Below are 244,060 nucleotides of genomic sequence, written 5' to 3' on the forward strand. Positions count from 1 at the left end.
GATGCCTGGGTTGCTGAGAGGCATGACCATGGGTTCTGCAGGTTGTGCTGGGATGTTTGGATCCTGGGAAGTCACTTGAAGAGATGGTGGTTCTTCCAAAGCATTAGCTTTAGCAATGCATGTGAGAAAGGCTTGGGGGTGTGCAAGGCACGATACAGTATGTGGCTCAAGTCAGGCAATGATTCTCTGTGCACTCAGCCCCATCAATGAACCCAGTACTCATTGAGATGAGAGGGAGACCACAGTTTGCTTGCCATCAACTGTAAAAGACATATTTGAAGACATGTCTCAGTGCAATGAAGCTATAAATGGCACACAGGCTATAATGCTGGTCAACAGGATGCTCTCATGAAGAACTCTGTATGTATTTTGGAATTGATTTCAGGAGGTCTGTCCCTGTGCAGACATGGTCTCCTTCATTTTCTCTTTTACTATTAGGGGCGCATGTTTTCTTTTGAGGCTCCCTAGGACTCTGAAAGCTTTAACATGCATTAAAAATGCACACTTTTTAGCTTCCTGCTTCATCACCTTGTCAGCTGCTATTGAGCTGCCATAGGGAAGGAGAGGGATAGTTTTTCTGCATGTCAAGTAGTCAGCTAAAAACGCCTGAGCTCTACAGGGGGTGCTCTGAATGAAGGCTTTGCAGTGCAGTGCTAATCTCTTTGGGAAGAAAGATTGAATGCTTTTCAGCTGGGAGGGAAAATTATAAATACAGATATTGGAGCAAACACATTTTTGATGACAGAGGCTTTAAGACCCCTGAGAGGCAAGAGATCCAAGTCATGATAGGTGCACCTCATCTCTAAAATTAATTGAAGGGCAAATGAGAGGGAAAGCTAATGTCTGTGGAGTTGTTGGTGTGACATGTTGTCGCTGAATTCTTGGGAGATGCTTCCAAAAAGCCAAAAGGATTAGATCTGGGGAGAAAGAAGAGATAAGAATGATCAGATGGCTGAGAAGCCTGGTAGAGGGGGTAATTGCTCACTATAATTGAGGAGGAAGATAGAAAGAACTTGACACAAATGCTTGACTTAAAACAGTGGGAGGAATTATAAAGAGTCTTCAGGAAAAGTAATTAAAAAGCGAAAAATTTCTGTCTCTTTTGTAGCTAGAAAAAGTCATTTAGATGTTTAGCTGGTCCTAAGACCACCATCTCTCCAATCATATGTGAGAATTTGGTATGGGTTGCTATGGCTGCTTGATCTTTGGCTGAGGAGCAAGGTGGGATTCATGGTGCATCAGCTTATGGAAGACTGTATCAAATACATACATATAAACTACTAAATTATTCTTTATACCCTAATACTTAATGGACCAAAATTGTAGAATTGGGTAGTTCTGAAGGTTTAAAAACTTACAAGAAAGATAAGGGAGAGAAGGTTCTGGAAGAGATGTGCAGGGGAATAAAACCTCTTGTTGACATTTTCAAGCTATGGAACCTCTCCATAAGTAGCATATGCTAAATCAAAGACTAGACCCTGACATACTTGCTTATGTTGAGTAAGCACTTTGGTCCTGTTTATTTCAGTGAACTGATGCATGCTTATGACATTTTACTCCTTCAGGTACTTAAAATACCTGGTTTTGATGAATCATTGGGAAATAATCCTACTTAATGTGAGGAGAGATATCAGAAAACAGCATTACGTAAATTCAGGTGGTCTCGAAGTATTGGATTTCTGTCCTTTACCAGTGACTTCAGTGTTGCTTATAATGCTAATGAGGTTTAAGCATCCATTTTCAGTTAGACAGAATTTATCATTGACTCCTTGATAAGAAAAATGGATGTTAGTTCAAAAGCTAGCTGCCCAAATGCTGTAAAAGCCCTCTGACTGGTACGGACTGTGTGACAGGCAGGAAGATTTAATGATTTTCCTTACGACCAGAGGGACACAGACCTGATCTGAAATAAGGGCTGTGAGTAAAGGGCTTTTAGAAAGCATACAAGGTAATTGAAAAACAAAGATGAATGATGATTTATGCGACTTCCCTTGTGCAGGTATGATTTAGTTTCATTCAGAGATGCACCAAGGTGGGAAATGGTGCTGTCCTTCCCTTTCAAGTCAGAGGCTGAACTCGCAAGAGACTCCTGTGAGCCCCATGCAGCATGTCACAGGGCAAGCATGATGCTCCATGGGGATGGGAAGGTTTTTCCTAAAATTAAAACCATGTCATCAGAAAAACTAAGAAAAATGTCCATTCAGTGTCATATAAGTTAGCCCAGGCACTTTCTTCATCATGCCTGTGGCTTTTGAAGTCTTAATTTATATTACAAGTCCCAAATAGCAAAGATCAGCTAATAGGAGAGAATGAAAAGATGTTTCCATTAGCAGCATCATTTAACAGCCTCATTTACAAGGTACTTTGAGATGATCCAGTGGGATAGTCCATGTGCAATGTACCTAAGGACAGGCAGCCTGAGCTGCCCCCCAAAACTCAGCAAGACACTTACACAACTGTCCCCTGCCCAAAACATACACGGTCCCTCCCAATAACTGTGTTTTATTCACATGTTGTCAAGAAATTGGAAACAAATCCAAGTGTTGTTGAGAGACTCTGGTAATTGTAGATGACTAAAGATTTTAAAAGTGCATTTAGCTATGCCCTGTGTCAGAGCTATTCCTTTTATTTTAGCTGGTGTTGCACTGTAACTCTGGAGGACTCTGATCATGTCATGGTTTGTGTGTGAAGAGTTTCTAGTCTCAGGGACTCTTTGAAGGAAATATTTCTTATTAAGGGGGAGATTGAAAGTCTTTTTTGGATACTACACATTGAACACTTGGAGTGTAATGCACGTTACGCTCTCCAGTCCAAGACTGCATAGTTTTCTAAAACCAAAATGGTAGTTTCTTTGCTGCCTGTGTACTTGGGTATTTCCTAATTTTATTCACTTTCTGGATTTTCAGTTCAGCATTTGAGAGTTTTACAACCTCAAGAAGTCTTCTACAAAACAGGGACACAGCATTTAATCACTGTAACACATTCCCATTTTCCCACCTAAAAGTGATAGATCCGGTCACTGAGGCATTACTTGGGAGGATAGATGCTTTCCTTGGTGCCAGAAGCTTTTCCCCTAAATGAAGCCAATATGAAGATCTTTCAGTGCTTATTATCTGTTTCTGGGAAGGTCTAGCTTGAAGGTAGATCACTAGGATATTTTCCCTCTGGAATGTAAGAACTTGCTGCTTCTGAAGTCTGTCTTGGCCATCTCCTCCTGACTGATGTCACATCTTCCCCTCTGTAGCTTTGGACCACAATGGGCAGCACTCGTATTTCTGTGTGCTGAGGTGTGGAGATGGTACCAGAGCACCCAGACTTCTGCTGCTGTCTCCTCCAGCTCTGAATAGAGGGTTTCCTAAACAGTTTTCCAGCAGCAATAGATGAGAATGTCAGTGAGATATGCCCTGCATCCAGCATATGTGTATGTATATACATGCATCTATATGCAGAAATAAGACCTTGTACGTATGTATATGTGTGTTTATATATGTCTATGTATACACAGAGATGAAACAGAATCCATCCTAGAAAATAACTTGTGTTTCCTCTTGGCAGAGATTCTGTTCACTCTTTTTCTCTGTTCAGTCTTTTTTCCACAGTAGCCACCACTCTGTAAGTGCTTTCCAAGATGAGTGCTGCATTTTGGTCTGGATGGGAGGGTAATGAGAGACTTGTGTAGGATTCCTTCTGGAGGTGAAAATCAAAGGAATATGCAGCTTCTTATTTACCTGGGAAAGAATTTATTCTTCACGCTGTTCAGAAGACAAAGCTGGATCAGCAGATTGGATATGACGGTGGCATTTGAGACCATAGCTTGAGTTTGGGTGCTTATTTTCTATTTCTTTTTTTCAAACGTTATAACAGAAGCACTGCCTGTCTTCAGTGCTGGTGTAGGGAGGGGGCTGTGGCTGCATCTGCACCTGCTCACGTTTCCTGAGGTTAAAGCACAAGACTAATGGGAAGCTGTGCCACCCACTTTTAGGAGTTCCAGCACACACTTCCCAGAAAGTCTGTAGAGCTTAATAACTTATGGCGTGTTTTTACAGATCTCACTTGCATTTCCTCTGCTGTGGCAGAATGGACAATCTGGTGCTCAACCCTCAAGCAATCAGAGCTTCGGGCACCTAACATTAACCACTTCCCAATCTGCCTCCCCAAGACCCCCTGTCCTGGAGGGGAGACAACACTTGGAGTAAGGAGCTGCTGCAGCTGTCCTGGCACACCGCAGTGTGCGCAGGGGGCATGTGTCTTCTATTGGACCTTTGGATTTAATTCCCGTATGGCAGCAAGACCAGGGCTGCATTACAAGCATTTAAAATTCTGAAAAAAATTGTTACATGATTATGTATTTTTAAATGGGCATTGAGTTCTCTTTTCAGGGTGAAAACGTTTCAGTGCTGTGCTTGACACAAGCTGGCCTGGGAACCCCAACCGGCATTTGCAGTTAAAGCATCCTCAGCTGACAGCAGGAGACCATTTGCATGTTTTGCTCTCGTTCCTTGCATCTTCGTGTCTGGAAAGTAGATGATTTTCTGGGAATTGGTAAGTGGCAGTAAGAGCAGAACAAAAAGACTGGGGGCAGGTCGTTCTTGTCAGGAGAACGTTAATAAATGATGTGACAGGATGGAGTAGTATAAGCATAACTCTCTTTTGATCTTCACTGCTGACTTACAAATCGTGTGAATTTAAACAAATTTGATTATACCTCAGTCTATTAGTGATACATGCTGTCGTTACAAGTCTTTTGCATTTCTGTTTATAAAGCCCTATTTAACATACAACAGTCAACCTGTCATCAGTCAGCCGGAGATTTATTGTTCAAACCACTGTTCATCACATATCTTATTTCTTACTAGACAGTTCTAGGTTTGTATATGAATCTTCACTGTTCACTAATGAGAGTTGTGGGGATTTGCAGAAAGTGAGATCTAGTTCACCTTGGCATTGATGAAATGTCAGTAGCAATAAATGCAGCACTTGCTTTGCAGTGCAAGAGAGGTAGTTTTCTTAATGAGTTAAGATAAAAAGGTAATAAACAAGCTATCACAATTTTCTTTGATACATGAATTAACTTGTTATTTAAGATTGCTTCTGTACATTATTATCGATGGGGATTTCTGTTCTGAATCACCCATAAGAATTTTAATGCAACCCAAGCCCCAGCTATCTCTTCCTACACACTTGAAGCATCTGTTTTTTTAAATATAGTCTTCCATTTGAATTCTATCAATATCCAGTGAACTACAGGTAGCCCCTTATTTGATATATAATCTCCAGTCTGCTGTCTGTGGTACTTGAATCATGTGGTAAATTTTGAAAACAATTAAGCGTTGCCATAGCTCTTAGACTCTGTTGATCTTTTGTGCTTGACTTTGGAGAGACTTTGTCACATTTTCTATGGCTCTTATCCAAACCCTTACAACAGATGATTTCGTATGTAATTTTGTGAGGGATTGTTCAACAATACAGGCACAGCAGGATAATCTGATGGTGAAATGATAAGAGTCCTCAGAATGAAAATAATGATAAAAAGAAACAAAACAAAAAACATAATAATCCAGTACTCTAGAGAAGTTATTGTAAAGAGAAAGGGCAGATTCTTCACTACAGATATAGGAGCTGGTAGAAAATTAAGAATACAGTGGATAATATGCCAATTGTTAATGTTAAACAAGACTTTAACTACCTGGCACTCCGTGCTGGTTGCTGCTCAGTGCCTGGGGGTGGTGGATGCTGAAGATGCTGAGAAGCATGACTGGGAGCAGGTCCCTGCCAGGCCAGGGACCTGGGAATATTATCAGAAGATTACCATCTGCTCAGAAATTAACTTTCGGGGTAGTCACAGGGGAGCGTAAATTCAAAAGTTAGGTGTGTGCCTTATTGAAATTCATTTGACAAAGGGAGAAAAGGAGTAGTTTCAGTCAGGGTGGACAGGAAAGTCAATTCAACTGCATCTGAGCTCACATCAGTTTGTGGGTGTTATATTAATTTCTACAGTTTGTGCTGCAGCTTATCTCACTTCATTTTCCCCATTATGTCAAGGAGCAACTATTGAGTGTGATTCTCTGCCTGCCAGATGCTGGGCAGCGATGCAGGAGGCAAATGCTTCGTGCGTCAGTCCAGGCGGGTGCAAGGGCAGCAGTGAGCCTTGTCTGGGTATTTGCCTCCTGAGAGATCCTTGTCATGGTCACTAGTCATGCTGTGTTCAGGGCTTGTTTCTGGCTGATGTCTGTGGAGGTGATATGTCTTCATAAAACACAGTGGGTTTCAGCAGCACAGCATTAGACCGTGTGGGAGCACATGCATTTTGCAGCTCACTGCTCTGCTTGGTGGGATCTGCTTAGCGGCAGGTTATAACTTGGGATCTGAATTTTACTTCAAGAAATCAAAAGAGGCTCGGGGGGGATGTCCTAATGTGAGATTATTACATGTTGTTGAACATCGAGCAAGACTTGAATTACAAAAGATGTTACCACAGCTCAAGAAACAGCTCATCAGTATTTTTCTAAGTCAGAGCAGAAATTGCGAATTTTTCCCAGGTGACATTTAATTTACATCAAAAATAAGAAATTCAAAGTTTACTCATCTATTCCATAAAACAAGGTGCAATGCATTGCTGATGTGTTGGGGTTTTATTACTCTGATTGTGTCAACCCACTTGTTCCCAGTGTAATGTAAATTCATTCATGAGTAGTCAGAAATCTTTCTGCCCCATGTGGAGCTGCAGCTCTGGGGCAGGAGACTTTGCTTGGAATGTTTGTGGCTAAAAGGCTGAATCCCTATATAGGGTGCTATGTTTTGTATAGGTTTATATGCAAATCAAAATAGCCTAGTTTCACCCTGCTGAAATGATGATTTATTTTTTTTTAGCCCATCACATAGTATGTAGTAACAGATTGCCTCTAGGAAAAACTATCAGTGTTGTGATGTGAAAGCAGTCTCTCGTGTTAATCCAGACTGATCTATATGGATTGATGTATTGATTTCAGCCCTAGATAACAGGAGAGTTTCTTGCAGGGGTGATGGGTATAAAGAGGCATACAGAAGGTGGTGATGCAAAGGTCTTTGTTCAGTTTTCTAAAGCTCATTATGTTTTTTCTTGCATAATCTGGTATTATGCAATTTCATTAAAAAGAAAAGTTGAGTATATCTAAGGGTGGTTCCTATAATTACCGAATTTCTTTGAAAACTCAATTAAGAAGCCATCTGGCCCAGGGATTTTATTGACCTGTCACTGGCTAATTACGTTGGAAATTTAATCTTTTATGATTATCATTAGTAACTGCCCAGTGCTTTGAATAAAGCTTTTTGTCTCCAAGTGTTGCCATCTTTAAATTTCAGAAGGTAACGAGGGGCATGTTTTTATAGCATTAGAGGAAATGTTCTCTTAAGAGTGAAATCCAATATATTATATTTATAATTGAAATGCAAAGCAGACAGGAAATGTGAAAGCTTGTTTTTAGAGCCCTAATTCAGAAAACATATGAAAAGGCTTGAATATGCATGTCTTTCCCCATAAAAATATCTTGAGACTGCTGGATTCAGGGTGAGTATTTTCTATGCTTGGGCAGATGGGCAAGTCCTGTATCCTTCTATGTGCTTCACCTCTTGGTGACCCTTCTTCACACAGAGGGTATCCAAGGTCATGCAGGTGTTTGCAGGCTAGAAATAAAGCCAAAACTGCAGACCAGTGTTTTGGGGAAGAATACTGTTAGACTGTGGTTGTCATCTTGGTTTTGCCTTGCATCTACATGACAGTTTTCCCCATAGCTGCCAAGCCCCTGGCCCACTGAGCAGCTCTATATATGTGTGATCAGATCAGCTTGAAGAAGCCTTGCTTAGGAATAATGAAAATACATGTGAAGTATGAATGAAAATTCATCATATTCTGAATTTTAGGTGATGCCTGGGAGATGCCCAGTCAGCCTAGTCTGCTGGAGTAGCAACCAGGGATCCTGGAGGCATGTACCATCACCCCTTTCCTGCTTCCTGGTCTGCATTATGTCCTTGTGAGCTTCAAACACCCCTTGGGCTTGTAGCCTAAGCATGCATATCAAATCCTGCCCAAGGCAGGGTGAAACCCCACTCCTGTGCTAGAGCTGGAAAGCTTGGCATGGATTTTCACACCCATCTCACCCATACCATCTAGGCAGTGTTGCTGAGTCAGTACAGAGGATTATGTCTTCAGCCAGGCTGAGTGTAACCTGTCCCCATCAGTCATAAGGAAATTTCCTTGCTGGAACACCCTCTGGAAAGCTTCGTCCTCCCTTTTGCTCCTTTGGCTCTGATGATTTTCCAGCCTGCTCTTGGATCCCGTGAAGAGTTCCTCCATCATCTTGCTATTAATTATGAATAGTATGCCAATGTTCTTGTGCATGAACCAATTAAAATAAATTACGTTCAGTGGGCATTTGGGCATATCACTTTTGTTTCCCTGAAGCATCTCACAGCACTTGCCAGCAGGCAGCAGCCCCCCTTCCTTCCAAGGGATTTTTTCTGCCCATCTTGCACAGGAAACTTTCCATGGCATCACTTTAAATGGGATATTTACATTATAGTTATTTCTTAGCATATGCATTCTCACTGCTGCCACCATTTTGGAGGCATATTGATATGAGGCAGGTGATAACCATTGCTGGAGACCCTGGAATCAGTGGGACAGTAGAGGAGGCTTTTATGTTGGGTCCTCCGCAAACAGGTGGGTTGTGGCAAGTTATCAAATATTGTAAGGAATAAAGCTTTCCATCCCACTTGCCTTTACTGATACGGATGCTTCTTCTGTATATAAGCTATAATTTATCAAAGGTAAGTACTGTGATAATCTAGTATCATTTAATAAACACACGTTGTGTTTTATCCCATTTTTCCAGGCATCCTTGCCTTTTAAATCTCTTTTGAAGTCTCACATATGTTTGGGGTCAGATTAATAAGCTTCCAATCTCTTTCCCTTCATGGCTTAGATATAAATAATGCATTTGGAATTCTTCAGTGAAATACGTAGAACCTCGGTTTACCTCGTAATAGAATGAGGTGTTGAGTTTGGGGCTTGTTTTAGGATATACTGTATTAAAACTATGTTTACCTATTAATGATGACTTATCCACTGGAGTCCTTTAATATGAATTGCTATTACCAAAGAAGTACTATTTCATCCGGGTTTACAGTTGGCCTTCCTCCATTGGCTCCTTAGTGCAGCTAATTTACAAAATTGCATTTAGATGAGTCCCTCATGAGAGACCCAGAGTTCACATTTTCTTTTAATAGACATGTTAGTCTTCCTGCATGCTAAAATCCCATAAATGGCTCTTTACTCTTCACATGCAAGACAGTTATTATATATCAACCAGTGCCTTATATTCCCAGCCTCACGTTGGGGAATTACACAGTAGTCATGGTGTTTCTTTGAGCTGAAAGACAGGCTTTTAAATTAGATAATTTATATTTATATAGTGGTTGGTGTCCTTTATCAGAGAAGCCTTGTAAAAGAGCTTCTTTCAACAAAGTTAATTTAAAAAAATAAATTAATTCAATACAAATAAGATTATGTTTTTCTTCAGGGTGAAGCCTTTGAAAGTTAAATTGTTTTAATTTTGAACTAGCTGTTGGCAGCTTAGTACATAGTCCTGTGAAATCCCACACTTGATATGTGAAATACTTTAGCTGGTGAAAATGTTGGGGTGATGTAGGGATTCTCTCCTCCTCAACCTCAGTTTGACTTCTGTGAAAGTACCTCTCTGTGTAGGGATGGAGAGAACAAGTGAGCATAGTGGGTGAAAGTGTCCTTTCTCTTTAGGCAAGGTAGCTGTGGGTAGAAAAGCCACAGTTAGAATAAAAGGAATGAAGCCACAAAGTCCTCTGTAGAGTTTTGCATGATTTCGTGTGTAAGAGGAGTATCTGCTCTGCAGGCACATTGGCCCACGGCAGCTCTAGTTCTGTTTGAGTAGGAAAAGTTGTTAAGTCCAATTAAAATGTTCCTCTTAGTCCTTCCTGGCAGTGGAACTCTGCAGCTGCTGTTTGGTGCTGGGAAGAAAAAGCCTTGCTTTTCTCTAGTAGGTTTCTTCCTATGACAGTTTAAGCTGGATTCTGTGCTTTGCAGGGTGCAGTACTTTCTGTGAGTTTAGTGGACTGATCACAGCATGGACCCAGTCAGTCCAGAAACCAGACCTACGTGTGCTGCAAGAACCAGCCTTTACTGAAATATTCTTAATTCTCTGTTCTTTGTATGAGCAAGAAGAACATGTTTTGGTTTTAACTGCTCAGGTGCAGGCTCTGTTTCTTCCACCTGTGTGTAGAAATGTGCTGAGGAATTAATTCATCTTTTATATACGAAGAAAAAAATCAGCATGGCAGTTGCTACTCTTTTTGCAAGAGAAGCAGGGCTTTGCATCCTCAGAGGACTTACTTTTTTCAGGTGGTCCTTGGCAGACACAAAATGATCCAAAAGTGGCACTTTTTTTTTTTTTTAATTTTCTGTCTGAAGTAGCTTGCATTAAATTTAGTTACAAAGAAAACAAAAATCATGTTAATGAAATGTCATTTTCTTACCTGTGACTACATCTGGGCTATTGATTTTGCAAACCTGTTTGCAAAGTTCTTGTTTAGTGCAAGACACTCTCTAATTTGTAATGCATCTTTAGTTGTTTGTTTGTTTTTTGTTTTCCCTAGAAGCTGTGTTTGACATGAGAAGGGCTGCCGGGGAGGATAGTCAAGAGATGCTGATAAGTAATGGTGATCCTTGGGGCTTGGCAAGAGGCAAGCCTGCATCCCTTCCTCACAGCGTGGACATGCTTCCCTCAAAATCCAGGCCTTGAAATGGGCTTCTCATGTCAGTGTATCAATTGTGGGAAGTGGTGCTCGAGTCCTTCCTTACTTGAAAAACGTACGTGAAGGCAAAACGTGGGTACAGATGGTACATTTCTTTTGAAATTAATTTTATTCACAACATGAATGCTGTATTTCATACAGGTCAGCATTTTCTGGCCCCCTGTACCTCAGTGTCACCTGAGCAGTCTCCTGAGGAGAAAATGCTTAAATTGTCCCTGTAACGTCAAAACCAAACATTTTGCTATGGTTCCTTGCTCAGAGAAAAGGTAGGTGTGGATCAAGGGAAAGGTTTTATGAATTCCTGTGAATTTTGGTTAAATGCTTCTGTTTAGGAAAAATTCTCCATTAAAAGTTTCATTTGGGTATTTCAAAGGAAAACATTGATTTATTTTATTTTTCCTATTCCAAATAGTTTTATTTTTAGTGTAGCCATCCTATATGTTAAGTGTGGGTATTGATCACAGTTCTTGTGAAGCATGTTAAATTGGATTTGGCAGATGCTAATGTCTATACAAAAAAAGAAAAAACGGCAACATCCTGCTGCAAAGGGGACTGGTACTGCTGGCATTGTCTTTCCTGTCTAGTGGATTTCCGTGGCAGCCTCTGGTGGCCCTTTATGGTTCAGTTACATATTACCACCAGGAAAATCTGTTTGCAAATCTGGTGCCTGCTGCTGTGCTGACGTTGAGGTCTTTGCCGCACTGCAAAACAGTGATTCCTGCAGTGCACCCTGTCTCATCTGCGCGGTACAAGCTCTGCCGCTTGGCATGTGCTCCAGGGAATGCAAATAAATCTCCCCTGCTCCTTATTTTGGGGGGTTTCCCATATGACTTGAATACCATGCTGGCAGTGGAGTTCCTTGTCATGGTTCCTTCCGTGCCTTTTGAAGCAGGTCCCTATTGATGTCATCCAGGCTGCAGCAGCAGTGCACCAGTCAGGTCCAGGTGCAATTAGTGCTAATCCAAGGTTTTACTTTGTTTAGACTGATGCAATATTTTAAATTTTATAAGTCAGAAGAGACCATTTATCTTATTCCCCAGACACCACTAATGACTAATTAAAAACCATAATTAACTAGAGCAAAACCAGGAGAAATTGCAAGGCAGCAGAAACGCAGCTCCCCACCACCTGGAATTGCATCTCCCCATACACTTGCACCCTGAGGGCTGGCCTGAGAAGGGAGCTGACATAGGCAAGGTAATGACTTCTTTTCTTGTAGTTTGCTCACCAACATTAAGGTTTAGTTTATAAATAAGATGATTAATTTTTTCTAGATTAATTTTGGCTAAAAAGTCAGAAAGGATGGTGGACTTCAGTTGGTATTACTAAAGCAAGAGAAGTAATGAGCAGACCTACCCTAAAAAAACAGTGGATACCTGCACGTGTATACAATTATGTATATACTCAGTTATTTAAGGGTTTTGTCACTCAACAGCAGCCAAACCTCCAAACCATTTTATTAATGCGACACCAGCATTTATCCACACATAAGACTTCATGTTCCCTTGCAAAGCTTTGGTGTTTCAGCTAGCTGTAATTCCCATACTCCTGAAAGTACAGGCTGGAAAGGGCATTATAAAGAACTTGAGTCAATATGAAACAGGATGTTTTTTTGAGGTTTTTCCATTCATTCCTACTTCAGACTGACAGATGAGATGTCTGAATTTGATCTGAGCTGTATGGGATCCAGTTGGGATTGTGCTTTCAACGAGCAAGGGCTTCTTGCTGAGTAGCTTATGGGAAGATGAACTTTTCAAGGGCTTCCACTTGTCTTGCACAGTGCAAGGACATTCAAAAGAAACATTTTTGAGATAAATGAGTTTCTAAAATATATCACTCCAAGTACAGTTGATCATTGCTCTGGGAAGCTTCTTGAATGAAGAAAATAAGCACTGTAAAGCTTTAAGTAGAACGGTATTCACAATAAAATCAGAAAGAGGAAGTATAGCTGGAATAGGTCTTGGGCAGGCTAGTTAATTACAAATGACAACTAATAAAAGGGGTAGGTACCAAAATTGAAGAGAAATTAATTTGAATCTGCATTATTTCTGCCGCTGTTCTTGGGCAGGCTGGGCTTTGCACCATACAGATCTGCTCTGGGGCTTAAAAGGGCTTTTGTGCTACGAATCTGCTGGTTTTAGAGAGGAGATGTCAAAAATGTATCATTATTTAAAAAAAAATGTGGAGACTATCATTGAACCAATAAATATATAGCAGACTGAACCAGGAACAGTATCAGGGGAAATTACTTCTAAATTAGCCATGGTATTAGAAGAATAATTAAGCAGTATTTACTTACAATTATATCCAATAACTTTTTTGTGCTGTGATTAATTAAATTCTAAAATTTCCTCATAGTCTCTGCATATATTAAACATGGAAATTGATTTCCTCCAACAACTCATTAAGGTCCTGAGATGCTGTGGATTAATCAGTTATTCTTTACTTTGCATTGTAAATCTTTACATGCACATCAATCAATCAGAGCTCCCAAACACCCAGCAGGGAGCTGCAAATCATGGCCAAAGCCACTTGCCTCTGCTTTTATATATTAAATCCTAGCTCTTTGTCTGTGGAGAAAATAAAATCAGTTTCCACTTAAGCCATTACACATTTTTAACATTGGGTTTTTTAGTAATCTCCCTCACTGAAAAGGGGAATTTCACACCACCAAAATGCAGGCACTAAATGCTGATGTAGATGGGAGCATCCGAAGTCATCTCCAGGTGCTTTCGTGTCTAAATCCAGTATTTGCCAGATGTTTCTATGTGGAATTATTTTCTTTTAAGATAATTGTTGAATTATAAAATCTTATTCAAATACACAGTTGCTTCTATCTCATGCACAAAATCGGTGAATGTTTTCATCCAGACAAGGAAATCTGAAGCAAAATCTGAGGTCTAAAAGTGGTAAATTCTGGGGGAGCTGGGACTGGGGCTCTGCAGCATAGGAACATTGCATTCTATTAGAAAAGGTGTCTTTTTGTACGTAGTGCTTGGCCCCCTCAATCCCCTTTCTCTGCAAAATGGAAGAAGATATCAGCATCTTCAGAGATGCTAGGAAACTGCATTTTTCAGGCTTAAAATGAAAACAGATGTTTTGAAAGGAGAGTTTCATACAGATACCCCTTTATGATAACACATCAGCGAGCCTCATCCAGGATTCATTTTCTGGTGGATAGATATATTTGGAAGTAACTAAGTGCAGGCGGGATGAGACAACTTTTTCTTAATACAATATTTGAATTAGTTTAATAATTGCATTCTTATGTATGTTAAAGTCTGATTCTTGAAATTTGGTGAAGGCTGTTAGAGCTGTCCGGTAGCTTTTGTTTGGCTGTAGTATCCAAGAGCTGAAATCCCAAACAAATACACTGCGAAGAGATTGCTGAAAATTTCCAGCAAGTGTTTCCACGCTAATTAGCTCCCAAGAGGTATGAGATTTGAGCAGAGGGAGCTAGCTTTGCTCTTCTTTTCCATTGGCATTCAAGGAGTGTACAGCTTAAGATCTCCAGCCATAGCTGATCGCCATAAATGATTAATATGCTATTTATAGGATACCATTTCTTCAGTATGCAATAGGTGCATTTTAGTCAGCCTTTCGAGGCTCTTAAAACCAGATTACAGTGAAACACTGCTTGTTAAGCCTGGCACTGGTCAAAAGCCTAAAACAATTTATCACATAGCCTTACAGTCTTGTGAAGATATATTGACACAGCATATATGACACATATCCTGCCTGATGATGTCAAGGACAGACCTTAAAAACCTCTTTTCTGTGATAGGTGCCAGATTGCCCTGGCTATGGCTCAGGAGGAGTTGCCTGCACTAGAGGTATGACCTGATGAAGAGGTGTGAGATGTGCCTGGGAATACCAAGGAGCTGCACCCTGCTCCAGCAGGATCACCCCGCTCCAGCAGGATCACCCTGCTCCAGCTCTGCCTGGACAGTGAGAGCCAAAGCACCATGGCTTGTAAAACGTAGCAGAAATATAGTTAACTTCAGCAGATGGGAACCACTTCTTCATAAAAAGCTGGTTAAACCATATTGTCCCTAGTTAAATTATATGTATATACATGTACGGATGGATATATATATAGTAGTAGCTCTGTAGACCACATTGCATATCTCTTATCTGACTAATTAGTTGGGTGAGGAAAATATGCCTTTAGCTTTGTTAATTTAACTCCTGGTGTAAAGGCTATTTACAAGAGGGTTTACAAGCACAAGAATGCAGGAGCTCCTGGATTTTGGCTGACTGGCTGTCTTAAAATCTGCTTATTGGGCAGAAATCCCTCATTATTTAAAGAAGCAAATAGGAATTAAGCAGATTGGATACGAGCAACTTGCACAGACCTTCGCTTTCACAGCTATAGCTGTTTGCACCCTTCCTGCTCTACCAGGCACCAAGCAGGAAACAGCTCTTCTTCATTTCCATCTGCTGTCCCCAGGTCCACCCATCAAGCTCTCACCGTGGTCATACTGCTGACCCATCAGGTCTTGGGAATGTGGGGAAGGGCAATCATAGCTCCTGGGGAGAGCAGTGAGGGTTTTCCTGCATGGAGAGGTGAGGAAGAGAGGCTGAAGCACAGGAGACCAAACAACTTAATGGAAAACTGGATTTTTGGAGGTGTGAAGAAGCACTGAGGGTTGGTTTTCTCCTCTTGGCATCCAACTTGAGAATGAACTAAGGAATGTGCTGCCCAATGTGGGAACCGTCAATCTTTCCAGCTTTATTTTGTGCTCAAAAATCAGGGTTAATGGCTGAGAACAGATGCACTTGTACCTTTTGTGTGGCATAGTGGGAGGCAATTGCACAACCTGCTGGGGAGTATTTCATGGTGTGGCTTGCAAACTTTCTTGAAAAAGACTTAAAGATGTAATATTAGAGATGGATTTTCACTCTTTTTTTTTTTTTTTTTTTTTAATCAGGGAATAATGTGGCAAACTTAAGTCTTGCAGGGCATTATCTGCAGCATATGTACAATGTCTAACTCCCGTGGCGACTGCAGGGCAGAGAAAGGCAGCATTCAGCTGTAGGAAAATCCAAGTTGCTCAGTAATTCTGTTCATTCCTCCTTTAAGCAAATTGGGTATTAAAAAAAATTGCACCTTTGCAGTGGCTGTCAAGCAGCAGTGCAGGCTTCATTTGCAGGAATAAGTAGATATTTATTTCCTAATTCACACAGTTTATTATGAAATCAAAAACACTCTTAAAAACTAGGTTTGGTGTAGATAGAAAGGAAAACTTAATTGCACTGCATGGACAGTGGTCACCTTTACATGCAAGGGACTTAGTATATGAGCATCCCCAGGTAGGGCTAGAGGGAGGGCATGGTAAGGGGAAGCAGTTCATTCTGTGTCTGATGGAGCTGGTATGTTCATAGAAAATAGTTCCTCCTTGCCTGAGCTATAATTAGCTGACTTTGAATTATACTAAACCACAGTTAATTTTAATTTCTGATAAAAATTGGACCTTTTTCTAATAGTTTCTAATATTCCAAGATACCCAGGTCTTCCTTTCTTTAAGAGGAAAATCCAAATTTCTTTTCTTTGATAGACTTGTCTAGGACAGATTGGTACATTTACCACCATAGGTCTTGTGTAACTATATTTCGCTGATCCTTCTCTGAAAGGGAGCTGCAGCCTGTGGCCATGGGGTGTGCAAGGTCTGCCAGGAGGATATCGATGCTGCAATTGGGTCACCACAGACAACCCACTGTGGGGACAGTGAGAACCCAACAGCTCCACTGGTTCCAGCCTTAGGCAGGTGGCAATGCGCGCAGTGCAGGTCCTATGTCTGGAGGAAGAAGCAACAAGCATTATCAATTGCATAAAAAAATTTAGGGCTGATGTCCAAGCAAAAACTCGCTTCCTTGAGGAGGCACCTAGTTTTATCACAGCAAGGCCAAAGGAAAGTCTTTTTCCCTCTCTGCACATGGATTTGTGCACAAGATGGCTCATCCGTGGAGGGCAGATGGTTGCAAGATTGCTGTTTACTTTGCTATTTCTTCTTCTAAATTGTTTTTATTTTAGTATGTGAAAAAGTAATTATGAACAAAACCTAGTTAAATCCAAATCCTTCTAACAGTGTTTGAAACTGAGCTGACCGTAGTGCGGCAGGCGTGGGGAGTAAGCATACGTGGGTCAAGGCAGCTGCAGCTCTGCCAAAGATCTTATTTCTTCCCTTTTTTGCAAAAGCAAATGACATAAATGAGATTTGGGATCTTAATACAGCACTTGGCTCAAAGAGCAGCTTTCTAGATATCTTGTTATTTGAGGGAAAGAATGGAATTTTTCTCTAACCAGTATTATCCAGATTAGACACACACTTTTTTCGCCGACAGAACGTTTGTGTTCTGATAAAAAAATGAGTGAGCCTGGAAATCAAAGTGTAAACCAAAGTCTGAATTTGGAAATGCTGTCGCTGGTGCTAAGGAAGCTGTGAGGGGTGGGGGGTGAGGGGTGGGCAGTGTCCCCAGGCTTCCCAGAGAAAGGGTCTGGTGCTCCCTCACGGTTGTCCAAGCACCTGGCACTGTACCTTTTTGACACCGGAACTGGGTTTTGACATCATGTGAAGAGTGCAAACAACTCATTTTCATTTGCTATTGTATTATATATACCTGTATCCGTTATACTGCTCTCTGCAAAGCTGCGCAAAGAAGGGAGATTTTCCAGTCTATCATCTGCTGTTATAAATTGAGGGGAGCTTTGTGAAGTGTCTAAAGGCAGAAATCCAGTGCTCTGAGAAAAACACAAAGTTGGGTGCACAGAAAGGATGTGTAACGGAGACCTTAAAGCTGTACCAGGACAGGGTGTTTTGAGTTCTGCCTTGCTGTGAGTAAAACAATAGCACGGACAAATGAAGAACTGCTGGAGCTGGGAGTTATGGCTGCGCAGGCATGGTTGTTGGGACACACTAGCTAAGAGACGTGATGTGTAGTAGGCTGTCAGACAGCAGATAGAAAATCAGCAAAAAAACCCCAACCTCAAATGACATTAGCTCCGAGCAAAATATGCTTCATCAGCTTGGCAACTTTCATTACCTGTTGGGGTGATCTCTCTTCAGTCACAGGGAGACAGAGGACAAATTAAGTAATCTACTGAGCATGTTACATGTTTCAGACTTCAGAGCAATAATTCAGACAGAATCCAGCTTAGGAAAATCCCTTGTCTAACTAATATTCACACACTGGCTCTCTGCTACTGCTCCTTTCTCTGCCCAGCCCTTTGGAGCCTGTAACTCTAACAGGTTAAGACAGCTTCAGCATATTCCCGGTCAAAAAAGTGCCTGTTTCTTTCCACATGCCAAGATATTTGACAGAAATGGGTATTCTGAATGTGCAAATGTAGCAACAAGGAATGCAGCTGAGGGCAAGGTACTTTCTAAATATTTACTCACGTTCCTCATGAGGCCATGCTGGGTCTGCGTGGCTGGCTCTCAGATGTCGGACTCTGCATGGAAAAGTCTTGTGGTGCAAAGAAGTAAATCTGTGATTCAGTTTTGCAAAATCTGGAGTGGTTTTCCTAGGACAGATTTTGTTCCTGGCTCTCTCCCAGGTGTGGAGCTGTCATTTTGAGGGATGCTTTAAACTTGATGGACTCTTACACAAAGCCCAGGAATTACTGCCACGCAATTACTCCTCAGGTTAAATCCTGCAAGTGTTAGGAGATCCTTTTCAGTCTCAGTCCTTAGAAAGGAACATTGATCACCTGGTCTGACCTTTTCTTCATCACAGGCCATTAAGCCTCACCCCAGTGCCTCTGTATTAAGCTCACAGATATTAGCTAGACCCAAGTGTTACAGTCCTTGAGAAACTCACTGTGTCACAGGAGTGTGAGGCATCTGTACAGTCAGGCAGCTGCTCAAATAAAGATTTATGCTCCTACCTTTCCTGGGTCTCCCAGGTTTCACTTCCTCCAAGCAATCAGAAATTCTCTCCATTTTTATAGCCCCGACATGTTTTCTTAATTTTTGGCGGAGCTGCTTGCTAGATGGTGAAACTGGCTGCTTCTGTCCTTGGGTCCTTTCCTACCATGGCAACAAGAAGGGCTGGGGGGAGCTGACGGTGCTATGCAAGGAAAATTGGGAGAGTGCAGCTATCGCATAAGGTTAGGGTGGGAAAATTAAAACAGGGTGGCTGGAAGTGTGATGCAAATAAAGACTGCCAATGAAAACATTTCTCAGGTGGTTGGTGGAGGTGAATGAGGATGTGTGGAAAAGCAAACTTGAGATAAAAAATATTCCCATGAAAGGTTAAATTCAGGGAATTCTAAAAAAAGAAGAATACTTTTGGGAGAAACCTGGGGAAATGTGGAGAAATAAGTGGGTGTAAATGACACCATGAGGAATTGCTTGAAAGTCAGCATGGATTCACATTAAAACCACAAAATCAAGCAGGTGTGAGAAGCCACATGCTGTCCCCCACCTGCCTGGCCTCCCTCTGCTGCCCCTTGTTCAGGTGTGGTCTCCTAGGGCAGCTCCTGCCAGTTCCTTTACCTTCATTATCGATTTACTAATAAATAAGGGACTGGGGTTTTGCTGCTGCTTTGTGTGCCAGTTAGAGCAGGCTTGCTCTAAATTCAAGCACTGCAAGCTCAGTCTGGCCTTGGGTACTCAAACTTGGTTCTGCTTCCAACTTGCTGCCGGCAATAACATATCCACTGAGAGGACAGTGGGTGACTACTGTAGGCAAGGCAAGTGAGCAGACAGCTAACTCTGCTGCGGCACCCTGGGCTCTGACCCCAGTGCACCCAACCTGGGATTCTGCCAGGAAACGAAGCACAGTTTTTAACCAGATTTCCAGGTTTCAGCTGTCCCACTGATGCTCTGTCTGCCTCTGCACCAATCTTCAGTTTCCTACATTTGTGTTGCCAGCCTGTGGTTTGCTCGGTAATTTCAGTCCAGCTTGGAGGCAGAAAATGGCATCAGCCCTATAATCAAACTAGAGTCTGCTGACAGGCTTAGACAAAGTGCCCAGTACAAACCTGAGTGTGATGGTACAGGCAGTGTTCAAATCAACACCTTTGCCTTCAACAGTAATTGGCTTGGGCCAATTTCTTCATGTCCTGAAATGCCTGATCTTCCCTACTTTGTTAGAGACACCCCCTTCAGCTTGTACTAATGATGCTATTAAAAAACGTGTTATCTACCAACATAAATGCCCGTCTTCCCTGTTAAGAAATGCAGACTTGCAATGCAAACCAGAGATGAAGTTTTGGAGAGCATTTTTATCTTATATTTTAGATGTTCTGTAGTGGATTGATTGCTCAGCCACCACCAGGAAACCTCCTTGTCCCAGCCCACCCATGGCATCAGCTTGGCTTCAGTACGTGTGTCTGTGGTGAAAAAATAATCTGAGATCCTGAGCAGACACCCAGCCAGCCTCAGGGTATGCATCCTGCAGCCTAGACCTCACCAATGCTCCCATCCAGCTGCAGCATGCCACTGCCTTTTGATGTGAAGGGAGATATGTAGAGGAGAGGAGAAATGGGATTATTTGAAAAATGCCTTTGTGCTTATTCAGATGGCAGATGGACTTGGCTGGTGATTACCAGACGCAGTCATGTTCCCAGCACTGGGTCAGTGGGGACAGCCTGGGCTCCGACAGCCATACGGTGCCTTGCTGAACTTGACATCCACACAGCTGGGCACAGCTGTCACCTCTTAGCCGCTCCATCTGCAGGGCTGGAACTGAACACTGGAGATGAACCAAATGTTGTAGCGTCGCTGACATTAAGGATGCTTCTGCTTCTATATATACAAAAATGGGCGGCAAATATTTTGCTCTTTATCATGGAGCTCTGCTGCCTTCCATGGCATCGCCTTCTGTGTCACTAATGAATTCTTGTTTGTTTGTTACTGTTTGATTTTCTTCCCACAGAGGACTGATTTATTAATAGGAAGAAAACAAGCAGTAAAGAATCCCTCCAGTTATTTAGCTTAGCTTGACTTCTTACTCTTCTTTGTTAGCTAAATTAGAAACAATCCAGATCTACAGGAACCTTACTTCTAATTTGGAGAGCTGTAATTATTAGGAGCTATATTTACCAAGACACTGTCTGAACTTGTAACCAGATTTCAAATGAGTGCATTATTAAGGTAGGGAATAAAAGAAGATTAATTCAGTTGCACAGTTTAACCCACACTGTGTGGAGCCTCTTTTCCCTTTTCATGCCAAGAAAGTGTTTATTTACAATTTTTTCATGAGTCGACATTCGCTTTGAGTACACTACTGCAGAATATCTAAACACAGCAGACACCACATCCCTGAGACGTGCTGGAGCCGGGGTTCAGTGCACAACACCAAAATTAACCGCATTTACTACCACCAATTTTTGTGTTTTGTACAAATTCAGATTGAAACACTTTCTTATTGATCATGGTTGCTTATACCTTATGGAGTCTTTTAACCAATAAAAACTTTGCAACTAGCAATATTTTTTGCTTATTATTTCAGCTGTGAGTTGTTTATTTTCCTTCTGTTGGCTGAAAATGCATAAATGTTTGGACAAGTTTAGTCTCAGTGTGCTGACACTTTTGCCACATGCTTGAGAACATCTGAATTATCTCTGTAAAATGTATTTTAGCTTCCTGCCAATACTAAAAAAAACTAAACAGATTTGTTTATGTGACTAAAGAGCGTTCTAAAATCCTGTGAATCCACCTTGATGCATAACAGGAATTTGAGTTGCCACTGTACCTCTGTGCTGGGTTTAATAAAAATTTGCATCAAATAGCTGATGATATGAGCCATTTGAAGTTTGTGCTGGCGCTTTGGCTTATATGTGTGTGTGTATACATACCTACCATGCTATTTAATTTCTGACCCAGCATTGTTCTTAGATGAGCCTTGTGAAATGAGCTGAGCTGCAACCTGCACATCTTCACAGAACGATTAGAACAGGATCCGAACCCGCCTGTAAATTCAAGTTTCCCTTCATTTCCATCGCTATACGTCTCTGAATGACAGCAAATTCATTCCTGCGCTGGAGACTTGCCAGAAGTTTCTCATCTCGCTGTCTGTGGGCTGCTCGCTCCCGCTCTGGCTCTTTCTTTTTTTTTTTTCTTTGAGGTTTTTCTGATGCCTATAGAGTGAGCTCAACTCAAAGGTTTTAGCTTCGCTCTCGTCTGCTATTCTGTAAGAGCCAGCCTGGGCGCCGGTACAGTCAGGAGTAGTGTGTGAACATCGGATTTCTGCCTTGTTTCCCTGCAGGTGACTCAGAAACTTCACAATGCGGCTGGTAATGTATTTAATTTTCTAAATAAATACTTAAGCATTCCTCTCGTGCAGCTTTGTCAGCTTTTGGATAGACCGGCATTCCTACAACTAATTAAATGAAGAGATGTCGGGAGGTGGCGGATGCCTACTGGGACATGGATGCTGTTTGTTTTACTCTCCAGCCAGAGATGTGGAGGCAGATTTCCTCAAGGAATCTTAGATCAAGCAGCACTTTTTCCTTTAGATAAAGAAGCTTGAACAAATACAGATTAGCAGATGAAATTTCTAATGTGCACAGAGCTGCAGTAAGTTTATTACTGAAACTGAAATTTAAGGCTGTGTTACGCTGTAGGCTCAGAAAGGAAAGAATCATCTTCATGTGCTAACAATTTAAAACTGTGTTTGAAAAAGATGCCTGAGGATTCAGAAGGCTCTGCTGAGCAGCGGTCATGCTGCTGTGGCAGAATTTCCCTAGGTTTAACTGCCCTTTTCTTTTGCTCTGCAATTATTAGAAAATAATGTGGCTATGGGTTCATGGGGTAACCCTACAGGGCTTTTCATCTTCGGTATTCAGCAGGCATTTCAGCGCCTCTAAATAGAAGCCTCTGAATAGTAAGCAGATCAATGTAGAGCTCTTGTAGCCAGGAGTTCAGCTGTTTGTCAACATGTAAAATTTCACAGCTCTCATCGGGTGCAGTACAGGCAGCTTCCTAGATTCTTATGAAGTCATCCAGGAAATGCTGTGGGGACCAATCCTGGCTCTGACAGTCGTCAAAGGACTGAAGTAATTAATCTCAGATTTATTTTTTTAATTATTTTTTTCCATTCCTAGAACAGTAACTGTAATAAGCAGAGATTTAGTTTGGAGGGGCTACTTGTGTGTATTTAGCATCAGAGCTCTTTCAAGAGCAAATTCTGCTTGGTTTCCTTCAGCAAGACTTCCCTCAAGACTAGCTTACAGTGTGTTATCTTTACACCTGATGATAAACTGTACATCATCTCAGTACAGTGCTGAAATAGCCCACGAGGCTTTTTCATTTTCTTCTGCTTACAAACAGACAGCTTAAATGTTTTATGCCTCATTACAGAGCTATCCGTCAGAAGGCAATGTATTGAAATGACTATATGTAAACACCACAGGGTAAAAAATAAGACTAGGTGCTATTAACTGTGAAGAGGTAGAACAGACTAACCTGCTTCTGAGACAACATTTGAACGTAAAGCTAACTGTGAGTGGTAGCTCAGGCATCTCATGGTGAGGGTTCTGATGCAGCAGGTGAGGATACATCCTGCACAGGCAATTCTTCACCACGTAAAATCCGCTGTTTTTCTTAATTCAGTAGGAAAGGAGGAGGAGGATTAACATGTTGATATTAATATATCTGACATGACATAGAAGATATGGCTCTTAGTTCTAGTGTGGGTGGATGTAAATAAGCAAATATTGAATTATCATTTCTACAGAGCTAAAATTAATCTGAGCTTTTCTGTTTTCCAGAACAACTTTTCAGACAATGTAAACTAATTTGCTAAATTGCACAGGAAAAAAGAATGCATTAGGAATATCTAATTTACCTAGAGCTGGATGTATTTTGATCCCTTTATTGCCTGTTTCAAGTTTTTTCAGCTTTCCAATAAGCTAGAGAAACTGTATAGGTAGTCTTACAAACAAAAGAAATACATAAAGGATTTACCTTAGTGGTAGGATGCTAGGATTCACTTAATGTTCACAGTGTAACACTGTAAAGCTTTGTGCCTTAAGGCAAATTATTTTCTCACCTGCTTGCACTATGTATTCAAAGTACAGATACTGTATGAGACCTTCACTTGCTTTAAATCTCTGGCCTCTTAAAACTCTGATTTTATTTGACTTGAGGGTCTTTACTTTTGCAGGTTCTTACTTTTGCAGTTTGTGGACTTGTGTAATCTCAATAAAACCAAAAAGGCTATTTATGTGCCTAAGGGCTAGACCATCTGTTTTGTTTAAAAGCTTGAAATACAAAAATTAGATCAAATGCAAGGAAAATGTTTGTATTTACAGTAATTTCCCTGGATTTTCCTAAAGAAAATACAGTAATAAAAGTTTGTTAGTATGCTTTTTGAAGGTGAAATCTTATGATTTCAGAATGCCTGTAACTATTATACAGGCTTGTAGCTCTATGTAAGCTTTACAGTAAAACCAATACTTAACTATTTTTATACCTGAAAAGCTTGCATTCTCACATCTCAGAGCATTAGAAAGACAGTAATTCAGGTGGATAGAAGTGTAGACTTCAGATTTTGTCCCACGTCGCTATGCTGTCCACTGAGCAACAGGGGCAACTGAGTTCAGATACACTTCTCTACAACAGGTTGGATAAGTAAATACAATGTGCAAAATCACCCGCAGAAACACAAGAGGTAACATAAAAATTTCTAATGAAACAATGATGATGTAGGGAGTTTAATTAGAGTTTGATCACGAGATAGATGAATTCAGCTCTGCTCTCCATGGATTTGACAGAAGCTAGGCATGGAGACATTTTCATTTAGCAAGGTCAGATCCATCCAATAGTATATAACGTGGGTTTTGAGGAAAAACAATGCTGGGAAAATATCTACGAGGAAAGAGTAATAATCAAGTCTCTCCTTCAGCATCTCTATAGGAACAGGAGAGTCAATCGAACTTAGACAATACTTCATTTAAAGGTATGTCAAAGAAGTGAAGATAAACGTGGACTAAAATTGTCCTTAGGAAAACTGTGAATGATGATAAGTGGGTGTTGGTAGAAGCAGGCTAACATGGTTTGTAGACACTGAAATTGGCCATTAAATTGGGCTAGACAATCCAGACTGAGCTCTTGGGAGGCAAGTGGAGAGAAACTCCCAGCCCGTAAGACTGGGTGCATTCCCCATGCAGTTTGCATGATGGATGTAAAAATACCTTGAAGCAAGAGTCTCCAAAGTGGAGGCAGCCACTTTTGGAGATGACATTTGACCCCTAGCATTGACTGTAACAATACACCTCAGTTGTGGTCAGCCCTCCTGCTGGCCGTGATGTCTCAGAGGAACTGGTTCCTGGGAATATGCTAAAAGTGAAGTACATGTAATTTGGCTAAACAGGAAAGGATTTGGAACATAAACTACTCATCAGTCTGAAACTTTGTAGTTTTCAAGGAAGAGGATTGAAAGGAATGATTTATTGTGGTAGGAAGAGATGTAATGAATAAGATGATGAAGGCATAGTTATGCTGAATATAGGAAAATTTTCCTGTTGTATGGTCTTTTTTATAGTATGCAAAATAACCTCTACAGGGAGCCAAATGAAATTTCACTACTTAAGCACTGAAAAAGAGCTGTGACAAGCTCTGTGCCCAAATGAATATGGCACATAATGGATCAGGCAACTGGATTCATTTAAAAAAAATATTACCATTTTGTGGCAAAATAAATTTGTAGTAAAACTTGAAGTTATTTTCAGGATTCAATGAGGTGTTTAAATAGGACTATTAAATTGTGTTTAAAACACCTATAAAATATAGGTGTTCAACAGGACTATTAAATACAAAGTGTAGCTGAGGTGCATTTCCACATCAGCAGCACTGTTCAACCTTTCTGGCAAGAAATTAGAACAATAAAACTAGGAGAACATGGTAAACTTTTCCAATAATTCTTGCACAGGACTGAGCATATTGTATCTGATGCTCTGTGCTAACCAGTTGGATGTGGAGATTGGTGTAATCAACCCACCATGCCCAATTTTAACTGACAGATCTGAAAACACTAAGCTGCTTAAATGCGAAGGCATTTGCAGGAAAGTGCTCCCAAGCCTTTTGCCTCTCTGAGGGGTGGCAGCACGGTTGCCAGTCACTTTATAGAATTACCCAAAAGTACTTGTAAAACCACTTTGCAATATTCATGGCAGCATGAATCCACTGCTCCCACCACCAAGAGATTTTGCTGAACTTTCTGTGCCCAAAGCTCCCCTTCCTGGGGAAAGAGCACAGGAACAGAAATTAAATGTGTTGGTGGTCTCCAAGCAGACTCCCCTGCTGGGAGATTTAGTCTGTGCAATGATTCTGAGGTTTTATAAAATGCTCTCATCTGAATGCATTGAGTACTACCTTAGTGCATCAAGCTGAAACCAAGGGAGGCTTCTGCTACAGTGTTTTGGTTGTAATTACTCTTATTGCTGCACCTGAAATACCTGTAATTAGCCTCAGCCTGCCTGGCTGAGAGTGCAGAAAGTCAATTACCCAGGTGCCAGCATCTCCACCTTAGTGGGGTGGGAGTCAGTGCTGTTCCTTTTCCTGCTTGGCCGCTTGGGTAAGAGCCAGTATCTTCTGGAACTGGGAGGGAGCAGGTTTGCCTTTCCATTGCCAGATGTTAGAGCTGTCATCTACCTCCTGTTTTGCTGTTGTACTTGTGTAGTGGTGGGGCCTAACAGGTAAGAGAGTGTTATTCCTCTTCTTGGTAAGGTTGGAATGTGAGTGCTGCACCTGCTCACAGGAGAAAGATCTCCTGTGGTTATTTATCTTTCTCTCACATTTGCACCTTAAAAACAGAACATTAAAGCATGTCACAGGAGGGAAAATGTGTAATTTGCTATATAGCAATAACCTGTAGACTCTGGAGAGATGGCTGCTTTTTTTGACACTGTCTGTGCAGGTTCCAGCTGGGTCTGATGTGCTGCTGCATTCATCCTATGTCCCTCTGGAAAGTGGCCTTTCTCCCTAGGTGGTGGTGAGGTGGGAATGGGAAAATCTGTTGAGATACTCTTGGGCAGAACCTGCTTCTCTGAGCAAGTAGCTTACAACCATGCTGTTTATGCAAAACTTCTGTGGCTCCAGGCTCTGGATTCTGTGACTGTGACCTAAAGCTGAATTACCTCCACAGGCCCTATAGTGAAGTGCCTTTTTTTAGTAGATGTCAGTAGGATGTTCCTGACCTAGTCTCTGTTGTGTTACTGCTTCCAAATGTAATGGTCTATGCTTGATCAAATTTTTACACAAGGGAGTGGACAGTACTTTGTGATGTTCACATGGTATGTTTGTCTCCCCGAAGAACACAGTGTAGTATTTTCTTTGGAGATAAATATTTGATAAGGTCCAGATTTGAGAGGAAGCAGTTTCCCTGATCACAAACAGAGTGAGAGGTAGGGGGTGTGTATGTTAATTATAAAATGCCCTTTGCTATTAATGGTACCAAATACAAGGAAGTTATTCTGTTGGTGTGTGCTGATGTTGGAAATGCAGCTCTGGTCCATGCTGTCTATCTGCTATGTTCTCACGAAGGGATGCAGCCAGGGCTTCTGGGCATAGATGGGACCAAGGAAGGTCACTCTTCCAGTCCTTCCCTGTGGAGCAAGACCTGCAAGGAATGGGCTGTGATCAGATCTGGAAGGGACCAGTGGTTTAGCAAAGGAAGGGACAAAAAAACTTCTGTCTCTTTGTGTCATGGTTTAAACCTGCCCAGACAGCTCATTCACTCCACTCCCCCCCTTCTTGCCCTCCCCCTATTCCTGGAGGGACGGAGAGGAGAATCGAAAAGAATGCAACTCCCACGGGTTGAGATAAGAACAGTTTAGTAACTAAGGTATAACACAAATCACTGCTGCTACCACCAATAATAATAATAATGATAAAGGAAATAACAAGGGAAGAGAATACAATACCTCAGCACCAGCCGACTGATAACTCGCCTCCCACCCCAGCCCAACCAAGCACCGACCGATATCTCCTCCAACCCCGCACTCTCCTAGCCCTTCCGTGTAACTCTCCGTTACCTCCTGGGCATGACGTGCTGTGGTATGGAATACCTCTTTGGTCAGTTTGGGTCAGGTGTCCTGTCTCTGCTTCCTCCTGGCCTCCCCTCCTCCCTGGCAGAGCATGAGGCTCACAAAGTCCTTGGCCAAACCAAAACATCAGTGTTATTAGCTCTGTTACCAGGCCGAAAGTCAAAACACAACACTGCACCAGCTACCAAGGAGGAGAAAAATGACCGCTGCTGCTGAACCCAGGACACTTTGTCTGGAAGCTATGCAGCATTTTGATACCTGAGAGATCACAATAACTTTGGTACTGTTATAGTGGGAGATCCGTGGTACTGCTGTTTCCAAACCATGGATGAAGTTAGAAATGTTCTGATATTTTGACAGAATGCAGTGTAACAGATGGGTGAGATAGCTTGCAGATATGAACCATCACCTATAATCCATAATCCTGACAAATCTTTAATGTGGGATGGGCTCTGGATATAAAGTTCATGGTGGTTAAAGGTGGCTTCACACATGCATGGGTTGTTGTTGTCAATGCCAGACCCTCCAATTGGAGGGAAGGGAATTGGGTGGTGGCAGCATTGTGGTGTTCTTCATGTCCTTGTTATACTATCTAGCAGTGTCATGCTCCAAGCTGTGGTCATCTTGCTTTGTGTATCTACAGCATGAGCTTTATCTCTGATCTTGTGTCTTTCATTGTCATCTGGTGTTTGCTGTCTTGGCACTGAAGATGGCTCCCGAGTCTGGGAGCTTGGCTAGTGTTTCCAGCAGCATCAGCTGGTGTTAATGAAAGATTAGATCTGCCCACAAACCTGCTCTCTCCCACAGGAGAGAAAACAATATTTGGAAGTTGGAACAGGTGATTTTGTTCCATCTGCAGTTTCAGGGCACAATATTTTTAATATGCTGTACTAAAGACAGGCTGGGCAATGCAATGCCTTGTGGAAGAGTTGCAGGGGTTACCTGCAGCCAATTTAATTGCAGATAAACTAATATGGTTTGCAAGCTGCCCCACAGTAGCATTCAAGTGAGATGTGATATGGTATAGCATTGTAAAGCTTGATATTAATTTATAATAGTCTTTGGATACCCTTTGGAAGGATGCCCTCCATAGAATATTAGTCTCTGACCTTCAAAGCTCCAGCTTTCCTGCTGGATAAATTGTACAGTGGCAAATATCTATTTCCAAGGGCTTGCAATCAACTTCTACTTGTTTGAAAGTAAGTGGCCATGTGTTTCCTTTGCAAAGGCATGTCTGGTTGCAACTGCTCAGGATAACAGAAGCTTTTGTTTATAGAAAATATAAGTTGTTCCTTGACTGATAGGAGTGTTTTGAGAAGCTCCTAAGGAAAAGGTAAACCAGTTTGCTAAAACTAAAAGATACCCTTTCTTTAATCTTTTTTTTTTTTTTTTTTTTTTTAAGATGAAGATCTAACAGACTGCTTTCTAGGCTTTTCTGTACTAGCTTTGTTTAAGGAGCAGAAATATCTTTATATAATGTTAGAAAACATTGAAAAATGCTGTTTCCTACCCTTTACAACTCTACTCACTCTGAGAATGATCAGAAATGAGGTAAATCCTTTTGGAGTGACTTTCCCTTCTTCCCTTCCCCCGCCTCCTCGCACAAGTCGTATCATACATTCATCCCTGTTAGCGAGTTCTAACTCTGGTGTGTTAATGTAGTGCATCTTGTTTATTCTTGATAAGCATGAAACAAATTAGGGCATGTTAACATCTACTGCAGTCCTACCTCAGATTGCCTCTTGGCAGATATCCTCTCATCAATTTCTGCAGTGCCGGAGGTAGCTGCGCTTGATCTTTCTTTTGCCATCCTGGGCATAATCCCAGAAACATTAGGTTTGGAAATTTTTCAGCAAAAATGGCTGGTGATTATGCTTGCTGCCTGCCAACATGTCCCTTGCCAGGAAGCAGTAGGAATAATGGCCACACCTCGACAAATGGCCTAACAAGCTGAATTCACATCCATTTGGAAGCAGGTTATTTAAGAGCGCAAAGCAAAACCATCAGCTCTTATTTCCTTTTGGACCCTTCTGAATATTCTATTTTCTTGCTTTTAGTACCCTAGCTTTGAATAAGCAGCTACTTCTGTGTTGATACTTGAGTATCAGTCAGACACTGGTGTTGCAGGAGGAACTAAAGGGCTGAGGGTGGATGACATTTGCTAGTTCCCCAGCTGACCCATCTCTGCTGGTATGATGTGATGTGGCCAACAGCCCATCTTGTGAAATGTAAGAAATTGAAGGCTTTCATACTTAATCCAGGAAAGCACAAAGGAAAAAAAATACTCTGAATGCAAGCTCAAGGAATATGGAGGTTAACAGGGTACTACAACCTGTAAAACAGTGGAGGACAACCAATGATGTTCTTGGTGTGCTGTTCCCATCGCTGACCTATTGGTACCCACTGCTGACAGGATTGGGTCATGGTGGATGTGTCTTTGTCACCAGCTGTAGGATTCCTCTTCTTTTTGTTTTCATATCCTTCTCCGGAATGAAGCTGCAGCTGCGAAGGTCGCCAGATGTCAAATGCTTCAAGTCTCTGTTGTTATCCTTGGAAGAAAATTGCATCACTTAGGTTAATTACCAAATGGCATTTTTCTTCTGAAAAATTACATACCTGTGCTCTCTAGGAACATAGAGTGCACAGTTTTGAAAGCAAAGTCATTCCTAAGTCTTTTTGAGTGATGCAATTTAGTTAACCTACTTCCTAAAGCACAATTAAGCGTAGCTAAATAATGGCTATACAGGAATGACCTTTCCTCAAAAAAACTCTAGTCCTTGTGCAAATGGTATTTCACTAAGAAGGTTTGCAGAGCAGCTAACATCCAGTTAGTGCTCAAAGAGTTTCCAGTCATTCCCTGGGAGGGTGCGCTTGTCTCTGCTCTTGACTTCGTCTTGTCTCCAGAAGGGTTAGCAGGTGTGAGCTGCTTGCCAAAGCACCCTCCCTCTAATTTATCAGCTTCATGGAAAGCAATGGAATTAAAACCTTTGGGACAGAGTTTGAAGGTGTGGGGAAGCAGAGGTGTTTGGGGGTGTTGCCTGGTCTGTAGCTACACTGTTGGAAGTGGTGACAAGCAGAGCAGTTTCTAGGTGTTATGGGTTGTGTTTGTTTTGTTGCTTTTTTTCACCTTCCTATAAGAGCTGTATTGTTCCCCCTTTGTATGCTCCTAGCAGTTCTTATCTTGCTCTGAACAAATTCTTGTGTAAGCCTGGATGTTAACAGCAGTGGTACAACCCAGCAAAGCTTTTGTCTTGTTTCTGAGTACTTTCAAGGTATTTTAAAGCCAGACGCAATTTTTTTAATTTATCCCTTTCTTTCCTGTGGTCCTGCCTATTAGGACATCCTTTAGTAATAAAATTCATCAGTAGAAATAAGCAGGTTTGGAAACACTGTAGTAAAAATGTGACCTCAGCTCTTATTTCTCAAGCCAGTAGATGTCTCTGAGTCTGTAGTGTGAATCCCAAAGGCAGGTTTTAGTGTAGCATTATACCATCAAAAAAGGTACTGAAAGAGTAAAACCTAAAGAGGAAAGATTGGCTAAAATCACACTTTGCAGATTTGGGGAGTTTTTTTCCATCAGATCTGCTGGCAGGGTTGGATAAGATATTGATGCATCAGTATTAAGAAGAGCTTGCTCTTTGTTTTCCAGCTCCATGTTTCACAGAAATATTCTTGTTTCATGTTTTTAATGAAAAAAATGTATTTCTGGTTGTCTGTGTTTGCAGAAGATAGCTTACAAATGTGAAGCCCAAAGGCTCAAAAACCCAGAGGCAAATAAAACACCAATATTTACAGTTTTTTAGAGTAACTCTTTTTTAATTGAGTTTCATGACATTTGGTGCTTTGGTTTATGGATTTTGAATGATAAAATAGTGTTTTTGAAGTATCTTGCAAATTGCTAACACTATCAGATTCTGTAAGTTAATCATAAACAGTATAAATTGCCATGTGAAAAATATTATTAAAAAAAAAGAAATATAACTGTTTTATGAATCCTGTTTTGAGAGATTTCCTCACATCTCATAAATTACTTGGAAATTATTTAAGCAAAGAAATAAAGTAAAATTGAAATCTTTACTGTTTTATCTTTCTCCTCCCTTTTTATCTCCTTCCCATTCCGGGTCCTTCATGCAGTGACTGAGTATAACATTGTCCTTTTTTATAAAATGCAATAGATGGTAGGCTTATTTTTAACTATATTGTTATAGTCAATACTGGTCAAATGGTCAGACTATATTGTCTGACCATCTAGATCTACCAGCCATTGTGTGTGTTGTACTGGCAATGTGCAGCCTTGAGGGGAAGGGGGAACCTGCTCTGTTCTTATTTTCCTTTTGTTATTTTTAAAAAGAGCCATATTTTATTGAGGTTACGGACTCAGGGCACTGCTCTGGCCATCATGCAGAAGTGCTCCAACTGCAGCAGTCGCCTGGATCCCAAGCAGTGGTGACTGGGGCAGTTGAAATCCTCTTTGGTGTGATAATCCAGCTCATAGTTCAGAAGCTTAGATGGGCATACATCCTTCTGTGGTAACCTATACATTGTGCTATCCTTTCTCCCTATACATCTAGACCTGTCTTGCCCTTAACATACTGCTGAGTTGTATCTTCTCCTGACAAGGAGCTTCTAAACTCAGAGTGTGTTGTGTGAGAACATTTCTTCTGGTCATTTTTTATTTGCTGCTTATTTTCAAAGGAATGCTAATACCCAGTACTGAAAACTGCTGACTTAAACCCTCCAGGTCATTGCTGGGACTTTATGGGGGACTGTTTCTCTTCATCCTTTTTCTAATGGGAGAAGCTTCAACATGTTCTCTGGGGATGAACTTTCTTAATAGCCTGGCCAGTCTGGTAACTTGTCTACAGGTACTTGTTTCTCAGTGAAGGAATGTAGGTCTAATACCCTGGTGCCATTAGGTTTGAATGTAAATCTAGTTATAGACTCCAGCATCTGCTGCGTTTCACTCATTAATAATAAGTTTACCCTCAATTTTACCAAACTTCAGCATTGTTTATGGTCTTTGTTAGGTTTGACCGAATGCTACTCAGTCAATCCTGCAAATCTTTCACCCTTGTTGCTCATCTGGTTTTCTATATCAATAATAGAAGTAATGCTATGAAGCTCTGTTAAGCTCTTTTCAAGGTGTGAAAGTTTTGCTTGCTTTATTCCTGAATGCTGCACATATAAATCCTGATACTTAATCAGGGAATTCATTTACATGCTATGTATATCTTGGCTATCCCTCAACTACTGCCATTTTGTCCCTGTTTCAGAATATTATGTACATTAATTAAAAAACAGTTACATAATATTTGTCAAAGTTTGTTTAAAAAACCCAGTGTAAACCAGCTGCTTTCAGAAATACATAGACACTGCAGATGATTTTCCCATCAATGCTTTAAACAGTTTTAATTAACCTTTTAAAAGTATTGAAAATGTTTTACATGCTCATAACTGAATAAACAAGCAGTTCTTTAAGCAAGATTTTGTTTATGATAGCCTTGTGCCTCTCCCATAGAAACACATGGTTGAGGTCTGAGGGTCATTTTAGGTGTTTCTGCATTTGTGCTTTGTGGCAAATATGGCAAATAGTCTTAATTCTGGTAAAAGGTTACTGGATTTTAGGCATATCTGAAAGAATTTATTTTCCTTGAGCAAAGGCTCATTGTAAAAAGGTAATTTGGTACCAGCAGTGCTCCTAGGTGGGCAATTTCTGATTTATATGGAAGTAAAAGTGGCAAAGCAATACTATTTTCAACCTTAGGAAGCATTCCCCCTGCCGTTCTCTTGTCATTCTGAATAAGGCTGCTCTTTCTGGTTCTTGCTGCATAAACGGAAATGCTCAAAACCCTTAATATTGCTGACCTTATGGTGTCTGCATCTGTACTGAGCTTAAATGTTTTACTTGCTAGAGTTTAAACGCTTTACTTGCTAGGGTTGATGCACGGCTTTGCTTCACATGAGAAATGCATGTTGTTGCTGTCCAGTCCATACACTGCTCATCTGAATTTCATGTATGTGCATGTGATACACAAGATGGTGAACTAGCCATCTCTTCACCATGCAAGAGGGAGCAGGGAAAAAAGAATCCTCAAAACTCAGATGAGCAACAGAAACCCAAGGGTTTGTTCTCTCTGTTCTCACTGCAAGTAATGTTCTCATTGGCAGTAATGCTGATTTTTCCTGTTGACCTTACCAGGAACAGGCTGAGACAAATACTGAGAGCATTTAAAATTCCCTTCTGTATAGTTAAAAAAAAATCCTAAGAAAAATCTTCACATCATAAAAGAAGTGTATGATTTTTGGTCTTAGGATTTCAGTTTTATTATGAAAATTATTATAAATCAAACAGCTAAGTTACCTTCTTGCATTCTGAGACACATATACCAACACAGGACCAGTCTGGCATGTCCTAGCTGTTTTCAAACCACCAAGAAGAGGTAGAAAGTGCTTTGTGAAGCTGGGCTTGTCTCTCAAATATGAAGCCTTACTGGTTTTGTAGACTGAGTGGGATTTTGCCCTCTAAGTTCTGCAACTGATTTTTCAAATGTAATCTTAATACATAGTTTAAAATATTTCTCTTCTGTTTTACCTTTTTGGGTGTGGTTTTGCATCTTTGCTTTGTGTGATGGACAAGAAAGCCCAGATGGGTGAAGAATGGATCTTTCTTGCGCTTATCTCTGGAGTTAGTGGGCAGCTTTTGGAGCCCTTGAACTGGGAAAGGCTTTCAGGCAGCCCATTTGTGCATCTGTAATTTCTGTGGTCTCCCCACCTTGTTCACCACTTTTGCCTGGGAGAGAGCAGTGTGAATTTAGTAATTTTGCCTGCTTATTTTTGTTCTCTTGCCTTGGATGAAAATTGCTAGTGAGAGCAAATGCCATCTTCAAGACTGTTTCAGCTACGCAGTGAGGGTGGATGCGCTTTGGCCACTACTGAAACAACTACTTTTTTTGTTATCTTTTGCCTTTTTTTAATGCTCTATTTTAAATCCACAGCAAAAGATCCTTGAGACTGTAACTTCCTACTCTATAGGAACTTAGAAAACGCAGCATTCAGTTTTTCCAAGTTAGTCCTTAGCTAGGTGTCTAATTTTTATGGCAATATTTAGTCTACCTTCTCATTTTTTCCTCTCCCCAAAGCAGCCTGAGCTCTAGCCCCTCTTTCCTTCTTTTTATGGGGAATGCAGGATGCAATCCAACGAAGCCAGCAGTGACTGACAGGGCATTTTCCATCGAACAACAATAACCACCACAGCTGTTGTAGTGGTTATTGATCTGAAATCTGGGCAGCCGCATGATTGCTTTGAAAGTGTGATGGAAAAAGTCCCCTTGCAAAGGAAGAGATGGTTGGAGACGCTGGTGTGTTTAGGCTCAGCAGAGAGCCAAGGGGATACATGTGTCCGTAAGCCACTTTCAGGTCAATGTTTTGGTAAGCTTTTCAGCGACATACTAAATCTGTATCTATCTCCTCATCACAATGGTCTCACAGAAATGAGATGTACTTATATATAAAAATAAAGACCTAAACTGGGTAAAATTAATCCATAGTGTTGAAACCTAAATGTGTCTTGAGCAAAATGATAGATCTTATATTAGCCATTTAAATATATTGCTGCTAATTGAAAAAGATTCTCAGTGGAGATCTTAGTTAAGTGCAGTATCACAGGATGCTTGTGGACTTAAAATGCAACTAATTTTAAAGTGGTCATGACTTCAGACAAACTAGTCTTTTCATGAAGTCTGAAAGCAAAGCAACATCATCTCTTCCTTTGTACAAAAACCACCAGCAAATTAATGTCACTGAAGCAAAGACTTTAATGTCTGTTCTGCAAATTAAAAGCTACTTTCTCTTTAGTTTTATGATTTGAAGTAACATTCCTGAGTGAAGTGTTGTAATTAAAAGTAAAACTGAGGCCTGGGGATGATAGATGTGACTCGTGGGGCTTGCATGCTGGAAAGTCTGTGTCATTTTTCCCCAGCAGAATGTAGATGGGAGATTCATCATCAGGACAGCAAACATATTCAAGCAGGGATGGGAGAAGCAATTACATAGAGACCTGTCACTATGAGAAGCCTCTGAATATTCTTACGCAAATTTTAATTTAAAATATTGGTTTAATTGTCTGTTGGGGAACTTCATGTTCACTTTATAAGCAAAGCAATGATTTTGGTGATGGATGCACCCCGTCAGACTGGGAGGTGTTCTTCTCAGCGTGAAGATGAAGTGGCCTAAGACACTAAGTACTAGTGGTGCCTGTCACAACCCCAAAAATAAGAGCATTAAGTAATCTAGCATCTTAGATTTATAATTGAGTATGACTTGTCCAGTGATCTCTGACAGTGTAAATTGTATTGCACTAGGGGAGCTCAAACCAGTGGGCAAGATTAATGATCATATAATGAGAAGCTTGAAAACATTTTATTCATACAGAAATTGAGGCATTAATTTAGACATAAAAGGCATAAATGTTTGAAGACATTGGCTTGCTACAAGCGTTAATGTATAATAACAGCACTTTTCAAGTTTATTACTGTTTTCAGTATCACAGATGGTTGTAAATTGTAGGGCTCTCTTCTATTGTGTCTTTCCCCTCTGCCAAATTAACAAAAGAATGTTAAATCTTGGCTAGCCTTAATACAGTGCATATGTTAACGATAGAAATTGCTTCATTGTGCTGCTAAATTGATGGAAGCAAGACAAGATGTGGGGAAATGTGTGTGTTTTAGTTGGTACTGGGTATTATTTTGGGATTCAGACTTATGTTCTGCACATAGTGGGGCTCTCTGGAAGACAAAATTTGCATTTCATGTTTGTTTTGAGTGCTTTCATGTTTCGGTTGCTACTGGGTGTATTTCAGGACAGAAATGTTCAGTATAAACTGGAGCTCTCTAGAAGGTAAGTAACTTCATATTTGGCAGTAGGTTTCTATTTTGAGTTCTTGCATCCCAACTGGCCATGCAGACATGCATTTCTGATCAAAGTGTTGCTTTGAATTACAAAGAGGCAATTGCCCTGAACTCTGCCTGGTTTCTGGTGACTAAAAGGCAGACTATGAACAAGTTCTGAAGATAAAGCAGGGCTATAGCGTGCACGAGGTTATAGCTGGCCAAGCCCTCTATCACTTGTGGAATATTTTGGAAAGTGTGTAGGTGAGAGAAGGGACTGCAGACAGATGAAGAGCATTATCCTAGCTAATGGATTTGAATGTTGGGGAGGGGGGGAGAGGGGGGGAAGGAGGAGGGGGGAGGGATAGGGGGGTTGAATCTTGTCCTCTGAGCTTTTCTCAATGACAGCATTTGTTGGGGGGGCATTCAGGTCATGTTTCTGAGATCCTGCTGTGATCTTTGGTCTTCTGGATTCTCAGCTGGTGACCTTAGGGCCTGAGAAGTCACAGGTGCAGCTAAAATCTAGAAGCACATCCAAATATTTGCCAGTTTTCCCTTCCTGCTCCCCACTCCAGACTGTGTACACAAAATGAAGGAAAAGCTTTGCTCTTGGTCTCTTTGTGCTCTGATTTACTCTACAAAATGGAAATTGCTTCCATTTCTTTCCCAGACTGGATAATGAAATACCCTGATGAAATTGTGATGAGTATACATATAAAACAGGCCAGAAAGAAAAATAGCAATATAGGCCACTCTTTAAAATGTATGTGCAAAGATGTTGATTACCGTACCAAATAGAGGAGAAAGCAAGCTGTATAGGATAGAATACTATTTATAGAATAAAACAGCTTTTTGTAGGATAATTTTAACTTTGGTGGACCCCATCCTATGGAATAGGATGTAAGTGGGATACAGTTCTGTTGTGTAGTTAGAAAAAGTATCAGGAATGCATGAGGGGGCTGAGTGTTTGGGTTAGGCTACTTTAATTCTGGCAACAAAATGCTGACATTTAGTGTGACATCAATTTTTTTGCTGTACGTGTAAAATATAAGACTTTTATGCTCATCCCAGCTTTCCAGGCAGACATGACAGTGGTATCTTTCAAAGTCCTAATCTACTCTACTTTCAAAGTCCTAATCTACTTTATTGACAAGGTCAAGAAAGCACTGGTCTGACAGATCTTCGTGGTTAGCATAACTTTCAATTCTTGCTCTTAGTAGTATCTCCATCGATTTGCAAAGAAGTTGAGAAATTATTATATATTCATATACAGAATGAATTTTTGTAGGGACCACTGTACGACTTGGAAGTCTTCCCTTGCTGAAACAGTAGAAAAATGGTTATTCACGTTTTCATATGAATAGACCTGTCTCTGATATTTTAAAATGTTTCCTACTCTTACCTACCCATGGTTTAATGAAAGCAGACTGATATGAAAGCAGAGCACTTTGCTGTGCACTGGTTTAATATCACTTTAGTGAGGCTTAAGTTGGTCTTACTGAAAGTCTTAAATCACGTGTTTAGTGCTTCCTTTCTTCTCATTTTAGGCTCAGTGGGAATAATTGCCTTGCCTTTGTCTGCAATTTCTTGGAGAGTCAGCAACTGGGTTTTCTTGGAGCCAGTTGTCTTTATTGTTCAACAAAGCATAGCTCTGTTTTTATTTTGCTTTTAAGCCATTCTGTATTGCTGTAAGCACTGTGTCCCAGGAAAGCATGGGGAGAGATGGAAAGACTCCAGGATCTTCTTGTATTGACCTGCTGATCATATTGACATTTTCATGTCTGTGACCATATGTGTAGGTACAGGTACATTGTGCAAGCCTGAATAAATATATTGGTCTAGGTATAAATTCCCCTTCCAACCCCATTTGGAGTGTAAATGCAATGATATCCTGAAGATCCCGGTGTCTCTCTGAGGTTTTCTTTAGTGTTTATTTTGAGCTGTAACGATATGGTTTGCCAAATAAAGACCAATGGACTAATCAAAACTTGATATAAATAGGCTTAAATGATAAAATATTTGCAGGGAAGTATGTTACATTTTCTCAGAAGTTAATATTAAATAACTGTTAAAACTAAAAATATTAAAACTCTTTTTATTAAAGAATTGAACACATACTTTGTGTAGGAACAGTAAGGAAAAAGATATTCATTGGCAATGTATTGATTTCTGCCTGTTTGGAACACAACCTCCTTCGCATTTTTCTTTGTGAGAAAATCCAAACGCGTAACCAGAAGCTCACCTTGACCTTCTCACTCCAGAGTAGCCGTCCGGCTAAGTGTACTAATGGAGTTCACTTTAATACAGTAATGTTGCTGTTTGGAGCACACTCAGATATGAATTACAGCCATGAAGAAATCTTTTTCTGACTCAGCTTTTCCACCTGCAGAGCTGCCCTGTGCAATCGCTGAGCTCGCAGCCCAGCACGGCCCTCCAGGGCCACCTGCGATGTATTGCCATGCACAGGCACTACTGAGACCTCAGTGCAAGCATCACAGGGAGCTGTAAGAAAAACCCACAGTGTGTTGTGATATAATTTATGCTAGTAAGCAGATTTAAATTATGTAAATTACTGTCTGCACTGAATCTGCCATCTGGAAAAAGTTATGCATACAAAAATCTGTTCAGGCAAAGTGAGGGACAGAGTATCATTGAAAAGGGAGAAGGGTTGATGGAATAAAACCAACTTGCTCTAGGAAAATTTATTCACCTGCTACAGTCCAGTGGTACAGCTATTCTTCTGTAATAGCCAGTTTAATTTAGTAGGACTGAAACAATTGTTTAAAGCTACTTGGGAGTTTGAAGGCTTCCTTGTTATATGGTCCAAATAAAATGTGGGTTAGGATGTAAAGAAGGAGCAGGAAGGAAAGCTGGTATATCTAGAGCTGCATGAGTGCAGGGGCCAGTCAGCAGTGTGAGGATAGGAGCAGAAGTGATGAGATCTGGCTGGAAAATTGTTGGGCAGAGGATGGGTTCTGCAGCCATCCTATATGTAACATTTCTTGCAGTAAATGTGAACTAGATGGGTAAAAAGTTGCAGCAGGTAATGTCTCCCTAGCATGTTAGCTGTCCTCATGTCTCTTTTGTCAGAGCAGACTTGTCTGGTTTCTTCTTCCCAAAGGAAGAGCTCCCATGAGCTGGAGGAGCATACATCTCAGAGTTGTATCACCCAATGGCGAGTGTTTTCTGGACAATATGTCCCTTTATGAGCAGATATTGTCTTGTCTTTTGTTTCCAAGAGGTCCCAAGGCAAGACCTCTGCAGAGCATGTTACAGAAATTCGTGCTGACAGATGATAAGCACTTGTAAGACTGCCTAGAAAGGCAGAGTTTTGTTCTTCACATGCTCACAAATAGTAAAGCCTCTCGGCTTTTCAACAAACGCACTTGCATGTTTCAACTCAGCTACTTTTGTGTGCCTCCAGTTTAAGGAAGCAGCAGGCTCTTGGTGATGTGTCATTCATTACAGGAGCAGCACAGTATGTGTATTAGTAATATGCTGTAAAGCAGAGCAGTAATTACAGAATGCTTTGTCAAATTTTATTATCTGGTACTACAAAGTATTGTGTGCACTGTTACAGGATCTTATAGAGAAACCTTACTGACTGCACGCCTATTAACTCAGAAGGCACAGCATTTAATTTAAAGAAAAAAATAACAGTTGGAGATTGTCAATGATGCTCCCATAAAAAGTACACAAGCTTCTGCTGCAATGTAGAAGAGAAACAAATGGTTCCCATTTAGACTTGCCATACTGTAACCCTACAGAGCTGACTTACCATGATAAACTACTGTCACTGAATTGTATTCCCACAAGCCATTACTATAGCCTATTTAAAAAGCGTAACACGATCTCATGTATTTATAATTATTTGTGAGATGAACGGATAAACACTTCACAGTGCCTTTTAGTCTTTTTTTTTTTTGCTCGCTATTCTTCTAACTTGCAAAGCAGCCGAGTGCCTTGCCTGTTTCTACTGCTATTTATTAAACTGCTCTTTAATGAAATGGGTCAGCAGTATTGTGAGACACAGCTTTTACCTTAGACTGAAAAGTCTGTATTAATAGCTTTATAGAGTGGGCTCCTGGACAGTGGAGGAACAGCATCGTTTTCAGTGACAATGCTGGTTAAATTGAAGATTACAGAGCTCTGAAGAGGAGAGCCTCTGCAGCTTGTTGTTTTTGCAGGTTTGTGTTTTACCGTATACACTCACCTCTTTGAGGATTCAGTTGTGCACTACTGAGCAAATGGACTGGCAAAGTTGGTCTTTCTTTTGAGACAAGCTAAGTGTGGCAAGCTTTGAAGAGATTATCAGTAAAGCCTGTTGTGGCAGGGATAATGAGCGAGGAAACACATCAGCCCCATACTGCATGCTGTGAGTCACTCCCACCTCCTCAAAGAGCCAGGGCAAAGCATAGCTGGTCAGTGGGAGTTGTGCGGGAAAGGACCAAAGGGATAAATCAGTGCTTGCAGTGGAGTCCAAAGTCTGTGCAGAAATTCAAGCTTAGATTCCCTGGTTCATCTTTTGATCCTTTAAAGAGACCAGCAGCAGTCCACACCACTAGTAATTAGTTGCCATCGTAGGTCATGTTCTTACAGAGTAGTGTTTCCTACTGGATCATGTCTTTGGGCTGCTCTTCTGAACCAGGGCTGTTGTGTGCAGCATAAAGGCATGCATTCTGTTTGCCACTTCCTGGCATTTTGGCATTACAGGGCTTTACAAAAAAAAACAAAACGCCACCACCACAAAAAAAACCCACCAAAACAACAAAAAACAAACAAACCCGCCCCCAACCAACCAAACAAAACCCCTCCCAAAAAAAACAAAACACAGAATCAAACACAGACCTCCCCAAAAAAAAGCCACACAAACCCCTCCCCTCAAAAACAAACAAACAAAAAACCCCCACAAAACCCCAACAACCAAAACAAAACAATCCCCCAAACCAAACAAAATCTGTAGTCCTTCTGGACAGTCCTAGAAGGATGACTATGCCTGTCCTTGATGCCATTAGGCTCCTTTAGGTAGCTTCAGCTGAGAGGAATTGCTGCAGAACATCCCCTTTCCAGGGTGCATGAGGCTAGCTGACCAATCTCTGCTTTCAGCACTCTCCATAGGGCATAGGTCAGGCTCACCTGGAAAGCCCTTATATCTCAGCTGCCAGAAAGGATGATGCAGGTAGAAAATGAGGTCAAAATAATGACAGCTATGAGTGACCAGAGCCACCTCTGGGTGTGGGGAGTCCTCTCTTTCTTGAAGTCCCTCCATTAAAGTTCGGGAGTCTAGTTTCTATCAGAAGTGTCTTTGGTCAGGCAGGGGTTATGGTTTTCAGTGCTGGAATGGATAGGGGAAGTTATGCGTTGTGTCAAATAGCAAATGAGACTGAGCAATTAAAACTCCTTTGTCCTTAGATATTGACTATATGAAACTGCTACGCATGAATATCTTGGTGCTTTGGTGTAAGAAAGACTAGCCTGTTCTTCCAGCTGGGTCAGTCTCCAGGTTTTAGCCAGGTGATGGTCTTAAATATGCTTTAAATATATTTTCAAACTTTATAATATTTAATTAGAAGGATCTGATTGGATAAGAGTAGAGAAGCTTGTTCTACCTGTGAGAAGAATTAGGCCAGAATTCCTCCTCCATCTGCCCTTGTAGATGGGGCCATCACTCCAGGGTGTTTCACAAAGCCCACGCTACCTTCATTCAGGTTTTGAAAATGTGCAAGGACCTAATGTGCAATGGCAAGGCAAATAATGACTCTACTGTAGATACAAAAAGTATTGATTAAATGTATTGTGCTGCTTCTTTGTCTGGTGAAATTAGAAAGAGTAAACATAAGATTTAAATAGAAAACCATTTTCTTTCTCAATAGCTTTTACTGCCTCTGTACTAAATTTAGTGGTAATTAAGTTTTCTGTACTGCAACAATGTGCTTCCTTCTGGTAGCTCTATCCCCAGTGGTCAGTCCTTCTACAGAAGCACAGGTATTTCCTGGTATCAAGTAGCATCGTAACACACAATAGCTCATATTACCCCACAGTGTGGTGACAAATCTGAAACAAGTTATCTGACTAAAACCTTTCAGTTTATTAGATGATCTGGGTTTCTTGAGTAGAGAAGAAAGCCTCCTTGAAAAATATCTTTGTTTGCTTCTGCACACAGCAGGAAAAACATCTGGGCATATTGTTTATAATAGATATTTAAATGTTTGTGTAGCTCCTTGTATTCTGTTATGAAAGCAATTATGAAGAATCCATACCAACCTGGATAGGAGCCTTGACTGATGGGAGCCAGGCTTCTTTTTGGTATTTTGCTCTTAAAATAGTATTTCAACACTAAGCAAATTTCAGAAAAATACTTCATAGAATCATAAAATGGTTAGGGTTGGAAAGGACCTCAAGATCCAAACCCACTGCCATGGGTGGCACACTAGGCCATGTCACCCAAGGCTCTGTCCAACCTGGCCTTGAACACTGCCAGGGATGGAGCATTCACAACATCCTTGGACAGCCTGCTCCAGTGCCTTGCCACTCTCACATTAAAGAATTTCTTCCTTATATCTAACCTTAATCTGCCCTGTTTAAGTTTAAACCCACCACCCCTTGTCCTATCACTACAGTCCCTGACAAAGAGTCCCTCTCCAGCATCTTCATAGGCACCCTTCAGATACTGGAAGGCTGCTGTGAGGTCTCCACGCAGCCTTCTCTTCTCCAGGATGAACAGCCCCAGTTTTCTTCATCTGTCTTCACATGGGAGTTGCTCCAGTCCCATGATCATCCTCGTGGCCCTCCTCTGGACTTGTTCCAACAGATCCATGTCCTTTTTATGTTGAGGACACCAGAACTGCACACAATACTCCAAGTGAGGTCTCATGAGAGCAGAATAAAGGGGCAGGATCACCTCCTTCGACCTGCTGGTCACGCTCCTTTTGATGCAGCCCAGGATACAGTTGGCTTTCTGGGCTGCAAGTGCACACTGAAGCCAGCTCATGTTCATTTTCTCATCAACCAACACTCCCAAGTCCTTCTCCTCAGGGCTGCTCTGAATCTCTTCTCTGCCCAGCTTGTAGCTGTGCCTGGATTGCCCAGACCCAGGTGCAGGACCTTGCACTTCACTTCGTGAAGTTCAACAAAGTTCATCCCCTTGTGGTTGGCTTTCTTTTGTATAGAGATGAACTTGGCTGTGCTCATAGAGGAGCATAGCAATTCTTACCTCTGAAACTGTAAGTCCCCTTGTAAGGGTACAGCATAAGATCACTTTGGCCTTGCAGCTATTCTTGGCTTCTCAGGAGATGCTGCTGGGCTGGAGGCACATATGCCCAATCCCTTCTTCAGCAGGAAAAGGTGCTAGTGAGGCTCAGGCCTCAGCAGAAGTTCTTTGGGTTGTGATGGCAGTGCTTCAGGGTCACAGTGCTTTTGCATTTTGTGTTGGCTTCCTCTGCCTATGAAAATGGACAGCTCAGCAAGGCAGTGCTCAGTGAGCCAGAGAAAACTCTCGCATAACCACTTGATACTTCCAGGTTTAATCTTAGGTTTTATGTTTTGTGGCAATTTGTATTGCTTTACAAAAGAGTCTGATGGAATACTATGTGCTTAAAATTAACCCAGACGATACTTCCCTTTTGCACCGGAGAAGCCAGCATGAGACGTGGAAGAGATTGTTTTCCTTTGCATGGCTGGTACCTGCTGATGCATCCAAAACTGCCCCAGCAATGAAAGAATCTTTACAATCTTTCAAATGATGAGCATTTGCTGGCTCTGAGAGATTACATAGCATTATTGATCTGACCTTTCTTTCCCATGGCCAAACTTTATCCACTTGTAAAGAGTTTTCTGTAGAAGCAGTGATTTGACCTTTACCGCAAACCATGATAAATGGAGCAGATGAACACCCAGTGCCAACATTTTCTTTTTTTAAACCTGAATCTCTAGATTTTGACAGGTATATCCTGTTAATACTGCAGTTTCCATATAACCGTGGCATTAAGGCAGCATCTTCAACTTAACATTTATATAACATTTCACTATAGCTTCCACCTTCACCCCGCCATGCGCATACACACAAACTGAATCTGTGGGGATGTGACTCCTTGTGACTGTTTGACCTTTTCTTCAGCTTTTCAGTCAATAAAGCTCACTCCTGTGACCTTATTGTAGCTTAGCAGTGGTTCTGTGTTATGATAGTGGTATTTCTTACATTCTTGTACTATTAAACTTAGCAGAAATAGGATGTTTCACTTGCAGGCTCAGCTGTGAAAATTTTTTGGTGTAATGGGCTAACTTTAAAAATTTAAGGCACTATAAAAGCACCTTGCAAAGAAGAGAGATAATCAGGCACGTTCTTTCATGCAGGAAACTAAAGGCTCTATCTTGCTTTTTGATGACAGAAAATTTCAAACTTCTCATGAATTGAATTTTTGTCCTTTCTGCCACTTAGATGGAGGAAAGATGCAGGCATTTAAAAGGAAGGATTCTTGCTGTGCTGTTTCTTCCATTTCATGCTTGTCATTTCAGTCATATTTGGTTTTGCACTTGAGAGCCCAATGCAGACGCTAATGCACCTGCCTTCTTGGCAGAGACCTGTGTGGTAACACTAGACAGTGAGGATAGGGGTTTGCTTGTCACTAAGCATTTGGGGTTTCCTTTGCTAGGAGTTATTATTCAGCATTTTTGTTTAGTTTGGAGAAAAGGTGGATATGGATGTCCAGATTCTGTTAGTATTTTCTAATATAGCTAAATAAGAATCAGCACTAGTGATACTGCCCCTGGGAGTTTTCCATAAGTGAAGAGCGGTGTGGGTTTGCTTTTAGTTTGTTGTTGGTTGCTGTTGGATTGTTTTTGTTTGCTTGCGGTTTTGTTTGTTTGTGGTTTTCTTTCTGGTTTTGGGGGGGGGGTTATTGTTTTGTTTGTGTTTTTTTTTTCTGAAGCCATCCAAAACCTTAATTACCATTATCACAGTGTGCAAGCCACAGCCGCATTGCATCTTGCAGAGTGAGTGAAATGATCATTCCAGCTGTGTAAGCTACCTCAAAGCAAGCCCACATAAATGTCCCCCAGACTATCTGGATTTGCACACTGTATCAAAGACTTCAGTCTCTCTGCTCGTTGACCAGCCGGTCTTCTCTTAGAGCACAAATTAATAGGCTCATTAGTGGAAATGGGGACTACGTGTTCTGCCTGCCTGATTTACTAATGATCCTCAGATGTCATTCTGCTGATCCCTATTATGCAGTGAAAGAGATGGAAAGTATTTACAAGAATATATTGAACTGGTGGCATGCTTTTTGTCTTTGCCCTGGGCACTGCTCAGAAAGTACATCCACCATGGTCTTCTGCTTGCCGTCAGGGAAAACATTGCTCATAATGATGGTGTAGCTTCGGAAAGGAGGAGGGAAGCCTTGATGTCCACCAGCAGCTCCAGCAAGTGCATCAAGGCCAGTTTTATTACCATAACAGCTCCCATGCTACGGTTCAGGATCTTAATGGGACCTATGGGTTAGGTCCAAACCCCATCCTTGAAACACTGGCAAACATAAATGTTAAAATGAATGGGCTGCTTTTACCTTTCCCAACTGACACAATCTTTGGCTGCCTAATATGTGCAGTTCTTTTGTTTGGGAACACTGTGATTTGATTCTTTTCTTTTCTTTTTTTTTTTTTCTTTCTTTATCTGATCTTATGATGTTTGGGAGATGGGGCCTTAATTTCCTGTCCTATTGCATCTATCTTTGAAAGGTTCCTAACAATGTGTGTTTTCAGGAAACCGGGAGTATGAAAAGGCTCCTTCTGCACATTTAATCTGCAACAATACAGCTGCACTTTTAAAATTAGGAGGGCAGAATTAACAAACCAAATCAAGCCAATATTGTATAATGTGGTCATTATAGACTGACTGCATCTGACTGAATTAGCTGAAGATACTGCAGTTTATGAAGCTGCCTTCAGATATTGCAGTAAGAAAATTCAGTGGACCAAGGATGCTGCACTAAGGCTCCGCAAATGCAGCAAGTCCAAAGGACAGATGTTTTGCTCTGTGATTGCAGAATTAAACTTCTCCTGTTATTTCTCAGCTGGGATTATTGGTTCTTGGTTCTTGGCTGAGCATCAGCAAGTGCAGTTTTGTCTCTTAGGGAAATCTGTTACCAGTTTAATAACTTCAAGTAGTTACAGTCTTGTCAGACTGGGGACTCCCATAAAGTCAGGGTTTGGGGTTTTTTGGTGTTTTTTTCTTTTAATTACTTTATACTGGCATCTCATATACATACGTATATGAGTATGTATACATATATATGTGTACATGAGTGGCCCCATAGCAGGCTTTGCTTATGCAGTACCGTAGAAGTATTGAGGCTGAGCTGTGCATCTGCTTGGGTAGAAAAGCTTTGAGGAGGAAGAGCTTTTCAAGCTCCAAGGATAGAGCAGTCACAGACATTACAAGGAACAACAATTTTATGAGGTGTCAAACAAACATTCCTGTCAACTCTGGGTCAGCTCAGTGAAGTTACATAAAACTGTTCTGAGGAGCAGAGTTAGGGAGACCTAGACACTTCTGAAGAAAAGATCAGTTCTAGTCTGCCTTCAGTGTTTGTGATTAACTGATCCTGACTTTTGCTCTTCAGAGCAGTAAGCCTATAAAATCAAAACAGAATTGCTCTGGAGAGTATCCTATTTCCACTGTCCATTAAACATCGGTACATGTATATTTTCTTATTACTTGAAAGCATGTTAACAATTAGAGGTTGATGCTAACAGTTAATTACATATGGCTGAGGCTTAGGGATCTGTACCCTGAGAGGAATCTGTTTTGCACTAATGCCATGGCCGGTGTACCTTTAAAGGTACACCAATTTTGGGGCTTCTTTGAACCCTGTTGCTCCATACTACATCTGGTCCCATCACTTCAAACTCTGTAAATCCTGCCCAAACAAACAAACGCATCAATGGGAAAGTCTGCAACGAGGGAGGTGGAGGGAGGAAGCCCTGCAGCAGACTGGGGTGCATGGTTAATGGGAGGGCTGTGAGTGACTGAAGCTGCTGGAGTTCCATGCTGGGTCAGGGCTTCCAAGAAAGGATTCCATGTCTTATCAGCTCTAGTAAGTCTCCATTTCTCTTTGTTTAGACTTGCTCTGAAGGGAAACGCAAAACAGTCTGACTGCAACGTGTGAAAGCAAAGTGGTTTTTCTTTATTTTTGGGTTTTTTTCCCCCTACATAACCCCTCTGTGGGTCTATCTGATTGACATTATTTAAACTCACAAATATCTACAGCTGCACAACCTGCAGCTTTTTGTTAGGTGCTTTTCAGCCCCCTGGCTGCATTTCAGCACTGCTGAAGTCCTGAGGAATAAACCAAATGGGGGCTTATGGATTTACTTTGTCCTCCAGGGTTTTTTCTCTCCCTCTCTCCCTCTCTCCCATTGCTCTCACCTTGAATGAGATCTTCATGGGTAGATTTACTTCAAGATCATAAAATAAGCATTTTTTTTTCTTTTTTTCTGATACTACTGTATTATAGCATTTCACAATTTGATATGACATAAACACGTGCATAAGTAGCATATCATGACTTAGCAGTGCAGGACCTTAGATTATTTAAACCTTGATACCCTTGTCTATGGTGGCATGTAGGAATGCACAAAAGATAGCTCTAGGAACAGGAAAAACCATGTCTGAATATTTCTATGTGGCCTGTGAACTTGTTCCTCTGAGCCCAGAGGATGACTACATCTGTAGTCCCTTTTGCTCATGATTTATCTTCCAACATGACCATGAAATTAAGCCTTGAGCTCATGCCTAACCTCAGCCTGTTCCCACCATGTCCAAGGTCTGTCTTTCTGTACCTTCCTCTACCCTAAGTCTCCCACAGACCCACAGTGCTTCCTGCCACTCCCTCTCCAGCTGAGACATGAGGAGACCTCCACAGGTGTGTGGTCACAGGAAAGTTTGCCTCAGATTCTCTGGGGGACATTTGGAATATTACAATATTATTACTACACTTTTCTCAGTAAGCACCGTAGTAAACCAGGGTATTAGATTGTGAAACCAAAAAAAAAAAAAAAAAAAAATCACTGTTGGTCTAATAAACCCGGATAAAAGATCAAAACCAAAATGAAGATTCACACTGCAAGATACCAAAAATTCCTGATGACGCTTCAGCTGCTGCCTCAAGCAAGCTGCAAGATTGAGCTCTGTGTTTGTTTTCAAATATTTGTTTTTATTTTCTTTCTTTGAAGGCTAATCTGTTGGTGCAAATCTGTTTCCTGATGGTAAAACTATACGAAGAATGCAAATCCTCAGCCAGCCTTTTATGTTTCTGGAACAGTTTATTGCAACATGAGAAAGAATAATTGGGGGGGGGAGGGGGGAGAGAAAAGAAAAAAAGTTCAGACATGAACAAATATTCTTGTGAGTTTTTTGGCTTGTATGTATAGGTGTGTGGATAGATATATCCATAGCACATACACATGCACAGATAAAGTAGATATGAACAAGAGACGGCAGTGTGCGCTTGCAGCCCAGAAACCAACCATACCCTGGGCTGCATCAAAAGCAGCGTGACCAGCAGGTCGAAAGAGGTGATCCTGCCCCTCTACTCTGGTCTTGCGGGACCCCACTTGGATTAATGTGCACAGTTCTGGTGTCCTCAGTATAAGAAGGGCATGGAGCTGTTGGAGCAAGTCCAGAGGAGGGACAGGAGGAAGATATATGGAAGATGCTCAAGCCTCCTTGAAGACTAGCAGAGAAAGTTGGGGCTATTCTGCCTAGAGAAGGTTGTGTGGAGACCTCATAGCAGCCTTCCAATACCTGAAGGGGGCCTATGAAGGTGCTGAAGAGGGACTCTTCATCAGGGACTGTAGCAATAAGAGAAGAGGTGGTGGGTTTAAACTTAGGACAGATTAAGGTTAGATATAAGGAAGAAGTTCTTTACTGTGAGAGTGGCAAGGCCCTGGAGCAGGCTGTGCAAGGAAGTTGTGAATGCTTAATTCCTGAAAGTTTCAAGGCCAGGTTGGACAGAGCCTTAAGCAACCAGGTCTACTGTGAGGTGTCCCTGCCCATGACAGGGGGCTTGGAACTAAGTGATCTTAAAGTACTTTCCAACCCTAACTATTCTATGATTCTAAATATATGTGTTGTGCTTGGACTTAAAACTCCAAGGGGAGAAAAACAACCTCAAGCTACTATATGATAGTATCAGTAGGATACATACTATACACTGATACTGTTGTGACAGTAGATCAACCAGACAGATACAGATCCAGTGGTAAAGGAAAGACTGCATTTTCCCATCATGCTTAAACTGATCTTGAATCTTGACTTATGACTCCGGGATCTAAGCTCTCTTGTTCTGACTGTGCAGAATTTCCATTTTCATAAGCAAAACCAAATTCACTTCACTTTTAAACTGGGAAGGTTGGAATTGTTCTTTTTTGTTTGGTTGGTTGGTTTTTTATTTTGTTCTTTTTATACCAGACTTGAAGTGGAATAGAGAAAATTGGAATATGTTTATGATTTCAAGTCTTGATGATTAAGAAATTCTTTTTGCCAGGTGTTTGAAGACTACCTTTCTGTAAATGTTAAAACTTTTCTCTTAAATGCTGAATGGAACAGATAACTGCTCAAGTCAATGAATAATGAAGCAAGATGTCCTTTCTCCCTTTGGAGTTCTGAATTAGAACAAATATGACTATCTAGTTGTAAACTTTCCATTAGAAAATATCAGTGCATGACAAACTAGATAATCTTCTTTCCACGATCATAAAAATGTAGATATCTTACTAGAATGTAATTTCTCTGCAAGCCTGTTCTGAAAAATTGACTTTTATCTCCAGACCAGGTCAATAAATACACCTAATTACCACTGTATCATCCAAAGATGAAATTTCATGGCAGCAGTAAACTTTGAAAAGTTGCTGTGTGAATATTTATTTACTGGCAAATCACTGGTCAATGTGCTACCTATTTTGTCTGAAGTTTTTGTCCCTCCATGTCTTTCTGATAAAAGGGGTGGCTAGGGCAGTGAAAAGGTTTCCTGAAGATGCTGCATTGTTCAGGTTAGTGAGGGTAGGTTGGTTGTAAAGAGTGGCTAAATGAGTGTGTGACCAGGTGTTACATTTGCAGAAACAGTTCACTATGGAGAATGTAAATTGCTATGTATGTATGGGTAAATCTTTACTTCACATATAAAATGATGGGCTCTCAGCTGATCGTTACCACAGGGGAATGAGACATTAGCACTGTAATAGATATTTTGATGAAAATGTCAACCCTATGCTTGGGAGAAGTAAAGAAAGGAAATAACAATCCTAGTCATTATTAGGAAAATAACAGAGAAGATGTTATCCTGCTGTTACTGATTGCAGTGGTGACCCTGCATCTCAACGGGACAGAGAAGAGCAGAGCTGGAAGCACTTTGAAGGAAAGCAGCAAAGTCAGTTGTAGAGGGGTTGTACATGGATGAATAAGCAAGGGCTCTTCAGTCTGCAAAAGAAAGAACTGAGGCTGAACATCATAGATGGTTTCTAACTGTGATTGCAGTGAAAAGGATGAGCAGGATCAAGCCTTTTCCACTAACAGACCCAAGGCACACCCAGTGGAGCTGGCAGGTACTAAGTTGAGAGTGAGTACTGAGTGATTGTTCTCCCTTGACTGCATGGGCTAACTGACTGTCTCCTGTTATAACTGGGCTTGAGCAGCTTCTGGCAGTGTTTCACAACCATTTGAACAGGCCAGCCTCACAGCCCCTTAGATGGGACAGTTTTTTTAACTGTGTATTTTCTGTTCTGAAATCTGTTTGTTACTCAACTATCTCATTCAGGGAAAAGAAAACAGTATGAGTCAAAGTAAATACAAGACACAGCATACACAGCTAGAATTATGTTTAAATTATGAAAGCAAGTACATTAACCTTCCAAATTAAAAAAAAAAACAAAACAACAGTTTTAGACCAAAGGTATTGCATGCATGCTGATCACTTCTTTTAAAAGGACAGAAATTTCACAGAAATTAGGAAGTTGAGGCAGTCAGTTCCATAACCAGGACATGACCCTCTCTAGGTGTGGAGTCAGGTTCAGATTTTTAAAGATAAGACACTTTGGGTCTGTGTGAAAGTGTTAATTTAAGCAAGTGAAATCACTCAACAGAGCATTCTAAGAAACAAAAGTGAGCTTTTCCTGTTGCCAATTATAACTGTAAATATGAAGAATGAAATTGTTTAGATGAGCTGTTCAGTGTCAGTTTGCTCAGCATTAAGACTTAACAGGGAAAGCGATAAGGCAGCTCTGGTAATCCAAATTATTAATTATTAAAATTTCCATTAAATACATAGAGTTAATATTTGGAGTTATACTAGAGCATGCTGGGAAAACCCCATTAGTAAAATCTCTTTCATTGCAGTGATGCTGTCTAAGGTATATGTTAAGCGAAGGAAAGTCAACCAAGCTCTTGAAACCAAGGTTCTTCAAGTTCACAAGCCATGGTACAACAACTGTCACCTCTGAAGGTGATTATCCCAATTAGTGAATTTAACTGCTAGGAGGTATGCAGCTACTTGTGAATATTTTTATTTAATTCCCCTTGTAGTGCAGACATACCTCCAATAAAAGCTGAAAGGAAGAAGCTGGGTGAGTAGCTGGGCTGAATTCTGGAAAGGGCAGCGATGCTTTGAAGACCTGAAACTATGGAGTGGACATGTAAAGGGTGTGGAGCTGTGCAGGAACTGCTGGGCCTATGGAAACTGGGTTTTTTTGTGGGTTTTTGAGGGGCTTTTTTGGTTGTTGGTTTTGGGTTTTTTTAACAGACTTATTTGTATAAAAATGCAGAAATTTCTATTATGCACCATGTATGTGTCTGAACGAGAGCAGTATCCATAAGATTGTTTTATCAGCCTCATAAATATTCACCATGACAACCCAGTTTCTAGAGTTACAAGAAACTGTGAATTCATTTTGGGAATTAGTGTTGATTATAATAATTTTAGTATGGGACCCAAATATGTAAATAATTTCTACACAATTATGATACTAGAGCTATTTGTTTCTTGTTCTTGCAAAGTACCAATTATGCCACCTAACAGAAATGAAGCATTGCCCAGTGTCATCTCTAGCAGGGTAAATTGCTATTGCAATTAATAGAAATTTTGCTTGCAAAGGTCTGATCCAACAACCACAAAGCAATTAATTTGGTAACTCTTCTTTTTTCTGCAGCATTAAAGAGAACAAAGCTTGATAACTAATTTCTCTAAAGGTGAAGTTCTATTAAAAAGTTACTTGCGTTTGGGACTCTTCTCCATGAAACAGTCTTTCCCCATTAATTTTCATTAAGATATTGTATTCACACAGCTCCATAATGAAAGCTAGCCATGTGCAGCCAAAATTATGCTTGAAAATATTTAAATACATTTTTTTTCCCACTTTGTAATGATGGCTGCCAGATTTTATAAATTACATCTGTCTTCTGAATGTATCTGCTTCCTGGTGAAGAAATCTAAATTAACACAAAACTTAATTTGTATAAAGATATTTCTAGTTAGATGGAAATTCACCTTCCTTATTATCATGCAAAAAAATAGAAGTGGAGGAAAAACTGTTTCCACATCTCCTCTGAAAAACCTTTGCAGCCATAAATGCTCTTGGGATTGGTTTTTTTTGTGAGAAATCTTTTTTTTTTCCCATTAAAAGTGTTTTGGATCTTGATTAGTTTCAGAGGACGGAGATGGGCTATGTTGCAAAGTGCTGCTGATTTCCAGCTGCAAAGATGTTTCTGGACTTTTTGGCCCACGGCCAAATTGCCCTCACTTTCCTGGATATACAAGCCTGTCAGTGTTTGTCCAAGTGGTTCAGGAGCTGTGGGGCTGTGTGGTAGCTATGTGTAAGTGCACAAACATTCCCAATGGGATATTTTTTTAGGGAATATCACTGATATAATGAAAATTACTTCCTTCCTCCGAGAACTTGTATGCCAGTTATACTGGTGCAAAACCTTCTGTGACAAGTTTGAAAGCCTCAAACCTGTGCAGAAATGCACTTGTGTGGAAGTGCTGGTGTATACCAACAGTGGGAGAGGGGTGGAGGTTTGTGGTATCTGCCAGCATCTGCACAATTCATTGCTCCAGGAGGACAGCACAGTGCTGCAGAGAATGACCCTGTTACTGTGTGGTTGATGTAAATCCCAGTTACTCCACAGCAACTGCTTTTCTTGTCCCACCAGGATTAAGGACCTGGAAGCAGTAATAGTGTTTCACCTAAATGAGTGATTGTTCAGCAGTTGCTTTTCATACATTACTTTAAATGCTTGGAATTTCTACATATATACACACTAGCTGCAAAATTAGGCTTAAAAAAAAGTGGGTATATTTTTTTATTTCCTCTCTCTTTTCAATTTATTTAGGATTCAGAGGAGAATTTGCGTTTTGTCATAAAATGCTTTACATGAAATTCAGGATTTACTTCTGGGCAGAGCCCTCCCAGACTTTGGGGAGAGCATGCATGAGCAACCCCAGTTTATAACCCAACAAGGAAGGCCCTGGAGTCCCATGGACAGACATAACTTAAACATTGTGACTCTCTATGTAAAGTGAAGCATAAATCATAGGTTTAAAATCACTCCTGGGTGTTGTTTCTGATGACAATTTAAATCTGCTGTATTTTTGCAAGATGTAGGTCAAAGGAGGAAACTTGTTTTTTAATGATTCACTTCATAAAAATGGCTTTCTGCTTTTCGCCATGAAAATTTTAAGAGTTGCAATGTGCTTTGCACTGTTTATTTATATTTATACTTGCTAACTCAGATGGACAAGATTTTCTCATAAATAGCCTTAATGTGAGGGACCATGCTTTCACCTTGGAGAAGGGAGTGAATCTCAGCTCCAGTGAAACTCCAAAGATGCCATCTCCTCCCAGGTAAGCGTGCCTTCAGGCGGCAGAGGATATTGAAGCGCCTTAGATGATCTTCACTGCTCTTAATTTCTCTAAATCTGGCCTAGCAAATGCAGCCAGAGGAAGGAACATGCTGTATTTCTTCTTTTGAAAAGCAGCAGCAATATTGTTTACCTTGAGGATCCACCCACAGTAATTGGATTAAGATGGATCTTGTACAGACGTCAGGGACAATTCCCAGAAATAATGGAATTAAAGTCTCAGGAAAATTTTTTAATCAATATTGTTATATGTCACATTCTAATGAAATGCTAGAAATGCTCCTGACATGCATTTCACTGTTGTGGTTTGGTCTTTGGCATTTTCTCTTCTTACTTTGCTGTCATCCTAATTCCTTAGAAGAAGCTACCTTGCAGAAGCTATGAGGTTTCGGGTAGAGAAAGACTAGCATTATATATGTATTAGGGCGTTCATTTTGTATTTTTTCTTTTTAATTTGCTGATATCATTAATTGGTCTGTAGTCCTCTATAGCAGTTATAAAGCCTACAGCACCGATTTCTTACATCCAAAGTAATTAGGAATGTGCGTGGGAATGTTTTGGATTCCTTCTGTAACGTAAGGCGACCTTTCAGCTACCAGAATTGCACCATGTTCATGGTTATTCACTTTCCTTGCCAGACCATATGTGTGAGAATTTTCTGTGCTTGACATTATGTTAAAAACTCACTATGTAGCAAGTAGCAAAGCTGAAGACTGACCATGACGAATGTATTCCTTAGTATCCAAAAGTGTCTGGGAGCAGGAAGAGACAATATGCTTTATGCTTCCTCTCTGTACTGAGCGAAAAAGTTGTGTTGCCAACTGCCAGTGGTTTTAATGGAAGAAAGCTCTGTGAGTTGGGTGGGAAGTGTCTGAACAACAAAGGAGATGGTGAATGAGCATGATGAACCTCAGCACACGCGAAATGGGCTGTCTTTATCATGGAATCATAAAATGGTTTGGGTTGTAAGGGGCCTTAAGGACCATGCAGTTCCAAGCACCCTGCCATGTGCAGGAACACCTTTCACCATCCAGGTCACTCAAAGCCCTGTATAACCTGACCTCTAGTTGATGTCTAGGCAAATAACCTGGGCAGGATGAATACACTCTGAGTATATAACATATCACAGAAAAATTTCTTGTGGAGTGCGTATTTAGCTCTCCTCTTGGGATCTGGGGTTGATGGCAAGTGCAGCTCAGTGGGCTGAATAAACCTGGTTTGTAAGCCAAGTGATGGTGAAGTAGGGATGTGGATGGAAGAGGGTGAGCAACCTAAGCCCTTTGTCATAATCATACCTGAACGTGAACCTGAGCAGGGGCAAACCCATAGCTAGCTGCAAAACATCTGTTCTACCGCTCTTGAGTAGAGAGTAGACACAGTCCTTGCTTTCTAACAAGAGAGATCTTAAAACAAAACAAAACCATTCAAGCATTAAGAAACCCATAATGGGTGTTTCTCAATACACAGATGCTGTTGATGTGCATTGCCCAGGAAACAAAGTATTTTACCCACCAGGTTCTCATTATGCATGCTGTGGTGGCCCTTGGCACTTGGATTTTTCTTTATGTAGTTAAACCCATCAACAGACATTAACCTGGAGATGACCCCCTATCTTTGAAACCTTGTATCAAAGTCGAATTGACTGTGTCTTAATTTGGAGGTAAAACTCCCACTGCCTGGAGTTTCCCTGGGGCAGTGGAGGAGATTACCAGTGCTAGCAAAGGCTGGAGAGCACAGCTGAATTCATGGAAGGGTCATGGAAACAATTGTTGACTTCATCTGTAAATAAAGACCCAAAAGCCTATTTTTCAAAGTGATGTTGAAAAACATCTAAAGGCAGATTTGCAATTTAGAAATCCAGCATATGCCACAATGTCTCGGCAACAGATCTGGGCAGTGGAGTCATATTTCTATAGACGTTGCATAAAAGTAGCCATAGCAATGCTAATTTGTGTGTTGTCTAGGGAGCAAACACAGCTCATCAGACCAAAACTATCTCCCTCTGTGTTTCTTTTTCTAATAAAAAGGAAGAACACTAAATAATTAACATGAACAAATGAAAACTAATTTGCCAATTTTTAATTTTTACCCAATTGCAGGATCCATGTCAATGAATAATTTACAAGTCAGAAATGAATATAAAATTAAAATATTTCTCTGGGGTCTGCTGTACATGTTATTTGAACTGTACATGTTATCTGAACCACCTATCTGACTGTTCATTTACATATATATATATATATATATAAAGAGTAAAAAATAACCCCAGAGAAAACAACATTCAGCATGAAGCAGGCTATAATAAAAAGAGCTGCAGACTCCAGAGGCTTTACTATTTCCTTATAGACCTGGGATCATTTGTCTGAGGCTGTGTTTGAATTATTCATATAAACTGTAGCTCTTTGCTTTCAGAGATTGAATGTGACCAGCTCCTATCTTATGGTTTCACATGCTTCTTTTTTGTTTGCATTTAAGTTTTTTTACAGGGTGCCCTTTATTCAAAGGCTCTGCTGGATGCTGCAGGATTCTATCAACCACACATTAAACATTAAGAACCTGTATTGTGGTTAATACCGAGGATTTCACACAGCAAATAAGGCAGCTGGTGGGAGGGTGAGCCAAGGAAACAAGGGAATGTAATAACTGAAGAGCTAAGAAACCTTGGAAATCACGCTGTGGTTCTGCTTTGCCTTTGGAGTACTACCTCCAAGGAAAAAGTATTTATTACTTTAGCTCCAAATTAATGTGTTGATTTTTAAGAATCTTCTGCATCCCAGTGCCCCAGCCATTGCCATCGGTCCAGCCAGTGCCATGGGTCCAACCAGGGCATCCAGTACACCTTCAATCTCCCCGTAGGAAACCTGGGATGCTACAGGAATATACTGTAGTTTAACTTTCCTACCCCTACCTTCAGATAATCCAGTCTGAAGATGGCAAAGAAGGAAGGGAATGTCTTTCTGGCCCTATTGGAGCTCCTTAGATCCTGAAACACAGGTCTTGGTTGCTCTCTTAATAATTAGAGGGACATACTTAGAGTGTACCTGTCTGAGATGAATGACTACACAGGACTCTAAATTTTGCTTCTGGGCCACATCTTAGTAGGATGACTTTCTTCTAGTTTTTCTAAATAGAACTCAAAATGTCAGTGTCTGAATATGTTGCTAGCAATATTCTTGTCAAAAAAAAAAAAAAAACAAACAAACCAACAAAAACCAAACCCCGAAACCCCAACAAATCAGATCTATAATACCTTATTTTTGAGGAGGGAATGATTTTTCTTTCTCTTTATTTTTTCCTGAGTAGCTCAAGAAAAGAACTTACAAATATTATTTTTTCTTGTTTTTAACCACCAAATAGCAGCATTCTTATGTAAAGCATTACAACCTTATTGTCATGACCTGAGCAGCATTCAAAACTGGCAACAAGCTTAAGCTACTCCTCTGTGTTACACTTGCCTAGTGTCATGTCCTCCTTCTCAGTAGTTCTGCCATTTGCTGAGATTAGAATGAAGATTTAAATCAAGAAATAATAACAAAGAATGGAGAGTTACCTGAAAGATTACAGAAGATTAAATGGGGAAAAAAAAAAAAAAAGAAAATTCTTGCCTATAGCTTAATTGATTTGTGTGGTTTACAGCCAACGATTCAACATGAATCATCCCACAGATAAAGAATACATATGGGACAAATTCTCTGTGGTCCAGGCTAATTACTACTTTGTCTACATTACAGTAACAGCCCTCCAGAATATGGACTTCAGCAAATAGCTCAGTAACTGTAGCCAAGCTCCAATAAGGATGTTCTTGGCTCAGTACTTCAGTGTGATAATAGAAGACGTGGTGGACCCCTGCTGTATATGCTCATAGTGGTACTGTGATATGGAGATGCTATGTCAAAGGATACTTCTTATGGTGAAGGCTGAAGCTTGGTGCCTGTAATCCTGACAAAGATTTCTAGGGCTGAAGTTCATTTTAGTCCTGTACAGCAAATTAATGTTTTCCCAAGTCCTATTTAACATGAAAAATCTTAAGCGGATGTTTAAGTGCCAGCTAGAGTGGAAGGGATTTTTTTGAACTGGCACCTCTGTGGTTGTTAGGTGTTCAAATCCCAGCTGGTTAAGTTAAACTTGCCTTGAAAACCCTCCCAGCATATTGTCTTCTGGTACTTGCCCAGGGCATAGATCTATATCTTTCCAGAAACTATGTACCTTCCTGGGAGCCCTTTGGTTTTGTACTTGACATGTTAAGGCTAATTCAGAATGTCTCCTGATCCTCAGTCCAGCAAGCTTGCACTCCCTTCAGCCCCCTTTGCCACATCTTGGCCCCCTGATCCTAAGCCCGGCTGCTCCCTACCCTGTAAACTGGAATGCTGCTGGTGAACAATTCCTTGGAGGCATTTGAAGCCCTAAGAAGTGAGTCTTATGCTCATGTGCCTGAGCACTTGGACACTCAGTTCTCTGGGTGCTTGTAGCCTGTTATTCTGCATTTGGTATTAGGGATTTTTGGAACATAAGGCTATTCTTCTTGCCTTTATTTCCTCGGCAGATCCCAATCTGATCATGCAGGGACATGTAGCTTACTTGAAATGAATGGAAAAATGCATACAAATCTTTTCTAAATCATAAATGCTTAATTGGTCACCTTGTATCAGACCCCCACATAGCAGATCACTGCCATGGCAGAAGTAAGATATAAATGTTCATGTTTATATTAACCTTATAATTCAAAGATGTTGAAAGTGATCTATTCAAGCACTTAATATTCCCTGTTAGAAATACACCAATAACCAGCTCTTAAACAGCTTGTAAATTGTAGCAGTCTTTAAGCAGCAATGCCCAGTTTACAGATGGTATGAATAAATCTTTTTCTCTATGGTCTGGAAATGTGCTTTTTCTGATGCTTTTCAAAGAATCATAGGCCTGTTCAGAAAAACACCTCTGCATAGCTGCAAGTGCTTTAGTATTTTATCATTATGTGTTCAACTGTAGTGAAATCTTTTGAATAAGAAAAATCTTTTCAATGCTATCTCCCTCCTGATAAGCTCTGGTTGTGAGAATCAGACTGAAATGGTTGCTGGACAAGAGGAGAAGAGACTCTTCTAACCTGCAAATGAGTTTCACTGGGTTTTCCTTGCTGATGGGTATCAGGTTAGAAGCATAACTTCTGGAAAAGCACTTGCAGCTCGTTGTAGCCAGCTATTTCACTGCTGCTAATCAGATTTGTAAAGTACCATCCTGATGTTTATCTGCTCCAGGTGAAAAGCATTGCTGCGGCACACGGGAGGTAGTTGCTAAGCAACTGCCTTCAATTAAAACATCTTCTTAGATATCTGCAGCATATGAGAAATTAGGTTTAACTCCTCAGGAGCTCAAACAAGAGCAACCTCTGAACCTAGAGGATAGCACCAGAGATCCCTCCTCCTTTACATCAGTGGTTGCTGTCACTTCACCTATAATATAAAGCTTGAGAATGCCATTTTATTTCTCTCCAAGTTAGTGCTGTGACTCCTGTACATGCTTGTCATTAAATGTTTTCAGTTGCAGGCATCTTGTTAACATCAGACAACTCTGAGGTGGAAGAGAGTCTTGAACAAACCTCTGACCTCAGGATTTTTTGACTTCTGGCCTGGGAAGCATAGAAATGCAAAAGACTCAACCTTATCCTCCAAACAGATTTCAGATCTAAGTGCTGGATGAGTCCTCATTTATAGTTCTCATGAATTGATGAACTTTCAAAATCGAATTAAGTCTATATTTTGAAAGGATTTTGCCACCTCTGTTCACCACCACTGCCTGCCTCTGCTCCATCTTCCCTGATCTGTGATGGTCATAGCTTGTCCCTTCTTTCTACTCCAAAGGACTCCAGCATAGACAGAAGATTGTCACACTCTGATTATGTGATGCACACCTTTACATAAAAGACTGGAAACACAGCCTTTGCTTCCTATGTGCCACAGACTCCTTGAGTTTCCTCCAAAAAGTGACAGGAAGATGTTTATTAGGAAGCATTATCGCTTTTAGCGTGCTTTTCTTTTTAAGCCTCCCTACAGCTGGGGTAGAAATATGAGGGGGTTTCTTTTACAAAAATATAAATATGTGCTACCCAATTTTGTAATTTCCTAAATACCTCTGCTGATTTATTGTTTATGAAAATAGAAAAATCCAATGCAAACAAAGAAATGGAGAGCACTTAGAAAGGTAAAGTGCTGCTGAAGGTTGAGAAGGGACTAGGAACACAAGAATGAGAGGCCTTTTACACTGGAAAGTTCAGTAATGTTAAACCCTGGAAATCCTGTTTTCTGATCTCCGATGTGCTCAAATACTTTTGCTGAAAACTAATAGGATATGAGTGCTTTTTCTTGTATCCTGTGAAAAATCAAACCTGAGCTATTTCCAGGCAGGGCTATGGCTCTGATGTAGATGTTTTAGAGTATGTGTGCCTTTGGAATCTATTTCAAGCATTTTGTTTAGGACCTCTGTAGCTTTTGGAGAAGCTCAGACAAAACCAGAGTATTCTACTGCTGTTTTGAAACAATCACCTAATGACTTCCCTGGATGAAAGGGAGCTTCTTGAAGGTGGGTTTGGAATCTTGGGAGTATTGGAAGAAGTAGATAGCATTGGGAGCTTCCATATGCTGGATTTTAGAAGTCAGTACTAAGAAGCATAAATACAGAAAAGCAGCAAACATCTGTTTCATTATATTTTCACAAGGTTGAGAGCCTTCACTCTTTCCGCTCTGTTGGAACTCCTAATGCTTGGCATTCTCCAGCACCTCACATTACATAAGAGAAATAACTTCAATACTGAATAGCAGCAGAAATTTAGCATAAGCTGCGAAGTAACTAAATATTAGTTTTCTAAACGAAAGAACTTTGTATACCTTTTGTGCTCTTCTATTAATTCTTTTTTCCTTGCTATTCACAAAAGAAAAAGGTCCGCATGGTTGCTCAGCTGCAGCACCATATATCCCACAATTTGCAATTATATTTAATTTTTATGCAGAAAATTAGATAGGTGGGGTTTGATGGGTATACTTGCTCTGAAATCTGCAATGTTCTGTGATTATTTTTTTTCCTTCAGGATTCATACAGCTATAGCTAATGTGCTAAAACCACAACTGAATAGTTTTGTAATTCGAGACTAATCTGTGGCCATCTTTTTAATGGGATTGTAAATTATATGCACTTTATAAAGTGACTACAGTAGACTGAACAATTGTGTTAATGGCTTTTATCAAGAGATTAAATAGGAAGGCAGGGTGTAGAAGATTAGATTATTTCACCTGTGAGATTGCCAGGGGAACATCTTTATGACTTGACTAATTAGCTTGGTACCATGTTATAGTGGTCCCCAGCAGTGCTACAAAAGTTAGAGGAATTTCTGCTGTGATCCCCCTAAGTTGTACTGTGGCCATTTCCAACTGTGTTGGGCTGAAATGCTGGGGCATAAACAGTCTCTTTTTGAAGGAGTTTAAAAACATCTCTTGTCAGTGTATATGAAGCCTCATACAAATGGTGACTGTTCTGCCAGCATGGGGTCCCTGCCTTGATATATCTGCTATTCAGTTTGTATACAGCCAGATGGATACTGAAGACAATTAAAAAGAGAAAAAAAAAGTCTTTGGAAAGTTGAACTGGTGAGTTTTGTGAAAGGTTGTTGGAGCTGCTGGCTCATGGAAGAACAGTAGCTGTTGGGAAGTGCATGTTGGCTCCCTGGCTTACAGCTCAGCTCTGCAAGGTGATGATGAAACATGGATTTTAAAGGTGCTTCTATCTCAATCCTAAAATGTTTTCAGTGTTGGAATCCAAGTGAGGGCCATGATGTTAGATTTACCCTAGGAAGATCTTGTGCTAATATCCCTACTGATTTTATTGGACTGTGAGTGTGTCTTAGTGTAATTATGCCCATTCTTAAAACAGATATGATGCAGATTTACTTCTTGGGAGTGCTCAGGAAGCTTTATAGAAGTTAGGTCTACACAGAAAAATGCAAAACTTTTGTAACTGCCTAACTTCTGGAATGTCATGTTTGGGATGGATGACGAGGGACAGTGGCTAGGCTGGATGCAGGGTGCACTCCTGCTGGAGGGCTCTGCCTTCGGAGGACTATTTCTGCATTTCTTCAGCTGTAATGATCTTCATGGATGAGTAACTGCTGGATGCTAAATATGAAATGTTTTCCACTTGTATTAGAAAATACGGTATTGTATGGTCAAGAGATGGTGGAGATGGAAAGAAAGGTAGTGCAGGGATGGAGACTGGTATAATTTGTGCTTACTGTCTCTAGCAAGCACAGCTCAGCTGGAACATTAATAAGCAGGTTGCTGGTTTCTTGGTGTGCTTGCCTACTTATAAGCATGAGAATGAGTGAGTAGATTCATTATCATCAGCATAGAAAAGCCATTTGTCATGTTGAAGACAAACATAATAACATTTGGTGGAAATTACAATATACGTAAAGATTAACACCCCAATCAAACTGCTTGGTATGTAGTTCATCATAACAGAGAAAACAGTTTCTGTGAATGCACATATTCTTCCATGAATCTAAAAATCAGTAGATGTGGTTAGACTTCTCTAGGGTCCTCAAACAGAGATTTCCTGTGGCTCCCAGCTGTGGTGGCACCTCTCACTTGTATGCCTTGCAAGAGATTTGACCATGTTGGTGATAATATCTCAAACCACTGAGAATGGGAGCAAAGCATGGTGGCCTGTGCACTCAGGCTGGCTGAGAACTGGTGGCACCTTTTGAGAGCCAGCTCTGTTCCTTGATGCTGCGCCAAGGACAAAGCTACCGTATAAAATTCAGCTACATTGCACTGAAAGGCTTAATACGCCAGGCCATGCTGGGTCTATTTTCCTTGGAAGCCTCCTCCATGCAGTCCCATCTGCACTTATCATGGCTTGTAGCTGCTTACTGTTTCTGCCTCACCTCTGTCCTCAGCACCCTGGTACCTGCCCAGGGATGGGTATTCTCATGTGTGTACTGTTGGAGTCCAGCACTGGCATTAAACCCTGTAGGTGCATTGTCCAAGCAAAGGCACTCCCTGTGAAGTTGACAGCTTGGGTACTATTTTGTAAGTACTGCTGCAGTGCAATATAATAGGTAATTTTTCATGCTTTCCAAAAAGCAGCTCCTTTGGTTTGAGACCAGATACGTACTGCTGGCCTAAACGGGCCTTTCAGAAATGCAAGAAGTGTAGAAAAGCATTTCTGTAATAGAGGTGTGGTTATTTTTATTTTTTTTATGGTAACTTTCTGATTCTTAAAATAGCTCATCAATCTTCTTTTGTGAAAATTAGTAGACAATACCTCATGCTGAGAAGCTGAAAATTAGATTAATATATTTCTTTTCAGTTTTAAAAGAGCCCTCTGTTGTTTTCATTAGAAGTAATAAGCTCATGACCTATAAAAAGAGCTGCCTACTTTTTTCCGGGGGTGAAAAATCTCCACTGGGAGTTCAGAAGATGGATCTGTCATGTCAGAATTTCACCGTGTCTGCCCCTTCCTGGCATGTGGAAATTCACACTGGCTTGGTTGCAATCTCATCATATTTTTCTCAAAATTAAGCTGGATTCAACTGTAATTTGCAATGAAAACGTTAGAGGGAGATGGAAGATGTGGGTTTCTTCCAGCAGAGTCGGTTGGGTGCAGATTGGTATTCTTGGGAAAGTAACCATTAGACCAAAACAGTGGTGTCTCATGAGCCTATTACCGAGTTACATCCTGGGCATGACGTGCTGTGGTATGGAATACCTCTTTGGCTAGTTTGGGTCAGGGGTCCTGTCTCTGCTTCCTCCCGGCTTCCCCTCCTCCCTGGCAGAGCATGAGGCTCACAAAGTCCTTGGCCAAACCAAAACATCAATGTTATCAGCTCTGTTCCCAGGCCGAAAGTCAAAACACAGCACTGCACCAGCTACCAAGGAGGAGAAAAATGACTGCTTCTGCTGAACCCAGGACAAGCAGACATAATTCTGCATCCCCTCAGAGGAAGGGTAAAGTAACAGTAAAGATGAAGAAACTTAGACTATTGGTAACACTGAAGGATGGACTGGTGTCTTCTTCATAAAAAGATTCTCCTACCATTCCCCTTGTAATTTGACCAATGCTGTTCTCTCTGAAATGCAGCTTTTGTGCCATAAAGTAAAATACAACAGTAGGGTTGCCTTTTCCTTTCATTTTATTTAAAGATTAAAATACCATTTCACATAGCTCAGTACGGAGTTGGAAAGCTTCGTTTCTTCTGAAGCATACTGTTGTTAGGCTTTGCTGCCCTCTTGGCAGTACAGTGCTCATGGGTGGTAAGCCCTGGTAGGCTTTGGCCCTGTAGCCTCCATGGCTCTTTCAGCACTGGACATGCCCCATTGTGGCTACCTTTGCTATCCACAGCTTTCAGGGAAGACCAGTTGCTCTCACAGTGTGTGTGGTGGTATTTGGCATGTGAAAATTGTCACGTTTCATTCCAAATGGAAACTTGCTTTTGAAAGAAAAAGAAATCGTTGCTTCCTACAGCATGCTGCTTGCTGTCTTCACCAGCTCTAGCTCTCTAGTAGGCTGCCGCTGTAGTAAAGGCAACGTGTAATGGACAACATGGAACACATTCTCCGCTTTGCTCAAGCTGTGGTGATTTACACCAGGTTTTGCACTGTTACAGGTCCCATACAAATGGTATTAAAATCCTAGATACTGTTATAGCATGTCCTGACACCATGACCCATTTAGTGCCTGCTGCCACTTACAGGGTAGCTGTCATATCTAACTTCAAGTTTTTCTGTATTTCAGTAAGAAATTGGCTTTCTTGCCACAGACTTGAATTCCTCTGGGTTGGGGGGAAGGGGGAAGAGGAAGGGTGTCCCTTGGACTATAATCTAAGACACCTCTTTGATAAGTCTCCTATAGCACTTGTGTTCCAGACCTTTCCTGAGGAGTTCAGACTGGATGTATTTTCAGAAGCACTTTGATGACAGCAGCAGAGATGCCAAGATGTCAATAGGCTTCATTCTCTCTAGTTGGTTTCCTTGGCAAAAGTTAAAAGCTTGTGTACTTTGAGGCAGAAGTGGTACTGCTGAAAGCCCTGACCACAGTGACAGCATCAGAAAAAAGAGGCTTTTTAAAAGTAATCTAACTTTTTTTAAATGGTATTCATCCTTGTGCAAGGTTTCCAGAGCTGCTGTAACTATGAAATAATGCTCTGTAGCCATAGTGCAATAGATTACTCTTCCCGAGGGCAGTGTTGAAGGAAGGAAAAGAAAACTATTGATGTCACAGGAGGTGGAGAAGATCTCAACAGGTCATCCTGTAAGTGCTCCCACCCCCTGGGAAATATCACCATTGATATGCATTTCCCTTCTGGCCATTTACACCCCTTACAAGAGAAAATAATGTATCAGCTGTCCTGGGCATCCTTATGTAGCCAAAACCATAGCAAAGGGATTACGCAGTAGCTCAGGTCAAATATATGAAGGCCAAGACTTTCTGGTTTTGTTCCTTATGCTGTGCTTGCACTTAGTCAATGAATTTTTCCATTGAGTCCTATCTTGATAAAATAGATGAGTGAGAAGAGAGCAATGTCATGATTTACAAGATTGGGAATAGAAACAATTGGATATTATGTCTGTAGGGTATAAAAAAAGGAGGAAGGGCTTTACATGAAGAAAATTAAAATATTTCTAATTCATCTATTTAGTGATGAAAGTGTCCTGTGAAATAGGAGGCATATGCATCCCATGGGAATTTCAAACACTAATGAGTAAAACTGAGAAATGATGCAGTGAGAAATTTACCTTTGGCAGAACAGTAAACCCACTGCTCTAATAAAGCTTTTCTTTCTCTGCCTTGTTAGTTTTTCAGTGAAAGGACAAACCAGCACAACCTAGCAACGGCCTAAGCCAGCTTCCAGTGGGAGGTGGGGCTGTGCTGCTGCTGGATTTGCAGGCAGGACTGATGTGGGTGACTCAGCTAACAGTTGTGTGGGGCACACCATGTGCTGAAAGGCACAGGGTGCAAGAGGCAGGCAGCAATCCAGAAACTATCAGAAGTACTGGGAAATTCATGCTGCCCCCTTTCTTCTTCCCTCTCCCCCCCCTCCACTTTTTTATTTTCTTCTCTCTGTGAGACAGTTCGGATGGGGCTTTGAGCAACCTGTCTAGTGGAAGGTGTCCCTGCCTGTGGCAGGAAGCTTGTAACTTCCAACACAAACTATTCTTTGATTCTACAGCAGTGTTACATTAGCTGATTCAAATGATCCCAAGATTGCAGCCCTAGCTCCGTCTTGAACTCCCATGGAAACCTTAGGAGTTAATCTGAAAACAGTCCAAATCAGCACAGAGTACCTGGTTAAGAAGTTGCTTAGCCTGAAGGGACTTCTAAGTGCTAGTGTTTTAGATGATGCTGCACTGCCGTGTGTGTGTGTGGACCTGCAGCAGATGTATGCGTATAGGTATGCACTGCATGTGAAGGATGGGGATAAAAAAAATGGTACAACCCTAAAAAAGTATAAAATGGTACAACAGATTTTTAAACACTCCAAACTGAGGAAGAAAGGACCTGCAAAAGACTTGTCAATGGAGTTGCATTGTAAGAACCACCTTAGGGGACTTCTGGAAAATTAGACCATATTCTGTGAATATGTGAGATATTAGCTAGTAAACTTACAAGAAACTTGTTTTTGAAAAAAATCCCTGAGGCTTGGCCTGTGCTGGAGAACAGTGGAAAGCAATGTAGTCCTTCTTGGAGAACAACCTAAACTGTAGCAATTGGGCTCTACAAGCATAGCTTAGATTTTTGATAAACTAAGAAAATGCGTATTAAATGAAGTATCTCTTAAGTATCCAGAATAATGAAAACATGACCAATAAACTGTGGGAGTTAATTGCCTTATGGGTACTGTGCTCCATTTATCAGCTAGATTCTCTGAAACCTTGCTGCAGCATCAGAGCATGGTTGTTTGTTCTGAACAGTCGTGATGCTTAATGCTCACCCCAGTGGCACTCTAATTAGTGGCAGCCTTTTTCCACCCTGAAATGTTTTAGAGATGCTTGCCCTTTGTTTCTGCTTCTTGGCCTAATTTTCTGTTCAGTGTGACACACTCTTTCCTTGAGCAGTCCTCGGGTTTTGGTTGACACCTCCTTTGGCATGTTTCGAAAGACAAGTGCACGGACAAAGCCTGTGCACAACCTGTGCTCACCAGGAAAAAAGTTTGTAATCAGAGGGTCTGTGGTGCCCGTACAGTGAAGGTGAACCATGGAAGGGAAATACAGACAGTATTTGATGGAAGAGCCTGTAGCTGTTTGCTATTAATTCGTAGTTAATAACCACATTTTATTATTTTACTTAATCAAGATCAGAGCCTTAATGCAGAAGCAAAAAATAAGAGCTGTTCCCTTCCCTGAAGATATCATGACTCAAATGGACTACATGCAAACAAGAAAGGAAGTGGAAAGACCTATGGTGCCATCAGAGGTCAGTGGCAGGCTAGAATACAGGTTTCAACCTGAATGTCCATGCTGTGTCTCCCTGGTTTAATGAGACTAATGTGTATTTTGTTTCTGATTTGTATCTTGTTTCTAAATCTGAATGTGAAAGTTGTTTAAGTAGGTTTAGGTAACTCTATGGATGGCATAAATTTTGTAAAGTGATCTGGCAAATTGCTCTGACAGCTGTGGATTGTGAAGTCCCTGTAGCTATGTTAATCTTCTGCAGTGAATGTACTTTTCTTGAACATTCATATTTGAAGTGTTGAAGGTCCCTGTTGGGTTGCCAGAGTAAATAAAATAGGACCTTTCCCCTCCCAGTATACAAAATCCACTATCAACCAATGTGTCTTTCTGTTCCAAAATATGAAGCAGTTGTTACCATTAGAGATTTAATTACCAACTTTATGGAATGCTCAGTCTATTTGGGGCACAGCATCAGCTTTTAAGTTTCAGCCCCTGAAATGAGATGCTGAATGTTCTACACATCCCTGAGATGGGAATTAATGCAGATGGTCTCATGTCAGCCCAAAACTGGGCTCCTTGTACCTCTGATGTGACGCCATGTCAGGCACACAGATGTCACTGGAGATGTTCCTTTGGGGACAGCCCCCGCTGTTGACTACTGAGAGAGAATGGGAGTTTTAGAGGGCTGCTCAAGTAATCCAGTATGCTTCCCACTGGAGCAGCATCTCCACACCAGTATGGTGAGTGCCTGAAGTAGTCGTGAGTAAAAGCCTTCACTGTAAAGGATCCTGATCTTTCTATTCTCCTTAGACGCATTGTATCTTGTTAGAAGGCTTAATTAACACACTGCTTGCCAGGTCTTGTCAGACTGAAATGCAGAATCTACCTCATTTAATACAGGGCCATGGTCTTCCGAGGGAGAACTGGGCAAAACATAAATGAAACTTAATAAAATGAATATGAAAAAAATAAAATTAATAAACCCCAAGATGTTTCCTGGCCACACAAAGAGTGTGTGAGGGAATTATTTGTTAAATAGGAAACAAAGTCTTAAATACATGGGTAACAGCAGACAAGGGTGGAAGCAGCTCAGAACTGCATTTGCAATGGACTGTTTTCAGTAACCACAAGCAGTTGGGATGTTTGGAAAGGAGCTGAGGCTGCTGCTTCTGTGCTGGAATATGAACAGCACATGGGTCCGAGCTGGTCCTGAAAGTGGTTAGGCACTGCATGTGCTGTCCCCAGATGGGCATGGTAGACTAGGTGAGGTGAGCAGCAGCAAGGAGAGCTTCATTATCCCTGATCAGCACAGGACTGGAAAATGGCAGGAGGTGAGAAAGTTAAGTCTATAAATTGGCTTCTTAATAGGTGACAGAAACAGGCATCAGGTGGCTTTGACTGGAGAATGGATCCTGCACAGCTTCTGGCCTTCATGGCAGAAGGCACTGCAGTGTTTCTGGCTTCAGACTGCCTTCAGCTGTGCTTGTCCTAGCCATGACATCACTTCAGAAGTGGTGCTGGGAAAGGAATGATCAGGTTTGCACATGCTTGTGTCAGTGCAACAGAGAAGAACTCATACATTTGTCTTTAAATGCAGTGGCTCTGGAATGGTAAGATGGACTAACATGTTCACTGGCAGGAGCAGCTGTGAAAGCTCCCGTGATCCATATTGATATTCTCATATTAAAGCTTTCGGCTCTAGCTCCCTCCTTGCACAGCACTGGCAGACTGATGAGACATAGTTCTTCAAGGCAGCAGTTGGGCTTTGCTCTTCCCTCCTGCATCTTACTCAGGTGCTGTCAGGCAGTGCTCATGAGCCAGCCCTTTTCCGGTATCCTCCGTGTGCTCACTAGCACCTCGCAGCCAAAAATGAAGAGTGCATCCTGTTCTGATAGCGCAAAAGCAGCCATACCACTCCAATGTAGGGTTTCTCTGGTCACTGTGGCCTTTCTGTGTCAGGAAGATCTCAAATTGGCATCATGGTGTTTCATCAAGTGACCTGTGAGTAAGGAGAGGAAAAAATGCACAGGATTGGAAGTTTTTCTGCATAAGAGAAAACCACCATTCAACAAAATTTCAATTGAAATTTGGAAGAGCACAAATGAAAGAGAGAACTACCCAAAGCAGCTGGGGGGAACCTTTTTCACTGTTTGGTTTTTGTTTCTTAGGTATCTATATATGTCTGTAGCTACCTGATTGTTATTAATGTCTGTATATGAAGTAGGAAAACAAAAACTGCAGTAAATTTTACAATATGTTTACATTATAACTGCATTTGTAGAGGCATTGTAATTCATCCTGTGTTCCAGCAGAAGTACGGATCCCTTCCAATTTAATTTTCTGAAGTTGGAGTTTGCAGCTGGGTCACTCCTGGTGTAGTCTGGGAGTTGCATCTCCTAAGGCTGTGGGTTGGAAGAGCAGCATCGCGGCTGTCACTGCCACCCATCAGTTACCGCGCTGAGGGCTGAGCATTCAAATCACTTTCTGTGGGTGCAGCAGCATAGCTAGCTTCATAAATTTTGTTGCAAGGAGCAATAATCAATACTTCATGGTTAATGACGCAAAACTGAAATTAGTATAGATTTTATGTCTCCTTCTCTCCTCAGTTATGCAAACATTGCTATGCCCCTTCTGTAGTTGCCTTATATTAGGGCTTTTATAAAACTGTCCGGTGATGTTTAATTGAAAGACTGAATAGTCAAAAATGTCACAACCAATTTTAGTGTGTTTACTTTTTGTTGTTGTTCAGTCTTCACCCTGAGGTTAATAGAAAATGATGTCAAACACAAGAAATGATTTATGTAAGTCATGCAGGTTTTGTCACCCTGAGTTATATATAAAGTCAATTGCAAATTGTTTTCACATTCTAAACTACCCTACACAGCTCTGGAGTGTGCTGAAAAAATGACCAGCCAAATAATGAGAGAAGAAAAAGTTATTTTCTAAATAAACCGTGCTTCAAAGAAAACAATTTTGGAAGTTGCTTGGTTTTAATATGCAGGAAGAGGATGTTCCCCAGAGCAGGTAATAAAAAAGGAAAGCAAAAATAAAAAGAAGTTTCAGCAGTGGATCATTTCCAATGGCTGATGAGCAGTAGGCAGCAGCCAGGCCTCCCAAATCATGTGCAGTGCTTTATCAGCTGCAGTGTGTCCACAAAATGGTGCTGTGATGGAGACTGAGAGGGGCAAAGACTGGGGAAAACTCCAACTTGTCATCTTGACAAATCTAGTTTATACATAAAATATATTTTGCAGTAATAGTCCTTCCAAGGCTGGGAGGAAATGAAAGCTGCATTAGGAATAAATCAGCTACCAACCGTGATCTTGTTTCATGTCAAACAGGGCTGAATCCTGTACAGGATTTAAAAGCGCCACGTAAAATTCCTCTGTTTCACAAAATCAGCTTTAATTGGGAAAGCAGAAATGAGAGCTAGCAGAAGGGAGATCTGTTGTGCTCCTGGAGGCAGCAGCAGTTTTACTGGAAACAAAAATCTTTTATTTATCCCCAGGTCAGATAGGATATAGAAGAGGACATATCCCTGATTTGCCTTTCTAATGTTAGCTTTTCTGGAAATCCTGTACCTACACAAGGTAGATATTAAGTAAATTATCCTCCTTCCTTACTCTCAGCAGTTTTTGCTTTTACATTTGATTCCCAACTTAATGAGCTGTAAGAAGTGAGTTAACATCTTTGTGTTTTGCATAGACTTCTCATCTTTCAGTGTTGCTTAATTATCAAACAGTTGATGCATAAACACAAACCTGAAGGCCCATCCCTGTGCTTCGAGGTAGCGATACTCTTTGTATTGCATCATAGGGATGCACTCTGGAGGATTCAGTGTTTGCTTGTCAGCCCAGTTTTAGGGAGACCGGGCATGTGTGCTCTGCACATGCATGTCCCACACATTCCAGGGCACTCTGTGGGACCATGTGCTGCAAGGGAACAGAAAGCTCAGCCCAGGAATTGCATCTCCTGGATCATGCACTTCATTGCAAGCAGGTTCTCACTTATGCATCAGCTCCCACCCCTTCTGAACAGTAAAACTTTGCCAGTCAGATACAATTTATTTCTTAAAGCCAAATCTCTGTGCTTATTTTTCTCAGAACATTAGCATGGGAACCTCAGCTATGCATCTGCAGTTAAATTTGTGACATCTCTGCTATTGAAACAGGATCTGATGCAAATATCCTGGTAAAGGCATCAGGCTGTAAATCTCAGCCAGTGACTCTCTTAATTATGAGACTGAATGCTGTTTGATTGCAGAACAAAGACAAGTGCCTGAAAGTATGAGATGATGCTCTCTTGCCTCTTACCAAGACCTTCTCCTGTCAAATCAAAGCAGACGCACATGTAAGACATGAAAGAATGCTTTCCTGTTTTGCCCTGCCTATTGGTTTTTTACGTCTTCATTTTTTTTCAGACTTGTGTCATATTGACAAATGTATTGGTTTCTTTGTAATTATTTTGGATATCTACATTTGAAAGCAATCCCATAGACATGAATTGTTTTGTTTAGTGGTTGATTCACAATGTTTTGAGGTTGAGAGGGAATCTACAATGTCAACCAAGGACTTCCCATAAACACATTTAATTTTTTTTTCTCTCCTTGTAGGAAGAACTCAAAAGGCTCCAGCACACCCTGGGACAGGTCAATGATGGCAAAGACTTTCTTCAAAGGTAAATGTGTGATTTCTGCACTATATCACACATGACAAAGAGAAATGGCTTTTCTAAGGCAACAAGCCCTTTATAAGGGACAGTCTCTTCGTTGTAGAAAATGTTTTTTCACTTAGTAATACACTAAATATTCAAGATTTTGCATCTCTCCCCATAAATAATTCTTATTTTTAGTTACAGGAGGATAATTTCTGAAAAACTGCTGCTGATTGAATGATGTAATTAAGTGCCCAGTAAAGTCTCAAAAAACTCCACAGGTTGGGGTCTAATCTTACAAATTTTCATGCAAAGACTTTTCATTCATGTTGCTAGTCCCATCCAAAGCAGTTTCCCAAGATGTTTGATTTTGATCTTCTAGCATTTTGAAATTGCTTTCTCAAAGCAATTGGTTTGCAGCACCAATTCCTCGATCATGATTTATTACAAAGAATCTTTTCTTCATATTCCTGTATGGCTTTTGCTGATGTAATTTGTTTGCTACTAGCATTACCATTGTTACTTTCCATTTGACTCTCCAGCTTTTCAAATGTAACCCCAGGGATGAAAGTTAATTTAGCACGAATATCTATTATATTTGCCAGTGGGTTTTTTATTTGCAGCAGTTTCTTTGCTGGGTGTGTCTGTCTCTGGAGCTGTGGCATCTGGAAGGCTTAGTGTAAGGACTTGGGAAGACTCTGATCTGGAAACTGGATCCAAATTCATACTTTTTGTTAACAGTCAAATGGGGCTGGACACAGGAACCCAAATGCCTTCCTCTGAAGACAGCAACACCTTATAAAAAACAGCTCTTATATGCTCTTGTCAAAATTTCAGAATTAATTCACAGTGATTACAAAAATGTCATGCTGAGACACTTCAAACTCCTTTTCTTTTTCATAGCCGTCACCTTGCCATGGATGAAGAAAATAATATTGAAAAATATCATATCAACTTACAGCCCTTGGAATCAAAAGTGAAAATGTAAGTAATGAAGAATATCACTTCTGCTTTTGAATGCAGCAGTTTGCCTGATTCTTGAACTGCAGAATCGAGACTGTACCCATTGTGGATTTCTTCATAACTTTAAGTTTAAAAAAGCCTCAATTTAGCAATTTAACTAAGTTCTTGTCTACCTTTAAGTAAGTGAATATTCTCTTTGAACTGAGTTTCAAATGTTAAACTTTAGAGTTGCACTAATTTTGTGATCTCCTCTGTGAAACTAAAGAATATTTGAGAATCTGCTAGATTTTTCATATATACAGAAAACATCCAAGGGGGAAGAACTATAGCAGAAGCAAATAGGAGTCTTTTCAGTGGTACTATTCACACCTAACATGAAGCTTGGTTAAAGTTCCCCAGGCAGCTAATGGGACTCTTCTGCAAGAAGCAGTCTTTGGTTTGCATGGGGATGGAAGTGCAAGTCTGAGGGACCCAGGATTCTGGGCTGTTGGGTGCCCCATAGCTATGTCAGTAAGAAATCTGGAGGTTTTTGCTGGAAAGTGAGGCAGTTGGTAGCACTAACCCAAGGTATATCCATGACACCTAGCTGCATCACCTGGAAGGAATATATAAGTATCACTGTTGTGGTAATGAACTCCACAACTTCCAAATGCAATAATTTTAGTCTTTGTAATACATTTCCCACATGTTGTATAGTTTACCATGGGGTCAATTATTCTAAACGGATTGATTGTGCTGTAACAGAACAGGTAGTAATACTGGGGATATAACTTAAAACTTACCCACGTCTATCAGAGCAGAGGACTCCTCTTTGTACCTCTTCCAGCGCTGCTCCTCCAGCCCTGGTGCAGGTACTAGCTCCATTCAGTAGGCACTAACTCTGCAACAATATGCTCCCCATGGACTTTCCAGCGACAGAGAAAGCTTAAAATGGCTCCACTTGCATAAAAAAATATGAACATCTTTATGCTGAAGCCCCCAACTACTTGGGAGCTAAAATGGCAAAGTTTTGTGACATCAGGCACAGCTTTACATAGAGTTGTATGCGTTGCTACATTACACACTGAATTTCACTTTCATTTGAAAAGCTACAGCTAACTCACTACTACAGGACATTCAAATATTAATGTTATATTAAAATATTAAAAAGACATGAAGCTTCAAATTAAAATCCAGCCAGTGTCTTTCAGTCATGCAGCCAGACAAAAGAACAAATTCTCAGAGAGCTTTCTAGAAGGGTAGTTATGACTTAACCTCAGTATGTTCCCAAGCTTTAAAATAGGAAGTACATGTAAACATAAATGTGTAAATACTACTTGTCTGTATTATGCAGTAAACCTTGAAACTGAAACAATGCAAAGTGTAAATACTTGAGCTGTGAAGATGTGGGGGTTATTAAGCAAAATTAATCTACTGAAAGCTTCTCCATTGGCACTCACACTCGGGAGCTCTGGTAGCTATTTCTGTCCTTTTTGAAGCTGTTGAATGAAAACAATACAGGCCTTAACCTACCTGACTGGTGCTGAAGTGCAACCATCCTGGTGAGGTTTTAACAATATAGTTTTGTTTCAAATATGGTATTGTCCTAAAAAAATAACAAAATACATATATGTGACTTCCTTAACCTTGGGATGTTCAAAATGCCATGTGCATTGGGAGCATTGTTCCCTGACCAGTAAAAATTACATGCCAAGAGGCACTTCCCACTCTCTGGAGTTCCGAGCGCTGTAGGCAGTCAATGAGAAGTTGTAGGTGTGCTGGTGTTGAGCCTCCTCCTCCTCCTGCAAAGCCAAGAAGTTGGACATGCCAGTGTCAAATGCCTTTTCAGCAGTGTCTGGATGCTAAATGTTTTTTCTGGTTTACAGAAATGGAAGCAGAAATGACAGCTGTTAAAAAGGCAATGGAAAGGGGGAAAAAAACTATTCTTAAGGCAAAGTAAATCTGTGCCAAGGGCTTTGGACCGTTTGGTTTGAACCATACCATACATGGCAAGTTTCCTTCAGGAAGGAGCACTGTCCTGAGTGCAGGAACTGTGGGTGGTAGCAGGGATAAGCTGGTTTTGGGCATGGAAACCCTACTGGGGAGCATCGCAGCAGCAGGAATGGGTGCCAAGCCCTTTGGGAGCAGGCAGGATGGAAGAACACTGGCTCCCACCTGCTCCCTGCAGAGCCGCCCAGACGAGAGCTTTGCACCCCCTGCTGGTCTGAGAGCAGCTTAAGTGAAGGCCCGGGTACTGTACCTGATTAACAAGACATACTGAAGGCTTTACTGACTCGGTATCACCCTGAATAAACTCTCAATTACTCAAACATCCTTTCTAGCTCATTGCACTGCGCTGCTGCTGAGCCTCAGGTCAGACTTTAGCACAGCTTTTCTGCAGAATTCACAGAACACCCACATACTTTGTGTCAATGCCATTACTATCGTAAACGCAGTTTTAGTTGCCAGCATCTCTCACCGTTTCTCCCTGGCACCTCCAGAAAGGCACGGGTGGTCCAGCACTGCCACCTGGTGAGAGTCACCTCGGTTTCCTCTAAATCGCCAGACACTGGCTGGCACAGAAAACAGAATTTGTTTACAGAACTTCACATCAGATTTTAGAAACCTGGTCAAAGTTTAGAGTTCACAAACAGAGATCCTATCACAATTCCCAAATGTTTCTTTGGAGGAGATTTTAAAGGATATTGATCTGGCTCTGAATTTCCAACCATATCTGCATTTATAAACTGAAAGCTGGTATGTCGAAGGCTGTTCATTCTTTTAAACAGATAAATGCAAAATCGTGTTTGCAAGATGTAAGAGATTTGCTGAGTTATGTGCAGTTTCAAATTTAAATCACTTCTGTAGGTTTAGGGATCTGAAATAAGGAATTGCTTCTACTACCTCAAGTTATACTAGTAATGACTAATATAAGACCTATGGAGGGTAGTTATATGTGATCATTACACAAATCAAAAACCAAAGTGCAGAAAAAAACAAAAAGAGAAAACCACCCAAGCCCACCTCTTCAGTCAAGAATATTTATTTTACATCCTTTTTGTGGCTGCACCCTTCTGCCTCGGTGTCTGCCTCAGCATCCAGCGAGCATGGCGTGAGTACCTGCAGCGCCAGGACCTGCCACAACACGAGCAGCTGGACAAGCGCAGTCCCTCCCCACCTTCCCTCTCCTCTGACAAGATGAGCAGGTCCATCAGCATGAACACCTTTTCCGACAGCAGCACACCGGTGAGTACAGCGACTGGGCCCATTTTTCCTATTTGTTGCTTTTCATTGGGCTTATTTCCAGAACTTTGAATAAATGAAGGTGAAATCATGGGCTAATCATGAAAAAGAAACTTTCAGGGGAGTAGTAGTGGCTCGAAAGAACTTGTAAGTAGATGTGCCTCTTGTAAGTACAGTTGAATGTGTGACTGTGCATGTTAGACCTGGATCTCAGCAGATATTAGCAATGGTTTTGATGGGAAAAAGGTGTTTCCAAATGGTGGTGTGTTCTTCTGCAGAAAGCAGGAATCTTCACAATGTGTTTAGCACTTTGTGTTCTCCAAAAACCTAAATTGTGGTGATTTTCCTAGAAATAAATGTTGTTTGTGTGCTCATGTTGTTTTTGCTTGGCTTTGGTTGGGGTTTTTGGTGTTTTGTGGTAGTTTGGTTGGGTTTTTTCCCCTAAAAGAGACTTAAAGAAGTTGATCTAGATATTAAAAATTAAAATTGGTTTTGAAATAAATATTCGTTCCACCTTGCAGACTGGGTGACCAGTGAAGTGGCTGGAGGCTGAACTTCTTTTAATGCAACCTGAAACTAGAAACCCAAGTATACAGTCTGTTTTTTAAAAACAAGTGGTTCTGTGACTGTCTCTGAAGTGAGATCTTTTAGGCTGACAAATCAGCAGATACAGAGTCTAGAAATATTGCTTTCAGCTTTGTGACAATGTATCAGATTTGAAGGAACTGTAGACTAGAGCACATGAAATAGTTCAATAGTTTAAAGAAAGTACATGAGATGGAAATTGTCATAGTTAAATAGAAGCAGGACCGAGATGCAGAGGGAGAGGTACAAACACGTTGATTGGATCCCTGCTAGGAGGTTGTATTGCTCAGCTATAGGAAGCTCTGTTACCAGGCATAGGACAGTATTTGGTGGCTTCTGAAGTCACCACAAGCATCTAGAAATCATCAATAGTGGGTTTCTTCAAGTAGGTGGAGCTGCTATCCACGGAAGAGGTGTCTGTTAGTTTAACTGCCTTCAGTTGCAGGATTGGAGCAATGCCACTGAATGTGAAGCACAACACAGGCTCACAGATCCAGCAGAGCTTTTTTGTTCAAAGAACCCTGGTCTTGGACTTATGGAGACATTTTGACTTTTTCCTCCATTCAACCACGTTCAAACTGAAGCTAGATGAGCTCTTTCCGGCAGCTATTATTTTTGTGACACTGTGGTTAGGAAGGCTGCATTAGATTGGACAGCATTTAATAAAATATTACTGAGAGTGCACTGTGTTATTTTTAGATGCCTTCCTTGTGTTCAGAGCTGGAGACCAGAATGATAAACTGGGTTGCGATATTGGGTTATACAGTCATGGTCTCATGTATTAAATGAATTAGGTTACTCTAATGAGCGATATAAATTTGGGTATAAATTTTTATCTGCTGCTGGTATTTGCCATACGTGAGAGCTAGGCCAGCAGCTTGGCCACCACAAGAGGTCCCTCGTACCCTGTACAGAGAGTCTCCCAGATGCTCTCAGAGGTTCTCCAGCAGTAACCTGGAGTAACCTGCTCCCAGCATTGGGAAATGACGCATTTTCAGTATTTTCAACGTAAAATGAGTAAGCCTCAGAATTATATGTTTGTGAGAAAATTAAGCTTGGATACTAAAATTGCTACTTAATTTGTTTTAATGAAATTTTGCATCCTACTTGTTTAATGCAAAAGATGGGAGTATTCTTTCACTTTTCTAGTGCCAAGACTGCCAACCTTTGAAAAACCCTGCAGTTTGCTCTGACAGCAAAGGAACCCCAGTCTATTTAATGTGTCTTTGATTACTGTGAGGCTGTGAGAGACCTATACTTTGATGTTCAGGATGGTCCTCAGTTCTGGGATGAGGCATTGTAACTCCAGGCAAACAATGTTTCAAAGACATCACAAACTTCTAAAAATGAGACCTACTGAATTAAGGTGTTTTTCTGTCTGCATCAGAGAGGTCTGTGGGGCACCATGAAAGTAGGGAGCAGATGACAGAAGTGAGGAGAAGCCTTCAGTGCAGAGGCTCAGCAAGTGCCCTAAGAGCTGGGTGGTTGAAGGTATGAAATCTGGTGGGGAGGCACTCTGTGGGTAAGGTCTGGGAACAGCTACTGATACAAAGCAAAAAGCAGCACTGGTATAGTTTGTCTCCTGATTGCTCCTGATGAAGTAAAATAGTGCTGGCCCTGTGTGAATCATGCTCTTGGCTTTTAGGGTGCGTGGCTGAGCACTCAGCTGTGTGCACAGAAGTGCTATCAGTGCAATTCCTCTTGCAGCTGGGCTGGGTCACCTTTGGTAGCCCTTGGACACATACACTAAGGACAGACTGATCATATGGAGTAGTATGTTCATGTATAATACACATATGCCTTCCTGATGGCAAAAGTCACATATTTTTAGTTTGGAATTGATACTGTCATATTCAGAGCAGGGCAGGCCAGGCCAGAGCAAAACAGAGGCAATTAACCTTGAACTGTTGACATATGATCTGGAGAGTAATTAATCGTCGTAATCAAATAAAGACTTCGGCAGAATTAAATGCTCCAATGAGATTAAGCTGCACTTTTGCTCATGTATGAGGTAAACTTAAGGAAGAAGAAAAGAAAAAAAATCTAAGTAGAGAAACCACTTCTAGACTCACCTGTAATGTTACACTCTCTTGAAGTTCTGTGCTTACAGGACCCCAAATGGAAACTGGCAGGGGAGGGTGAGTTGGGGAATAACCATGCAGTCAGACACATCCATCTCCCAAGTCCTCAATTTGGCCAGCATTCCAGAACTAAAACTTTTTAAAATGGGGCAAATTAGTTGTTATTACATTTCTTTTGCATTAGTAGTGCTGCTGGTGCCCTAATATACCTATTGCTAGTCTTTGCACAAATGTATGCTGTTCTGAGCAACATGGGGTCTCCTAGATTTCTTTTGCTGTCTGGCAGTCTTTCTCTGAAAAGTTGGGAGGAGAGAGAAAGACTGAAACCTGGACTCTGGAAGTTTTCCCATTTATTTTTCAAAGAGGTTAAAAGCGACTAGTATGTTGTCCTGGGTTCAGCTGTAACAGTCATTTTTCTCCTTCTTAGTAGCTGGTGAAGTGCTGTGTTTTGGCTTTAGTCTGAGAACAATGCCAATAACACACCAATGTTTTAGTTGTTGCTAAGTAGTATTTACCCCGATCAAGGACTGCTCAGTCTCTTGTGTTCTGCCAGTGAGGAGGGGCACAAGAAGCTGGGAGGGAGCAGAGACAGGACACCTGATCCAAACTAGCCAAAGCGGTATTCCACACCACAGCACATAATGCCCAGTATATAAACTGGGGGGGAGTTACCTGGAAGAGCAGATTGCTGCTCAGGTCAGGCTGGGTATTGGTCAGCAGGTGGTCAGCAATTGTATTGTGCATAATTTGGGTTTATTATTTTTTTCCCCTTTCCCCTTTTTTATATTTTCTCTCCTTATTTTTTCCCTTATCATTAGTAGTAGTAGTGAACCCAGGACACATATCAAAACGTGTTAGCAATAAGCATTGATGCAGAGGGAAGACAAAAATTTATGAAGAATTTTGAGAAACCACTGTCACAACACAGCTACTTAATTCAACTGGAATCTAATCCTGGTTTTCAACCTCCTTTCTCATCACAAGCCTCTCAGTGTTTGAGTTTGCTAGATCCTCATCTGTATATTAAATGTTCCAGGAGGCAAAAAAGTAGTTGGTTAATTAAATAATGAAAACCAGAAAGCATCTCATGCCCCAAAAATGAGTAAGAGCCTGTGGGCTAACAAATTAATGCCACTGTGGCCAGATGGGCATCGAAACCATGTGCACCACGTATCTATTTATACCAGTACGTCGGACCAGCAGTTGTGGTGATGTAGAATTTTGAAATGACTTGGATGAATAATACCTAAACCCAAGGTTTATGCAGACTGTTGAAGGACAGCAGAGAGTGTCAGTATCTGCAGATCTGTAGCTGGAGAGTTAAGAATGACATCTGGTCATTTGTAGTTGAAAGAGGAGATCTTTGAGCTCATTTACACTATTACTAGAAAGCTGAGGGTGTGGGCTGGGAAGGCAGGGCACCAGCATGAGCCCTAACCCTAGGAGGAGTTAACAGTGATGGCCTGAGCCCTGCTAGACGTAGTGCAGGGGAGCTGTGCACTCCCAATAATCAGATACTTGTTCGTTTGTAATCATAAAAACTTTGTGAATTCATCAAATATGACATTTTCTTGTTGTCCTAGCCAAGAAAATAGCTGTGAAAACACAAAGCAACAGTTTTAGAGTAACGTTAAAGAAGTGAGTTGGAGGGGAGGTACAAGGAACAGTTCTTACTCAGCTCACCGGTAGAGGGGATGTTTTCTGATTAGCAGTACTATAATTGTCATGGTTAGCAGCTTTTGTATGACTTTTCAAAAGCCATTTGGTTCCCATGAGATGGGGACAGCTACGCAAATGAGCTTTGCCTCTGGCCAGTGTGATACACCAGCCATGTCATCAATCATTTGATCACTGTTTGTTGATAGAGAGTGATGGGAGCTTTCCTTGACTTAGGCTGAAGATCATGTATGTCTTTTATATATTTGGTTTCAAAAAGTGATAGCTTAGCCCTGCTGGCTGTGGATGTCATATTTCGATTCAGAGAGACAGCCTAATTGTGTGATTCTAAGACTCAGAATCTTGATGAATCATTCTTTATTATACCTTTGAATCAAGCTTGAACTTGTTTTAAATCAGCTAGCTACCTTCATAACTGCAGAAAAATGTTGCCCTCAAAATTAAATGCTGATGAGAAACTTGTCAAATAGAAAAGGAAGTACTAGACTAACAAGGTAAAAAAATACAAAAAACACAGTTGAAACAATTCCTTATTTTTGCTGTTACCTCCAGATCTTGATAATTTCCAGAAATTCTCCTGTGTATTTTGTCTTGATTTTATGACAGAGGAACAGTGTCATCTGGAATGTGAGACACTGAATGCTTGTGGGTACTAAAAGGAAAAAAACTCTTCAGGCTTTCCTTATATTCCTCTAATAATAATAATATGCTTCTTTGAGGTTCACATCCAATAAACATGTATTTGTGTTAAAACAGCCACGACATTGAGACATAACACAAACCACAAAATAAAATAGGAAACAATTAAAAGAAATAAAAATTCCCTATCAGCTATGTATAAGGAAGGAACAAAGCAGTGTACTAAGCAATTGGAAATTCACAACCTGAAAAAAATGATACTAACCCCGAAATATTATATACATTGTAGAGTTGATGAAGTCTAGAATTTCACTTTTTAGTATTTTGAAGGTAAACTTAAGAGGATAACAAGCTGTGAATATTAGCAATGAGATATCTCATACTTTAAATAAATTGATTTTCACTTCAAGTGTCAGGACAAACTGTCTAGTCTGCTACACTGCTCTTATGTGGTTGGCTCTGCTGATCTCACCCATAGTTTTCCCAGATACATATTAGTAATGTCCCCCCTGAAACAAGAATGGATACCCTTTCCTTTCATTTGGCTTTTTTCTTTTTTCACTCTGGCCAGTCCTAGAAGGACTTTCAAAAACGCTGCCACTACCCAGGTCTTAAGACATGTATGTGTGCTCAGTGAAGGCAGTGTTAGTTCCCCAGGCCCCTGCCAGAGTGCTTATTACCCCTTAATCCAAGAACCTTTCAGGTAGATCAGATTAGCAGGTAATGAGTCATGCTTTCTGCTTACAAACAGATAAATCATTCTCCACATTGTTGGAAAAAAGTGATGAGGCTATCTCCAAGTGTTTGTGCTACAGTACCCAATGTTTCCTTGGGCCTGCCTCCCAGTAGTAAACTGATATAATGGGCAGAATGACAAAGAAAGGAAATAGCTTGAGTGATGAGTTGGGAAACAGACTTTTCTTGTTCAGCTACTGTTTTGTAGGTTAACATAGAAAGAATTTGCTAACTGCATGTGTGTAGTACAGGCAGTTTTCGAACTGTCAGAAAAGATCTGTTGTCAATTTGCAGATTATTGTATTAGGAACACAAAAAAAGAATGTGTGCCACCTTTAGTTGCTTTTTTTTTCCCATTTTGCATGTTTATTTTTAATCAAAAAAATTAGGAGCAAGACATATAATAGATTTGAAAATACTGTTTTTCCTTATAAGTACTTTATTTCTTGTTACTATGTAGAAAGGTGCCAAAATGTACCTTTCAATGTGATATGTGGCTGAGTTTCTGCTTTTTTTCCCTGGAAATGAACAATTGTATCTATAGCTACTGATAAAAAAAAAAAAAGGAAAAAAAAAAAGAAAAAACATATGATGATGTCAGTTATGTCCCAGTAGCATGTGATTGTGATTATGACCTGTTTTCATGACTCTTTAAATGGTTCAGTCACAAAGATATAATCAGCGAAAGCTGCAGAAAACCTTATAATCCTCAACAGACAAGCAAAGGTGGTGCAAGACATACCTCCATCCACAGTTCTTATAGAATTGAAGTGAGATGTTGATTTTTTATTTCATTTTTACTTTAATTTGAAACACTGTCAGGTAAATAAAATTAAGTTGTTCCGCTCTGGGCAGAACTGACTGTTGTTGTGCATGAAATGATATTTTAAGCAGGGTGTATGTCCCCTGGCAGCCAGCTCCCACATTGCTATAACTTCCGAGGAGAGAAGCCGGAGCCCTCCGCAGACTCCCGGGGTTTGCTCTCCGCCGGGGTGACGGGGGCAGCGGTCGCTCCACGGAACCTCTCCCGCCACCGTAGAGCACCGCTGACAGAGGCGGTGACGTTCAGCACCGCGGACAGTGGCGGGCCGCGTGTTCTGCCAGCCGGGGCTCGGTGCTCTCCGTCTTTTAATGCGGTTCTCTCTATAATCGCTTCCCTCCCGCCCAGGCACACTGATAAAGCATGTGGTTTTTCTGCTAGTGATATTCATTCAGATGTTCAGGTGGATGGTAATAACTGATCCTGTAGCACAATAATTTATTTTACTTGAGCGGAGTGCTTGATTAGGCTACTTTCTACTAAGAAACACTCTTGTTAAAGCTATAAACACATGAAACTTAACTTCTCCAAATGTGACTGTATGGTTATCACCCTTTCCTCACTTGTTGATATTACAGAAAATAATTTCTAAGGTCTTCCACCTCTTCCCATGTTAGATTGGCTGCAAATGCAACATTAACCAAATCCACATTAAAAATTAAATTCCTACTTTCACAGTATTCACAGTATGCTAGAGATTGGAAGGGACCTCAAAAGATCATCTAGTCCAACTGTCTCACAAGAATACTATTGACAATGAAATAAATGCTACTTCAAGCTAATTACAGTGTCAAGTACGTGATATTCATTCTCTTGTTCAGGATGAGAGCAATGAGCACAAACTGAAAAACAGGAGGTTATGTCTGAACATTAAGAAATACCTTTTTCTCTGTGATGGTGACTGAGTACTGGCCCAGGTTGCCAAGGGAGACTGTAGAGTCTCCATCTTTGGACATGCTCAAAAGCTATCTGAACATGGTCCTGGGCAAACTGCTCCAGGTGGCCTTGCTTGATCAGAGGGGTTGCGCCAGGTGACCTCTAGAGGTGTCTGCCAGCCTCAAACATTCTGTGGTCCTGTAAAGTAAAAAGTAGGAATTGAAATGAAATAGTTGTACATGAAAGCATAACACTGCTTCAAAGATAATAGACAACTGCAAAGAAACCTAGAAAAGTTAGACCAAATGAACCTTGAGGTCCCTTCCAAGCTGGTATTCTCTGAACATTTGCAGCTCATTCTGTTCATATTAAGCCTTTTATTTGCTGGATTTCGTCTTGTATCTTGGGGCTAGAATAAAAAAAAAAAATAAAAAAAAACAACAAACCTTAGTATGGATTAACACATTATTTACTAAGTATGCTGTTGGTGAGGGAGACGATTTTTGTAAAGTAGTAGAGTAAAAGAATGCAAAGCTTTTTTAATACTTCAGTAGTGGTGTATATACAGCCTTTCTAGCTTCCTCCACTCATTATGTGTGCATATAAGTTTTCTCTACTACAAATACAAAATAGGAATCTTTTAATGCAGATTTGGTACTAAAATCCGTAACTACTTAGTGTGGGCAGAATTTGAGTTACTATTTTTCATTAAATCATAGAATTTACAATGTTCAAGTACTCAGAATACCTGGGTGGGTACCTCTTCAGAAACTCAGCAGTTCAGAACATTTTCTTCATAACTTGTGAACTTCTGTAGCTGGAACAAAGAAAAAAAATAGCCAAGTTTTTACCACATGTTGCTCACTAAAAATCATTTAACTCTCTGATAACTATTCGTTTCCTTTTCAGGTGTTACCAGCCTTTAACAAATTTTATTTTAAAACACTGCCTTGTTTGGATTAAATATATTCCATTTGTTTAGTACTGGTTACCTCTGGTGGTCTGGGGCTGCAGTGTGGCCTGAGAGTTCAGAAACATGGAGTTTTCAGAGTCCTGGACAATGTCACGTGCCAGCGAAGGTTATGGAGCAGTTTGCCTTGAGTGCCATCATGTGGCATGTAGTAGTCAACCAGGTGATCAGGCCCAGTCAGCATGGGCTTATGAAAGGAAGGTCCTGCTTGACTAACCTGATATCCTTCTATGATAAGGTGACCTGCTTAGTGGGCGAGGGAAAGGTGGTGGCTGTTGTTTATTTTGACTTAGTAAAGCCAATAGCATCCTGGCTTGTACCAAACTAGTTTGGCCAGCAGGACTAGGGAAGCTGTTGTCTCCCTGCACTGGTGAGGCCACACCTCAAATACTGTGTTTAGTTTTGGGCCCCTCACTCCAAGAAAGACATTGAGGTGCTGTAGCGTGTCTAAAGGAGGACAACAAATCTTATGAAGACTCTGGAACACAAGTCTTATGAGGAACAGCTGAGGGAACTGGGGTTGTTTAGCCCAGAGAAGAGGATGACCAGTGGGACCTTCTTGCTCTCTACAACTACCATAAAGGAGATTGCAGCAAGGTGTGGGTTGATATCTTCTCGCAACTAATAAGAGCAGGACAAGATGAAGCCGCCTCAAGTTGCACCAGGGAAGCTTATATTAGATATTAGGAAAAATTTCTTTCCTGAAAAGGTTGCAAACATTGGAACAGGCTGCCCCCCCCGGATTTAATACTACCCCTGTATGTACTTAAAACATGTATAGATGTGGCTTAATAACATGGTTTAGTGGTGGACTTGGCAGTGCTGGGTTAATGCTTGTACTTGATGCTCTTAAAGGTCTTTTCCAATCTAAATGATTCTATGATTTTATGTGGTTTCGTATTTAATTTTCTCTACCAGAAGTTTATCACCCTTATGGCTTATGGAAAAAATGTCCTAAATGCTTCCTAATATCTCCTATTTATAAATCTTGTCACCTTTAGCTAAGGCGATCTTGGCTTTGTATACTGTAATACAGTGTTGTTTAGAAGCAAGAAAAAGGTCTAGGGTAAAACCTAGGCTTCATTATGTCAGGTTTAAAACTTTTCTTGACTTAACGCAGAGCCCAGCCCTCCAGGGCCTGTATCTGGGAATAGGCATTGGGATTTTTTGCATTATCATCAAAGTTTTATAAAATTAAAAAAAAAAAAAGAGTGACATTTAATATACAAGATTGAAGAGATTCTTTCCATCCATTAATGCATCCTTTTTTTCTCACACTGATGAAAAACCATATGTATTCCTGCCTAAGATAATTTTCAGTAATATTTCCAAAAGAAACATTATTTCAATCAAAATACTGCCTTCAAGATTTGAAAGAAAAAACTTGCATTAGTGATATCTCCATCCTAAATATTCTGATGGGGCATGGACCTTCTGTTTTGTGGGCAGATTGTTCCCGCTTGTAGTAAATTGTGTAAGTGTTCATTTGACTCATTTTGGAGGCAAAAAAAAAATTTGTGTGTACTAGCCATTAGAATTTCATGGTCTTGCTATATCTTGTTTCAAAGGATTTTGCAACCTACTGTAGCTAAAACACTGGTATAAAGAGGGGACATGTTTGAAAAAAAATAGTATTCTTCTGAGAAGCAGAATAGAAAGTATAAGCATGATTTTGTGCTGGTTAGTAGTACTAAGACCTATAGCTTTGTCCTTGCTCAAGCTAAATATTACTTCCCTTGGTTTTCTCTATGGCTGGCTTTTTAACAAGAACGAACATTAAATTATTAGCAGGTATTGGTCAAACATGCACCAGTAATCCTGTGTTGCTCCAAGAAGACATGGATTAAGGTACAAGCTGGGACTGTAAAACAGTTTTTTACCTCTGTAACCAGTCAGTATTGGTAGGAAGGTGGCAGCTTGTTTAGGTGGGACTTCCACCAGCTAATGTAATTTGTGATTATTATAAGAATGAGACCTCATGCCAAACAGAAAATGTGCCTTGATTCATTGCTTATGGATCTGTGACTCAATATTGCAGAGAATCTCAGAGAGATTCATTGTGATAAATGTATTAATGCTTTTGATGATAATAACATGTTATATATTTGCAAACCAAATCTCCCTTAAGCAAAATACTGTTGTCTGTGCCAGAAAATCTCATTATTTTGTTCTGGAAGGTCAAATGAAGAATCGTTATTATTATTTCTGATTGCTTGGAATAGATTCGTAGTGTTTCATAGCAAAATTAATCTAAAACTCGGAGTTTTCTGAAATAACATATATTTTAAATAATGGACAACAGGAAGGAAATATCCAGTTGGGAAAAGACAAAGTGTTGAACCACCTCTGCTGCCAAAAGCTCAGTGTCCTTAGCTGTCCTTCCTTCCTCATGTGATACCTTCAAAGATGCATTCATTTTGTTTAGTGGTGCATTAAGATTTGGTTCTAGAAGTAGAACAAAATCTTTCTGCAGCTTTTGTGTGTTTGTAGGGCCTCACACCTGCCAGTGGTATCTGTGCTTTTCCTGATGTCAGTGACTTTCCTTTAGTATTTACTACATACAAGTTTTCTACATATTTTACTACATAAATACATATTTACTACATGGTCAGACAGAATTGTCAGGGAGACTCTCTTGTTGAGTCATGAGGTTCAGAAAGGTCCCCCTTATATTCTAAGCTCTTTCTCACAGAGGAGTTTAGGTGCAGCTGGACCCAGGCTTAGTCCCAAACTTGTTCAACAGTTCATGTCTAAAGGATTATACATGTACAATCAATTCTTTGTACCGCTTAACTAAGATTTCAAAGTTAAACATGCTATCAACCCCTGAGAATCTGTTGCAGCAAGGAGCATCTCAACCTTAAGGAGTAACTTTGAGAGGTTCCTGTCTAAGGGAGATCCTGGCATGCAGGCCACTGCCATGCAGGAAAGCTCCACAGGCCCTGGGCTGTCCACTATTTATGGAGTGAGATCCTTGCGCAGAGTTATGGGAAATAAAGGTCAGACTGGTGGGGGGAGAGCACACTGCCATATCTTGTGTTTAAAAGCTACACCTAAAAAGGAAGCAGAGTGTTGGGGAACGCTATATCTTTTCTATAAGGCTGGCTTTATGGATCTGTGAACAGCGAAGTAGAAAGGGAGCCATTTGATAAATATTTACAATGTGATTTCTGTATAATGCAAAAATGAAAATCTCCACTTGCTCTTGAATAACATAGATGGAAGCATTGTTAAAGATGAGAGAGAAAAATGCAGCACTGAGATTAAAAGGGTTTAATTAGAAGTCAAATATTTGATGATTTTGAGAGAAACGTGGTGTGTTAACACTGGTGTGGGCTATAAGATAATATTTGAAATTAAGTAAACATGGAAACAAATGTTATTTTCAGTCCCTTTAATTTGCTTCAGATAATTTCAGCTCTAAATATAATCAGAGAATACACAGTGCTTCTGGCTTAATATGATATTCATCTTCTGAATTGAGATTTTATGTAGAAATAGTTCTTGCAGTAGATTTATGTATTTTGTGGTAAATTTGTGTATATGTGTGTACGTACACATAATAATCCGGAATGACTATGTATATTTAACTTTCTTAAAAGTGGTTTCCCATGGGGCTATTTAATGCTGGGATATAAAAAGGCAATCTCAATTTATTTCTGCTGGTGATAGAAGAATGCCAAGAAATTTCTTTTTCTTTGAGTTGTGTTTGTTGAAAACTGACTATCGATGTGATTAGTCAAATTGATACATTACAGTCTATTAACAGCAAAATTATCCAGTTGAAAGCAAAATGTCTAACAGAATGTTTCTGAACTGTGCTTCTGCAGAAATATTCGGTGGGGAGATGCTGCTTGAGACAATTCAAAATGGTTTGGTTGTAATTCTGGAACGGGGACTAACTTTGGTGTGATGGCTTATAATTAGATTACTCTCTTTGGTACTGATGACAGTCTTAAAACAGTACATTTGTTTTCGAACAGTATGTGTTAGTGACAGTTTGAGACTTTGAGAGTTTGAAGCATGGATGAAGAGGGAATACAGCAGAGCACACACTAATCCTGGTTCCTAGGATGTGTTGGGGAAGAACAGGCATTGACAAATCCAAAATATAGAGACTTGTTGCCATCATTCCTCCCCATGTGTGAGGACAGTGCAGCAGAAGGCAGAGGTCAGAGAGGCAAATATACGGAGACAAATATTAGAGCAGTGTGGAAAATGTGGATGACTTCTGAATAGGCAAGAGAGGAAAAACTAAAAGCTGAGCAGAGGTTCTTTGTGGTTTGCTCTGACCTGGCAGCATCTTGCAGGTAACATGTCTGTCTATCCCTACCACCCCCTTGGCCACAACTGCCTTACTCATCTCATGAACAGCTCCAAGACAGAATCTGTTACGGTATTCCTGCAGTGCTAAATACAAATTACTATAGAGAAGATAAGATTGCAGAATTCTTTTTCCTCCCAGCAACTGCTGTTGCCATTTGATTTTTCCACCTGTCAGTTTTGTGGGAAGAATACATGGCGGTATGTCTCCAACTCTAGAATATTTGAGACAGGGAGATTTCCAACCACAGGTTTTCCTTGAGGCAATTAACTTCACTCACCGGAATTAATTATATTCTGATGTTAATAAAATAGAGGAAAAAATGTAAGCAGTAGAAGTAACAGACGATACAGTCATGATTAGTAGGACCAGAAGGAATTAAATATATAAAATCCATGCAATAGAAACTCATTAGTATGTAGGGAAAGCCCTATGGAAATAGCCAGAGCCATATCCATTAGATTATATTAGTGGTTATATTGACACTGAAATGTGGCAGCATCACTTTAATGGTGTCTATTACAGAACAGTGTACCTTTCCAAGTATATTCAGTTTATATCCTCCCAAAGTAGAAAGTATTTATTTCTGCTCATAAAATTTTTTTTAGATTAAATATACTGGCAAAGTCTATTTTTACCTGAATAAATACTATTTTAGCTATTTCTCTTACTGCTATGAATTTAAGCAATCAAATAGCAAACATTGTCTTGGTCTTCCTGACATTCTAAATCTATTTCAGTAACTGCATCTTTTTGAGCTTATGCATATGAAATTACTTCTTAGGGTCAGCTAAAGTTCATTATAAAGATGTATATGACATTCTAGGAGAGGAGGGAGAATGTGCTGTTCTCCCAAAGGAACACATTTAAGGTAAAAACCCTTGTTTTCTCAGGCAATTTCTCTCAAAGTAGTGAATTATCTCATGGGGGGGGGGGGGGGGGAACCAAACCAAAACCAAAGACATTATAATTTTAGGAAAAAGCCCAAAGTGCAGCAGCAGAAAAATACCTCACTAATTCATTTCCCACCTGCTCTATGCATCACAGAGGTGAGCCCAGACTGCACAGGCATTGCTTTTGGAAAGCAAGGTTTGGCAGCTATGCTGCTGCCCAACAACCCTTGGAGAGGTATTAAAGCCCAACCTTTGGAAGAGGTCTTAATTTTAACATTAAGTTGATACATTAACTTTCCATACAGGAATTATCAAGTCTTAGTCACAACTTGAATTAAGTGTAAATTACCGTTTGGTTGGTTGACCTCTTAATCTTATCTGTTCGTTTTAACTATGGTCAAATTCCAAGAACAAATGAGTTTATAAAATCAGTTTTATCCAAACTGTCTGTCAGTTTTTCTGTTAAAAGCAATCATATATTATTTGTCTGTGCCACTAATGTGCAGCAGAGTATCATTTCCAAAATGAGTTCTTCAACAGCTGGGTGCTAATAGTAATAGTTTTGTGAGCGGATCATTACCAGAGGTATTATCTTTTTTTACTTAAATAGATTAAGACACAATTTTCTAATGTATTTAGTCATTGTTTTGTTTGAGAAGTGATATTGGAGATAGTGGAGATATTATCACTTCATTTCCCACACTGGGTAACATTTGTCATCCTTCCACCTCTGTACTATGCATATGCTGCAGCTTCCCAATGTGGAAACAGGGGTGGGTCCTAAGGAATCGGGTAGCCCTTTGGGAATTGGCCGTGTGGAGAGGAAAGCAGATGGGGGAATTCTCTGTCTCAAAATAATGGAAATGAATTAACTCTGTGTAACTGAAGAAGTAATGTTCCCAATGATCTCATTTGTTTGGACCACATAAACTCGTATGTGTCTTTCTAGTCATGGATTCTTGGATGGATTTAACTTAATTAATGTTACACCCTGGAGTTCAAGGGATTTCTTTAAAAGTATGGGTGAGGTGTCAGCCAACAACATTGCACTATACAGAGACAGCACTTTTAAAATTTATTAACAGAATCCATTACTGTTTTAGTAAGCTTTTGGGACATCTTTTTGATTTGTTGCATTGGCGTGGCTCTTCCAGGACTTCAATAAAAAGAACAACACAGGACATAGAAAATAACCTTTTCTTGTATTTGAAATCTTTCAGAGCATGTCTTAATAACTTTTATCCTAATGGATGGAGATTTGTATGTTGTATTTATTTAGGCCTTCAAATTTTCTTCAAACTTTTTCTCTGATATAATTTTTTTTTTTTAAAGCAAGACCATCCTGCTTTATTAAAGGCCTTCAAGAGATCTAAGGATAGCAGTGGACCTATAAGGATGCTGGGGAGGGACTCTTCATTAGGGACTGTAGCAATAGGACAAGCAGTAAAAGGTTAAAACTTGAAACGGGGGAAGTTTAAATTGGATATAAGGAGGAAGTTCTTTACTGTGAGGGTGGTGAGGCACTGGAATGGGTTGCCCGGGGAAGTTGTGAATGTTCCATCCCTGGCAGTGTCCAAGGCCAGGTTGGACAGAGCCTTGGGTGGCATGGTTTAGTGTGAGGTGTCCCTGACATGGTAGGGGGTTGGAACTAGATGATCTTAAGGTCCTTTCCAAGCATAACTATTCCATGATTCTATGACCTTCAGGGTTTATTCTGTATTATGAATTACTTCTATTTTTTTTCTTTGATTGAATGACTTAATATCTGAAAATATTTTCACATCTAGAGGGGGTTTGAGCCCACCAAAGAACATAATTTCTTATAGTTGTGTGCATATATATATATATATTTTACATTTTACATATTGCATTATCTGTTATATTCACTTGTGTATGTATTATATTCACATGTTTAAACCATGACTGCAGTAGGAACAGGTTCCAGTTGGGTTCTTTCTTTCTTTTTCCACTTTGCAGGAGTAACCACAGTCCTTGTACAACTTTATATGTCCTTGTTGGTTTTTTTCTGCTACCACCAACTGCTTTTCACTGTTTTCCTTTTGTTTTTTCTATTGTGAGGTCTCAAACAGATGTTTACTGAGCAAGGAGTGAGAGCAGATTATACTAGAGAGATCAAAAATAAAAAAAAACCCTTCTTTTCCACTTCTGTGGCTCCTTCTCCCTTGCCTCCAAAGTATCAGCCATTGTAAGTCTCTTCCACTTGATGTCCTGAAACTTCCTGTGTCCTGCCCATGTAAGAGTAAATGTTGAAGGGGTATCCCATTTCTTTGTTCCCATCTTATGCTCTTTTGCACAGTAATATTTTGTTTAGTACTGCCAGGCTACCTAAAATCACACTTAGACCTATGGCACAAACTCCAGTTGTTTCCTCCCTGAGGAACTGAGCTGTGTCCAGAGGTTTGCCAGTGTACCAGTTGCAGTTTTGTCCCCCCCTGACTGTGGTTTGAACTTTTCTTCAGATGCGATTTCTGAAATTTTGGAGTTTATTTTGCCCATTCAGGATGGTTCTATCCTGTTTAAAGTCTTACTCTCTTGCTTGCTTCCCATCCCATTTGCAGAGAGCTCTCCTGCTTGCTGAGCCAGCTGTGCTAGCTCACAGCCCACCTGCTTGTGAGACAGCCTTAGTTAGGGTATGCCTGGCTTTTCCTCATTGTCCCTTCTTTAGGGACATTTAATTAAACATTTTTCCTTCCATTGGACCAGGAAATTTTTGGGTGGATCAAAAACAATGAGGGTATGAGCAGTTAACATCAGGAAATACGTAGAGGGTATCAAAAGAGCCATAGGTGAACGGAAGAATATTGTTGTAGTATATTCTATTTGACATTTTACTGCTGTGCCTAATAATGCATTCTTCACTCATGTGCAACAGTCATGTTGCTTCATTATTTTGAAATTTAGAAGCTTTTGTTTTTCAAACTAAAACCCATGTTTCCAGTTCCTCATTATGGTGCTGGTTTAATTGCATTACTCCTCTCATTGTGAGATTGAATATGGCCATTCAGCTAGAAAAATGCTGCTAGAATAATGAAAATGGCCAAGCTTTGGTCTTTCCAAGGTATTTAAAATTCTATTGCTGCTCCCATAAGCCACAGACAGTGGATTATTTTTCATGGACAGACAGCACATCCTTCTCTTGGGGGTTTTATGGACAGACTGTATAAAATGATAATGCAATGAATGGGGCACCTGCCATACTCCATCAGCTGCCTAAATCAGCTGTTTCAGACAGAAATTCAATACAGTAGAATATGTTTCAAATAGATTTTCAGGTACAAAGTATAACAAGGAATTTCAGGAGTATTTTACACCAAGATTGCCTTAAAGATATTTATGTTGGTTCAATAAAGGTGTAGTTAAGATACTTTCAAAATAATAAAATTATTTTGGTACCCTGAGAAGCTAAGAAGAGTGTTATATTATTATTATATTTGGTTATGATAGTGTTGAGAAGTCTTAGATGTTGTATCGTCTATTGGATAAATTATTACCAGTTTAGTGAGGAACAAAAAGAACTTCTCGTTCGGAAGAGCAGTTCAGGAATGGAAAGGAAGAGAACGCTGTGCAGGAACAAAATCCTTCCTGATAACTTTATTTTTATGCAGACTAAGTGCAATGATGAAATATAAATATATCAGCATGTCATAATATTTTACCTTCTAAATTCATGGTATCTATGAACAGTGCTGTTTACCCTAACCTGTAAAAACCTGCTGCGCATATTCCTGAGCAGCCCAAGATGTTTGTGATTTATTCACTTGTGAGACATTTATTATGTCTCTTGTGTTTAATTTTACAAACCTGGAATGAAAACCCAAAGATTAAATCTTGAAGCCAATTTCAGAAGCAGACTTCCTACCTCAAAGGAAATTGAAATGCACTGTGGAAATGCTATGGAGAACTCAGTGGTTATAATCCAAAGCTGTATGTATTGTCACGCAAAACAGTTAAAATGATCATGGCTTCTCTACCAAACACTTTCAAAATGCTGTAGATAGCAACACTGGAAATCCTGGTGTGGCTTCTTGCCCATCTGTTGTCCATTTTGATGTTTCTCTTCTTCATGGTAAGATATTTTCTAGATTATCTTTGGAAATACTTTTGAAATCAACATCATAGGGTGGAGTTACATCAGTTGTTGTTGGGCAGCTCTGGACATCTGTCTGCCCTTTCCCATTTCTGAGCTTTCTGAATCTCTTGATTGAGATTTAAATCTTCTCTAAGCCTGGTAAGAATCAGTGAGGCTCAGAAGAGCTTAGGTTTTTGCAGGTACAAATCCCAGTTTGTGATTTCCATTTATTTCCATCCAGTAGGTTTAATCCTGATATACTCAGTTGTTAAGTGCATCTGCAGGAACTCCTTTATTCTCTACTAATGAAGCAGATCCTTTGCTGATCCTTAACCAAAATGAAAGGGAACTGGACAACTGGTACTTCATCCATGAATTGTTACCGTTCAGGAGAGACTCTTTCTCCCTCCTGGAGAAGGCTTTATAAGGGCTCTGATCTGCAAATGTGAGCTTGAATTATCACACTATACATCCCCAAACCCAACTTGATGCTGTAAAAATAGCCCAAAGTTTGCTAACTCAGTTTTCAGGAGGAAGTTTAGTTATCCAGAAAATTAAGAATATTCACATTTTTTCAATTGAGAGATATTTTAAAATGTTCTTACTTCGTTTCCCTCTGAGCCTTTAGCATAAGCATAGACCTTTGCTCCCGAACACTGCATGCGGTATATATGTCCTTTCAACTGGCTTGTCTTTGGCTGTATATTTCTGCCATGCCTCTTTTTTAGGCCTGACTCACTCAAACAGAAAAGCATTATTTTAAGCATTAGAGGGCATGCACTGCATAAGATTCTGTATAATCATGCCAAAGAAATTACGAGGCTGTTACTGAATCCCTCTTACTAAAAGAATAGCAGTCCCTCTGGCTCTCAATGAATATATTTTCCAGCATCACTGAAGGGCATTATTTGGGTCTTCTACAGCATCACTGTCATTTGTCTGAGGCCTTTGCCATACAGTGTAACTCTTGTGTGCTTGAATGGTTGATGTCAACAATGTAAAAGGCCCTGAGAATTTGTGGAATCTCTTTATGAATGCAGTCTAAATAATGCCTTATTGGATCAGTGTGAGCATAAAACAGTATTAATGGAGAGGTAGGGTTGCAGAAAGCACTCGCTTAAAACATGCCACAGTGAATGACATCTGGGCAGGTTTATTTCAGCCTGTGTGTCGTAGTTTATTCTCAGACTGTAGCTCTTCAAAGAGGTTTGGTTTTTTTAATAATTATTTTGTACAAGTCTAGACTTTATATATGGTTGAGTTACAAGTAATGTTTATCATAACCTAATGATGTTTTTTTTTCCTTAGGGCTATAAAGGAACTTGCATATAAGTTTGATGATATAGCTGGTGTTTCACCCTTTGGAAGGTGTAGTTTAGTGTGTCCCCTAGCCACTGTGCAGCAGAATCAATATTTCTAATTCCCGCAGTGGTTTTGCTGCAGTGCTGTTGATTGGGTATTCTGGATTGATTACTGTCTAAAAGTGACCCCTTACCATGTTGTCTTTTTTGCTCCTCCTGTGTGTTTTGAACATATGCTGTCCCAGACAGCCGTGCAATTCTGAGTTCAGTCACTTGGTGTGAATCAGGGCACCCATCAGGGAGCTGGGGAGGGTGTCGCAGGATGGTTTTTATTTACTTGGTTAAATAACAGCTTGTGCCTGAGGTAAGTTTAATTTCTGTTGAAGTTCATTTAAAACATGGAAAGTGCACAAGTTTTTGAGAATTAATTGCATGAGCAAAATGTTTGCCTATTCCATATAACCTGCACAGACATGTGTAAAGCGCAAGATTGGGGTTTTTTTGCATTTCCTTCTTCCTTTTCCTCAAAGGTTGACACCTGATCATGGAAAGGATTACAGAAATGTGCATGTTTTAAAAAAAAGAATATATGCTTTGCATTAAAATTCCTCATTTCTGCAACTGAAACATACACGACCTTTTGGCTGAAAAAAGCTTTAAACAGAACTGGTGAACTGAAAAGGAAAAATAACATGCCTAAGTTATTTACCTTGGTTTAATGATTCATCTCCACTATTTCAAATATCATACCCATGTCACTATTGGGTTAAAGAGTTATTACAGAATGTAACATGGTAGTATCTTTCACAGATTATTTGGATAGACTATGGTGCAAACAGAGCTCAGCAGTCTTCTCCATATGAAGTGTTGGGTCAAGACTTTGACTACTTAAATGCCTGGAGCACCCTCTCCTTTCAGTGATACCTCTTTATAAACTGATTTATCATGTGTGGAGGAGGATTTCACAGATGTATTTAAATCTGTGTGAAAGCCATGGTGACAAATGGGCATCTAGTGCATACTGCTCTCCTCTCCCACTGACTCAGGTAGCCATCTCCCTGTTAGCCTATCATAGTACAATTTAGCTCAGTATTCAACTTTAATTCTCAGCTTGATTAAAGATCTGATCCTTAGCCCCATCTATTTTCTTTCTGTTTTACTCTGTTTTCTTGTAGCTGCATGATAACTTTCTTCTCTGCGGGCCAAGATCAGGAAGAATGCTGGAAATACAGTGTTTAAAGTCTAATTCTTTGAGAACAGGTAATGTCAGGTTAAATGTTAACTTACAAAGATGTAGCTAGGAAAAATTAGGGCTAATTCCATAGATTAAGTACCAGCAGGAAAAATGATGCTGTGCTCCAATTTACTCCAATTATTTGGTGATCCTAAAGCTGCAAACGGAGGTAGAACTGATAACACAACCTACAGTGAACCTTGTTGAAGCTCTGTTCAATGATTTCTTATTGGTTTAAACCCAAAGAATCTTATAAATTTAAAAATCTACCTAATCATTTCTGTGAAAGGTAGAGTAGGGAGTGTTTTTCTGAAACTATTCTGAAATAGCTGCAAAAGAGGGAATTAGTTTGTTTGCAATAGCAGGGTTCTTTGGTTTATACAATTGTGAAGTTATCTATTTGGAAATAATGTAGAGTTTATGTCCATAATTTTTCTTTATTGCAGAAATATTTTATGCAAATATTCAGGGTAGGAAGATGTTGCCAGATGGAAATGCAATGGTTGTGGAATTTTTTCTGGCACTTTTGACAGAATATATAATACTGAATGGCTTTATGCTAATGCTTTGCACTGGAACTCGTATTTTACAGCTACTTTGAAATGCAAATTAAAAAAGGTTTTGAAACTGAAAACCTTGCCCTCTAAGAAATACAGTAGTATGCAAAGAGGTATTTAGCTGTGTTAGCTCCCAAGTATTGCCATGGCTGGTGTGTAAGAGGATGACCTTTACACTATGAAATGGAGGCTGGGAATCTTAAAATGCTGCCTCTCCTGTTGGGACTTCCTGCTTTGTCAGGCAAGTGCCATTGAATCGAATTACTTGAAAAAAGTAATTTCTTTCCAATGGAGTTGGTGAAATATTAAGGCTTCAAGGGTCATTGTATAAACCATGGAATGGATGTACTGGACAGTTAGCAATGACCTGATAATAAAACTACCTCCATGGGTCTACTTGTAGCAACCCAGCAGATAGGATTGGGATCTCAGATGCCAACTAAACTTTCATATAATATTGCATTGGCAAATATCAAGTATCAGAGAATCTAATTTCCTCCCAGTTACATCTCTCATGAGTTACTGCTAGGGTAAAGTTTTATTGATAGTCATAGAAAGAAAAAAAAACTGCGGGAAAGCTAAAAGGCAGCACCACTTTATCCAATCAGAGTTCAATCCCATTTCTGCATATTTTCATTCTCCTTCACCACTTGTAAAATACTAACATGGTCAGATCTGGTTTAGGATTATTTACAGCCTACATAAAAACTTCTTGGGAGTTTCTGCAAAGACTGCAGATGGTTTCCACATAACTTCATGGTCCTTAATCTTGCACAGTTCTCAGGTCCAGGGTTACCAGAGCAGCTAAGGGATTTGTAGTCTCTCCAGCAGTCATGGTATCTTGACCCCTTGCTGTAACACTACCACCATCATTTCTGGCACTAGGAATAAGCTTAAATCCCCAGTGTTCAAAAAATAAAATAATTACTAGAATCCAGAAAGTGGAAGTCTACAGATAGCACCCAGCAGAGCAGTGAAAGTCTGGTGGGTGATGAAGGTTATCCAAGACTTGGGTTGTCTTGGACTCGCATTCAGCCACTGCAACAAATTGCAATTCATAATCTGCTAATATAGGGAAAAATCATGGGTTGCATTCTTAGTTTAATTTACAAAACATGTATTTCACTGGTGTGTGCATGATTTGCTGTTTCAGTATGGTGCAGTCAATTAATTCACCACCAATAAGCATGCCAAATTAAGAGCTCACAGAAATGAAAGTATGTAAAAGTGAAAGGAGCCATCTAATATCCACCCTTATTGCAGCAGAGATTTTCCAATTAGGTCTTGAAAATTGTTTTGCTAGAGCTAAAGCTGTGATCTTCATGGGCCAGACACAGCATTTGTACAAATTGCTTAGACGTAGAAACAGGATATATGAAAATATATGTTCTGTGTTTGTTTTTTTCTTGCAAGACTTAAGAGTGGAAAAAGCTGAAGTCACATTTCAGTTGGCTCATTGAAAATATTTTTTTTTGTGGAGCATAACTAGCATATTTTTGCCAATCTGCAGGGGGGGGAGTGAGTGGAAAGGAAGCTGGTTTAAGGACTCAACAGCTACCTGCAGACACAGAGCTCGTGGAATACTCACAGCATCCCTAGTTGCTGAATCAGTAGTGGTTATTTTCCACACTCAGTCTTACCACAAAGTCATAATTCTTAAGTAGCTCAGATCTAAATGAAGGAAAACACTCATTTGTCATTTCGTGGGGTCATTTCAACTCATTTTTTATAGTAAAACGGTTATTTTACACATCTGATCAACCTCAGCTAATCAGGGACAACTCATGCTGCATCCAACACATTTGAGGTAAATTAAGAATCACCATCTGGCAGAAAGATTCCCTTAAAATTGTTCTCCCTTTTAAATTGAAATATGGTTTAATTAAAACCTAACATGTCAAGAAGCATTGTGCATCAGTTATTTTGGTGACAACAATCCCCAGTTTTGGGGGGACATAAGCACCAGAAAAGGATCTCTGTCTTTTCACTGGGGTAATATTGTGCCAGCTCAGGACAAGCATGGAGATAGCATCTTACACTTCATTAGCATAATATGTAATATAATCAGTGACCATTTACCCAAACTAGATAGAACATTAGGGATATTATTAGTAAGAAATTATACTTTAATGTTTCCCAATATTGAGCTCAATTTTGTGTGAGGCTAAAAGCGATGGGGGCAGATTCCCAGTTACTCAAACCAGCTTTCAAAGGGTGTAGCTGAATGGGGGCAAAAAATGTGCTTTGGACACAAATTATGCAAAAGATCGTAAACATTGTGCAGTATTTGTAGCAAAAAATACGGGGTTTTTTACATATTTCATTAATCATCCACATGCAGAGTGGCTGCTGCCCACACAAATAATAACTGCATGTGTAAAGTAGGCAGAGATAAATGTGTGTTCTGAAGTGCACAATTTTCAGAAAATTTATTCTCTTAGGTCTGACGTTCTGCAACAAACTGCCCAGCTCAGGCTGGCACAGGATGCTTCCCATCAGTTGCAGGGGAAGTACTGAAGTGTGTGCATCTGTTTTTATAAACAGTAGAAATATACCCTCTCACTTATGTATAAATTATTCTTCAACAAGCTATAAAAGACTCATCCATATTTTAATGTGCATATGTTTTGTGACTGACACTCTTAGAGGGTCTAGGACATACCAAGGCTCATGTAATATCATCCTCTGAGCCAGACCCAAGCAGTACAAGTACTTTCAAACATGCCATTGTTCATCTTTATCTCAGTTGGGCAGTTGCTCATTTCCCAGGTTTGCTGGGTTATGGTCATTGCAGTATTAATTAATGATGTACAGCCCAAAATCCAGGCTGAGGCCAATGGAACAGAGAGTGCTCACTTGCTGTCAGACAGTATACATTTTTAAGGCAAGTTTACAGCTTAGTTTAACAGTTCCCTTTGAGAAAAACTATAATATCCTTAGTTGTGCAGTAACAAGTTTATTGGTGGTGGCACCAGAGTAATGAAATAAAATGACCTAGATATCATAGCCTTGAAGCAGATTTTTAACAGCTGGCAGATGGGATTTATTCATTCATAAAATGCTGATTTATAGGTTTTGGGGAAAAAAATGTCCAAAATATGAAAACCCAATTCATCTGTGAAGTATCCTAGTGCAAACAACAGGTCTCCTGGTGAGAAAGAGAGAAATTAAGGTTGTTAAAAGCAAAGCTGTTATAGTTTAATGTTCATCACCATAGATGGCAAGGTTTGAATGTGGGGTTATAGGTATTCAAATGACTCTCAAGTCTCAGACACCTTCCCTGTTCTTCTTGTACAAATAGTTTTTATTGTTCCCATTTCAGGAGGGAAAGGTTAATAAAAAAACTGAGGAGCAGTAGTTCTAGAAATATTCTCTGTTTGAAAATACTTTCTATTTAATAACTTTGGACCTTCAAACACTTTATGAGAAATTCAACTTCATAATTTCTGGTTTGAAGGCATTTTATCAGTGTTAATTAAAAAAAATTAAAAAATTAATCATACCCTGGAACAGTTATAGCTCTCTTCAGTTGTCCCTGTCCTGCAGCTTAGAAGTATAGCCAGCTATACCAGTTTAATCCCAGCTGCTAACTTAAAAAAATTATAGCTCCAACCAATACTGACTTAAGGCTGGTTAGGGTTGGAGCTTAGACACTATGAAAGCCCTATGATCAGCACTGATTGCATGGTAGTTTGTGGCTGATGCTATTTGACAATTTCTAATATGGCCAAACGCTGTTTTTTCATAAAACTGTTGGACCACTCCTTTCTCCTATAAAGCTCTGAAATGCAGGGCATGAGTCAGTGGTATTACACACCAATAACATCTCTGTAGTTGAGCAGGCTGATGAGATGACTCAGACAGCAGGAAATAGTTAGAACAGAGTGAGCAAAAGGCATTCGTCTTGTCACTTTTCACTCAAGAAAGTGATAGTATGTGTTATCAGATTGCAGTTTCTGAAGAACCTTGAAATTCATTTGTCAGGTGCTGGCTTTGGAAACTTGGAAACTGCCTTTGGAGACAATTTCTCATCCAATACCTGCCTCTCTCTTCCCTGCTTCCCTTAGGACTCACCTTATGCTGTACCTTTCCATAGGTATGTCTTCCCTCACCTACTCTCAGTTGCTAGAGAGTCAGTTTAGTAACCAAAATTAAAGTATGTAAGAAAAGCAGAAATTAGTGATTGCATGGACTTCAGAGAGGTTGAGATTCTAATCTCCTCAAATATGCTCATTATTATGAAGGTTTTAACCTTTTCCTTGACTTTTATCCACAAAATATTTAATTATTTTAATTGTAATTGATCATTTCAAAATTGAAAGGTTTTGTGTTGTCTTTGGTACATAAGCATAAGCTTATGTACATAAGCTACATAGTTATAGTAGATGAAAAAAACAAAATGTACGGCTGTGATGTCCTTTCGGTAAAAAGCTGAAATGTATCCTGTAAATTGCTTGGAAAATTGCAAATCATTAAAACCTTTATAAAAGTGAGATTACGGGAAAGAGCACACAAGCAGAGGAAGTTTGAGTAATTCAGACAATAAAACTCTCTCCGTATAGGCCAGAGAGCTGTAGTCAGGACCATCAACATCTGTCTGCTGCCCTCTCTACTAGCAGAGGGATGCTCTGGCGTCCAGGTCTCTAAATGAGTTCCTGGAGGTGTCTCCAGCAGCATCTACCTGGCTCCGTAATCTGGAGATCCTTCAGAGACACCTGATCTTTCCCAGTGACTAATAGCTAAACTTCCTACACTTCAGTAGCTAAATTAAATGATGTGAAAGCCATGTGCAGTGCAGCTTGGTGGTTAGGACCAAGAAACCAGCATTGAAAATCATTGCTTATTAAATATTTCCTAGATGCATAAACCTAAAAAATCTGCATTTTGAAAACCAGCTAGTTTAGGAGATCAGCAGACTGGTGTGGAGATGGAGAAGGTGCAGTAAACCTCTCCTAATCCTAGCCAAGAAGCCTAGAAAAATATTTCCACAGTGATACTAAAATCTTAATAACCTGTCAAACGTGCTGCTCAGAAGACATTTGGAATGAAAAATAGCTCTAAGATTTCCAGCTGAACAATGCAGAGTTCATTATACATCCATCAAAAGCCAAAGTGAAAGTTAATTTACCTCAAGTCATGCTGATGATGAAAGCTGGAGCCTAGTTTTTAATTTTAGAAGAGAAAACTGGATTTCTAACTGCCTGCCTTTGTAAATAGAACAGTAGTGAAATCTGAGCATGGAAAGGTAAATCTAACTGTGAGGGGACGAATACTGGAAGGTACTGTTGTACCTAAAGTGTTACCTGAACACAGACACTGGGAAAAAATAAAAACCGTCCTGTGGACTACAAGCATGAAAAGCTGAAACCACTGACAGTTGTAACTTGATAATTACACCACTCAGGTCATTTTTGTTTTGTTTTGTTTTGGTTTTTAATGATCTGAAAAGGAAAAATTGCTCCTATAAAATACAGAACGCCAAGACCACACAGAAGAGAAACCAACCACTCAGAAGTCTACATTAATAAGAGAGTTCTGTAGCACACCAATAAACCTTGCAACATCTTCCCAGCAGCATGAGTTCTGCAGAAAGTGGCCAAACTTCACCTTATTTATAACCTGATGAATCAACCCCAGGAGTTGCTGCTGGCATTCAGGACAGCCTGGAGACCCATGTTGTTCATGCTTTTGGTGTCCTTCAGCCTGTTAGACAAATCTGGGCTGTTCTCAAGGATTTGTCTCCAAAAATAGGAAATCTCTGCCTTTTCCTAGTGTTAAGCTCACACAGGTGCTATCTCAAGCTTTGCATATTTACCCATCATCGTGGTGTTTGACTTGTAAGGCAACACCTTATTTGGGGGTGGAAACTGGTGTGGTTACAAAAATATTCTTGATTTTCTCTGGGAGTGATGTGCTCATTTGCAACAGGGGTTTTCTTGCAGGCGTGCTGTTGAAGGAAAGATAAGGTTTTGATCAAATTCAGTTAGTGAGAAAACTCAAGCTACAAGTAGACATGGCACTTTGGTTATCCCATTAAGAGCAGCGGCATCTACTTTGAATACTTCACTGCAAGAAGCCACAATGATAACTTTTGTGAAGTAAATCTTTAACAGGGGTGGTACAGACAAATTGTTGACTTACCTTTTTTTTGTAATTAAAAGCTGCTATTTCTAAAGTCTTTGGCAGACAACAAATTAGATAGGAACCTAGAATAGGAAAGAGTTATTACTCTTGTAACAGGAGGCTACGTTTCTCAAGTGCAGAAGCCGTTAATTAGGATGTGGATGCTAATTTAACAAAATGGGAGAAGCTTAAATTGTTTCAACCAGATATGAAATGAGGCAATGGGAACTCCTGAGACTGTACAAAAAAACAGTAACATCACTAAGGTTGTGCTTTCTCATGAACCCTCAGTTCCCAGGGTTTTTCTCCAGAATGACACAGAGATGGTCACCCCAAGGGGCACAGCCACCAGAGCCTCCTTGTACCAATGGGGGCACCCAAAGGAAAAGGGTAAATACCCAGAGTTGGATTTCTTCCTTTATTTCCACCTTTTTCTCTCCAGCATCAGTTTCTTGTCCCGAGACTTAGTCTTTATTTGTACACATGGCATACAGAGATAGTTAAACACAAGTTCAGATCTCTTATTATGATTCTTATAGGAAAATGCAAATTAAGGGCTTGTGCTATGTATTGCATGTGAATGACAGAGCTTGTCTTTGGCTTGTTTTAATAATAAAGATATTGGAGCAAGTAGCAGATTTAGTTCCAGCACACACAGTATTAGGTAAAGTACACGCTATTTTCCAGAAGATAAACTACAGCTAGTGATGACTCATCCCTACTGTTGCAATAATTACAGTTCAGCTAGGAAAGATGTGGCAGAATTTATTCAAGAATGTTTAGCCTGAAGGCATCTGACTGTTTAGAAAATGTGTGAAATGTTTTTTTCTTTGGGTAACTTTTTAGAAAGAAAGCTTGTTGTAGCTTGACTAATATGAGCAGAATAACCTAAAAAAAACACCCAACAACCAAACCCAGTTCTCAGAGTGCCCCAGACACCCCCCAAGATAGCCCAAGGGAATGTGGCACCATCCAGGTGTGCTTTGCCATGTATTTTGTTGTGCGCTGGAGGAAAAAGAGGAGAAGGCTGAGCCCACTTGTGCCACATGGTCTACAAGCATTTCCCACCTACCCAGCCCAAACCCAACTATTTTTGTTGATTTTTTAGAGGGATTTGCTCTGGCTAAAGGCATGAGCAGCAGCCTCAGGTGGGCTTTGCCTGTATATCCCTGCTCCAATTAAGTATCTAATAGATGTGATCAGGTGTCTAATACCTACAAAAGTCTTACCCCCGTGTTGCGTATTTTTGTACTAGATCCTTCCTATATCCTATATAAATTGGTAGACAACTATCTTAACTTTGCTTTTAAATAAAGCAAATTTTTCATTCAAATAATCTTATTTACACAATACATGGAGCACAAAGCCTGGTCTCATCGGCCTCCAGACACTGGAAATCAGTGATAAAATGCATTAAAGCCTTCAGTGGTAGAGTTTACACATTTACAGCAGTGGTTGTGGTCTCCAGCAATAGAAAAAGGCAATAAATAAAATCTGTTAGGATTGTTCTTCTCATTACCATATGATTTTATAGCCTTTGGTATCTTAACCACCCATGCATAAAATTGACTGATACCGCTTGTAATTACTGGAAATAACTAAACTTAACTGTTCTGACTGAGATTTAAAGCTTTATCTGGGATCCCAGTGTGAGATGTGAGACCACTGCTCAGTACAGCACCAACCCAGGCAAGATCCCAGTGAATGTGTGAGAGTGGGTGAGGAGAAAGCACATCTTCTCACATCAGTGAGACCTTGCCTGCAGCACTGAGCCCATGCAGCTGGAAAAAGCCGCCAGAAAGAGCCTGCAAAGGTGCAAGGATGCTCATGCTGCTGCAGAAGAGGTGGGAGAACAGGACTGTGGCAGGGTGCCAGGGCACAGAGTGTGGGAGAAGCAGAGTTTGGGTCACCCAGTGACATGGCAATTGATAGTTATTTATAATGTTGGTGGATGGAATAGAGAACCTGCATTGTAAAATGCAAAGGGAGATGGAGATGGCAGCACTTTGGGCATTACTCACATTCAGAGAAGTGCCTTGGAGAGGAGCGGTTGCATCTCACTGCACACGAGATCTGAAGCTGAGTGCTCAGGATTTACTAGCTATCCCGGCAAATGGGGTGGAGGGAATTGATTTTTAATAAAAAATAGGTTTTCTACCAAGCAAGCTTGCTTCTGTGTATATTTTCCACTTTCAAGATCTGGTTGTTGGCATTTTAGAGAAAAGTCACAAGTGCAAATAAACCCTCTGTTGTTGTCAGCTTTTCTGTGTCTGTGCACAGTGACTGGGACATCAGCGTCCTTACTGCACCAAAAACATAGCACTGGACAAATATCTTCTCCCTTTCTTCGTGGAAGAGATGGCAGCAAGCTGGTCCCCTTCCACACAGGCAGGTCACAGCTTTCCCTCCTGCAAGGATGGTCAAGGACCTCATTCTTCTTTTTTTTTCCACTGGACAAATTCTTCCATTTCAAATCTTCCCTAGGAAGTCTGCTTGCCTTGTAATGGAAGTAATTGCATTTGAAATAAAACTTTGAGATGTTTTCAAACTGACAACTTCCCAGTTTAAGCCAGGGCCTTCTGTTGGAAGAAAGGTGATGGTCTGCATCAATTCTCCTAGCAGAAAGTAATTTTTTGTCATCACAAACTCATCCTTGGATTTGTTATATAGCTGTTGAAGATCTGATCATTCTTATTCATTTATTTGTTTCCAGCCTACCTGTGACTTTGATTTGATCACTCTAGCTTTCCATCCAAGTAAAGTTGCAATACATAAGCCAGATAATAAATTTGCTTAAATATAGGTGTATTTATTTAAGCTTCTTAAAGTGAAATCCAAGGAAAAGTACACAGAATTGATTCATTCTGCTATAAATCATTGACTCTAAGCTTGCTGATGACCCTAAGGTGGAAAAGTAACCAAGCTCTGCTCCCCACAAGGGGACATTGCGTTGAGGCAACACATCTGCCATGCTGCAGGATCAACCTTGCAGTCCCCAAGGTCTCATCAAGTTGTGATGTCAGAGTTGCATTTACCATCCAGTCCCTCCTTCCACCAGCCTGGACTGGCCAAGAAAGGGGTCTTCTGCAGGGGACATGTACAATACTGAGGTTTGGTTTACCTTGGTGGGGTTTTTTGGTGATTAGGTTTTTCATTTTTTATTTTGCTTTCTGTTATGCTCCCTGCTGCTTTATTCTTCCCCCGCAGTTTATTTCTAGGGAATGCTACATACACGTAAGAAAAACCACAAAGGAGGCTTAAGTCTGCAAGGCTATGTGAAGCACATTTTAGTTTTACCTTTCACACAATCATAGCTTTAAGTGTAGAAAATGCTATAGACCAGCTTGAGATAGACAGCATAATTTATTTTTTTTCTGCTTTAAATGTCTCTCAGTTATACAGTATTTTGGGAAAAAGCAATGTCTCACTAGTCAACATAAGGAATGTGGAGACACACTTTAAGGAGTTTATTTTAACCGTTATGCATTTAAATTGATCCATTAGAGTGGACATATTCTCCCTTCTGCCAATAAAGATCAGTCTTAAGAGAGCAATGGAGGCTCTTCAAGGAACTGTTTTTGCTATTTCAAAGTTTAATCAGCTACTCATTTTATGAAAACAATGATTTTATACAGATTAAGCAACCTTCAGTTTAACCTTTTGGGCCATATATTTATTTTTGGCAATTGCCATGTGACATTATCTATTATTACACATTTACGGTATAAATGAGCTAGCAGCAACCAGATCAGGTCCTTAAGGCACTGTATGGATCCAGAGTTCTTGATTACCTGCCTTTCATTGCACTCTACCAGCCAGCAGCAGTCACAGGGACGCCAAATAACTATTGCGAGCATTGAAGAATAGAGGTGGGGTACACAACATTTTCCTGCAGTGTCTTTTGTCCATATATGATAATAACAGCTGAAATAGGAAAAGGTAGAACATTTAATGCCTGTAGTATTCAGTCCTGCTTCCACTTGTAAAGGGTTTAAATAAAGGGTGAAATGTTAAAAACCCCTTACAATAAGTTACATGATCTTAAAAAAATATTAATACCTGAAAAATATCTCTAAAGTGTAAAATGACTCATTATGAGAGATAATACTTGTGGGACTCTGAAGCACAGCTGATGCCCGAGACTGACAGCACCCAATTTATTAGACTTTGGGGCTCTAGCAACTCAGGGAATGCTAATTGTTGTGCATCCTTAGGAAATTATCTAATTGTAAGTCCCATTTCAAAGCTCATTTTCCCTCCGTGCCTGGTAACATTAGCTTTCAAATGGTATTTTGTTAAGCTCACTGCACTTCATGCTTGAGACAGCTTGTCTTAAAAGCCAAGTGAAGGTGAACCTGCATGCTGCTGGTTTACAGCACTTCCCATGAGGTTTGCTCCAGATTTAATGGACTGCTGTAGAAGTAGAAGCAAAGCAGCACTTCCCAGGTAAGGCGGAGGGCATAGAATGATGTCTTCCATCAGGAGCTGGAGGAGAGGGCTGGCCCCTCTGGGCTCCACTGCTGCTCACCTAGCTGAACTCATTTAGAGTATTTTGACCAGCAAGTCAAATATTGCTCTCTTTCTCTTCTGTCCATGGTTGGTTTGTTGTGGCTGGCATTAGGTGAAAGGCTGCCCCAGCAAAGATGTTCTGCTCTCTTCTGTTTGTCTTCATCTGTATTAAACATAACTTTCATCTGTCCTGTACTCGTCTGTGTAGCTTGCTAGCATTATTACTATATAATTTTCACTTTTTACATAAGAACCTCTTTGGAAAATACATTTATTGTTGAGTATCTGTACCTCTTGACTTGTAGTTCTAATTGAAATAATGATTTGATGGTGCAAATTAAAATTATCATCCTGGTGAATGAATGGCAAGGTTCAAACAGCCAAGAGCTCTGTCTCACCACCTGCAGCAATTTCAGGAAAAGAAAGTGTAGAATTGCATTAAGTGATTATTTCCAACACTGTAAGACGTGGTAACATCCTCTATGGTCTCCCAGGAAAGATCTTCACAGCAAATAGGGCAAATTTCACTATGGACACTTTCCCCATAATATAATTTTGTCCAGCATCAGCCCAAAGGATTGAATTATTTTTATTTATTTATTTATCTCCCCTGACCATCCAGTTTTTTTTATTTTTTATTTTTTATTTACTTATTTACTTATTTATTTATTTGAAAGGAGTGCAAGAGATGTGGTGCAAGGAGATGTGCTGACCTGAAGGATTAACACAGAGCCAGGACAGCTTTTTGGTTGTATAAGCCGGAGAACAAGATGTGAACTTTTTGTCAGCGATGATACAGATAAGAAACTGCAAATTTGATCACATGGCATTAATATGGGATTATTTGAAAACAAAATTTTATCACCAAAATCAGTCTCCTGTTGGTCTCTGCCAGCGTGGAAATGGGACCATTCAAAGCCTTCCATATATGGGAAGAGGACAGGAGACAGATCCATCAGAAAGCCAGAGCAGCCTGAGGCTCAGGACATGTGCACAGTGTGCACAATGTAAAGATGTTGCAGAATTTGATGTGCTGTGTTTTGACCAGGAATTTCCTCTTGGCCTTGAAGAAGTTTCCTCAGAAACAGTTTACAGAGGAACACTTTGGTTCAATGTAGCAAGAGAGTGAAAACTTCCTTGCTCACCTTGGTTCAATGATATATCCTCTTAACAAAACCTATTTGGTAGCACCCTTTCACTTTTTAGCTTTGGCAGTGCATGTCCAGCCAGCCAGGTGAAGCTGAGGTAAAGCAGATGACTGCTGTTTGCATGATAGGGGCTCCTAAGTGTGTTCCCTAAGTGACAGCAAGGAAAATGAGGGAACCCAGCATCACAACCAGTTAAAGAAACTGGGTAATGTTTTTAGAGAGGTTAGCCAATATTAGCACTGCATTAAGTACTGACATGACTTAAAATGTGTCCCAAAAAACCCCAAAAGATCTGGGCATTTACTGCATTTCAGTGCTATCCAATTGTTTCACCATTTGGACCAATGAACTCTTACACAATTCAGCAAATATTTCTGCACAGAGGCAGTAAACAGGAGACAAGCATTTTGTCAATACTGTTTGTATAGTATTTTGCCCAGGATGGAGCAGAATTTGGCACTGCCTCTGCCAACCTGCTTCTCAAGCAGAAATGAGTGCTGGGGGGCAGCAAGAGCTGACCAGACAAGTTCTGCTGTTTCTCCTTGAAAATTATTCAAGGATGGAAAAGACATCTTCCAGGGAGCCTAAGGACCTGTACAGACATGGAGCATGATCAGTGTTTCTTTCTAAACGGTAAAAAAAAAATTAAAAATTAAAAATTAAAACAAAAAAGAGATTGATAGAAAAAGAAAAAGGGTGGCAAGGGGAGAGAGAGAAAATAAGGCATATATGAGGAGTTGTGACATTTCCATTGCCATCTAGCTTTAATTTTCAGACTATTTTGTTTCCAAGGGTTATGAAATTCACTTAGATGGAGGGTATGTATTAAATCAACCTGATGTTTTTGCCAGGATCTTTATTTAAAACCTTACCCCTTAAATTGCACAGCAGTTGTCTGATAGAAAGGTGATTGAATTAATGAGGGATTATTACAATATTCTTGATTTGAAAAATTAGAAAACAACACCTCCCTCTGCCCCCAGGAGATCTGTCTGTTTCATTAACAATTAATAGAAAAAATTGACACTGTGAGAGCTGCAAATCATGCTCCCCATGAATAACATAAAGAGTGTTGAACTCAAATATATTTAAAGTATTTTCCCATGAATCTGCCAGCTCTCATTTGAAAAGGCTGTATGTCCATATGTCCACCTGCTAAGTTGTCTGACAGTAAATGGAGAAATGGAAACCAGCAAAGTAAATTGTTCTTCCCACTCCCTCCCCACCCTCCCACCCCAAATCCCCCCTTGATAAAAAAGTGATTCATTATACCATGAAGATTGCTTATCTTTCTGAACAGATATGGTATTGTTTGTTAGGTCTCTTTTCTCATAAGTTTCCCAGGTAAGACAGTGGCACTCAGGGATGTCCTCAGATACACTGCTATCTGTTGGGCTGGTTTTTTTTTTGCCGTTTAAATGATAGCAATCATTTTACTGAAGCTGTTCAGCACAAACCTGAAACTGGTTTCCCCTACTGAAAGCTCAAATAATAAGATGACACTAGAGCATCACACTTGCCCAGCTGACTTCTGATTTTAATGGTGGGGTTCTGCATTCAGAAAAGTTCTGCTATAAAATCACTATTAAACTGCCAGTTTATGTGCCGGTCCTGCATGCTGTGGGCAGCTGGGAGGATGCTGCCCACCAGAGGTAGTGGGCTCTGACCCAACAGGAGGAAAAAATAGATATTATGTGTTGTTTGGCCAGATCCCCTTACATTTTGCATTTGGCCCAGTAAATTGCCTGAATTCTGATTGATAGTAAAGTCTGATGGAGTATTAGGAGCTTCCCTGAGGAGGACAGTTATTTTCAGTAAGGTGAGGCTGGGTTTTGTTAGCATTAGGAAAAACAAAAAGGGAAGGAAAAAAAAAAAAAAAGGAAGAGAAATAATTCTGTGGGTGTGAAAAAGATGAAAAGTTGTTGGTCAGGTCCATAATTATTTTGGAGATATTACCTGGTGTTTCTGATATCTACAATGTGATCTAGCAGTGATCTTGGACATCATTTTAGATGCCTTAGTGCAAGGAACATAAGTAAGCTGTAAGCATGAGCTCCAGGAAGCAAAGTCACCAATTGTTAAGCCCAGACCTGTTCTGGAAACATGGTCCCACATAGCTAGGTATTCTGGAAGGTTCATGTAATTCGATTTTACATGGTATCAGTGTATTTCTTTTTTTCTTTTTTTACTTTATGTTTTCTTCCATGCAAATAAATTTACAATCTGTTAAAGCATATTTATTATCACAGATAATGCCCACAGCTGTGCTAGAACACGTGGGCAAAGGCTATGGCTGCATCTCTTCACTAAGAAAAATAACTAGATGTGTGGAAAATGGTACTCAGGAAGATCATGATGGGGTATAGCCACCCTGGGAAACTTAGAAGGCATTGAGCTTTATTCATATTACTTATTTTTAGTTGATCAAGTGCAGTAAGACATGCTTTGAGTACAGCACAAAAGCATAAGCATCACAATTGCGAAGACAGTGAATCTTCCTTATCCTTACTATAAGAAAATTTGCAGTAGCTGTTGCAACAGCAGGAGGCAACAGTTCCATCAGATTTCCAAAACTATCTCTATTTTGATAGGTAAAGCACAAAAGTGACTGAAATGTAACTTCATTTTTGGTCCCTGCAGAGGGACAGTGCTCAGTGGAGTTTCTGAAGACAGGATGCAGGAATTTGACAATATTCTCAAACATCACCAAAGCCCAAGTTATCAGTTGAATACTTGTGAAGTAGCTCAAAATCTGTGAACAAGTATTCCGTGGTTTCAGCAAAAAATTACTTATTTATTTCTAATACTTCTACTTCAGCTCTTAATAAGAGACCTTAATTTTAAAAGAATGAAAATTTAATATTATTTTCAACTTTTACATTTACTGCATATTATAAAATTGCCATGGCCCATGACAGTGTTTTCAGTCAACGCTTTAAACAGCTGGCCCTAAAAATGGCAGTCAAGAATTTTTCCAGGGAATTCCTCATGCAAACAGCTCAAACTGATGATCAGGTCTAACAATACCAATCTCTTGAGATCCTCCCCAATTTAAACAAGAGCTAGAACCATTTTAAGTTCAATATTAACTATCCTTAAGGGAATATGCTATAAATTAACACACTCTGCACGTATGCACACCGTTAATGAGCCACATACCATGCCTGGAATAAAAAAGGCTCCTGATCAATATAAAATATTTATTATATTGAGCTTCCAGGTGCTCACAGGTGGGGAGGGAGTGTGGAGCCAGTGGTAGGTAGGACCCGCTCATGAGCATCTCTCGAGCTGGGAGGAAGAGGGGGAAGAAGGAGATAATGATGGGCTGATGTGTTCACCCTGCGGTGCTAGTCCTCTCTGCCACATCCACACAACCACATGTCAGTCTGTCGGTATTTATTCTGCCATTTAATGTTCGACAGAGCCGGCAGGTCAATTAAAAAGTTATAGACTGCTTTACTGTAATTTGCATTAACTAAAATTTGACTGCTCCATTCCTATGATATTAATCATTTAAAAAGTAAATCAATACCATATTTTATTTCAGTGCAATGGCTGGTAGGCCTAACTTTTCAGTGGCGTTTCTCAGAGATTTCCTTTGCCATCAGAATCCCTTCATGACTGGAAATGCCACTTTTTTTAGAGCTGCTACTTTCCTGTTAAGCATTTTAGCAGCTTCAGAGAGGCAATACGTGTGTCCCTGCCAGCCTTCCCTGGGGAAGGGCTGCATGTCAAAACAGCACACGGTCAATTCAAAACTGCTCCTTTCCTTACTCCTCAAAACTCTCCCATTTCAAATGAAATGAAGCAGCTGCTGAGTTCCCAGGCTGCTGCATCACAATGCCGCAGGACCGAGACCCTGCCTGGGAGCTGACAGCTGAGTTTTGCCAGGATTTCTACTTTACTGGTGGCAATGCCTTCAGAAATCTTCCTTTTGAGTACATATTTAACAGAATTTTCCCCTCCTCCCTACCCCCCCACCCCCCACCCCCGAAGAGATTAGCGCATTCAAGGTTTGCAGTATTTCATTTCATCTTCTTGGATGAAGAATTACCCTCACAAAAGTGAAGAATAAAGGCAGTGAATGAGGGTTCTGGCTGGATTCTTGGGAAGCACGGTTGGTGGAGAAGCTCTGTTTATACACCCAAAGAGCAAATATTAGATTTTTCTGAAATGCTGAAGAAAGACTGTTCACCAGATGCACATGTCCTAGTTACAGCAAGGGCAGAGCAGGGCATAGAGGGAGAGGAAATACTATCCCCTAGCAGCAATCCACCTGCAGGGCTGGTTTGTGCTGCTCAAGTGCTGGTCTTTTATGCAATACATGTAGCTTTTAATCAGAAGACGTGTAATTGCATCTAATTAAGACCACTGCCTTCAGTAATATAGAGCATGAAAATAGTAAATAGAGAAGTCAAGTGCAGATTGAACCTTGAGCTACTAAGTGGTGAAATGATTTAGTGGAACGCTGGCTTTAATAGGGAAGCCTGTTGGATTTTATAAGGTATTTAAAGGCAATTGTTTTCTGGTGGGGTAGTGATGCGGGTTTAATGAGCTGCTTCTCAGCTGGAGCAGAGACATCTCCACCTGGTTAGTGGTGTTGGTAACAGAAGGGCTGACTGGGGTTGCGACGCTAAAAGTGCTGCAGTAGGAGTTCATGGGCTCAATGAAAGCTGTGATGTTGCAGCTTGTAGTGGAGAGGCTATCTCCAACTGCTGGTATGGCTGGGGGAGCCTGCAGGCTTCACCTTGTGGAATAAGAGCATGTCTCTGGAGATCCCAGGTATGACTTTATGTTTGTCTATAAATTAATCTTCCTGTTAAGGGCTGTGTTTTCTCTGCCTGGAAGCAAACGGAGGAAGGTCTCTGCTTCTGTAGCAGAGGGTGGGAGCTGCTATTAGTGCAGCAGCTGAGGAAATTCCCCAGCCTCTAGGAAAGAGACCTAACTTGGGAAAATAAATGCTGAATGATCTGGATGGTGCTGGTAGCAGGGGATACACCAGTTTGCATGCTGCCCTTGTCAAACCTTGCCTATGGTTGGAGACGCGATGCTGGGAAAGGAGGGAGGGGGAGAGGGGGTATCTGTAACCCCTGCAGAGCTTTCCTTATGAAAAAGTTCCAGAAAAAGCTTTGGAAAGGAATACCATCTTGTGTGCACCCTTCCCCTGGAGTAAAGACCCAACTGGTCTGTGACAATGGCTGTTCAACTTACCTTTTGGGCTCCGGGCAAAAGGGATGAGGTGTGACACTCAGGTAGGGCACCTGCAGGGCCACCCTGCTTGGAGTCGCAGCTCTGGAGTGTGTTGGCATGTTGGCAGGACCCTGCCTGTCCAGCCTTGCCTAAAGCACTCCACTGAAGCAGCTTGCAACTTTGCAGGCTACACGTCTTGTGAGAGATTATATGTGATGAAAGTGCTTTTGAAATCTGCATGTGTAACCCAAATGCAATGGGGCTGAACTGTACAATTGATCTCCAGCATGAGCACACACATGCTCTTTGGGGATCTGATGTACTCAGGGTACAAGCAAAAGTGCTAGCTTGAATGATTTTCTTTTGGTTTTGTGTGTACAACACTGATGTTAAACAAATACTTTCCTAGGAGCAATTCAGGAGCTTTCCAAGGAACCCCTAAGTACCGTCTGGTGCAGCAGGGCATGTCTGTATTGCTCTTTTTTAGAGGATCTTTCTGAAAGACTTAAAAACTTCTAGTATAGGTCCTGATTTCATGTAGTTTAGAGATGAAAGTAGTGGTGATAAGTACCTAACCTGATTTTAACATGAAAGATGGTCTTCTTTGGGAAGAGATTTTTACAGGAGCAATTGGAATTGGTAATACAGATTATATTTGCTGGAGGCACAAAATAACTGTTATACCCGATTTGCTCTTTGTCTATACACTGAAAATGCCTTTTTTCACAGTGACAGCTAGAAACCAAAGCAGGACAAGTTTCAGCATTTTAGTGAGGTCTTGGGTGATGTGAGCCTGCATGCTGCTTTCCCAAGTAACTTGTCTTTCTGATAGGCATAATGAAGACAATTAAGCCTGTTTTCTCCTTTTCTGTTGTTGCTCACAGTATGGCGAGAGCATTTGAGCAGTTCCTTCAAACAAGCTCTTCAATCATGTTTATTGTTCCTTGACATCCTTTACAACATCTTGAAACTTGCAGCTGCATAGCTATGTGGCTGCCCTGCATGTTGAGTCTCCAGTGTGCATCAGGGACTTTATGATGTCTGTATTAGAACTCAGTGAGTTAATTACTGCCATTAGAGGTTATGGCTCAGGAACTGCTAATCAAAAAAATGATAATGAAATGCATGTTCAGTTTTGTTCTTTTTAACATTTTTGCCTCCTTATTGTGTGGGAACAGTGTAGTGTGTATCTCTTTGCCTTTTCCATGTTATTTAGGAAAAAATAAGACTTTTCCTACAAATAATTATTGCCATTTTAAGAGGCACAGGAGCTAGGGAATCAAATCTCTACAACCCCTCAGACCCTTAAGAAGGCATCTCTTAAGAAGAGAAGGATGCAAGTCAGCAATATTTTGCAATAGAAATCACTGTATTTTGGAAGCAAGACAAGGGCCCACACACATTTGAGCCTGACATGGAGATGAGAACATTAACTGTTCATTCTCCAAAGTTTAGTTGCAGAGAAAAGGGTGTTTGTGTATTCACTGACATAGACAACTGCAATTTTTCACTGGCAAATTGTCTCTCCTTCGTAAAACAGCAGGTTATGCTCCAAACTGGTGTGACCAAGTGCTGGGGATTTAAAGCAGGCAAACACTGTGGCATGATGCATGGGGAAAGGTGGGGCATAAAAGGCATATGTGGGGCTTTTGCAGGGCTAAAGATGGAGAGCCATAGCCAGACCTTCTAATTTGACCTAGCACTATGTCCCACCAGGGTGAAGACTGTCCTTGTGCCTTCCCTTGTGGTCTGTGGGACTCTGGGCCATGGTGACTAAGCACTTTGGGCAAAGGGGTCAATCTGCACCCAGCACTTGAGCAGGTTCCTCTGCAACTGTTAAAAGACAGCTGGAAAACATGACTACAGGAATTTTTCTTTAACCTTTTGTCAACATATGCCTCCAAGTAGAATTGCAAGGAATCCACCTGTAATGCTTTTTTTTTTTTTTGCCTGAGTTTATCAGGGCTTTGAGCTTATGTTCCGCTGTAGCAATTGTTTCTTCCAGGGATGCAGATGAAAACTTCAGCTAACTTTTGAAAACCTTGTCATTGGCTGTGACGGGCTGCTATAAATTTTCTAACGCATTAAGTTGTTAGTGCTTTTACTGTGTATACCTTGAAGATGTATTTTAACAACCATTGTAAATCTCTGGAGCAGATCAATGTTATTTTGAAAGCTGGTGTCTTTGATTCATGGCTATGTGATGGCATGTGTGTTCTTTGCAATAATAATGCACAGGCATATCCAGGCTGGGCGTTGCTGTTACTGAAATCAATAAAAAATGAACCACTGGTTTCAGTGGCAGAAAGATACAGTCCCTATTTAAAATATAGATAGATAGGTAGGTATACACACGCACACCTTTTTGGCAGAAATATCCTTTTTTCTATTTTACAGTGGATATCTAATACTTTATGTTTATGAAAGAAACCTTAAATAGTTATAATAGTTATTTACCCATATGTGGCAACTGTGGGCAAGTATGTCGAAGTTAACTCAGCACAAATTCATCACTGATGTCCTAACCTGAAGAACTCACACATGCTATGCAAGCTACTTCTTGTATCACTTCCTGGCCCCCACTTCAGAGAACCAACATCCTAAGTGCCCCAGGCTTCTAAAACTGGAGACAGAGTATGCATTCTTACCTATGGATCATCAGTTTTAGACCACAACAGATGTTGTTTAAGGGACTTTTCAACGACAACATACATAGAAATGACTGTGCAATATTGTGTTTGCTGTGTGGTAAAAAGTCCCAGCAACACATCTAGTGGCGAAAATTACGTAAAAACTTTATTAGTAAACTACAATAAGAATTTTTAAGCCTAAGTACAGTTTGTAGACCAGTGTTCAAACCATGGTTGTTATGTACATGCTGAACAAGCTGTACAACATCATGCAGTTTTGAATGATACAGAGATAAAATAAGCAATGCTAAACAGGCTGCTGTTGCTCTTAAGAAATCTTTACTGTTCATTAAGTTATCTGATGCTATCACCTAATGTTTTGGGATCAATGCTATTTTGGACTGCATTTGTGCTGCTATTAGTTTTTGTTGCTGTATTTCCTGTGAGTGAAATTTATACTTGTGCTATGTTAACACCATTTTGCATGCTGCTGTGCCTGCTGCCCAGGGGCCTGAATCAATTGAATGAGAGAAGCCTTTGCTAGTTCATTGATTTTCATTTATCCAAGCCCATCTGTTTATGCTGTGTCCAGGTATGCACTAGTGAGAGTTTGAGGTGTCTGTGGTACAGGCTTGTTATTGTCACTAGGTATTAACAATGTGTATGTGATGGAAAATAAAACCCAATAGAGGGTTGGGTTTTTTGTGGGTTTTTTTTGTTTGGGATTATTTCTTTCTTTACTGTTTTGGTGGGTCTTGATTTTGTGTTTTTTTTTTTTTTTGTTTTGGGTGTTGTTTTTTAAATGAAGTAAAAATTGTACATTTCAACCCAATTAAAGGACTTGTGGATTCAGTTAGGAGATCTTAATACTGTGGGTTTGCCTGGTTCTGTTGGCATCAAAGCTGTGTGCTCTGAAGCCCTGGTTTTCACCAAGTTGCTCAGCACTTCAACTCGCTGACCTGAAATACAGACAATAACCCAAGTAGTTTTTGTTCCTTTAAAAATAAAATAATAAATAAAATCAAAGCAAGGTGTTGCTTTCTCCCAGCAGGATTGCATCTGTCCTTAGGCAGAAGCACTTTGAGATCAGAACTAGTCCTTTGTCATAGAACAAAGTGACTTTTTGCATGCTGCTGTCATGTCCTTCAGGAAATGTAGGACAGCTGCTCCAGCACAAGACTTGGGACCTGTTTTGGGGGGGTTGATAGCGCTAGGAACTCCCTCGTGTGCAAGCAGTTGCTCTCCATCTAATTTGAAAGCTACTTTAGAGGGGAGCAGGAACAATGCTGAATTTGGAGTTTGGGTTCATGGCCTGGGCAGGTGGGAAACCTCCAGCTGGCTGTGTGGTTTGTCTGTCTGACTACTTGCATGTTGGCTATGTGTAAAACCAAGACCAACCTCCTCTCTGATCATATGGTATTGTCCTGATTATCTGGTTCAGCTTCACAAAAACTCCCAACCCCCCACACTCCCCAATTTATTTTGTAAATGTGGCTTTATTTTTTGTCTGGGTTTTCTATCATTGAAAAGCAAACAGTACATATCTCTGGTCATAATACTCAGATTCTGTGAAAGCCTCTGGCATCCCTGCAAGGCAAGAAATGGCACATCATGAAAACAGGTCCTCCTGAAGGCAGAGAAAGCGCTTGGTGGCCTCCAGCCACAGCCATCACTACAAAGCTATCAAAACACTAGAGCTAGCTGTGACCTTCTGATGTTTTCTAACTGCTCGGTATTTATTTGCAGTATCTGTTTCACTAAAGTCTGTTGCTAATACTCAGTTGATTTGGTTAGGGACCTTAAAGGGAACCAGATTGTGTTAGGCTGTCTGGGGAAGCTGAATGGGTTTGCAGCAGTATGGGCTCTTTATCCATTTAAAGCACCACACTGTTTTTTTCCTCCAAATACTGAATTTCGTTTGACTTTCAGGGGCACCAACCTGGATTTCCAAGGTCTGAATTAATCTAGATTCAAACCACTGCTGGGGACTAGAGCCTCTGCACAGTGCTGGGCAAGCTCTCCCTCCCCAGACTGACTTTTCTGATGCTAGGAGAGAGTTAGTGGCCATGCGTGCAAATAACATACCATGCAAATTGTCCTCAAGCAAGTGGAAGATGGACAAGAAAAATCCTCCATCAAAATTTTTTCATTAAGTTCTGCCCACCTCTGCAGGGTGAGGTGGTCCCATGGGATCCTACCAGGCAGATGTTATATTGCTTCTGCCCTTCACCTTGGGGTCAGGACGAAGTGGCTTTCAGCAAACACCAGACCAGTTTCAATGGCTTGAAAAGCAGCTGGTGGTATGGTCTGGCCTGTTCTGGGGTGATCCTTGGTAGAGACAGCCCTGTTTATGCTGAACCTGGGGCTCATTTGGGGTCACCCTTTGAACCTGGAAGAAGATGTCCTAGTGCATCATGCCCCAAATATTCCACTGGGAATGGAAAGGTGGGGGCAGAAGCTGGAAAAAGACCCTTGGACAAGTCATTGAAAAAAACACTTACTGGGTAGTTTTAACAAAGAACTGTTACATGTAATGTGGGCAGCAGGGGACATGTGAACTATAAACTTCATATAATGCTTTACTGCCAGGTCTGTGCCTGTATGTGCCAGAGAGTGGTGGTGAACTGCTGGCATCAAAACTGGCAATTTGAGCTGGGCTGGCATCACCAGGAATGGGCAAAGGGGAGCCAAAATACACTTGGCAGAAGGCACTGGAAAATGGGGCTTTCCTGCTCTGTGCTCTTATTTTGGGGTATATTTACAGAAAAATGTATGATTCTGGTATTATATTCCCCTGCAATAAATAGATGTCAAAAGGCAGAAATGGGGCAGGGGATGAGAAAGAAGAAGTCATAGTCACACTGAGATGCAACTGCTTTTTCTACAAAGCAATTTTGGTTTGGGGCTTTTCCTGGATTCTTTGGAAAGTCTTATCCATAATTTGTACATGTGTATTGAGCCTAGATACCATATGTTTTCTCTTTTGATGGCTGTAGGATTCCACATTTTAACTCTGCCTGTACTCAGTATTAGCTTGCCTAGCCTTTTTTTTAACCCCAAGAACAGGGGAACATTTGTTACCTCCCAGGGATTTTAGCTTGTGGGCTGTCGTTCTTCAAAGCCTTTGGTGTTCAGGAATAGCATGCATGAGAAATTGCTTCATTGATTGCCAGCAAGTTCCCATGCTGGCCAGAACTGGTAACTCAAGCCAGTGTTAAAATCTCTCTACAGGTGTTCAAAACTATTAATGGCATACTTCGATTGGGCTTTTCTGCTCTTTATTTTTGCTCTAGAGGTATTAGGAGTAATGATCGCAGCATTTTATTTTGATTTTTGGTTTTATATACCTCAGTTGCAGTGGGATTTTGTTAGGGCAAATCCCGGTCCCACACCTTTCATGGGGCTGTGTAACACAGGCAGGCTTCTACAAAGCTCTTGTTGGGGACTGCCAAGCAAAGGACAAATGTTGCCACAAGGTCTGGTTGCAGAACCTGCTTTTTGTAGGATTTGTTTTGTTTTGTTGGGGTTTTTTTTAATTTATTTCTAAGCAGAGCAGGTCTTGCTAAAGTAATTAGCTGCCTGTGATAGCTCTGCTGCTGTTCTTGATGTTCACATGATGCTAGGGCTCATCGCGAATAAAAAAGCAATTTGAGGCTCAACTGCATGTCTTGAGGGTCCCTTTCTGTACACACTTACTACACTAGCTCAACAATTATGAATTTGGGCAATGTTCTGGTTGTATTCACTTCTCTGTAAGAAGTAGTGTAAAATAAACCATGCTACTGATTAATTTTACAGTTTGATTAAACTGTGAAAATGCAGCATTTCTATTTTAATCATGTTGCACATACATTTGCATAGATTCACATGGACTTTGCAGTAGGATTTCAGTAAAACCCCAATGTGAGAATGGCTTTTAAGGCTTCATATTTGTGATTCAAGTAGTTTAAAAGGGGCAGGGAGGGGGCTCGCGTAAAAACGTAGCTAAAAATTAGAGGTGTAGTAAGATCATCATCATTGATTGTCCACTGAAAAATATATGCTATAATTCATACCATGGGAACTGTGTGTTGTGCATTGAGGCCAGGTGTGTACCATGGGATGTAGCTAGCTCCCTGCATCTCCCTCCTGGATGATGCCAGGATTAATTCAAACATTTGAGGATCTGGGCTCCTGGCTGGGGGCAGGCATAGCTCCCTTGGGTGAGAAACCCCAGGCTGAGGAATTAGGTGTCTGCGCATTAGGTTTGCAGAACCCAAATTAATTAACAAACCTACCTGAAAAGCACAATTTTAACTATTTTCCTCTTTGTTTTAAAACTTAGCTATGGTTGTAGTACCTGATGTGGTACCTACTATGGGGAGCAGCAAGGTGGCAGAGCGATCGCTCCCAGCTCCGGGGGACCCTGTGGCGTCACACAACAGTTTCAATAGAGCTTTTAACATCTCTAAAAAATAAAATCTCAACAAAGCATTTTTGCAGTGGGGAAAGGCATATTCTAAGTTTACTTACCATTTGGGTGCAGTCTCTCTGGCATGCCCAGAGGCACCCGCTTACCCACGTTAACAGAATTATGCCTACAGAGATGGATAAAAATGTCTCTACGCTTTGAAATCACTCATCACACTGATGGATATGCCTCTGAGGAAATAAGCAGGGTTCCAGAAGTTCAGCTCCTGTTTTAAACTGCATCTACATAAGCAGATCAGGCTTTGCCAGCAGCTTCTCTGATGCTGGCATTTTCTCACTTGCTTCATAAAATTTTGTTCAGATAATTATTCCAAAATAAGAGGGAAAGCAAACTGAGGCGTTTACTTTGCTCTCTGTTGTACTGTGGGGGATAGCACATGGAGGGGACAAAATGCTGCCATAGGACTGGGAACAAGAAGTCAAGATAAACGGCCAGTTCAACGGGCTATATCAAAAGCAGAGGGTTATCTCAAAGGGTTATATCAGAAGTGGATTATGTGGGCTGAAAGGACTGAAATATTGATGGACTGTAGTATTACTCCTAAAAACAAAACACACACAAAACCAGGCTGCCTGCATAACACTGCTACAGTAATTTGTAGAGTCACATTCCCCTGGCTTTGCCAGTGATATTCAACAAATCTGCCTGGTTTTATTTATTGATGCAGTCCATTTGCAGTTCCACCGTTAGTTTTATTGGGATCTCCACTGAAAAGAATTGGTTTTTTTTCTCCCAAGTGTGTTCCCTGGTTAACAGCCCTCTCCCCATCATGGTGGGTGTCACAGTGCACTGTCCCCTTTGGGACTGGGGATGCGGCAGGATGCCTCACCGGGATCCTCCTGTTCCTCAGGTAAATGGCAGGGCACACTTCTGCCCTCACCTCCCCTGCAGAGCCAGCAGTGGCATGGCAGAGGGTGGATCCTCATGTACGTCGTGAGGTTGGGGCAATTAACTTGGGATGCGTTTATTATGCACAACTGATTTTTGCTTTGGAAATAAGCTCAATGGCAGCTGTGGTACACAGCTACCTTCCTGCACACCACCTTGCATCTGATTCTGCTTTCTACCATTATGAGAAATTCCAGCTGGGGCAGACTCAAAGCTTCCCATTTGCCCCAGGGTGTTTCAGATGTACCCACCATCATTCCCATCCTGCTCCTGTACACCACAGCAGTTACACAAGAATGCACTCCAGTAAATACAGACAGCACCCTCTATACCCAAGCACAGTACTACAGCTTGCAATTAATAGTTATCCAAGATTCTTTAATAAACCATAGGTTTGTTCTGTCAGTGCTGCTGAGTGATGTTACCTTAAAAATGCAAATTAATGTATCTGCTGACTCTGCATTTTATAGTTGAATTGAGCTCACTGATTAGCTGAGTTTGCCAGCAAATTAAACATATCTATTTGACTAAACCTAAGAATAGATTGCTGTAACATTAGGATGGAGGGAATATGCATTTATAGTAGGTATTTCTTTTGTCTCTTACAATGTGATAATTTTATTATACTAGATAATAACCTCCTTGATTTGACTTATATCATCTAAAAGCAGTTGTATCTTTCTGATTGAGTATCCTTAACAAGATAGGTTGTAGAATAAATTAGTTTTAGGATCAGATATTTATTGCTTTTAAATATTCAGTACTCCTCCGGGCTCAAGCTGAACATATTTTCCCTATACAATGTCTATGCCTGTATGAAGTCACTCTGCAGTTCAACATACGTTTGTTGTTAACTGATTATCGTAAAGCAGGTTTTTTAAAAGTTGCTCTGTTTTGGTCACTAAGGGAAAAATAAGAGAACTGTGGTTTTAAAATTATGTGAGAGGATTAATGAGAAAACATGCATCAGTAGCAGAAAAATCGCACAGATATATGCTGCTTAGATAACTTAGGGGGTTTGTGATGTTAATAATCTAGAAACTCCACAAAGAATTTTCCTTTGCCACATGGATCTTGCCTGAGCATCTGTAGCCAGGTCCTGCTCAACAGGGATATAGGTTATTACCAGCCTAAATGGCCTTTTCATGACTTGAATGGTTTTTCATATACTCATTAGCTGCAAGCTAGAAATAATACAAGTCTCGGAGGCTCTTGCTTTGCCAGCACGCTGTTCTTCAGGCACTGCCCAGAGCTTGCCCAGGAGATTGGATGTGGGTGTAAGGGAGCAGTGGCGATGTCTCCCACAGGAGACATTGACTGCCTCCCTTCAGCAAGAAAGTGAGAACTGTGGTAGAGTAAAGGCACCTTCTGCATCCCATTAACATATAACTAAGACAGTCTTATGGTCACATTATTCTTCCTTATGAAGTCAGTTGTGTGTACTGCTTAGGCAGACAGCTCAAAGCTGTGTGGTTCAGTTGATACGCTGGAGGGAAGGAATGTCATCCAGAGGGACCTTGACACACTTGTGAGGTGGGCTGATGCCAACCTCATGAAGTTTAACCATGCCAAGTGCAAGGTCCTACACCTGGGTCAGAGCAATCCCAGACACAGCTACAGGCTGGGCAGAGAAGAGATTCAGGGCAGCACTGCGGAGAAGAACTTGGGGGTGCTGGTCGATAAGAAAATGAACATGAGCTGACTTCAGTGTGTGCTTGCAGCCCAGAAAGCCAACTGTATCCTGGGCTGCATCAAAAGGAGCGTGACCAGCAGGTTGAAGGAGGTGATCCTGCCCCTCTACTCTGCTCTCGTGAGACCTCACTTGGAGTATTGTGTGCAGTTCTGGTGTCCTCAACATAAAAAGGACATGGATCTGTTGGAACAAGTCCAGAGGAGGGCCACGAGGATGATCAGGGGACTGGAGCACCTCCTGTAGGCTGAGAAAGCTGGGGTTGTTCAGCCTGGAGAAGAGGAAGCTGCATGGAGACTTCATAGCAACCTTCCAGTGTCTGAAGGGGGACTATAAGGATGCTGGGGAGGGACTATTCATTAGAGACTGCAGTGATAGGACAAGGGGTAATGGGTTAAAACTTAAACAGGGGAAGTTTAGATTGGATATAAGGAGGAAATCCTTTACTGTAAGGGTGGTGAGGCACCGGAATGGATTGCCCAGGGAGGTTGTGAATGCTCCATCCCTGGCAGTGTTCAAGGCCAGGTTGGACAGAGCCTTCGGTGGCATGGTTTAGTGTGGGGTGTCCCTGCCCATGGTAGGGGAGTTTTAACTAGATGATCTTAAGGTCCTTTCCAACCCTAATTATTCTATGATCAGCCTTGTTCTCTGCTGGCCATCACTGTCCTGGCACTGGCCATAGGTTGCTGCTGCCTGGGACGTGTGAATTCCCCAGAACTGGAGGTGTTGCTGACAAGCAGCACAATGGAGGCATGGTGTAGAATCTTGCAGGATTGGGCAGATGTATTTTGTAACTCTCTTCCCTTCCAAGAGTTCTTCAAGGCAGCCCTTTTAGAAAGGCAATGACAGTTAGCTCTGTGGTTTAGTTTTTGTTGGTTCCTTGGATTTTTTTACCTGTTTCCTAAGCAGGCAACTGGGCAGGTTAAAGGAAGGTCATGAAGCAAGAGCACCAGCCAAAGAGCTCCACATGAAGCTTTTGCCTTTCTGAGCCTGGCTGCAGTAGTTTATGGAGCGCTGGACCCAAAATCTTCTTGACTGGCTGGGGAGACCAGCAAAAAGTGTTCCTCTATACCCATTACTCTGAAAACATAACACCTTTTTCTTGTATCCCTTGTGCCTTGCCTTGTGCTGTATTCTTGCCCAGGTGCTTCGTGCTCCACAAACATTCCCATGTAGCACCTGGGACTGCTGAGTACTAGGGGATGGTCTGGCCTGCAAGCATTGAGCTCCCAAAGCTATGACAAAAAAACTATGTGCAAATCAGATCACTGGTGCCCCTGAAAAATTCGTCCTGAGGACTTGAATTAGCTACTTGCAACGTAAAATAATGTTCTTATAACATCATCTTGCCGTGAGTTTTGCTAACAGGGATAAGAGTTTCAGAAAGCCTAATGCAATCAGGCTCTTTTCTTTCTTCATCCTATGGGTGATGCAAATAAGGGAGGAGAAAATAAAGGCAATACTCTTCATGTTCAGACCCAGGAACCCATTAATTTTGAGTTACATCAGTCTGAGGAAAGGGCAAAATGACACCATGGAAGAAGTAATTGAGAAAATGAACTCTGGTCTTAGCAGAACTACTTGAGATGTCTCCTTAACAGCCATGCCACTGGAGCTGTTGGCTGTTCTCAAAACTTCAGCAAATACAACTTACTCCATTAATTTCTTGCAAACAGACCTAATTACATTGACCTACGTTGTAGCAGCAGTAAGAATAAATGTCATAAAGAAGGTGAATTCAGACTGTCTTCCTCATAGGCATAGCTTAAAATAGATTCTTTCCCCACCCCACAATTTTAATACATGTTAATTATCTTATGAGAAAAAGTTTCTTAGTCACTGAAGTTGCAGTTTTAATTAAACATTCTGCTGGTCCTAGTCAACAGGATATACATCTCATATGGGGGATTAATGAAAGACTTTATAGTGATCTATGTGCAAAAAATTTAAGTTTTGTATGTAAGAGGCTTTCTCTTATACTTTACAACTTCTTAAAGAAAACTGAGGTGTGGTTTTTTTGGTTGTCTGCTTTTCCTTCTTTAATTACATTACCAGCTCTAGGCATGCTTAGTAATATAAGTTTTTAAGGAAACATAGGCAAATTGCAAAGGAGATACACTGGCCTTAATTGCCTATTGAAGGGGTAGTGTGAAAGCCATTAGGAAGGAAGGGATTTAGCATATGGAGATACCTGCACATCACAATGTGATTTTGCCCAGAGGCAGCAGGCATGTGGCTTTATGAGATGAAATAGGACCTGTAATGCTTTCTAGAACTGAGGCGGCTTCCTATAATGCACATTAAAAAATCATATATAGGAAAAATCATAGATTCCAAGAAAGTTTGACAGGAGGGCACCCTGTTATCTGCTCACATGTGTATTGACTCATGTATTAAGGAAAGGAACATATAGTCTAAATGACCAGTTGTATTTAAATGAGCTTATAAATAGTGAACTGAAATGTCAGTCTTTTAAATTTTGTTTCCTATTCTTAGTGATTTTCAGACAACAAAGCAGAGTTATACACCCAATGGCCCACATACTGCTGTTTCCCTCTTGACCTCCCTGGAAATACAGTAAGAGAGTTACACTGAAACCTAAGTGATTGAGATCAGTCTTGATTCTCTGCTGACCAAAATAGAAACTCAGATGGGAATTGTCATTTGAAAAAACGTCTTTGTTCATAAAGATAAAAGCTGAAATGAAGAAAGCATGAACAAGCTGTGTGTGATGGAAAAGGCTTCTGTACAAATACGAGGCAAGCAATGAGACTTTCAACTTGGTGTTAGCAGGGAGAGAGAGGAGAAAGACATGGGCTTTGGTTTGGGTGGGTTTTAAGAGATCTGATAATTATTGTCACACCCCTTACTGCTACATTCCTCTCTGGCACCCTATTAGTTAGAACTGGTGACAAAGACTGTGCAATGTTCTCTGTCATCAAGTACTGCTGTGACAATCTTGAGTTTAAATGGGGTTTGCAGCTTCCCAAAGACTGCAAAGACCTCAGAAGATATTGTTTGCAAACTCTCTCTTGAAAAAGTAAAGCTGAAGTGCATGGAAATAAGCATTTTATAAGATATGTTGACTAGAGAGCACCACAGCAGGCCTCTGGGCAATCCCAGGCATCTCTGAAGCAAAATTCCTGGTAATTTGCCTCACCTGTTACTGAGTGGAGGAGAAAAAAAATGTGCTTGTTCATGTCAGTGTTCCAAATGTGAAATATGAATCTTCTAAGGGCTTTCATGTATGTTTGTTTTTCCACCTGTGTGTGTTCAGCAATAGAAATCTATGTCTACTTGCTCTGAATGCATTTCAGTTTGACCACCAGGAAAGAAGTTTAGAAAGAATTTGACTTGTGTTTATGAATAGAAAGTGAATTGTGCTCATTAAAAATTCCAGCTGGTGGTTTTCTCTATCCATTTCCATCTTGCAGTCACCCTTGCAGTAGAGGCAGTGTTTTAGTGCTTGGGCTGGGATCCCCTGCATGGCATCCCAGGCAATGCTGCCCTTGCAGGCAGGCTCTCTGCCTGTCCCGCTCCAGTCTCTGTGGGTGAGAAACTCAGAAGTAGTAAACACCATCACTAAGAGGATGTTTGATGCTGTGGCTATAGTAGATGCTTTATGGAAGTGATGCAGGTTAGTACAGAGCTACAACAGGGTACACTGGTAAATGAATAGTTCTCGGGTAATCTGAGCTTTTGAGCAAAAGCAAGCAGCACACACCAGTGCTGTGGGGTGGAGGTGAAGTGGCTGTGAAATGGGATGGGCACAGGAGGCAGCTGACAATCCTCCTGCTGCAGAGCCTCATCCACATTCCAAAAATTTGGGAAGAGGAGCTGGGAAAAGCCATCTGCAGTGGACAGTGTGATTCACCCCGAATGGAGATTCTCCTTCTCACCAGAGGGTGAATTCAGAGAAGATTTAGACAGAATTAGCAACTATCATCTCTAAATATCAAAACTTAATAGCAGGAACTGTGTACTACAGCAATTCACGCTGCATTCAAGTGATGCAGAGTAGAAAAAACAAATAATTTACCTCTTGAGACAAATTATTAAATGTTATAATTTTAGTGACCTACTCACATGCTGCTGTGGATCAAGGGAGATTATCCATGTTGTTGTGCAGACGAATTAGGGATTCCTCTTTGGAATAAAACATATGAAAATATAACACATATCTTGCATATAATCAGGAATATTAATACTAAAAGCTCTCTTCAATTCTAGAAAAGGGAAAAATCTGTCATATCAGAACAGCTGCTTTACCAAGACAAATTCAGGCCAGGCCCCAGTTTTGTTGGCAGTGAAAGATCAGTACTTTTTCATCTGTGTGATCACTGACATGTGTGACCACAGCCATGTGCAGGCAGAGCTGCTGATGGCTCACCTGGTGCTGCTGTGAATGCGTATGTATTGACCACAGCTTTGCACAGCTCTTGGTTTATTCTGCCTTCCATTAAGGGACTCCTTTTATCGGCTCTTGATCAGTAGTGTAGAAAACAGGCCTGGTTGGAAGCTGTACCTGAGTTACAGTAACACAAGCCAATGCTGTTTCCTCTGTGGAAGCCACAGTTTATTGCACTGATTATGCAGCCTTCACAAGCAACGATGCATTTAACAACTCCACACTTAATAATATCAGTAATTACTGTGGGAACGTAGAGTATGGCACTGTGCTGCTGCTTTCCTGTATGTACTGTTGGAGTCTGGTATGAACGTATCACTGGAGCAATCTCTGTTAATGGGTTGTGGTATAGTTCTGGTCTAGACAAATTAGTCTTACAGTATTAGTTTAAAATATCAGATTTTATCCCAATTAGAGAATTAAGGTGTTTTCACTATCCATTTCAGATGCTTCCTTTTTACTAAAAGTGAGATGGCTCCAAACAGTCTCTGCCCTGGGATATGCTTACATGCCCAGATGAACCTCTTTGCCCTGTTTTATAGCTGTGCTAGCAAAACAAAAATAAAAAACTTAAAATTGGCAAGTAAATGCAAGCACAAATGGAAGCAAATCCTTAGTTGAAGCTTATGCATTTGAACAAATGCTCATGGAAAATTTCTCATGATTCCCTGGGATCTGGTGGGTTGGAGAGTGTCCATCAGATTGTGGAAACAGCTCCTTAAAAAAAACACCTCCTCTCTTTCCATTTGTGTTAATATTCCAAAAGGCAGTGACGATAATTGTAGTAACAGAGCCAGATTCCTGTCCCTTATTTAACGTGGACTGAGTGCTACTTTATTCTTCAAATAATTCTGCAAGGTTAAGTGGTCCCCACAAATCATGTGCTGTAGGACTGAAGACATCTGTGGCTGGGTGCCCCTAGGCCCAAATTTTACCTCTATTTTTTCCAGAGACCCTTAGATTTCCCTGTCTGGGATGGGCTTTTCCCAAGATTTATTCCTGACTCACCTGCGTATCAAGCAGGGCTCAAGCTGATGTAACTGGTGTAGATTTAATGAAGAAGCTACTGCACCAGGATGACTGGAGCATAATTTCTTTTAATTGAATGAATCTATTATGTATTTCACCTCTTGTTTTGCTTGTTAATTGAGGGCAACCCATTTCAGCCCTTTCTGCTGTGCCCAAGCACTGAGCCATGAGCTCCTGCCATAACAGTGCTGGGACAAGCAACGCCCTTGCCATAAGGTGTACTACCTCATTACAGCTGGGTGGTTAATTGCAAATAGAGCAATGGTTCAGTAGAACCGTACAGTTATTCCTTTATCTCCCATCCACTGTGCCCAACCGTCAGCTGGTAGCATGACCATGATGTAGTTTATCATAGGAGCAGCTGTCTTATTCACCTGCATTGCAGGTGTGTTTTTTGAAAGAGGGGAGGTAAATATATCTTGTATAAACATTTGCATTTTAATTTTCTTTTAACTTCATGAGGACCGTTATGTATTTATCAAGGCATGTAACAGCTTTGTGTTAACAACTCAACAATGCGCCATTAAACGTGCACCAGCTGTTCCTACCCCAGTTTCCATTACCAACAGCCCTCAATGATTCCTGTCAAGGGGAAAAATAAAATACATGCTTTGCTTTAGTAACTAATGTTAATGCTGCAAAATAAGCAGCAATAACAGGATCATAGACTCATAGAATAGTTAGGGTTGGAAAGGACCTTAAGATCATCAAGTTCCAACCCCCCTGCCATGGGCAGGGACACCTCGCTCTAAAACATATTACCCAAGGCCTCGTCCAGCCTGGCCTTGAACACTGCCAGGGATGGAGCATTCACAGCCTCTCTGGTCAACCTATTCCAGTGCCTCACCACTCACAACAGAAAGGCCCTGACATGTTTCCTTGATAAAATACTGCCTGGGAACTCCTTAGCTGAGTGTGCGGAGAGTGCAGAGGAATGCTCAGTCCTGAAAGAGACATGCAGCAATTGGGAAATGAAGGTTAATTCCAGGGATCTAATTGTTGATGTTATTTCTGGTTATAAGTTTATTGGTGTCTTGCAAACTCCAGCTCCTAAACAAACACTTTAAGCTATTGTGAATGCTTTCTGCAAAAAAATGTTTCTCAAACCTGTGCTAGGTGGTGGTGAACTCCCATGGGATACCATCCAGGAGATGGGAGAGGCTGTGGGGCAGCTGGAGGGAAGAGATGCAGCACCCTGTGCAGCATTGCCTTGGGTGGGAGCCCAGGTCTTGACTACAGTTAGTTGGACCTCAGTGGTAGCCCAGATCTCAGAGGTGGCCTCAGGACCATTTCTGTAAAAGGTCTGCTTTGTGACTCTAGGCTCTGCTGGCACATGAAAGCTCATTCCTGCCTGGGTTTAGGGTTTTTTTTATGCTGAAAAGAAAATTTGCCTATTTTAATGGTATACCTTTGCACTTGTTGAAGAGCACAAAACCATCATTTCGTTCAACATCTGTTTGACACTGCACATACCAATACTGGAAAGAACTCCACAGGTGCAGGAGTGGAAATCTGTCTTCCCAGGGTGCTCTCAAATCCCAGACAAGGAAGTCTGTGCCTTGGCACACCACTTGTACCCACCTGTGGACTGGGGGGAGGACGGGCTGCCCACCCCAAGCTGACCGCTAGGTGAAGGACTACCTGCTGCTGGAGAATGCACCAGAAAGGCACAGCCCAAACCCTTGAGCTCCCCTCTGGGTGGCAGCCCTGTGCCAGAGCCTGGCTGGGGCACTGGAGGGATCCCAACTCCTCCTGGGCTTCCTTACATCAGATGCCTAATGTCTGCCTCTTTCACATAAGCTGTCCTGTATGGTTTAAGAGCTAAGATGGGCTTGAACTCTTGCAAGAAGCTCACATAGAAGGTTTTGCTGGAGGGTACGTTAGGGAGCCTTAGCTTTGTTTGATACCAGTCTCTGCTGACAGATGCTCAAACCCATTCATTTAAAATGGCATCAAGCAACCAGACAATACTAAATTAACAGGTAGGAAAAATTACCTTGGTGTCATGGGCCCTTAAGGGATGAATCATCTTGTGTAGCACTGATAAGAGTATCATGAGCTGTCTAAGCTCCTACAAGTCATGCACCCTGATTTTTGGTTGCAACTTTTGCACTGCTTAACTGGCTGAGGTATCCCCAGTGTGATGGCAGGTGCCAAGTTCCAGCCCTGCCAGCAGCACTGCTGGCTGCTGTAAACCCAGAAACTTCATGAAACCAGCTCTGACACGTTTACACCATTCTCTTGCATACTGTGAGTGCAAGACATCACTATTATAAGAGGTTCAAGCAGTCTTTTCTGTATTCCAGTGTTGATGACTTAGTACTTCATGGATGACAGCCAATTTCACTTGCCCAAATCACAAGAACATAACATATTTACTCTAATATACAGTAATGATGGCCCATACACCAGCACCTGCTTTTTGTTGGGGCAGACACTAAGCAACCACTGAGGGCAGTGTAAAATGTTACATTTTGTCTGTGATTAGGTTCAACAAATGAGCAAAGGGTTTAAATTTATACTCAGGGACAAATTATAATAAGCATAGTTCAAGGTTCATAACTTTCTGAAATATTAACACATGTATTGTTCTGCAATTGAAGGTTATCATGTGAAGTTAGGAACTTTGCTGTGAAATCTATCACAGAAGACTACTCTGGACCTTTTCCTCTAATGAATGGGAAATGGCTGGTTTGACCCTGAGCCAGTGAACTGTCTGCTTTCCCTGATGTGCCCATTGGCCACAAGGAGCTCCCAGCCCTAGGTGTATTGGCTCGGAGAGACTCGATGGGTGGGCTGCCAGCATAGGAAACACCATTCTGAAGGCATCAACTTAGGCTTTTACAGTTGTGATTCCCTACCTTGTTCTGTTATAAACCAATCATGGGATGTTTTACAGAAGCAGCCTTTGCTCCAGACACTGTTGATACTTGTGCTCACTCAATTTAGTAAACTTGTAATTTAGTAGTCGGTATTTGTTCATCATAAAGCAAATAAAAGATCTGCAAAACTGTAATGTAATCTACAAAAAACATTTTAATTAAGCTTAAACATCTTTTAAAAAAGGCATTAAGCACAGGCTACACAGCATTATTGGGCTTGTGCAACAATTCCTGCAAAACTTCAGTCACCTTTCCCTTAAATTCCCCATTGATTTAAAGAACTTCCTTTATTACCTGACAAGCTTCCTCATTCTCTGCATTTATTTTGATTTTGTAGAGCTTTCAGTCATGCCTTTATTGCTGCTGAGGAGTAAAATATCTGTTATAGCCACAGCCATAAATCTCCCCTCTACCCAGGGACTATATTCTCATGACTATAGATCACTTTAACTATTGCCAAAAAGTGCCATCATATCACATTGCATATTAGGGGGCCAAAAGATAGGGCTTTGCTGATTATGTCGATTATATGTGCTTGAGGAAAATACTTTACTCCCCAAACTCAGTTTAGACAGTTGGACAAAGTTCAGGGAGAAAATCAGAAATTAATATTGATTGGCAGCTTTTCCCTTTGTTTTGTCTGAAGATAGATCCTGGGAGGGGAAAGGTAGCTGCCAGCACATCCCCTTGGGCATGGGAGCAGGAGGTCAGGACCATGTGCCACCCCTGGCTTTTTGTCCCTCGTTGCAGGGGGTTTGGTGCCCTTCCCTGACAAAAGCTTGCCGAGACCTCATGTGTGGAGGTTGTGGGGCATGAGAGATCCTCAAATGATGGGCAAATAATACTCAAGACTAATTGACACCCTGTTCATTACTAAAGTAAGGAGAAGTACCTGGCCAGTGTCTTTGGTATAACGGTACCCACCAGCAGCAGCAGCAATGGGGATGCCTAATCCCCAGTCTGGGCACCTGCTTATATCCTGCTGTGCTACCATATCCCCTCTGAAACAGCAAGAGCCTAGAACTCTTCATAATACTTCTCTCCATGATGGTATAGACTGGAGAGCCCAGTGCAGGGCTGTGGTAATACTTCCTCTTCATGCTGGAGACATGGGGAAGAACACAACTTATCCGTCTGCTTTTGAACAAGGAATAGATTAATTAATGATGGCTTTTAATGGGGTTGAATTTTAGATACCTCTTTGATATAAATGGAGATCAAAGTACAACTTTAATGTAAAAACTGTCGTTAAATACATTGTAATGCTGGAAGTGCAGGACAGAAAAAGCAGCTGTGTTGCTGATGGTCAGAGGTTTGTTGAGCTCTCCTAGGTTCCCTGCTTTTCCTCCCCTCTCCTTGCAACTACAGTTACACAGCCCCATCCTTTAAGCCCTTCTTTTCTCTCTGGAACATCAGTAAAGTAAAGATACATGAATAAATTAAATGCAATATTAATTATTTACTAATCTGAAGTGTCTCTTCCTGCTTTTTCAGAATGCAGCATCCCCCTCTGCAGCACAGCTCTATTTTATTTTTTAAATTATCTAACATTTCTTTCAATTTTTAATTCTCCCCACTATTTAATAATTAATGGTTAACATTCTCTTTAATACATTTTTCCATACAGTGCTGCAGGGCTTAGGGATAGGCCTCAGAGACAGGCAGAGTAGGTGAGATGGTAGCACAGCATCTCATAGCTGTTGGTCTGATCCCACCTCTGGTTCTTCACCCTCTCTCCCACCCCTTCTACCCTCTGTTGATATGAGATTTTTCTGGTCACTCTGCTACAGCATGGAGCTTTCCCAGTCCTTTTTTCTGTCAGTCCAATTTCTTCCCTTTATTTTTATCTTCTTTTTTTTTCCAGGGGGCTTCTCTCTCATATTCTTTTTCTGTGCCACCACCCCCACACACTAATTTTCCTGTTTGGTTTTGTGGGGTTTGGGTTTTTTGTTGTTGTTGTTGTTGTTGTTGTTGTTGTTGTTGTGTGGGGTTTTTTTATGTTTTTAAGGTCCTTTTACCCATTTTTTTACTGTTGACTCTATCAGTAGGGTTTTTATTCTTGTTTTGCTCAGTAGTGTTTCCCACTAGCTGGCTGTGCTATACATACCTTGCAGTCAGTATTTTTTGTGATATTTCCATATTTTCAACAGCAGATGGACCTAGAATGCTTATTTTTGTTTGATCAGGGTGTAATCTGATCCTTGAAAATGAAAATTATACTCTTGAATGATATTCCCCTTTTCTTAAAATCTGTAAGGAATTTCTTGCCCATATCTTTTCCCAGAGGGAATCCCCTGAGGGTTTAGTACATCCCACAGCAACTGCAATGGCAAAAGATAATTCAGAGCAAATATCTGTAAATACAACACTTTTTTTCCTAAAGGAGGCTTGCAGGTAGTGGCTTGTACACAGTTCTCAGATGCTCATCTAACACTGTATTTTATATATACTTACAAGAAAGACTTGAAGGAGGGCACCAAGGATACCTCTCCTGGAATCCTCTCTCCAAGTGTCAGCCTGAATTTCCTGTAAGGAAGCAAAGGATTCCAGCATCTGTAGTTGAAATTGAGCAGCTTCCTTTTAGTCCATTAAGAAAGAGAATTTTAGCATTCAAAATAGGCTTACCATTATCTGAGAGAATATTTCCCCATGATGGGGGTAAGCTTTCCAAGCTTCATTAAGGAAGAAGTGGATCGTAACAACTAGGAATGTAAAAAGACAGCTGGCAACACAGTGTTAGGGGTTGGAAGCAAATTAGTCCATGAATGCTTTGGTAATGGATTGGCTTGGAAAAAGGGCGCTCCTTTTCTGCCCCCCACATCTGCAGCCTATAGAGATAAGGAGAGAGATTTGTGTACAAACTCTGCCCAGTATTGGTGCTTTTAAATTAATTCCCATTTCTGAACTTTCTGCAACTTGCCCATGATACAAACATTTCAATACTTTCTTCTTGGGTGGTTTATCCTGCCAGAGGCATTGTAGTCCAGAGGATGACCAGTGCCATAGGTGCGAGGATGCCATTTGGCTGTGCCTTGGCTGCTCTGGGCTGTGTGGGAAGAGGTTAGAGCAGGGCTGCGGTGTTGCTGGCTACCAGTGAACTACATGGGTTTGAGGGATTTGTTGGGTTTGTTTGGTTTGAGTTTTCTTTTTTCACTTGGCCAAATTGTAGCATAATAGAGAAGTATCTTGGTGTCAACAAGATGTGAACACAAATCATTCAAACCCCATACAGGCTGTGGAAACTGAAAGCCGTGGTGCTAGAAAGCTCCTTAGAAATTTTGACTGCAATATATTAAAAGGTTGATTTTTTTTTTAATTTTTTTTTTTTTTTGCCTTTGAGAACCAGTTTTCCCATTTGTTTTTATAGTACAACACTGCCAGGGGGTATCACAGGGGAGTACCAGCCTCATCCATACCCTGGGAGACCTCCGGGCTTCCGCAAAACGTAACTCATGAAGGCAGTCCCTGTTGTAATGCAAACATTTAAACTGACTGATAAATCCTGCATGAGCCCCAGTGTTCTGTAATACCTGCACAATTGAGTGGGCTGTGCACTTCAGCCCTATACTTTATTCATAAATTCAGATTATAGCTATTTACATACCAGATAACATGTAATTGCTGTTTAATACTTTTACATCCTAATACTGTTACAAAGGACAAAGAATTATTAGTATCTTTCTCCAATGATCTCTTTTGACGAAGAAAATACTAGCTGGGAGTTCTTGGCATTAATTCTGAATGACTGATATTGATGGCTTACTGTAAGCTCAGCTTTAGCCAGCAAAGAAGATATTTTGAAGCCCAAAGCAATACAAAGATGTGAAAATGAAGTGATGCATGCATTTTGAAACCAGCTTGAGAATAGCTATGAGAAATAAAACACAGCTTTATACATTAAATCTCCTAAGGGCTGGAAATGCTTAACCCCAGTCCATTTGTGTTCAGCATCCCTAGATGCTTTTGGCACTTCATTTGCCATCAGATAGGCAGGTGGGTTTTTGCTAGTAGAGAATTACACTGGTTTGGGATTGTTCTTTATTATTTTATTTTCTTTTTTAGCAGAAAGCCGAACTTCACCTTTATAAGTAAACAGAAGTAGTGATTTAGTCTCAAAGTCCCTCTGACTGCAGAAGTTCTCCTCTCTCAGGAGGTGATGCTGCTGCCCTATGCATCAGGCATACTTACTATGTCATAGTCTTCTACTCACTGGCAGAGGTTGAAATGAAAATAATATAAAAATAAATAGGATAAGTCAGGGTTTCCTGCCATAGCAGTAAGCACCATTGTTTGACCTGTGTTTTCCGCTCCTCCTACTACCATAGGCTGTCATCTTCTGATGCTTGCTCCAGTCCATGTCACCCCTGCTCTGAAGGTATGTTACAGGCAGGCAGCAGCATGGCAGTGAGCAACCCTGAAGCACAGAGATTCTGACCTAAAATATTTATTACTGTCCAGCAAGGCTTTCCGAGCCTCCCCATTTGCTCCAGATGGCCAGGCAGGGTGAGGAGGTGTAAGAAACAGGGTGGGAGGAATGTGTATCCTTGGTATAGATTACACCTTATGAAACATGTTTCCGTGTGTATATTTGTGCATATACCTTCACTTCTTGGCTTTACTGATAAGCAGTACTAAACTGCAGCACAAATTTTAAAGCTAGCAATTAAGCTGATTCAAGAGTAGCTAATTCATCAACACCAAGTAGAGGTGTTCATGGGTTTCCTTTACTCCAGCTGCACTTTCCATCCAAGTCCCTTTAGGGATGGTATTTTACCAGGAGCTACTCTGGCTTCTCTGTCATTCATTGATATGGCATGGTCAAGACAAAAACTCTGCTACCTCCTGATCTGATTAAAATACTGAGGTTTTGGTGCTTCAGCCTAGATTCTGTTCTCTTGCTAAGCGCGGGGTGGACTTGGGGCTCCTCCAGCCTGCAGCTCTGGTCTGGGGTCGCCACATTATCACTTTGGCTTTTTCACTTTCTTAGAAGAAGAAATGCTGTTTCATGCAATTGTATATCTCTCTGAGAAGACATTTAGAATTAAATTTCTGATTAATCACAGCCTGGCATGTCAAGGTTTTAATAGGTTACTGAAATATTTTATGCTTGAGGAATTAGACTGATATCTTTGAGTGTAGCCTCAGAGAAGGCAATTTTAAAGCAGGGTTACGAAGTGATACACGTCTTCCAGACCTGACTGCTGTCTGTCAACCTCTTAGAGTTTAATTAAAATGAATGATTGAGTTGTTATTGCCTGAAAAGTCACGCTGATGCTCAACTCTTTTGGAAGACCTTTATCCTGGTCTCTGCTGTTCCATGGACTTCAGGCCAGTGAATGGGAAAAGCACTGAAAGGTACCAGGGGTCATGCCCAGTACTGGCCAGCAAAGGTAGCCCTAGCAGAGGAAAAGGAAGAGGCAGTATGAGAAGCTCTGTAGGCTGAGAAGACCACTTCAAACAGTGTACAATTTTGCATGCATAGCAACTGGCACTATCAGGTTAATGAATCACAGAGAGGATTTATAAAGGAGACATTACTTTATCAGGTCAAAGCATTTTTTAAAAGTGCCTCAATATCAGTTTTCATAACAAGCCATTATTGCCAGCTAATAATGTGAGGATATAATTGATCTGTCTTTTGAAGAGTTTTTCTCTGGGCATCCTGGGATGCAGTGTTAAACTGAAGGTAGAAACCTCAAACAGGGTTCATCACCACAGGAAAACCACCTTACAGTAGTGGAAGAAATGAGGCAGAGCAAGGGTGTGAGTGATGGGTACCCTGGGTTTGAGCTAGTGATGGGTGCCCTGGAGCAGCATAGCCTTGGACAGAGGGCAGATGTGGATGGAGGCACTGCCTAGCACTGTGGTAATGCTTACACCTTTTTTACTACTGGGACCTGTGTCCAGTTTATGCAGTTTTGCCTCTGCTTAAACACAGACGTGCAGAGGAATAGCAGAGTGCATATTGTATGATATCCCTGGTGTATTGCTGGTTTTTGTTCTGTGTGGACCTCTCAAAGGGCAGGAGCTGGGATGGTAGTTCCTTCCTGGCCAGCCCTTCCAGCAGATTTTTGATTAGAAACATGCTGCTCCTGTCCCTTCTTGTTCCTTCTGCTGGCTCCTGCCTGCAGGTTGCAGACCATGATAGATGGGCTTTTCTGTGAATGCTTCAGTCTGTCACAGTCCGTGTTGCTGTTGAATTTCTCAGGAATGGGAGCTGCTCCCACCCAGTGTTACAGGAATGGGATAGTCAGATGTGAGCAGTCTCAAGTGCCTTGCAGCTATGTCTGATACATGTTTGCATAACCTCACTTTAAACCTGCAAACCTGTACATAAAGCTACCCACATCTCTGAATTCAGCAGGTTTTATTTTAAATCAGACCTTGTTAAGTAAGTCTCTTTCCAATATGCATCAAGGGAATAAACAAAGAGCAGTTACAGTGGTATATGTAAAAGGCTGCCGTGCTAAAAACAACATGCTACTGTGAACCACAGTCAACCAGTAATAAATGAAAGCATATAAACAGAGCTTTGCAATAAATGTTAATGCTTTTAATCTGCTGTACTATATACCTGCCAATTAAACTTCACAATACACTTGTAGTAATGAAATAAAGCATGCTAATAAAACTATACAGCAGTTAACCCTTGAATGTCTGCCAGAGGTGTGAGAAGAACATGTCCTCCACCACTGGTCTGGAAAATGCTTAACAGGATTGAGCCCATGGCTCAACAGCCATGCTGAACTAAACTTTCTGAGCAAATTGGATATTTTTAATTACACAAAATTATTACTGATAGATTCTAAAGGCCTAAAATGGATAAAAAAGTCTGCCAATTTTGAAAACTCTGGGGAGCTGCATAATGACTGGTGCTAATTATATAGTTACAACATGAACTGAGCAAGCAGGCTGAAAAAAACAAAATTTTAAGTAAATAAAAATGACAGTGGGATTTAATTAAAACAGAAGGAATGGTGTGAAACCCGTGGACTTTGTGTAGCTGCTTGCTCTTGCCAAAACTGTGTGACAGAGAGGCCGAAAAGGCAGCAATAACAAAAGATTAGGTTTTGTCTGTCTTCTATCTCCCCTTCCCTTAAGTGTAAGCAGCAAAGGCTGAGAAGCGATTTCATATGGCACGTAATGGGCAGTACAGCAGGGTGTGCTCTGCCTCATAGCACCTGGAGAGGCTTGGTTTGGACGAGCTGCCCTGGAGCTGCTGTACAGACATGCTGGTACCAGGTCCTCTGTGGCAGGACAGGAGCAGATGATGCTACTGGAGATACTGTGGCTTTGCTCAGTTTGCCTTTAACTTGGTTGTGCTGTGGGAAGGGGAGAACAGCTAGTGTCCTGTCATTCAGGTGGGATCAACAGTGATTTGAATGCTTTTAGCAAGAATCGTTACTTATGTCTGGGTGACTTAATATCACAAATATGGCCAAATTTTAATTATCTAACAGAAGGTTTCTGTAGCTCTGGGATAATGCCATAAAATGCCCCTGAGTTAAATGTAATACCAGCAGCTGGACTTCCTCATGGCTATCGTCCCCTTGACGCACAAGCAACGTCCCCTCTGATGAGCCTGGGCCATGCTGCCTTTCTCCTGTGGCTCAGGGGATGCTATGTGTGCTGGCTCCCATGGCAAAGAAGTCCAAAATACAGGTGCCTAACCCTAACCCTTGTAGCTCTCAGTCAGGTCAGCACCACCAGCTCAGCAGTTTTAAAGGTGACTTGATGAAATATGTATGCAGATCACTTCAGGGCAAGTCCTCCAAGCTACCAATTTATGCCAGGTCAAGTTAGCCCAGACCTTCGACTAAAGAAAATTGAAATATGATGCACGTTTCCTTTGGAGATCATGCCCTGAACGATAATATGGGGTTTGGGTTTCTGTTGCCAAAGGTGCCTGCACTCATGTGTTGGTAGGTGTGGGCATACATGATCCTGGACCATGTATGTACCTGGTGATGCCTCAGCAGCCCACACCTTTCTACTGCTGCCTACCATCTTTTTTTCCCCTTTCTGCATGTGGAAGGTGGGAGATGGATGGTATGGGAGATGGCAAGGCTCTGTGCAGTGGGTGGTCTGTGTGTCACCATGTACTTTAATCTAACCCCAGGGAACCCATCTCCTCTTTGGTGAAGAGCAGCAAGCACCTAAATGCCATGCTGCTGAGATAAGCAGTTTCTTGCACAGGCCACCCCGAATGTATTGCCCAGGTGCCTTCTAGATATGACAGCCAGACCTTCCCCCTGTCCCTGTCTCTGAAGCCTTGGTGATGGGTGAGAGCAAGGACCATAGATAGCATGAGGTGCTGGGGCCACAGTGTGTGGGGAGATGTGGGAGGTTTGGGCTGTGTTTATACTGGTGCGAGGAAGAAAAAGAAGGAGGAAGATCCAGCAGTCTGGGGCCTGAGCATGACTATTTCCCACCTGAGATTGCAAAGACCACTGCAGGGAGAGGGGACCATGGAGAGGTGAAACAGCACCTCCCTCTGCAGCATCCCAGCATCTAACCCACCCTGCCGGCTTTAACACAGGAGCCTTGGGATGAAAAGACTGCATTAGCGCTGCAGAAGTGAACAAACATCACCTCATTGCTTCCTCTAGCTCTCTGAAGAGGTTTCCACCTCTCCCATGGCCTGTTCCCCATGGCCTTGTGCCTGTCCAGTCCCAGGCACATGCTGGTGTTCAGGCAAAGGATGTTGTTAGCTATTCCCTGTTGTGTCTTGCCAGAGTTGCAGCTCTCCCAGCCCTAAAATATCCCCATGCCAGAACATTTTGCTGGTGGGGAATTGTGTTGGTACAGCACTGCCTCACTCCTGGGAAGCAGCACCAGTCTCGAACTACGCTTCCCAGCCAGGAGTAATCAGCACATTCACAGCTTTTCTTTGGTTTACTTTCATCCTCTTTTGCCATTCCGAATTCTGCAGCCTCCTCGTTTCCCTGGTGGTTAATAGCAGCTTCAAATGCAAATCCAACAACACAAGGGTGAAATTGCGGTACACAAAGGAACTAGGCTCCTGCGCCTTCTTCAATTGCCTTGTCCCGACTGTAACAGCAGGAGCAGCCTCGCTAAGCACAAGCACAGCCCTGCAGCTGCTGCGAAGGAGAGTCACAGAAAGTCTCTCCATGGAGGAGCTGCATTTCAGAGATGCACTGAAGGTTTCCTTGCTTTCTTAGGAAGCTTAACAAGAGTAAAAATGTTTACCTGTTTGGGGTTTTTTGTTTCGTTTGGTTTGGGTTTTTAAAGTTATTGCCTAAAATAGGCTTATAGCTGAGGGACTCCTGAGCACAGCAGCGTTTGCATCTGCAGGCCCTGCTACAAGGACCCTGGCAGACACGGGAGCTTCCATGGCACCCAAGGGGGGAAACAAGGGGTCCAAGGGGCTTCATGCTGCTGAATCCATGCCATTATCATGCCATTATTACTTGATTATTTTTTATTATGATTATTCATTACCTTGAGTGTCCCTTCACCCCCAGTCTACAGGACATCCTAACCCTGGGATGCTTCACTCCACAGAACCACAGGGTTGCAGGAGGGAACTGACCATGTGTGATAGCTTCTTCAGGACTCAGGCTATGAAAATAATTTGTGGTCTCCCAAAAGGCAGTTGTGTGCTATTTGCCCTATGAGATTAGCTCAGGGGCCCGCAGCATCTGAGGAGGAGGATACAGTATTTTGCACCTAACAAGGAGTGCTGCACTCAGCACCAGGCTGGGAGGGATGTCTGGTGTTCAGCCTTTCTGATGGAAGTCACATAACCCTACGGGAAGAAGCATACTAGAGCTGAGATGGACTTTTGTACAGCCTCTTCCTCCAGCCACAGCCCTACCGTCAGAAACCCATGCCCAGCCGCTCAATCCCTTCTTGCTTTAGGTGCTGCAACGTGCTCACAGGTAGCACAGGTTTTGTGGTCTGTGCAGGCAGCAGGGAAGGCAATGTGCTTGTAAGATACTTCAGACAATTATTTTGGGGAATGTGAGTGCTTGCTGAGATGTATTCAAAGGATGGGCATGGGAAGAGGATGGCAGCATCAAGAAAAACTTCTTAGCTGTGGAGATATATTTGTTTGTGCTTCACTCACTTAAGGAATTAGCAGAAACCCATTATAGAAAGTCCTAATCCCATATTGGAAAGGGGGATTAAGTGACCCAAAGGATTAATGCAGTTTGGGGTGGCGGTGCCCATTGCCCATGTAGGACCATAGGTGCTGTGGCCCCTGTGTGGGACGAGGCAGCTCCAGCAGCTCTGCACCTCAGCTGTGGGCATGGTGCCTCTGGTTTGTACCCTAGTCCTCCCTCTCCCCACCATCACGGCAGCTGCCAGCACAGGAAAGGACCTTGTTACTATGCTGTGTGTAGGTCACTGTAACGTGTTGGGAGCATTTGGTGAAACTGAACTGCATGCTAGAAAACGCTGAAATATGCAATACCTGGTGCCAGAGAGAAACGAGCCAGCACAACCACCACTCAAATTTAGATGCAGGAGTCAAGTTTAAAACCCTTTAGCACAGGAGCTTTGCAATTTGTGTATGCCCAGCAGTTGGAGCTCTATGTCATTTCCACCTTGAGCCCAAATACAGTAGTTTATGCATCAAAATGCTTCGCATTTTATAGTCTCTTTTGTTTCAAACCTTATGGCACATTATAAGCAGTTCATTAATTATCTCTCACAGCACTGAACTGGTCCTGTCAAAAGAGATGGAAGACCTGAAGCAAGCGAAAGATTTTTATAAACACCCCTGGGCAACCAACAGAAAACAAGGTCTTCCTCCCCACATCCCACATTTAATCACCTTCAGTAAAATTAGGATGCTGCTCTCAGCCTTGCTGGCTAGAAATGACCTCTTGGTTCACAATCAGTGATTTCAAAAATCCCACTAAACTCTTATAAATAGTTTCCAGGAGTTTTGGATCCCAGAGGTGCTTCCTGCTCAAGCCAAGGACAGCCTGTCCTAAAATGTGGCTTCACACTTTCAGCCACAGCAGAAGTAAATGTAAATATTTACAATGCTCATGTCTTTGAGGGAGTGAGGGGGACAGTTATCTGTTGGGAAATGTGCAGTGATTTCCCGTGTAATTATGGGCTGGATCAGGCAGCCAGTGCCTGCATAGCTTAAGTGAAAGGTGAAATGCTAGCACTGGCATGGTGAAAAGCAATCCTGAATAGAGGTCAGGCATGCTGCCGTGGTTGATTGGTTGGACCCAGCCACTCACCTGGCTCCCACCACACTGCTGCCTCTGGCTGCACAGAATCAGCTAGTTGGCTGGTTATTAGCTAGAAAATAAGACATGGTTGCAATAAATTGGAAGTGTGAAAAAGCTTCACAAACCTGTCTGTGGATCAGGATGCTGCAAGGGTACAGCTGTCCATCTGTCCTGGATGTTGAATAGTTCAGGTTCCCGCCACATTTCTGGTTTTGGTTCCTATGTAAAATCCATAAACAAGGGAATTTTATTGAAATTGGTGGGTTATATCTATTTCTATTTCAGCTAGATCATAGCTGCAGCACCCCTGCATCTCACACTTGAGGGGAGGGGGGGGGCTGGGGGAGCAGCCAGGTGCCCTTCACCATTCTCCTTTCATATATACACCCAGACTTAGCAATAAATCCACCTCAAGTACAGAAAATAATTTAAAGGATAATGGAAGCAATGAGTTCAGGCTGCGATTTTATTGGCAGGAGTTCCCTGCTGCTGAAATGTCATTTCGCTCTTCAGATAACAGGACAGAAATTTCAGCTTTTCCAGCCTGGAGTCGAGCAGTGGGAGCTGAGAGAAGCATTAGCCTCCTGGTGATGAGCTAATTGCTCCATCCCACTTTCAATTAATAAGTGTTGTTTGTGGGAGAGAGCACACCCATCAGATCTGAGGGGAGAGGGAGGCTTGGCTGCTGAGGTGAAGCTTCAGGCACCAGCGTCCTGACTGGGTTCCATGTGAAAGGGGTAAGGATCCTCCGTGCAGTTTAATTCACTTCCAGACTTCAGGTTTGTTGCACAAACTGTATCACTGGACAAAGCTTCATGGACAGATCCTGGTGTGAGATGGAGGGATGCACCCACCAGGCAGCACTGCAGGGAGCAGAGCCTGGCCTGGCCACCACCGTCAAGAATGCCACAATTTGCCGTCAGCTTTACTTAAAAACAATGAAAACAAGCTCTTTCTTAGAGTTCACAGCATGGTTACCTTCCTCAGGGTTGGTTTTTTTTTTTTCTTATGATGCTGGAAGCCTACCCTGCCTTCCGTCACAAGGCAGGCTTGTAAGCTGGGAAATGCTGCCAAAAGCATGATCTCCAAACATGGTTTGTACTGCTTTAGCCAGTTCCTGGAGCTGTTCAGTGGTATTTCCCACCAGGAAGAGCATGCATTAGGATGGAGACATTTTTTTTTAATTTGGTAAATCAGATGAATACTAATTAAGATAGCTACAATTACATTATTTTGAAAGTGTCATGTAGGAGAAAAGATAGACTTCCAAAAGGATAAAAAGTCATGACATATTAATGATTGAAAATGCATGCTGGAGCTGGCAGAACAGAAAGTATTATGAATAATTCAAATGAGACAGGATTTCCCTTGCAAGGTCGAGGCATGTAAAAGGGAAGGCTTTTGGAAAGAACAGCATCATATTCTCCCGGCATTGTGGAGACTTCTTCATCCATCTGGAGGGTTAAGATGAGTTCAAGCATCGTCTAGTCGTTCAGAGAGATTATATTGGAAGCGATTGGCACTGCAGCTCCTTCGGCAGGACATGACAGCTGCTGGGAAGAGTTAAGCTGGAATCTTTGATGCCAAATGAATTAAAAGTCTATTTTTCAACTCAGCTGGCAAGTCCCGGAGGAATGGCTACCAGCGGGCAGGGGAAGGAGGGAGCGGAGCCGTAGGCAGCCGGCGCGGGGCTCTGCCTGGCCTGACAAGTGCCTGGGATCTCTCACAAAATGGCTTGAAAGAGGAATCCGGAGTAGAAGATGAATGTGAGTACACTGCAAATCAGATGCTTTTAGCCTGCACTCTGCTTTCATGATGGCCAGTCTCTCTTTTTTCTTTAGTCACCTCTAGGAATGCAGTATGAGAGACAGATCTCTTAAATAACATCCAGTCTGAGTGACAGAGAGTGCAACTGCCCATCTGGCTCACTACCTTACAGATAGTGTTGCAAACTGTATTGCAGTGGGAAAGTCCAGACTTGAGCTCTTTTGATATCATGTGGGTATGAGTAAAAAAAGTCCTTTACCTTGTCTGAACAGCAGGATTTCTATAGGAACTGGGGAGAAAGCTGGAGGATAGTAAACAACTTCAGTCTTTCTGATTCCAGATCCTCAGCTCAGCCTGAGCCTCTCTTGCTGGTTTTCAGCACCTTGCGAAGACATTAGGGGATATGCAGTAAAATGTATTGGTTAGTGATTTGTGTAATCAAATGTATTGCAACTGCCAGTCTGCCATTCGGCAGCCCAAAGCGTTCATGGGTGCATCTTATATTAATCTGCAATAGCAACAGCTACCACAGCAAATCTCCTGGATCCTTGAGAGAGATCCTAATTAATCCTAAAACAACACTTTAAACCTTCACGATTCTATTTTTTTTCTGAAAGAGTGTATCAAGGGCAGTTGACAGATTTCTTGGTGTGACCTTAAGCTAGCTTGTGTGCCTGGAAATATTAAAGGAAATCATTCCAGCACCATTTCTAAGCTGTGGGTGCAAGTGAGAATCTGCAAGCATCTCATTGCCTCACAGTAGCCTTTGGGGACTTGGGTGGCTCCTTGCAATGCATTCTGCTCAGACAGGCAAAACTCTACCTACAGTTCCTAAGTGTGAGGGGCTACAGATATTAGTTATTTTTGGTGTTTGGCTACCTTTGTGACTCAGCATCTTGAAACAAGCAGCTGCCCCAGTGGAAGGTGTGTAGGGAGGAGCAAGAGGCAGGCAGGAGCTCACAGTCAGGGTCCATGGGGCTCTCTGGGGGCTGGTAAAGCATGCAGCCCCACCTCTGTGTCTCCTGCATCAATCTTTGGCTTCAGACGATGCTCTGCACCAGGGGAAACCCCTGTTTCCCTGCCACAGGAGGGAAGGAGCTGTTTAGTGCACATGCTGTATCTCTCAGATACTTTCCATCCATGCTGTACGGATGGCAACTGGATGGCATCAGAGAAATCACCTGGGGGTGGGTAATGAGCCCTGCCCAGGAGAGGGAGTGTCTACCTCAGGCTTGGGGGTTGTGGGGCTGGCAGCCCCCTGCCCACTCTCTTCTGGGTCTGTTTTAATCAGATTTTAACAAGGTGCACATTCGGCTCCTCTCAGAGGGGTATTAATGCTCAGGGCTCTAAAAAGTAAAATAAGCGAATTGGATGTTTAGTGTCTCAGAGAGACCAGAGCTTTAGAGTGGCTGCAATTCTGTGGAAAAATCCAGTGTATGGGTATTGCTGGTCACTGCCAGGAGCCATAGGAGTAGTATTTAATTTGTTTTAATGACTCAGACAAGACATATTCACATAACCACGTTCCTGGTATCAGCTGGACCATTTTGAGCAAAATTCATGGTTGGAAATCAGGCTCCAATCTCACTCACAGCAAAAATGATTCTGCCTGTGCTATGCGCCACTGGCTTCTCCAGCCTGGGAAACTCTGAGGGAGCCACCAGCATGGGCAGCCCTCCATGACCAGGGAAAGTTAAAGTAATTCTTGAGGGGAGGGGAGGACACATCCCTGTAAGGCTGAGCCCTGGCAAGACTGAGCACTGAGGAGAAACGGTGCTGGAGCTGTGCATGGAGGAAAAGTGATACTAAACTTACCTACTGCCTGGAAATATCACGTGTACCCTCAGGAAGCAGACTGCATGTCACTGTGTGTGATCCTTGGAAAGCTGCACACATGTGGGGACTCCTGGGCTGTGTTTGGGCAAAAGCCTTGAAGAGTGGAGGCTGCAAAGCCAAGCTCTCATCCTGAGTCTCTGCATAGCTGCTGCATACTCTGGGGAAATGGCATTTCTCTGGCTCCTGACAGCACAACTCGTCCCTGCTCCTGCTTTGTCCCCTTTTCCAGAGATAAGGGCACTGAGGAGCCAATGTTTGTGAAACGTTTCCTAGCGCAGGATAACTACAGCAAGGGCCTGTAGTTTCTCCTCAGCTGTGGTTAGCATCCCTCTGGAGGTCCTCCAGGGCAGAACATCTATGCCACTGCCAAGGACATCATGCCTAGGCTGGAGAGGGAGAAACTGTGGTCCTCCCTCTGCCAAAGCCAAGAGCTGGCCCCAAGGGATCAGTTACCTCTGGCTCAGTGTGGCTCCAGCCCTGAGAGAGCCATGTCCACGGCAGGAGGTGGGCAATGCTCCCATCTACCCCACCCCTGCAAACCAGGTCTGACCAGAGGCGTTAATAACCACGGCAGAAATGAAAAGGAGCCTGTTGTGAAAGTCATTCCTAATTGGATCTGTAGGCTGCTATCACTGTTCACCTCTGCCTCTGACCTCCTTAAATGGGATCCCAAGGAGCACTGAGCACACAACCATACTAATAAGCTTATGCTCTTGAAATGGGAAGAGCCCAGTGTCGTGTGCTGTCTGTCTGTCCTGCCCCAGTCTTAAAAGGGTTTTTCCTCCCAACCCAGCAAGAGTTATTTTGATTTTCTCCAGCCCCCAGCATCCAGGAGCTGCACATTTAATTAATTCCCATTCACTGAATAGTCCCCCTAATCTCATTCTGAGGCTAATCTCTTTCCACTTGTGTTGCATGTAAGAATTACATGATTTTTGGTTTGATGAATGCGATAAGGGGAGGAAGCTCCTGCACGAGGACCTCCAGGCAGACCTGCTCCGGGCACGTGCGCCAGCAGCACCTCCTGTATTGGTCCAATTTTTCTCACAAAGCCTCCAGGCATGGCAAATACGGGAAAAGCAGCTTCTGGAAAGAAGTGCTTTCTTCAGTCATTCTCATAAGGCATCTGTGTCATCAGAGCTGGGCAGCCTACAGTGATCCTCTTCACCATGGCAAACCCTGGGCTGTCAGTATTGTACTTTCTTGGTACCAGCAGTATTCCTATTTACCTCTTCTCAAAGAGCTGCAAAATATCCAGAGCAGAAGAGGAAAATATCTTCTATGGTGTGTAACAACCTTGAGCTCTCTCAAAAAGCATCTGGGACAAAGCAGCCTATTTTTAAGCACTGCATCCCTTTAGAGATGCACACCACTTTATCTAGCAGTCCAGTGGAATGCACTGGTTTGTGCTTACTGAAGCAGTTCCGCATTTAATGCAGCCTGTTTCTTTTAATCTTAAGTACACTCTAATTTCTCACAGGTTTTCACTGTTAAATGGGAAAGGTATCAGATGTGCTAAAACTTATAAATCAGTTATTCAAGAAGCATGATGACAAGAGTGCCCAGGACAAGGGCCAGGTGAGACCAGCTGGCAGCTGGGGTTGTGTGTGATGGGTCCTTCTCCCTGGTTCGGCTGGAGGGAGGGAGAAGAGGATGCTACAGCTCCAGTCCCGTCTTGTCCTGTGCATGCTTGGAGGGCCTTCTTGTTTTTTTTCTCAGGAGGAAAATAATTGAAAACTATTGAATTCTGTGTTTAGAATGAGGAAACAAGATTTTTCCTTTGAGAGCAGTGTAACTTTGACACCCCAGAAATCACATTGACACAAACCAGGGTACTCTGCAACCCTCTGTTTGAAAGAAATAACTGTAGATTAAATGTCAAATTGGAAAAAATTATAAAGGTGAGCTTCCAATTTAAAAAGCTTGTTGACACAAAAGTAACACTTGGGCTGGATTTTGTGGAGAGTTTGACCCTCTGGATGCGAAAGGGATTTGGTTGGCAGGGCACAGCAAAAGCTAAGCTCCAGTCACACTGCTGGCTCTTGAGGCAGAGGCAACACCTCAAGCCCATTTCCAGATCTACCAGTCCCAGAGAAAAGCAGCTTTGGTCTTTCAGGAGTGTGTTCTTGGCCCTGGTTTTCAGGGATGTCTGGTTAGCCCTGGCACAAGGCACTAGGAACCAGTCCTTACTACAGGGGGGTGGCCAGATGGGTCTGCCCTGCATCGCAGGGACAGTGATGATTCAGTGATGCTTTCAAGGCATTGGGTTTTTTTTTCCCTGTGAGTAATTTTAGGGCATCTCCTTTCTCCCAGCCGAAGCAGTCGTGTGCTAAGCATGCTCAATTCTTCCTCCCTACCGTAATTAATAACAAAACCTCTGGTGAGGCTTAGCCACTGGTGTTAATTGGAGCACAGCACGGGCAATGGCAGCCGGCGCCAGCCGCACTAAGAGGATTATTCACTTTCTGTTTCACTGACTTCCAGTTCCAGTGGGAAAACTGGCAGCACAAGACCATTGCCAAAGCCCAGGCTGCAGTACAGGCCATGGGGATACACGGCAGTGATGTGCTACACTGCTCTACCCTTTTTACAGTCTGGGTCAGTCTTGGGAATTAACCTCAGGTTTTTTTGTTCCAAGTAATGTAGGCTCAGGCTTTATACTGCTGAAAGGTACTTGTGTGCCTTAGCTCTGCTACCTGACTTTCTTGCAGAGGAATGCAAATGCTGGTCCCACGCTTTCTTGCAGCACAGTCAGAAATACCCAGCCCACCCACTTTTCAGTTTAGGAATAGCTGAAGATGGAGCTTCTGTCTGTAAAATAAACAGATAAAGCTCTCAAAAACTGGATTAAATCTACCACCTCTGAACTCCTGCACTCGGTGTGTTGATTATTAAGGCATTTAAACAGATACAGTTGGTTTGCCCAAGACATTACCCTGGAATGACTGTAGGAAACTGAACGTGCCATCTGCTTGGGAGCCAGCCTCTTCTATTAGACACAGTGTAACCCTAATGCTGAGCCAAAATGCCAGCATCTTTATTTCAGTTTTCAGTCTATACCTTAAAACCTCACTGAGAATAGGACTGGAGGAGATGCTTTCAGCAATAACATCTCTCTCCATCTCGCTGAGTTCTTGTCGTCTTTGCTGCATCACAGGGCTCAGGCCGGGGAATGTAGAGAGCTTGTCACTAATAATCCTTCTCATGGCCATGGGTAGGAGACCTTCTCTTGCCTTGGAGACTCAGATGAAGTTGAAGGACTATATTGCCTGTCACTGTACCTTATGCAGAAGGCAGCATGCTGCTGAGTGCATATAGCATGTGCTGGCTGTGGCAGTGTTCCCTGCCCATTTCTTGCAGCCTCTGTCTGCAAGGACAGGAGAGAATTTCTTTCCCCATCCCAGCGGAGGTGAGCTCTGAGCTCACATCAACTGCCCATAGCAGAACTATAGCCTAAAGACCTGGAAATTATCCCTGTGCACCAATAATCCAGCCTTTTAATATGTACCATGCTGTTCCCTCTGTGATAATGTAGATAAGTCTACTTTTGCCCTGCTGTGTCGTGCTGGCATGTCACTGGTGAATAAGCTGCCAGGAGCTGGAGATGACATTGCTTTATGCCTGAAGCTTTGCCTAAATGGGTTACAGCCTGAGACTAGCTAGCAATACCTCTGTTTAAATAGTGCACCTATCAAAAACAGATCTTTTCTCTAGGGTAATAGGTCATGGCAATTATCTTTCTATTTTTTGCTGTCCTACCCCAGCATTTGTGTGCAAAGTTCAGCAGCATCCCTCTGGCCTGCTGCTCCAAAGTGAGAGCTTTCAGAAACGGAGCTTTTCAGGTTTCAATTTTCCATAGGGGAAAAAAAAAAAAAAGAAAAAAAACATGTTTGTCTGTTCCTGCAAACAGTGAGGCCTTTCTGCCACTGAACTGGCTTTGGCTTGATGCCATAAGCAAGGGGAGGTTGGGAAGATGCCCCTTCTGGGCAGGGTAGCAGAGCCACAGGCACCTGTAACCCTCCAAAATCCCATAGCCTTCAGCTCCTCCTGTGAGAGCTCACCATTATTTAACTTTATTTAAACCCACTTTGGTAAGTTTCTGTATCTGTTGTCTGCAGTGGAAAATGGTTTTACAGCACCAGGGGGAGGGAGTAATGGTGCTACCCATGTCCTCTCTATTGTTGCCAGTGCCTGAGACTTCCCTGCATGCCTTCCTATGCCCTGTAGCTGCTTGCAGGCAATGCTTTCACCCTGCAAAAGGAGCAGAGGTTTGTTTCAGTTGTTAAACTTGGCCTCAAAGGCATCCCTCATTTCACCTGGCTTTTACTTGAGTACCCACCCAGAAAGCCCTTGGCTGGAGCTGCCTTCCCTTCCACCAGCACCAGTAAAAGAGATTATCCCTGAGCCTTCCTGGGGACAGCAGGAGCTGCTTAAACTGGCAAGCCCAGATAGGGTCCTGGGAAGGAGCAAAACAAGTAAGGCTCTTGCCTATGAGGGTAAGGATGTTCACTGTGGCTGTAGGACAAGGCTGTTCCCATTAATGATACACTGCAGTAACTGTTTACTTGCTTTGTCGCTTCAATTTCCAGCGTACGGATATTAAATAAGACTCCTTAGAGGAGAGGAAAATAAATTTTCTCAGAGAGCTATGTTCCAGGAGATCCTATAGAGAAAACCATAAATTCATCAGATGCATTTTGTAAAAACAATTAAAAATAATGTAGCTTGACACCAACAGCATTAAATGAGATTAAGACAAGCTGGAAAAAAATGGGCTCAGCATTTAATAAGATAATTGCATTCAGTACCTATCCTTTTCACCTTTTCTGACTGAGATTGCAAAACATTCCTCCCACCACCTGCTTCCCATGCATGCTCTCACTTCTACCTTTTCTTAGGTAACAAGGCTCCTGGGGCAAAGCCATTGCCCATCTGTGCTCAGGTTTTGCTGGCAGCCATGCTGTACACCAACAGCCATCCTCACTGGTCAGCCCAGCTCCAGGGAAGCCTATCCAGTTGGCATCATGCAATAAATCATAGATGATATAAAGCAAACTGCAGAATAAGCCCCAGAACAGCATTCACCCAGCTTGTCCCTCTGTATTTCTTGGGTTCTATAAGCACCAGGGCTCTGCCCATCATTCGGGCTGGGGAGGAGACATCCCCATTGGCCAGGGACTGATGGCCAACAGAAGAAGAAAGATCACAGGCTCCATCCACCATGCATGCAGCAAAGTCATATGTGGTCCATATCCACCCACTCCCTCCTTGTGATTTTGGGACTGGAAAAGCCACCAAATGGGGATGTTTGTTGGAGTAAAGCTGCATTTGGAGGTCCCAGCCCTGCACTTGAAGCCAATCAGCTGAAAAGAGCAGTGAGTCATGAAACCAAGTCAAGACAAAGCACGTACAGTTGCTTTCAGGCTAATATGTAGATTTATGCAGAAAACAAATATAAAGAGCTGCATCTGTTGCAAGCAAAGTATAATTCATCATCAGGGAAGAGGGCTTTTTTCCTCACAGCTACATTTGCTGTAGCTACATATTTTATTTTCCCTGGTTTTGCGCGTCATGGAGGGGGGGTTGAAGTTACATTTCTTGCTTTGAATACAGATGAGTACCAAAATACTTCCCAGTGCCAGGTGACCAGATTCCTAATGTGGTACATTAGAAATTGATGGCCATCAGCTTTTCAGTATGTTTTGCAAAACCAAGTGGGTAAAAAGCCAGCATTCAGCCTTTGAATGAGCACAGAGCTGTTTAGGTGTGATAACAGATAAGGCTTTCCCAGCCTTTCCATGTTTGCAATCTGTTTAGTCTTGTGCAACACAAGGGATGATGGAGGGAAAGCTTTTTAACTAAAACTTGCCCTCTAAGAGGCGGCTGTTATGCATACACATTTTGGAAAGCAGTTCTATTTGGTGCTGGAAAGGGATCTATGACCATGCAGCTGCGGGATCCAACACCCCTTGGTGCTTCTTTGGGCTTCTGTGCTGCTCCTGCTGCCATGTGGTTGCCCCACGGGCGCAGTAGGTTTTGGGGATAACTGCAGGGAGATGCTTGGGGAGGCTGCTAGCTCTGCCCCAGACCACAACAAATGTGCCTGTGGTCCAGGTCATACCTTCTGCACAGACAGGTCTCAGCAGCCAAAGCAGAAAAGGAGAGCAAAGGAGAAGAGATAAGGAAACTCACCTTCACAGGGTGCACTGTAGGCATCCTGCGGACCAGCATACGACACCCAGCACCAAGCTGCCCCTAATGAAATAAATAATAGGAAAAGCTGTGGAGGAGAAGGCAGTGCAGGGACTTCAGTCTCATCCCTGAAATCCAGAAGAAATTAAAAAGAACCCAAACTAAGAACAGTTCATTCTTAGTCTGTTTATTGAGCTGTTATGTTAATACTGCATTGCTGTGAATGGCTGTATTAAAGATATCATAAATCATTAGAGAAAAGCAAAGAAGCAGCATGTACTCCTGTAAACCTGAACTGCATCTAAATGTATATGGGCTCATAAAGATGCAGAGACAAAGAAATAACAAAAGATAATTGCCCTTGACTGGAAACCAGGAATCAGCAATAGTTGTAGACTCAAAATTAAATGGTAATTGAGCAGATTGATGGAACCTGATCCCGCCCTTTGAAGGGCACCTGCAGCAATATCTCTTTCAGCAGTAATTGCACCTTCCCCTCTCCTGGTGCAGAGGTCTCATCTGCATCCCAGGCTCTGGCTGCTTTAGAGTGGACCCATTTATGTTTAACTGAATCCACCCTGAGCTGAGCTGAATAGTGGTGAAAGGATGGTAAAACTTCTTGGTAACAATTATGCTTGGGAAGAGATTACATGACTTTGCAAGGACTATTCTAACTTTGTTTTTCAAACCATTTTCTTGAGTCCCATTTAAGAGGTTTGGGCAAGAAATTATTCACTGTCAGATAATTATGATCCCAGCAGAAAACTCTCAGCCCTAAATCAGGGCTGACTGGATGGCCTGGGGTGCAACAAAAAGTTGGAAGAAATTCCTGAAGGTTGATTCTTGCTCTAAATGTTACCAGCATCAGCTCAGCTATCTGGGATGAAATCTGCTGCAATACTGACGGAGCTGAGTGCTGTCCTCCCTGGCTTTGTTAATAGCTACACTCAAACGCCAGCTATGACAGAAGACCCCTGAGGCAGATATTGCTCTGTGGTTAAAACTTAATTAAGGTGTTGATTTTTCTCTGTTCCAGCAGCCCTTGATCCCTCACTGGGATCCTCAGCCCTCACCTCACACATCTGCTTTTACCTGGCTTTACCTTATGCCCCAAGGATCAGGGTCAGGACGGGTTTCTGTGCAAGAACACTACAATGCTCTCCACACATGTTGAAATTCATGAGTTAGCACACTTACCAACATAAATATTAAGATGCAGCAGTGCTGTTACAGACTCGAGCATTTGAAGTATTTCAGCTATTTCCTTACTTGCATTCCTTACCCATGTGTCTGTGAAACCAGTTTATAAAAGGGCTTTTTTTTTTCCCCACAGACTTAATGATTACCTCAAATTCCAGAGGCCTTTTGACAGATAAGGAGGATCCCTACTGACCTTGCTTTTTGTTTACCCTAAGTGTTTTACTGGCCCTCCTGTACCTGTCAGATAGGAACTGGCACAGGGAAAGCAGTCCTGGCAGGATGGAGAACAGAAGAAAAGATGAATTCACAACTTCAAGTGCTGATCAACCCCAGCAATGGGTTGTTGCTGGAAAAATATGGGATAGCAGAGATCTTTCTGGCTTGGTTGAGAGGAGGAGAAGGGGTGATGGTCAGGTTTCCAAGGTACCAAGGACATCTGCATCAACCCATCTGAGCTTCCCAGTCCCTGAGGTGCCACATGTCCCCTGAGAACAGTGGGACAGTTGGGGGCATGGGGTGGTGTTGTGCTGGAGGTGCAGGGTGTTGGAGGATATGGACATCCACACCAGGAGGGGTCAAAGGAGAAGGGATAAGCAGAACTCTTCATCTGGAAATAACTGCTCTCTGAGCAGCCCTTGGGGATTGCCGGCACCAGACTGGTAATAACTTAATTGCAACCCATTTATCCTTGAAGGGTATTTTTGGTAATTGCCTTTAATGCACCTTTGTTAAAGCAATGAAGCAGTATTCACTCCCTTCTGCTTTCAGCATAATTTTGGTTTAAATACATTCAGGTGGTAATTCTTGCCTTGCCGAAGCAGGGATAAACCCTCTGGTGTATCAGAACATTTCACACTGTTTGAGAATGAAATTAGCTATACTGGCTGTCCGCTTTGGTCTCCTGAATGACAGATATCAAGACATTTCAGCCCTTTTCTGTTCTACCTTATTAAAATCATCAAGAAATAATTTTACTTTAAGGCAATTTTTTCCCTTGCTTGTTTTCTCCTTCATAACACACTGAGAAGCAGAAAGGTGTGGTGAGTGCTTCTGAAAATAGAGGTGTGCTCTTTCTTCTTCCTTCCCCACCATTACCTTTCCAAGTGTTCCCCAGATGTCAGAATGTTAATTTGTCATTGAGCTTGGTCAGAGATGCCTATCAAATGAGTTAAATAAAACAAGAGGTTGTTTAAAAAGCTCACCCCTTTTCGTCTACTTAGCTTATTCATCCTCCATCCCACAGCAAATTATTTAGAGGAAAACCAGTCTGGGCAGGACCATCTCTTTTATTCTCCAATTTGTACGAAGGATATGAGACAAGGTGGTCTTCACAGGTGCGTCAGGGCACAACTAATGGCCTTCATATCCTCTGAGCCTCAGTGAGGGAGCTTGGGAAGCCCTGGGAGAGAATGAGCCATCCCAGCAGCTTTTCTTGCTGTAAAAATCAAATCTCTGTACAGGGAACTGGAGCCTGTCAGAGCCAAAAAAGATGAACGAAACCTAAGAGGGGATTAGATTTGAGATGCTGCTGTTTCCCTCTCCTCCACCTCTGTTACCTATCCTGCCAGCAGAAAAGCTTTAATGAGAGCGTAATCACTCAGACTCTTGCTGCCTCGTGTGACTTCCCCTCCTCCTTATCCCCCCTCTAAACTAAGCAAAGGATTAATTTGCTAAATTTAAATAGTTAAACCTGCAAATCCAAATCGCAAGGTACAAAACCAATTCCTGCAAAGGTTTTGCTTACAGCCATGTAAGCTACCCTGTGCTGTCCCTCCAGCTCCTTAGGAAGGGATGCAGACAGGCAGACCACATGTCTGTGCCCCACCAGGCTGCAGGTGAGTGCCCCATGCTGTCAGTTTTTAAATGAAATGGTGCTATTTTGTGTGTTTCAGGGGCAGCTTTTGTTGTTTGTTGCTGGAGTCTCAGTTGTGGCGATGCACAGGGCTGGCTGGGAAACATGGAGCAGTTCAGCATCCTAACTGCTGCTAACTTCTGATGACAAACCATCAGTGTTGTGGCCCATGACAAGGATAATCTGAGTGCGCAGGGACTGCAGGATGTTGTGATTTACAGACAGGAGACAACCTTTTATGTATGAGTAAGCACTAGTAAATCAGTAAAAAAATGTTTGAAATACCAGACGCAATGCAAGTTTATAGCAAATGCGGTGAGTCAGTAGCACACAAGGGCAATTGGTTGCTTGAGCTTTGAAAAGTTTGTGAGGGACCACACAGGGCTGGAGCCAGAGCTGCAGAAGTGGTCTGGATATGCACCCGCTCTTCCAAAACATTTATCTCTCTGAAGGGTTCACAGAATTTCTGCTCTGATCTGTAGGTTGTTTTCAAACATTTTTATCACAAGGCTCTCCCCCTGCTACTCTCAAGCCAAAGCAATTTAATTTTCTTCCTTTTCTGGTTTTATTTACTAGGCGGAGATGCACACTGCTGGCCCCAAGGGTCATGCAGTACTTAAAAGTGGCTGGAACACCACCTGTAACCAAAGTGGTGAGCAAATTCCCATCCTAGCACCCAGGCAAGGAAGAGTGCTGCATCTTCTTTTCTTTCAATTGGAACAATGCAAGAAGCCCCGGTTAGGTTTGATCATTCTTTTCCCAAATCAGCAGAAATCCCATGGATGGGAAGATCTTATAGGTAGGACCTTGTGGTCAGTATCATGACAGTTAAGGCAGGTAAAAAATAAACCAATAAAGCATCAGTGCCCAGGCTGCACATGTGAGCAGGAGGTGGTAGAGGTGTGGGTACTGTCTGCAGCAGGCAGCACCAAGGACCGCTGATTAAGGGAATAGTACCTCTTACACAAGTGTATTTATAAATGCATTGTAGTCATCACTTCTGTATGAAATGCCTCCTACTCTGAGGTCTGTGGAAATTATTCTAGAGGAACTGATATGCCTGCTCAGTTGTACCTGGGACTCTCAGCATCACCTTGGAAAATAGCTAAATAACACCAACTGCAGCTGAACACTACAAGGAGAATACTCCAACGCCCTTAAGTTGTGGGTCCATCCTCCCACAGTCACCCCTGACCCCTCTGGTAGCTGGTGGCAGGATCTTGAAGAGGCTTGTCCTGCTCCCTCCGATGCATTGCAAGACATGGGTGGGAGGCTGGCACTGCTCAGCATGGCTCAGCACAGTTCAGCATGGCTTGGACAGGCAGCAGACCAGGGCTGACTTGCACAAGAGTTAAATCTCTCCAACAGAGCCTAGAAAGCATGAGCTAACTGGGGGCTAGGCTGCCTGCAGGGGATTAATCAAGCAAAGAGTACTAATAGGAAACAGCGACAGATGTCAAGTGTGTGTTGCTCCTATATATAATTTGGCCTTGAAACACAAATTCATGAGTTCCTGTTTGCTTTCGTAATCTTGGAAGGTGTCTGTCACCATGGTATCTGCATGCTGCAGCAGGACAGAAACAGGCTCCTCTCCAACCAAAAAGAAGGGGTTTATTTCCTTTTCCAGAGCTGTGGGGAGAAGCTGGGGGGTGTGCATGGGATGGTGTTGCTGAGGGACACCCTGGATGGAGGCAGCCTGTGGGCTCTCCTCCCTCCTTCTCCTCCCCAGATAGGGCATGGCACATTGTGGACAGCTTTGGTTCCTTGAACAGGGGATACTTACCAGCACAGATATTTTAAAGATGCCTCAGAATTACGCCGGTGACATGAGTGAAGCCAGGGACCCTTCCAGCTTCTGCAGGCTTAGTAAGAAGAAACCACAGCTATTGCGCTTGGCTTAGACTTTATACAAAAGCTGGCAGATGCATTATTTGTAACAAAATACTAGAATACCTCCACAGTGAGCTCAGCAAGGATGGACCCGCAAAATGTGTAGCAAAAACCTTTTATAGAAGAGGAGGAATGGGAAAAAGAAAAAAGATCCATAACAAAAATGGCCAGTTTAGAGTTCAGGAAATACTTGCATGCTGGTGTGTGTGTTGGGATCCAACACAGACTCCTGGCAAAGGCTGACAACCTTTCTGCCGCCCGTGGGATAAAAAAACCACGGAAACACTTACAGAGAGGTTGTATCAGGAAAAGGAAATGTGCATTGAGCTCAGTGCAGTCTTCCTTTTTGGGGGTGGTGGGAAGCACAAATTCTTTTTGTTCAGCGGAAACTTATGCTTTCCTGTACTATCTTGGGGCAGGTCAGCATCATTTCCCTGGCAAGTCCCCACCTGCATGATGAGAGTGGTCAGCTCTGTGTGGAAGTCTGTTAAAGATAAATCCCCCCAAAACCCCAGCCAGACTTTTACAGTAAGCACACAGTTTCCTTGGAACAACTATGGGTCTAATTTGGGGCTTGCAGTTGTCTATGGGCTGCACAGATAGAAGGAGCAAGTCCATTTGCTATGAGGAATACAATCCAGTTTCAACTGAAAGTACCCATAGGACAGCTTCACCCCTCTTCCCTTAAGATGCAGCCCAAACTGAATTAGCCCACTTAGAGATCCTCTGGTTGGGGATCCTATAGGACAGCAGAGACTAAATCAGCAAGCCAGGTGGGAAAGACTTTCAAAGCTGGGAAACAATCAAACTTTTTAAACAGTCACAATCGAAAAGTAATTGGATAAAACATACCAGATCAAATGCCAGCATTCGCTACCAACTGTGCTCAAAGCCATCACGAGCTGCTGCATTGAGTCGTTATCCAAGGACTAACTGATGCCAGGAATTCACCAGTTTTCTGGTGGGGCAGATGGTCCTGCGTTGTCTATCTCAACATCTGCATTGGACACCACGTCCTGTGTAGGGCTGCTGAAGGTTTGGGAGTTCCAGGTGGAGATGAGAGTGCTGAATGGTAGGTGAGATGAAGACCCAGCTGGCAAGAGTTGTGTTCATACTTACAGATTCAGACGATGTCTGTGAAGGCCAGGAGAAGGAAGCAGCTTAAGGGTGGTTATGGCTTCCCTGCTTTCCTCCTCTCCTGATGCAAAATTTTCTGCAATTTAGCATGAGAGAGACAGAGGGAGAGAGAGACAGCACATGAAATGCATTTTAGAATGGGGTTAGAGTAGTGCCAAAATGGTAAAATGAAATAAATTTAATAGCTTTTGGTAATAAGGAAACTGGGTTTTAAAATGGCCCTGCGTTCATCCAGTGAAAGTCATAAGTACCTTATTTTTATGATATATTTCTGTTTCAGAGTAAACTCAACATGACTTGTTTGTATTAAAACCTCCTTTGCACTGAATAAAATAACTGTAAAGCATATTCTTTCATCTACAAGGGCTTGTGTTCACACTCTTCACCCTTTAAAATTCATATGAATTTCAAGTTTTTCATTGCATTGGAGAAGCAACCTATTTGATGTAGGCTTGTAGAAGAGATAAATTACATGTGTTTTGAATAACAATATCTGATTTCTTCTTGTGAATGGTCAAGTGGAAATATACTTTCCATATGTAATTAGAAATGTAGAAGGCTCACTACAAGATTAAAGGTTAAAGAAAAAGAGAGAAACTTAGAAAATCATCAGACATGTGCATTCTCGTTAAGCTCATGAAAGAATGCCATCCTTTGAAGGCAGGGCAGTAGGCAGACATTTTCAAGGTCTGCAGTGTGGAAAAGCAGTGCTGTGGAGCCAACTGAGTCAACTGTGTTGGTTGAACAATGGTCACAGTGCCTGAAACCACCTCATTCTACATGAACATGCAAATTTGCAACGGGAGGTGGCTGCCACCCACATCGCGCCCCTCTGAGCGTCACGGCTGCAATGGGGAATTCAATGTGCCACACGGGAGGGAGAGAAGCTCATTCATCTTCCACAAGATGCTATCAATGCAAGCATTGCATCGAAGACAAGAAATCTTCCTAATCAATCAGGCACACCACAAGATCCTATAAATAAATCTTTCCGCAAACTGTGACTGCCAGACTGGAACCAGGGAGGAAGCTCCTCCACTTTGCTCAGCAGATACTCACTTCTTAGGGTGGTGGCGATATTAAAAGAGACTCAAATACAGAATTACGCCCTGCAATGTCAAATGCAATCTCCCTCCTAACCCTACAGATGTGCAACTGGTAAAAATCTTGCCAATATAATCAATTTCCAGGATTGTGGCTCAACTCTTGTTCCCATTTGCTGGATTTATTTTTAAAACTGCATTTGCACAGTTACTAATTTTATGAGTCCCAACCACAAGTGCCAGCAGGCTGGGAGGCAAGCAGGGACCAAGCAGGGAGGAGGGATGCAGCCTTGAATGTGGCTGCTCTCAGTTAACATGAGGGTAACTTGGGTTAGCTGCAGGGAGTAACTGCAGGTAACCTGGAGAGCAGCTGGTAGAAGACACTTAACCAGAGAGGTTAATGTTACCTTGGTAAAATAAACCATGTTACTCTTTGCTGTGCATCAGTCCCATTTTATCTTTCCCAAGTTGCTGCTGGAGCCAGGGTCTCCTGCCCCAAGGGGCATGCTTAGATGGGAGAAAAAGCAGGGTGTCTCCATGACACTTAGAACATTCCAGTCCAAGTCTGTGCCCTAGCTCCAAGCAGGTTACACCTCTCTCTTCTGTCTGCCTCATGGTGTTGGGTTTTCTGTATGAGTTCCTGGAACTGAAATCCTGTCTTTTCATGGCACTTAGTCACTGCTGCCAAAGAGGTTAATGTTGAGTAAGACTTGTGAGTCAGCAGAGTAGGTATGTCATCCCCCCAGTGCAGGTCTGTCCTCTCTGGACAAACAGCCACATAGAAACAAGTTCAGACTCCCAGGAGTTGGAGTTAACCAGATGCAGATGTCTCCCTTCTTCCCCCCTCTTCCCTTTGGAAGAACTGACAAACCCAGGCTGGACCGCCTGTGTGCACACAGGGCACCAGCACTGCTGGGGCAGGGAGCTGCAGAGGACAGATTCCTACTAGCGCTGCCACACCAGACCTGCACACACTCCCTGCGTGTACACAATGTACACTGGCATGCATTGGGGCTTGGCATCACCCTCACCATCCTATGCAACGAGGCATTTTTAAACCCCATGCAACCTTAGGAATATTTTCCTTACATCGTTTTCCCTATTTCTGAGAAAAAAACAACAGCAAAACAAAAAACCCCAAAACCTCTCGATCCAATTAAATGCTTGAATTTAATTATAATTAAGACTAGTTGCTAGCTCTCCCTCTTTCAGACTGCAAGTTTACCATCCCCTATATTCTCCTCACTGTATGTGCTGGGTTGAGTCTGGAAGTACCTGCCACCCAAAGCTCAGAGGGCAAGTGAGTGCTGCAGCATCTCCCAAATACCACGGTAAAGGTGCTCTTCTGTGTGATTAACGCTCTCCATTTCGGCGACGCAGTCTTAAAAGGTCTTCTTTAAATGAATTTGGGAATGCGAACATTTGCATGTTAAACTTGGCTTCACTGACCCAGAATATTTAAAATAGATTAGGCTTTTCAGCAGTTATTTATAGGCTACTCTTAACTAGTTACTTTACTACCAAAAAAAAAAAAAAAAAACCAAAAAAACTCGGAGAAATGGAGAGTGTGAGAAGCGGTGATTTGTAGCGTGCGCCATGCTACATCCCTCGGGTGTGTGCTGGAGGATGCCACTCGCGTTGTAATGAACAACCGAAGCCTTCCCACAAACCTGGGCACCCCAAGCCTGACGCGATGGCGAAAGGTGCCACATGCCACCCTCTTTCCAAAACTACTTTTTGCCCCCGAGAGCTGGATCCGTGGGGTAGACAAGCGGCGCTTACCACCGCTCGGGGGAGGCGGAGACCCAGCCCTGCCCAGCCCGGGGGCCGGCAGTGCCCGCCCCGCCGCCGGCCCTGCCTGCAGGCAGCGGGGCGGAGGGCCCGGGCGCCACCGCGGCGGTTCCCCCAGCCCGGCCCCGGCTCGGCTCCCCCCGCGGCGGCGGCGGGCAGCACCGCCCCATGCCCCCCCGCCCCGCTCCTCTGCGCTCCCGCCCGCGGGGGGCGCTGCCAGCGCGGGGCCGCCACCGGCTCCCGCCTGCCCGCCCGGGGCCGCCCCGCGGTGGCAGCGGAGGCTCCGGTGCGCGGGGGCGGCCCCGGCAAGGCGGGCGGCCCGCCCCGGGCCGGCGGTTCCCGTGCCCGGCAGGCAGGGCCGGTCCCGGTTTCTCTGACGCGGCGCCTTTCGCTTCTCTCCGGCAGGACTCCCGGGAGGATGGGATGGATTTAGGGAGCGACGCCGGCAGCAGCCGCTCCAGCTCGGAGTCCAACTCCAGCAAAGCCACGCCGTCCTCGGAGGGCAAGTCCTCGCCATCCCCCAGCAGCCTGGACCTGGCGGCTCTGGAGGACTCGGAGGAGGAAGAGGAGGAGGAGGAGGAGGAGGACGGGGGCTACCTGCCCTCCCCGCCGACGCGCCGGGACCCGCCGTGCTGCCCCGCCGGCGATGCCCGCTGCCGTGCCGCGCCCGCCCGCCGGAGCGGCTCGCCCGCCGCCGCCGCGCCCCGCCGCCCCGCCACCGCCCGCCCGCGGCCGCACCAGCGCCCGCCGCCGCTGCCCCCGCAGGAGCGGCGGCGAGGCGGGGTGGCGGGGCCAGGCGGGCGGCGGGGCGGTGGGGCGCAGCCCCCGCGGGAGCCGCAGCCGCCGGCCATGGACTGGGCAGCCCTGGAGAGGCACCTGGCGGGGCTGCAGTGCAGGGAGCAGGAGCGCGGCCGCCGGGCCAACCCCGCCTCGGTGAGTTGGGCCGGGAGGCGGAGGAGCGGGCGGGCGCGCCCCGGGGCGGTGACTCGCAGCTCTGCCGCGGCAGTGGGGTCTCCGCCGGGGAAGCCGGGCCTGGCAAGGAGCGGGACGGCGGGAGGACACAAGGGGCTGGGGGTTGTCCTCCTCCGGGACCGGCAGCCGGTGGCGCCGGCGCGGCGTGGGGTCGCGCTTCGGTGGGTACGTGCCCCCCAACCCCGGTGCTGTCGTGCCCCTGGGGAGGCGGGAGGCCGGAGAAGGCAACTTTTCCTGGAGCATCCTTGGACTAAGGCGGGGGCTGCTGCCCTGCGGCCCCGGGGATGGGGCAGCCGGTGCCTGCAGAAGCGAGGTGCCTCCGCTACTGTTCGAGCCGCCTTTAGAGGTGGCTTTGCGTTGAAGGGGCTGGGGAACAGTAGCGTTTCTGCTGGCCTGGGGAGCGGCAGCCGGGTGGTGTGTGTTCTCCTTTGTAAGGGTTGATGAGGACCTGGTGTCAGCCGCGATGAAGCCTCCAACCGTGTTTTTTTACAGAAAACCCTGTAAATTGTTAAGTGGTTGCGTTATTTACAGAGTGGTTTAGAAATTCCATGTAACTTCTGAGGTGCAAGCCGCAGCAGTGGTTAGATGAACAAGCGGTGCACACGTGCCTGTGACACCGCGCCGGCTGAGACTCTTCCATAATGTATGAATTAAAAGCAATTTACAGAATCTCCTGAAACCGCTGCAGGAGCCCTGGGCGGTGGTGACACGCTGATGGGAGATGCGCGCCTCGACACCCGTGCCCTGCAGCCCCGCTGCTGGCGAGCCTTTTTTAATTATTATTTAATATTTTTTTTTAAGGCATTCCATCCCCTTACTTCCTGTGAAGTCATGCAGCTCAGGGAGGTGGGGATTTCCCCCGAAATCCTTGAATTACAACTCTTTGATGAGACATCTGGGTGGGTGAAGGATATGATAAATGAGAGACAAGTGGGACAGCTGCTGTGCAGGACGCTTTTACAAAGGCTGAACATTGTAGCCTCGGTGCCCTGAGTAACTGACAGGTAACATCCTTAATTATAGTCATTTGTGCAGAAACTCAGCTTAAGGGAAAAAAAAAAAACCCAAACCAACCTACCTCATTTTTGTGGTTTGGGAGGTTATTTCTACAGCGTTATCTGATAAACTCCTGCTGCCTGAGCTGCTGGAAACTCTTTGCCTCCGGGTATGTGCTCAGACAAGTGAGGTGTCACCTAAGGAATTTTGCCTGTTCACCTCCATCCTTCTGTTCCCTCCTGCAAGCACAAAGGCACTAGAAGGCGTTCATGGCTGCCTCTTGCCCTGACTTGTCCTGCTGAGAGCTAGGGTTCACAACTTGTGCCGTGCAGCCCAAGCACTCAGCAGCATGTAGAGCTGGTCTGATCTGTGACGGGCACCCGGGTTTAGGCATTGAGGAGCCCAGCACCTTGAGAACGTCTCCCATAGGTTGAGCTGTACTGCCAGTCCTCTGACACTCAGAAGCAGCTGGAGTTTTCCACTCTGTAGACAAGTTTTTCAGTGTCTGTTTGCCCTGGAAAGACCTTCCTCAGCGCACCATTCAACCAGGGGTCCTGGAGGCATCTGAACAAGAAAGCTTTTGGTTTACTTTCTCAGCCTTGTATTGCTGGGATTCCCCTTCACCTGGCTCACAGAGAGAAGATACTCCAGCTCTGCTCTTTCCACGCCACCTGGGGCAAAGGGAAAGGGCTGTTGCCAGCAGCCCAGACCCTGCTGGGAAACAGCATTTTGCCCCCTGGCCAGCCCAAAGAGGAGGTTTTTGATGCCTTTATGGTACCCCATCTCCTCTCACATGACTGGACTATGTCTGCAGCAGCTAGACATATGCCCCATGAGCTGCTGGAACTCAGTACCTTCAAGGCTAACTGAAACCATATTGAAGAGAAAATCTCTGGGTTTTTTTTTCCTCCTACCCTTGACATTTTCCTGCAGTTCAGTATCTTGCTATTTATAACAAAATCTTGCCTTGCCTTGCTGGAATCCCAGGTGTTTGTAAACATGAACATCATGAAGTGAAACCATCCAGGAAGCAACTACAAAGAAGATGGACTAGCTTGCTCCAACTCCTAGCAGAATATATTAGAAAAGGGGAATTTTCAGTATTATAGGCCTCGGCTGGTGTGGTCTAAAATGATCTCGTCACCAGGGATGTGATGCGAAAGCAGCTGTTGCTTTGGATAGAAGTGTTTCTTGGGCTGGTTTATGTTAATAGGAATCCAGTGTAGCTGTTCTGTTAAGGAAAATAAAATCCTGAGGTCTTCTATGAAAGTAGAGGAATAGAGAGTGCTTTCTGCTGTTAGTACCTTTATTTAATTGCTTTATATTGTGCCTCAAGAGAAGGCAGGGCAGAAGCCACCTCAGTGCGATAGGAGTGGACCTACCATGACTTGGTCTGGCTTCAGCTTTGCTGCCCAGCTCGTGCTGCACTCCTTGCTATCGGGTCAGATATGGTGCTGGGAGAGGAACCCTGCCTGCTCCGTCCCTGCCTCCTGTCCTTGGCTGGCAGCATCCAAAGCTGATTTCAGGAATTTCTGGTGATCAACAGGCCTGCAGTGACCTATGCTAAGTTCTTGCTAAGGAATGTTGGTAGGGCTGGAGTCACAGGAAAAGAAAATTCATACTTCTAGGGAAGCACTAACAGGGTTTTAGGAAGTTTTCTAGGCAAGGAAGATCTGAACTAAAATTGCAAGGAGGGGTCAGAAGTCCTGCAGGTGAAATAAATAAAACATTAAAGCTGAAGAGGGACGTTGAATTGTATCTGCATGTGCCCCACGTTGCTGGGAAGGTTGGAGAGAGTGAATATTAATTACATGGTAATGATTGTTGTTTAGCTTCCGGATGCAATTACAGAACACAAATGAAATGTGAGGACCAAAGTTGGTTCCTCAGGTTGCAAACAGGGTAATGGTGGCTAAGAAGCTCCGACCAGAAGCATTCAGAAAGAGGATGGCAACTTCTGCCTGGTGTTAGCAGCACCATTAAATGATGCTGGTGAGAGAAGTGCAGGACCAACCCAGCTGGATGGTGCCGAGCTGCTGGTCTGTCCATCCTGGCTATGCCATGTCTGTGGGCAGGTTGTTCTCAAGATGTGGGCCTGCTGTAAATGCTACCCTAATGCCACATCAGTCTGGTGGCTCTGGGAAGGTTCATGTGAGCCAGGTACCCATGGGAAGGTGATGGCTGGAAATGGAGGATGTTTCCTTCTTTCTCCCCATGTGAGGGTGAAGTGACTGTTTCTGGAGCTGCAGTTGGGCAAGCAAGCTCCCTGCAAGTCTGCTCTGACACGCACAAGCCCAATGGGTTGCATTAGATGGCTCTTGAGTCTGCTGGGCATCTACCTAAGAAAAGAAATGACATCTTTCCTGAAAACAGTCAGTGCTTAGAAGGCTCATTAGGAAGATGCTTGGACCAATCTCATCACCCAGCTGCATGAAGTCAGCCTCTCCATTTTCCCTTTGCTCAACTCCTGGCTTTATCCAAAGCGGTAACAAATGTGCCATGAGATGATTTATGGTGCTTAGGAGCTGTTGAGGTGCTCAGAAAGCCACAGCGCTCTGCTTGCTGTTTCACTAATGGCTTTAATAAAATCCAAATCAACTTTAATGGTTTTAATATTCTTTCCATTGCATCTCCGAGGATGGTAATTACAATCAATAGGATGTATTTTCTGAAAATAATATCTGCAAATTCCATAGTCAATTAAAAAAACACTTGCAGGAGAGGAAATGGCACAGCCAGCCAACTTACCCTCTCAAAGAGACTTGGGTGCTTCTGATAGTTTGTAGATGTATGACACTACTGAATGAATTTTGCTGTCCACAAAGCAGGCTTATTGCAGGCAATGGCAGTAAAAGCTCATCCCTGCAGCCTCCAGAACTTCCGCAGAAACCTGCTGTATGAATAAGTGTGTGCTGGTGTCTATATTTTTCCTTTTCATCACTAAAATATTTCCATATGCATTGTCAAGATGCATAGGTACCCATTATCTGGTACCTTTGGCAGTGCAAACAACAGATCAAGCATCCTCACTGTCTGGCCAGACACACACCGTAGCCTCAGGCCTGTGGGCTCATGTATTTACAGTGTGTTAGGAAGTTAAATTTGTTTCCTTTTGGCTTATTTGGTCCTCAAGACTGTCTTGAGTTAGTGGAGGTAGGCATAGTTCTCCTGCTTTACTGAGAGCTGTGTTTGCTCAGTGTCCAACTGCCCATGGAGGTCTGTGGACTGCTTTGCAGGGGGACCCCAAAAGGCAATGAAGAAGACCCAGAGACAGTGGTGGCAGTCCTAAATTCACTATGTGTATGTTGGAAGAGCTCCAGGTCTGCATTTGAAAACAGTTGGGAACTTCTGCAAAAGGCTTTAAAGGCTAACACAGTAGATGCCAAAAGCTAGTAGGATGGGAGTTATCATGGACCAGGTAAATATCTGCCTGTGGCTTTATTGGTTTCTCCTCTCATGGCCACTGAAGATTTGAAATGAATCTGAAGTATGTATTACAGTACAGGATGAAATCTTTAAAAAATTTCTTAATTGGCCATGGGCAAGGGTCTGTTTTTGATGGAGTGGAAGGTTAGCTCTGAAGAGAGAGCTGGGTTGGAGCACCCGTTGTGGAAGAAGAGATGAGTAGACCAAGTTGGTAAGAGGGAATAGAGAAATGGAGTGAGTAGTGATGTTTCTGCACCCAGTGGGCGCTTGTTAAAGCCCTACGGGAGTACCAGTATAGCAGGGGTGCCCAGACCAGGCTGTGATCAAGCACAGAGCCTTGATGTTGTGTGTTGCAAAGCTTTGTTCTGCCTCAGTCAGTGCATTGTCCCTGGCGTTTAGGAAGCAAATACTTGCTTAAAGATTGGAGGTGAGTTTGTTCTTGCTTAAAGTAAGTAATAATTGTTTGATTGAGTTTGCTTTAAGGGTTAGGTTCTTCATCGCTAGATGATGTTCAGGGTTGTCTTGTCCGCAAGAGTTGAATGCAGTAACAGCTAGGGGTTTAATGCCTGGAAGCAATTTTCCCCAGACAAGAACTGTCAGTGTGTTAACTTCTGACACGCTGATTTTCAAAATCAGACTTCTGGCTTGCAGGAAATTGCATTTCTGTCATTGCTACACCACAGAGGCCTGGCAAGACCTTCTCTTTCCACCTGATGGCTGTTTTACCTATTCAGTTTGACCATTTAACTCTTCATCAGGCCACAGAAGAAAGTCAAAGTTGTGATGAGAGAGGTTCGTCAGGGCAGTTCATTTGTTTTAAGGCTTAGCTGACATGAAAAACAAACTTTTTTGCTTTGGAATATATGTCATTTCAGTCAAACCAGGGGGTTGTGTTTGCTTTGTAACAGCATCCCTGGGTGCTGTGGGACCTGCAGAGCGTATTGCAGGGGAAGACGCATTGGTGCCATGTTCTACTGAGGGTGAATCAAAGCAGCACTGTACTTTGTCCGCTTTCCACCCAGCTCAAAGGTTAGATGAGGTTGGCAAGATATTAATAATTCTGCCAAAGTGTGCGATGTCATTATGCTAAGAAGACATCTATAGGTACTCTGAAGTGCTTGTTGCTTGAAGAGCTTTTATAATGACATAGATGGGAAAGATGTATGTTTTCTAATTCTGAAACTGGGTCAGGCAACATGCCCATGATTAATAATCTTGAGCAAAAACTTTATCTCCTTTTCCTGCTGCAGAGCCTTTCATTAAAGAAAGTACTAAATACATGGGGTGACAGCATACCAATTCTTTTTTGATGAATGATTCTCCTTTATCCAAGTATTACTATTATGTGAATTTCTTTGTGTGATGGACCCCAGCAAGCTGGCAGTGCTTCCCAGTCGATTGGTAAGTGTATGTTTCATATGGGCTATGGAAATCACCAGAAAAGCTGGGAAAGTTGGACTGCTGTAATGCTAATTGCATTGGGGGGAACAGTAAATCTCTCTTTCATGTATTTGTATGCAATACTGAAGAGTGCTCTTTACGCTGCTGGCTGTATAAGGCCAATGAGTATATTTTAAAAGAATATTTTTGCTATTTGGTGTCATAAATAGCAAATGCTAAGGATTTCGAAAGAGAGGAGTGGTAGGCAAGTCAAATTTTTTGTTGTCTCAGAGCATCATTATGTTGATGTAATCTTGAAAATGAGGCATTCTGCAGTCAGGAGCTCTGTTCCCTTCCCCTGCTGCACCTTCACTAATACTTTCAAATTCCCACTTAAACCTGAGTTGAAATCTCAGTAGGCAGCAAGAACACTTATTTTTATATATGTTTTTATATATATATAATTATGTACTTATAATAATTATGTACTTATGCCTCCATTTCTTGCGTATTGGTATGATAAATGTAAGGTAGTAGGGGTTTTAATTCTCAGAATTGACCTGTGCTGTGTAAAACCTGTTATTTTTGCTACAGACAGCAGTGACTGTGGTTGCACTCTGCTTGGCAGTCAGATGGGGTGTCTGTAACACCTGGCACTATGGAAATAATGTTTCAAGTGGAGAGAGAGATTATAGGCAGAGGGAATTTTAAAACCATATGAAAAGTGTTTATTCAGTGCAACTCACACCACATTGGAGATCTACCAAGGAGCATTCGAAAGCCAAGATAGCTCCATCCCATTAGTGACTGTCAGCTGCTGCTGACAAAGCCTTTCAGGAACAAGTATTAAACTCACCATGCCCTCAAACTCTTGCGGGCACTTAGAAAAGGTAATAAAATAAATGTAGCAAGCAGAAAGCGATAGGGTTGAAGTCTAACCAGGGGGAGATTGCTGGAGGAGCTGGAATGGCAAGCGGTGATTTGGTAAGCATGGAGCAGCCCTTCCTGCATGGGGCAGGCAGGCAGGCAGGAAGACAAGTGGCTCTGGGTCTGTTGTGGAGAATGTCTGCCTTTTTCATGATCCTGCATCTGTAGGACAGTACTGTCCTCAACTCCAGAACTAATGGTCACAGTTGTTGCACAGCCCCCTCAGGCATGCCTGCTGAAAGCACTTATTTAAGTATTCTAAATAATATTCCAAATTCCCCCAAAACCTTACCAAGTGTGTTTATGTTAACAGCAGAATTGGCTTAGCAGTGATACAGACAGCAAGAATTGTTGTGATTTATTTCCTTATTTCTTTCTGCCTGGATCTGAGGCGGTTCTGCATAAACTGGCTGCTGGTAGGAAAATCAAGTGCAATACTTGGTTATTTTTTAAAGTTTGTGTAGAAACTGGAAAGAAATGCTGCATTCAGTGTTTCATTTCTCCTAACAACAACAAAAAAACCCAGTAAAAGTAATGTCAGTGGACTAAAGCTGGGTCCCCATCTCTTGCAGAGGCAGATGGGCTTGGAGCACCTTAGCCAAGCAATGCTCCTGCAATAACCTGGTATTGTGGACGGCACCTAGAGAGATTTTTGAGGCAAAGCCAATCCGTACTGCTTCATGGCGTGCTTTAAATAACTCCTCAGGGTGCTCATGTAGCATCGACAATGAGTTGCTTCAGAGTAGAGATGCTACCTAAAGCTTGCGTGCACTGGAGCCCAGTCCCCTGCACCCTGAGCGCTTCTGACACAGCGGCATCTCCTGCTGTAGTGAAAATGCACATTCTCCAGTATCACTTTTGTTACTGGGGAAAGGAGCACCTAGCTTTTTGGTGCCTGTAGTACAGGAGGCACTTGGAGCCAGTGTGCACTGCCCATGTGTGGGCAGGGTGCATGGTTAACGCAGGACTGTGGTACGCTCTCGCACCACATTCGCTGTGCTGGCACCCAGGCGGGCAGCTCAGTATTTATCTGTGCACAAACATGTGGAACCCAAAGCAAGTGGAAGTGTTCAAGGCTGGTTGGGCGAGGCTTTGAGCAACCTGATCTGGTGGATGATGTCTTTGCCCATGGGAGGGGGTTTGTAACTAGATGGTCTTTAAGGTCCCTTCCAACCCAAATCATTCTGTGTTTCTGCGATACTCAAGTTTTCCTCTCTTCAGAAAGAAGAGGATAAACAGAAAGCCTACCTGAGTTTCTCTGCACTGTGTGGTCTGTTTTGTAAATGCTTACACGTGAAATCAACCATTTAGCAGTATCTTGGCTAAGTTGCCTTTGATTAGGCAAAATAAGCTTTATGAACTCCAAACCAGTTTGTGTTTGGACACCCTATGACTTCCCCTACTGAAATAAAAACATTTGCTTTCTTGTGTCAGGCGACTTCTGTTTGGTAACTATCTTAACAAATAAGCTTATACACTTAGCTGTGCAAGTTGCTGTATTTATAGATGGCCAGGATTTGGTGGTGCAGCCCAAAGGGGGTTTACAGGGAGCACCATTTTGGTTTTGGTGGGGAAAATAGACTTTATGATGCTTTTTTGAGGAAAAAGCCTATTGTGAGGGTGTAAAAAAATTCCCTCGTTAAACAGTTAGGCATAGTCACCACTGGCAGGAAAGCTGGTTTCCCAGTTTTCTCCCAATGTCTCAGGATAGGTATTTATTTTCTAAAACAAATAGCTGTTTGAAATGATCACATCACCTGATCAGTTTAGTGTTTTCCAAGGCTAGCCACTGCGGACTGTGAGTTACTGTGGCTGGGGCTGCTCCCCCAGAAAGGTATCCTTAGCCGAGCATCACAGGTGCAGTGCAGAGTGACACTGCTGAGGAATGGGTGCAGCTTCTCCCACAGGGTTTGGTCTGTTTTGGCTGTTAAATCTGCAGATAATTCCACTTTTTTTTTGTGTGAGAAGTTTCCTTAGCTATAACTAAAATGATTTGAAAATATTTCTTCCAGCTTGCACGCTAACCTAGATCTGAAATCTGTCCTGCTTCTGTAAGCAAAGCACTGATGGCTTCTGTGGAAAATGAGTTTCATTCTTGCAGTTACCTGCAGTTGTTGCTTTAGACATGGGGTGCTACATAATCACTCTTCCCCTCAAGGGTTTTCAGCTTTTTTAAGTGCTTCTATCATTTTGGGGTGCTTTGTCTTTCCCTGTCGTGCCTATGGAGTCATTTGCGTCACAGAAGTGGTAGATCTTATTTATATCACCAATCTGCGTTTCCTGCTTAGTGATCTATAGATCTCCTTTCAATGAGAAAATTGCACTAAGGCCATTTATTTTAGCTTGTCTGTGCTTTGTTAAAATGAAATCCAAGTGTTTGGCTGGGCTGGAGGAAATAGCTGCAATTCAGAGGGGTTGCGGAGGAAAGGGAAGTGCCGGGCTGAGATTTAATCCTCTCCCAGCTGGTAGATGGCAACACTAAAAAAAGAGAACTATATTAAAGTGCTTAATTCTTTATGCATACAAAAGCTGCAAGTGTGTATGGCCTGTAGGGAATTGAAATGCTTTTAGTGAGTTATTAAAAATATAATCTAAACTTTTTATTTAATGTAATCCTATATTGAATTTATTAAAGAGGGACTTGGGGAAATACCAGAATTCTGTACCTGAGTCATGTGTGGCCATCCTCTTCTGTGTCTCCTTTGCCTGATAGGAGTTTGATGATAAACTGCTTGTAGTAGTTTAAAAATAATAAGAAGAATAATCTGTGAGTCATTTTTCCTTACTGAATTCTCTATTCTGTGCATTTGCATTAATGCATAGTATCAAGTGGCTTAGCATATATCCTGGCACAATCCAGCTGTCCTGTCGTGTCTTTTTCTGCTTTCTCATCTATTGTTTCTCGGGTTGAAAATTGTAAAGCCGGATTCTAGCTGTGTCTTGCAAGGATGAAAGAGGCATTTTCCTAGGAGGAAGACTCCCAGCTTGTTGCTTTTGTGGGCTGACCTGGAAGCTGTTGGGAGCAGCAGGAAACATCCTGCAGCCTTGAAAAAACAACTCTGGAATCTTCCTGTTATCTGCTTCTGGGAGGGGCAAAGCAGGTGAAAATCGGGGCATGCACCTGCAAACCAGACCTCTGTACAGCTTGTCCCCCTTTTCTTATGGAAATCTTTAAAAATACATCCTCAGATGAGCAAAATGGCTGATATTTTTCTATCTTAATAATATTTAAATTGCACCCAAAAGGTGCTCAGTTTATCCAGTCCTCCTCTCTGCACAAAGGCTGGATGAATTCTATACTAATTTCCCAAGAATTGTCAGCCCAGGCTGTCCATAAGACATGGATGAGAGCTTCCCACATTTTCCTGTCTGTCTCTATAGGCCATACTTCCATATAAACATGTATATTTTGCTTGATGCAAAGATGTGAGATGAGTTTTTGTGGTGCTGGTCTAGGGCCTTTCCCCATCCCAGCCCTCTACTCAACTTGGTCCAACGCGAAGGAGAAAGCTGTGTTACCCTTAACGAGATGCACTGCCATTTCAGAATGAATCTGAACTGCCATCCTCTCTGGCACTTTGCTTGCAGTCCCTCCTGCCTTGTTATCTATACCCTTTTGTACGCATGAAATTATTTGAACATAGCATTAGCTGAAGGTTAATATAATTGAAATTGCTGATACTAATAATAGAGGAGAGTTTCTGCAGTGTCCAAAATCTCTTCCGAGGGCTTCAGCAGCCAGGCACAGCTAGGTTTTTAGGAAGCCACGAAGCTTGCAGCCGTTGTTGTCTGTAGACTGTAATACACTGCTTAACGCATGCCTGTTAATTACTCTTATTTTCATGTTTTGTACTGGACCAAACAAACCTGAAGTCAAGGCTGAAGTAGTTTGTGGTCTGGATGAAACCCTGCAGATGTCTCTGCTTTGATCCCAAGGGACAGCATTTCATCCCAGAGATGAAGCGCCAGCTAGCTTGATGTAGTAACTGTAGCCTTATGAAGGTTTTTTGCTTGTTAATGTGTTGGAGGAAAACTAGTAAACATGTAACATAGCACATGTCTGGTGGAGAATTAACATCTTCTGGTAACATAAACTTTCCGCAGTAAAGGCCACCAGAAGTATCTCAGTGCCTTTTGACATGCTGCTGCTGTTTCCAGTGTGATGATGAGTATTCCTTGGAGTAAAGCCCACTGCGGCAAAGCAAAGCACTCCTCTGCTCCCCAAACCAGCGCCTGAACAGCTGAGCTAATTTATTTTGTAACTTAGGCAGTAATTACTTTGCTGTAGCAGCTAGTGTTCTCATCTCCATCTCTTTTGCCTCCCACAGCTCAGGTATTTGATATCCCCCATAACTTTCTCTCTTGTCCCCTGAAAACCAAGCTGTGCCAGGGGATTCAGGTCAGACCAAAGCTCTGCTCCCTAGATGTGTTGATGCAAGCTCCAGGACAGACCATGCACACCAGATGACTTCTTACAGCCCACAGAAATGTGGCCCCAAGCAAGGACAAACAAAATGCCAAATAAATGCATTTACTATAAAGAGCTGAGCTTTGCTTTGCTCTATTCTGGGCTGGTGCATCAGTGGCTCTGAGCAAACAGTGACCCATCAGGTGCCAAAGCCACCTTCTCTGGAGCAGCCATCCACCATGAAGAGCAAGGACAGATCACACAGTTTTCTCTGATCTCCAGCAGTAGCTCTTTGGGCCAAAAGACGTTTTATCTGTGCTTAGTAGAGAACTGATAGAGAGGAGAACCACAGCCAGACCAGGGGAAGGTGCAGGGGCACAGAGAGGCTGTGCAGGTGTGTGAGCTGCTTTCTGTAGAAATGCTCCTCGGTGTGCAGGTGCCAGTGAAAGGGTGACTATGATTCTTTGCTTTAAAAACACAGGCTTCTGCCTGGCTGTTGCTCTGCTTTCATGTTAAAATGTCATTTATTATCCTTCTGCTCCAGGCTTGCAGCTCCCAGTGGAGGTGATGGAGAGACAAGCTGTGCAGCAGAAATAAAACACCTTCTCTGAGCATTTTGTTTCTGTGGGCAGCTTTCCCCCACTCCTTTTGCACTGATAGTCTGGTAAACTCCAGAAATATAAACTGCAGTTTCTCTGTAGAGGGAGTCTAAGGCACAGAAACAGCTTCTCTTTTAATGGCATATTGAGAGGTTGTCCCTATACCTGACTGCTGTGAAGTTCCTAAAGCTTTGCAAAAACATCACTGTGCTTGTTTGCAAAAGGTAGGGCTTAGACCTAGAGCCTCAGCCTATCCTGGTGATGCAAAGGTGTAATGGTGGGCTTAATGTCCCTGACATTAAATGCAGAAGTCCAGGATACCATTAAACACAGAGGCTGTGGTAGGGCACGAGACAGGGTTAGTACTCCTATTCCCCTGGCCAGCTGCAAGGGCTGAAATTGGGCCAGGGCAGTGGTTTTATTTGCAGCACTGCTCTCTTTTCTTCTTTATATTTCACTTTTCATTTGTCTTTACAAGTGTTGAAGTACCAAAGCCTTATTTCACTGTTTAGTTATTGGTTTTCCATTTAAACTTGAAAACTATAAGTGTGTGAAGCCTAAAGGCATTGTGTGCGCATTAGTTCAGCTGGAAAAGGGGCTTGGAGAGATGAATGCTGTTTTGGATGAATGTGATGCTTAGAGGAGCTCAGAAGACAGCCCCTATCATGAGAACAAATGGTAATTCTCTGTGTTTTGGCCTCGGGAACAAGGAGCCACTGTGTGCAAATGCAGCCCCACTGTGCAGGGATGACGTCCTGCTCCCCGCTCACGCTCCCAGGTATTTTGAGCACGCCCAGGGAGTTTCATATCTGAGGTGCTGGAAAGCTGCAGGCAGCTGCTTTGCTGGGTGTCCAGGTGGTCAAGCCATGAAAAGGCATGAATTTGGGTGGGGTGGCCCTGAGGCATACCTTCAGCACCCGCCAGCTTCCAAGCAGGTCCTGGGCACAGGGCTGTTCCACATCTGCTGGGCTGAGGGACTGGACCGTGTTGCTTGTGTTCCCTTGGCAAGGTGATGGCCCTGCTTGTTTTGGTGCTGGCTGGGTGGAGCGTGGCAGAGCTGAAGTGATGCTCTAATTACAATTAGCACCAAGGAGAAGATGGGAGAATGGGGCTTGTGTGGCCAAGTGCTACTGAAGCAGCCTGGGAGGAAGTTCCCTGTGGAGTGGGGCGAAGCTGTGTTTGATTATTGATCCCTCCATCTTGTGGCTTCATCCCAAGGTAAAACACTGCAAGTTGCATGTTACCTTTTCTGTTCATCCAAATTAATCTCCAGGAGCAAGCACTGCCTTGGTGGGCACTGCTGACATCAGTGACTCAAACATCACTCAACTCAAAGGCTCAATTAGACACAAAGATGGTGTAATTAAAAAAAAAACAAAAAACACAAACCCTAAAAAACCTCCACTATAATAAACCCCTCACATGCTTGTCTGTCAATACTGGTCCAATTCCAGCAGACATCCTAAAATGAATCAACCATGATCTCTTTATTCTCTTTAAAGAGTCACAGAAAACAATACACCGTATTATTAGTAGAAGCTGGAGGCTGCCAGAGCAAGTCTGCTTGGAGGAAAAGAGTGCCTGAGGCAGAACAGGAGAGGGGAAAAATCTGATTTCAGAGACAAGAGTGGTTCTCTTGCTCTTATATGGTGCTGCTCTGCCACCAGGCAGCAGCCCTGTGTGGCTCCCTCGCTCCATGACTAATAAGGCTCAGCTGGGATCCACCCTTGCTTATCCTGTTATTTTTAACTTTTTCCAGCCTCATGTTTAGTGTGCCTGCCCTACCAAGGGGATAACTTCACTTCGTACTTCAAATACTGGTTTTGCAACCTAACAGTCTCCTATGGAGGGCTGTGGTGTCAGGAACAGGCAGGGATGGCTTTTTTATTGCAGATGCTATTGTTGTGGACCTTGTAACCGATATCTATTGCAAAATGTGCTGTGTCCATTAGGTATAATCAGCTTCTTGACCTACAGGCTGCTGCGGCCCAAGAGGATTATTTTTCTTTTCTTTCTCAAGTGACAGTGGGATTGGGAGTCAAACTCAGAAAATCATCTTTACATCCCTTTTCCAAAAAGCTGACAAAGTAAAAGAAACCTAAAGGGGGAGCCAGGCTTTATTCACATGGACCTGGGTTTGCTCCCACACAGTGATTGCATCCTTCCAGTAATCCCTGATCTTAACAGTGTAGGGGGTTGGACCTCTCTGAAGGCTAATTGATTTGGGGGGAGTTGTGTGCATAGCTGCACCCCAAAAGAGAGAAATAATGGCTTTCTGACAGGCTGTGTCATTAAGCTTGGAGTTATGGACATCACACTTCAGAGATGTGTGAAAAATCCCCTTCCGCCTATATTTATCCCAGCCATGACTCAGAGGGAGGTTTGTCTCTGTAAACTCACGCTTTTATTGAGGAAGCACTTTTATTGAGGACACTACTGGTACCTGTTTCTGTTAGTATACTCATATTGTGGTATTTGTCTGTTTGAAAAAGAAACTTTTAATTTCAGAGTAAGCTAGTAGTATGGTTTGTTTACTTCTTCAGCCTGCAGGTCCCTGTTCCGTGCTTTTACCATTCAGTTTGCAATTAAAATGAGTTTCAAAACAAAACCAGCCCATAAATAAGCCCCACTAGCCATTTCTTCCCAGAAAGTATGAGGGGAATGGAAGCAAACAGATGGGCTCAAGGTGACTAGTAGCAGGATAATCCCATCCCCGTCCACAGATGTTCCCCTCTGACTCCCATGGGGTCAGAGGCTTAATTTATAATTGGTAACTCAGCACCTAATTTTTGTTGTTGGATGAACATAAGTGCAGCCTGTTGGTACATGCCACACTGAAGATTAATTAATTGCCAGTATTTAGGTGCAGGTTATACAGCGGTCTGCCTGCCTGCATGGCTGGACTGGAGTTTCAGGGATTTTGCCACAATTAAAAGGGCTTAATATTTGATCCAGAAATTGCTTTTGGCCCCAGACCAGTAGCTTAATGGTTGCTAAGTGTTGAGCACAGGACGTGGGATTTCTGTACGTGCTTCCAACTCATCAACTTTTCCATGTAATTCCTGCTGTGCCCAGTGTGGAAGCTGAAGGCCACCTTGGCCTTCATCCTCTCAGGGAAAATCTCTCCTTTTTTCCCTCTTCTCATGCGATGTTTTAACCCTCTTCTCTCTTTATAATCAGAAAATACATTAATTCCTCTCGCTACCTGCTTTTAAAATGCATGGGTGTGTAATGGGGGCCCAATGTAGTTTGGGTTTGGGGTTTTTTCAAACAGAAAAAAATTATGTTTGAAAAATGAAAAAAGTGGGGGCAATGGGGTAGGAAAGCCTGCCTGCAAGCTGCGTGCAGTGAGCCCAAACGTGGTGCACAGCAAAGGGAATTTGACAACGTGTAACTGGGTTATTAGCCTCGCTAAAAACTTCTACCAAATTTGTTATCAAAGAGATCTGCCATTACTTGGAGCTCATGCTTTAATGATTTTCAGTTACTCTGTATCAATATTTATACAGCTGAAGCTCTGATTATCTCTTATGTAACATTGCAGATGTTTTGAGGAACTGCTGGGTGCCTCCCTCTAGTGCCAGCATCCCCTCACCCCAGCACGGTTCAGGGCAGAAAATAGGCTTCTGAGCCTAAGTTGGGGGGCTCAGGCTGTCGGCAGGTCACAGCCAGCAGTGTGGTCATGCCAGGTGTGGATGCCCTGGCTGCGAGTGGCTGGCTGCTCCTGGCAAAGGCAGGAAGATGAGCTTGGGCACAGCTGGTCCCGGCAGCACTGGGCAGGGGCACATCCTGGTCCATCAGCCAGCCGGGGGCTGCTGGGGTCAGCTGTCCCTGGGCTGGTTTGGACATAGGCTGCAGGGAGAGCCAGTGGGTGAAATTTGCTTTTGGTTCAGTTGAGGCAATGTATAAATAATAGGCTGTGGCTGAGTGATCTGTGGCTTATACCAGATAACCTAAACCCTCTGCTTTCACTGAGTACAAGGTCCCCTGCACAGCACTGTGTGTACAGGCCAAAAGTGCTAAAAACTGTTTGTAGCTGATGGGATTTGCTACAGATCCACTCCCAGATGGGACAGAGATAGTGCTGAAGAGTGAGGTGGATTGTAGCAGTTTATTGAGTAGCTAATACAAAAACTTAGAGATTTACTTTGCCAAGCTCATGTTCTTCATAGCAATTTATATACCATGAATATTGCATTTCCAAAACAAGTTTATTTTTAACAATATTAATAAAATTACAGGAAGGAAGATGTAGCTTTTGTGTTGCTATCCCCTCACACTCCTTAGGAGCTGGTAGGTGAAATGGTTCTCCATTCATCAGCAGTTGATTCTTGGTGGGCTGTCATACCTGCTCATCATCAGACCACTTGTAAATTCTCTATTAAGCATCTGTGATCCAGCTTATGAATTGTATAATTGAAAATTAATCCTGTGCAATGGTATCATCAAGTCTTTCTAGATGGGTTTCATGGAAAAGTCTGGTTGTTTACCATATATTTTGTCATTTTTATATCACCAGGAAGTTATAAATACTTGGGTGACTTAAATTATTCACTCCAATTCTCTGTGAAGCGTTTGACATCCTGTGCATCAGAGGTATCAGAATGCGAAATAACTGTAACCTTCTGTTCCTTGTTTTGAGGGAAGAGAAAAATCATGGTTTGATTATGTAAAGGCAAGGATGCCGTCTGTGGGACGTGTAGAAAATTGACATTTTGGGATGAATCTCTTACCGCTAAAAATAGAGCATGAGACTGTTAAAAGTGCAAGATGTGTGCTTCTGCATCAAAATGAAAACACAACGGGTACCCTTCCTGGTGCTCCTTAATTCCTTGGTCACATAGGAATTCCAAAATAATAGCAACTCACCGTAAGGTTTTCCCCATGTGTTTCTGATAATGCCATATTTGGTCCTCAGAGGACCAAGAAGGGTTTTATTCTAATATGTCAGCACACAAGTTTTTATCGTAAACGAAAGATCAGTTGCTTTAGGAACGGTTTGTAAAGTTGCTGCTTGTAAAGGATTCCAGAAATCTCCATGGAAGTAAAAGGGGCATGGAAGAGGGAAGAGCACTGTTTGGGTTCTTAAACCGTCGGAGGTTTATCCCCTTGCAGAGAATAGTAACACATCCAAAATGATGAAAAACGGCTCAGCATCATCTTCCTTAAATAAAAAAGTATATATGAATGTAATCCAACCAAATACTCCTCTTTGAAGCAGATGTCTAGTATTAACTGATTAAAAAATAATTATTTTTTTTTCTTGCTAGATTTAAACTGTGGAAAAGCTTTAGCTTGGCTTAAAGAAGAGCTAAATCCATCACTCCCAGTAAATTGTCAGCAAATAAAGCTGAAATCCCATGACGCCACATATAATTCCTGGTTCCCTGCAAGCTGGCTGTGCTTGGGCAAGCCTTTGGGCTCTCGGTCAGTGGCAGCATAACAGAGAGGCTGAGATGGGCTCACTCAGGGCAGATTCTCTGCCTCTCCCTCTGCTATTGATGCAGTGTTCAACTCCTCCTCATTTTTACCTGTTGCATGATCTAGGTACATATTTATTTTGAGAGTGAAGAAAAAGTGTGTTAATTTAGACTAGCTTTTTGTGTCAACCAAATAGGTTGGGCAACAAACCTGAAAATAAACTTTCCCAGTGCCCGCCCTGATAAGGCCCCTTGAGGAATGACTGGGGGCAGGATAATGTTTCTGGTGTTTTCATCAGAGATGAGGAAGCACATCACTAGTTTGCCTTGTCAAACAAACATTGCTCCTATTCTTTCCCCTTACAAAGCTTTTGGGCGGAAGGGCTGCGTAAGTCCTTGTGTCTGGCAGGGTTCAGGCACACACAGCGCAGGACACGTGTGTGTAAAAATAAATGTGTGGGACAGCAAGAAATGACAAACACATAGGATAAAGGACTGTCTGTGGCTTTCATGTGAGTAATGCATCCGGGCTCCTTCCCTTCCACAGTGGTGAGAACATGCCCTGCTCGGCTGCCCCCTGCTCCCAGACAGGGTGAACAGGAGGTTTTGGCTCCACTGCACAGCTTTATTATTTTATTGGTTTTTAAGGAATGTTTTCCCCGAAGTAGGAATGAGGATGGGAGAGACGATAGCCTCCATGTATTACCCCATCTCCCCTGTTAATGATTTCCTTGGTCCTGAGGCAGAGGCACAGCAGCCAGGGAGAAAAGCACAAGGCTGCAATGTGGGCACGTGGGGCCAGCCTGCCTGGAGGAACTGCTCTGTCTGCCTTTACCACCTTGTGCTGTGAATACAGCTGCTGGAGAGGGCCAGGGTTGGGGTGTACTGTGGGACCCAGCCAGGACGCTTTCTGTAAGTTTAAAAAAGTAAAAAAAAAAAAAAAAAGCCACAGAAGAGATGTGCACAGAATCAGAAATTATTCATTTTCCCCTAGGACTGGGGATGCCAGGTGTTTTTTCCTTCTGTAGATGGGTAATTAATGAAATCCTGTTATTTCACTACACGAATTTGAATGTGCCTGCACAAGCTGCGTCTTCATTCTCTGTGGGCAGCTGCCCTGGTGGTGTGTCTGCAGGGAATGAGTGGAGGGATGCTGCTCCCTGCATCATGGGATTGAATATCTTCTGTCTTTACCCCTAAAGCCCTGCAAGCACCCAGGGTGTCAGGCCAGGACCTTTCCTGGTGGCCCACATTAACAGCAGTGCAGGTACAGGCTGGAGGGCTGCTCAGCCAAGACTGACTCTGCCCTGAGCAGTGTCTTTCCAGACTCTTTGGAGGAGACCTGAAGCAGAGGTTTTGAAGATAAGTGTTTCATGCTAGTGTCCTCAGCTTGCCCAGGGCTTTCTGAACCACACATTTCTAGTAGAAATGATTTCAGGGAAAGCTTCAGGAAAACTTGTCTAGATCATCTTGTAAGTGGTACAAGACACGCTAAGTTAGAGGGTGCCTTGATAAGAAAGGGAAAAGAAGGCAGTGCAGGTATCACCCAGGTTTGTCTTCGCACCTGAGAGGGGCTTTTATGAGACCCTGGGGGTTACTTGAGACTCTGCAGGAGGTAGCAGTGCTTGTTCACTGCCTTCATCCAGGAGCATCATTTCCCATTGACCCACCTGGGTAACTGCCAGAAGCTTTTCACTCAATTTAATCACTCATTGCTTTAATTATTACCTGCCTGCCCACCTCATTTCTGAATGGATAATTGCAAATGGGTACAAAACAGAGAAGCAAATCCAGAGGTTGAGGATGATGTCTGGCCTTTTCCACCTACATTTGCAATGTGGAGCTCCCTGGAGCTCCCTGGTGTTTCTGCAGCCAAACAGTGCTTTCTTGGGTGATTGTGAAAAAGGAATAAGCTGCTAAATAGGTTGGGGGGGAGGGGTTCACCCTTTGCCACACCAGACCTGGGTGCAGAGAGGTTGGTGCAGTCCCTGCTGGGGATCTGCTGCACGCAGAGCAGCTCTGAGTCACAGCCGTTATAGATAGACCTGCACGTGGGAAGCAGGGACTAATTTCAGGAGTTCTCCTTGTGATGCACATAATAAATGGCATTAGGGATTATGTAATACCTGGAGCTGCTTTTAGTTTGCCACAGATACTCTTCCTAAGCAAGCCCAAGATTTATGCAATGTATTGAAAAGTGAGGATTTTTTATTTTGATGTCTGGAAAGAGCTGCCTATTTGAATGGGATTCTGTGCAGAACCAGTAAAAACCAGGCATGACTTCATCCCCTCTTAAAAATTTATGCAGATTTTTTTTCTTTTTAAAGGAAAGCTGTATTTTTTCCAGAGCTCTGCTCCTTTAGGGGAGAGGGCACTGGGGAGAAGGTTGGAGCTGAGAGGGGCTCTCTATCTGTGCTGCCCAGCTGTGCAGGGACTCCAGGGACTCTCCATCCACCCACAGCAGCTCCCTCTGGCCTGTTTCTGAGGTGGGAAGCTGGGAAAGCTGGGGCAGTGATGAGTCTACAAAGGCTTTTCTTCTATTTTTTTCTTTCTTCCAGAGGCACATCTGGTGCAGGGACTCAAATGCGAGATGTGTTGTGAGGAAATGCTTCTGGCTTTCACAGTCATGCATTTCTGAACTCAGCCACAGCTGGCTGCGAGTAGGAGCAGAATAAAGACTCATAGAATCATAGAATAGTTAGGGTTGGACAGGACCTTAAGATCATCAAGTTCCCAGCCCCCGCCATGGGCAGGGACAACTCACACTAAAGCATGTTGCCCAAGGCTCTGTCCAGCCTGGCCTTGAACATTGCCAGGGATGGAGCATTCACCACTTCTTTGGGTAACCTGTTCCAGTAACTCATCACCTTTACAGTAAAGCCCTATTTGCCTGACAAAGGAAGGTCAGGCACAGAGTTTCTTCTAGTTGCAAGCCAAAGTGCTATTGCCTGCCTGGGTAAGAGTGCTCAATGCAGGATGCAAGCCCAGCCTGTGGCACTGCCATCACTTTCTGGGCATTTTGATGCACCTCAAATAGGCGGTGTCCAGCCAAAATTAGGGCTCATACCCTTACCCCCAGCTGGGGCCACAGCCAGCCTCATCCCAGATCAAATGAGGCTCTTAGGGTATGCGTTACCCCCTGGAAAATGAGTCAAACTGAACTAACCTGAGTTATCTGACAAACCAGTGCTCAGCATATTGAGGTTGTAAATGCAGAGAATTATGAGCTATCCACTTGTCCCACCATTCATTCATTCCAGTCTCTCCTATTAAAGACCTCTACAATAGAAAGCAAAATTAGCATTTGTTTTCTTACACATGCCAGGCCTCCAGCCTAAGCTTGAAAGCAGAGAAGAAAGTTTGATAATCTAACACTGCTGTTTTAGAATGGCAGTTAAGTATTCTGCATATAGGCATGTAATGATGGACAGGCTGCAGAGGGGCTTCGTTGTCCTCAGGCTGCAAGCACTGGTCCAGCCCACCCACCTGTCACCCTGCAAAAAGCATCTGCAGAGCTAGGATATTTACTCAATCTTCAGATTTTTTCCAGTTTCTCCCCAGTTTTCTTTGGGAAGGTTTGTTTAGAGAAGGGCCTTTTGGCGTTGGGAGAAGGGTATTGTGGTCAGCATAGGTGTTTTCTCTGTCCAGCCCCAGGGTTGCACCTCCCTGCATCCAAAATGGGGTCGCACCTGAGAGCCCAGCCCAAGCGGGTGCCATGCAAGGAGCTCAGCGCTCATCCTCACTGCATTGGGGAGGTATGGAAATGCTGGAAATGTAGGGCAGAGCCTTTTCCAGAAAAGGCCACGCTATATTTCAGATAGAATAAAGTACCTGTTACCTATTTATTTAACGGCCTAGTGTCTCGCCGCGTTTCGGGGACGCGAGGCAGGCGGCTGCGATTCACTAGCGTCCCGCAGGGGCCGGTTCTGCAGCTGAGGGGACTGAAACTGCTGCCGCTGCAGCATTGCCCCGGGGCAGAGGCAGCTGCCCCGGCACAGGGCAGGGCCTGGAGGAGGCATTTGGGATGTTTTTTCCCCTTCCCCCGGAGGAGTGCGGCTGGCACCCGCCCTGCGCGGAGCCCCCGCTCTTTGTGCCGTCAGTGCGGGCGGGGCGGGACCGGGACCGGCCCCCACACACACCCCCCTCTGCGCTCCTCCGGGGCCGCCGCTGCGCAGGCGGAGCAGCGCGGCAGCATCCATCTTACCGGCGGGCGGCTGGCCCGGGCTCCCGTTCTTGTCCTCCTTGTCCCTTCTTCTCTCTCTTCCCATCCTTCTCCTTCCCGCCGGGGCCGGAGACCCCGCGGGGCGGCGCGGCGGCTGCGGGAGCTGCCGGCTGGGCGGCAGCGGCGGATGATGCACGGAGATGGTCCACCAGGAAAACTGCTCCTACCAGGTAAGGAGCTAGAGCAGCCTGACCCCCTTCCCGGAGCCGAGCCCGGGTCCGCCGGCTCGGGTTTGAACGGTGGGCTCCTGCTCCCGAGGCATCCCGGGGTTCGCAGTGCAGCGGGCTCGAAGCAGCCGTGTTGCGGAGAACCCTCCGCCCGTGGGGCTTTGCGAGGATGCGCTCTCCCGGAGGAGCTGCCTGCACCCCGCTGCTTGCGTCCTCCTCACTGCCCACACCCTGCTGCCTGCGCCCCGCACCCTGCTGCTCGCACCCAGCAGCCCGCTTACTGCCTGCCTGGATGAAACTACTCCGTGTGAGTGAGCAAGCTGCGATTTTTGTGCTTCTGGCATTGCTATAGATGAGCGATGGAAATTTTAGATTGGAATAAACTGAGTGTTTCTCTGTGCTTTCCAGCTTAATCGAAGCTCAAGAGCTGACCCACAAGATAAATTGTTTTCTAATACAGCCTCGTCGTGGTTCTTGCTGTGCTAAATAATCAGTGCGAGAACTGGTGATGGTTTTGGGGGCGAGATAAGCATCCATCTAGGCTGCCCCCATCGCAGGGGGCCCTGGGGCCTGGCAGCAGTGCTGCAGGCAGCAGCACTGACAGCCGTGTTTGCTTGGCAGCATCAGTCTTATTTTAGTGAGGCAAGTGAGGACCTGGGGTGGCTATTATTGTGGCTTCATTTCCCTCTGGAGAGAAGGTCAGTGCCATAGGGTGCACCTGCATGGGAAATGGCATGTTTAGGGCTCAATGGTACAGGCGGGTTCTTAAACGCACAAACTCCTGTCCATCTGCTATGGCGATGCTGAGAAATGCATTTACGTATGTGCAGTGGAGTGTGTTTTGCAAAATACCCAACAGGCATTCCCAGCGGCAGAGCTGTACCCTCAGGAGATGGGGCTTTGCCTGAAACAGCGGCTCCTCGTTTTCCCCCAGCACCATGTTTAATTCAAACTTCAATCTGTGTTTTAAGACAAAATATTTCATATTGCAAAATATATCATGAAGGGATAAGATACCAAAGCATACATATGTACAGGGAGAGGAGAGTTGACGAGATTTTTCACTGAATGTTTTCAATCTATAAAATGCTTCTGGAAATGAGTTTCCATTTTTAACTCCTTAAAAAAAAAAAAAAGAAAGAAAACCCTAGGGGTTTTTTCAGTCTCTATTTCAGGGGATCTGATTTTTCTGCAGCTCTGAGCCTGTTGCTCTCCGCTTAATAAATGGTGCCATTGTTTTGGTGCAGCGGATGTTTTCCCAGCATACTCATAGGAACGCAAGGGTTAAAGGTTGCGCATTGTTTCCCGGGTGGAAGCTGGTCCGTGGTGGTGGGCGAGCGATGGCGAGCTACTGCTGCGGCTGCAGCGCAGGCCTGGCCGGCATCCCTGCGTGTTAATGCCCTGGGCTTGCTGTGATGGCAGTGCTGCTGCCTTTCATCTGCTTTAATCTACTTGCTTGTTTATGAATTGGTTCCTCTCTTCCAAACTGATAAATATTAGAGTGAAAACAGCCAGAAAGCATGCAAACCATAGAAAAAAAAAAGTACAGAGAAACATTTGTTTATTTTGGGTTGTATTTTTTTCAAATGATAGGTTTCAAAATGTTCCTATGATACTGCAAAGATTAGGAGCAACCCCGGCCCCCCCCAAACCCATTAACCTTAAGGCCAAGTTCTAATCCTTTCATGGCTGGCAGTCCCAGGTTTTGGATCAGGCTAGAAGCCAGCAATGATAGGATTTTGGTGGCTGCCTGGAGTGCCCTCAGGGAGGAGGGTGACAGCATGAAATTGCTTCCCTCCCTCCTTGCACCCCTTTTTCAAAGCTGCTAAATAAAAATAAATGAAATAGAGGAGCAAGTCAGCACATGGGAAAAACTTGAAGACCTGTTTGTTTTGGAGAAATTCAGCAGAAATGCTCTGACATGACCACATCATGGCTGGCTGGGACTTAAGCTCCACAGCATGCAGGGTGCAGCGATGGTGGGTGCTGAGGAAGAGGAGGGTATTTCTGTGGAATGCTGTCTCTGGCCTTGAAAATCCTGTTTCACACTGTAAATGAGCTGTCGCTGCTGCTTTCTTGACATGCAGGTGCCATAGGGCCTCCTGGAGTTTTGGATGTGGCTAAATCAGGCTTTGAATTTAGGCCAGTACCTCCACAGTCAGGGGGTTCCAGCATCTGACATCTTTCCCATGGCTGCATCCTGGAGTCATGCAGACTGCTGCTGCTCTTTGTGACATATATTTTTTTCCTTAGTTATTTCTCTTTTCCTGTTTTGTACTGGTTTATTTTCCTGTGCCAAACATTTTGTTTAGGGCTCTGTATTACTCCTGCCATTTGACAAGAAAAATGTCAGCTCATATTCATTGGTTAATGTTTTGTGAGGTCCCAGGCTCACATAGGGTAAAAGGCCAGCATGCAAATCCAGGCCTTAATACAGAAATGAAGGTTTTATTCTGAGATGTGTACTAGCAGTGCTTTATTGCCTGCACCCTCAGCCAGTGTTTCAGTTTCCTTTGTAAATACATATTTTCAGCATTGTCCGACAGGTCCACCTTTGCATGGAGCAAACCAGGACTTGGCAGCCTGCTGCTGGCATCATCTGTGTTTCTTTGCCACAGCTGTACAAATGGGTGATATATCTAGATTTACATCATCTTCTTGGGTTGATTCCTATTATGCCTTTAAAAGCAGAGAAACCTCTTGCTTCAGCACCCAGTGTCTCTGCATAAGGCAGGAGTCTCCAAACAGGCAGTTGCCCATGGGAACCGGGTTTGGCTCCATGCACTGGCATCAGCCACGGTCTGAGGTATCTGCTGGCAGGAGAGGGGGTCTGGAGGTGTTACTGGGCTTTATGCATGCAAAGAAAATGAAAAAGAAAAATCTCCCATATGAAAAATGAGACTTTATTTGCTTAGAAATTATTTCTTAGGTGGGTTGGAGTGTGCGGTGCATCCTGCCTGGCCCTGGGTGTTCTTCTGGGACCTGATCTGCGTGCTTGCGGCAGGTTTGACTCTGGTGATGCTAAGTTTGTGCATGTTTCTTAAGAAGGGCCTGTTCGAAAGACCCCTGTAGTGGGGAGGTGCAGGTGTTGCTGTGGGTTTAGGAGGTGCTGGTGTCAATGTGGGTCAGGCTGGCTACCAGGCAAGGATGGCTGGCACCTGCCACTTAAGGGTCTCAGCAAGCACTGAACCATAGAATTAATCCATTAAATTCAAAAGCTTAAAATGCAAAGTGCTCATTTAAAAATAAATTAATAAGTAATAAAAATCGAGATTTTTATTAGGTTTCTTTCATTTGATATCTTAAGGGTTTTGTGGGCTTTTGTGGCAGTATAGAAATACCAGACTGTCATCTTTTTTCATCAAAGTGAATACAAATTCTCATGGCAGAATATAATCCCAAGGGATGGGCATTGGAGAAAGCCTCAAATGCCACAAAACCCACCGTGGAGTGCTGGCAGACTTGGAGAGCTGCTAGCCTGGCCTCTCACTTGTGACTGCCACGCTGGAGGGATGCTGTGTCGTGGTACAGCAGAGGCACCTCCATTTGTGTGGCTGAGCGCACTGACCCTGCATTCCAAACCAATTACAATAAAAGAAAATAAAGCCTGCATTATACAGAGCTGAGGCTGGAGGCTGCCTTGTTTAGACAGATGGAAAAAAGAATCCTCTGCAAAGTAGGTGGAAGGCATTTGGTGTGCTAGAGCTCAGGGAAGCATCATCAGAGGGAGGGCATGGCCATAGAATCAGAATGGTTTGGGTTCAAAGAGGCCTTGAAGATCGTCTCATTCCACCCCCTCTGCCATGGGCAGGGACATCTTCTACTAGACCAGGTTGCTCAAAGCCTTGTCTAACCTGGCCTTACCCACTTCGAGGGATGCTGCAGCCACAGCTTCTCTGGGAAACCTGTTCCAGTGCCTCACCACCCTCACAGTAAAGAATTTCTGTCTAATATTTAATCTAAATATACCCTCTGTTAGTGTAAAGTCCATTTCATCCCAAAATTTGCAGGGACTTTTAAGTGCCTTGTGTTGGCTGTTCTGCTCTGGAAGGATGCTGTGCTGTGAAGGACCTCTCTGAAGAGATTTATTCCAACCTTTACAATAAAATGTTTTGTGAAATAGTTCTGGTGACTTGAGATTTCTATGAATCTGGAAGCCAGCTCCATACCTCAGCCCAAGTGCCCCATGGTTATGCACTGGTTTGGCAGGGAGGATGCTTGGAGTGCTTTCATTGAACTTCCCAGAGAATTGAGGGTTTTATCCATTAACTTGGTAACCGGTGATGTGTGAGTTAATCCCCAACAGAAAGGGGGGGAAGCTGGTTTTTTCCCCAGTGGAGTATGCCCCAACAGCATTGAGGGGTGTTTTCATTGGCTCAAGCAAGCATTACGAATGCGTGGTGGAGTTAAATTTAGCTGCCTCTTGTCCATAAGCAATCAGTGCACATTTAATGCACATAAAACTTGATGTGTCCTATTTCCTTGCCTTGCTTAAGGACGACTTGAGTGTGGCCTTTCCCAGCCTGTGTGTTCCTTGCAGTTCTGGGTCCATGTGCTTCTGTGCACTCCCAGATGACCTGCTCCAGATATGCCCTTTCTGAGCTTTCCCTTCATGCTATGAAAACAAAATCAGCCTCTCTCTCCCCCCCACCAGCATCACCGTTGGCTGCTGGAGGAGCTGTCTCTGCAGCTATGGCTATGGAGGCCAGTTGCCTACTGATGCAAGCTGGCATGCGAGATATCCTTGGCTAGCGACACCAACATGAAACCTACCTGGCAGTTTAGCCCCCATCATTGCTTTTTTTGGTTATTTAAACCTTCTACATAAAATAGATGGGGGAAGGGTGCTTTTCAAGCAGAGGTACAGCTTTGGGTCTGGTCCTGGCTACCAAGGAGGGCAGCCAAATATATCTCCAGCAATAGGTTACAGGGATGCAGGGACTTGCTGCAGTGCTTCTTAACCAGGTTCCTTTTCCTGCTGTTGCGTTGGCTGGTGGAAGCTGGGTTTTCACTGGAGACTCAGACCAGCTGTGTGGGGTCTGCTCAGCGGGCTGGCGAGGCTTCTCTGTGAGACTGGTGCTGGAACATCCCAGCTCAGAGGCTAGGGAAAAGGCAAACTGGCCTGACCTGGGATGGGGGATAAAACATTATTTAAAATGTGAATGAGAAGTGTTAAATATATTTTCAATAGACTGCATTGCTTCCTCCCCTTAGGGGGGGGACTTTGATATCAGTTTTCAGAGAGGGGGCCTAGCACACAGCATGTGCTCACCCAGCATCCCCCACTGTGTGCTGGGTACCACAGGCACAGTGGGACCTGGGTGGGACTCACCTCAGCAGCCAGGGAGGAGACACAGGACATCAGAGATGTTCCCATCCAACTAATGAGGGCAGGTTGATACGGGGACTTGTCCCAAATTGCAGGGTAAGCATATGGCAAATTTCAGGTTCAGCCCCTAGCCCAGCACTCCTGGCCAAGACATCCTTCCTCTAGGGCTATGGGATGTTTTGGTTTGTTTGTTTTTTTTTATGTTGAGGGGTTTTTTTTGCCAGATTTATTGTGTCAGGATCCAACCCCACAGCCAGGAGAGGAAGTTAATTTAGCAACAGCAGGAAAGAACACAATGAGTCAGCGGTGGAGGGGAACTAAAAATAATGAAGTATCCAGAGAACAACTTTGTTTCATTTGGGAATTACAGTTACAAAGCACTTGTCCTGGGACAAGAATGGAATTTAAAAAGTCCTGTTTATTATTTTCCCTGAAACTTCAGAATAGAATAATGCCGTGGTGCGTAATTTGTATGTTGGTAGAGCTGGTTAATCTAACTAGAATAATCATTTGGGGTGAAATGATGTCAGCACGATTTGGATATATCATCAAAACATGTAAACTTTATCACTATTAAAATTCATCTAGCATGCAGGATAGCTCTGTTGCACCAGAAATCAGTATTTTGTGGCTGTTGTGCTGTATTTCAAGGATCACTAAGGAACTGCGGCACAAATTCCATTTTTCTTAGGATTCTCTATAGAAATAGCTGCACCAAGCATGTGATCTGTGCCTCTCACTGCCTATCCAGAGCAAACGCTTCCCACTGTGATGGATGCAACACAGATGGGATCTCAGCAAGGACTGGGCAGGATTTGTTCAGGGTTGGGGCTGTGTTGTGAAGGCCAGGTCTTGAGGAAGGACTGCTGGGGGAACAAGCTGGAGCTATAAGCGGTGCAGGTTTGGGGGCTGCAGAGCTCCCTGGGAACCAAGGTTAGAGTGCTCGGCCACCCTGATCATGGACCAGACAGTGCAGGGGTCCCCAGGCTCTGTGAGCCCACAAGACCAGTGGCAGGTTGAGGCTGGATGCCTTGGTGAGCTCTGTTGGTTAATTCCTAGAAACTCTATATTTTTTTTTCACCTGAAAAAGCTGGTTTAGCCAAGAAGTAGTTCCCTGGGGTCCTTTCTGATGTGTTTCATGTAGAGTGAAAATTTCAACTTGTGGTTGACATTGCTGTGACTGCCTATCCTTGAGCAGCCATGCGAGGGCTGAGGACTGCCCTGGTTCTGCCTGGATTTATAGCCCCAGCCACGGGCAGTTCCTCCAGCCGCTGGGAATTCATTAGGATAACTTTCACAGTGAATGCCCCAGGAAAAAGTCCCTTCCTCCTGCCCCTTCTGGCCATGACTATGCTGTCAGACTTGGATTTTGACATCAGACACCGGGATTTTTCCTGCCCATGTGTAGCTGCCGAGGGCTATTTTTATCTGAAGCTGGCAGTGGCTGGAGAAGGACACGGCTTCCCTGGCCTGCACAGCCCTCGCCTTCCTCTCATTAGCTGGCTGGGGCTCTAGCACTGCTGTTGACTTTATTAGGGAAAAGCAAGGTGCTCTGGAGCAGCTGGGAGGCAAGAGGAGCTGGGGAAGCACCCCGAACGGGGAACAGTGGGCTGCTGCAGATCTTGGCTCTGGGAGTGAGCACTTGATCCCATGGTGCTGATTGAGGAGTGGAGGAAGGACTGAGATGCCCTGGCAGGAGCATTTCACTGGCCACGTGAGGACCCAGGAGCGGAGGAGATGAGTCGGGAGGGTGATGGCATGGGTGACGTCATCAGGAAAGCAGCTGTGCCGGCCGCGGAGGGGAGTTATAAAAAGGTAAGAGACAAAAAGGAGTCTTTTGTCTGCCCACAGCTGCCGCCTTGGCAGGAGGAGGCCCGCCGAAACGCTGCCCGGCACCCTCCCAGGGCTCTGGGTTTCAGGTGCTGGAGCACGGAAAGGCTCAGTGGTGTTTAACACACCAGCAGCAAACCTTCTCTCTGTGTTTCTATATCACTTTATGATAAAATATAAAGACATGTTTCCAAATGCTTTCTCATACCTCGAAACCCCTGGGTTTTAAGGCACTTTGCCACGTGGCTTGAGATACGCAAGTTTGATTTGGTTTTGCATTTACCAACAAATCCACCTAGAAGAAAAGGAGATAAAAACAAATATTCTGTGGTTGCAATTTTTGTTTGCAAATCCAGTGACAGCACTTGTACTTTGCAGACATAAATAAGGTGCTGCCTGTGGGTCTGGAACTTTAAATATAGTAATTGTCCATGGCTGGTAATGACAGACCTTGGCAAAAATAGCCTCGGTGGCCTGGCCATGTCCTGGCTGGGGCCAGGCACTGGCTGTGCACCCTGTTTGGTGCATCCAGCTTCTGCTGGCCTTGCTGCATTTTAACTCTTGCATCGCAGTGGCACTGGCAGGATGGGGCAGAACCCTGCTGAAGTGTCACTGGCACCCGTTAACCTGTAATTCACTGTGTAATTAGACTTTTCCCTCTCCAACAGGCAGCACCTTAGCAAAGCACTCTTGGTATTTGGTCCAGGTTTGGTGCCAATTGGTACAACTCCAGAAGTGCCATCACCAGCTGTTATTAGGAGCTGGCTGCTCTACCCAAAGTGGGGTGTCATGGAGCATGACAAGGAGCCTGGCAAATCACTGCTGCACCTCAGTACCAAATCTTCCATGTGCAATTTTGTGTGCTGTTTCAGGTGAAGTCTGTAGTGAGTAAAGGCTGCTAGTAGAGGTGCCTGCATGCTAAATAGCGTGGAGTGGTATGTGGTGAAAGGAGCAGTCTGGCTGCTACTTCTGAAGTGACATGAACAGCACGGACTTTGCTTAGTTTCCCAGAAAACTGCAGAAACCTTGTGCACATTGCTGCGGGCAGTGCTCTCCATCCAGCATTAAGGCTGGTCAGGGACAGCCTCCAGCATCAACTGTATCACCATGTGCCCCAGGAATGGGATTGTTCTGGAAGAAGGCATATATGGGATAAATTCAGGCTTTTCACCAAAAATATTGGGGTTTTTTTTGTGTTGAGGTGCCACAGAGCGTTAGGGATGGGCTAGGTGCCGTCACGTGTTGGAGGCGAGCGGTAAAGAGCACAAATGGTTCTGCATAAGCTGCAAATGCCGAAGAGGTGATTGCAATAGTTTTATAAACAGCAATAATTACAGCAGGTGACAGCCTGGGAAACAGTGTGCTGAGTCCACTATAGGGAAAGGCTGAACCTCTCCTGGAAATCTGCCTTTACTGGAATGGTTGTGTAAAACATTGACATGTAGGCAACCATGGCCGTAGTCTGACATTGTGTTTTATTCATGTACTTAAACAAAGGTAGCTACTGACCTTCCGAACTGGAAGGCCAACAGTAAGAGGGAAAACATCCGTTCAAAGCTGTTTTGCCTTAAAAATAAAAAGCAGCCTTTTGTTTAAAATAATTGTCGGAACCAAATGTCAGCTCTACACCAGATGCCTTTTTCAGAAATGCGTTGGTTTTGATTCAGCGTCAAAATACATAAATAACATGGGTTTATATTTTTCTTCCTAGTACCATTGCATTTTGCATATTTGATCCATTATTTTTTATATACCAAGTAAGTATATTTGATAGTAAAAAAAACAGTTGCAGTTTTCCTTCTCAATTTATAGTTTTCAGTACCCAACTCAGGATGTATGCTGCAGCTGTTGGGTGATTTATCTAAAGCCTCAAATCGAGTTCCCTTAGGTATATTGTCTTTCTTAGCAACTGTTCCCTATTCTATAATAGCAAATAAGACTCTTGATTTCTTTATGGTCATTAGCCTGTGTCTGGTTTATAAAATGAGATATTAAGAACTCAGTCCTGGGAGCAGTGTTACTTAGGATCCTCAGTAATGACCTGGTGGAGAAAACAAATTGCACATTGATTAAACGTACAGATGTCATAGAGGGAGCAGTTGTAGCTCGGTGGGAAATGGAGCAAAATTTAAAAAGATCTGGAGAGACAGCCCCATCTGAAAGGGCAAATATGTAAAAGTGTGCCTGTATTTGTGTGTATTATAATGCAAGGAAGAGTGGTTTTCAGCACACACAGAGTAGGTGGGTATACTGCTGAGAGAGGGAGTGGTCCCAGCTGGCGTGGAGGCTGGGATGTGCTGTCCCAGCTGGGTAGGAGGAGGTGGAGATGCGCATTGGGCTCCTGATTTCTTTTGGAATACGAGGAAAATCAAGATGTAGTTGGGAAGATGTGGGAGAGGCTCATCTGAGTTGGGAAAAAGAGGAAGCTGAGTATCTGTGTCTTCATGAAATATTGATGCACTGAGGGGTGCAGCTGGCAGTCATGGGAGAGAGGCCCACATGCATTGTATGTGAGATGGGATGCATAAAGAATCATCACAGGCAACCCTGTCTCTGCTTTCAGCCAATTAAAAGAATATTTCTCACTCATTTTTACTTGTTTGGGGTTTTTTTCACTGTGCTACCTTCACCAGCAGGGATGGTTGTTTTTAACTCCAAATCTAACTGTCTCCATGTGACTGAGGCATCAGTTAATGGAGGCTGAAAAAAAAAAACAAAATTAGGAAAAGATCCCTGGGCAGTCTGGCTAGAACTTTGGAAGCTGGGAGCTGAACCTGGGAATATTACATCACTTGATGCCATGTGGGTTATTTTTAATACTTTAAATAAAAGGAGTTAAGTTGCAAGTGAAGCATGTATTCTGGTAAGGGATTGACAATGATAATGTGCAGTGTGATAACATATGTAGTCAGCGCTGGAGCTGGAATTAAATCATTAGCTATTTTAAGTTAATAATTTGCATTTTGTTATAGCTCACTTCCTTGTGTGAAAAAGAGGTGTTTTACATTTACTTAGGTGAAATATGGGAAGCACAGTTATATTAATTAACCCTGTGGAAGAAGCTTATGCTTGCCTGCTATGTTTTCTTTTGTTGGGTATCCTTGACTGGGTATTATGTGTTATGTTAAAATTAAATGTTTTTGAGGGCTTCAGAATGTTCCTTCTATCAATAACTTGCTGCCTTGTATGAATTTGTTGTTGGCTTTGGCACATAATCCATTAGTGACAGACACTGGGATAGTACTGGTACTAATTTTGAATCTAGATCTGTGATTTTCATTTATTGCACATTGATTATAGAGTCATCTCCATAATCATTGGTAGGTGATTAATTTCAGATAAAAAATACGCATAAAATGCATTTAAAAAAACGGGATAATTTGATTATGATTAAAACTACATTTCGAAGCACCCTAGCAGAAGGATTGTGTGGTCTTGGAGGCTGCTCAGGGAAGTGGAGGATGCTAATGGTGGAAGTGTGACCTCAGTGGCTGTATATGTCTATAGGTACAGATATCAGTGTATATATGATCTTAAGGTCCTTTCCAACCCTAACCGTTCTATGATATATTAGGTATATAGCAGATGTGTGTGCATATATAGAGATACAGATCTGTCAGTATGTGTAGAGAGAGATGCATATGGGCTTCCCTGGCCCACCCAAGCATGGGAGACAGTGTGGGGGACTCTTGGCATCATGAGCGTGGCAATGGGGCAGGTGAGACAGCTCTGCTTTGTGCACACTGGCATGATCAACAGCTTCATCCTTTGTGTCGCCCTTCCCTTTCAGGCCCAGAAGAATGAGCGGGAGTCAATCAGACAGAAGTTGGCTCTGGGCAGTTTCTTCGATGATGGCCCGGGACTTTACACCAGCTGCAGTAAGAGCGGCAAGCCAAGCCTCTCCTCCCGGTAAGCCAGGTGGCCTCACAGCCCAAAACCTCTTTGGAGGCCAAAAACTGTGAGATGCCTCCAGTGGGACATCCTGCAATCTCTCCTTCAGAGAATGCCTCAGGTTTTGCTTGCAGCCATATTATGGATTTTTCCTTGGTTTAGAACATCTTGTGCTTCAAATTCAATAGTTGTACATTATGTAAATAATTGTATATAATGTGCTATTAGTTTGTTATTTAGTTCTATAAGTCTAAAACTGTGTAGAAGAGATAATTGGATGCTCGGGGAATAAAGCAAATGAGCTAGTTTCCTAAGTTAGGTTTCCCTCAGGTTTTCATTCAGAATCTCTGCCCTGAACAGGGCGTTTGCCTTTGGGAGCGGGCAGAGCAAGAATGGTGGTGAAAGTATCATGAATGCATAATTGGGGTTATTGTTAATTTATTTTTTTCCCAAGGAATTCTTTATATTTTGTTGCCAAATACTGAGGATTTTAATGGCTGAATGCCTGGTTTCATGCTAGATGTGCATGTCCAAAGCAGGGCAGGTTTTGAGAATGGTCCTGTCATCCCAGCAGTCCTGGATCAGGCAGCATGGTGTTGCTTGGTGAAAATCCACCTTCCTTCAGTAGCTCAGGAGGTGGCAGCCCGTTGGAAACAGATCTGATGCTGATAACTAGCGCTGGTGACAGCAGGGCAGTGGACAGCAAGTACTTTCATGCACAGAAAGCACCAGAGAATGGAAAAAATGAGTTTAGACGTGGCTCCCTGCCTCCCCTCCATGTCTACATGCTCCGTGCAGGCTCTGCTCCCTGGACACTGCTCCATCCATGGGGCTGGCGCATTGCATAGCATGGGTACCTCACTTATTCTGATTTTTAAAATTCCTACATCAGATAGACTCCAGAAAGGCTTGTTTATATTCAGCTGCTGAGGAATAACACGTGCACTGGGAAAGCATCAAACACCTCCCACACTGGGAGAGAAGATCTACCTGTTGCCATGGTGTGGGAGAAGTCTTAGAGAGGCATAAAGCCAAGAGGAATACTGTTATTACACCAGAGAGGTACAATTGTGAAATTAAATTGAACTGCAAGTCATTTGAAAGGGAAAACAGTTTTGCTGTGTGTAGTTACAGCTAAACCAGGAGCTGCTATCTTGTAATTATAGCGCGGCTCTAATTAACACTGCGTGGCAGGGTTTGGCAGCTGTGCCACAAGAAATTACCAGCTGTACCTGAACACCTTGGTGTTTTGTTAGTATTCATAGTCCAGCGTTAGTATTGCACGCTGCCTTTGTAGGACCATTGCTCTCATGCTTGCGTACAAAATAAAAGAACTTAAGTTGCTTAAATTGCTGGGTGTGGGGGGCATGCTCTTGAAAGGCACATGAGTCGCAGACCATTTTACAGTTTCTCTGCCCTTTTCGTGCAATGCAATTTGAAGCCAAGCCAAGGGTGTATCCTGTTCCCCAGCCTGGGTGCCCGTGTCTGAGCACCACGGCTTAAAAGTTTGTGCAGAATTATACAACAGAATCATTCAGTGGTTTGTGATAGAAGGGACCTTTCAAGGCTATCTATCTAATCCAACCCCCATGCAATAAGCAGGGATGTCTTCAACCAGATCAGGTTGTTCAGAGACCCATCCAAGCCTGGCCTTGAGTGTTTCCAGTGGTGGGGCATCTATGACCTTTCAGGGTGCTAGTGTTTTGTAAACAATTTCAATTATTAATGCTATCTATTTTGTGGTAATAGTGACTAAGAAATTCCACTGAAACCAGTGGAAAAGAAAAGTTTGCTGCCTGTAAGTACCAATATAAGCCACTCTGTCAGGAATGAGGAGTAACAGAACATGTGGGGAGTTTGCCCCATCTTCAGCAGGCAGTGATAGAGTATGATCCACCAAGAAGTCTGATAGGTTTTACCCCAAAATCTCTAGTACTGGGGTTAATATTTAATGAATTTTGAAGATGTGCAAAGTCTCAGCAGATTTTGTAGGAGGGAGGCAAACGGGCCTGACCCTGGTGTCAGATGGGTGAGTTGTTGTGCAGAGCCTGTGGTGCATGGGCTTGGCTTGTGGCTGCAGAGCTGCTCCAGTGTGAGCATCATCGTGAGCTTTCACAGATACCCTCCTCTCCAAAAAATCTGTTCCCTTCTTTGCTTCCTGAGGCTGATCTGAGCAGGGGGAGCCCTGGGGTCCATCTGCAGTTTGGTGTGCCAAACTGTTCAGCATCCCTAAAATGTGTGTTACATGGCTGATGACCTGCTCTGCAGTGGCTCTGGGGGATAACTGTTGTGTGAGCCAAAGCCAGAATGCACTCAGCCTTAAAAGTGCTTTTCCCTTCTCTCAGCATGAGCTGGGAATCCCTACCCTGAGAAAATAATTCCCACAGAGGTGAATTTGGGTGGTCTTAACCTGTTCAAACCAGGTGATGGAGCAGAAGGTCCAGAAAACAGTCATAATCTCTTGCAATACAGTACTGCCTCTTTGCTATAAACAGGCTTATCACTCTTCTGAATAAATACTTTCAATTGCTAATACATTATTTTATGTATTATATATTATTTTATATTTCTATTAAAATATATTTCTTTGTTAATATATTCATTTTATATAAAGTTTATATATATTTACTTCATGTAATAATATAGCTACCCATGATGACAATAGCTCTGCAGTATCTTAGTAATTCTGAAGTTCATCAATAGATGGTGGTAGAAGCATTGTTGTTACCATGCCACTGACTTTCCAGTCCCATGTTAACTGCTGTTCAGAAATGGCAGCACTGGGCAGCAGCAGGAACTTGCCTGTGCCCTGCTGCCATGGGATCGTGGTCCTAGTGCTGCTTTTGGGATTGGGATGACCATCTTCTTGAAAAGAAAAAAAAAAAAAGGAAAATGGCAATATTTTCCTGAGGCCAGTACAAAATCAGGACAACAGCGTCCTTTCAAAACACAAATGACTCGCTGCTGGTGGTGCTGCAGCATCTTGTCCGTGTAATCCATCAGTGCGGTGGGTATGGCTGCAGTTTGCCGGCAGCAGCACTGGCGTGGGGGGGATGTGGTGTTACCTCTCTCATTTCCCCCACAGATTACAAAGTGGGATGAACTTGCAGATTTGCTTTGTGAATGACAGCGGCAGTGACAAGGATAGTGACGCTGATGACAGCAAGACAGAAACCAGCCTGGACACGCCATTGTCACCCATGGTAGGTCTGGGAACCCCTCCTGCAGAGGCTCCAGAGCATGGAAACCATAGTGCCTCCAAAATGGAAGCTGGTAAATAACTGATTGTATTAAAATAGCAGCGTTAAACTCCAGAGCAGCATCTTCAGCCACCACTTTAAGAAATGTGAGATGCTGAGGGCAGATAGTGAACTGCCCATAGCTAGCACAGAGCTGATGTGGAGTAGATGCCTTCATGTGAAGGTGTTCCTTCTTCCTTCCTTCCTCCCTTTCTTTTTGGCTCTGATAATTATCAGGGCAGTAATGGATATGAAGTGGTATCAGCTCCCACCAGCTTTCCTCTCCTCTCTTTTCCTTTGTAAATATAACATTGTGGCCCCAGATTTTTATTTCCAGCTTAACCAGCCTGTCCTTTCAACAAGTATTGTTCTGATTGGCTCTTTCCATTTAAAGTCCTCAAATTGCTATCAATAGTCAGGGGGACCTATCTGGGAATTACTCTGATTTCTAAAGATAATCTTAAGGATTAAAATTAAAAAAATAAATTAAATCTGTGCTCTTCACTGTTTCTGTAGAAATTTTACCACTTTTAAGTGCACAAAAATATGTTAAGCCTATGGCAAACTTTGCTGGTGCAGTGGGGCTGTAACAGCTGCATGTCTGCTTCCCCAGAGCAAGCAGAGTTCATCCTACTCTGACAGAGACACGACGGAGGAAGAGTCGGAGTCCCTTGATGACATGGATTTCCTCACCAGGCAAAAGAAACTTCAAGCTGAAGCCAAAATGGCCTTGGCTATGGCAAAACCCATGGCTAAAATGCAGGTTGAGGTGGAAAAACAGAACAGGAAGAAATCGCCGGTAGCGGATCTTGTAAGTGGGGTCTATGGGACGGTGCGTGGGGGTAATGTCAGCCCTTCTGCTGTTTGCTTTTGCTTGTCGAGACATGCACACCAACCATGGTGCTTGCTCACACTGCTTGTAGACATGCAGAGGAGCAGTGGAGATAAGGACTGCTGTCAGGAGCTGAAGGGTTGACATGGGTTGTCTTATCAGTTATAGGAGCAGGATGGGTGCATGATGAAGCATGAAGATTGTTACTGCCCTGAGGCCAGCACATGATGCTGCTTACCCTCCAAGTCATAGTCTGCTCCCATCCTGTCCTGGACAGGCCATATCCTGTGCCTCACTTTACATCAGTATATTGCTGATGCTCGTAGATTTGAAGACTTGGGTCAAATGTGTAGATGTTTCAGCTTGGTGTGGTAGTCCTGGTGGAGTCATCGATGCATGCTTTGAGAGTGGGATGCAGGCAATGTAAACTGCTGCTGCACAGAAATGCAAATAGTTGGAAGAAAACAGTAAAAAGCTAAAAATGTCTTTTCAGCTGCCACATATGCCTCATATAAGTGAATGCCTGATGAAGAGAAGTTTAAAACCCACTGATCTAAGAGACATGACTATCGGGCAGCTACAAGTGATAGTCAATGATCTCCACTCACAGATAGAAAGTAAGTGATACTTGTTTAATCATTGTTCAATATATACTTGTTTAATTATTGTTCAATATATTCCATTTAATTAAAAACAATTCTCCAGGATACACACAGAAATATTGTCAAATGTATAATAATAACATGAGTATATGGAAGAGGTGCACAACGGAGTTCTCTCCAGTTTTGGCTCCTTTGGCTTTCTTTCCTGTTTTCAGTTTCTCTTCAAGCTCTTGCTTGGCTTCAGGGTTTTCCAAGAGAGGATCTAGGGTTTTCTTTCCCCAAGGGATCCCCATTTTGGGGTAGACTGGTGGCTGTAGGTAAAAAAAACACACTGATTGGAGGCTGCTGTGCTGCCCTTCCCCACCTGTGTTGGTTAATTGGCATCCCTTCTGGAAGCAGCCCACTGAGTGTGGAGAGCTGTGCTATTGAGTTGTGATCTGTTATTTTGTGCCTCAAAGGCAAAAAAGAAGGCCTAACAATTAGGTTCACTTTACAAAGCACCCAAGTATGTTAATGTCATTAACAGGGAGCCTGCTTCCCAAACTGAAGAGGTGTTAAACCAGTACAGCTGTATTTAAACAGTCTAAACAGCAGCTCTGTCAGCAAGGGTTGGGCAGGTACAGCCTTCATGGGACCTAATGGGAGCCCACAGATTAATTTCTCACATGGTCCTTTTTGTATTCTTCTTCCTCCCCACTGTTTGACACAACCCTAAGCAGGAATCCAATGTCATAAACATTCCTCTTGAGTAGAGGGACCAGCTTGGACAGTAACCCCAAACCAGGACAAGTAGGCAGCATGTTCTGCATTGCCACAGGGAATTCAAAAGCTAAACCTGAGGCTGCCTGGGTGAGCAGCTCACACGCTTTCTGCAGCCTGTTTCTTGCTCAGGGTTATTGCCCACAAGTGAGAGGAAGCTGAACCAGCAGACTGTAAGCACTGAGAAATTCCTCTTTATTTTTCCTGCTGCATTAAACTATTTCAAATGAGGAGGTGCATGCAGCGGCAAGGGGCTTACGCTAGAAAACATGCATCCTTTAGTGAGGTCCCTCCTGGTTCTCGGTACCAACTTGCGTAATGTGGTGGGGAAAGATGATGTATGGGGCCCAAACCAGAGTTCCCTGGGACATCACAAACTCATCCCCTTTCTCCCCATCACCAGGCTTGAACGAGGAGCTGGTGCAGCTGCTTCTCATTCGGGACGAGTTGCACACAGAGCAGGATGCCATGCTGGTGGACATTGAGGATCTGACCAGGTGAAGGAGGCTCCACGGGATATTTCTCTGAGGGTCCCAGCTTGCCATTGGCAGTGTGTAGGGTTTTTCTTTTAGCAGAATTTCAGTACTAAAACTTCTGTTATCAAAGGGCTGAGAAAGACACTGCTCTCTACTCTAAAGCAAGAAATCAGGGCACTCAAGTTCTGGAAGCTCTCAGCAGTTTTCAAGAGCTCCCCATAGATGTTGGTGCATGTTTTTGAATTGGTGTTTCCCTTTCGAAGCCTGGAAAGGAGTGATGCTGCAACCTCCCCTTTCCCCACCCCAAAAAAACCAATCCAAGTGGCCTCCCATGTCAACCCATACCTCTTGCTGGGGTAAGCAAGAGCTGCTCTGCCTCTCCTGCCAGGAGGACTTGACTGACAGGAGAATTTCTGAATCACATGCATATTAATGTTCTATAGCTGGTAAGCCTTGCAGAATATAGGTGGGTTTCCTAAAGGACTCCATCTCCTGGGCAGCAAGGCTTAAGACACTTACTCTTTGAGATATTTTGTGGTGCACTGCAGAAACATTAATACTGGAAGCTTTAGGGGAAAAAGAAGGTGAAAAATAAGGTGCACTGGCTATTGTCAGCACACCAGGACTATGGTTTCAAAACTGAAGCATTAAGATTGAAAAAAATATGGCCTAAATTTGTTTCTATTTAAAAACATTGTGGTGCTGCACAGCAGCTGTTTGATATTTGTCAGTGCTCAGTCTGAATAAAGTATCTGCCAGCTGAGGGATTTGGGAGCATTTCTCATGCTGCCCGGAGGCTGGTGGCTCCCTGGGAAAAGCAGGCAGGTTGTCATTTCTGAGTCTTGTGACACACTGTCACTGCTTCCCTTACAGAGCAAGTGATGAAAAGGGGAGGTTTGGGATGGGGGATGCAGCTGGGTCAGCAGACAAACGCCAACACCGTTGCATCTGTTTCTCCTTCTGTGCTTCAGGATATGCTTTGCTTCCTAAATGCAGTTAATGACAGTTTAGTAATCGATACTTGTTTGGAAGCTGATCAGCATGGTGGGGGCTTTGGTGCATGGTGGCACCCATCAATCCTGGCATTGTCTGGGGGCAAACACTCTGGCCATCCCTGCAGGAGGAGAGGAAATGATCCCAACTGCCTAAAACTGTTCTGGGGAAGGGCTTCCTCTCCCTTTTACCCATCTCCTGATCCCCTCCTTCCAGGAAGGAGCCCAGGCAGAGACCACACGTCCCATGCTCGGTGCTTGTTTTTTCCTCAGGAAAACGTTCTTTGTGGTTCGCTGCCAGGGCAGTGGGGATGCTGGCTTGGAGCACAGCCCAGCCTGTGGTTTGTGCTTCCACCTCTCCTCAGCATGCTGAAAAACACAGCTTCTTTCCTCCCCACAGACACGCCGAAAGTCAGCAGAAGCACATGGCAGAGAAGATGCCGGCAAAATGAGCCCCGGAGTCCCGGGAGCAGAGCTCAAGCGATACTTCATTTTGCTTCTGTGTGTGTCCAAGCTCTGATGTCCATGGTGGCGCACAAGAAAACCAGTGTTAGTCATTGACCATGTCTGAAGCTTTATGTCCGGTGATTGGCCTCTGCTTCTTAATTTATTTTAATTTTTTTACTCGTGCCACTAAATATCAGGCATTTTAATAATATTATTACAGAAAATGTACAGTACTTATAACATTATAAATCATGGGTGAGAAGAAAGGGTAGTTTAACTTTATTTTTGTTTGTTTAGAGATTTTCATTTGAATGATATTTTACCATTGACTACTTTTTTATTCTTCACTGTAGTTTTAAAATAAAGAAACTGTACTTGACGGTGCTATACAAGTCAAAAAATACATGCCTGCCTCGTAGTGAAGTTGTAGCTTTCAGTAATATGTATATTTTAATCAGTTTTCAACATTTTGTGAATGTTGACTACCTGACATGCATTTTTAGATGTACTATTAACACTCGGTTGGATTCAGAGAGTTACCTTGAAAGTTTTATGTATAAATATGTAAAATAAAAGTTTAAAAAATTGTTTCATATGATACGTCTTTTTGTTGCCTAGTGGTTGACTTTGGTGATGCACCAGTGATGTATTCCTTGAACCAAATGTGCAATTCCTAATTTGTCATCACCAGAAAAAGCCTCTTTTTTTTCTTTTTTTTTTCCAGCCAATCACATGAAATCATGAAAAGAAGACAGGATTTTTGTAGAGTTATTTATTTGTAAGTTCATAATGTATGTATGACATGGACGTAAGAGATTCTTCTATAATAACATTCACTGGGCCCTAATGTGACTATTGTTAGAATAACTAGGCACATACTATAGATAGTTTCTTTTTCTATTTTGTTGTCTAGGGTAAATATTTGAACGACTCACCAATGTCAGAAATAAAAAAGAAAATCCATGTTAACGATCAAAGCAGCATATTAAATGTATTACATATGGTAATTGCTCACCTCTCTGCCTTTGGGTTCGGCTCCCCGTTAGCAGCTGTGGTCATCACCTGAGTGCTGGATGTGTCCTCCCCTGCGCGTACAGGAAGAGGGACACAGGGAGACTAATAGGTCTGTCTCCATCCCTCATTTATTTGATTTAATGATGCAATAGCTAGGCCAGCCCCTTCCTAAGGCTGCCCAGCCATAGCCAGCAGCAGACATGCATTTCACACACACCAGCTTTTTACATTTTCATTCTTTTTATCTTGGGGGCAAATTCATCTTAGCGAAGGGTCTGGCTAATGACTTATTCAGGGTGTTTTCAGAAAAGCATGAGCTGCATTAAAATTTCATCCCCTGCCAAGAATGTATTTTATAAAATGATGATTTTCCTCATCTTTTTTGCAGGTTATAGAAGTGCTGGCCCTTAGCGGGGCAGTGAGAGAGAGGGTTGGTTTAACTTAGGGTTGTTTTTCCTTTCCCAGGAGTTGCTCTGGGGGCATTCCAGTGGACAGTCCCCTGTCTGCAGCCCTTGTGGGGGACCAAGCCCTGTGTGCCTGCTGGGCAGTGTCCCCTGAGCAGGGGGCTGTGCCTACCCCAGGGGGGTGGCTTTAACAGAAAGATGCTGGGATGGGTTCAGCTGCAGACCACCTATGATGTAAACTCCTTGTTCTGGTTTTGGGTTTTTTTTCTTTTAACTATGCAGAAAAAATGTATCTGTTGGGAGTGTTAGTTTCCTTGTAGTTCTTGGTTGGCTTGATGCTGTTGCCTGCATGTGGGGAGACTTGCTGGGTTTTATGTTTCTGCTCTGTAACAGGCTGTGTTTGCAATGCTTCTGAGGCCAAAATCATCCCTGCGGAGCACAGAGCTGGTGCCTCCATCAGAAGCGGCTGTTCGGGTTTTGGTGAGGAGGTGCATGCCACTGGATTTAAAGCATGAACAGCAAAATCCCCAAATACAAAAAGGTTGCTCTCAGCTTTCAAAAGGAAAAAAAAGCCAGAAAGCCCCAGGTGCTCCCAGGGAACCGCCCGCAGCCCTCAGCATCATCATCCCTGGCATCGCACCCACCAGGGCCCAGCTGTGGAGCACCAGGGTGAGGCAGCCTGGTCAGGCTGGAGTTTTATTCCCTTGCTAAGTGCCTTTAACTTGCTGAAGAGAACTAGTTATTCCAGTCACCTATTGCTGGTTTTCCCCCTTACGCCCTTCGGGGGTTGGGGTGGGTTTTTGTAAGAAAAAGTGTGTTTCTGGGTAACTGCATCTCCTTGGCTCTGTGTCCTGTGTACTGAGGTGTCATGCTGGTGTGTATGATGGCAATGCTGTGGAATTAATGGATTAAATGATGTTTTTAAAACAGAAAGGTGTTGTGTGGTTTCTGAGCTTCTGCCCTGTCATGGTCTGTCTGTATTTTGTCACCTATTTCTTTCAGGGTATCGGTCCCATTTTCAGAGTCTCCTGTATCCCCCTGGGTGGGTTTTTGGTTCTTTCTCCCCTTGTCCCCACCAAACACAAACCATGTTGAATGAGATGCCAAACTTGACAGTGTTTGCCTTCTGCGGGCTGCCTGCACTGTGTGCAACAGGAAAAGTACCTCCTGAGACTAGAATCACCAAAAATAGCTGATGCAGTAAGCAAAAACACCTACCACCCTGCATATGGATGGGGCTATGGGGTTGAGGGTCCCACAGGCTCCCCAACACACAGACATCACACCCTTGATGCACCAGCTGCACTTGCCTATAGCTAATTCTGCATATTCACAGGGAGTAGCTCCTCACAGTGGGATTTTTGAGAGCTGCATCCTTGGGGAGAATTCGGGGTTCTTGTTCTGCCTTGGTTTTTTTTCTTTCTTTCTTTTTTGATGCTTTTCTTCCATGAATGGGGCATTTACACAGTTCCACTTGGGACTCCCAGTATCAGTACAGTAACCCTGGAGCCGAATTCCCCAAAGGAGACTCGGAGAGCTTTCTGTCAAAAGGTTGCTTTCAAGGGGTGAGCTCAGCAGGAACAGTAATAAGCAGCTTCTGTTATGACAGAGTGCCTGAAGCAGCCCCCCGGCCCAATGCCCCTTGCACATAATGGGGGGGGGGCGAGGGGGGAAGGGGAGGAATGAATACATGTTCATTTGGAGAAAACATTCAAATGACTAAAAGGCTGAAGGAAAGCTCAGGGGTAGGCTGGACGCACTAGTGAAGGAAAATGCCCACCAGTGTCAGCTGCTGCCGGAGGTGATGCAGCCTCCAGAGATCAGTGACTCCCCAGCAAACACATACAAAATTCATAGCACTGGGAGAGAAAAAAAGGTGGCTGCAGAGCTGTAATAAATGGCTGCAAATGCACCATCTCCTCTGGTGTGGCCAGCTGAGGGCAGGGGGACACAGGGCAACATGTGCATTAAATCTGTATGACTCCCTTCTCCCTGACACGCGTGGCATGGCCCTGGGACTTGCATGGCCCCATCACACCCAGCCTGTGCCATGGGCATGGCATGGCACCAGGCTCTGGGCAGGGATGCAGAAACCACAGGGTGCTGCCAGCCGCATCTGGCACGGAAGGTCGTTGCCCAGCAGAGACCTGGGCATTGCTGTCCCCTACTGGGGCAAGGGACAGGCACAGGACTTTGTGCAGCTTGGAAGCAATTCTGGAGTTTGTTTCTTAGCTGTTGCAATAACTATCTGCATGCTGCCCGACTAGCTGTGCAGGAAAGGACCTGCTCCTCAGCGTGCCATGTCCTGCCCCCATCACGCTCCCCTCCAACACCCTTCCCCTCAGCCAGTTTTGGCCAGCCAAGGGAAATCCTGCTTGCTTTTGCTTGCCTGACTCCAGCTGGTCTCAAAACATGATGCTTCTTAATTATTTAAGTCTGCTTCTTGGTCCTAAACTCCCCTGTGCTTGATAAAGTATGAAATGCTGCATTTGAAAAAGAAAAAATATCATCCTGATGTCTGAGATAAGGTCCCGTTGGTGTTAAATCAGCCTTTGGGAGCAGAGATGTGCTTCATGAGCCAGACATTCCCTCACAAGCAAGCCTTGCGGTTTGAGTTCCCCTTCTATCTCCTTTTTTTTTTTAGAGAAGGCAATTATCATGAAGGAGCTGTTTTTTACCTCTTTAAAGCTTTGCAGAGGGCATCCCCCAGGAAAAGCCATTGGGGGGGTCTTACGGTCGGCACCCGCTTCCCTACAGAAGCTTACACCAATTCCTGGGAAGTTTCTCTTCCTTCTTACTGTAAAGCGAAGTGAAACCCGTGTGTGCAGGACCCTTTGTTCTCTTCCAGCTGCCCCAGATGTGACTGGTGACATCCTGCATGCAGGACAGGGCCACTGGCAGCAAAGCTGCTGGTTGCATTGCCAATGAGTAACAAGTCTTGTGCTAAAGCAGCATTCCTTGGGTCATTTGATAGAGTTAGACCTTCCCTCTCATATCAACCATCAGCTCCTTCTTAGTGGTAAAATATTATTTTTAAAAGTCTCAGCTTTGGAGAGGAAAAAAGGATGGATGCAAAATAAATTATCCCACTTCTCAGAGGTGCAAGTCTCTGACCCAGCACAGCCTCTCCTAGCTCATGACTTTTAATCTGTGACACCAAAACTGGGATGCCGGCTGTATTGCCAGTGGAACAATTGCCATGAATGACTGGCAGCAGAGCCCAGGCACCATGCTGGTCATTGCCACCTACCCCTTAGCTCCCTAATGACAGCATGTTTGGGGAAGAAACAGGTCTTCAAATGAAAAGTGAAATAGCTACAGCCATATGAAAAAAAGGGAATTGCAGGGTTTCGGGTGCATCTCCTGAGCTGATGGCCTGCGGGGAGCAGCCATTTCCAGGCAGCCAGTTCAGCACTCCTCCATTGCCCATCAGGGAAACTGCCAGCAGAGCTGTGGGAAGAGGAATTTTCCCAGGTGTTGGCCTCGGCCCACCGTGGAGGTAGGACTGACACCCCCAGCCAGGCACTGGTTTGGAAAATTCCCATCGGACACTCAGGGAGTTTTGCTGGAGTAACCAGCACTCCTTGCTGCAGAGGACTGACGCCCCTCCAAAGAAGTAAGAGCTGGCAAGGAGCTATGCAGAACTCTGTGGCTCCAAAACCATTCAGAGATCTATTTTTGGGAGTGGAGGTGGGACCCACATCACAGTATTAGACCACTCATCCTGCACCATCCCACTGCACTGGAACATGAGGTATGGGAAGAAAAGGGATAGTAGACCTCGTGTTTTGTACAGATCAAGAGCCTGCAGTAGAAGTTTTGGGCTGGAAGATGTGACTAGAGACTGTGCAATCGTATTTGGGCTGCCTTTCAATTCAACATTACACCAGCATCTTAGCACAGACCCCTTGGAAATGGTTTGGTTCTCCTTTAAAGCCGTCACAGGCCAGCAGCTGGATGTAAACACAAGCAAAAAACAAAGCCCCCGGTACCTTCACCAAGGGAAAAACATCATTGGTTGTGTCTGAGTGACTGACCCCTGCATTGCCCTAGAGATCCCTATGGCTCCACAAGTATGTGAATAGCAGCTTCTTTGGGTTAGCTGCAAAGTCTTCCACTCCCTGCCACTTAGGGGTTCATAGCTCATCTTGCCTAACCAGCACAGGAGGTGACACACACACAACAGGATATGGTGAGAGATGACAGAGGTCCAAACACCCACAAGACAACCACAAGGGAAGAATCATTACACACCTAAGGAAAAAATAAAAATCAAACCTGAGCATAGCCCACAGCTCTCCAGATCCCTCTTTCTAGCTTCAGAGATTAAAGCTGTGCCAGGAGAGATACACATCCCGACTGCAGTGGTTAAATAACTGGCACAGACATCAAAAGCTTTCACATGACATTTGGTAGGATTCAGACCTGTTTAACGCTTCCCAGTCTTTCCATATCGGTGTGGCAAAGCCCCACTGCCACCCAATGACCTTGAATCCCTGATTCATGCACTCTGTTTTCCTTTCTGAGGATGAGGCAGCTGCAAGTCAGAGCTGCAATCAGAGCAGCTGCTGCAAATATCTTTAATGTTCTCATTCAGGATTTTAAGAGCCACAGGCTGTTTTGCCTGCAAGGTGGATACCTTCCCCATGGATTCAGCAAACAGAACAAGCAAGTTTGTCAATGTATTTCCATGACGTTTCTTTACAAATTGCTGCTCACACAAAGCATCATTTACCCTGAGAACCCACAGAGAACATAATTTACCCCGAGAAGCACACATGAGCTGGGTGATCTCTCTTCCTCAAGTAACTGGACAAAAAGCCTCTGTTTTCCAGTACCTGTTACCAGCTGTGCCTGCCCTTATCTGACCTGATGGGAGCAGCTAAAATACGAATAATCTTTAGCCTAATAAGGGTAAAACATGTTCGATTAATTTGTTGTACTAAATATTGGAAGTTGAATGGCACTTGCTCACACATGTAATCTGTACTTTACTCACACATGTAATACTTACTCCTGCAAACATGTCAGCTGCTCCCGTCCCTCTTAGTGAACTTTGCAGGGTCCAGGCCATCCCTGCCTGTCCATCCAGCACGTTGTCTGAGCCTGTCAGACAAAACACCACCTGTGATGCCAGAAGTGCTGGGTTTTGCCCATGAAAAGACTGTCTTTTCTTCTAATAATGGCTTTAAGGCCACTTTCCCACTATTCCCAGAGCCCTAGGGGCTATAACCTTCTTTTGGTCAGGGCTTCAGTTTACTAAGACTGCATTTTTTATCTTTAATGCTCACCAAAAGTATTAAAAAAAAATATTAAATTTGTCCCTGTATGGAAACTATCTGCCAGGAGAGTGCTCAACCCATCACAGCATGCTTCTCCTGGGTGTGAAATCCTGGGCAGAGCATTCCACAGGGGAATGGGTGCTGGAATAACTCCTACCAAATACATGTTCTTGGATGGGAGATCGGTTCCCTCTCTCACCAGGGTATGCTGTAACCAGTGCTGTAACCTTGAGTCATGCCATCAACTCTATGGGTATCCCCAGGCACTTGAGACTCTGACCTGTACATCTCAGTAAGTATTCTCAGGTGTCGTATCATCGACTGGCTCAGCACCAAAAGCGTGAACACTTTTCCCATCCTGCTTCTTCAGGATGGGGTGAAGGCTTGAATACATCATTAATGTGATTCAGTCAGTCATGTTGCATGAAAGAAATGCAAAAAACACTGATGCCTCTTCTGGTCAACCAAAATAATGCTCCTTTTCTTCCCTGGGTGCAAGACCACTGCCAGTTGAAACAGCAAATACTAAACCAGAAAGAAGAGAGCAAACTTAGTCACCCCTTTCTTCCATCACAGGTGCCCATCAGGTCAGCAAACAGCATCTGAGCCTGCAAGAGCTTTTGCAGGCAAGAGATAAAACAGGCAGATGAAAGAACAGAAAAAAGGCACCCAGAGATGAGAAATGCTTCAGAGAATGGAAACAGAAACCAAGAGCGAAAGAGGGACTATTGAGAGTGCTGACAGTGCTGTGCTCACCAGAGGACAGCGCTCCCTCCCCACACATGAAACCACGGGCACCACCTGAAACCATGGGTCCCACACGAAACCACGGGCACCGCTGGCACCAGTGATGTTACTCACCCGGGTGTTTTCAGGGCTGAGGCTGGGGGCAGAGAAGACAACGAGACAAAGGAGGATCTCATGTGGTCCTGAGGTCCCAGAATTGTGGGCAGGGGAGACACCACAGCTCTGTGCTCTGAAGGAGGGGGCATGGGATAAACGCAGTGCCCCAACCCACAGCACCCCCTCCTCCCTGCCCCTCTGTGCTGCAGCATCATCCAGCCCCGTGAGCTTTTTATTTCTATTTGCATCATAAAACTTCAGAACAAAACCCACAGGAGTGATGCAGAATTTCACCCACGTCACCAACCCTGTTTCTGTGGGTTGGGTAATGGTTCCTGGAGCTTGCCCACATCTTTTCTGTAAAGCATCATGAGCTAACTACAGTGATCCCTTAGAGTGACAATGCCGAGATTGGTGTTAATGTTACTTTCATAGAGAGCTTTGCTTTTACCTTGCCGTAAATGCAGCCAGATGATTATGGGGAAATAAAATCAGCCCTAGATCCAATAAAAAAAAATCTGCTGGTAAAAGTTGGGGATAAAAAAATCATAACTCCTGGCTTACATCAGGGAAAAATTGATTCAGAAGAAAAACGCTTCCTTTCTCCAGTTCTAGAATGATCTTCAAGCAGTCCTCCTGTTTCAGTGTGAGAATTTACTTACCCAAAATGTAACCATTCAAAATCCCTGTGTGCTTTTTAGGGAGCCACAGCATCTATTCAGCAGTCACCACCAACTCCATCCCTTTCACAGAAATGGCTGTAACCTACGTGTGGATACAAGCTTTGTAGTGAAGACTGCAAATAACACCCGCTGAATTTGGGGGTCCCCAGTCCAGCTGGGGACAATCCACCTAAAGACACAAAGCTGCCAGGCAGTCACCAGAAACCCTCAGTAAAGAGCAGTGATGCTGCAGAACATGGCAGTGTCATGGGGAAAACAGCACCAACTCCAGCCATGGCTGGAAGACAGAAAAGCCAAGAGACACAGGTACTTGACATAAGATTTTATGAGGTTTGGTGCCCTCACTGCCAGTGCAGGAAAGCCACTTCAACTCAGATATAATATTTAATTACATATCAGTGAAATAGCAGCCTGAACACATGACTAAGGTTACGTATTTCAGGGGATTCCTCAATAAATAAACACCATAAATAACAGCCAAAAGATGCTAGGAAAGTTTTTTTTGAATCTTCACTTTCCCATTTTATGGAGCCGTCGGTTCCCAACATAAATCAGAAGCAATGCTTCTGTCAGTGAGGCTACTCTGGTGAGACATCTGGTTCCAGATCTTCCAAAAAAAAAATTATCCAGGAGCAAAACAATGATCCTTGATCAATCCTTCATATGTTCTGAGAGTGGTAAATAGTAGAAAAACTAGTTTTGTTTATGGATGCATCCAAAAATCTTATTCCACACAACATTTTGCAGTTCTTTTTATGTAGTAACTACCTACAATTAGTTGTCAGCCTAGCTGTGATATAATAATTCTGCAGCTTTAATTTCTATATGTATATAATTATTTCATAATTATATATAATTATAATTACAGGAAATAGGACTCTCCTACAAATAACCCATCTCTTCCCATTGAAGACAGAGCTGCAAGTTGCTACATGACCTTCATGAAGGGCTTGGTATCGCCTTTTAATGAAGAAAATTCACATGATTTTACATGTTACAGGAGAAATAATATTTCATTTTACATGTTACAGGAGAAATAACACCACACAACTAGAGACCCCCTTAGGAATCATCCCTAATGGCCATTTTGCCACAGCACACAGCTGACGATGCAGAGGACAGCGTGTGGTGTTCCTGGGTCTTCACAGGCAGCTTACCCTGAAAGCAACATGGTCTTCGTTTGGCTTGGACTCTGAGAGCAACCATGAAGACAAAAATTAGATTGCTATTTGTAAGAGGGGAGAGAAGGCAAGCCAAGACTGAAACAAAATGTTAGCACCGCAGTACCTTGTGTCAGCACACATTTCCAGGAACCTCCCAGTTTTTTAGAATACTGTGGCTGGAGAATATCCTATTTCTCATCACTCGCATACGCAGTCCTCAAAACTAAACTGAACCGAGGTGTTTGGGGGTTGGGGTTTTTCTAATTGGTTTCTTTATTATTATAGGTTTTCCTTTCTTTTTCAGATAGGGTTTTTAAGTATTGTTTTGGTTGAGTGCAGTGTATCCAAGAAAAAAGTTTTGCCTAGTTTTGACTACAATATAGTCAAAATACATTTTTATAGCTAGATCCAGAATGGTTCTTATTTTTCTCTGGAGGTTAATTTCAGCAAGAGCAATTTATAGCTGAAATAAAGCCAGAGGAATTACATTTTCTCATGTAAAATCATACATCTAACAGTTTTAATAGACCATGGTATGCAATTACTGCACTGTACCTCTAAATGTGTACATGATATATCCCTATTTCTGTTGCTTTAATAACAAATGCATCACTCCACCTTTAAAATCCTTTGTTTGCCTGCTGAGATTGGTGCCTGAGATCAAGACACCATATGCCATAAAAATGACACTGATTTTTTAAATTTCAACAGAGCCTGCTTTCCACTTTTGGATGCTGCAACATAGGCAATATTATTATGTTTAAGTCCCCAAAATAATATTAGATGTCAGACTATATATAACAACTAAGGAACATCAAAGCCCAGCCCATGCATGGATCTACAATAATTTCCATTTTGCAGCTAAGGCAGAAAGACCATTAGTGCCTGGGACTGGACCAGCCCTGATGCAGAGCTGCATTGCTTCCTCCTCTGCATGCGGCCACAAGACCACACTTGCCCCAAGTCAAGCAGACAGGCAAAGAGCAGACCACATGCAGTGATTATAGAGATGCCTCATTCAGACTCAAGGCTGGTCAAATATAGAATCAGAGAATCACAGAACGGTTTGGGTTGGAAGGGACCTTAAAGATCATCTGGATCCAACCCCTGACATGGGCACGGACACCCTCCACTAGGCCAGGTTGCCAAGCCTGGCCTTGAACACTGCCAGGGATGGGGCAGCCACAGCTTCTCTGGGCAACCTGTGCCAGGCCCTCACCACCCTCACAGTAAAGAACTTCTTCCTAATACCTAATCCAAATCTACTCTCTTTTATTTTGAAGTCATCCCCCCTTATCCTGTCACTATATGCCCTTGTAAAAAGTTCCTTTATGTATATAATACAGGAGTCTGAGATGGAGGCAGACGCATAGATGAGACTATGAATGAAAACCAGATATAACATCTTCCCCCCCCACCAAAAAAAAATGGCCTTAAGACTCTTATTACCTCATTGCTAGCATCCAGCAGTTAATATCTTATACAATACTTTGAGACAAATCTCAACAAAGTAATTGCCTTAAACAGGATCACACTTGCATTCAGTCCATAGCTGAAACGGGCATAGAATACAGACATGCTACAGATCAGGCAAAAGAAGCAAAAGCTGGCCAAGCTCAACTCGCCACCCATCCAAACTAGCACAACCACTACATTAACATCATGTTTAGCATCTGCCCTGGGACCCTCACCACAATACCTGTGTGATTGCTGTTCTGGGGAGATTTGGGCCTGCAGTGTGTGATGCTGGGGCTTCAGTGGATCTCTGGATTTATTGCCTCTGATCCTGCAACACATGCACAAGGATCTTCAGCAGCCCAGCATGGCAAGGACTTCAGTTTCAGATGCTATCAGAAAAATAAATGACTGCTGACAGTGATGTCATTTGGGCATGGTTCTTTATAGATAATTGAGAAAAACCTTCCTACTTGTAAACCAGCAAATGTATCAACATTCAATTATTTTTTCTTCTACCAGGAAAATAATCACTCACAAGTATTAGGATATATTCCACTTTATCAGCAAATTAAACCCACTCCATGTTTCAGTAATACGTTTTCTAACTGTGAGGGAGCACTTGCCAAGAAAGCATTTCTGCTTTGGAAACACCTGTGCAACAACAGAACGTGGCTTGCAAATTATCTGTGATCCCATGTATCGTTAGAGATAGGTATTACATGAAGAAAGCAAAATATAGCTCAAGGTTTTGCATCCAAGGGAATCAGTAGTGTTCTACTTGCATAGCTGTTCTACTTGTGTAGCCTGTGTTTTTCAGTCCCCCGTGGCTGGGTGCTGCTGGGGGGGCACTGGAGATGAAGTTCTCTGGGAAGATGTTCTTGATATCCCAGCCAACTTTCAGCATTCAGAGACTTCTGAAGGTACTGGGGCTAAATGCTCCTCCTTTCTGATGAAGAACTCTAACTAATATCCCAATACATGCCTAAGTGCAGTACAGGAATGCCATGAACAAGAGGCTGTTGTTCAGATTGTGCATCAGCACCCCATCTGAAGAGAAACCTCCATGCCCTGCTGTTGAGGCAGAGCTATGACTGAGCATTGGGCAAGAAACCTGGAAAGCTGAACACGCAAACAAGCATATCCCAAATGTCTCTTCCACTTCTGTGTCAGAAAAAAACGTAAGTCTCCTACACAAATTAAAACCACAGCCCTCAGCCCAATGCCTAGTGTAGAAGTGGAAAACACACAGTGAAACTGGAAAATTATGCAGTGCTGGTATTCTAGCAGTCACTCTCTAGACACACCACAACCTTCTTATGGGGAAAAAAAAAAGATGTTAATGAAAATAATCTGAAAATGCAATATAAAACTCTTGATTCATCCTGCTCCTTTCAAAGTCAATAGCAAAATTCCCATCTACTTCGCGGCAGACTCAACAGATAGTAGTCTTATGCTGCCTTTCACCCAGGCTAAGAATGGCCATGTGCAAGTGAAGTAATACTGACATAGTTGGTGATTATACCAAGTATATCATCAAAAAGCAAGTTTCCATGCAGGTTTTCACGAATATTCATTACTGACATCTCATTGTTATAGCCTTTAAGAGTAAAGAACGCAAATGAAAAAGCTTATGTGTGTGTCATACACGTGGTTTAAGTTAATTCTTATTTGCCGGCTCACTGCAGCCTGCGTGCAAAGGGACTAGTCCTGAAGAAAGTGCTTCCACCCTCTACAAGTGCCACCCTCTCGGCCAGGCTGAGGGGCTGGCAGCCACCCCGGGACCAAGCATCCTGGTCCCCCTGCCCCGGGACGCTGTGCACATCACCCCTCCCCGCGGTGCCGGGATTCCCGGCGGACGGCTGCCCCGCCGCTCTCGGGATGAGTGCTGGCTGCCCCCAGCCCGCTTACCGACCCACTGCTGCAACGGGAAGGGAAGCATGAGATGGGGAACTCCTGCGCTTGCCACCCGTATAAGAGCGGGCGCTGTCCCGCCGGCCCCGGCAGCACTCCTCCAGCATCAGTATGGAGCAGCACGGCAGCGCGGGCAGCAGCGGGCCGGCAGCGCCGCGTAGCGCCGCGGTGCGGAGCTGCAGGCAGCGGCCAGGGCTCTGGGCGCTGCTGCCCGCCCTCTGCCTGGCGCTGGCCCTGCCAGACCCCGCTTGGGCGCTGCCGACGCCGCCGGCCCCCCGGCACCGCCTCGCCGATGAGCTGATCCGCTCCCAGGAGCTGCTGGCGGCAGCCAACGCCTCTCTCCATCGGGTGAAGGTCTGCGAGGGGCCGGGCGGGCGGGCCAGAGGACGGGAAGGCGGTGTCGGGGCAGTGGTGGTGTTGAGGCAGGTGGTGATGGGGTGGTGGTGGTACCCAAGTGGCCAGTGATGAGGCAGTGATGGTACCCAGGCAGGCGATGATGGGTTGGTGAGGGTACCAAGCCAGGGTGTGATGGAGCAGCAGTGGTATGCAGGCAGGGATGGGGCAGTGAGGGGAAGTGGTGATGAGTTATTGAAAGTACTGTCACATGCATTTCAGTCTCAGTCTCTCTGCTGTCTTTTGTATTTAACCACAGTCCTCACACAGTCTCATTCCTAGGATTCAGCAGGACAGCTGTGATGCATCATGCAAAATTGTGTGTATTTACATATATATATGTATATATACAGGACGGTGAAGCTGAATCAATGACCCTTTTTTATTCCCTTTTTAACACAGGAGCTTGGCACCCTGGGATTTGAATGTACCCTTGAAGAAGTTGATCTTGAGGATATCACTAAGAATCAAATGAACACAATAACAGCCTGCACATCTAAGGATCCAGCGGTAAAAAAATATATCAAGTTCCAGCATCATATTTTCATGGAACAGCTATATAATTCACACTTCCACAAAATCACCATGTCTCGTTTCTTTAATTTGCAGACTGGAAACTGTCCAGTGCTGGAAAGATCTACTTTTGATATGGTAAATTGCAAGTTTCCCAAAAGAACCCCTTTGTTGACTTGTTGTATGTTTAAAGCATTTAACAATGGATTCACACATTTCGTAATAATTCTGATTATTGCAGAATAAATGCCTGCAGGGCATCCATAAGGATCTGAATGCCTACAGGGCAGCACTGAAGAACTTCAACGATCAGGAGGTGCTGGCAACTATTGATGAAATGATGAAAGTAAGTCTTTCTCTCTCCTTCCTTTCTATTATTACTGTCTTAAACCAGGGGTTTTAATCCAGTTTGCCCTATTCTGAAGTCAGTCAAAAAGTGACTTTTCTTTCATCCAGTAGTTAAAAAAAATGCCTGTTGCTGTTTTTCCTAGAAGGGACTTGATTCTTATGTGTTGTGTGTCACAATTCATGCTTTTCCTTTGCTGCTATGGTCCTCTCTATGGCTCCTTTGTTTACACTGCTCTGCTCTCACAATGAGACACAGTACAGGATTTTCTGCTACTTCCACAGAGAACTCAAAAATAGAGAGAAAGATAGAGTAAAAGGAACACAGCTCTGTTTCTCTTCCAAATACTGAAATATAATACATCTGGTATACCAAATACGACATCGCATGTGCTGAACTTTGATAAATATTATTAGTGGTTAGAGGGGATAAAAGTTAAAAGTTTGTTTGTTTCACAAAAGCTAATTAAAACAAAAAGTTAATTGTGTTTGTATCGACACAGCATCTCCCAATAGCCTGGAGATTCTGGCCATGGGCAAATGAACCCAGTCTAAAGGGTTGCTAGACAAAGCCAGCCATACGCATATTATTTAAAAAGCATCTTTGTTCCTGGACAGAAATAGCATTTGTGCACAAATGGACAATTTTGTCTCAAGGAAAGTACAACTGTGCCTCCTAAGTCTATTAATTATATCATTAAATATTTCAAATTTTGTCCTAGGTCTATTAATTATTTCATTAAATATTTCAAAACTTATCCAAGGTCTATTAATTACATCAAATATTTCACATTTTTCATTTGGGGGAATACATTCTTATTCCTAAATCCTGTAATGTATCACTTTGGGTGAAAAAAACTAAAGAGGTTTTTGGTTTAGCCACTTTCTGGCCATAGCTTGTAACACCCTGACCTCTTTGCAGGCCCTGAAGACCGGTAGTGGGAGTGCACCGCAGCCATTAGCAGGCACAGGGCTCACTTCCTTCAAAGGGCGGATGAGGCTGTGCAGCATCCTTCACGCCTTCCAAATCCGCACGGTCACCATTGACAGGATGATGAACTACCTGACCTCTCTGGAGAGCGCGCTGTAAGTGCCCAGCCCTCCAGCACTCTGGGTAGAAATTTGACCTAAGGATGCTTTGGAGAAGAAATTGTAGGCTCAATACCCTGAGAGGCGGATGGGGACTTTTAAGGAATCTAGCGCATAATATTTCTGTTTCTTATAAATCATGTTTTAATGAGGTGTTGTCAGTGCCTTTTAAGCTATCATGTTAAATTTCTGGATTTCTAGAATATAAGCTACACTGTAGTACCAAAATGTTCTCAAATCACCAAACACTCAACTAGAATTTCTCTTATTTATTCAGCTGCAATTTTCAGAAATTGAAACATATTTATAATAATCAATTTATTTATGATATTCTTTATTTATTGCCTAATAAAAGTTTGCATAAAAATTGTAGTGTTTTCTTTTTCCTTGAGATATAACACAAATACTTTTAAAATACTTTGAATATTGTTGGCACGTAAAGGTACCCCCCGCAGCATCTTTCAGCACTGATACCGTATTTTAAAATCCTGTTTCTATCTTCTTACTTACATCAGACATGGGTTTTGTGGATTTCTTCTCAGACTGTGCACTCAAAGCAACCCACTTGATTTAATCCTCATTTACTGTGGTTTTCCAGGCAGTTCATAGATTCTGGGGTGAAATCCTAGCCCCACTGAAATCAGTAGTGAAATTGTTTCAGGGAGCCAAGGATTTATGCATAGCTTTGAAGGCCAGAAGGGATGTTGGGATGATTGTTTTCCCAGTTCTTGCCTGCAACATGTAAGCTAGCCTGGACAACAACATCTACCCCCTATTTGGTGGGTCTGTCCTCAGCTGCATACTGACTTTGGCTACATCCCAGTCGACTCCTATACTGCCTTCACTGCCCATTGTCACCGGCACCTTGGTCTTCAGCTCTTTTTCCAAGCTCTGCTCTCCCAGCTCTTTGGGAACCCTTAAGTAGTCCCATTTGGATGCTGAGGGGCTGGTGGGACCCTCAGATCTTCCAAATGCTGAGGTGACAGTTGCTATCCTCATCCTCTTGCCTCTGCCCCAAGCATTGGTGTTACCTGCACACCACACTAGCCCTTAAAATGTAATCTTATAAACTCCACTGCTTGAACTAGGGCTGTGGTCCCTACTCCCATGGAACACCCACAGTGTAGACCAAGTTGTAAGGTAAGAACAACCTCATGCTTTGGTGCTGTGATGCAATTGTAATATTTCAATTCCTCTGCATGCAAGAAGCATACAAAGCCAAACTAAAGGCCACAGAAATACAATTTATTTATTTTTTTTAAAGCCTTTAGATTTTGATTTAAAGATCCTGAATGTTGAAGACCTCATCTCTTCTGACCAGCTGCTATGCTAGCCAGTTACCCTCATTATTATAAATAACCACCTTATTTCCAGCTTAGATTTACCGATTTTTGCTTTTGACCAGAGGGTCCTATTAGAGCTCCATTTTTTAGTGGGTATCTTAAAGGTCCCCAGTGGCAATTTCCACCCACTTGTCCCAGAGAGAGCTAAAGGCAGTTTTACCCAGGGATGGAGAGACTCACATCAACCTCCCTGCCCCACCCAGGGTTTTTTTCCCCCCTAAATACTCCACTGGCAGAAGAGCCTGCTAGGTCCTGGGCATCAACACAGCCCTTTCCTGCAGCCACCCTGTTGGATGTATGTACCAGTGGAGCATCAAGGGTTGGAAAGATGGCCCGCAACATACAACAGCCTTGCAACATTCCATCCAACAGCTAAAATTAAAATATATATATATATATATAAATAAAAAATCATATGTAAATAGTGTAAATGTCTCCTTTTTAATCCTTACTTTGTAAAAGTATGTCTTTTCTTTCATAAACATACGCAAAGGAAGATGATCAAAAGAATCCATGTCTTAGAAACAAGACATTACACTGCATCAGGTTGCTGCTCTCTTCTGCAAATAACATTCATTCCAAACATTTTCCAATTCCGCAGTACGCGCATTGCCAACAGAGTAACAGCCTTCAGGGACATTTTAGCTTCTATTTTAGTTTAAGCACCTAATTCTATTCAAGTTAAAATTAACCAAGTAAAAAAAAAAAAAAGTATAAAAAGTTTATAATACTAAAAAAATTATACAACATAAAAAATTATCTCATAAAAATTGAGACAGACTATACAGAAAGAGTGAAGAGGAAATTTCCAGAGAAAATTCAAAGCTGCCTAGAGTTAATAGTGGTGCTCCCCTGAAACCACACTTCGGGTTTTTAGAAAACAGAACCACAGCTTAACAAGGACTGAATGTACACGAGTATATACAGTAATTATGTATATATACAGTGATTATGCAAAGGAATTTATCTGCAAGTTTAGGATTATTCTTCCCTGATCTTGGGCATCTGTAAGAAATACAATGTACCACATGATTTTGGCAGTTCAATATTTTTTAAGGGGACAAAAGTTTCTGTATAACTTTTCTCCCTGTCTTTCCCTGATTTAAATAAAAATGTTTCCAGATAATAACCATATACCTGAGTAAGGTAAGCTGGTTTCTTCCAGTGTTCATGTCTTTTAGGACTAGCTTCAATGAGACAAAGCAGGGTGGCAGTGTTGGGTTTCCCTGTATGTGAAGCCCAGCACTACCAGCTGCAATGCTGGGATCCACTACATGAGTAATTGCTCATGCAAGTCTTAAGTGTGCTTACATTCATGCAAAAATTCATTCACATTCCTTGCAAATATTCTGCGTAAGTTTTCCACTCAGTAGTGATGCCTCATCTTCCTTCCCAAATCCAAGCAAGATGCGGGGGAAGGAGCCGGAGAAGTATAATGGTTGGCTGGGGAAGCTCCCATTGTTCTACTCCTAGCTGCAGCTTCACCAGATCAGCACTGAGCCGAGAAACCTGAAGAAAGGCAATGGACAAACACACATGGATTATCTGATCTCCAGAAGTTACTGCAATGTTCAGTTGAATAATAAATGCATCAAAACCCTATGAGACAGCGCAAGGCTATTGCACAGACAGGTTAGCGAGGGCAAGATGAGCGAGGGAGCACAAGCAGCTCTCCACCCTTTGCAGCCAGGCTGATTTTAGGCAGAATTAGTCTATTCCAGAAAATAAAAATATATTTAGATTTTAAGTGAGGTTCCCCTTGGCTGGCTGAGTTCTCAGCTCGATGAACAACTTTGGTTTGCAGAAGGTGAAGCAAATGCAAGAAGTCCCACAGAAATGAGTGGGAGCACCCATGGACAGTGAGGAAATACATATACACACACGCATCTGCAGGACCAAACCACTAAGTCATCCCTCGGGGGAAAGTGTTAATTTTTGTTCCTAAAATATATACAAGCAAAGACTCAAACATCTCTTCTTAGGACTTCCAGAGAAGACTGAGAATTGGACTAGGTATGTAACACTGACCACGATGGCCAGGTCATGCTGAGAGTACTCTCAACTCAATCAGTGCAAAAATAGTATTTACTTTACACCAGTTTCTGAAGGAAAGCATAAAAATGTCAGAAGGAAGAAAGTAATTGCTAATATGAGAAGGGAGGTAATTTTTACCTACATAGTAAAACGTGTACAAGGCATTTGGTAAACTCTATGATGAGAATTCTAAAAATACATCTGAAACAAGCTCATGTAATTAAATAAATGTAATGGGAAGGCAATACCTTGTAGTGCTTGCAGTATCTCATAGGACGCTTTTTCATGGAGACTTTTGTACAAAGCTTCAGCAGTTCCATTGCCTTGTTCTCTGTCTCTCCACTTACTTAACAGCAGAAATTTTTGCATATTAACTTCTTCTTCTGTTGCCTGAATCTGCTCAATGTCTTTCATTTCCATCTGAAGACACTCAATGGCAATTTCTCTCCACTGCCTACCAAACAATTTTGCAATCACCATCAGCTGTTGGTCAGTTAAGTTTCTTGTTTCAATTCCACCTGAAAAGACATAGAACAAAAATCAGATTTAACATTTAGCTTCTTATTAAACTTGTGAATAAATTACACTGTAGTTCTGTGCATGGCCAGGGGACATACAATGAAGGTAATCTTATTCAGATCAGCTGGCAAGATCAGACCCCAGCGCTGGAGAAAAGAGCCTGAAGGACTAGGAAACCTAGCTCATGAAGATAGAATCATAGAATAGAATAGAATCATAGAATAGTTAGGATTGGAAAGGACCTTAAGATCATCAAGTTCCAACCCCCCTGCCATGGGCAGGGACACCTCGCTCTAAACCATATCACCCAAGGCCTCGTCCAACCTGGCCTTGAACGCTGCCAGGGATGGAGCATTCGCAGCTTTCCTGGGCAACCTATTCCAGTGCCTCATCACCCTAACAGGAAAGAATTTATTCCTTATATCCAATCTAAACTTCCCCTGTTTAAGTTTTAACCCATTACCCCTTGTCCTATCACTACAGTCCCTAATGAAGAGTCCATCCCCAGCATCCCTATAGGCCCCTTTCAGATACTAGAAGGCTGCTATGAGATATCCACACAGCCTTCTCTTCTCCAGGCCGAACAGTCCCAACTTTCTCAGTCTGTCTTCATATGGGAGGTGCTCCAGTCCCCTGATCATTCTCGTGAACTTCCTCTGGACTTGTTCCAACAGTTCCATGTCCTTTTTATGTTGAGGACACCAGAACTGCACACAATACTCCAAGTGAGGTCTCACAAGAGCAGAGCAGAGGGGCAGGATCACCTCCTTCGACCTGCTGGTCACACTCCTTTTGATGCAGCCCAGGATACGGTTGGCTTTCTGGGCTGCAAGTGTACACTGCTGGCTCATGTTCGTTTTCTCATTGACCAGCACCCCCAAGTCCTTCTCCGCAGGGCTGCTCTGAATCTCTTCTCTGCCCAGCCTGTAGCTGTGCCTGGGATTGCTCCGACCCAGGTGCAGGACCTTGCACTTGGCATGGTTAAACTTCATGAGGTTGGCATCAGCCCACCTCACAAGCGTGTCAAGGTCCCTCTGGATGGCATTCCTTCCCTCCAGCGTATCAACTGAACCACACAGCTTGGTGTCATCGGCAAACTTGCTGAGGGCGCACTCAATCCCACTGTCCATGTCACCAACAAAGATGTTGAACAAGACTGATCCCAACACCAATCCCTGAGGGACACCACTCGTTACAGGTCTCCAGCTGGACACTGAGCCATTGACCACAACTCTTTGTGTGCGGCCATCCAGCCAGTTCTTTATCCACCAAGTGGTCCATCCATCAAATTGATGTCTTTCGAATTTAGAGACAAGGATGTCGTGTGGGACAGTGTCGAACGCTTTGCACAAGTCCATGTAGGTGACATCAACTGCTCTACCGCTGTCCATCAGTTCCATAGCCCCATCATAAAAGGCCACCGGATTGGTCAGGCAGGATTTCCCCTTAGTGAAGCCATGCTGGCTGTCACCAAGCACCTTGTTGTTTTTCATGTGCCTTAGCATGCCTTCCAGGAGAATCTGCTCCAAGATTTTGCCAGGCGCACAGGTGAGACTGACTGGTCTGTAATTCCCTGGGTCATCCATTTTCCCCTTCTTGAAAATGGGGGTTATATTTCCCTTTTTCCAGTCGTCGGGAACTTCACCTGACTGCCATGATTTTTCAAATATGATGGCCAGTGGCTTAGCAACTTCATTCGCCAGCTCCTTCAGGACCTGCGGATGGATTTCATCAGGACCCATGGACTTGTGCACGTTCAGATTTTTAAGATGGTCTCGAACCAGATCCTCTCGCACAGTGGGCCCAAGGTCTTCATTCTCACAGTCCCTGCATCTGCCTTCCAAGACTTGGGTGGTGCGGTCAGAGCCTTTGCCAGTGAAGATCGAGGTAAAGAAGTCATTCAGGACCTCAGCCTTCTCCAAATCCTGTGTAGCTAGTTCACCCGAGAGCTTCCTGAGGGGGCCTATGTTGTCCCCAGTCTATTTTTTATTTGCTACGTACCTGTAGAATCCCTTAACATCCCTAGCCAAGTTTAATTCTAACTGGGCCTTTGCTTTCCTAACCTAGTCCCTAGCTTCCCGGACAACATCCCTGTACTCTTCCCAGGCTGCCTGTCCTTGCTTCCACTTTCTATAAGACTCTTTTTTCATTTGATTTTTTCTCAGCAGCTCCTTATCCACCCAAGGAGGTCTCCTGGCCCTCCTGCTGCACTTCCTTCTGGTTGGGATGCAACACTCCTGAGCCTGTAGCAGGTGATCCTTGAATATCAACCAACAGTCTTGGCCCCCCTGCCCTCTAGGGCTATATCCCATGGAACCTTACTAAGCAGGTTCCTGAAGAGGCCGAAGTCTGCTCTCTTGAAGTCCAGGGCAGTGAGCTTGCTGCACGCTCTCCTCACTGTCCTGAGGATCTCAAATTTGACCATCTCCATCCAAGGCTGCCCTGGAGCACTACGTTCCCAACGAGCCCTTCCCTGTTGGTGAGCACAAGGTCAAGCATGGCACCTCTCCTTGTCGGTTCCTCTATTACTTGCAGAAGGAAGTTGTCTTCCACACAATCAAGGAGCCTCCTGCATTACTTGTGCCAGGCCATACCGTCATTCCAACAGATGTCAGGGTGGTTGAAGTCACCCATGAGAGCAAGGGCCTGTGAGCATGCGGCTTTTCCTATCTGTCTATAGAGTGCTTCATCCACAGGTTCTCCTTGATCAGGCGGTCTGTAACAGATCCCCACAGTAATGTCTCCCATCGCTGTTTTCCCTTTAACCCTGACCCACAAACTCTCTGTTATCTGCTCACCTGTCCCCAGACAGAGTTCCATACTCTCCAGCCTATCCCTAACATAAAGGGCAACTCCCCCTTCCCGCCTGCCAGGCCTGTCTTTTCTAAGAGTCTGTAACCTTCCATTCCAACACTCCAGTCATAGGAGCCATCCCCCCATGTTTCTGCGATGCCTATTATATCATACCCCCATAGACGTGCACACATCTCTAATTAATGACAGCCTCTGCTTGCAGGCTGGCTGCTCAAAAGGGCTGGGTTTTTTTCTATTCATTCAGCATAAGAACTTCCCTTGGTACATTAGGTTACCAAGCACCCAGAGATTTTAAAACACACAACGGTAAGGTTACGCTAAGTGCTTGCTGTCTCACGGCAAGTTCAGGTGTCTGCTGCTCTCGAACCCTACAGCTGCTCCAGAAAGGGGATGTTTGTTTTATTTTAATTTCAATGGCTCCGAAACCTCAGGCTGCGCTGTTACACAGACTGAGCCGCCTTCCTTCTCCGTGTCACCACTTACACATAAAACGGAGGGTTTGAGGGGTGGAAGCTCTCCCTCTGCTGGCTGCACGTACCCATAAACAAACATGTACATGGCTACTTGTGATCATTTTTTTTCATTTACTTATTGAACTAACATGATTTCTTTTGTATTTTTTCCAAGTAACTACTAGTAAATTAGTAACTTCTGGGTGGGAGCTCCCAGACACCCAGCATTCCTGACCACCAGGACGTTACCTATCAACAGTAAACAGGAGCTGATTTCTTCTCAGAAAAACACAGCCTGTTACAGCCCAGGAGGTACTCCAAATGCAAAATCTGAGCCATGTAGTGGAAACCCCTTAAAAAAACAGGCACTACTTTCCAGTCTTACAAGACAAGTACATTTTAGCTGACCCTTACAAAGCAAACTTCCTAGCTGCTTCTCCCCATTTACTTCCTGAATGAAGGACAGTGTAGCAAAGCATACAAATGTAGGCATGAATTCTGCACCTACAAAAGGAGCACTTTCCTCTCCTATATTTCATGCTCAGATTTGTGGAAGTCTTTTAAAAAGTGAGCTCAGGTTCAATTCTAGTGATACAAAAAAACCAACCAACTAACCAACCAACCAAACAAAAACATTAATATAAATGACACAGAAACACTCTACCTGCTTTATTGCCAGTCCTCTGCCTTTTGCTACATGGTGCAACTTCATTAAAAATGCTGAGGGATGGTTTCCGTTTTTTGACACCTGAGAAGCAAGCAAGAGGGGATGTAACTTCTTTGACATCACTTGAGCAAGTGAGGTACACAAAGAGCAGGTAACCCCTACTGATCTTGAAATTGACTTACTGACTGTGCTTCTTTTCTGCTCGTTTTTGTTCTGGTCGTAATGTATCCAGTCACCTGGGAAACAGTTTTCAGAGGAAACAAAAGCTGAGGCAGGAATTCCCATTGCTGTGCTCTACATTAAACAATTCTCAGGCACAAAACCAAGCTATTGGGTGGATTCTGACTGTTGAGCTAAGATTTTGTATAATGAGATGATCTTTTCCCTCCTATCCAACATGCTGTAGGATGCCATCCATAATATGCAATAGAAACTGCAGTCATAATTGTACATTATTCTCCATAAGTAAAACCAAAGCGGAGGAACCTCCTGCAGCCTTCACTTGCTCATGAGGGATTCTGCAGATTCCTACAACATCCCCTACATAACCTCCCATAGCACTTCGGTATTTTATTATTTTAAGCTCCAAACCTCATGATTTTTACAGCAGGAATTTAGACACAGCTACAGGCTGAATCATACCCCAACTCCTGCACCTTTTCAGCAGGAACAAACTAGCCACAGGAAGACCAAAGACTCACTCTCTCTGAGTTTTGCTTTCCATACGGTCTCATCAGACTCCAGCTCAACCAAAGACAAGGTGAAGTCATCAGGTTTCTCCAAATAGACTTCAATGTAACTTTTTAGTTTCAAGAGAGATCCATCAACAAATTCAATTTCCTATATAATGTAAATATGTTAAAAATAAATATTTATCCAAAACACAAAGAGGAAATATTTGGCTGTTGTCACAGGTCTGAGCCCAACTCCAATCTCCCCAGATTTTTGAACTTAGCATCAGGATTTCTTCCCAAAATTTTGCAGCCCTAAGGAGCAAATGCTTTCTACAGTGATAGCAAATGAATGTGAAATACGCCCTTAATGCTAGTGCAGGAACACAGGAAAAGCGATTTTGTGCCATGTTTCTAATGAAGCTGCAATGCTTGAAATGAGGGCTATGTAAAGGACTTACCTCTGGAGTTACTTCAGCTTCTGGCTCACAAACTAATCTATACCTCTTTCCCTTCTGCAGTAATTTTTGGCACACAGGGGGCTTGTCAATTTTAATGAATTTCTTATTTGAATGTTTTACAGCTCTTGCGATATCCTGAAATTTAAAAAGATGATTTAAAGGTTACTTCAGTAAAGGAATTAACATTTAAGGCCTGTGTTAATGTGGTTCCTTGGGCTTTTCTGTGGCCCCAGCTTTATAGAATAGCTGTGACCTGCTCCACAGGACAAACTTTACAGCAAACTGTGCACTAAACACCATGCTTACAAAGCATCGCATAAACCTCTTCAGCTATTGTGCTCTGTAGGTGAAATTAGACAAAAGAGATCACAATCCAAATAAAAGGAAGGTTATTTGTTGCTGTCCTCTTCTAGTGGTTGACTGTGTATTGTAAGGGGGAAAGGGTGGGAGGACAAGAAGCTCTTTCAGGTACAAATCCTGAGCTCTGTGGATTCTGGTGGCAAACAGGTTTCTTTTTATAGCAGCTCATGAATGAATGTGTTGGCCAGTATAATTACTTAAACATCATTTCCTAACTTGGCAGATCCTTTTGGTATGGAAATCTCATTATAGAGATAGATACAGCTTTGCATGCAAACACTGTGGAAAGAGAAGAACATCTCTTTGCCATACACCATCCTCCATGTATCACCCCTATAACCAGCCCTGACAGTATTTCTGTATCACACCACTCTACGCAAGCCATACCTTTATAAAGGAGTCATTGTTTGTAGCCACGTAGACACGAAAGGATAAGGAGGGATGCTCGTCAACAACTTTGTAGAGGATGACAGCGCCGTGGTACTGCACCGGCTCCTGGCTCTGAATGAGAGGTCCCACCGGTGAGAGCGAGCTTACCAGCCACTTCACATGCGAGGCTGAGTAGTCAGCTGAGGGCTCGATAGCTGCACCCTCGCCTTTGATATGCAAAACCTTGAAGGCCATGCCAGCGCCATGATCTGCAGGGACACATGGATTCCTAAGCACCTCCTGCACCGGGAGGGCTGGTAGCCTTCCGCACCCACTGGGCCAGTGGCCAGCACTCACCACCAAGGCAGAGGGAGTGAGGAAACTGGATGGAGGTAAGAGCAGGAGCAAAGTCACAGCGCACGTCAAAGAGGGGGCCGCCCACAATCCATGGCTTTTCCACAAGGTTGGCATATTTGCTCCAGGATAAGAGGGAGTATGTGATTTTGACGGCCTTCGTTACCTCAAAAATCAAGCCTGTGAGGCTGCACTGGTAAGTCCCCTCTGTGTCCAGATGCATTCTGCCATGGGGAAGAGCAACCCGGTTAGTTTGGTTTCCACTGCCTAGTAAACACCACAGAAATATGGTTTGCAAGGGATAACCGAGAAACTCCCTTCCCACCAAGCACAGAGCACTTTATCTGAATAGCACAGAGGCCACTACTTTTTCTTCCTCTTGTCTCCACATTTAAACTGTCACTGAACTGTTAAAAACTACCCAGGAGCACCCAGTGCATGCAAAATAGCTGTAATGAACATTCTGTATAACATTTCCTGCAAATGAGGCAGCTGCTTCTACACAAATGCTCAGCCCAGTTCCCACCAATGTCAGAGCCAACATCATACACTGACAACATCAACATCATAAACGGACAACACCAGCCACACACAGTGTCAACATCAAGGTCACACACTGATGACGACTTCCAAGCCAGAGAGGAGCACAAGGCTGGGATCCAAAACAAAATGCAGGGTCAGTGCAAAGGGAGAAGGCTACTATTCTTGTGAAGCAGGGCAAGACCCCTCATGTGATCCAGACTAAAATAAGCGCATAAAAATGTGCCTGATTTTAATTACTACTGCAAGACAAGGCAGGCAGGAAACCGTCCCAGGAGCTTTCTTGGACCAGGATTTGGAGGGAGCACAGGCAGCTGCTCTACGTTGGTTTTTTTAAGAATTTGAGGGCATCTTCCAGCATATCTCCAATTGCATTTTGCAGCAAATAAACTGTTTTCCCACTTAAAGTGAAGACAGAAGTATCTTGATGAGCTATGTACAGGTACACCCATTATATTAAAGAAATCCATACATATATTGTCCTCCAGCAAGTCTCCTAGGGGTCACTTGCTCCTTCTGCCCCTATAAATAGATTAAAAAGAAAAAATATATAACTAAAAAGGTGACGGAAGAGCAGAATTACAGTTTGCAAATTATCCCATGCAAAGTGTGTGCATGGGGGGGGTTTATAAACATACATTTTCATTTCTGCAGTGCTCACAGGGTGGCAGGCAGTTCACCTCTAGTGAGAAAAGAGGAAGATCATTATCATTAAAAGCAAAGTAATTATACACTTTGGGGGGGGAGGGGGAGAGAACAAAAAACCACAAACAAACAAACAAAAGCCAGCCCTCAAGACAGCCATTGCTACCTGAGTCACTGCAGCAAGGTAGTGATTCCTTCTCATGTTCTTCATCTACAAGAAAAGAAGTTTGCAGCAATTACCTCAGCCTCCAGCAGGTTTTGCTCCCATGTTCAGCAAGGACAACCCACCAATTTAATTAGCTTACACTCATAAAAACCTAAGGAGAATATTCCCAGGATTACGTTCTTGAACGCACACTTGCACACCTGCATGTGCAGGCTTGGCACAGGGATGAAGATGAACACCAGGATATAATTTCTGTCAAAAGCTCATCACTCGCCCAAATTACGGAGAATTTTCACAAGGGTTAAAAAAGACTCACCCCCAGGATAGGTCTCATTGTGCCAAGTGCAAAGTTCAACCACCTGGCACGGAAGTTGGCAGCAGCACTCTTAGTGGGCAGGTAATCACGCTATTTGCAGTGTATTTGTCTCCAAAGTGCTTGAATTCTCCTTATTAACCCCCAACAAAATCGAAAGCAAGCACAGACACATCGAGTGGAAGCTTTTAGCCCGAAGGGTGGATTTTGCAGGAGCCGAGTGGCAGAGCTGTTGTGACAAGGCGTGAGGCAGGGCTGGCTGCTGGCATGCTGCTTGCCTCTGCTCCCTGTCCCACCAACACTCCCCTGCAAAGCCAGGACTCCAGTCAGGCTGCCACAAAGTCATCCTGGGACATCAACACCCTCCGGAGCAGGCAGATGTGGGAGAGGCAGAAAATGTACTGCTGCAGCGAACAGCCTGGAAAACATCAGGCAAACACCACCCAGTGTTTTGGCTCCCTTCCTGCAGCCATGCTATTTCAGGCCCTGAGCTGCAGAGGGGTTGCAGTGACGTGGGGCCACTTGGGACGAGTGGAAGCTCAGCTCCTTCCAGCATTGCCCTGCACCCACAGCCCTCCATCTGCAAACAGAGCCAGCAAGCGTGGAGCACGCATGCACCCTGTGCCCCTCCTTCCTGGGTATGCTCTCTAGCAAGTTGTTGTAACAAAAGACATGGAGGTGACAGCCGGGCCAGCTCTAAGTCACTTTCCTGCCATCACGTACCATTACCCTCATGCATCACTTATCTGTGCTGGCCTTGTAAGACAGATAAAAAGAACAGAATAAAAGCACACTCACCCGACTTTCTTCCATCTGACTCCTCCGCATCTGATGAGAAAAAGCTTTGTAATTATTTCACTGAAGACTACCAATCTTGTATGAAACCAGAATAAACTGCCAGTGGTGTAACCCATATAAGCAAAAACCCGCAGGCTTTTCATCAACAGCAAACACTTCCTTTAATTGTTTTCCTGTCCATCCTGTTTTGCCACTTTTACTGACAAATTTTAAGCAGATTTATAGCCTCTTGGTGTTTGGACAACTACTGTGTTGTAAAAACATCTGCGTGTATTGTGTCTCTGAGGCTAAAGCAACATTAGCTGCTGCTTTTCTATTATTGCTTTGCTCAAAACTGAATGGTTAGAAAAGCATTTCCTCACAAAAATATCATTCTGCTTTTCAGCATGCAATCACTGAATTAAGTGTTATACAGTAACCTTGAGGCTATTCCCATAAAAACAGCTGGTTTAAACCAAGCGTATATCTTCAAAAGAGAGATAATACATAAATCACAATGCAATGCTCACCTGATTCCTCTTCCGAGGTACTGCTAGAGCTGTGCTCTGAACTGTCCTCTCCTTAACAAAATTACACCCCATTAGTCACAGGCAGAATGAAATAAAGCAATGCCACAGGTAACTAAAAGGATACATCTAAAAGTTTAAATACAAAAGGCTGGTCAGAAAGTTAGATAAGGTAACAGAACAGAAAAAATACTGAGGTGGAGGAGCACCAGAGCATCAAATCCCAGCATGAGAGGGGACTTAGGGGTCACCCACTCCCTTCTAAGGGGTACATGTGGTGCTCAAGATGCTTAATGTTAATGTTTTATACAACATGGGACTATTTTGGACCTCCACTTGTGGCACATCCCAGTTAAATTATGGTTTTCTGTAGCATGCATGTGAGGAGGGAGAGGCACTGCTGGGAGCTGGTGTGTCCCATCAGTGACATGACTCATGTGGATGCACCACAGATGGCTTTAATAAATTATTCTTACAAAGCTGAAGAGAAACCAGTATTGCAAAGGAAGTGGCTTGAGGAGCTGCAATAGTGTATACGCTGTGTTTTTATCATGTTGTAGGGAAATGGTGGAGCAAGGCTGGCCATGCCACCCCACATGCAGGGAAAGCCCTCAGCCACTTGTGTGCTCACCTGCTGGGTGCTCCTCAGTGGAGCTCTCTCCATCTGCACCACCAGCCACCTCCTCTGCAAAAGAAAAGTCACTGGGAGCTATAGGCTTGAAAAAGATCTAACTCCTCTTGGCATTTTTGCATTATGCAGATCAGAGGAAGGGAATATACAGCAGGAATGTGAATTTTAAAAATTGGTATAAAAAAATCAGAGGTCTTTCCCATTAACTTAACGCATTACACCATGGTTTTTAGAGCATTTTTAAAGCAATTTTCAAAGCCAGCAGTTACTGTCATTTCCATTCTGAAGGACAGGCATTTCTCATAACAATCCCCATTTCAAGTGCTGTGTTTCACAAAGTTACTGTACCTTTTTCATCTGAAGAGACAGACTCGGCCCCGCTGGAAGACAAAATGGGAAACACATGAGCAGATCTGTCAGGTCTGTCCTGCACTTCCACACAAGTGGGCATTTACCTGCCAGCATTGCTCCCTGGCTTTGACCTGGGAGGTTCTAAGGTAACTTAAGGTGAGGGGTTGGTGATTAAAAATTCTCTATTATCATGCTCTTTACCCATGGCCCTGGCTCTTGATCTTACCCTACCAGGGGCAACTGACTCTGCTGCACAGGTTTCCCACTGGCACAAGCCCTTGGCCCTGGCCCCCTCTGCAAAGTGCCTGGACTTTGGTCAGTTTTGGTGGCAATCCAAACAATCTTCTTCATCAAGGCACAAAGCTCTCCTAAACTCTGTGGCCCAGATGTGGCTAAACACTGTGGCCCAGATGTGGCTAAACACTGTGGCCCAGATGTGACAGATGACTCCAACAGACCCCATCAAACATCTGTGGCCTGTGGCAAATTCAGGCTGACCTTCAGTCTCCATTCGCCCCTGAAAAGGGGAAGTGTGCTGGTTATATCATTTGTGGTCAAAGATCAGGCCTAGAAACCTTTCCGTGGAGCTCCACAAAGGTGCACAATGTTCTTCCTGCAGCCCCACTGAATAACCATCATAAAAGCTGCTGCTTAGGAAGACACAGTTACTATAAGCAGCAGGTGACATCCAGCTCTCCTTCGTTTCAGTGGCACAAGCAAACGTCTCAGCCCCTCTGCCCTGCCAGTGGGCAGCTGGGGCAGCAGCCGTACACCAGAGCATCTGTCCCCTGCCTTTTTGAAGGCAGGAGAGGGATCTCCCTTCCACCCTGGCAATGCTGAGGGATACTGATGATGGCAAAGCAGCAGTCGGGTGCCGCTGGGGTGAGTGGGCATCACTGCAGGGGTCAGAGCCTTGTCCACTGCCACTGGATTGAGACACATGGACTGGGACAGCTCAACCACAAAATTAAAACATAAAAAATTAATAGTGGTAAATGGAAGAGGCAGGACAATAAACCCTGTAATGTATGGTGGAGGCACCAGGCAAAGCGATACAAGCAAGGGAAGTCCTTGGACAAAGCACAGCAAAAGAGGCGGCTGCATGGGAATGCTCCCACACAGCTCAGAGCTGTAGGAGTTTGCTGGTCAAGGGCAGGGAAAGCAGTGCTGTGGCCAGTTAGATATGCAAGAGAAGCTGGGTAAGGTTTTCATCGCTGGCATAAATGGGAAATTACATAACAGGGGTTGTGCTTCCAAACTGTATCTTTAAATAAATAAACAAATAAATAATCACATAGTACCTACAAGATTTAGAAAAATCCTGCAAATACCCAAGAACTGCGCCTGAGCAGTTGCCGTTTGTGCAACCCTTCCACCAGGTGCTGGCTTGCTAAATAACGTTTGCCTGCAGCAGGCTTCACACCCCCTCACAGCTGCATTTCGCTCCTCCTAAGCTAAAAAACACACTCCAGAGGAGAAAAGCATGAAGAAAAAAAAATCAAACAGCCCTATTCAGTGTATGAAATTGCCCTCAATGAGTTACCACAGGGAGGAAAGGCATTGCCCCCCAACCCCTGCTCTGCAAGAGCTGCAGGGTCACAATGTTATTTCCCATCCCCACTGAAGCAAAACAGCGGTCACAGCTTTAAGGGGCTAGAGATAAATAGGTTCATTTCTACACGGCTCCAGCTGCCGCCTGTTGCGGCAATAGCCACGGGCAGCGGAGCCCGGGGAGGAGCGGGAGCTAGGGGCGGAGCGCTAACGGCGCTGGCTCGCGTAGTGCTTTTGTTTGGCGGAGGAGAGGATGCCGAGCGGGACCGGTACCTGGCCTAGCAGCGGGGGTGCTCGGGGAACCCCGCTGCAGGTGCAAGGGTGGGTCCTGTGGCCCAAATCCGCTAAGGATGTTTTCTGGGGGGTGGAGTGGGGGAAGGACCCTCTGGCTCTGTGCCAGCGCGGGGCAGGCACCCTTCGCTGGGGTGCGGCATGGTGGGGGAAATGGGGGGGACGGGTAGCAATGGGGAGGGGGTGTGATGCTGGGGGGGACGAGTGAAGGGGTGGAAGGGAAGGCTGGGGACTGAAGGAAACAGGAGGATGCTGGGGGAGGTGAAAGAGGGGGCCCTGGGGCTACAGGAAACACGAGGATGCTGGGGGAGGTGGAAGGGGGGGGGCTGGAGAACACAGGAGGATGCTGGGGGATGGGGATGGTGCCGGAGGGATGCTGGGGGGATACAGGGAGAATGCTGGGGGACATCGGGAAAGGCTGGGGGTGCAGGTGGGGCTTCGAGAGAGGCTGGGGGTGCATGTGGGGCTTCGGGAGAGGCTGGGGGTGCAGGTGGGGCTTCGAGAGAGGCTGGGGGTGCAGGTGGAGCTTCGGGAAGGGCTGCGGATGGGGGGGGGACCAGGAGGATGGTGGGGGAGGATGCAGGTAGGGGGATAATAGGGGCGGGGGATGCCGGGCTGTCCCTGGGGGACGCTGGGGAGAGCCGTGATGGGAGGCAGCCAGAACCCCCGCTCCCCCCGTCCCCGCTCACCTGCCGGGCTCCTGCCCACGGAGGGACATTGCGGCGGGAGGCGGGAGGCGGGAGCCGCGCCGCGGCGCCCGGCGGCGAAGCACCGCCCCCAAGCGGGGGGCGGGCCCGGCCGCCGACACCGCCCCCTCACCCGTGCCGAGGTCTTCCCCTCCCGTTGAGAGCGGGATCCGGCCGTGGTCGTCCTTATGGTGCCGTACGCACGGGGCTCGCTCGCGGAGGTTCGGAGGTGGGGGCACGGGTGCGCTGCTACTGCGTGTGTGCCATACCCATGCCCGTATACATCTGGCGCGTACACACACGTGTGCATCAGGTGCTGCGCAGGCACGCTGGGTATGCATGTGCTATATAGGTGTGTCTGTAAACACACTATGTATGTGTACGAGGTACACTACTAATGTACTAGACATATGCTATATAGATGCATACCTATATATACACATACACGTATATGTGTGTCACTTATATGCACACCTTATGTCAGTATAGATAGATATATATGGTATACCTATACCTTCATAAATATATATACAGAACATATTAGTTATTATATAGAGAATAAAGTAGAAGGTATTGTGTACACGGGCTACATATTTAATGGCTATAGGTATATGACATTATATACAGGCACCAGAGGTGGTCCATGCTGCTGGGAGATGGCAGGTTGTGCCCCAGCTTGGGCACACAGGCTGGCACAGCCACCAGGTCCCTGCCTGGTGCTGTCGGGGAACCCAGGCAACAAACACAGGGCAGGAAGGCACTGCCTTTGATGGCAGCTGTGCCACTCCCATTTCCCCATGCTAACCCTGCGGGCAGGCCGGGCATGAGGAGTGCCAGTGCCCAGGGCAGCCCTGGCAGCACCTGCCATCTTCTGCTGGCAGGAAACACCGTCGGCAGCTCCACACGCTGCTGGGAAGTTCAGGGCAAGAAAATGCCGGTTGGTTTGTCAGGATCTGCCTCTGAGATGCAGAGTTGCATGTGAAAAACAAAACCAAACGGAAAACAAAAACAAAAGAGAGACAAAACCCAACCCAAACCTGCAGCAGCAAGTAAGTCATTTTTTATCCCTTTTAAGAAAGGGAATATAAGCTTCTCCACCAGAAGCACTTTGGTAGTGGAATGCTCCTGGAGCATCACAGGTGCTGCACTGTTTTAAAGCTATTACTCTTATGCCACAAGCTCATCCAGCCCCAGCCGTGTCTCAGCACCATCCTTGTGCCAAACCCAAAGCAGGTCCTGAGCACACGTGAGGTACTGGTACACCCCTTTTGTGTCTGCCCAGGGCACACATCAGGAAAAAAGATAAGCTCTATAAACAAGCATAAGTGTATAAGTAAACAGTCTTCAAATGGTGTTCCAGATGCCTTTGAAGGGCGCAGTTCCCACCTCCTCCAGTGTTGGGTATACACGAGCTGGATGTGGCACTGCCCCGCTCCTCCAAGCACCCAGCCACAGTCCCTGCCTGCCACTGCATCCTGCCAGCCCCATGCTGCCAAACAATTCTGGAACATCCATATCCCCAGAAAAAATGTGTGTGGAACTTGCAGGAACAAGCTATGATGCTCAGGCTGCAAAGGGCACTCGTAAAACAGTGATTGAGACCCAACCAAATAACAAAACCATTTAATGTTGCTGGAAAAGCGACATAAAAGATCAGTTTGGGCAGAGGGGCATAGGACAGAGAAGTCACTGAAGGAAATCCCCTTGCAAGCAACACCATACTGCTGGGCCAGGCACCGGCAAATCCAGCCTGGAACAAACTAAAGGAGGCAGAAAAAGTTTGTGAAACAATGGCAGGAGTTTGAAAGTGAAAATAAGTGCCCACAATAGGACACAGTGAAGAGTAAATAAGAAAAAAACAAAGCAAGATGGAAGAGAAACAAGAAATGGAAGATGGCTGTGGGATGCAGAGGGTTTGGGCGGGCGATTTTCTGTCCTGGCCCCATCCACCCAGTGCTTGCTAAGGGTGCCTGTCCTGAACCATTATTTTCCTGACTTTTCCCAGACATTCTCAGAATTAGATTTAAAAAATATATTCATGCAATCAACATCCTGATAACTGTGCCAACACAAATTATTCATAAATTACCCCATGGCAGGCTCAGCCAGCATGCATTGTTTGTAGAGTCGCACAGCAGCTGCATCGCCTGGTCCAAAACACTCAAATTAAGTCTATTCCTATGAGGGCCTGATTTACCACCGTCAAATTCCAGTCCAGTTTTGCATCACCAACCCTTTACTAGTTCAGACTGGAGTCATGCAGTGGTGGTGGTGAAGAGAGGTTTGAATTCAACTTCCCAAAGCATAAATTGTTTTTCTTTCAAGGACAGGAATGGTGATCACTGATAGTGACTTCTGAGTAGCATGAATGGTTTTTGATAATCTAGTTCTTCCCACAGAAGGAGAAAGTTGATCTCTTTATTGCACCTCAGACAAGTCCTCACAGGCAGCACCATGGGGTTTTCCTGCCTCACCTCTCCAAGAGGAAGCACATGATTTCCCTATCACTGAGGTCTGCCGAGGGAACTCTTTCCAGCGGGTTCAGGTTGCAGATTCTGAGATGCTTTCAGATTTTTCTGAGGACGCCAGACACTTCTCACCTCAAAATCAGGCTCTGTTTGAGCTGTTCAGGTGAGTACCATGAACACAGCCACCTAGAGCTAACCAAAGCATTCTGACCCTCTTACAACCCCTCCTGGATTGCAGATATATCCCCCGAACCCTGTGTCTGTCCCAGCCATCAAGCAGGGAATGAGCAACGCCACTTCCAGCATAGACTACCCAATTTTATAAATGGGGACAAGTCACATAAACACAGTAAATGTGCCAAATACATGGCAGGTAGCAGTTTGTCTGAGGGGTGAGATGAGGAGAAGGGCCACCTCTTCTTTCTCTCTTGGCAGATGTGACCAGGGTTTTCAGAAGCGGGTTTTTCAGCATTGAAGCTGAGAATGACACTTTTTATTACTGTTATTATAATAATTATTATTAAAGGTCATTATAAATCACATTCTTGTTATTGTTCTTATTATTTAGAACACTCTACACATTTACTTTTTGGGTACTACTTGAGCAACTACTGTATTTCCCAGAGTACTTACAGAAAACAAGAAGGAGGTATAAAGGAAACTGATGTAAATGCTCCTGAGTCGTCCACTTCATGGTCCCAGGTATTTTTCTGCCCAAGCCAGCCATGACACACTGAGTCACAAAGCTGCAGGGTTTTCAGTGCTCGAGTTGATTCTCACCTTGTCAGTGGTCCCATAATCTTTAAGAAAAGCTTAATCATCAATCTTGCTTTTTTCGGCTCGCCATGCACCATCCCAGTACAACAGTACATGTGTTCCAGCCATGTATAGGATCATTAAAATGTGTGCAAAGCAAGAGAATTTGTTTGAATATGTTCAGAGAACAGCTATTCACATATTCGTACATGAATTTGTGAGAGTACCCTGTGCCAAAATTCAGATGTGGGCTGTGATTGTTAGCTCAGGACAAGACATTATACTGCATGGTTAAATCGCCTTTGTCAGGAAAATTAGATCTTTTCATTCAAATGACAAAGGAGTCACATACTTCGCATGCAATTCCTTTGCAATTAGCTTAAGCGTGGAATTAGCCATGTTCAAATTACAGGGGCAGCATCTGGTCAGTCTTCCAAAGCCCGGAACTTTTCCTCATTCCTACATGTCCCCTGTGCCCCTACTAAACTGCTTGCCTTGGAACCCCATCGCCAGCTTTGCCTAAGCTCTGGCCAGGTCATTATTCATTATTATGAAATTAGATTTTTGCTCTCTAGCTCTTGCTCCATATTCAAGTTAAACATGCTCTTCCTGCAGCTGTGGGACCATTATTTATTGATAGCAGAAGAATTATGTCCTGCCCCTAAAAGGCAGGAATCAATTTTAATACTGTAAGTTCCCAATAGCTACATCTTCCTCCTCAGTAGTGTCATGTATCACAGCAAGACATCTTGATTCAAGGTGAAACCATCCCCTAAATATTTTCCAATAGCTTTCTGCTGGTACATTTACTTATCTGGCACCTACAGCTGCATTTCTGCAGGCCATAGAGTCATGGGTTGTTGTACGGCTCCAGCGTTTGGCAAGTGGTCAAGGGTGAGGAGGGAAACGGAGCCCACCAATACTGGAACCAGGGCTGGTGGTGCCAAGCAATGGGCTGGAGGCCTCAGACCCACCACTGAAAAAATGCTGTGGTGCTGCTGTTCCCTATGGCAGCTCTGCTGGCCCAGTGCAGCTGGAGCCCATGCCCCAGAGTCAGTCCTGTGCCTGCACCCCTCTGAGAGTAAATAACATGAATTGGGCTCAGGATCCCCATCCTCTCATACCTAGACTCTTACACCACCTCCTTTCCATTGCAGAAGAGGTTGACCAGCAGCAGTGTTTTCTGCAGAGATAAGGAAAACAGCACCAGGGAAAAGGGGAGATGATGAAGGGGAGGAGGAAGAGGGAGCTCCAGCCTTGTTAAGCCATTGAGATAAGAGGATTAATCAGCAGAGGTGCTTTGCTTGGCAGATTTGAGACGGGGGATGCGTGCCCCTGGTCCCCAAACCCCTTTAAGCTACCTCAGCATCGTTTTTGGCTGCCGCTGAACCGAGCCTTACCAGCACCAGCACGCATCCGTCTGCAGATGGCAACAGCTCCCCGGCCCCAGCAGCGAGAACAGCAGCTCCTTGGGGAGGAAAAGGGCTCACTTCCTCGAATAAATAAATAAATAAATAAACAGATAGATAGATAAATGCTTCATTGCAGGGATGAGAGCGTCACGGAGGAGGCATCACTCAGTTAATGGCAGGAAAGGGCTCACTGGGAAGCTCCTGAGCTCCTACTTCATTGCGCAGGCAGTTCCCAACACGTTATCTTGCAAAGCAGAAATATGTGAGATTTGTAGATACAGTTTTTATTCAGTTTCCAGCACTTAGTTTTTCTATTACAGAAGCTTCTCTGGCCACATCCCATACCCTGAGCATCAAGACATACAGACACAGCCCCATGTATGCCCTAGCATATGACAAATCAATCTCACACTCGCTTTTTTTGACAGCTGAAGCTTCAGGAAGCTTTATTCATATTTAATTAAAAATATTTAAGTTAAAAAGCACAATTCCTGGTGACATGTCTCCCAGAGTGCTGTGGTGCTATGTCACTCCAGCATTACTGCTGATGTGGGCTTGGGTCTCTGCTCCACCTCCCAGTGAAGCAGATGCTGACTGGTACTTCCCACTTGGAAATAAACCCAGTTGCCTTAAGAGGCTTTTTTTTGCTACTTTTGTTATTTGGAGTTTTATTTTTGCTGAAGTAAACGGCTGCTCTTTGCAGTGAGAGCATGCAAGGAGAAAGGAGGACTTCGAGCCAGGAAAGGAGAGGAAGGAAACCAGAGGAACTTGCTGGATGCAGCAGAAAGGACAGACAAAACCTCTGGCTGAGGCTCAAGGGAGACGGGAAGCATGGTTGAAAGGAAGGTCAGCTGAGCACAGGAGGGAAATGAAAACGAAAAGAGGAGAAATGGAGTTTTAGCCTCAGACATGCATCAGCCTGTTCAGTAAAATATGTATAAAGGGGCACCAAAATATTTGAGGTGGTGGTGGCCAGAAAGTAGGTGCTTCTCCTCAAAATGACATCCAGGGACCCCCAGGAGAGGTCACACATCACAGCCACAGCAAATATTCCTGGATTTTAGCTAAAAAAAATACAACCAGAATCACCAGGGGCTGGATCCCAACGCCTCTGTCTGAATCCTGCTTTATTTCTGACTTCATAATTGCATACAGGCCTTTGTATAATATACAGGCATTGGCTGGTTTTCATTTCCACTAACTTCTCTGCAGACAGGCTTTTGTCTGGAAGCTGTAAATGAAAACATCACACATATATAACCACTTGTGACACTGTGTCATCACTTGGAGAAGTAATTACAAACAGCCATCTTCTTGTAGCTGAAAAAGCCATAAATATGTTTCTGGAGTTCCTACTACACAGAAATTGGTGAACACCTATGTCTCATAATTATGCCACCTGTATTTACTGAATATTCATTGTATTTACTCCATTCTGCTCCACGTCATGTGCTCATCCTGGATCCCCAAGAGATGATGAAAACTGCAGGATGCCTCATGCCTTCATCTGCACTGAAGCACTTGCTGAGATGCCATGGGGATGTGGATGCTCTGGGCTCAGACTCACACATTTTTAATCTCTTTTTTTACCACATTTAACTTGTAAAAAGCCCCACACTGATGGATGGGCACTGCACATGAATTGTGCGCTTTGAGCTTTCCATTTCCATTGAGGAAAACCTATTTGGGGGTGGTGCATGAAGATCTCCATATCCCAAATGATACTCCAGTGCTTCTGAGTACTCTACCACTAAATTACCATGCAGCTTATTTTGTTAAAATTATATAATTTCCATTTAATTGTCAGAAACACTTTAAATTGCTGCTGTTTCAGAATGTTGCCCAGTGTGGTCAGAACTAAGGGCTTTCCATGTGCCATCACCTGAGCAGGTGACAATTCAGGTCTCAGTGATGCAAAACTGTTGTCACGGGAGGAATCCAAAATGAGTGGCTTTGCTAAGTGAGGAGCAGACCTACAAAGCAGGGCCAGAAAAACCTCTTCCTCCACACCAAAATAATTACAGTTATTCTAGCCTGTACTGATGCCATCAAACACATGTTATGCTAAACTCTACTTCTCACTGAAAATCTTGTTTCTTACATCAGTTTGTGTCCGTTTATGAAAAAGTAGATGTGTGCTGCTGTCTGAGGGTGAGGTGATGCGGGAGCATGCTCGCTGCCTGTTCCCAGGGCCAGTTTTCCACCCCAAATCCTTGGCAGGAAAACCTGGGATACAAATAATTTACCTGTGTGTATTTTCTTAAATCACAACCCAAACCAGAAACAGAACAGGAAGCCCTTGGGGATTCCCTGAGCAGGTCCCACACTAACAGGGCCTCAGCTGGCCAGCTGCTGGGCACAATAGTTTGAGGTGCCTTGGAAATCATATACTCATATAATAACTGAACAGTTTGGGTTGGAAGGGACCTTAAAGCTCATTCAGTTCCCACACACACACCCCACACCCCCCCCAACACAGGCAGGGGAACCTTCCACTAGACCAGGTTGCTCAAAGCCCCATCCAACCTGGCCTTGAACACTGCCAGGGATGGGGATGTTTTGACAGATGGGAACTGAAGTTACCAATGCCATTCAGCACGTCCAAACTGGTGAGGCACCCACTAGCATCACCAAGCAAGACAGCACTAAAAGGTGTTAGGAATTTAGTGGTATTACCAATTAGATAGCAAATCAACAGGAGAGACATTAAATAATGGCTCTTAAAAGGCAATGAGTTAATTATACAGCAAGGAGAAGGGGGGAGGAAAATGCCTGTAATACAGTAAAATATGTGTTCCCATTTAAAACACTGGCTTTAGTGGTAAGTGCCAGGCTTTGCAAAAGGCATTGTGGCACCCTGGCAATGGCAATCCTTTTCCTATGCCAGCAGATTTAGACATTTGGCTCAGCAGGACCAGGGGTTAACTACCAGCAGATGGGGATATAGTAAATTCACAGAGTTGTTCTGCATGGCACTATGGGGGGGTCAGAAAAGGCAGTGATGCAGCCTTCCAGTGGAAGACAAATTGCAGCAACAGCCAGAGCGGTGGTGCCACGCTGATGATGGCAGGGATGGGATCTCTCCACTCCTGGGTGGTCCTTCGTGCACTGGCATCCTTCTGACCTGTCTGGTAGATGGAAGGACCCCACTGACAACAGATGGTATGACTAGTATATCCTATCACACAGAGGCTGACAAGGTGCACCTGGACCCACAGCTCTGGGCAGTAGGGGATAGGTTGACACTAGAGATGGTAAAAACCACCCCAGACTTTTATCCATAGCAACCCAACTGCTTCTGAGTCTCATATACTTGTCCTGATTTGTTATTCTGGAAGCAATAAAAGAAGAAAAAGAAATGTAACTCAGTCCCCAGAGAATTATCGAGCAATGTAATCTCTTTGGTATCAGTTAGCTCTGGTGTCTCTTCACAGAGCTGCCAGTACCCACAGCCCTGGGTTCCACCAGGAATCACTTCAGTTGTTTTTACTTCTTTTGTTTGTTTGTTTTGGTTGATTTCTGTGGAGCAGGGGGGCCCAAGGCCATCTCCCATCCCCAGCCCTGCTCTGCAGCCCCTGCTCCATCCATGCCTGGGATCAGCATCCCACACGCTGTTCCCTTCCTGTGCTCCCCAACCTTGGTAGGCCTGAGTTTCACAGCATCAACCTCAGTACGCAACGTGGAGGGGTTTTCTTCTCTCAACAGCAAAACCATGATACATTTTTCCCATTTTTATCCTGACTTTCAGAAGTTAAACATCAGCTCACACAAATGCAACCTGGCTAATAAACCCAGTCTGTACAGAAAGCCAGGGCTGGCTCCGCAGTAGGGAGGAAGCAGCAAATGTGCTGTGTCGGCTTTACAGGACCCACACACCACATTTCCCAACTCTGAATATTTGCTCTTTTGCATCCAGACCCACCAGTATGTGGGCTGTCAAAAAGGGACCCACTGAAGTCCAGCTGCACAGTGGCCAGCAGGATGCCCCAGGCCTGAGAAGTGGATGCGGGGAGGATTACTGGAGCCTTTCCTGTTTGTTGTGCCACCTCCAAGGCCAGCAGAGTTATTTACAGCACATAAACGCTGCAGTTAAAAATAGCAGGGTCAAACCTCCCCCGTTTCTTCATCCTTCCCCCATGGTTGCTACCCCCACATTGCCCCCCTCATCCTCAGCATCCTCATACCTCCCTCATGCTTCTCCTAAGAGATGCTCACAAGGCTGCGTTGCTTCATGTGGGCAGCACCGGCAGGATGCTACCCTGATGAGCACACAGCCCCTCAGCTGCCCCACTGCTATCGCACACACACCCCTGGCAAAACAGCCGTCA

The 244,060-nt window shown here is 43.2% G+C and overlaps 3 protein-coding genes across 6 annotated transcripts; 2 read left to right on the top strand and 1 right to left on the bottom strand.

Annotated features, from left to right (window-relative positions):
- Positions 1–21,965: 21,965 nt before the first annotated feature.
- SCHIP1 (schwannomin interacting protein 1) lies at positions 21,966–204,069 on the top strand. Of its 4 annotated transcripts, XM_061371643.1 has the most exons (11): positions 21,966–22,066; positions 72,666–72,730; positions 73,610–73,690; positions 76,744–76,894; positions 162,968–163,495; positions 196,029–196,147; positions 199,215–199,332; positions 199,982–200,179; positions 200,694–200,817; positions 201,965–202,058; positions 203,430–204,069. In XM_061371643.1, exons 1-11 carry the CDS (start codon positions 22,058–22,060, stop codon positions 203,479–203,481), a joined length of 1,539 nt encoding a protein of 512 aa, XP_061227627.1. In that variant the 5' UTR covers positions 21,966–22,057; the 3' UTR covers positions 203,482–204,069. The 4 variants fall into 4 exon arrangements, with proteins under 4 accessions (XP_061227627.1, XP_061227629.1, XP_061227628.1 ...); XM_061371645.1 differs by lacking the exons at positions 21,966–22,066; positions 72,666–72,730; positions 73,610–73,690; positions 76,744–76,894; positions 162,968–163,495 and adding an exon at positions 184,684–185,082; XM_061371644.1 differs by lacking the exons at positions 21,966–22,066; positions 72,666–72,730; positions 73,610–73,690; positions 76,744–76,894; positions 162,968–163,495 and adding an exon at positions 191,857–192,223.
- A 12,252-nt stretch (positions 204,070–216,321) lies between these two features.
- Positions 216,322–218,922, top strand: IL12A (interleukin 12A). Its single transcript, XM_061371404.1, has 5 exons — positions 216,322–216,588; positions 217,030–217,137; positions 217,237–217,278; positions 217,382–217,486; positions 218,408–218,922. The coding sequence occupies exons 1-5, from the start codon at positions 216,346–216,348 to the stop codon at positions 218,573–218,575; spliced, it is 666 nt and encodes a 221-aa protein (XP_061227388.1). The 5' UTR covers positions 216,322–216,345; the 3' UTR covers positions 218,576–218,922.
- A 1,417-nt stretch (positions 218,923–220,339) lies between these two features.
- LOC133222175 (caspase recruitment domain-containing protein 8-like) lies at positions 220,340–235,143 on the bottom strand. Its single transcript, XM_061371647.1, has 16 exons — positions 235,100–235,143; positions 232,566–232,597; positions 232,218–232,271; positions 231,590–231,640; positions 231,081–231,110; positions 229,949–230,014; positions 229,797–229,840; positions 229,631–229,680; positions 228,622–228,842; positions 228,283–228,533; positions 227,536–227,670; positions 227,105–227,243; positions 226,586–226,639; positions 226,401–226,484; positions 222,200–222,469; positions 220,340–221,426 (listed from the first exon to the last, which is right to left on the bottom strand). The coding sequence occupies exons 1-16, from the start codon at positions 235,126–235,128 to the stop codon at positions 221,407–221,409; spliced, it is 1,530 nt and encodes a 509-aa protein (XP_061227631.1). The 5' UTR covers positions 235,129–235,143; the 3' UTR covers positions 220,340–221,406.
- Positions 235,144–244,060: the final 8,917 nt, after the last annotated feature.

The sequence above is a fragment of the Neopsephotus bourkii genome, unplaced genomic scaffold (assembly GCF_033783945.1).
Source record: "Neopsephotus bourkii isolate Nb327-2 ecotype Australia unplaced genomic scaffold, CSIRO-AGI_Nbou_v1 NB_1574, whole genome shotgun sequence".
In the NCBI taxonomy this organism is placed as follows: Eukaryota; Metazoa; Chordata; class Aves; order Psittaciformes; family Psittacidae; genus Neopsephotus; species Neopsephotus bourkii.

Coding starts and splice junctions, on each gene's coding strand:
- SCHIP1 (XM_061371643.1), top strand. Junction 73,691..76,743: donor TTGGAATCAAAAGTGAAAAT/GTAAGTAATGAA, acceptor TGTCTGCCTCAG/CATCCAGCGAGCATGGCGTG. Junction 199,333..199,981: donor ACACGCCATTGTCACCCATG/GTAGGTCTGGGA, acceptor CTGCTTCCCCAG/AGCAAGCAGAGTTCATCCTA.
- IL12A (XM_061371404.1), top strand. CDS start 216,346: ATGGAGCAGCACGGCAGCGCGGGCAGCAGCGGGCCGGCAGCGCCGCGT. Junction 217,138..217,236: donor GCACATCTAAGGATCCAGCG/GTAAAAAAATAT, acceptor TTTAATTTGCAG/ACTGGAAACTGTCCAGTGCT. Junction 217,279..217,381: donor AAAGATCTACTTTTGATATG/GTAAATTGCAAG, acceptor TGATTATTGCAG/AATAAATGCCTGCAGGGCAT.
- LOC133222175 (XM_061371647.1), bottom strand. CDS start 235,128: ATGTCCCTCCGTGGGCAGGAGCCCGGCAG. Junction 226,485..226,585: donor GCAGAAAAGAAGCACAGTCA/GTAAGTCAATTT, acceptor CTTGCTTCTCAG/GTGTCAAAAAACGGAAACCA. Junction 221,427..222,199: donor GATACTGCAAGCACTACAAG/GTATTGCCTTCC, acceptor GCCTTTCTTCAG/GTTTCTCGGCTCAGTGCTGA.